The 229,338-nt window shown below is 38.3% G+C and overlaps 13 protein-coding genes and 4 long non-coding RNA genes across 46 annotated transcripts; 9 read left to right on the top strand and 8 right to left on the bottom strand.

The window, feature by feature from the left end:
* Positions 1 to 14,329: 14,329 nt before the first annotated feature.
* LOC116429495 (salivary antigen-5) lies at positions 14,330 to 31,935 on the top strand. Of its 2 annotated transcripts, none has more exons than XM_031986812.2 (7): positions 14,330 to 15,088; positions 26,761 to 26,882; positions 27,585 to 27,666; positions 28,046 to 28,206; positions 28,310 to 28,410; positions 29,930 to 30,024; positions 30,787 to 31,935. In XM_031986812.2, the coding sequence occupies exons 1-7, from the start codon at positions 14,983 to 14,985 to the stop codon at positions 30,831 to 30,833; spliced, it is 714 nt and encodes a 237-aa protein (XP_031842672.1). In that variant the 5' UTR covers positions 14,330 to 14,982; the 3' UTR covers positions 30,834 to 31,935. The 2 variants fall into 2 exon arrangements, with proteins under 2 accessions (XP_031842672.1, XP_076230278.1); XM_076374163.1 differs by lacking the exon at positions 14,330 to 15,088 and adding an exon at positions 16,075 to 16,467.
* Positions 31,936 to 38,041: 6,106 nt separating this feature from the next.
* On the bottom strand, positions 38,042 to 42,999 carry LOC143174243 (uncharacterized). Of its 3 annotated transcripts, none has more exons than XR_012998041.1 (5): positions 42,850 to 42,999; positions 40,657 to 42,620; positions 38,985 to 40,547; positions 38,532 to 38,874; positions 38,042 to 38,437 (listed from the first exon to the last, which is right to left on the bottom strand). It is a non-coding gene; the product is annotated as an uncharacterized LOC143174243 (long non-coding RNA). The 3 variants fall into 3 exon arrangements; XR_012998040.1 differs by having other exon boundaries at positions 38,042 to 38,874; positions 40,657 to 41,830; positions 42,437 to 42,620; XR_012998039.1 differs by having other exon boundaries at positions 38,042 to 38,874.
* A 173-nt stretch (positions 43,000 to 43,172) lies between these two features.
* Pp2C1 (protein phosphatase 2C) lies at positions 43,173 to 49,717 on the top strand. Of its 2 annotated transcripts, XR_012998038.1 has the most exons (7): positions 43,173 to 43,476; positions 43,849 to 44,199; positions 44,278 to 44,498; positions 44,583 to 44,729; positions 44,817 to 46,237; positions 46,324 to 47,120; positions 47,197 to 49,717. XR_012998038.1 is itself a non-coding variant. In XM_076364758.1 (6 exons), exons 1-6 carry the CDS (start codon positions 43,173 to 43,175, stop codon positions 46,667 to 46,669), a joined length of 2,790 nt encoding a protein of 929 aa, XP_076220873.1. In that variant the 3' UTR covers positions 46,670 to 49,717. The 2 variants fall into 2 exon arrangements, 1 of the variants encoding a protein (XP_076220873.1); XM_076364758.1 differs by having other exon boundaries at positions 46,324 to 49,717.
* Positions 49,718 to 51,359: 1,642 nt separating this feature from the next.
* LOC116424570 (beta-1,4-glucuronyltransferase 1) lies at positions 51,360 to 98,933 on the bottom strand. Of its 5 annotated transcripts, XM_076364760.1 has the most exons (7): positions 98,328 to 98,933; positions 97,987 to 98,098; positions 62,300 to 62,902; positions 59,863 to 60,240; positions 56,377 to 56,712; positions 54,688 to 54,930; positions 51,360 to 54,250 (listed from the first exon to the last, which is right to left on the bottom strand). In XM_076364760.1, the coding sequence occupies exons 3-7, from the start codon at positions 62,678 to 62,680 to the stop codon at positions 54,053 to 54,055; spliced, it is 1,536 nt and encodes a 511-aa protein (XP_076220875.1). In that variant the 5' UTR covers positions 62,681 to 62,902; positions 97,987 to 98,098; positions 98,328 to 98,933; the 3' UTR covers positions 51,360 to 54,052. The 5 variants fall into 5 exon arrangements, with proteins under 5 accessions (XP_076220875.1, XP_076220874.1, XP_031827435.1 ...); XM_076364759.1 differs by lacking the exon at positions 97,987 to 98,098 and having other exon boundaries at positions 98,328 to 98,478; XM_031971575.2 differs by lacking the exons at positions 97,987 to 98,098; positions 98,328 to 98,933 and adding an exon at positions 81,335 to 81,725.
* Positions 98,934 to 100,081: 1,148 nt separating this feature from the next.
* LOC116434702 (carbohydrate sulfotransferase 4) lies at positions 100,082 to 104,686 on the top strand. Of its 6 annotated transcripts, none has more exons than XM_031993358.2 (8): positions 100,082 to 100,232; positions 100,606 to 100,733; positions 101,394 to 101,441; positions 101,815 to 101,948; positions 102,020 to 102,255; positions 102,324 to 102,522; positions 102,601 to 102,780; positions 102,994 to 104,686. In XM_031993358.2, the coding sequence occupies exons 2-8, from the start codon at positions 100,614 to 100,616 to the stop codon at positions 103,313 to 103,315; spliced, it is 1,239 nt and encodes a 412-aa protein (XP_031849218.1). In that variant the 5' UTR covers positions 100,082 to 100,232; positions 100,606 to 100,613; the 3' UTR covers positions 103,316 to 104,686. The 6 variants fall into 6 exon arrangements, with proteins under 6 accessions (XP_031849218.1, XP_031849481.1, XP_031849570.1 ...); XM_031993710.2 differs by having other exon boundaries at positions 100,202 to 100,232; positions 100,606 to 100,799; XM_031993621.2 differs by lacking the exon at positions 101,394 to 101,441.
* LOC116434934 (uncharacterized) lies at positions 104,687 to 107,267 on the bottom strand. The gene is made up of 8 exons (XR_004236669.2): positions 107,183 to 107,267; positions 106,815 to 106,888; positions 106,442 to 106,501; positions 106,136 to 106,258; positions 105,900 to 105,958; positions 105,656 to 105,713; positions 105,409 to 105,465; positions 104,687 to 105,196 (listed from the first exon to the last, which is right to left on the bottom strand). It is a non-coding gene; the product is annotated as an uncharacterized LOC116434934 (long non-coding RNA).
* Positions 107,268 to 107,329: 62 nt separating this feature from the next.
* Positions 107,330 to 111,157, top strand: Xpc (DNA repair protein complementing XP-C cells homolog). Its single transcript, XM_031992473.2, has 5 exons — positions 107,330 to 109,572; positions 109,657 to 109,862; positions 109,944 to 110,208; positions 110,287 to 110,455; positions 110,541 to 111,157. The coding sequence occupies exons 1-5, from the start codon at positions 107,872 to 107,874 to the stop codon at positions 110,894 to 110,896; spliced, it is 2,697 nt and encodes an 898-aa protein (XP_031848333.1). The 5' UTR covers positions 107,330 to 107,871; the 3' UTR covers positions 110,897 to 111,157.
* An 893-nt stretch (positions 111,158 to 112,050) lies between these two features.
* On the top strand, positions 112,051 to 113,883 carry LOC116434484 (uncharacterized). The gene is made up of 4 exons (XM_031993224.2): positions 112,051 to 112,219; positions 112,335 to 112,998; positions 113,068 to 113,198; positions 113,258 to 113,883. Exons 1-4 carry the CDS (start codon positions 112,185 to 112,187, stop codon positions 113,709 to 113,711), a joined length of 1,284 nt encoding a protein of 427 aa, XP_031849084.2. The 5' UTR covers positions 112,051 to 112,184; the 3' UTR covers positions 113,712 to 113,883.
* A 75-nt stretch (positions 113,884 to 113,958) lies between these two features.
* tho2 (THO complex subunit 2-like protein) lies at positions 113,959 to 121,644 on the bottom strand. Of its 6 annotated transcripts, none has more exons than XR_012998036.1 (29): positions 121,465 to 121,644; positions 121,273 to 121,316; positions 120,833 to 120,924; positions 120,625 to 120,738; positions 120,402 to 120,517; positions 120,182 to 120,312; positions 119,707 to 120,086; positions 119,456 to 119,634; positions 118,717 to 119,309; positions 118,419 to 118,653; positions 118,195 to 118,312; positions 117,968 to 118,130; positions 117,702 to 117,883; positions 117,342 to 117,626; positions 117,143 to 117,255; positions 116,874 to 117,069; positions 116,680 to 116,808; positions 116,483 to 116,611; positions 116,157 to 116,414; positions 115,864 to 116,015; positions 115,661 to 115,790; positions 115,484 to 115,589; positions 115,362 to 115,396; positions 115,185 to 115,295; positions 115,036 to 115,099; positions 114,906 to 114,967; positions 114,385 to 114,457; positions 114,243 to 114,306; positions 114,055 to 114,134 (listed from the first exon to the last, which is right to left on the bottom strand). XR_012998036.1 is itself a non-coding variant. In XM_076364754.1 (28 exons), exons 1-28 carry the CDS (start codon positions 121,527 to 121,529, stop codon positions 114,103 to 114,105), a joined length of 4,278 nt encoding a protein of 1,425 aa, XP_076220869.1. In that variant the 5' UTR covers positions 121,530 to 121,644; the 3' UTR covers positions 113,959 to 114,102. The 6 variants fall into 6 exon arrangements, 4 of the variants coding, with proteins under 4 accessions (XP_076220869.1, XP_076220870.1, XP_076220871.1 ...); XR_012998037.1 differs by having other exon boundaries at positions 115,036 to 115,096; XM_076364754.1 differs by lacking the exon at positions 114,385 to 114,457 and having other exon boundaries at positions 113,959 to 114,134.
* A 341-nt stretch (positions 121,645 to 121,985) lies between these two features.
* Positions 121,986 to 123,084, top strand: RpL31 (ribosomal protein L31). Of its 2 annotated transcripts, none has more exons than XM_031969403.2 (3): positions 121,986 to 122,141; positions 122,534 to 122,766; positions 122,903 to 123,084. In XM_031969403.2, the coding sequence occupies exons 2-3, from the start codon at positions 122,540 to 122,542 to the stop codon at positions 123,051 to 123,053; spliced, it is 378 nt and encodes a 125-aa protein (XP_031825263.1). In that variant the 5' UTR covers positions 121,986 to 122,141; positions 122,534 to 122,539; the 3' UTR covers positions 123,054 to 123,084. The 2 variants fall into 2 exon arrangements, with proteins under 2 accessions (XP_031825263.1, XP_031826128.1); XM_031970268.2 differs by having other exon boundaries at positions 122,080 to 122,213.
* A 328-nt stretch (positions 123,085 to 123,412) lies between these two features.
* On the top strand, positions 123,413 to 132,838 carry LOC116428172 (protein phosphatase 1 regulatory subunit 14B). 6 transcript variants are annotated; one of them, XR_004235331.2, is made up of 6 exons: positions 123,605 to 124,066; positions 125,349 to 125,566; positions 125,670 to 125,759; positions 125,841 to 125,882; positions 126,158 to 126,428; positions 126,814 to 128,328. XR_004235331.2 is itself a non-coding variant. In XM_031982074.2 (5 exons), exons 2-5 carry the CDS (start codon positions 125,360 to 125,362, stop codon positions 126,197 to 126,199), a joined length of 381 nt encoding a protein of 126 aa, XP_031837934.1. In that variant the 5' UTR covers positions 123,413 to 123,556; positions 125,349 to 125,359; the 3' UTR covers positions 126,200 to 128,328. The 6 variants fall into 6 exon arrangements, 5 of the variants coding, with proteins under 5 accessions (XP_031837934.1, XP_031837041.1, XP_031839643.1 ...); XM_031982074.2 differs by lacking the exon at positions 123,605 to 124,066 and adding an exon at positions 123,413 to 123,556 and having other exon boundaries at positions 126,158 to 128,328; XM_031981181.2 differs by lacking the exons at positions 126,158 to 126,428; positions 126,814 to 128,328 and adding an exon at positions 132,715 to 132,838 and having other exon boundaries at positions 123,602 to 124,066.
* Bap60 (Brahma-associated protein 60) lies at positions 128,055 to 134,153 on the bottom strand. 3 transcript variants are annotated; one of them, XM_031976834.2, is made up of 8 exons: positions 134,136 to 134,153; positions 133,636 to 133,728; positions 132,944 to 133,071; positions 132,663 to 132,838; positions 131,989 to 132,334; positions 131,723 to 131,920; positions 131,373 to 131,631; positions 128,055 to 131,297 (listed from the first exon to the last, which is right to left on the bottom strand). In XM_031976834.2, exons 3-8 carry the CDS (start codon positions 133,055 to 133,057, stop codon positions 130,891 to 130,893), a joined length of 1,500 nt encoding a protein of 499 aa, XP_031832694.1. In that variant the 5' UTR covers positions 133,058 to 133,071; positions 133,636 to 133,728; positions 134,136 to 134,153; the 3' UTR covers positions 128,055 to 130,890. The 3 variants fall into 3 exon arrangements, with proteins under 3 accessions (XP_031832694.1, XP_031834423.1, XP_031833567.1); XM_031978563.2 differs by having other exon boundaries at positions 131,989 to 132,319; XM_031977707.2 differs by lacking the exon at positions 134,136 to 134,153 and having other exon boundaries at positions 133,408 to 133,701.
* A 3,192-nt stretch (positions 134,154 to 137,345) lies between these two features.
* Positions 137,346 to 138,090, bottom strand: LOC116432154 (uncharacterized). The gene is made up of 3 exons (XR_004236111.2): positions 137,772 to 138,090; positions 137,604 to 137,689; positions 137,346 to 137,499 (listed from the first exon to the last, which is right to left on the bottom strand). It is a non-coding gene; the product is annotated as an uncharacterized LOC116432154 (long non-coding RNA).
* A 108-nt stretch (positions 138,091 to 138,198) lies between these two features.
* Mp20 (muscle-specific protein 20 transgelin) lies at positions 138,199 to 141,498 on the top strand. The gene is made up of 4 exons (XM_031987692.2): positions 138,199 to 138,369; positions 139,276 to 139,487; positions 139,835 to 139,955; positions 141,160 to 141,498. The coding sequence occupies exons 1-4, from the start codon at positions 138,340 to 138,342 to the stop codon at positions 141,349 to 141,351; spliced, it is 555 nt and encodes a 184-aa protein (XP_031843552.1). The 5' UTR covers positions 138,199 to 138,339; the 3' UTR covers positions 141,352 to 141,498.
* A 7,930-nt stretch (positions 141,499 to 149,428) lies between these two features.
* LOC116431062 (uncharacterized) lies at positions 149,429 to 159,771 on the bottom strand. The gene is made up of 3 exons (XR_004235882.2): positions 159,667 to 159,771; positions 150,721 to 150,798; positions 149,429 to 150,639 (listed from the first exon to the last, which is right to left on the bottom strand). It is a non-coding gene; the product is annotated as an uncharacterized LOC116431062 (long non-coding RNA).
* Positions 159,772 to 167,052: 7,281 nt separating this feature from the next.
* Positions 167,053 to 197,397, top strand: LOC116426396 (muscle LIM protein Mlp84B). 4 transcript variants are annotated; one of them, XM_076365010.1, is made up of 9 exons: positions 167,053 to 167,223; positions 173,806 to 173,930; positions 175,823 to 175,985; positions 183,566 to 183,692; positions 188,044 to 188,140; positions 188,984 to 189,068; positions 192,600 to 192,896; positions 194,537 to 194,857; positions 195,738 to 197,397. In XM_076365010.1, the coding sequence occupies exons 2-9, from the start codon at positions 173,816 to 173,818 to the stop codon at positions 196,012 to 196,014; spliced, it is 1,482 nt and encodes a 493-aa protein (XP_076221125.1). In that variant the 5' UTR covers positions 167,053 to 167,223; positions 173,806 to 173,815; the 3' UTR covers positions 196,015 to 197,397. The 4 variants fall into 4 exon arrangements, with proteins under 4 accessions (XP_076221125.1, XP_076221124.1, XP_076221127.1 ...); XM_076365009.1 differs by lacking the exons at positions 188,044 to 188,140; positions 188,984 to 189,068 and adding exons at positions 186,620 to 186,716; positions 189,169 to 189,256; XM_076365012.1 differs by lacking the exons at positions 188,044 to 188,140; positions 188,984 to 189,068; positions 192,600 to 192,896; positions 194,537 to 194,857; positions 195,738 to 197,397 and adding exons at positions 186,620 to 186,716; positions 187,845 to 187,924.
* Positions 197,398 to 203,819: 6,422 nt separating this feature from the next.
* Positions 203,820 to 224,388, bottom strand: LOC116424589 (uncharacterized). The gene is made up of 3 exons (XM_031971223.2): positions 224,040 to 224,388; positions 218,303 to 218,496; positions 203,820 to 204,249 (listed from the first exon to the last, which is right to left on the bottom strand). The coding sequence occupies exons 1-3, from the start codon at positions 224,386 to 224,388 to the stop codon at positions 203,854 to 203,856; spliced, it is 939 nt and encodes a 312-aa protein (XP_031827083.1). The 3' UTR covers positions 203,820 to 203,853.
* Between the last annotated feature and the right edge of the window lie 4,950 nt (positions 224,389 to 229,338).

Raw genomic sequence — 229,338 nt, 5'->3', positions numbered from 1 at the left:
CTAACTTTAGACTAATTATCACCTCGTCTGCGGAACATTGACAATTTATAATAGTCCAATTCGTGTTTTCTTCTTGTCTAATTAGAACCTGACGCAGACTCTAATTACCGCTGAACAAAGACTAATTGGAGGATCAATTTATAAACAACACAGGCCTGAAGATGCAGATGTAATTTTGAGATCGGTAACGCCTAAATCGAGACGAACACGCTATTTTATGGAATCCCATGAATTATTGCCCGGTGAACATTAGTCTGAAAACTATTCGGTTACTTCACGCGCGATTTATACGGTGTAATTGGTCGCGGTCGACGCGTTCGACGCCCGATTCCCCTGGAAAAACAAACGGCGCCCAGTTTCCACGAGAAATCGCGCCGTGAAACGTTCGATTTCGCGCCGAAACGAACGGCTCGCCTGTGTTTTTCCACTGTTTCGTTTAAAGCTACCAGTAACACGTTTTGCCGCGCTTTTTTTTTTCTTTTTTTTTTGTTCGGAACGCTTCGTCCCGCTTGATCATCGAACGACTCAATGACGTTCGATCGCGGGTTTCATTTCAGCATGGCGACTAAGCGTACGGCTCTCTTAGCCTCTAACGAGCCGTGAACCCCATAGCAGACTAATTAACAAAGAAACTATATTATACATATGAACATATATATATAGGTATATTTTTCGCTATACCCGGTGTCCAAAGGGAAAGGACGATACTTTGGAATCTGAGTGCATTAGTTCTCAAACGTTGTGAGTGATGTATTTCATATACTCGGTGAGTTATTCATTTAATATTTTCTTTAAAGTTTTGCACTTTGTAAAATGAAGCTCACTAATGTTCTGGCTGTATTTCGCGCATAGAAAATACTTGTTCAACCCAATATTTATAAATAAAACGATAATATGTTGGAATGAAAATTTTCAATGAAAATTCATTTCACATTTATGAAATATTATATCTGCATCGTGTACGAGTAGAATTCGAATGCTCCTCGAATCGTCCGCAAAGACATTTGGAGGAACGAACAATCTACTTTACATTGAATACAGAATGAATTTAAATAAAGACGTCAGATTCCAAAGCGCGTCGTCCGTCTTCGGAGACCACCCTGTAGAATCGCTTGACAACTCGACAGGCCTAAACAGATAAAATCGAAAGAGAGGGAACGACTTTCGAGACTCTTCGAAACGAGTTACGCTTAAACGAGCTCCGCGATCGCGCGGGGTTGCAAACCAGCGAGAGCTGAGAACAAAAGGGATGAGAAAGGAGAAAACAATCTGTAGAACGATGCGTACAAGGGATAAAAATAGAAAGAGAGAGGAAAAGATAGACAGAGAGAGAGACAGTTAAGTTCAATAACGAAACCAACGAGCTTAAAAAACGAGATCGCGCGATTGAGAATTAATTGGACGCGATTAATTAACGATATCGGCGTGAAAGAACAATCGATCGATTGTAAACGGCGCGGATGGGTGGGAAGGGGGATGGACACAGATGAGAGCAAAAAGGAGGGAAAAAATGGAGGGAAAAAAAAGGAAATAAACAACGACGGTGGATGGTGGTTCGAACGCGCGGTCATTTCGCTAATTAAATAACTCGATCGTGCGTGAACGCGTCCCGTTCCGTTCCGTTTCGTTTCACGCAGCTACCCGCGGTTATTCCCCGTTCAGCCCCGATGTACCGATACATCGAGCGCGTGAAATTTATTCCGCCGCTCGAATAATTAAGAATTCGAGCAGTTCGCGGCCCGTTAAAGTCGCTTTGTTTTCGGTTTCTTTATTCTTTCCGGCGGTTTTTTCGAGATTCGTGCGCGAGAAAATGTTTTGGGAAGTAGAAGATTGCTGTGGGTACGTGGAAGATAATGTGATAAGAGTTCCTTTGTATGGGAAAGTTTGAAAATGTTGTTTTCTTGGTTTCGTGGGGTTCTTTCGGTCTTTGGTTTGTTGACGCGTGGAATACGGGGCAACCGTTGTTGCGAGGTTTTTAGTTCTTGTACGACTCGAGGAAAGCTAAAATCATCCCTTCGCGATGGAAACAGTTCGCCCTTGGAATGATTGAGTAACGTAACCTAACAAAAATCGTTTCTCTGTATCAAAAACAATTTTCCTTTGAAAAGATTGAATAGCATAACCTAATAAAAATCGTCTCTCTGTATCAAAAACAATTTTGCTTTGAAAACATTGAGTAACATAACTTACCAAAAATCATCTCTCTATATCAAAAACAATTTTGCTTCGAAAACATTGAGTAACATAACCTAATAAAAATCGTCTCTCTATATTAAAAGAAAAAAATCACCCTTGGAAAGATTAAGTAACATAACCTACCAAAAATCATCTCTTTATACCAAAAACAATTTTCCCTTGGAAAGATTGAGTAGCATAACCTACCAAAAATCATTTCTTTATATTAAAAACCATGTTCCTTTGAAGAGATTGAGTAACATAACCTAAAAAGATCGTCTCTCTGTGATAAAAAAAAGGAATTCGCCCTTGAAGAGGTAAAGATTCATTTAGACTGAGGAAAAATAGCGAACAAAGCGAGCGCGCGAGGCAAAATGCGCTTTTTCGCGAAGATGAGGGAACAGTGAAAGATTCTGAATGCCAGTTGGCGCGTGCACGCGCGCGCGCACACTTGGGTCGCCACCGAGCGTGCTTCAAAGCCAGAGCTTTGATCACTCCTACGAGGCGAACTCGGCCCAAGTGGGCCAACACACTCGGATTTCTCGGGCAACAAACACGACCAAGCCGGCCGCTTTATTTCACGCGAACAATCGCCGCTCGCCGCGGAACAAACCGGAAGTTCCTCGAGTTTTCTTGTCGCGAAGTGATCCTCGGCTAGAGTACCGGGGCAGACGGTGTTTTTCTCGCGGACGGAACAATCTCGAATTGAATAATTATCGCTTGCTGCTTGTTGGCGCATTGGCTGATGATTTTCATATTGTACGAAGAATACAATGGAGTATACAGGGTGTCTCTATGGTAACCGGCGGTCGTTTTATAAATAGGGGTGAGTTAGGAGTATAAAATGAAATATTTCTATTCGTTGTTTGTTTATTATATATTAAATATTGAATATTAAATGTTGTATATTAAATAGAAACGAGTAAAGTTTAGTTATAAAAGCCTTTTTCGTATTAATTAAATAAAAGTAAATAAAACTTAGTCCTTGGGAAACTTTCCTTGTACTAATTAATTAAAAACAAATAATATATATGTTTTTTATTGCTTTAATAACATACATTTTACATGTTTTACCTATCAGCTTTAAACGCGAGGTTATTCTACATACGGGAGTAAGAGGAAAGTGTAAAATAAGATTTTATTTGTGACCTAGTTTCAAAGAAAATCCAAGCTGAATTTTTATTCTGCGGGCAGCTAGAAAAATGTAGCTGTGCTCGGCAAATTTTTCAAATTGGATTTCCCCGTGAACGGGTTTTATACGAGGAAATTTTGTTGTACATATTTTAGTTGTTTTCCCTTGCGTGACAACACCACGTTGATATCGTCGATATTTAGTTAATGTTGATTTTTTCGAAAGGATTGTCAGCGAGGAACTTTTATTCTAGATTGTTCAACTTGCGTTGACAATCACCCGCCGGTTGGCAGTATTAAACTGCACGAGACACCCTGTGTAAAGTCATCGAAAGAACAACTTATATTACATAATTTAATTATTGATCTTTACGAGCATTGCAATTTAACCCAATAAATTCCAGAGATTGATTACAGCGTCAGCTGATGATGGGCAACATGGCGGTCAACGTGTCGATAAATTAATAATTTCTATATATTATAAGAAAGGTACTGTTTCTGTTCTTGATTTATCAAATTCAAACGATTACATATACTGAAATCATTCCCACGGAAATATCAAGCTTCCCAACCTCAACAACTTCGAATATTCCTTTCCGAGTTTAATCTTCTTTCTCGTGACTTAAAAAAACATATTAACAATTAATAATTCCCTTCCGTTAGAAATTTTACGATTTCGAGCGAGACAAAGTTCAGTGCTTAACAGAGAATTTGTTTAAAAGAGAAAGTCAATGTTTGTTTCCTGTTTTTCGTCTAAAGCGAAATGTACTTCTGGCTAATTAATCGTTTTAACGTGAAATATCTCGAAACATTTCAAATTTCAAGCCCAGCCCTGAAATTCCTCGCTAGAGTTACACGAAAACTCGGAAATGTTCGAGGGAACGATGTATCCGGTCGCATATTTTTCGAATAGCTCGCATCGAACAATTCCCAGAGTTCCCCCTGTACATTACCCTCGCGGTCACGTGGCCACGAACTATCTCGCAGTTCCCGGGCGACTTTAGAAACACTCAGCGTCCCGAAACGAAGTAACGAAAAACGGAAGTGCTCAATTAAATCGTTCGTCTTCTCGAGATTATTAGAGATAGACACACAGACACACACACACACAGAGATACACACACATAAACACAAACGAACACATTTGCTTCAGTCGCAAATGCCAGTGGTCGCTTTCTTATGCTGCGTCTCCGCATGTAAGAGAGAAAGAGAGAGAGAGTGAAAGAGAAAGAGAGAGAGAAACAGAAAGATAGTAGTAAAACTTAAGCCGCGTGTCCATTTGTGGACTCTTGAGTTGTAACTTTCTAAACGAGAATTTCAGAAATTTCTTTAGAATTCTAATTAGTTGTAACCGCGATGAAACGTGTAAGTAATCATTGGAAGGTTCCTCGCGAAGAATTAGGAAACATATTCCAGAATAAAATATTTTCGAAGAGAACCGAATCGAAGATTTGTGCGTACACAAAATTCTCCAATGTCATCGGACGACTTCTTTTAAGTTCTTTTTTCAGAGGGAACCTTTTAATGTGCGCTTTAACGTTTTACTCGACAACAGAATAAATCACGAGAATGATGGAAAAAATCAGTGAACACGCATGTACACGCATACATAGACAGACGGTCCTCTAGAATTGCATTGAAATTATAGGTTAAGTGAATTTTTAGGTTAGGTTATCGCATAGCCATTTAAACTGTCAGACGATAACTCCGCGCGAGCCAACCTTCCCAAGGTCTGCGTTGTAAAAACCGGAAATTTAAAGTCTCGCCTAACATTTCGGAGGAATTTTAAAAGTTCCGCTCGCCGCGGCCGTTAAAAGCATTTATTATTATCTGGAGAACAAGCGTCGATTGGACACGCAGCGATTAGGGACGAGGAGCGATACTTTCGTCGTCGCTTATCAGTGTCGGCGGGACTTTTAGCTCGTCAGGCGCTAAATGATCGCAGATCGTGCGTATATGTGTTTAAAAGCATACCGGGTGTCTCATTCCGAGCCTCCGTGTAATCGTTGGAGGCGCCAATTCGTGGGACACCCTGTATAACGGATGCAACACGTGTCACACGGACATACTATATATACACACACAGACACACACGCATACACATTGAATTTTATATATTATATATACATATGTATATATCATACGTATGTATGTGTATATACGTATATACATATGTATACATTATATGTATGTATGTATGTACGTAAGTATGTATGTGTAACACAGTAGCACGCGGAAGTCGCGCTTTCGCTTTAGAAAGAGAGAAAAAGGGGGAGAGGAGAGGAAAAGGAGAGACGAAGCAAAAAAAAGAAAACAATGAATGAAACGGAGTGTGGAGCAGATATATTAATTAATTGATAAAAAAAGAAAAAAAATTATATATATATATATATATTATATTATAAAAATAAGGGTGGAGAAAGTGTAAATGTGGCTACGTGCGAAAGGGAGCGAGAGAAAGAGAGAGGGAGGAAGATATTCTGTGAACACTGTGTGTCTCGCGTTAAACGTTGTTAGGTTATACATAAATAAAGATATTATAAATGTTACACCATTGTACGTAATGATTACTGGAAACTGAGAGGAGAGAGAGAGAGAGAGAGAGAGAGAGAGAGAGAGAGAGAGAGAGAGAGAGAGAGAGAATGAAGCGCGAAAGGGAGAGAGAGAAAGCGAGAGAGAGAGAGAGAGAGAGAGAGAGAGTAAAAAAGAGAAGCTATGTATAAGAGAAAATTAATTAATGTAGTTAACAATGAAAATAAACGATACGACGATTACTACGTGCTCGAGGAGCCCCCCTTCAATTCTCTCCCCCCAAGCCCCTCGCCAACTTTCTGTCCGTTAATTTCCTTTGCAACCGAAAGTGAGATAGTAATTGAGGTTAGGTCACGTCGGACGGTAATAATATGTCCGACAGATACGGTAGGAAAAATTGCGAACGTTACGGCGGATTAATTTGCATCGTTAATTTTAAAAATGCCGGCCAGCTTCGGGCTATTATTACTGGGAAACGAATGCGCCCCGGACGCGGGGTTACAGAGCATCGTTTCTTTTTGTTCCGTTTTAGGTTACGTTCGAAAAATATTGCCACGTTTATATCCGCGGCGTTTTTTTTTCTCAGCCCGACGCGTATAGAATACCGGGCGTAGAACGAGGGGAGCAGTTAATTAAAAAGTCGTTGAACAATTCGTTTCTGTGGCGAGTTTAATTAACGTCGATAGTCAATCGTGGACGTTCGATTTTCTCGGTGGCACGCTGAGAGTAAAGGGAACATGTAGTGAAGTAGTTAAGGAAGATAGACAATTAATTTTCATTGAATGTCTAATTAAAAGTCAAAACTCGTAGACAATATTGTATCGTTAATCAGTTTTATTCACAAGTGTTTCTTTGATAAGATATTTTTTAAATAAATTATAGTTACTTTATTTTCGATATTACTAGTAAAATGAATCGTTTACACTGTTCTCTACAAACTATATTCTTTAAAACGCATTTCAAGTGAAATATCGTAACAACACAGAGTTACCGAGGAAAAGCAAAAGAAATTCGTGTAAAGGGTTAAGATTATCGACTAAATAATTCATTCATAAATATTCGATTAGAGTAAATGACGGAGAATACACTATTAACGTTAGCATGACGGATCACTTCTGATTGGTACACCCCGTATAAAATGTGGAATGTAATTGTCTCGTTGCAGGAGTACCGCCGAGAATAAAGAATTCATTTTTATCCCGTGTTCCATTAAAACGTGCAGTTTACGGTGAGTAATAACCAAGTCCGCGAGGCGGTTGAATAATACACTACGGCCGCCGACAAGATGGCGGACCCCGAAACCAGATGCCGTTCTTAAAAATCGGAAGGGAACTCGTTCTCTATACAGTCGACTCGCGGAGCAAGGGAATCCCCTGGAAAACAGGTATCGGTTCTCATTCAGTACCATCGGGAATCCAATATTACGGTTCCGTGTTTCCACGGGCGAAGTCGCAGGTGCGACGTACAACTTTAATTTTCAGTGGGTTCCCTACAACAGGAAGTGCCCCCGGCGAGAATGTATGTATAGCTGGGAAATATTCCCTCGAAAATAAAGAAAATCACTTTGCCCCAGAGTTCGCGTGGAAAATAATGAATACAGGGGACTGCATCGAATATAATTGCAAATTGCTTGTTTATTCCATTTGCGGCTATATTCGCGCGTTACTGAAACATTTCTGTGAATTACTTGCCGTGCAATGGCGAGTGAGATTCGTAACGAAGATTTCCAGACGGATTTAATAGCAATCGATGTTGATTACTCACGGATCAAAGCAAACAACTATTTTGCTTTGATCCGATTTGAAATTACCACTTGAAGTAGAGTGGAATATTTCGTTGCATCTCTTTCAAGTTATCTATAGTCGAATGTTACACTATCTGCGAAAGTAAATAGTACACCAAGGGATTAAAGGATATTTTTCAAATAGATTGTATTATGTTATTTTAAATATTATTAAGAAGAATCTTTTACGCTCTTGTTTTAAGCAGGACGAACTACTTCAACAATTTCGAAAATGAACAGACCGAACTTGTGCGTATATACGAATTTCAATTTCATTCCGTTCAATCCATTGAAACCCCAAAATATCGTTGCTTTCATCAAACACACACGAAACTCGTGAATGTAATAATATACCAACAACCGATTCACCTAGTATGGAACGATATTCGTACAGTCGAGCCTACTATATTCTTCGAACAAAATTTCGTGTTCAGAAAGTAATACCAGCGTGATAAAATAGCCGATAAATTTTGTTCAATTTTGCTGTACAAGACAAAACTGAACTTTAGCAGCGAGTCTTTAACCAGACGATGTCACGGTTCCAAGAAATCTCGAGGTGCGTGACTTTTCCCGCTACGCTCGGAGACGTTAATGGCGGCGCGGATTGCGTCATGCTCGCGTTCAGTGTCCGAGTCACAAAGAACGCGACAAAGTCATCGATGATTTGGAATTTCTAGTGGCCATTAACGAAAACCGGATAAAACGCTGGGAAAAAACGCGGAGAAAGACAGAGAGAGAGAGGAAAGACCTGATCTCCGTAAATCGAATCGAGCGTCGGAGGCGGGAAATTCAAATTGAATGAGGTTGAAGTTTCAACTGCGGGAGCCGACTGAAAATGGCGGAAGGCAAGAATAATTCGAAAGGGAAACCCGGCTCACGTCCCGACGTCGAAAACTTCCTCCGACCGTCCCGGAAAGCGTAAATTTGCATTCCGAAGTGCGCCGCGTCCGATGCAACGTGCGCATCCGCGAACAAGATCTTCCAGGCGGAACGATAAATGCTCGGAATAAAATAAATCATTCGGGACGTCTGCTTAACAAAGCCTCCGCTGTCGGACTTTTTAACCGTGGAATTTCTGCTTCGCGAAACTTCGATCGCCTTGGCTTAAGCTACGCGTACGCTTGGTAATTGTCCTTTCGAAATTGAATTGGCTTTAGTTACTTTGGAACGTTTTGTTTTCGGTTTATACTTTGTCGTAGGGATTTTCGAAATTTCGTTTGGTGTAACAGTTTGATTGTGATTACATTCTTGGTGAAAAGTGATTTTGTTTACACTAAAACTACCGAGTTACATTGACTTTTTGAAATTTCTCTACAGAAACTCCAAGAATGCGTCTACTGAGACTTTAATTGATGTACGATTCAGTTATTGTTGAATCAATTCCTTTAATAAATTCTCAGAGTTGTTATCTTTTTAATAACTGCTCAAACAAGAAATCGGGAATAGGTAATTTTGACCCGTCTGGTAGTTTCAGTGTTAAAAAATCGTATCTTCCAATTTCGCCACAGCGTGCGTATAGCATAAAGTTCGGCCAAGTGACTCCATCGGCGAAATTCCCCGAAAAAGCCGTAAAACTAGAGGTACCAGCCAAAAACCATTTCGAGCTGTAAAAAGTCTCCTGCGCGTCCCGGACGATAATTAATTCGTGGCCACGGTGGAAGGAAAAAAAAAAAGAAACAAGTCGTCGTCGTCGGGAGTCGGAGCCTGGCTGTCTGCCGGTTTAGATCGCGGCGATCGATAAATCGTCGACGGCCGATACATTTCTTTCCTGTTTTGCACGGAGCCGGATGAATAATCAGCAGCCCGCACACGTTCGGACGTTTACTTTCTATCCGTTCTTTCCGTCAGTTCGTTCCGTCCTATCTTTCGAACTCTATTCTCGCGAACTCCGATCGAACGATTTTATTTTTCGTTGATTAACCTCTCGCCGTTTCCTAATTCCTTTCGCAAGCGCGTCGATCAATGGCACTTCGTAGTTATTGATTCATTGAGAGGGAAAAAGATTATTCTATATTTTTAAGGTTAAATATCGATAACAGAGAGACAGCACTCTATTTTGACTTTGCATTCTTTATTAGGTTTTATTTGGCTAGATTTAAAATGGCACCAAGTTCCTTTTTTTGCTTTGCGAAGTGTTGTGAAGTATTGTTTTGTAATTTGATAATGATAGTAGTATAGTTGAATAGTATTAACTATGACGATTCAATAATAATAATAATAATAACATTAACTATATTAACCCTTAGCACTCCACATAGTTTTGTGGTATGTTAGCAACTCCTACCAATTTTGATAGTAGTCCTACTGAAAGTTAACAATGTTATAACATTTCTTAGACCTTTAATTCCATTCTCAGTACAAACTTTGTACATTTGAAAGATCTAATAATCTTAAGGTAGCTTTTTTAAAATTCATTAAAATATTTAATATTAGAACTGGTGCAATATTGGAGCCTACAGAGGTCAAAGGGTTAGTAACTACTATAAGGTTGTTCCAAACTTCCAACGCCTAACGAATGTCAAATTTTAATCATACAGTCACCATAATTGTCGTGTAAACAATATTAAACAACAAATTTGTCATTTTCGTAGAAACTTACAGCGAACACGATGTCCATAAGACTCTGAACACAACAAAGAACCGTACGACACTAAATATAACCTCTTTGCACTAGTAACAAGCGCATCCAACCCTAACGTGTGTTCGAAACTTCCACCATCCAACGGGCGTCACATTTTAATCGCATAATCACCATGATTGTCACATCAGTTCCCACCGTGGAACAAAGTATACCAATTCCGTCGTGTAAACGGCTCCTCGTTGCTCGGCCGCGATTATTCAATGCGAACTAATTATATCCCCTCGTTAGCGAACAGAAGCCCGGAAAGTTTGCTTGTTGCCTCCGCGAACTTCCGGATTTATAATTCCGGTCCACATTGTCGGGAACTGTCGTTAATCTTAACGGGCCAGCATCAGGCCGCATTAATTATTGAAACGCCTCGGTCGCCTAAGTTGCGGCCGGACACCTTGAACTTCGTGGGGAACGCGAGGCGATCGGTCACAGGTGCCCCTGTGGCTATGATAATTAAAATGGTACATATGTTATCGATCAAATCCGAATAATTGACGAATTATGCAGCTACCATGGAGGTTAGTGACGTTTTACGCGTTTATCATTCACTTTTGGTCTAGTAATATTATTTTAAATGGTACTCTAAATCAGCAGAAATACTATAACGGTAACTCATTATTCAGGTTATCCGAAATTCTCGTTTAATTTGTTCTTAATGGTAAAATTTGAATACTTGACTTAATGTTATAGGCTTGATATTTTATTGAACAGGTGCTTGTTATTGTTTTATTATATTTTACATATAGAATAGGTTCTTATAGGTTTTATGTGAAATTATGTTGAGAAATCAATTGTAAACTAGTTGAAATAATTTGTATTTAATGTTCTTTGAAATGTTGAATGTAGAATAGCTTGTTGAGACTTGGTTTTCCTAGGAAGAAAAAGATGTATGAAGGTGTGATATGTGTTTTATTGCATTTGATCGATAAAACGGAATTCTTCCTGTTGAGACATCAATATTATGGTGAACCATCGATTGAAAATACCTGTATTTCAGGTATCAAATGGTGGCCAATATTTTCATAAAAGTGTCAAACTGACGTCGATGCTTTTATAGAAATCTCGAACGGCTATCGATAATACCTTTCTCATACCGACTCCATCATTCATAAGTATTTGACCAGTTGATCGAATATATTTATATTCACGTTGTAACGTAAATATTCATAACAAGAATAGACATCAATTCCCATGATTGACGTGCAGAAACATTAGAATGCATTGAATATTAAAAAATCTCATCAATAAACAAATACAGTGATTCGCAGGTTTTATTTATTTGCTTTTTTACATATTAATTATTTCTTTTTACTTTTAAATTTTACTCTAATATATATACTTTTCTTCATTTCAATATTTAGAACTTCGTTAAAAATTGAATGGATATTTTTGTGTAATAAATGTACCTTGTTATAAACACATATGAGACGTAATTAATTATTAAATAGTTCTTCTTGCATATCTATTCCACTAATCAAATTTACTCTGTTTTCTAATCGATAACACTTACAAACCTGAATCTAATTAAGAAGTAAATATATTTGTTCAAAATACTTCTTTCTTTGAACAAATAATTCATTGAATTACCATCCTCCAGTTCTAAGAACGAGCAATTTAAATAACGTCTGTTTAAAACGTACTTCGTTGTACCATGAACCATTCATAGTAGACCAGCAAGAAATTTCCTTAATTTCTCTTTCTAAATTTCTTCCCGAGTGCTCCGTAAATAAGCCCACAACTGCTTCCCCTGATTTTGGACAGCAACAATAAACAAACTGAGCAAAGAAGTTGCTTGGGACGGTTCTACCCGAGAGCTCCCAAGTCGTGCCAATTTTTCCTCCACTTTTCTTGTTGTTCTTTATCTTTATTTACAATCCTGGCTTAGGTGAATGATAAAATAAATACCCTATTAATGAATCCTTTTAATATTATTGTCTCAGAATATTTTCTTTAATATTTACAAAGACATTTGCTACCTTGACTCTTAGTGCAACAATAATTCTTTATCCCTCAGTTTAAACATTCATTTCTGCCAAGCTAATATCTACATGCACCTTAATTACACTATGAATAATTTCCATTCTCTCATTAACAACTGTTCGAAACCTTGGTGTAATTTTCTCAGCTGTCATTTGCTTCTTATACCAAGGTTGCCATCATTGCATTGAAATTCCTTAGTTACTGTACATACAGCAACATTTCTTAAAAACCTCAATAACATTAAATTGTTATATTATTTAATATTAATATCATTCTATTGTAATCAATATTAATCAATATTTACCTTCATAGTTAAAATTAATCAAATAAAATGTAGAATAATAATTATAACTTATATATATCTCAATAGCATACTTATATAATCAATATTATTCAATATTTATCTTCATAATTAAAATTAGTTGAATAAAATATACAATAATACTTATAATTTATATATCTGAAATTTAACTGTATATTTTATATAACAATATTGCGTAGTTTTATTGTAATATTTTTCAATCAACGTTGTTAATTGTTATATCGTGAGATAGTATTGATTAGTTACCTGTAGCTCCCCAAATGCATTCTATATATCGTCATAATAATAAAATCGATGCTCCGGCCGGCACCGTTTCAAAATTAAATAATAATAACACAGCAGCCGTTTGGAAAATGAACGACTTTGACCCTGAATTCTAGTTCTGACCTTGGCTCCGCGTGCTCCAGAAACCGTAAACATTCGAGCTGCACGTGAGTCACATGGCGTTAATAATCGATCCCGGGTGAAACCGTTAAACAAGAAACTGGTGAACTATTATATGGATTATTGGAACCCGGATGCTTGTTTTAGAGCGATAGAGGTACCGTTTAAACTTGAATCTTGGGTCGGGCCTTGAACTACTTGCGCCAAAACCAGTGTTGTTTATGAGGGGATGCTGGAAAGTTAGTTCTACCGATATTATAGTGGAGTCTGACCTCTAGTCGTGTCGTTCACGGTTCGTGGAGAGTTCATTGGGTCGTAGCAGGGTGAAGAAATCGAATTTCTTATTAGTAATTAGGAAAATAGGAGAAATTAATGTTAATTAAAATAGATAGTGGGTAGTTGAATGAGATACAGTACTTGGTTAGGTGACTTTGAAGAAATCGAATTTATTATTGGTAATTAGGAAAATAGGAGAAATTAATGTTAATTAAAATAGATAGTGGGTAGTTGAATGAGATACAGTACTTGGTTAGGTGACTTTGAAGAAATCGAATTTATTATTGGTAATTAAGAAAATAGGAGAAATTAATGTTAATTAAAATAGATAGTGGGTAGTTGAATGAGATACAGTACTTTGTTAGCTGAATTTGAGGAAATTGAATTTATTATTGGTAATTAGGAGTATAAGGGGAATTAACAATAATTAAAATAGCTAATTCAATGAGATATTCTTTTAAATTTAACAATGGATATCCCTTTCGTTTTCTCCATATAATTACTCTTTCGAAAATAATTCTATTTGAAAAAACTGAAAACCACCATTTTCATTTCCATTCTCGTCGTTCCAATGTTATGTGGATATTTGAAATTTTACTACTATTTAGATATAATTCAATTTAATTAAGGTTCAACGGTGGCCCCACTTCCATTCACGTCACCTGTTGAACCCCTTAGCATCAAGACAATTAACCTGTCCACAGTCGAGTGACCTTCAACCCCGTCCCTTGACCTTGAAACCGGTCCCTTAACCCCTTGACCTACACCACCGTGTCAGTCCCTTGACGAAAATTTTAAACTAAATTTGACAAATCTAAATGTTACTCATTATTTCCTTCAGGTAAATGAAATATTAATTTCCTATTATCAATCGTTACTATTTGCAATATACATAGACATAGAATAAACATCCAAATCTTCTCTTTTCCTAATAAATCATTGATAATAAATTAGTTGTATCGATTACAGTTCAGGAATAAATAAATCGTTAAGGGGTTAATTCGCAAACAGAATTTAATTACTCAAACAACAAGTAATCACCACGTATTCGACAATCTTCGTCCGTGAAGGGTTAATACGACGCTCTGTTTATTTATTCAAGAACATTCGGGAGTCATTGAAATGTTACCTTTAAATGGTACGCGAAGGGTTAATACAACGCTCTGTTTATTTATTCAAGAACATTCGGGAGTCATTGAAATGTTACCCTTAAATGGTACGCGAAGGGTTAATACGACGCTCTGTTTATTTATTCAAGAACATTCGGGAGTCATTGAAATGTTACCTTTCAATGGTACAATTGTGATACTAAAAATACAGAAAAAATTGTTAAAACAGGTAGAGGTTGCAATAAAATAGAATACCGAGTCTGACTCGACGTAGGACTGCTAAGGGTTAATCCGCTGTCGAAATAAACGGCTCGAATCATTATTCAAGGGGATAATCTCGAAATCGGCTCCTTAACCTTGAAATCCCGACGACAGTTTCCCTGACCCACGTTAAACGTCCCCCACCATGTTTACACCGGCAATTACAGCTGGTCAGGTAATATAAAAGCCGTCGGCTAGACCGTGGCCAGCTGTTTAGTCGGTCCGGTTCCGGGGACCGGTTCTATCGCGGTTCCCAGCGACTGCCTCGTAAATCCGGCATTTTTATCGATCGATCGATCGATCGACCCGAGAGACCTACCTGTCGCTCGATCTCTCCGGTGGATCGGTGTCCCCGTTGTATTCGGTAGCGACTTTTCGTCGGACGAGCCTGGGGAAAATGGCGGCCGGAGGGTACGCGCTCGCGGCTGTCTTGATGCTGATGGCTGACTTGGTAGCACTCGCTGACAACGCGTGGCCTTCTTGCGCGGGGAAGACTATACTGAGTGAGTACAAAGTTGTTACGAAGTACTTTGCGCGTTGCGTTGTGCTTTGGTTTTTGTTTTTTGAAGCTGTTTTAGTGGGATTTTATTTCTAAGGTGGAATATTATTTTGGTTTATTGTGTTTTTGAAGTTTTTAGTAGGATTTTGTTTTTAAGGTGGAATATTATTTTGTTTTATTGTATGTTTTTTTGAAGTTGTTTTAATGGGATTTTATTTCTAAGGTGGAATATTATTTTTTTTATTGTGTTTTTGACGTTTTTAGTGGGATATTGTTTTTAAAGTGAAATATAGGGCATCTCTTGAATTGCTGAATATTATTTTCCAATTGAAATATCATCTTATTGTTTGTTTTGGAAATATTTCAAGTTGGAATATTATTGGATGTCGTCTTCGCATTATTATATAAAAGTTGTAATTAAATACGGAAGTAACGACAAATTTGTCATTTGACCGAATTTAAATACCCTAATGAATTGCCCTAGCGTTCGGGATTATTTAAATATATTTGCATTTATATGGGTATTCAAATACGAAGTAGTTTATTATTCGGGTGTGCAAGTTATAAGTTTGAATTATTCTTTGTTATTGGAACGAATTTAAATAATGAGTTACCCAGTGTTGAGCGTCATTTAAATGTATTCCTATTTCGATGAATATTCAAGGGAAATGTCATTCGTTATTTGAAAGTTTCAATGAAAAGTAAAAGTAGGTTCACGTACAACAATGTACTATATAAACAAATAGTTCATAAAATTTTAGTGTTGATAATCGTTAATAAATTTATCTTTCAATTATTTGTACCAACTCTGGTTACAGAACCCGTGTGATTCATCTATTCGCGTAACAGTTTGAGTAATCTTCGCGCTGCTCTCCAGCGACAGATAAGAACGTGACTGGACATAACCCGTTGTTTAACGAACCTCATTACTCGAATGCGTACAAATGGCTTCGCTCCTCGTTCGACTAGACAGCCAGTGCCATTCGTTCTTCTAAACTTCACTGAGTTTTAAGAAATTCCTCTGTGCAACGAAGTTTCAACTGTTTCTATTGTCTCCCAATATTCATTGTATACACTCGGGGATCTCGAGGAAGCTATTTTTCAAGACAAATAAAAATTGTTTAAGTTTATAACTTTCCTGCGTGTTCGGGATAGAAGTTAAATAAACTTTGCGAGTTCTTTGTGCTTTAATTGCGACAGCTATGTGGAGGTTTCTTGTGGGAAGTCGTTTTATTTCCTCGAAATAAAGTTGTAGATGTTTCTGTAATATTTTTGTGGACGTTGAAGTGTTGAAGTAATTATTAAAGTAACTGGAATGTTTACTAAGCTCTGGCAAGAATAATTGATGAGATGAAAGTTTGGAGTGTTTCGATGGGGAAAATGGTAATTAGAGATTGCAGAAGCAACGAATGATGATTCATTGAATTTTTATAAACAGTTTTATTAAGTAACAATATAAATAATCGTAGTATAAACCATAGTATTAAAAATAATAGTTATTCTGCCTAAAGATAAGTTACAAGCAGTTTATAGGAGAAAAGAAAATCTCGAACCAAAGGACAAGCATTAACATTCACATTTAGAAAATTGTTCAAATATTGACACTCGCGTTCATAAATCGAATAAACGATATACGGAAAAGACATTATATCAACGGTCAGCCACAAAAACGAGGGAAAAGTGGGATCGATAAGAAACGAAAGTAGAAAAAAAAGAATCAATATAATCAAATGAAACTCTCGCACCGGAAACGTCGAGGCGCCGCTATTAACTCAACTCGATCGATTTGTCGAATTTGTCGGGCGACACGGCACTCACTTCCGTCGTCATTGTTCTTGCTCCAATTCGAAGAAAATTTATCGAACCCCGAGAAGTCAAACCTAAAATTTACTCCTGAAACACTTGAACATTCGGTTCATAGTCTACGAATTAAAGACATACGTATTTTTAAATTTCTTTTATTTATTTCGAACAAAGTTGCACCATTTAAGAGATACATTATTATTTTTTGTTTAATGTTATAAGACATTATTGATTAGTGATAATATTTTTACTATCTTGTTACCATTAATATCATTATTTTATTACAGTCATGATTATTTTATCATCACTAGTATTAATATTTTGTTATTATTATTACTTTATAATTATTTTATTATCATTAGCATTAATATTTTATCATTATTATTTTTATTATTTTATTACCATTAGTATGAATATTTTGTTATTATTATTACTTTATAATTATTTTATTATCATTAGCATTAATATCTTGTCATTATTATTTTTATTATTTTATTACCATTAGCATTAATATTTTGTTATTACTATTACTATTATTATCATCATTATTAGTAACGATTTAAAATACCAACATTTGGAAGCCTACTAGCAAAATAGTTACAGTATCGCACAACGAGATTATGACGATACATCTCGTCCATTATAACGAAAGGGTTAATCTCCAAAGTTTCTTTTAGCACGGTCGAATTTTGTGCTGAAAAATTGTCGCGCGAACCGCGTTCGCACTGGTTTAACGTAAACAAGAACAGGGCTCGGTGGCCGGGTTTTATTTAGCTGCGCGCAGGGAAATGGAAAATGAGCCGGGAAAATTTGAGCGGCGCGCCGACTATTTATTTAACAAGCGGCGTTCCCACGAAATCCATTTGAACGCGGCCCACAGAAACAGAATGGAGTTAGCAGGTGTCGGCCCTGGTATCGTTACGTCGCCGGCCGAACCCTGTCCATTTCCGGTTGGAAGAAGAAAACCGACGCCGCGACCGCCGGTCCTTTTTCATTCGGTTAATTCGTTCGGGGACGAGTAATGAATGCAAGCCGCGTCTGATCGTTGTTTATCGGGCCGCGAATTTTGTTCGTTCGCTGTTTACGGCGGAAAAGGGCCGACAGTGAAATCGGCGATTCTGGGATTTTTGTTTTTTAATTTGTTGAGATTACCGGAATTATGGGAATTATGGGAATGATGTAAATAATTAAAAAATTATTGGAATATTTGGAATAATTTGGGTAATCGGAATAATTAGAGTTATTGGAATTGCTGAAATTATATTATTAGACACATTTTTATATAGTAATTATTGGAATTATAGAAATCATGTTAGCATATTCTTATCCTATAATTATTGAAATTATTGAAATTATTGAAATTATTGAAATTATATTACTATACGCATTTTTATCGTATAATTACTGGAATTATTGAAATTATAGATATCTTTGTTCAAGATGACCTCAGAATCTCTTCTGAAAACAGCAGAAGATCAATGTAATTGTCTTAACTATAATCATCGATGTGGTGTAATTAATTTCATATAATTCTATAATTTAATATCGCTCGTTGGAGCTTATTCTTATTAAAATAATAAGCTTCTCCATCGAGTAGCCGGGAATTATTATGAAATTTTGATTGCGTCGAGGTAACGAGACTCCGAAGACGATAAAGCAAACGATAATTCAATTTAAAGAGAATTTTCCTTCGTTTAGTGGCTGATAAAAGCTTTTAATGGGCCAAAGAAATTTCTGTCCAGCTCTAGTTTCTCTAATTCCGGCCGTAAAAATCTATATTAAATATCCGCGGTCTGGTTCGCACGAAATGGCGGAATTCTCGGCTACATTCAACGTTTAAATCACTCCATTCACGGTTGGAATGAAAAATGATATTCTTAGTTTGCCGGTAAGAATGATTTTATAATGGGCACTTGACATTGGAGTTTAACAGTTTCATTCACGGTTTCAATGAAGATTTATATTTCAATGAAGATTTATATTGTGCAACCTTTAAGAAAATGTACTTTCACAATTGAAATGTATGAAATTAGGTTATGTCGCGCGTAATGGCGGACTTTTAATGTAACAATACATGTCACCTCAGTTATTATTATTATTATTATTGTTGTTGTTATAATACTGCTAATACCTATGCATTTATAACTACTTAATATTTGCGCAAGTGAATAAAATAATTCGAATAAAATTTCCATCTTCTCGACGATATCTTTAACATAACGAAGCTATTAATTTTAGATGTCTATATAAATTATAATCTGCTTTGCATGCTCGGTGATCGACTAGAAAAATGTGACTTTGCTTATAAATTCACGGTGGTAGTTCTAAATTAGCATTTACACTCTTAATTGGGATTTAAGTGGAATAAAAACTTGCGTTCGTATTCTGGCGAACAAAGGGCAAACTTTAAATCAATTATATCACCGAATAAACACAGTAAATAAATATTACGTATACTAACTGATAGAATGACAATCTTAATAAGAAGTAATTAACAAATTTAATTCAATCCAATGATCCTTTAATAAACTTTGAAGAATACAAAGAATTAATCCGTTGCACGTAAACAAACGAATCTTTGAGAAAACAATGCCGACAGTCCAGCTAACAACTAAAAATATCAGTCGACTTGTTAATGAATAATCAGCAGCTGTAACTTGATCGAGCAATTAACTCGCCATTCAGACCGAACCCCTTTCGAGCCGAATCGGACGTTGTTCCGCAAACAAAAACATAATGCCAAACGAATGCAAAACTAACGTACAATCAGCGACGAAAGTATTCGAACAATATGATAAGCAATAAATTATAATTATACAAACTGCACACCGTATATTACTGTTTATTGAAGTGAGTTCAAAATTGATCCCTTTGCACTCGTATGTCATGATGCATATGTCAATAGAAATTTGTTGTAGTACGTTGGAGATTGTTTGAAAAAGTAGCACACCTGAAAAGATCCTACAGATTCAATCTTCTTAGAATAATAATAAATAAAATAAATATTGAACGCTGAATTCTACCGCTGTAAATTACTGTAATTCATTTCCCTGAAAACAGATACAAGCCTACACTCAGCAGCATTGAAAATAAATCGAGTGCAAAGGGTTGGAAATAAGATTTAAATGAATTTTAAATAAAAAATGTAAACAAAAGGATTAAAATAAAGGAATCAAATTTAAAGAAAATGGAGAAAATATAGAAATCATATTTGAATGAAAATAATAAAACAGACGAATAATATTTGAACTAAAACAATAAAATAAATCAAATTTAACCAAAAACAATGCAATAAACTAGTGAAATTTAAAAGAACATTTAGCAATATTTAAACAAACGATGGAATAAAATGGAGGAATAAAATTTGAATAAAATGAATATAATGTAGGAATCAAATTTGAATGAAAATTATGAAACAAATGAATAATATTGGAACGAAAACAATAAAATAAACGAATAAAATTTAAAAAACATTTAGCAATATGTAGACAAATGATGGAACATTGATTGCAACGAAGTATATACCTATGCGTCGCGTTCGAATACTTGCATCGCCGACTGTACTCGCGCGCCCGCTAATTTTTGTTTACCAGCCTCGCATGAAAATGCAACAGGATTGAAAAGGGGAGTCGAGTGAAGCGGAACGGTGAATCCCCGCCTCGTAATACCGGTATTATCGCATTCAACATACGGACCGGTAACACTCGAACAATTCGAGGATTCCGCGGATTTTTATCCGTCCACGGAAAATACGAATCTACGCGCCGGCTCTGTTCAAATGAACGGATACATCGCTCCCGATTCCCGTGAATCCCGTGAATCCGATTCACCGCGAAGAATACACCTGACCCTCGATTTACGCGGAGGTCTGTTCCGCCCGGATTCGCTTTGCGCGAACCAAAAACGCGTAAACGGAGACTGTTGTGGCGGAACGAAACGTTGGAAAGGAAAGGTGGCGTAAATTTTTGAAATGCATTTTTTCCCGCGTAGCATATTCTTTTTTATGGGAGTTGAGGATTATACGTGACCTTTAGAAGGTTTTTTGATAACAGTAGGAGAGTTTAATAATGTGGTTTTAATATTTTTGTTGTAATTATTGCGCTTAGCGTGTTCTTTCTCACGCAGGCACAGAATTTGGAATTATTAATGGTTATTAGTGGTTAGTAATGGTTAGTAATGGTTAGCAATGGTTGCTAATGGTTATTTGTTTTGTAAATTATTTAACAAATTCGTCGGAATTTGAAGATTAAAGAGGGAAACGTGCCGGAAAATAGATTGTTGGGTTCAAACGCGAAGTATTCGGAAAATTGTCAGATTTCGTGGAGTTTTCGACTTGTTCGGTGAAAATTGTGTAATTTGGCGAAAAAAATCGTAGAACGGAGTTTAGGGAGTCGTTTTAAAGAAGAGACTTCAATCTTTGGGATAGTTGTAGTTTTAATTGTATGAAAAATTTGTTGATGCTCCCAGAATTCGAAAATTGTGTGAATTGTTTCAATTTTGGTAGTGAAAAGTGTCCTTGCTGTTTTGCCTGCTATACATTGGAAAAATATCGTTCGTCAAAATTAATGATACTACGTGAAAGAAGAGGGTTTGCGGTTTAAAACGAGCCTAGGAAGATTGTCGTGCGATCTTTTTTCACGAAGTTATGACAGTTCAAAGTGTTGGCCATTTTTTAAATGCTGTGACTGTGTTTCGAATCCGTTAAAACTTCTCCGTTTTTGAAGAGACTCCACTTTAATTGAAACATTTAGTTTCTGAACCAAAATTTCTTAAAATCCATTTGATTTCTCGGTGCTAACGAACCCGAATGCTATAATTAGACAAATCTGACGCAAACTTCTCGGATGTTGAGGCCACCGATCATCAAAAATGTGAAATCGTCCCCGACGCGGTGAGCTTGGCTAAATTCGTGTTTAATTATACGAATAGGCAATTAAAAATAGCGCCGGTGACCATTCGGCGTTAACTGTAAAACCGGGACGAGCCGAGACGTTTCTCGAAATCTGGAAACTCGTCCACGTGTCGTCGGATCGAAACTTTCCAAGTAAATAATTTTTTTCTCGAGCCTGCTCGCTGTTTTTTGAATGCGAAACGCAGTTTTTGCGCGATCGAGTCGATTCTCAAATGAAATCTTCATCGATCCGGGATAAAAGAATCGACCGGGTGATAATTGTAAAATTCAAAATGCCGAATTTACCATAAAATATAAAACAGTGTAGCTTTCATTGAATCTCAGAAGAGTTTAGTTTGCATTGTTTCAGTTGGAACTTGTTAAGAGTTAATTAAGAATATTGAACTCTTTCGTTAAGGGTTAGTCGTTCGCCAGAATATTTAATATTAAATTACGTACTAATGCTTTGCTACTGATATAAATCATATATTTTATGTTTTCTTCAGTGTAAATAACAAAACACATCTGAAATATTGTTCTAACTTTTGCATGTGAATTGTTGTTACTGTTTTTGGTTGTTGAATAATGGAAATTGATGTTAATATTATTATTATTATTCAATGTTAAATAATACACTAATAATAGACTAATAAAAGATATTATTATTATTACCATCATTATTGAAAACAATAGAATTTATTGTTAATATTATTATTATCTTGGAAGGTATAATAATTAAAGTCATCGACAATATTATTATCATTATTGAAAGTTCAACAACGGATACCATTATTAATATTAATATCACTATCACCATCATTAAATCTCAAATAACAGAAATCATTATTAATACAATCGTCATTATTATTAAAAATTCGATAATTAAATTTACTATCATCGTAACAACTCCTCCACAACTAATAGTATCATTATCACCATCATTGACTCTCAAATAACAGAAATCATTATTAATACAATCGTCATTATTATTAAAAATTCGATAATTAAATTTACTATCATCGTAACAACTCCTCCACAACTAATAGTATCAGTATCACCATCATTGACTCTCAAATAACAGAAATCATTATTAACACAATCCTCATTATTATTAAAAATTCAACAATTAAATTTACTATCATTGTTACAACTCCTCCACATAACCAAATTTAATCCACTTCTCGCTGAACTCGCTGCCACGAACTGCCAACTACCGTGTGGTCAATTTCGACCTCGCATCGCTGCAGGTATACGCAGCGCGCGCGATTAAACAGGAAAAAAACGAATCAAAAAAAAAAGAACCTAGTGGACGATAGTGTTTAAGAAAAAGAAAGAGGAAACAGTCGAAACGGAGGGACAGGTTTATTGCTCCGGTTTTCGTTCGATTGCCACCACACGGTCCCGTGCTCATGAATTATTCAGTTCGTACATTATTTACGGGGAGAAAATTGGAATCTATTACATTTCGATAGGACGCCGGGGAGGATCGATTCGTCTCTAAAAATAGCCCGGCCCGGTCGGATGCGCGGCCGCGGGACTCGATTAGATCAGCGAATTAACGGCAGCTGTTGTTTAATTACGGGAAATCCGTGCGCCGCACGGCAGCGTGGGCTTTCGCCGATTCAAATCGCGCGCCACTCGTGCCATTCACCGTACAACGTGTCTTTGAATTGATCGGATCCTTTTTCTTCGTTTTCTTTCTGTTTTGTGTAATTAACCCTTTGCACTACGACGCCTCTAAGTCAGTATACGATTTGATAGATGACAATGATGAAATTTAATGTTTAACGATAGATTTACGGAACGTCAATTCGACGGATACTGAATTTTTCGAAGATTGTTTAGTCATAGTTAACCCTTAGCACTCCTGGTTGTTTTGTAATTTATTAGCAACTGCAACTAATTTTTATAGTATTCCTAGCGAAAATGAATGCTATAATATTTCTTCGATCTTTTATTTTCCTTGTTAGTACAAAATTTGGATGTGAAAATCGAATAATTTTAGGGTTGTTTCTTTAAGATTCATTAAAATATTTTATTATGACTGGTGCAATATTAGAGCCTACAGACTTCAAAGGGTTAATCCGTTTTCAAATTAATTTATTATTCAAACAGCAAGAGATGAACACATAGTTTCTTGTGTTTCTATTGTTCGAGCAATTGGTCAGAGTCGCAAAGGGTTAACGTTCATTCAATCTTTTTGTACTTTGTATCTTTCAGTTTTAACGTCGCGTTGGATGTCGGGTTTTTAGGGCAGGTTTTCGGGATAATTTTTTAGTTTAGGTCACGTTTTGTAGAATATGGATCACCATACAAATTGAACTTCTAAAGAATGCAATTAGAAGAATAGAATTATATGATGGCGAATAGTGTTTAAAATGGAACACCACGTGAATATGAAAATTATAGAACCATTAAATATAGAACTGTTCGATTTGAATATTTTTTTATGACGCATTAACTTTTTGTCAGTCTTTTAAGCTCATCAAGATACATATTGTAATGCGCGTCACTTTCACTGACACGAAGAAATTTAAAATTTCAAATTATACCCGATTTTGAACAGGAATTACATGATTAAAAACCTGTTCCACTGGCAACCAGAACTGACATCTCCATTATATATTCTTCAGTCGAAAAACTTCAGTCGGAGTTCAATCGTAGGATAAAAAAACTGGGCAGGAAATATCTTTAATTTGTCCACTGAAATCATCATTACCGTTGTTACTATATATTTCATCATTATCATTAATTCATCGTCAACTTATGTCATCCCAGAATAAATACACAATCATTCTCTCCCATAAAAGAATCGCAATTTTTGTCTCGAAAACATAACAACAAACAAAATGAATCTCCCCGTAAAATACAAGTTATCTCATTACTATTATCATTAATTACTATTCATACTTTTACAATTTTCCACTAAATCCAAATCACCTCAGAATAGAAGCACAATGATTCCCCCTAAAAAAAAGGACACTCCATAAAACAAAACCATCTCATTACTATTATTATTAATTACTATTCATACATTAAACCTAACATACTACTATCATCAACTGCACTCAATTTTCCACTAAATCACCTCAGAATAAAAACACAATGATTCCCCCTAAAAAAAGAACACTCCATAAAACAAAACCATCTCATTACTATTATCACCTTTAACCCTTTGCACTCCAGAAGTCTTTCATTAGAAATATTCAACATTTTTTAATGAAATACCAATGACATTCTTTCAAACTGACTTAACCAGAAATCGTACATAAATTAAAGAAAGAGGCTGTTTTATTTTAATATTTCACACGTCCATGCACTGTACAAAGTTTAATATTAAATGTCAAACTCTATAATTTTTCTGTGTCAAATCAATTGGCGACTGAAAGGCGTCTACGGAGTGCAAAGGGTTAATACTAACCATACACCTTCATCCCCTCAATTAAAACGGATCGTACCATTGCACGACCATCACGATCGCCTCAGAGAAGACAATGAAAATTCTCGAATAGAATCGGAATCGCAATAATTGTCGCGAGAACGTGAAGAGAAAAAAGAAAACAAAGAGCATCCCCCATGAAATAAGAATCGTCGGCAGCCGGAGGGGGTGAGTGGAAACTCGATTCCCGATCCAGTCTCCGGCAGCCTGGAAATTTGCATAAGATTGGTGGGGTTGACGAGCGAGAGTATAGAAGCAGAAGGAGGCGAACAGCCGGAACCTCGTTTTCGTCGTACGAACGAAAAGTTATTAAGGGGAAAGAATACGGTGGAACTAAAGTTTCCCCTCCCGGAAAGACAGAGGGAACGTCGTTAGAGCAGATTCCAGGAAAGTTTTCCGGCGAGTTGGGCAATCTGGAGGCCCGGGGAAACGGATGAAAGCCAGACGAACGTCGGTTGGGCTGAACAGTGGAGGAGAGGGTGGAACGCGAGAAAATGGGGTGGCGGAGAAGATGGAGACACTTTCGTCGACGATGGACATTCGATTCTGGCTGTCGCGAATTATAGGACTGTCCGGCTGTATAATAAAAAGGACATGATTTTTTTGTGATTAATGCAGAGCTAACGTGAATTAATATTATAGTTGATGATATGGGTAATTAGGGAATGATTTGTGTTGAGTCTGTACTAGACTGTATTGTGGTTATTTATTGTGTTATGTAATGAGTATTATAAATGTTTGTGTGGGTAATTGATAATTGATTTTCGACCTGAAGAGTTAACGTAGATTAATATTATGATTACTGACATGGGTAGTTCGTAATTCTTGAGCTGATGTTATATAGACTATTAGAATTACTGGTGCTGGTAATTAATAATGAATAATTGTGGATCTAAGACGTTATCTAGGTTAGTGTTATAATTGTTGATACTGATAATTAATAATAACTAATTTTGGACCTAACGAAGACCTCACCCAGACTAATATTAAAATTATTGATAATGACGATTAATAATAATTAATTTTACATCTAGTCTAGACTTCACCTAGACTAATATTACTATTACCAACACTGATAATTACTAATAATTAACTTTCAATCTAATTCAGAGCCAACCTACAATCAAATTACAATTATCAACACTGATAATTACTAATAATTAACTTTCAACCTAACTCAGACCCAACCTACAATCAAATTACAATGATCAACACTGATAATCATCAATAATTAATGTCACACTTATCCCAGTTCTAATTCAGACTCACAATTAACAAAAAAAGTTTCCACGATTGTCGAATCCTAACGGAATTATACCGTATAAGGGGCTGGAGGGGGTTGGAGTGTAGTTACCCTCTATCAGGAATAAAATCACTTAGCCGAGAAATATTTTCCAACTTGAAACTCCGTTCCAGCCAACCAATCGTAACTGAATTATCGAGCTTCCAACCGTACCCCGACCTCCCTTGACTCACCCCCTCGGCGAATGTAGAAATTTTCGTGAAATATCCAGCGAGATCTAAGCCGGGAATCGTTTTCCAGGATCCGGCGGCTTATCTTGCGAGGAGAAGCAGGCTATCTTGGACGAGCATAATCGACTGAGACAACTGGTGGCCCTGGGACAGATTCATGGACAGCCCGGGGCCGCAAATATGAGGGAAATGGTAAATGGCTGTTTGCTTAGGAGCTTTTGCTACTATGAATTAGAAACAAGGTGATCTTTGAAGATTTTTTAAAAGGAAACTGTTCGGTACACGAACTTGAAACTTTGTGGGATTATTATTGTTTTTTAGAGAAGGAATGGACGTTTTTTGGGAAAGGAGGGATTGTTTAATTTGAAGTTGTGGCGATTTTGAAGGACCCTTTGCAAAATGGAAATGGTGAATGAGTTAGGAACAGGATGATGTTTGAAGATTTTTTAAAAGGAAACTGTTGGGTACACGAACTTGAAACTTTGTGGGTTTATTATTGTTTATTTAGAGAAGGAACAGACATTTTTTGAAAAACGAGGAATTGTTTAATTTGAAGTTGCGGCGATTTTGGAGGATTCTTTGCAAAATGGAAATGGTAAATGAGTTAGGAACAGGGTGATGGAAGATTTTAAAAAAAAAAAACTGTTGAGTGTATAAACTTGAAACTTTGTGGGTTTATTATTGTTTATTTAGAGAAGGAACAGACATTTTTTAAAAAACGAGGAATTGTTTAATTTGAAGTTGTGGCGATTTTAGAGGACCCTTTGCAAAATGGAAATGGTAAATGAGTTAGGAACAGGGTGACCTTTGATAATTTTTTATTAATATCCGTTTATTAGTTTTAGAATAAACACAACATTTTCCTTAAATAATTGAGAGTGTATTTACTCGTAGGTATGGGATGACGAATTAGCCAACGTCGCTCAAAGATGGGCCGATCGTTGCGCAGAGTTCCACGACAGTTTCCGACATGTCCGTAAGTGAAACCTCATTTCCGTAAAATATTATAGAAAAGATTATTCTTTAGAGCAAGAAGCCAATAACATACAGAATCTGCAAACTTAATTTACTCATTTTCAATATTTTACACTAAACATACAACAAATATAACACAACAAAATACAAAACACTATAAATACTAATCACACTACTTTGCAATTCCAATTTTCTCTACTAAAAAATCAGAAAAATCAAGCTAACAAATATAATCACACTACTTTACAATTCCAATTCTCTCTACTAAAAAATCAGAAAAATCAAACTAACAAATATAATCATACTATCTTGCAATTTCAATATTCCCCACTGAGAAAAGAGAAACTTTGAACAACAGTTTGTCCATGATTTTACCATAGAAAGATTTCCAGTGGGCCAGAACAGTGCCAGAACCTGGACAACAAGATCACCGGGGCCGTACGACGATCAACCTGAGTGGAGGCAACGAATATCTGATTGGTTCAAGGAGGTACAGCACTATCGTTCCGGATACAGCGACGAAACCGGTCACTATACACAGGTAAGCAACGTTCCCAGCCAGTCGAGAGGGAATATTCAGAGCAGTATCTTCCGGGTAATCGAGTTTAACTCGGTGGCTGAGCAACCCCTTGAATTACTTGCAGCTCGTCTGGGCTGACACGTTCCTATTGGGCTGCGGGTACTCGTTCTACTACGACCCGGCGCGTGGATACATGAAGAACTATGTCTGCAACTATGGGCCCAGGTAAATTAAATATATATATTTTTTTTCACTTAACTAGGCTTAGAAAAATTTTTTTAATTTTGAGACGGGTTTTGGAGGGGTTGTGGGAATGTGAAGTAGGTAATAGTTGAATGACAATATTATGGTAATTATAGTAATTTTATAGAATGATAATAACTATTATATATTTTTTTTCACTTAACTAGGCTTAGAAAAATTTTTTAAATTTTGAGACGGGTTTTGGAGGGGTTGTGGGGAATGTGAAGTAGGTAATAGTTAAATAACAATATTATTATGATAATAGTAATTTTTTATAACGATGATAATAAATAATAATAACTATACGTAGGTGATTCTAGTGTTAACACTATAACTACCGAGTATTTAATACGAAATTAATGTAATCCTTACAAAACTCGTAACAATAGATTATTTTCAGTTTCTTCGGACATTCGTTATAGTACTTAAAAAAAACCATTTTTCAATCATTTCGAATATTCAATGCTTCGAAGATATACCAATAATCGCGAAATAAACAAATCGGAACCAGTCAGTTTGACTGGAACGGCAATTCTAGTGTTAAATACATGATCGTCTGGCAGAAGTAAAGGATGGGAAACGAGGGAAATCTGCGGCGCGATATTTCAACTTTTCGACGTGTTCCCAGCAGCCGAGGAAAAAGAAAACAGAATGCAACGTGCATTGAATCCAGCCGTAGCTTCCATAAATTTCCCCCGTTTCTCGAGTATTTCCTGTCAATCGGTAGCTTATTACTGTCGACAAATTGAACGCGTCGTCGGCGTCGTCGTCTGCAGGCTGCCGCCATTTTCCCATCCCGGAAGCCAAAAGAAAAACCTCCGACCTCGCCACGAAGAATATTTATTTCTGAACTCCTATCAGACATACCCGTAAATAACAATAAAATAACGAACAACGAAATAATCATGTGAAATTCACAATTCAGAATTCGACGCAATTATCATTTAACCCTTTACGAAGATTCTTTGGAATCTACAAAACCTTCAACAGATGAAGCTAAATTACACATCAATTGCTTAAACAATAGAAACAACAGAAACTACATGTTAATCCCTTTCTGTTCGAGTAATTAAATCATTTGTCTGCTAATTAGTCTTCCAAATCTAAAGGGTTAATACGAATCATTTTCCGCCATTATTGAGTTTCAAACTTATCATTGAATCCATATACTTCCATTGTTTCCATATTCATATTTTCACTTAATCCATTGATTAAGTGAAATTAAAATTAAACAATGATTTCAACTCGTTAATTCTTTAGGAAACATGAAATGTAACGATGAAACTTTCGGCGTGGCGCGAAGTACAAAGTTTTAGTAATAGTGTAATAAGAATGGAATAGTCTTGTAAAACGGCCGAGAACCGGAAGTAGAAGTAAGAGGTTAGGCGCTGGTTACTTCGTGATTTACGGGGGTATTTTTGTCGGCGGAAAGTTTCGTCCTCCGTCGAACGTAAATCATCCGAACGGTTCGGTTTGAGGTTATGTTTTCGTTGTTGTGCAGCGGCAACGTGCTCGGCTACCAGCCGTACCACTTGGGCGAGCCTGCTTGCGGCAGCCACGGGATGTCTTATTCGAATCGATACGCCGGACTTTGCGGTAAGTTTCGTTCAACAACGATTTTCCGTTCGGTTCTGAACGACTTTATAGTTTATTCGAATCGAAAGGAAACATAATCTCTCTATAGATGTTCATTGGTAACATTTATCGCCCAGAGCTTAGTACAATGAAATAGAATTCAAAGGAGATTCAAATTTAACAAAATATTAGAATCTAATTTCTATAAACATTAATTGATCGTTTAACCCTTTGCACTCGAGAGGTGACTCTCAGTCACCACCCGATTTGATGAAGTGAAATTATCAAATTTGATATTTAATATTGGACCGTGTATAATGCATCAGTGCGTGAAATATTGGAATAAAAGAAAAAATTTCATCTTCCAGTTAAAATATTAACCCGTTGAACTCTGTAGGCTACTGCATCAGTTATAATATTAAATGTTTTAATGAATCTTAAAGAAGCTACCCTAAAATTATTCAATTTTCACATCCAAATTTTGTACTAACAAGGAAAATAAAAGGTCGAAGAAATGTTATAACATTTCTAATTTTCGTTAGGAATACTATAAAAATTATTTGCAGTTGCTGATAGAGTACAAAACAACCTGGAGTGCTAAAGGTTAAAATCTAATTTCTATAAATATTAATTGATAATTTAAAATATTAAGTTGATAATTGAAAATTTTAAATATTATATTTTACCATAGTTGTTAATATTCTAGAGTTTATGTTTCCTTACATTCCCACGAATTAAGTTTCTGTAACAGGAAGTTACATAAATTGCAATGTTTTTCTTCAGCTCACGGCAGTTACTACCACTTGGGTGCGTATTGCACGTACGGCTAAGAAGATCTGGAAGATGAAACGTCTAAGAGAGAACTCGACGATCAAAGAAGAAATCGGAGAAATCGTCGAGCTTGATAGAACTCGTCGCCATTTTGTAATCGTCATCAGGTCGGACACAGTGTTTCTCAAACAGCTCCCTAAAAAGAATTGTTCCTGTTCCAAATATTTTTAGAAATTTTCTCCTTCAAGCATACTCCAAAAATCCTATATTCAAAAAATCGTCTCAAGAAACTACTGTTTTATATCTGTAGTCAGTTCGACGATCCACAGTTTGAGAGACACTGGTCCGGCTAACCTTTTCTAGTCTGCAAAAGATAGTCTGCGCATCGTAGCGCGTAGTTACCTAACGGAAAGTTAAGAAAGCCGAGTGAATAAGTTAACGGTAACGACGTTGGTAAAAATGAAGCGGCAGCAACGGTGTAATCTGGTTGCCACGGGATGAACGGGAGTTGTGCAACATGGTGGTAGGCTATCGCACACCATGCGCCATGCATTTCTCATCGCGTCCCTTACGTGACCCACTCCCGTATAAATATTTAAGCGACGGGGAAGATACGGCGCACGCTTTATTTCCCTGCCAGCCTCGCGCGATGATGATTATACTCGGTCGCGAGCTGTTCCAATTAATGCCAGCCCTACCGGGAACCGGCCATCATTGAATTGTAATTACGGGACGCGATACGAGCAGTGTCGAACGACACATATATAATAGAGTGTGAAACATTTGTTCGCAAGAGTATGTAAATAGAACTTAGATGCTTATGATCTTACGGATGTATAATAAGTTTGATAACAGTGTGTAACATTGAAAATAAAGGTTTCTATAAATACGTAGAGCAGAAGTTATTTCAAGGACTTTGACAGGACGCGCCACCCGTAGCGAAATGCTAGACCAGTAGGTAAATATACTCGTAATGGGTACGACAGGACTCAAGAGGGCGAGAAGAAGAAACATAAAAAGCAGAAATGTTGAATCTAAGATTGTGTGTTTGGTTTTTAGAATTAGGAATAGAGTTAAGTGTTATAAAGTGTTATAAAAGTGTTATATATAAGTTAGAGTTAACTATGTATAAAAATACAAATGATATAATTAATTGTTCATTGTCAGATATTTAAAAATATATAACTGATGACAGAGAATAATAGTGTTCGATCTGTTACAAAATTATTAAGGTAATATTTAAAGGAATAATTTTAAAACTCCCGCTCCCCGAGTATTAGTGGTGCCACCTACGAAGTCAATGCTGAAACTTGTAGTTGAATAGTATATGTTTGTCTCCGATAGATGGCGCGACTGAATAACTTGTCTCCGCTACTCATACGTATAAGCCTACCCCTGTCATTCTTTATAATACACTGGTACTGGCAACTTCTATGAGACCGCTCAAACTTCTAGCCAAATAGTATCAGATCGATACCGTCAGGGGACACCACCAAATCAATTAACCCTGTCCTCCTCATTCCAATATAGCCATTCCTTACAGAAGTTTGAGAGCTCTTACATTAACAGGCGAGACTTCTCCGAGAACAGTAAGGACAAGCTACCGTCATCTTCCGACCATTACGAGGGTCAATAACGGGTATTCGAAAGGTTTCTCCCATTCCGCAAAAGCTCGCAAGCTCTCCTGCCACGAGGCTCAAACGAAAATAGCCTCAAATCTGAAGTCCTCAGATCTTTTACTTTCCCAAAAATGACTCAAAATCTCTAATGCCACAAGACTAGAACTAAAAAGCACAACATTTAACTCTCCCGGGCATCGAGCACCCAAAATGGCTCGAAAGCTCCAAAATCGCGAGGTCGAACTAAAAAGCTACAAACATTAAACTCTGCATAGCATTAAGCCATCATAAAACTGGCTCAAAAGCTCTAACACCTCGTGCTCAAACTAAAAAAGTTGAATATTTAACTCGCTAGGAAATTCAGCTCTCTCAAAAACGGGGGAAATTGAAGAGACATAAATGATTCGCCTGAAAATTGGCGCCACGAAATTGTTTTCGGATACCTCTTTGAATATCATGTTCTCCTAGTAAGAAACTCGGATTTTCAGGCTCCGTTTCAAATTTCGCGCGTCTAGAATGTTTACGTGTTTCGAATACCTCTTTTAGCATCATGTTCTCCTAATACAAAACTCAGATTTTCGTGTTCCATTTCAAATTTTACGGCTTGGAGAGACATTTTACTAGGAGAATATGAGAGTAAAGGAGGTATCCGAAAAACGTAAACAAACCAAAAGGCGGGAAATTTCCAGCGGATCTCGAAATCTGAGTTTCTTACTAGGAGAACATGATATCAAAGGAGGTATCCGAAAAACGTAAACAAACCAAAAGGCGGGAAATTTCCAGCGGATCTCGAAATCTGAGTTTCTTACTAGGAGAACATGATATCAAAGGAGGTATCCGAAAAATGTAAAGGCGGGAAATTTCCAGCGGATCTCGAAATCTGAGTTTCTTACTAGGAGAACATGATATCAAAGGAGGTATCCGAAAAATGTAAACAAACCAAAAGGCGGGAAATTTCTAGCGGATCTCGAAATCTGAGTTTTGTATTAGGAGAACATGATGTTAAAAGAGGTATCCGAAAAACGTAAACAAACCAAAAGGCGGGAAATTTCCAGCGGATCTCGAAATCTGAGTTTCTTACTAGGAGAACATGATATCAAAGGAGGTATCCGAAAAACGTAAACAAACCAAAAGGCGGGAAATTTCCAGCGGATCTCGAAATCTGAGTTTCTTACTAGGAGAACATGATATCAAAGGAGGTATCCGAAAAATGTAAAGGCGGGAAATTTCCAGCGGATCTCGAAATCTGAGTTTCTTACTAGGAGAACATGATATCAAAGGAGGTATCCGAAAAATGTAAACAAACCAAAAGGCGGGAAATTTCTAGCGGATCTCGAAATCTGAGTTTTGTATTAGGAGAACATGATGTTAAAAGAGGTTTCCGAAAAACGTAAACAAACCAAAAGGCGGGAAATTTCCAGCGGACCTCGAAATCTGAGGTTCCTACTAGGAGAACATGATACTAAAAGAGGTATCCGAAAAATCTAAACATTCCAGAGGCGGGAAATTTGAAGAGAATCTCGAAAATTCGAGTGTCTTACTGGAAGAGCATGATAATAAAGAAGTTTCGCGACTCTGAGAATTTTATTATTTTTCGGATACCTCCTTTACCATTATTTTCCTCTGCTAGGTACGATGAAATAAAAAACACAAGCCTTACAATATTAATCAATTTATTTATTTTCACCCATTTCTTAACATTGACATGTGTAGTACAAAAGCGTTGTGAATAATTTAGTTATTAATTATAAACTCCCATTAAATCCTTGCTGAAGTTCTACAAGATTCCTTCATACTCCAGCATGCCAAACTGCACCTAAAACACACCAGTTTCGCGTTGGAATACTACAACTATACGTAAATAATGTTAAACGCAACTAAAGATTGTATGAGGGCAATAATTACAATTTTAAATTCCCTGGAATACCCGCGCAATCAGCGCCATCTATGATAAAACCCTCAAGCTACTGGAGAAATAGTTTAGCCAAACCACGGTTAGATGGCGCTGAAATGGTCTGCTGTACAGTTTTCCTCGTCACTTGTCAACGCCATCTACAATAAAACGTTCAAGCCATTAGCCAAATAGTATACTTACTCCCAATAATGGCTCAAAAGCTCTAAAACCTCGAGCTCAAACTAAAAAAAACTCAAAAATTCAATCTTCACAAAAGAACTCCGTCAAGAAACCTTTGCAACACCCGGAAGAGACCTCCGGAATCGGTGTGAGAAGCCCCTGACAACGTCGCGAAAGATCTCGTGAATCGGTGTGAGAAATCCCTTAAACCTATCCGAGAGGTCCCTGCGAGTCTCCCACGAATCGTTGTGAGAAACCCCTTAAAACACCAGGATTGGACTCTGGGATCGGTGTGAGAAATCCTTCGAACCCCCTTAAGAAACCCATAGGAGAGACCCCCTCAATCGTGTGAGAAACCCCCACGAAAGACCCCCACGAGATACCTCCTTAATCTTGTGAGAAACCTCTCGAACCCCCATAAGAAACCCATAGGAGAGACCCCCTCAATCGTGTGAGAAACTCCACAAACCCCCATAAGAAACCCATAGGGGGACACCCTCAATTATGTGAGAAACCCCCCGAACCCCCATAAGAAACCCATAGGAAAGAACCCCTCAATCGTGTGAGAAACCCCTACGAGAAACCCCTACGAGAGACCCCCACGAGAGACCCCTTAACCATGTGAGAAACCCCTCGAACCCCCATAAGAAACCCATAGGAGAGACCCTCTCAATTATGTGAGAAACCCCTCGAACCCCCATAAGAAACCCATAGGAGAGACCCCCTCAATTATGTGAGGAACCCCTCGAACCCCCATAAGAAACCCATAGGAGAGACCCCCTCAATCATGTGAGAAACCCCCATGAGAGACCCCCTTAATCATGTAAGGAACCCCTCGAACCCCCCTAGAGACCCCCACGAGAGACCCCCTCAATCGTGTGAGAAACCCATAGGAGAGACCCCCTCAATCATGTGAGAAACCCCCACGAGAGACCCCCTTAGTCATGTAAGGAACCCGTCGAACCCCCCGAGAGACCGCCACGAGAGACCCCCTTAATCATGTGAGGAACCCCTCGAACCCCCCGAGAGACCACTACGAGAGATCCCCACGAGAGACCCCCACGAGAGACCCCTACGAGAGACCCCCACGAGAGACCCCCACGAGAGACCCCCGAAAGAAATCTATTGGGTCTTCGCGGGGGTCGAGGGGTTCCTCACATGATTAAGGGGGTCTCTCGTGGCGGTCTCGCGTGAGAGTCTCTCGTGAGGCTCTCTCGTGGGAGTCTCTCGGTGGGTTCGCGTGGAGGTCTCTCGCGGGGGTCTCTCGTGGTAATGCATCTGTAATGTCAGTTTTGACTTGTACGTAAAGTGAATTCCTATTTGTTATTAAAAAACGTTTATCTGTACATTTTAAACTCCTTTGTTAATATTCATGATATTCTTTTTGTAAATATTTAATTAGTAACAAGCCATCGTAGAAGTTAGTCAATAAAACATTCCAACGTCACAATTTAATGAACATTATAAATAAATAACATATTGAATAAAAAAACACACCACATGCAAGATTTGCTAGCGGCACCTATCGGAAGCAACCCGAAACTATTTGGCTAGAAGTCTGAGACCTATCTCAACAGGTGTCACGACCAATACTAGTTAAAGGTAGACAAGGAAAAACATATTGAAATGAGAAGGATAGGAATAATAGATTTAGTAATGCCATCTAACGGAGACTAGCTGACACTATTTGGCTAGAAGTTTCAGCCTTCTCACAATAGATGGCACCACCCATTCCAACGTAACAAAAGACAAGGACAGACTGATTGGAGTGAGAAGGATAAGAATAGTTACCTTGGTGGTGCCATCTAGCGGCTACGACCTTGTACTATTTGGCTAGAAGTTTCAGTATTCTCACAATAGAAGGCACCACCCATTCCAACGTAACAAAAGACAAGGACAGACTGATTGGAGTGAGAAGGATAAGAAAAGTTACCTTGGTGGTGCCATCTAGCGGATACGACTTTGTACTATTTAGCTAGAAGTTTCAGTATTCTCCCAATAGATGGCACCACCCATTCCAACGTAACAAAAGACAAGGACGGACTGATTGGAGTGAGAAGGATAAGATTAGTTACCTTGGTGGTGCCATCTAGCGGATACGACTTTGTACTATTTGGCTAGAAGTTTCAGTATTCTCCCAATAGATGGCACCACCCATTCCAACGTAACAAAAGACAAGGACGGACTGATTGGAGTGAGAAGGATAAGATTAGTTACCTTGGTGGTGCCATCTAGCGGATACGATCTTGTACTATTTGGCTAGAAGTTTCAGTATTCTCCCAATAGATGGCACCACCCATTCCAACGTAACAAAAGACAAGGACGGACTGATTGGAGTGAGTAGGATAAGATTAGTTACCTTGGTGGTGCCATCTAGCGGATACGATCTTGTACTATTTGGCTAGAAGTTTCAGTATTCTCACAATAGATGGCACCAACCATTCTAACGTAATAAAAGACAAGGACAGACTGATTGGAGTGAGAAGGATAAGAATAGTTATGTTGATAGTGCCATCTAGTGGATACGAACTTGTATTATTTGGCCAAAAGTTTGGTCGTTCTCCACATAGATAGCGCTAGAAATCCTAGGTTAAGGAAGACAAGGATAGATAGATTCTTGAGTTATATATATGAGAAGGACAGAGATATGTGATGTTGTGGCGACATCTAGCGTTCAGATAGTTACTTACCAATTGGCTAGCAGTTTGGAACATACTGTCATAGATGGCGCCATCAAATTTACTGTTTCTTTCGCGCTTCAAGGTACTCATAGGTACATCCTTCTCCGATACCTCTTAGATGATTATGTTTCACGCGTAGGTACCAGGGACTGATGAAATGCTTCCTGGAAGTTGGTGGCAATGGGGATCCTGTCTCTCCCCTTGTCGCACAGTCTCTCTGGCCTTGTTTTACTGGTTGCTGGTATAGGGAAAATGCTCGACGTTGTCCTCTAGAAATCACCTTCGCTCTAACGGCCGCTTTCACGTTTGCGTGATGCCCCTTACCACTTGTAACCAGCATTACGCGTGCACGATTTCACTTTTAAATCCGTTGAACATAGTATTTAATTGTGTTATTGTTATTTATTTTTTATGTCGGTGTAGTTTGTATATATATATAGAATGTAGTTTATATTTGACAAAAGAAAACAATAATTTTGAAATTAAAAATGGAGAGGAATACAAAATTTAAAGTGGATAATAAACAATTTATTGTTCATATTAATGCGTTGCAGCAACAATTAGGACATAAAAGAGTAGAGATCAATATTTATTTGAGAAGATCGGCAAGGAATTGACTCAATAAATGAAATTGAGAGCGTTATCAAGAATTTGATCTACTCAGGTCAACAGTTTAGAATGAAATGACTTTGGTTAATGATTCTTACTTATGTACTTACGGGTTTTTAATTGTATCTAAAGTAGAAAGTAATATTCTTGTGTGAAAACTAATTTTATTGAAAATTGTATGAACGAAGGATTATTATGTTGTTTTTATAGTAAATACCATGGATAATATTTATATAAAGGGGCAGGAAAAACAATTTAGCTAATGTTTTCTAATTTCTATTCTGTTTATTCAAATATATATGTACATTAAATTAATATAAAATTCGTTTACATTTACTTTTGAAGCGATTAAGAAATATAACACAATTTTTCAATACAATAATACGCGATTCATATTTTTTATAATTTAATTCTTCATATGCATAACATTAACTATCTATTTATTCTAAAGTAGTTCACCAAAACAGTTTACAGTTTAATACACAATACTACAGTAATTCAGAACAATAAAAAATACCGTAAGCATTCCATGCAACATCTATTGTCTTACATAATTCTATTGTTTATCTTTGCAACTTGTACATCGTACCACAGATGGCGTCATCGAATATTAAATTCCCTCTTCATTAATTTCTTCTAATTTCCCATTACAAATTCCTCTTCTTTCCACCCTTGCGTATCTATGCAAACCATCCATATATTATTTACATACCGTATACATATACTTTATAAAAATAATAATTCATTAATAATAATCCCTGGTTAACAAATTACCACAATTTAAAGTTAATGTTAATTTAAATTCTCAAAGAATCAAGCATGAAATCAATTGTGTTTAGAAACAATCCCCCTGATACCCATATGTACATAGACAGTACAATACGAATTTGCAAATAAACCATCCGGATTGCAGCCTGCAAGGGGCCACTTGGTAACACCGACCGGTCAAAAACCAAGCGGGCACGGACACGACTGAACCTGCTCAGACTTGCTTCAGAGAAGCGTGACGTCTGACTGTGCCTGACTCACGGGAATCCTGCGGTCGAAATTCCTATGTCATCTACTCAGTGACACGGTCCATGCTCAATCCCAATTTTCATCCTCGCCCCACTAATTCCTACAACAAAATAAATTCATTACGTATTTACATTTATAACTAAATACACTCCAAAAGGATAAAACCCAATAAATTAAAAATAAAAACAATAAATTAACAATTACCATTACCTCGATTCTCCTATCAATCCCAAACGACCCAATCAAATTCAAAATTCACAAAAAAATCTAATTACTCCCAGACTTATTTCAATCGTCGACCTCGAGGCTGAACTCCGTTAACCGAACGGTAGATGGCAGGCGAGCCGTCGTTCCGCCGTCGGGAATCCATCCGAATTTTCGATTCCCGTCCGAACCTTTATTCTCTTTATATAACGGGTGTCCGATCGCGAAAGCAGGTCGAAGAAAACCCGCTAGAATCTTTTGCATAATTGTTCTTACCGCCAACGCGGACGACAGCGTCGGGCAGAAAATAGTTCAAGGGCTGACTCGCGCAGTGTCGCGTAACGCGCGTCCGCGGAACGGAACGGCCATCTTTTCATGCCGATGATGCAACCGGTGCGACACGTAATATCGACCGTGTCGAACGGTACCGTGTCTCGGCCGACGAAAAACCCGCGATTTCCTCGATCGAATCTCTCATTCGGAGAAGCATGCCGATCGGATCGAATTCTCGGCGTGATCGAGCGATCCCGTTCGAGCCGGGAACCTATCGGGCGATAAGCGAAAGCCGCCAGCTGGGAGTGCTATTTTGAACGAGCGGCGGCGTTGTCGGATCGTCCGGCGAACAAGTTCAAACACGTGCCCCGTGTTTTGCTCTCGGAGAGATAACTGCGGCCAACAAAACAGACTGTTTGCTTTATGCCTCGTTCGACTGCTGCCTACACTCCCGCGCGAGTCACGCTGAAATTTCTACGCCACTGTTGGCGAACGAAAGAAACAGGAATAGCACAGTGGCGGCTCGTAGATAAATTAGTGGGGGTCCAGAGAATTTTTATTTTAACCCTTTGCGGACGAATTTTCATATTTGGAGCACCGAATAGCAAACGAATGATTCGGTTACTGAAACGTCAAGAGTTCGGTACGTAGTTTCCTATTTTTTGTTCAAGTGATTGATTTTGTCTATTTCGAATCTTCGTCCGCAAAGGGTTAAAATGTATCTTTCTTATAAACTGGGAGCACTGATAAGTTTAAGGATTGTATATTGTAATAAAGGAAGAGTTAAAGAAAATACTTAGTAAATGTTAATCAAATTGCTGCAGTTCCAAAACGAAAGTTAAATTTAATCAATTATTCCCAAGCTATTTCATACAAATCCCATATTATCTTCGAATGAATTGAGGGTAGAATCGAATGTAGGAAAAGAAGGCACCCGAGAATTTCGCAAAGGTGAGATCGAACCGAGAGCTGGACAAGAAAGTACCTACCGAGCGGCGGGGACGTGGCAACAGCGCGGCTGCGTGAGCCGAGATGCGCGGTATGAATAGCAGCCACATTGATAGGCTGCCTGTTGTCAGCGGCGTGGCAGCGGGGGGCCAGGGGACTGGGTAAAAGTTTCCACGGTGGTGGGGGACGGTGCTTCGGCGCCGCGAGGGGCGGAGGGGGAGGGGCCAACGCGATACGGTGCACGCGTGTGGTCGTGCGAATCGGTGAGCGTGATATACCCAGGTAATGTTACCGTGCTGTTTACGGCGAGTTTTTGGAAATTCCGTGCAGCTTTCCGTACAGGAGATCCTAACGACAAATCATCATCGAAATCACTGATCGTCGACGGGACGTATATATCCGTGGCTCGTTATTGGAACGGGAATAACGAAAATAGGCTGCCGCTGGGAATACTTACGAGCAACGTTCTCGCTGCTTATCGAGCAGATAACGCTTGGTTACTGATACTCCCACGCGCGTGGGGGATACCTTCGCGCGGGAATTTATTCGAAACGCGTGCGACAGGTTACTGGGATTTTTCAGGTATTAATATGATCCTCTGAGGGAACACTGTTTGATTCCAAGGGACGCGTTCGGATGTGGTAGTGCCACCAGAGGCGTTCCTGGATCAGAAAAAGGGTACGGAAAAGCGCGTTTAAGCTCCCTTCACACTGGAGCTTCGGCGACGGTTCAGTGAGTCGCAGCGTCCACACTGGTTTCGAGGTGTTTCGATGGGATTTGGAATTTTTCAGTGTACGCAGGATGTCTGTCGTTGAGGTTGTCGAATGTTTTATCACGAGATGTTCACAATGTTACTAAGCCACTTTGGTAATCTATGGGGTTCTCCCGTGGGTGGTTCAAATGTTCTGAATGTAGGAAAATATGACACCAATTGTTAAACGAATGTTGGAAATTTAACTGGAGTATTATTGATTTTTAGGAATATTGTTGAGGTTTTAGAAATAAGATTTTCACGAGTTTGGAACAATCTTGTTTCTTGTACACGATGACTTTTAGAATTCTTTTTCACCGTGGAATATTGTTACCGTTTCGCGATGAACTGTGTTTAAAGTATTTGCGAGTTTGTTTTTTGTCTTTGAAATTAAAGGAATATATCACAATGATTGTTGTAATATAAATAACGGGGTGGACTATGGTTCTCGATGACTGACGAATGCACGAAAATGGAAAACACGATTTCAGACTGGTGCCATGTATAAGCTGCTCGATGGAAATACGAATTTGCGTAAACATCCGTGATCTACTTGGGCAAACAATAAAATCTTACAACCACACGTGCTCGTCCATCGATGTCCCACTGCTGACTGAGACGTCTGATCCGATGAATCATCGGCATGTCCGAACAAGTCTTCCATTGGCCTCTACGAACCCGGCTATTATGAACCAAGACTTAACCGGTGCACGGAGGTTGTAAAAACGATTTAAAAAATTATTAAGCACCTCTGCTATCCGATTGTCTTGGTTGGACCGTTTATTACTTTATTAGCTTATAGTCTGGAAGCCAATGTAAATAGTCCCTCTAACGGTGACATTTTCCCACGTTAAGTTCGACCTTAAGTACATTCCACTTTCTGTTTACAAATATTGTTATAATATTGAGTATCTTAATATTGAAAAGTAACAGTAAGAATTTTAATGAAAGTCATTATACTTCTGTATGAAAAGTGATTTGAAAGAATTTCAATAAATCATTATTATAATAACTATGTTGTATAATAAAACCTATCCCAGAATAAAAGAATCGAAGCGACAGTGATCTAAAAAATTCGAATGAATTATTAGATTCATTTCAAATTTAATGCGCTATTAAAGAAGCCGCCATTTTATAATATAATATATATGTATGTATATATAATTTGAAGTTGTCCGATAATTGCAATGGCGCGCCGATTCTCGGCCCCGGCAGAAAAATTGAATTTTCCCTCAATTCCCCTTTCCTCGGTAGCGAAATGCTCCCGAAACCTAACTCGTCGAGAAAAGAAACTCCAAAACACTTTCAAAGTCGTTCGCGACGGAGCCTCGTTCGTAATTAGTACGGCGGGCGATTTATACGAGCAACGAAATTTATTCAAACACAAACAAATAATATTCCCGCATAAACGTGAAAATTCTCGTTCGAGTTCTAGAAAAATTCAAATCCACTGCAACCCGCGATCCCGTATTAAATGAAAAAGTACCTTTCCTCGACGAACAACATTTCTCACTCGTACTTAATCGAAATCCTCGTTGACGTTCGTTAAACGCACGCCATTTTGTCCGAAATAGAAACACTGAATAAAGGCATAAAACTCCGGTCTGCTCGGCTCACTTGTAAACGTGTCTATCTAAAAATGAAATACAATCCTGTCACGACTGCAGCCTCTGTAAAAAGTAAAAAAAGAAAGAAAAAAGATAAAAAAAAGTAAATAAATAAATAAGATAAAATAAATGAATAGCATTTTGTGATCGTATGAAAATTTTGGGTCCGAAAGGATACGAATCTGTCGACAAGTTAGGCTATCACGTCGCCTGAACGCCCGTGTGACCGGGGCCTTAACGGGCCGGCCAGGTTGGGCCGAGGAAAAACGCAGTGGTGTGAAGGAGGCCTTACCCGCTAGCTCGAAAATCTTCCGTTTGAAGATTCTCGAGAAACGCTGCTCGAACGTGGGTACCCGGGGCTCGTGGTGACGGTGAAATCATAGAGGGGACGTCCCCTCCTGCCCTGCTCCGTTGCGCGTAGCCAACGTCATTGTGGTGTGTGGGGCCATGATCGTTCCAAGTGTGTGTGCGTCCCTCGAGCTTAGCGCGGCGGACTTGCCCAGTAAATACGAGGCTTCCGTTCCGGTGTACGTGTCGGGCCATTGCGTTGCAAACTAAGAAGCAGAGACTCTCGGTTCAGTTGCCGCGTACCCGTGTCACCGGCGTGATTCCATCATGCCGTTGAGTATTGGGGTTAACCTAAGAGTGACCGGACACTGTAATCAGGGCGGTCGTAAGTACATGGAGGACATGTTCAGCGTGGCCTTTCAGTCTACGACGGATGACAAAGACCTGGAGTACGCGTTCTTCGGGATATTCGACGGCCACGGGGGCGGCGAGGCGGCCACATTCGCGAAAGAGCATCTGATGAACGTGATCGTCAAGCAAAAGAACTTCTGGTCGGACCGCGACGAGGACGTGCTACGCGCGATCCGGGACGGATACGTGAACACGCACTACGCGATGTGGCGGGAGCTTGGTAAGAGGACCCCGCTTGCTACTTCCTGTTCAGTTTTTTCCTTGTACCATGGGATTCCTCTCGGCCCCGGACTCGTTACGGACTTATCCGCCGAGAAATGTGCCGTGTCGATGATTTCCTCCGGAATTTCTGTCATTGTCCCGCGTATTTCCCCCACCACCTGCGCCTGATTAGGTTAGAATTTAGGTTATGTAATCTGAACTAACCTGAAAGATCGAATTTGATGAAAAAGTAGTTGAAAGAAAAGATGTTGTGTACATGGTTATTCTGGTCTCGATGTAACGTTCGCGTGACTGGACACACCGTGGAGATGATTCTTGGAGAGTATCCTCGATGGGAGTATTTATTCACGGGAATCTACTTTTGCGACAGACAAATGGCCAAGAACCGCATCTGGATTACCATCTACGGCTGGGACCACCGCTAGCATAGCGTTCATTCGCAAGGGAAAGATTTATATCGGCCATGTCGGTGATTCTGCAATAATATTGGGGTATCAAGTGGGTGGTGATCCGCAGTGGCGAGCTAAGGCATTGACCAAAGATCACAAGCCTGAGAGTGGACCCGAGATGATGAGGATACGAGAGTCCGGTGGGAAAGTAGTCAGCAAATCCGGTGTTCCAAGAGTTGTGTGGAACAGACCTCGTATAGGACACAAAGGGCCAGTTCGGAGGTCGACTCACATTGATGAAATACCGTTTCTTGCTGTTGCTAGGTCTTTAGGTATGTTTTTGTAACGATAAGATAAAACTCTCAGTTCTGTAGAGGTTCTGGACTCATTGGATGTTTTGTATATTATAGGTGACCTTTGGAGCTATAATTCTGAATTAGATACATTTGTTGTGTCGCCTGAACCGGATGTTAAAGTTGTTGCAATTGACGTTGAATCACACCGTTGCCTTATATTTGGAACAGATGGGTTGTGGAACATGTTAACACCGCAAGCAGCAGTAGCTATTGTTCAGGCTGCAGATAGGCACAATGAAAAACATCTTATTGCTTCCCAGCAAATGTGTAATGGGGTACGATTCAACAAATTTCTAATATTATTAGATGTAATGTATACCATTAACATATTACAATACATTCACTATTGTTCCCTACAGCAATCTGATAATGTTCAACTATGGATTAATCCTTCAAAAAGTCTAGTGGATAAAGCATTAGAAAGGTGGTCACTTAGGAGATTGCGTGCTGATAATACTAGCGTTGTAACATTGATGTTAGATCCCCCAGGACCATCCCGAAGCGAGGTTTGTGTTTTAATTAGTTTCTCTGAACAATTATAAAATGAAGAAATTTAGACTTACTTTAACAAATAAATTTCATTGTTTGTAAAGGTGTTGTTGAGCCAGAAAGAATGTGTTATGGCTCATCACAGTGTACACACACCTCCAACTGCACTCTCTACCGAAAATTTGGACAAACCTGCTTATAATCCTGGATCTCTAAGCGTACCAAGGCCTCCTTTAATGGCAAACCATAATATCAATGTACAGAAACCAGAGTTCTTTAACAGAATCGAGGAAAACAGAGAGGGACCAAGAACAGAAAAGGTTCTGCCCGAGGAGAGGATCGAAGAGACCCTTGAAACGAGTCATCAGTTGGATGAGACAACGCACACAGGTGTCGAGGACATGGTCATAGAAGAAAGCGTTAAAGTCACAGAAACGATATCCCATGAAATAGTAGAAAAGAATCTAAACGTAGGTAATAAAGAAATAGAACCAACTCCTCCGGAGAAAATCGACAAGCCAGACGAAGAACATACAAACGCAACAGAGAAACAACCGGAAGCAGCCGATCCGCCGCTTCAACAGGACGTCTCGAAGTCGCAGACGCCTACCGCAGAAGAGAACACAGAAAACAACCAGGCTGATGACTCAAATGTGATACACCAAAGTGCATTTTCTGGTGAGGGTGACGACGTATGTTCTCCCGCTAACAGCGGTGGTACCACGGAGAAGAGCAACGGGGTTGCGGCGGAGAGCGCAACCACCGACGAAAATAAAGTAACGGGTAACATTTTAAACGGTTCGCGTCATAAGCAGCAGGCCTTGTTCTCCAGCTCGAGAACGGAAGTCGCTAGAAGGAGGAGAAGGCACAGTTTAAATGCACACTCACGGAACACTCTAGTGGAGACAACCTCTGTGGAGACTAAAACATACGTGAATTCGAGGTTTAAACCGCGTAGTACAAAAGTGTCTGTAACTGGGAACACAGTGGAAGAAGGTGTTAGAAACTCTACAAGTAAAACAACTGGTAGTGCTATCGCAACTAAACGAAGACATAGTGCAATATCGCAAAGTGTAGTTAATACAGTGGAAGAGGCATGCATATTACAGGAACCTTGTATTAAGAGAAGAACGCGATCAGAGGACAGACCGAACCCTGTTGACGAAAACGACCCGGCGAACCAGACCACCAAGGATGCCGCTGGTAGTCTGAATTGGCCTAACGCCGAGTCTAACATTTCCCGTTCCCCGGGGAATGCCACTACTGTACCTATACAGGACAGATTGTCTCCTTTAAATACCTTCCAAAGAAACCTGGGTAAAAAGGTTACGCCGGTCAAGTCTATCCGAAGACCATCATCTATCAAAGGCCTGTTGAAGCAATTGTGGGCTGCTAGTCTCGGTGCACGCGAGTGGGACCAGGGAAGGAATAACCGGTCAAACGGTTGCAGTGAGAGGAGAATAAATCGAACAATGTCTATTATAGGTTCATCGGATAGCACAACCGTGCCGCAACGTTGGCTCAGGTATTTATCAACCAGAATTGATAACATAGATCCCACACGCGAAGGGAATTCTAGCTTACGTTTAAACGTTTTACGTATTCTTTTAGGTCAGACACTATCGCCGCTACACCTGTAAAAACATTACGCTCGCGTAATGTAGACATACATCAGTACAGTCTAGTGAAACAACAAAACCGACTCTCTTTGCCGAGTAAACTGAAGCAGTCTAGTGGTAATGGATTCCTGCAGTCTAGTAGAGTTAGATCGTCATCCTTGTCGACCAGTATTAAACAGAACAGTAGCAATACTGGGAACGGGACCTGCTCTACGATTAGCCCGACGGGTACCGGATGTAATTCTAGTTCTGGAATGGCTAAAAGAGTAAAATCGCCGTATAATCCGAGTGCCAGGTCACTGAGCACGCGATCTCGCATTAAGCGCCTTGCGAAGTAAGGTAGAACAACAAGCGTTTATTATGTTGTTTCTGTACACAGGGTACTGTCTCCTACCCTTATTGTTTTCTTTCTTTCTTTTTTTTTTCCTTTTTTTTTCATTAGTCACATATTGCTTTCTATCTCTGCAGAAGATACGCTAGTTCAGATATTCTATTTATGTACTGTTGCATTTTTATCGGGGAACGTGTATAGCGCATGTTTTGGCGCATCAGAAGAGATCATGTCCCAACAAGTTTTCAAACGTTTCGGTGATACGTAGGTCGCGTTTGATGGACCAATCGATTCGTTAAAAATATTCAGTCGTTCACTGTTTTTATCACAGCTCTGACACCTTTCTTTTTGACTGTTTCTTTTTAACTATTCAACTGGGCAACGAAAGAATCATTCAGACTGTTTTTCATGTTACGTTTGAAAAATGACTAACAGTAATATTCACGCCAAGGGAAATTGTACGTTGAAATAAACGTGGAATTTCAAGCACCGAAATATTTCACTGTTGTTGGTAATCTTGTTTTCACTTTACAGTGTAATTGCAGTTTTAATTTTATACGGTTCTGATTTTCAATTGATCGACTACTGCTGTTTACAAAGTGAACGTTTTATTTAAATCACACTCGGTATTCGACACTGAACTTTATCTCAACTACTGTGGCTTCTAAAATGGCGTCCGTTTCGCGAGGTAGCCGAACGTTAAAGACTCCTTACATTTTGTTTCTTTTCATCTTCCTTTTTTTTTCTCTTTTTCACTGCTTTCTAAGGTTTGACTAGCTTATAAAGGTGTTAATCGCAGAAAAATAAATTCAAGAAAGTACATGAACGTATGTATAAAAAACGTGTGATAATCTGAGAAGTAGCAAAAGAAAAAAGAATGACTGTATCTAAGAAAGCGAGCGAGCGAACGCGAGAGAGATAGAGCATATATGTATATTTGTAGAAATTATCTTTTTCCCCACTGATTCCTCTGTATAAGTGTTGCAGTCTTCAGCAAGGAACTGATTTCGAAGGGAATTAAATGTCGTTAAGCGAAAAATGAAGAAAAAACGATTAAAAAGATACAGGTTCGCTTACGATTAAGATTAAAGAAATGTTAAAATATTTAGCACGTAGGTAAACGTAATCACTGATCTGCTTTGGCTCGGTACAGAGTGGCCATTGGGGATCCGCTTTGAGTCACGAGAAATTTTTTATATGTCAATTTATACGAAGAGAGACAGCACAAAGTCCAAGTAGGTATTTCGCTATTATAAACGACTTGGTGATGACACATAATTTTTGCTACCATCGCGAAGCATTTAATTCTTCGTTTTAACATTAACGGCGGTGAATCTTGGAACAGCGGCCGCTCGGTATGCGAGGCAACGAAACGACTGTCTATTATGCGATACAAAGTTTAGATTTATATTTAGAGAAATTTAAAGAAATGGTTGATAAATAAATTCAAATGATTGACAAGTTCGTCTGTTTATAATATGTACAGAACAAGTGCGCGCTTAAAAGGGGAAAAAAAAAGAAACATCAACACAACATAGTGATCAAAATGCTAATTGTTCGATAATCAATGCTTAGACCGTTAATTATGTAGAAACTCGCCCTATTGGTTTTCTTCTCGCCCTGACAACCCCTCTCTCACTTTTCTTCTTTTAGGACAACGATTTTTCAACTAGTAGTATTAACATAAGATAATTTAAACGAGTCCGCGAATTAGTCGGCACCGTGTGGTGCAGAATGTACTTGAAGACAAATTTAGGCCGAATGTTTTGTTAAATACGTGTTAGAGATAATGAAGAATGATCCGTGGGAGACAGTAAATTTTGTATCTGCGACCTACGCGTTTTACGGCAACCTGTTGATCATTGATCATGAATTTTTACCAACGTGATTTCATGAATTTTAATGCAGTCTCTTTGATTAACGATGATTATTAGTAGAACGACGCGAATGCTTTTATAGAGGCGAAGTTAGCGCTGTGAGGAAATTTACTGTGTCCATAGATTATTTGGAACAAGCGGATGGAGCGAAGTATACTTTAAAGAGCGTACATTTATATAAGTTTACTGATATTTTTATATTTTTACGTTTCATTGTAGACAGAGTGCGAAAGGGAATGAATATAAATTATATCAAAGACGTAGAGAGACGGATGATTATGATTATGTATGATAATGAATAACGACACGTGCCTACAATAGTTACCATTTATTAAATGTATATATATATATATACATATATATATATATGTATATGTATAAAGTGTATTCATATACCATGGACCAAGAAGACACAAACACCTTTTTCACTGTTACAACAGAGAGAACAACCGAACTAAATATATTTAATTAATTTTAATAGGGAATCAGTGTTACATGTCTTCATAGATTAAAATATATTAGTAATATAAGCGACTATAAGAAACTTATATCCTCTTCTTGGTGCATGCGATACAATTGGCACTGTATATACATATAAATATATAAAGTATGTTTGTAAATATATACATATATACCATATATATGTACACCATATAGAACGCATATATATATATATGTATATATATACATGCATACATACATACATATATGTAAAAAGGAAAGAAAAACACGTATATATTGTAAATGGTCTATATACGTGTAGAAGAGAAAAACGTAGAACGATTGCGCTCGTAGGAGACAAATTAACGGAATTAAAGAAAATCTTTGTTAGCGTTTATTTATATACACGAGGAGGAAGAAAACGATGTTACATTATAGAAGAAGAGAGAACGACTAACAGAGGGGACGAACGGGATCCGTCTGGTTGCGGTTGTAGATTTAATATTCGTTGAACGGGGGACACGAAGAAAACCCAAGTATTTTCTGAGAACCGACGAAGTGAAAAGAAAGAGAGAATAAAGAAAATTTATCACAGGGAAAACATTGTAGTGAGCGACAAAAAATTTATAGTGGTTTATCTCAGGTTAAGAAATAGGGTCGAAGGAGGCGAACTCGAACAAATGTGTGATCACGTTTCAAATCTGTATATTTTAATTAAATAAAGTGAAATATACGAAGCCTTTCGTTGGTCGTTTCATTTATTTTTATGATGATTACCCCCACCCTGAGAATTTCTATTGAGCTATCAGGGGATTCCCGGTATCCGTAAATTCTTGTTATTACGGATTAGCTTAAAGGGATTATGGAAACGTCATGCCTAGTCGATAATTTAGGAAACAGAGGTAAACGTCTTGAACTTGAACGACGTTCAGGGAATGAATCTGTGAAAGGTTACTTAAACGATTCTTATATTTCTATCCTGTTATTTGGAAAAATACAATTTTACATATGTACAGAGATAGAGTTAGGTCAGTTTCCTTTTTTTATGCGACGGGTAAATATAACTTACAGGCATTTGCACAAGTATACTTAATTCATATACACACACCCTCGAAGATACAAGATTACCCAGAATCTTTTTCCTAAGAAAGGGAAACGTTATTTTACATGTAATCAATGTACACGCTAAATATCGACTTTTAATTTATACCGGTAATAGATACTTTCTTCTTGTTGAAACAATCACCTGTCCACGATGAACCACAGTTAATGTAAATATCAATGCAGAAAGTGGTAGAATGTTTCATTGAGAGATTTGATTTGTTACTGTGTATATTTTCTATATACGATCAAACATAAAGTGTTTCCGCCTGTTTGTCAATAGCCTGTTTTGTGTTCTCTGATCACATAGAATATTCTATACATTTATAAAAATTTTATTCGACGACCACACACGGGTAACTTATTAAATTTCACGTTTACTCGCACCCTTATTTGCGTTAACAATGTGAATGTAACTTCATGAGTAGGGCAAAAAATTTTGATTCACTTTCACGAGGTCAGTAACTTTCTCGAAGAGACTGAATGAAAAATTAATTGCTTAGCTTACGAATTATCAGAGAGGGCCTGAGAATATATAAGAATACATTGTATTGTATTGAATAACACCTGTTAGCAACAGAAAATCCTTATCGTTACTTATTCAATATGTACAATAACTACAATCGCAACGCGTAACCAGTTTACTTATTGTTTCCTATAGAAATGCTATAATTATTTTCCAGTCTAGCACTTTGCTCGAGCCAAAGTGCTCAGTCGAGAAAGAGAAAAATTCAGTGTACACGAATAACGAAATTCATTGGAAATATAAGTTACTAATAAGAGATTCCAGTGTAACAACAGGGTAAATTTTTCCAGCTATTTGAAAGACTTCTCCACGTTTTCCTTGTCATTACAAAAAGCGTATCATAGATAAACCTGATCTGTACAATAAATTCATTAACGGGCCATTCGCAATAATAAATATGAATCTTGAGAGGTTGTAAATCAGTGGAAAATATTTTATTGAAAAAATGAATTACAGTGTTAAGGTAACGTAAGAAGATGTGTGACTTAAGCTCTTATTGAACGACTTATATAACTCCTGAATACATTTCTGCTCCCCTCAGAATGACAACTCAAGTTTCCACGTAAACTATGTATGGTGTACGCAATCAAAAATCTGTCACGTCAACAATGTAATTCATTTTTTGCAACGCTGACCTCCTCAGAGATTTATTGCACCTTTCAATGTACTGATTATTATTGATTAACTCTTCTCAGCATGCACTCCGATCAAACATTCGAATCCTTGCACGCATACACATTGAGACAAAGACGTTAAGGCACAGAATACACATTATTATTTACCAGCAATCATTACACACGGTTGCACAGCCCCAGTAAAATAAAAAGGGGATGGCAAGACGACGAAAGGAACTTACACTGTCAGAGAATTCCACCTCAAAGGAAAAGAAATGATCGCAACAACGCTACGCCCAACTTTCACGCGAGAAAGTATCTCTCCTCCTTGCCACTTGAAAAATTTCATTCCTCTGAACTTATTGTTCCTATCACAATTAGAAAATGCTTTCTAAACTGAAGATCTTCTCAACTCAATATATTGTCAACGAGTCACGTCTGTCTTGTTATCTTTCGGATGCTTCAACAATATCTACATATTAATGATTACAATGCAACACGTATCCATGAAAGAATTGTTATGCGCTAGTGTAAAGCAGAATTACAGAAGTAACAATTAGTTTGTGCCCTAAGATTATCACACAAAAATCGAGTCAGTATCGGTATTTATCAAAGTACCCTCTCAATCGTTCTCGACGCGTCTCTGACTCTCGTTATGCTTTCCAAGTCTTATTGGTATCGCGACAATGTACACATATTTCTATAGCCTTTGAAATTATTCGTGGCGGCGATAAAAAACGCTATGATAACACGGGGGGGGGGGTTGTTACACTTATAAATCTGTGCATTGTGTGTCACACACGTCGGGAGTACTTGTAAAATTTCAAATCGGTGTTGTACATTCGATTAACCGAATAATGGCGCTTGTTGGCGAGGGAACTTTGTGAATCAATAGTCTGCCTAGCGCTACCGAAATTAAAGTTACATGATTCTTGGACACATTAGAGTACTCAGCGTTGTCAGACACACGCGTCTTTAGTTATCTCACTCGTCTACCATCGTAGCCTGTTCGATACTCATTGTTCCAATGGGTATTGAAAACTCTACGATGGCACGTTTGCTGTTGCAAGTCGGAACTCACTTCGGTTCCTAATTAATCCGTGTAAAATTAGTATCAGTTACGTCGTACTTACGCACTTACTTACCACCTACGAGTGTGTGTTATTTATATATTTACAATTTTTCATACACGATTCGAGATTCTTAAAGACAAGTTCATCATATGACACACGAAATTGCATAATAAACCATTCGCTTTAGCCCTGTCTTGATAGCAACATTCAAACGTGTTCCACGCATGATTCAGTGAAAATAATTAGGACATAGTGTACTTTATTATGAGTTATTATGCTTTACCGTGATCTCATAGAGAACGATGTGAAGTGATCGGCGTTTTTCAAGATTCCAAGTATGAGATTCTTTTGACCTGACCGATTCCAACCATGACAAGTGACCATTTACAATCATCGCGAGTCATTACCGTCGGAAGCATCGATTCTCTTCGTCAGGGATAAACAAGAAATATGCAAAGAAATGTTGTGAATAAACTTAACCGGTTACGCTAATCAAAGGACTGTTAAACAACTAATGACTGGATGTTCAATAATCGGAGATTCATAGGATGAGTGTCCTAGTTGAACGGTTATCAAACGTTCCTCAGTCTTCGCGAGTAAAATATTCCTGTCTTTCTGTTTGATTTGTTGACCGTGCTTGTCGAGAATGGAAATTAAAAATACTGGGTAAATCCAGGATGACTTTTGCGTGTGAGCTATGCAAACGTTCGTCTTATTCACACGCAATGTACTCTTGGATGCATTTGGTTTTGCATACGAACGGATAAATGCATCGGGTTGCAGCGAAATCAGAAGAAATTATGCTATTATCCACTGGAGAATAGAAACATGGCAGTGGGGTAAGTAATACATCTAGGTAAGTTTCCAATTACCATTGGAGCCAAATTATGGACACAGCTAACCGCCAAAGAATTTCGCAGAATAAAACGTTCTCCTTCCAAATGACAATTCTCGCAAATAATCAATCTACATTTCCTTTATTTTTGCCACCCATCACGCTCCAAACTAACCCTGACCAGTGCGCGCCATTTTGTCGATTCACGTCTCCATCTATTGGTACAAAAGGAAAGAAATGCGCAACGCGGAATGGGAGGAAATGTGATCACCGAAAACCACAAAAAGAAACCTTGCAGGCGTACAACGCTGTACACGCGAGGCACTATTTTAAACACTATCATATGTACAATCATATTTTCCCGATACGTCTGTGCTGAAAAATATGGGGTAAGAACCTTTCTCGGTGCGGGTGATACCCTTGAAGAACATCTCCGCACTCGCGCACCACAGAAACAATGAGTCTATGCATCGATCAGGGCCCGGCCACCTTATTTTCATTGTCTTTACGCTGCCATCACACTTTTGTACTACGAAGAGAAGTCAACGATGAAGAATCTGGGGCGGGAGGGGACGATGCGCAACGCGTTTCAGGAACTAACGATTTCTGCTGAGACAATGAGGATCCACGTAGCCGGATGAGACCGGCAGGATCACAGTTTCGGCACCGTTCAATTGGCATTGTCAGGGCAATGTCTAGGAATCACAATGAACGCTCTTCAAGTTCTCTTCGGCCTCGATAAGGCTCATTGCAGGCGCGCGAACACCGTTCTGGTAGACGTGCGTGACCAGAAGGAACTCGCAGCCAGTCCCATTCGTCTTACGCCGCGCCTTGAGCATTCCAGTTGTCGGAGATGGTCTAAGGCGGTGCCGTTTCATCGAAGGATACCTGTGGAGCACGCGTCGTGCTCGGATCTCCACGGGCTACACAGCGCAGCCCTTCCGCGTTCCATAAAGGATCTTCAGTTCCGGTACAATGATCTTCTTGATCAGCGCATTCGTCTTCGCTGTGAGCATCTCCCGGTGGGGGTCTTTCTTGAAGATCTTGATGCCTGGACGATGGACCAGGAACGCGTTGTCCAGGATGAGGAAGTCGTAGTCGAGAACGCACAGCGCGTAACCCTGGAACAAAATGAGCGCAGATGAATGGATGAAAGCAACCCTTATCACTAGAACTGCCGAGCACTGAAATTGACCTTTTGAAGTTTCTCTATAGAAACTCCAAGAGTTCTATTGAGACTTTAATTGATTCATAATTCATTTTGCATATTGCCAAATCAATTTCTTTGATAACTCACAGAAAAGCCTCTGCTATGTTTTTAATAATCGTGGAAAGAAGGAATCAGGAATGGGTGATTTTCCATCTGCTGGGTCTGATGTCTGATATTTAGGTAATGTAATTAATTAGAAGTTATTCGATTCTTCTGATCCTAAGTCTTTTGTTAATAAGTTGTGTAATCCTTAGTAATGCTAGAGTATTAATTATCAATGTTATCACTGTTTAATGTTATGATACATATAGTGTTGAATTAGAAGATCCAAGAACACTTAGCCCTAACCTGTGTCATTTTATCGCTTTTCCCTTCCCAGCTGAGCCTCTCATCGTACAGAGGATCGTTATTGGTCCCGATGAAAATCGGCTCCCAGTGAACGAAGCTACCTGTCCTTTTACCGACGTGAAACACGTGAAGGTCCTCGGTCTCTGGTGCCTCCTGCCATTCTTTGCTGCGAGGAACGTTATGGCAGCCAGAGCACAGCTTCTTGTGAAAGGGAATGGCTGTGCCAGCCTTCAGCATTTGAGCCTGGAACGAACAGGAAGAGGATCATGCAAAAATAGTTCCAGTTACATTCTAGCTTAATGAACGTGTGTATCACTATGATGAAGCATAATTGCGTGCGGTATCGCAGATGAAAAAAATTTAATGAAACTGAATAACAGAATTTATCAGTGGCAGAATTAAATTTAGTATTTTATAGAAGCGCGACCAATGGCGGGCTAGCGACGCTACTGATTGACTATATCGAAGTCCACGGTCAAAGGAAGCGCCATTGATTAAACGACCCTCGCGTTCATGCCATTTAACGCGTTGTCGGATAGTCTGCGACCGCCGCAGTACTATTTTGCCTGTATTTAATTGCCGTCAGGCTCACGTTGCAGAAATGTCAAGCGTGAACGAACCTTCTGCCACGACACTCATCTGATTTCTTTCCATCTTATAATTAGTGACGTTCTTAACAGGAATCTGGGTGATACTTCTGAACTCTAATGACCGTGTAACTGAAGAGGAATATAGACCAAGCTTGACATATTGACTCTGACCCAATTTTTTTACTGAACATGTCAGAGTAATTGGGTGGATACTTTTTTCTTTGTATGATGTATTACTTCTTTTAAAGTACTCTGCATTATAAGGTAAGATATTAATAAATAAAAATTATAAACTAGTTGAGAAGAAAGGTATTCGTTTTTTTCATTCTAAAAGTAATTATGCTTCAATAGTGAATACTTCACAATTAACCCTTTGCACTATAATCTTTCACTAAAGATACCTAACATTTTCCAATGAGACATTCTTCGAAATCAATCAATGAGGAAACATACATTATACCAGAAACAAAGCTATTTTCCCAATATTTCATATATCTACATTATACAAAGCTTAACCCTTCGCATTCAACAATATTTCTCATAACTAATACAAAGAAAACTTATATAAATCTCACACTGAATATCAGATATAGAAGATAGAAAACTTATATAAATTTCACACTGAATATCAGATTTCATAATTTTTCTGGATTATGTTAAATGGCTGACAATCACTTCTCCAGTGAAAAGGGTTAATATTATATATTATATATTATATATTATATTATATATTATATTAACCCTTTGCACTCGGAAATCTTTCATTAGAAATATTCAACATTTTTCAATAAGTTATAGACACTCTCTGAAACAAACTTAGCGAGGGAACATACATAAGTTAAGAAACAAAGTAATTATTTCAATATGCCACATACTTATAAATTACTCAAAGCTTAATACTGTATATAAGACTTTATAATTTTAGTATATCAAAGCAAACGGTGACTGAGAGTCTCTCGAGTGCAAAGGGTTAATATTACACGCAGGACTTCATAATTGTGTTATATCGGATCAAACGGTGACTGACAATCATTTCTCCAGTGCAAAGGGTTAAAACCATACAGCAGAAGCATCACTTGGGGAGCATCACGGGACTCACTAAATGCGTTTTATTATTCGGCGGCTGGCTCTTCTCGTCCACTTCGAATATGGACAGTACAAAAACTTTCGGGTTCGGCTTGTAAAGGGCCGGCTGGTCTCTTCTCCTGATCATCTCGAGGAACTTGGCGGGCAAGTTTGGATTAGGATAGAGCTCTATGTCGCTGGCGAATACGTAGAACGTGGGCGCCGACTCTCGGGCTATGTTCCGGCCGACGTTCACAGGGTATAGCAGCTTCTTCTCGTTTTTATACATCTTCGAAAGCGTGACGTTCACCCACGGTGGCCCCAGCGTGCAGTTGTACGTGTCGGACAGAACTTTCTCGGTTGGGGGCACCTATTTATAACAGATCAAACAAGCCACGGGTTAAGAGAACCTCGAAAACGCTGGCACCATTTGCATGGGAATATATTTAACCCCTTATGTCCTAAAATATTCTTTTTCTTCGCTGCCTCCCGCTTGTTCGGCGCAAATACTTTTTCGCGATTTTTATTTACCGTCGTAGAAATTGCAATTAATTTAAATTGCAGCCTTTTTCAGGGACGCGGGCGCATTCAGCGGATTACGGTGATTAAATGGCAGCTGCCGGTGTCTTCTGAATATAAGGGATTTAATTCTTGTTCGTGGCAGAATTTACGGTAGTTTTATTCGAATGGTTTTTTGATGGATTTGTTGTGTGAATAATTTTCGTTGTGATATGATTGAGAAGTGAATGTACAATTTGTATATAATAAATCAGATGATAATAAATAATTATATAAAGTAAATACAAAATAAGTGATTGAATAAAACAATAAAAAGTAAATTGTTAAGTAGAAAAATGTATGATTAAGAAATCATAATTTCTATTTTGACGGTCAGTTTCTCTAAAACTCTGTTTCCCAAATTACGCGAAGAAAATATCGATCGCAGCAAGACAGAAGTCTCAAAAAGTCAATGGGGACCCAATGAAAATGTTCTCAATCAAACGAAGAACGAGTAAACGCGCGCAATCTAATTATAACAAGCCCCTCTCAAAACTTCCCGTTAAAACAGTGTTAAACTGGCATATAAACCGACTACGAAATAATCGAATGAAAAGTGAATTGTGACGTGGATTAGCGAGCTGGCGAACGCCGAGAAGAGTGAAACGAGATCGCGACTAATAATAATTTGCGGTTCGGACAGTTTAAGAAACAAATTACTGGCGGAGAAGAAGGCATTTCCGGCGGGCAGCAACGTTTGTCCGCGGCGAAACTCTGTGATTAAATTGATCCATATCAAGTGGCAACAATTCTATATGCATGCGATTAATTAAAACGTTAGACTCTAATTGCGAGCGGTAATCCAGGAATTGTAATACCCATCAGTAATTGCACACACAAGGGACGGCCAGCAAGCACTATTGCCCGGGTAAATTAGCGCGGCCCGTTAAAAAGCGAGATTACGTTTGTGGAACAGAATAACTGGGTATATCGCTATCGACCGCTAAGTAGTTCCCGCATATCTGATTAATACTTTCACGATCTCTCCAATTCTGATCCACTTTTCAAGAAATTCTGTATTGTGTTTCCTGGCCGGCCATTCGATATGGACGCGATACCCGGGACTTTCCCTTTCAAACTTTTACCAAGGGGTTGCCGACTGCCAGCTACTTTCAAGAGCCTTGCATCTAATCAGCTATTCATACTGAACTTCTCGGTTACATCTTTAATGGGAGTAGTATGGAGTAGAAGAGTTCTGAAGTTTGATCATAGTCCTTGAAGGGTGACACGAACTTTTCAGTCTTGTGAACTGTGGGGTTGATATATATTCTGTGAATCGAATTGGTTGCTTGTAATTGAATAACTTTTTGGTTTCTGTAGAACAAAGTTTTTAACCGTATCAGTTGAATGAGTTCAGCTGAAGCTGGCAAGGAAGGTTACGGCCAATGTCTTTTTTAGGCAAAGTGATAAGGAAGGAAGTGGTCTGTAGCTTGAAATGATAATGCATATCATGTAGAGTAAAATTGGTGGAGATGTTTCTATAATGGAACTTAGGATGATTGTCTTAAAATATAGATGAACTTAGGAGACCTTTACTTTTAGAGGATCAGCAAGCTGGGAACATAGCTAGAATTGAATTGGTTGCTAAATGTTGGATGAAGTTTCTTGTGGTACTTTTGTAAATTTGAATGACTGATCTTATGCAACCATAAACCAATGCTTAAGGGATGACAAAATTAGAGAATCTCCCTGAAAGTAGTAACTTTTCCTTTATCTTGGAACATTGTTTTCAGTTATTTCAATTTTAAACCCAATTTGCAGCAGTTTTCCCCATCCATGAACTGTGGAAGTGTTCAATTAACACCGCAACAGTTGCTTGTCCCAGGTTCTTCACGGTATGCACATGCCCTCGTGCATAACGCCCGGTGTATTATCTTTACAAATAATTTCCGACAATCTTCCCAAAGCCGTGTCACGAGAATTGTCCATTTCCTAGCGAAGAAATGTCCACGCAGCGGAAAAATTTGCAAGAAATGCTTCTTGGTGGTCGCCAACCGTGAAACCCTAGCTACTAGAATAATCGTTCTTCCTCTGAAACGACGCGATGGCCTTGTGCCTTGCAAATGGAGCGTTCGGCATTTCGTGTTTCCCCAGTAACAAACGTTTTCCCTTGCATTCCAACTGAATTACAGGTTCAGTAAGAAATTCGGTTTCACCTGAGTTCAACATCTTAGCTACAAAAACTGTAGTATCATGCAGCTTTATTAAATGAAAGTAAAATGGTAAATTAAGTGTTATACTCTGAACTATTATCTAATATAGTAAGGATACGTATGATACTATTATACTATTGAAATTAGAAAATTCAATGGGAACAGCAATGCTTAAATTGATTAACACGTTGACTGCCAAACAGGCACTCTCCAAAACCTCCAGACAATCAATCTTCATAATAAAGCAGAAACTAAAAGGTCAAAATTCTTGGTAACAATTCCCCTATTGTCCTTCTATATTTAATACATCTAACAAAATTCAGTTTGTGCGATACGTCACCGAGAAAATTTTTAAGTTGAAGAAAATGCTGTCGCCCGAATTCTGGCGACATGGCAGTTAACCCTTTACGGACGAAGATTGTTTTTAGTACACAAAACCTTTCGCAGATTCTGCTAAACTAAACGCTGAATACTTAAATCATAAAGAATAAGGAAACTGTGTACCGATTTCTTGCTGTTCGAATAGTTAAATCTGTTTGCAACTTGGTATTCAAAACATGGAAGTTTGATCTCAGCAAAATGCCGACATTCGTCCGCAACGGGTTAAAGTGTTAAAGAAAAAAGGGCTCGTATTAAATGTTATCGATAACATAAAGTGTAAATTGCAGTTCCACGGTGCTTATACGAGCCGCCACTGAACAAAGCATCAATGAACCAACCTACCCCAACCCCGTCAACGATCCACCCGCAGCAACCGCGGGAAGCTACCCGCTGCGCTAGAGGCTAGACTAGGTCCGCGGACTATTTACCACTTTTGGCACGTGTTTGCTGCTGAAGAATACGTGGAAGGTGACCAGCTGGGCGACCAGGGGGTTGCCGCAGTATCTCGAGTACTTGATGGCGTCGAGTGTCGCCGGGAAGTCTGTGCCAGGGGCGTGCATCGCAATCGATATCGGCGCCCTCCATCTCTCCAGCAGGGGCTCCAGATTGTCCAGGAACGTGTAGTCCGCGTGCGTGGTGTACGTCACGCTCTCCCAGCATCTGACCGCCATGTTCATCGGCACGTAATTGTAGAGGACCCAGTAGTCGCCGCGCTGCGCCCTCCTCGGCTCCAGCGACTTCTCGTTGCAGGCCACAGCCTCTTTCAGGCTCATCGGCGGCCGGGTCTTCAGCGTGCCGTTCTTCGCCTAAACCAGAAACAGGCAGAACGATAACGACCGGTTCATCGATTCGCTAGCTGGAATCGGATTAACCCTTTTTGCGCAACGCGTCGCGGGCCACTGGGTCGTCTGAGGACTGGGCAAGCGACTGGGAGGCTGTGTTCACGGGAAGAGCTCTGAAAGGAATGTCGCATCGGTTAGCTTTCATCTTTTCTCATCTCGATTGTCTGCTGTTCGTCGTCGTGGTTGCAGATGATCAAGGAAAATTATAAACAAGATCCCTAGAGGAACACCTCTCGCCTCTGTGTCGTTTCTGGGGCTCTTCTCGTGAACACGGAGTAGCTTTGACTGGGGATGCCTGATTTCTTCAACTTTTCTCACCTGGTTCTCTGGGTTTATATGATAATTTCCGATCAGGTGTCGGAGACAGGCGTGGAGGAGAGAAGTGCAGTTAGAATTGTTATTAGGTATTGATTCTGAGTGATGTTTCGTTTCTGGTTCGGTATTATATAGAATCTGTACCTGTGTTTAGGTTCTACTCCTTTGAAAATAACGATTGTAATTTTGCTTCGGTTCTTCGTAACTGTTTCTATTGAAATACTATTGACAGATCGGTGATCGGTTACGAGTTAACCCTTTGCACTCGAGAGGTAATCACTTGATTTAATACGAAACTATGAAGTCGAGTATTTAGTATTTTATATATGAATTATCGTTAAATTAGTTTCAAACAATGTCGTCTACGTCCCATCGGAAAACGTTGAATATTTCCTGTGGGAATCTTTCGAGAGCAAGGGGTTAAGGCTGCCTGAGATTCAACGCTGATCCCTAAGGAACGCTAAATAAACAATAGTTCCAATAAACCCGAGATTTCTTGCGAATTATGGAAGAGACGTTCTCCAGGCTGGAGTATTACTTTTGTTCTCCGCTATGTCCTCGGGTGATTAATATTCAAGGCCATTAAAACGCCAGTCTTAACAGATAAGAGCGCCCGCCTCAATTTCGCGGAGGAGTGAGGGGACGCACGTGTGCCGCTCTTCGCGGACTGAAATATTAAGCCCCGCGAGAGCTGAATTTGCCGCTCGTTTCAGCCTGACACGACGTAATTTTCCGAACGGAGAAAAGACTCGGTAATGGCCGCTATCTGCCGCTTCTGAATCTTTTAGCAACCGTATATACACTTAGACCGGCTATTGGCGCTGCCTCCGGGGAACGGAAAAATTTATTTTAATTTCCTCGAGGAACGGGTACTAAGGGACCTCCGTGGATTCTCGTTCGTTGTTATGGAAGCGGAAAACTCCTAGAATTTACAATATTGCCTGGCTACCTTCTATCTTCGAACAGTTTTACTCGCGAACTTCTTTTAGCCCGTAGTTTCTCGCATATAATGGAACCATCAGAACTAACAGAAAAAGACGGTTCGGATAATCGAATGGTACGATAGAATCTTTACATGGAATCGCAAGGGAGGACATCTTCGAGTTCTCTGGATTGGAGACGAGTGGAAGTAGCAGAAGTTTGAACTATATGTGAAAGTGGATTTTGATTTGTCGGGGTTGGGTTTCTTTTAAATTTGAATTTTAAATCCAACTCCCAAAGATAAGTTTTCATCTAAATCTGACTTGCAAAGTCCAAGAACGCACCAGGAACCAGTGAAGCAACGAAGAAACTTCACGAGTCGTATAGATTCGGCTCGTACAAACTTACGAATCTAATTTCCAAGCATAATGCTTCATTCGAAGCCAATTTACAAGGGTAATGCCTCATCCAAATCCGACTAGCAAAATCAAAGATCATACTGACAACCAGTGAAACAGCGAAACTCCGCAAGAATCAACTCGGGCAAGTCCAAACCTATAAATCCAACTTCAAAGCTCCATCCAAATCCAGCTTGCAAAGTCAAAGACCATTCGAAAACCCAAACAACGAAGAAACCTCGCAGGAATCAACTCGGCAACTCCGAAACCTATAAATCCAACTCCAAAGACAACGCTCCATCGAAATCCGGCGACCACACGAAAACCCAGCGGAACATCGAAGAAACCTGTCGAGTCGCGTTAGTCCTTGCGTATCGCGAGTGGCTCACCGTCGGATCGTGTCGATGATCGTTCTTGTCAACGGACGCGGCGCCCTTGGCCTCGTTGGGCGTCGGCCTCGTGGTGAGCAGCCTCGCCCTGGTCAGACTGGTAGTGTTACCGGGCCGTGGACCCTTGCCCGCGGCATCCTTGGTGGCTGGCAGGGCCGACGACGCCGCGGCGGCGCCCTTCTGCGTGCCATTCACGAGCTGCTGCTCCACCGCGCCACCAAACGTCTCCGACTGCAATGGCGCCGCCCAGTTCGTCGGCGGTTCCTCGATCCAGGGCCCGGAGGAGCCGAAGTGGGCGCACACGTAGAGCAACACGCAGATGTTGAGCACCACCGACACGCGCAGTGCCCAATTCCTACGCAGTATGCTGAACAGGCTCATTCTCCAGCCTCCCCCAGGTCCACGCTCCGGCTACTGCGGCGACGCAGACCGCGTGATGATCCACCACGGCGCACTGCCCTTCCTCCTCCTCCTCCGCCACCTCCTCGATCGCCTGATCCGCCGCCTCGCCACCCCTGAGGGGCCCGTGCTGATCCGCGATCAGGATCTGAGCATGGTTCCACCAATCCCCGACCCCCTCCTCCTGCTCCTTCCGGCACCGATCTGGAACAGAACGCGTCCAAACTGGTCAGCTTGGTCTCTCGTCACTTCTGGGATTTTCGATGGCCGTTTCGAGGCACTTGGAAAAGTGGAGTGGTTGATGGATTGCAGGTTTTGGCGTGGTCTTTGTGGCTGAGAGGTTTGGGTGGCGGTGGGTTTGATGTAGTTGGATGTTTGATGCTTGGTGTTTGAATGTTTGGTGTTGGATGTTTGATGCTTGATGTTTAGGATGTTTGGTGCCTAATGTTTAGGAATGTTTGATGTTGAAAGTTTGATGCTTGATGTTTTGGATGTTTGGTGTTGAAAGTTTGATGCTTGATGTTTAGGAATGTTTGATATTGAAAGTTTGATGCTTGATGTTTAGGAATGTTTGATATTGAAAGTTTGATGCTTGATGTTTAGAAATGTTTGATACTGAACTTTATGTAGTGTACTGTTGCGTGGAATATGAAAATGAAATAGTCGTTTTGTTTCTTAATTTAGATGTGATCTATCGTTGCGTTAGTTTTAGAAATATTATATCTATCTATATTTATATCTTAACTGCATTATGTTTCGCCTGTATCTCTGTGCCTATGTCTATATCTGATCTATATCTCTATATCAGATCATCACAAAATGTCGAACATTTATAAGCAGAAACTTTCGAGTATAAAAGGTGAACTTAGTCGCTTATTAAAACACGATACCAACAAAGAATTATGAAGTTATACAGAGTAGAGATTATGATCCATAAATTAAACAATAACTTGCTACAAATTGTTTTTAACAGAACGCGCATAGTAAATACAGGGCCGCATGCAACTCGCCGGTTGCTTATCGGCATCTTAGATGGCTGTTCGCTACGGCCCGTTGATTGAACACCTCGGATTTTCTATTGGAAAGTTCCGGACAACAAAGCGAAACGTTGTTAAGTAAAACATTCAGCTCCATTTTTCCTAACCGAAAATAACAAAAGTTATCAAAGTGATTCAAGCAAATTTCGTAATCTTAGATAGTTGTTACCTATAAGAAACTAATGAAATTTCCTCTTGGCGAAGAGCATTATTAGAAACAGCATAGACTCTTCCGTTTCACCAGCGCGTTATTAACAACAAGTAGTTCTAACAAGTGTAACTATAAAATTAAATCGTAGTGCAAGAGATTGAAGCGACCTACAATCTTATAGAAAGGAGGAAGAGGTTGGAAAAGATTTGAACAGAGGGAGAGAGCGTTTCATCCGAGCAGAGACGAGAAAGGCTCTCAGCTGCAGCCACAAGGTGAAAAAGTAAAACATATCTGAAACCGAAACTGCCAAAACTTCCAACCAAATTCGTACGACTGTCTTTGATGCTTTTACAACCAGGAACACTATAGCTGTTCAAAGCTTCCAGGTAACCTTTTATCTACAGCGGGACTAGCCCTGAAGCTATATCTCTGTCCACGGCTTACGGTCTGCGATCATAAAGGTAGCACTGCGATTTGAGACTGATAGAATTTCCCAGTGTGCAATTACGTTAGATTAGACTATAATGTGCACAGCTATCGACGACGGAGAAAGAACTGAGCCGCTATAATGGCGCACCGTTCAAAAAGACGATAAACGCGAGGCCACTAGCGTATGGTAGCTAAAAGGTTAACCCCTGTCCCTCCCCAACATTCCATTAGCTAGCACAAGGTAGCATCATCAGGAGTTTAATCTACGATACAAATCTGACAAAGGAGAAAGACTGCCCTGGCAAGCCTTTGAGAAGACGACTACTCCAGTTCGGAAAAACTAAATTCCCAGCTAGCAGGATAGCTAAAAGGTTAATGAAGTTAACCCCTATCCACTAGACCCCTGTCCCTCACTAACATTCTATTAACTAGCACAAGGTAGCATCACGAGGAGTCTAGTCTCTGATACAAACTTGACAGAGAAAGACTGCCCTGGCAAGCCTTTGAGAAGGCGACTACTCCAGTTCGGAAAAACTCCAAATTTCCAGCTGGTATCGTATGGTAGCTAAAAGGTTAATAAGGTTAATCTCTATCCGCTAGACCACTGTCCCTCCCCAATATTCCATTAACCAGTTAACTGTGGAATTTAGTTGGAGAACCTCTCGTTCTGCAATAAAATTGAAAAATGGAGAGTGTACTCATCGAACGCAGGACGAATGCACGTAGAGTACATTTTAATGGAAGATCAAAGCGAAACAAAGAAGAATTACACGTTTATGTGAAAAAATAAAGAATTCATAAAGAATTAGTATCACGTCAAGCTTTACGACGACTTAAACTCGTCAAACACAGTTAACCCTCTGCACTCGAGAGGTGACTCTCACTCACCACTTGATTTCATACAGTAAGACTATAAAATTTGATACTTAATATTAAACTTCGTATAATGCATTGAGAAATATCCAAACAAAGTAGCTTTGTCCTTCAATATAAGTATGATTTCTCGTCGAGTTAGTTTCAGAAAATATCCTCTCTACTCATCAGAAAATCTTAAAATATTTCCAATGAAGAACTTCCGAGTGCAAAGGGTTAACTGGTTAACCATCACAAAGTAGCATCACTAGTAGTCTAATCTCCGATACAAACTTGACAAAGGAGAAAGACTGCCCTGGCAAGCCTTTGAGAAGCCTACTCCAGTTCGGAAAAATTCCAAATTTCCAGCTGGCAGCCCCGATCCGCCGCTTTGCGAGCTCGATCCGAGAACAATCCCGGTCGAAAGGGTCGGTTCGTCAGCGCGGGCGGATTAAAACGGTCGATGGGTACCGTCGGATCCGCTCGTTAGCCGTTCGCCGGGTTTTTTAATGAGTTCTGGCGGTGCCGCGGTGATTTCGCTGCGCGAGCCGCGCCGCTGGGTATCCTCGGATAGCAGCCTGGTCGCCCGGTCACCCGGCTGGGCGAAAGAATCGCGGCTTGTTAGCCGGCCGAGTTACCTAATACGAACCCGGTGATAATGACACGTTGCGCGACGGCGGCGGCGGCGGCGGCGGCGGCCGGTTGCTACATCTTTTTGCCCCGTCGTCGCCGCGAGTCCGCCACGCATGAATGACTACGGCCGAGAGCACGGCAATGGCTTCATTGTTAGACCGTTAGACACGCGACGGATCAACTCGTTTTATTGCGGACCAGCACCGTGCCGGACATGGCCATTTTTCTGCTACTGGTTGCTGTCGACGGAGCAGTGATAAGTTTCGCTGGTTCTACGGTATACCGTTGCGAGAGGATCATTGGAGTGATGGGGAAGTTGGTTTAGAGTGATCTTTGTGTCACCAGGTAGATCGAATCAAGAATTCTGTTGATTTTTTAGGAAGTGGAAGCTGCCTTGAAGATTTGACGCTTGATTTGAAATGGTTGACCGTGATTCCTTTTTTTGGTGTTAGGTACCATTTAGATTTTGCCATTAGGCATTATCTTGATTAGCTGTTAGATACCATTTAAATTTTGCCATTAGGCACAATCTTGATTTGCTATTAGGCATTATTTAGGTTTAGCATTAGATACTATCTTGGTTTGCTATTAGGTACTATTTAGGTTTTGCCATTAGGCATTATCTTGATGAGCCATCAGGTACCATTTAGATTTTGCCATCAGGCATTATCTTGATTAGTCATTAGGTACCATTTAGATTTTGCCGTTAGGCACTATCTTGATTTGCTATTAGGTACTATTTTGGTTTGAAGATTTAACAGTAGAGCTGGTAGATGGAGACAAATGAGTGATTTGATTTGTTTTTAATATTAGATACCATTTAGGTTTACTACTAGGATGTATATAAAATGTCGTTATTATTATTATGGTATATATAACAGATTAAAGAAGAAACCAAATTCAGTACTACGCAAATTGGATTGCAAATTATTCAAACTTTCGATAGTTTAACTTCCATAGTTTCCACGAGAAAATTGAACAAAATCAACTTAATTACCTAGTAGTTCTAGTGTTAATGGTCCTGAGTAAAAGGAGTTATATTTCTGGAAAGTATATAAATATTCTGGCAATTGACAGTGAATTAAAAGAATGTTTGAAACCACTGAAGCACAAAGGGTTGACGATCGCATGATTTTCTTTTCGAAATTAGAGTGAATGCAAGAACAGAGATCTTTCTTCCGACTGGTTAACTTCTTTTCAGGATGACCTACAAAAAAAAAAATGGAATTCAATGAGAAACACCCACCCCCGCGCCACCCACTCTGGAATCTTCCCGTGTGCTGGCAAATCCTCCCGATCAATAGTAAACGGATGGTCGCGTTCTTAAAGAAAGTCAATAATTAAACCGCCGGTGACAATGGCCACTATCGGGACAGAGCATTTCCGGTTCCCGTCGTGTTGGCTCGAGTACCTTCCAATGAAACGAACACTCACTCGTTCACTCACCGACGCAATACGTGATTCTGACTGAAATGTTACTAAAAGTTAGTTGTTGGCTAACTTTCGATTCCACGTCAACGTTGCGTCAATGTCTGACAGGGAAAAAATGGAAGATATTAACCCTTTGTACTCGACAGTGTAAATATTCATTTTTCGATATACATATTTCTCGTTCGATACAAACACTCATTTTTCCTTGTTTAATTCAGTTTTCGACTGAAATGTCAACAGAAGTGAGTTATCGAGGCTAACTTTGGTTTCCGCGTCGACGTTGCGTCAATGTTTGACGGAAAAAATGGCACAAGATGTTAACCATTTGCACTCGACTGTACCTCTCGATGTAAATATTCATTACCTTGTGTTCTTGCAATGTAAAAAAACCTTGCATAAATTAGGACGAGAGTATTTTATGTCAGTGGTACGTGTGTTGATACATTACGCAAACTTTGATATTGTGTATCAAATTTTGCGATTTCCCTTCGTTAAATCGTGTGACCCCTGAGCCCAAAAGATTAATGATTAAGGTGCGAGGGAAAACTGAAATTAAAATTGAAAGTCACTGGAAGATAGTTATCAAAGCTAACCTTGTATTTCGTGTGAATGTTACGTCAGTGTTTAAAAGGAAAAAAATGTCACAAGATGTTAACCCTTTGCACTTGACAGTTTTCAACTACATCTTTCGATGTAAATGTTCGTTACGTTTTTTAATGAAACATCGATACTTTTTGCAACGTATTGCATGAGGAACAAATGAAATTGAGGATATATATATATATATATGTATCTGGATATATATAGATATGTATCTTTGGTAAGTTACTGTGACATTGTGTTATTGATCATTCAAGAAAATAAATATATTATAAGATTCACTATCGTTTCACTTTTATTTTCGCGACTCCTTTCGCATAAACTCGATTGATCAACAGGATATATTTACGGGGCATGGATGAATATTTCATCGAGCGTTAGTTGACGTGGCGTGATAGATATATTATACGGTTATATAGCTGCGCGTAACATACGCGTCGAATGAATCATTCCAACGAAATTCTTCGAGTAATTAGCTGAAAGTGTAAGGGCTATTTCCCGGGTAAATTTGAATTTCAAATCGCCCGCCGTTCCCACGAATCTCAAGCTAAAACCGTTAATTTCTTGGCGGGAATTTCAAACTTACATTCCAAACTCGCGTATACAATAATCATTGAAAAATGATATGACAACATTCTCTTTCTGATTAAATGTAATTATTTATGTATTAGAATTATAACAATCCATACGAATTATTTTCTTTTAACAACTGTTTTTCATTGAAAGCTGTTTGTACCTTTCTTAGATTATTTTAATCTTATTTATTACAATATCTTTTAAAATATTTCAAAACTGTCCAATTTATTTTATTATCAATGATCAATTATCGAAAGCTTTCGTATCTCAGTTCCTACAGTCATTAATTTTATTTATTATAAAATACCTTAGAATACTTTATAGTCCAATTTAATTTTATTGTCAATTATTAATTATCGAAAGTTTTCGTATCTTCTTTAGTTCCTATTTTCATTAATTCTATTTATTATAAAATAATGATATACTAAACTACTAAAATAGTTACTATAAAATACCATAGAATATTTTAAAGTCGCCCAACATATTCGTGCTATCAATTATCAATCACGAGACCACTAATTCATTACAGAATTCGAAATGTTAATCGCTGAGACCGTTTTAGCAGCAACGGTACGGTTTCGAGTTTCTATGCAGCAGATATTAATTCTTCCTGGAGGGTATTAGAAGGCTGGCAGTTTCCATGGAAGAATAGAACGACCAATCCGCAGTGTAATTCAACGGTGAAAGAGGTACCAGCAGCAGTTTTACATTTCCAAGGGAATTCGCGCGACCGATGCACGAGACAGCTTCCAACCTGATAATAACTCTATTACCAAACACCGGGTAATATTCCGTTACGAAACGCCGGGAGAAACTATTCCGTTCCCAGAAAATTCAATGAGACTTTCTTCTCGGTCCCAACCACTCGCGAAATGATCTTTGCAAATGAGACTCGCGGGACAAACAGCCGAAATGATCGTGTTATTTCGTCTATCGACTGCTCGATTCCCTATCTCTTCCCATAGACTAGTGGGACGATGTAAATTCAGAGGTTTCCTGTCTTTACAAATGGCCGACGGTGTAATCTCGTCCATTTTTCCAATATGGCGCTTTGCAAATAGATTAATGGAACAAACGACTAAAAAAATGATATTTTGTCTATTGACAAGTTAACTCATTATTTCTTTCGGTATAAAATCGATATAATTAGTTAGAATAGCATTTTCCCAAGAATATCTATTTTCGTTAACTCTGCGAAAGAGGAATTCTTGAAGCGCTCTAGAGGAGATTACGTAAAAATCCCAGCGAAAAAGAGAACATTGCACTGACCTCTGGTTAATTAAACGATTCCAGTTACGTCCTCTCAACTTTGTATTCTAAATACAAGTCTGACGTCAGCAAAACGATAAAGAAGTTAACAACTCGCATTAATGAAATCTAAATTAACAGTCCAACATTTATTCAAAATTTATAAATTTAAATCGATCTGAAATTCTATTCACTTTAATAAACTTACTAATTCACTCAACGTTAATACTCTCGATATTGTAACAGCTTATATCCTTATACACACAAATTTATGAAGTTGCTAAGCTAATAAGTCAGGTAATTATGCGAAGATAAATATATCTTTCCCAAAAGTTTCTATCCCGGGGCCCGAAGGGGATCGTCATCGAGTTAACGGAATACACATCGGGTTAACAGGCTGGAAATAAATCATCTGCATGAAGAAATTGGTTGCAATCGAGGTTATGATACTATAATAGGATGTCTGTTACGCGCTCGATTGTCAACGGAAACTCTGTTTACGCGGCTGGCGCTCGTTTAAGTCACCAGTTAGAGCTGTCGATTCAATTAGACGATCGAACGACTCGTGCAAATAAGCTTCGCTGCCGAGATAAACGGAAACAGAAGCGGAATAGAGACAATCAGCTGGTTAAATAATTCTTATCTCGCGCGTACACAGTATACACGACGTGTTGAATAAATTTGCGGTTGGCCCACGTCGTGCCGATTACCCAACTCGAATTCAGATAGCCGGACAAATTTGTCGTAATTAACCCCTTTGCTGCGATGGCCGGGATATTTCAGTGCTACGATGTCGAAGAAACGATGATATCGATGAGACATCTCGTCACTATGTCGAAGAGATGCTACAGACGAGAGATCTCGTGTACCTTTATTATCGATATGCGTTTTATTTGAAAATTTGACACAAGTAGATTTTTTAGACATGTCGTTGGAAGGAGTTTGAAGATGACAAGTATAAAATATTCCGTACTTTAACCCTTTGCGGACGAAGATTCTTTGAAATATAGAATATCGTCAGCAGATGAAGCTAAATTATATATCGATTGCTTAGATAATTGGAAAAGGGAAACTACGTACTGACCTCCAGCTGTCTTAGTAATTAAATAATTTATTTGCAACTTAATGTTGCAAATATGAACATCTAATCTCGCCAAAATGTCGACGTTCGTCCGCAAAGGGTTAACTTACAAAAGTAACGCGAGTATAACAAGACATGAAATGGGAAGTGAAATGGAAAATGGAACTAGAAATGAAATGAAAAGTGCAGTGAAAAATGAAACTGAAAATGTAACTGCAAATGAGACAACAAATGAAACTACAAATGAAACTGAAAATGAAAGGAAGAATGATCTTGAACACGGTTCCAGAAAAATGGCAACGACCGACAAGGAATCGCCAGAACAGCCCAACATCCGGCGAATTCGGCCCCGTTCTAATTTCTTAGTGAACGCGGCACGAGTTCGGCCGATCGATTCATCTCGATCGCGATTCCGCAGCACGCCCGCGACATCCGGCCGTTCATCCGGCCGTTTCCGGAAGTAGGCGTAGGTGACCGAAATTGATAGGAACGCGCCGCATCGCGTTGCCGTGGCCGTTTCACGAAAATATCACCAAAATTCCTTTCTCAAAGTATACAGCTCTCCACTAGTACACTTGATTCATTGTTTATGCATCAGCGCATCGAATAAAATTTGAATCGTTTAAATATATCGAATATTTACCGAGATACAGGTCGTTTTTAAGGTTAACGAACTTTGTACTCCGTAACGTCTCGGAAATTGCAGGATATTTAGAGCGCGTTTGAAAACATATCTTACGTAAAACATTTTATTACTACAGTAGACGTTAGAAACGGACATTTTGCGTGGAAATTATGTGAAATACTTTCGAATTAATCGTTGCGATTTCCAACTAAATTTCATTCGTCGAAATTCCCGTCCGAGCGGTAAAATTCAAATTCGACCGTTAGAAATTTACATTTAAATCGATATCGTTGAAATGAGAGCTTAAACGTTGAAATTCTCAACCGATCGAAGTTCTAGGGACTGCGGTAATTTAAGAGGACCATTACTTAGAGCCACGTCTTTCTTCTGTCCGAACGCAACTGCCGATATTCACACTCGAGCGTTGTAATTTATGTTTAACCGTTCAAGGCAGGACATAACCGTTGGAATTTAAAATCAATCACAGTTAAATTGTTCGGTATACCTTACACATCGCAATACCACTTTTTTTCTATGGATCGTCCACTCGTGTAGACGTTACCTTGTGCTCGAGGTATACAGGCTGTTCAACGTATACCGATCACTTCAAGATTAATCGAATTTAACTCTTCACCTGCAATCCTGTTTTCTGCATTATTCGCGACGATTGATTTTCGTTGTTTCTAACTGACAGAAAAAATTTCCTCATATTTATTGTATTCTAGTTTAATGTATAATCATCCTTTGAGTAGAAAATTTCAAGGATTCGTGAGGAAAAATGAAAACTGAGAAGAATCTCTTGGAAAAATTCAAATAGGAAATTGAACATAAATGATCCAAAGAATTACAAAGGATCAACCCCTTGAAATATTATTTTCTCTAAAAATAACTAAGCTGGAGTAATTAATGATACCACCAATAATTTACAAGAAACGCGAGAAACTGTTTCATTTGTTATTAACTTAGAAAGTGAAACATTGAAAATACCATTACTCTCAAAAGGTTAAAAATCCCTTGTATCGTTTCGTTTGTTACAATAATATTCATCGTGAGTCTTGAATTCGTGAATTCAGTAGAAAAAAGGAGAATTTCATACGTGTCTGGAATGTACGAGACTATCGAGCACCCTGTAGATCTAACAACGCAACAAACCACCTGCCTACGCTTCGATTTTCTCACTGAAAAATAAACTAGCAAGTACAAGGTCGAGGAAATCTAACGCTCGCGTTCCCATAGTTCCTTTTGCCCACGAACGAGCAATTACCATTCGGGACTTTTTCGCTCAGGTTACACGGATTACAGGATCCCGATCGACCAGCAGTTTTCCGATCGACGATCGATCGTCCACCATATTATTACGCAGACATTATATCTAGTAACTTTCCAGTTACCGATTTTTCCTGGAGCAACGGCGATCGGGATGCAAAATGGCTGCTGGCACGGTTGATCCTACAACGACAGGACCTGGGTGTATTTTGCCCCACACCTTTTAACTTGTTGCATCTAATTTGAACCTTACGTTCGTTCAAATGTTAATAAACTCACTTTCGAAGCACAAATCGACGTAGAAGTGTTTAAGAAGATTGAGATAGCAATTTTGTGAAATTTAAGTAGCTAACATGAAGGTTAAGTCGTATAATAGGAAGATCGATGATCTAGAAGTTTAAACGAGTTATCTAGGAAAACTGATAAACAAAAATTAGAATAGTCATTGAAGTCGAGACAACAATTTTGTACGTATAATAAATAACGAAATGTACAGTTCTTCCAAACGAACTGAATATCCTCCAGCGATTCGATGAATAAATACCAATCTCTCTGTTACGAAACCACGTAACGTTTTTATTCTCTTTCCAAGGCAGTTTTGGTGTTTCTCAATGAGAAGTTTTGTGTTCGCTGATTCAACGGAACGGCAAAAATGTCCTCGTTATCGGAACGCGGTCGCAGATGTGCATCGTCGCATATTAAGGAAATTGCGACACGTGGTAGCGCGCGCGATGCAAAGCAAGGTCGATTGATAGAACGGAATGAATACAGGTCATCTCACCCATCTCTAGATTAACTTAGGGGGTCGCGCAACAGACTAGAACACGCCTCTCCATTTTAATGGTGACTTCGCCGCGGAGTTTTATCGATAATGTACCGTGAAATACTTGCAACAGGGTCTTTTTCATCTATGCCGCGTCTATGGACTGCGCTATAGCCAGCAGCCATCTTGTGGACCAGCGGCCATCTTGTCAGTCGACGGATGAACGCGGAATTCGATCGATTTTTCTAAATTATTAACACATTGGCGACCGAAAATGAAATTTCTCGTTTCTGAATGACACATTGGCAACCGGAAACGCGTTTTCTCGTGCTACATCGGTAATTTTGGTAACGTATCATTACACAAAGGTAACTGTGTTACCAAATATCATACACAAAAAGAAAGATTCATTCAAATATATATTAATTGCAAAAAATTATCGTAGTTTAATTACACGACACGCCTTCCAAAAACAACGTATTAATTCGTTACTCTAGAAGTTTCAACGCCATCAATCTGTCAAATCGAATATTCGTATGTTTATTAATACTTAACACGTCCACCGCCAAATGGGAACTCATTAAACTACCCATAAAATTCAAGTAATTCCCCTAACTCAAAGGTAAATCGAATCATCGCGATACTCCCCGGAGATTGCTCCTTTAATTTTCCATGAAAAATCGAAAAATTGCCGACCTTTGAACTCCCGCAACATTGTAACAAAAGGTCGCACAACATTCTTTTTCGACTCGTTCTACAGCGTGAAGATTCTACTTTCTCCTATCACAAGCAATTTCTTCCTACGATGCCTTCGGACCATATAACGGGTGTTAAATCAATCGTAGCCCTCCATCCCGAAAATTTCACGTTTCCCACCGGAAGTGTTCAAATTGCTCTGAAGTTTTCTTCTCTCCGCGGTCGACTCTTATCTCTACGACGTCCGAGAGGTGTCTCGCGACGGGAAAAGTCCCTTCGGGTCGAAGGAAACGCTCGCTGACCCGCGGGTTGCCGTTGCATCATTTAAGCGTCATTCCGAGGGGAGCGGAGCAGTCGGATCGAGTTCACGGACGTGAAGCAGAGCAGCCGGGAAAAGGTGGGACATGTCCACGGGCATACGTGACACAGATGCGCACACTTGAAATGATCGACGTTAATGGCCGAACAACGCGAGTTACGGTCACGGGGGCAATTTAAACGCAGACTGACCGGGCCAATTTGCCAGCGACCTGTGCGCGTCGCCCTGTCGCTACAATAAGCAAGATCGCAGCTTTACCGGTTGAAAGTCAGTGACGTTTCAACGAACGAAAACAAACTTCTTTGCCAGCGATACTTGAACGTTACATATGGACCATTTTTTATAAAAACTGGTGTAAGTCCATTTTTCCATAAATTGAGACGTTTACTTTGGCCACACTATATACAGATCTTTTTTAAGTATTCAAAGCATCCTGAAATTTACGAATATACTTTAGTGGTCACTACAATTGCAATCTGAACAGCGAATTGTCACCATTTTTCAATCGTGGCGAGTATACTCGTTATGGTACGAAATGTTAGCTGTTTCTTCATGATGAGTATGCTCCTTGAAAATAGCTAATTGGTTAAAGCAGTGCAATCGCTGTGGCGGTTACCGTGCGTTTTTCGATCACGTTCCAAGGCGATCAGTCCTCTATCGAAATGTCTAAGCGAAACTACTGATGTAACCGTGTTGCACAATGACTCGAGGATGCCCCGGAACGCGTGCAACCGATCGACCTTTCTCCGTTTCTGTGGCGGCCGGTGTCGTAATAATGCGATAATGAAAATGTATCCTTGAGAGCACCGATAAACGAACCCTTCTTCTTCCTTGTGTAACTGCGCCAGCGATCTGATGAAACCGCGGAATGCCTTTCGACCGTGCTAATCGCTGGCAATTGCGGCGGTACAAATCAAAGATTGTTAAAAACCGGATGATCTTTTTCGTTTTACAACCAACAATTTTCAGAACGGTCGATCTCTTGATCTTCTTGCGTCATATGGACCCAAGACTACCTGGCTTTGCTCGGAATGCCACTAAGGAAATGTATTACAATATACAATAATTTCGTTATAAATTCCAAATTTGTAATTTCTGTTGCGTCGCTAAATCTCTTTAGGAGGGTTATTGACGACACCTTCTGCGAGGCACATTGGAGCCCTGAGTATTTTTTACCATAGCAGAAATAAAGGCCCAAGGAACCATTACTTCAATAATTTAGTCGTATTTGCTTCGGCACGTTTTGCCAGTTTGTAGATTTACCGTAACTTTAACTTACATCTGTTTGCCAGAAGTCGAGGCGATCCTTGGTTTTATTACTCGCTATGGTCAGTGTCAAGAACGTTCAAGACCCTTGCGTGGGTCACCCGGGGGCTGCAATCGGCAACCCCCTCCAGGATCACCGGTTGAGTCCCACTCGGACAAATTTTGTACTCCCCTACCAAAAAAGGTTTATAAAACCCACGCAAGGTACAGAGACTAGAGACACAAGAAAAATTTTGAACTAGACACGAGACGGAACATAGACGTCGTTGTATACTCTCGCCGCTGACGATTATTATTGAACTAACCAAAAATAAACACTAAAGTATTTTTCACTGAAGTAATTAGATACAGTCCACTTTCCAAACAGTTCGCACAAAGTTAAGTCGGCGTGCGACGTACGGGTTTCACTATAAGATTTTCGAATAGAAAACGCGTACACAACAATTTCTACATTTCAATTTTCCAAATTATATATTTCCAGATACCTAGCTTTAAACTCCTAAATTTCAAATTTCTAAATTATAAACTTCTAAATTACCAAGTGGCAAATTATAAATTTCTAAATTTCTAGATTTCAAATTTACTAATTACCAACGATTACCAAAAAAGTGTTTCGCCTCATACGAAACATAAACAGTGGAACTAAGCGTTACATACGAAACAACAAATCAACTAAATAAAATGATAACGTCATCATTGAAAGCAGCAATTATCGCGTGATCAAATAGTAAAAATATCTTGTCTCCGCACGCAAATGAGACAGTTGACAGAAAAAAAACGGGGAAAATATCCGAGAGCCAGCGCAGCAATGGAAAAAGGGAGAAAAAAAGAGAAAATAACGAAGAGAGTAGCTCTCTCGTTCGATTCATAGATCGCATGCAAAGTTTCTCGTTGAAACGGTTAGCCGAGTAGCATCAGTCACGATAATTAACTGCACTTTCCGGTAACGTGTACCGTTTATGGACATTAGCATCGTCGTTTATTATACGGCAATTATCAGCGATCGATGCCACTTATTTTCCCCGAAAGAGAACTTTGCACGGTAATTTGCTGGTGCACGGTCCGTCATTATTGCACGCGTGCACGCATCTCCTATGATACGCTGCGCCACGCATTCGAAACGTCCTTGTCAACGAGTTTCTGTTTTTCTCGAGGCTCGGCCATTGCCCGAGTGAATCAAAGAAGAATAATTAACCAGTTAGCTGTTTTTGGGTATATTCGTCATGAAGAAATGGCAAGGTTTCGTGTTACGACTGCTTAACACTTAGCCAACCGAACGGGGAGATCTCCCACTTTTCACTTAGCAACGTATTGCCTTTTATTCTGTTTACTGCTTGTTGTTGTTGTTTAGTAAGTCTTGAAGTGGGATTATTTGCAACTCATCAAATACGGTTCTTGTTTTTATAAAACAAAGTTTTTAACCGCATTAATTGTATGAGTGCAGTTGAAAATAATGAGAGAGGTTGTAGTTATAGTTCTTTTTAGCCGGTTGCCTAAGTGTTAAGGGAATATTCATTTTCGAAACCACCAATTTTAGGTATACATTACATGAATGAACATTTTTGATAAAATTATGTATAAGTATGAATAGGTATAGACACCAGAATATAATATAGGTACAAATAGATTAAGATAATGTAGACAATGTTCGAATAGAAAGTTTTGCGAGAAAAGGGAAAGGTAAGTATTTTAACCTCTTGACCTATGATTCCTTCGTGAACTGTGCTTGATAGAACTACTTTGTTGCCTACTATCTATTCGCATCTCAATCTATTACTAATAATCTTAACAGTTGTCTATTAATATCTTAATCTACTACTAATAGTCTTAACTGTCCATTACCAGTCATTAACCTTTAGACTAAACGTATACACGCAGCAAGCAAATTCTTCCCTTCTCCCACTGAATTATTAACGACAATTAATATTTCATTCGATAAACATGATGACTCGGTTGACAGTGGCTTCATTGTATTTATGCAAACGATATTCAAATCGCCACTAAAATACTGTTTAAAACTCTGTTCACTTCGCGTTTACACTGTCAATCTTTTTTTAAAGGTATTACGCATTCCCGTGGAATTTCCCGAAAATAAAACAATGAAAATTCATTGGAGATTCCAGTAGATTTCCGGGGCGAACAGTGAACGATCTGATTATCATCGCTATCAATGAGCGCGGAAACGAGCTCACGCGCTCGCCAATATTCCCATGATAGGAGTTCAATGCCATGCGTCAGAACTGAAACGGTCGAATGAGAATTGCATTGTCGGACGTTTTATGGAGAGAATCCAACGAAGCGTTATTAAAAAAAACGAGAGGAACAGAGAGAAAAAATATTAATCGCTGACGTAAACGCATTCCGAGGAGCAGAGATTCAACGCAGTGAATCATACGCGAATCATTAGACGAATGATCATTATCTCGCGTGCCAGTTAAAATGTTCGTAGACATTGCAGAATCTCCTGTCGTATGATAATGGAAACTTTTTCTCCGAATACGAGGCATTCTGACAGGAATGATATAACGTTTAATTGCACGGTATTATTTACCGTCATCCTAGCGATCGCACCGTGCAAGTTAACCCTTTGCACTCCAGAGCCACCCCAATTAAACAGCAATAATACATGAGTCGAGAGATGAAATCATTTTATCCCAATATGTTCTATCTAATCACGTTACATCAAATTTAACATCGAATATCGAATTTCATTCGATACGAAACAATGTTTGATATCGATGGCAATTCACTCTGTCGAAAGAATGTTTAATAATACCCGATATCCTCGTGTGCAGAGGGTTAATTTCGACAGCGATACTTCCGATTATTCAATGATAAAGCTCGCCGAGCGAAAAAGCATCGAATTTGCCAGGAAATATCAGCGAATCGAAATTCCAATGGAATTTCCCGAATAATAGGATCATAAGCGAGGCAACGTCGAACGCGACTTCGCGAAATTAAAAGTTTTCAATTTCCCGTGTGTTCGATACATGCAGCCATTGATGCGCCGGTACGTTTATTCGTTCATTCCGGTCGTTTCGCCGGTAAACAATCGACGCGAAATAAAAGGATATTCAATTCAAGATAACAGAATTATATTTTATTCTATCGTGCAGCAGCCATCGTTGCTATTATTCACCGCGCGACTATAATTCTATTATTATCACTTGCAAAATCATTTCTAAACATTCAACGTTCAGATATGCTAATAAAAAAAGAGAGAAACAGTGAAGTTAATGGAACATATTTCATTCTATCATATATTCTATCAGCAAATTGATTGAACACTCCCTTTCTCTATGCTCGCTGGCGAGCCTAATTCGCGTAACGGCGCCGCCACTATCGTCAATAGCGTTATTATTAATATTACTATTGCTATTATTCGTACGAGCCGGAGATAAAAGGGTTCGCGGGCCATTTTCTATCGATCCCCGGTCGTAGTAGCAATCGCGGGCTCGCTGGTCTGGAAAACGAGGCAGATGCGTTTCGTGGCTAACTGCCTGTGGAGCCGAGGAGAGCACGACGGTTGCGTGGGCCGTGTGTAAATTGTCCGATCGGCTGGACTCGGTGCACGATAAACAGAAATCGACGCATGGCGATCCGGATCGTGCGATCGATAAGGAAAACGTCGAAAATCGAAAGTGACAGAATTACTTTAATCCCTTGCCGTACAATGACGAGTGAGACTCGTGATGAAGATTTCTAAACTAATTTAACGAGAATCAATGTTGTTCATTACCCACGGATCAAAGCGAACTATTTTTCTATTATCAATGTATTATCTTCAAACGAAATTTCCGATAGTAAAATATTACAAGCTTAGTAACGAAAGTAAATAGTACGCCAAGGGGTTAATCAGTGAATACGTGAAAAAGACGCGGTCTACTGTATGATTAACCCTTTGTCCTTTTACAACGCGTTGATGCTCGCGAAGATTTCAAACGGAATTCAACAAATAGGAATATTATATAACTCTTGTGAATTCAAATGAAATATTCTTTTACCTATCTTCATTATCTCATTTAAGTCGAAATGAAATACTGTTATCTCGGTGTCAATATTTGCAATGGATTCGAACGTAAATATCGCCTGTCTAATATTTGTTTAGCGTAACTAACAATGTAGTATAATATATAATACCGGTGAATTGGAAATTTACACCAGACACATTCAACATTTTTCAAAGAGTTATAGACATCTGTTATCTTCTAATGATTACTAGATAATTTTTCATAATTATGGTAGATTTAGTATTGATCAAGTAGGATAAACAAACAGGACGCCTATATCGCACTCAAACTCATTAATTTTTTGCCAGGCATGATCTTACACCAGTTTAAAACAAAATGGCTCTTATTCTATAATGGCTCTCGGTAGCCGCTTGATTTAATACGCTATAAAATGTAATACTTAACGTTTAACATTGCGCTTCGTATCGTGGATCGGCATGCGAAATATTGAAATAAAAAGAACTTCGCTCTTTACTGTACGTATGATGTATCGTTGAGTTCGTTTCAGAACGTATCATCTGTCTTATCAGGAAACATTGAATATTTCCAGCGAAACACTTGTCCAGTGCAAAGGGTTAATTCATTCGAACAACGTTCGACGAGTACAAAGAACGAGTGTTCGAATGAAAGATTGAACGTCTATTCGAGTAAAATGGCGTTTAAGCGGAAAAACGGACGAATGAAAAATCCACTTGGTTTTTCCAGCTGAGCTATGCATGTGTTCGCTGCGTGTGCATATGTTATCCGGTTGCGGAGAGACGTGGCAAAAACTCGACGCGTCAGGGTCCCAATGCTGCGTTAATAATGCATCCGAGAATCGATCACGGTTGTGTAACGCGGATTATTTTATATCGAGAGCAATAAGGATTCATATAGACGAGCGTAGAACTACGTGTCACGCCTGTCGCTATTGATCGACGAAAACGTGTGGCTTTTCGGTGGCTGCGACAATACTCGCGTCCTGGAAATCTTCTGTCGCGGCGAGAATTGCTACTGAGAACGTAGTGCTACGTTGCCTTTTGAGATAATTTTAGAATTTAGTTGGAATTTTGATGAATTTTTAGATCGTGATTGCGTGTTGATTATTATTGAGAACGTAGTGCTACGTTGCTTTTGGAATAATTTTAGAATGTAGTTGGAATTTTGACGAATTTTTAGATCATGATTGTGTGTGGATTATTATCGAGAATGTAGTACTACGTTAGTTTTGGGACAACTTTAGAATTCAGTTGAAATATGTATGAATTTTTGAATTATTACTGGAAACGTAGTGCTAGTTTTGGGACAATTTCAGAATTCGCTTGAAGTTTTGATGAATCCTGAGACTATGTTAAATTTGATATAAAGTATTGTTCATAATACTACGTGCCACTTATTTACTTTTCTAAATTTCATTAAAAGCTATTAGGACGTAACGAGAATCCATACAAAAAAATAACGAAAATAAGAATCATGAAACTGTATAAAACAAGAACTAACAAAAATGATGGGTGCAAACAGAAAATATAAAACAATTATTACAAGACAGTACAAACGATTTCCAGTATCAAAGAAACCATATCAAACAATAACAAAGAATATGATTTTCTCTCAATATAAGCACGTAGTACTACGTACGTACAAATATCTGAAAACAGTCAGCATTAAACTCACTCGAAGTCTTTTTCGATCCACGCACCGACACGCACACTCGTTACCACTGCTCGCCACGTACACCACTACCCTCCGATAAAACGTACTACTACGTGGAACAATCGGGACACCAATCACGTACGTACGAACGGACGAGCGTGAAGCTCCTTAGGCGCGAGTCGAACCTCCTCGAGAATCTGAATAACAAAAAAGGGTGCGAACGAGGACAATGGCGCGCCACATTTGGACCTGTTATCACCGCGAGGACAATAGACACGGGAAATCGTCGATCGCGATCCCGACACGCGCGACCGGCGCCGTATCACGCGAGAATGGAAAGCAAACACCGTGATCCTCCGTCATATACTAAACGCAGCTAAGGAAGTTGCCTTCTCCCACCCTTAATTTCTCGAAACCGTCTAACAAGACACCTAAGCAAACATAGATCGCTGGGGAACCAATGGAGAAATTAGAATTGCGAGCTGAACAGCTGAACAAATTAATTATTATCGAACAGTGTGTGGCAAATGGCAAATGAACTAGGAAAATATGGAATAATGAATCGTAGTAGAATTATTTCTCTAGTTTCTTCTCTTTCTTAAGCACGCGGAAACTGTTGAATTGAAAATTTGAATGACTCTAAAGAGACAAGATACAGGAATTCACGTGCATACATTTGCATAGATTACTCTTTATCCGTACGTTTCTTGTATCCACTTTGGTACTCTTATGCATTTTAACGGAATGTTCTGTGTTGCTTGGGAAAGAGGATTAGTGGAAAGATTCTCGTACCAACACCCAGCTGAATAATCAAAGTTCGTACAACGAGTGTTTCGCTATACTCACAAAGAACTGGAGAAAAGTAAGGGGATAATTATTGCAAGCTATTCCTGTTTCGAAATCATACTTCGAACTACAGGTGTTCGTACCAACACGACCGGCTGAATAATCAAAGTTTGTATAACGAGTGTTTCGCTTTACTCACAAAGGACTGGAGAAAAGAAAGGGGATAATTATTGCAACCTATTCCTGCTTCGAAATCATATTTCGAACTACAGGTATTCGTACCAATACGACCGGCTGAATAATCAAAGTTCGTGCAACGATTGTTTCGCTATACTCGCAAAGAACTGGAGAAAAGTAAGGGGAATAATTATTGCAACGTATTTCTGCTTCGAAATCATACAACTTCGAATCACGGATTCCCGTACCAACACGACCGGCGGCTCGCGATCAATTTCGAGTCGCCGCAGAGGGTGAATCACCCGGTACAAACACCGGAGAAACAATTATCGCGGAGCAATGGTCGCGGGCGGCCACGTGCCTCCAACGAATACGAAATGCGAGAACGTCGGCGGTCACGCAGACACGAAACTTTCGGGGGAGCGAGAGATAATCGGCGCACGGTTTTCCACAAGGCCCGTTGCGTTCGTTACGAAACACGATCGCTGAGAAAAGAAGCAGGCGTTACCGCGGTCTGCTCGTACGGAAATAACGAAGTGTTTCGGTCGCGCCAATTAACGCGTTGCGTACAGAAAACGAGGAATCGCGTTTACATGTAAATGCGTGGTAATTCTGGAAACGAGCGATCTCATTGTATTAACCGGTTGGCTGTTTTTGACGAGTATACACGTCGCGGAGGAACTGAGAAATTTTATGGTGTGACGAATATATTCGATAATTAAAATATATTTATAAACTCCAAGAGGTTTTGAATGTTTGGAAGCCAAGACGAAATGAAAAGAATATAAATCATTATTATGAAAAACATTTTAAAGAGATCGCGATAGAAAACTGGTTGAAACAAACATTTAAAGCTAATGAACAGCAATGAAAGGTCTGGGTTAATGAACTTTGGAACAGAGAACCTTTGGAAATGCCCGTGAAAAGGACATATTCCCAGGAATGTTAAAAAGTGAACATAGACATTAAAATTCAAAACTAGAGTAAAAATTTGATACAAAGAAAAGCACTAACGAGAGTGAAGTTGAGAATAATGAACAGCAATGAAAGGTAGAATGAATGGCCTTTTCAACGCCGAAGCTCTAAAAAAGCTTCTAAACTCGGTAGTCATTATTAAAAAATGAAAGTAGATAAAGGAAAGTAATTACAAAAGCAATTAAGAGCAACAAAAATAGCCTCAAACCGAAAAAAACATTTAAACTGATGCCCAGAAATGTTAAAAAATGAAAGTACAATTTAAAACTGAGAATTAAAGTAGAAATTCGACACAAAGAGAAGTTACAACGAAAATAAATCTGAGAACAATAAACATCAATGAGAGTTAACACTAAAACTACTAGACAGGTCGAAATGACTCATTCCTGATTCCTTCTTTTAGCAATTGTTCAAAAGATAACAGACGTTACTCTAAGAAATCATTCGAAAAATTGATTTAGCAATACGCAAGCTGCATTGCGAATCAATTAAAATCTCAATAGACCAATAGACGCACTCTTCGAGTTTCTATCGAGCAATTTTAAAATGTTAGTGCTCGGTGGTTTTAGTGTTAACCCTTTGCACTCCCATTCCCAATACCTTAACCCTTTGCACTCGAAAGTTTTTCACTAGACATATTCAATATTCTGCGATGAGATACAGACGATGTTCTTTGAAATTAATTAACGAGAAAACATATATAAATTATGCATAATGCAAAGCTTAATATTATATATAAGACTTCATAATTTTGCAAATCAAATCAAGTGGTGACTGAGAGACCTCTCAAGTTCAAAGGGTTAATAGTTCTTTTCTATAGCGAAACGTTCAAGAATCGAAAATTTCGTATACATTCACGTATTCTAATTTGTTTCGTCAATGTGCTATGTTCCAATAGAAAGAAGAATTTAGAATTTGCACATTATGTCTCTATAGCAGAGCGAACGTGCAAAGTTAGACGTTAGTTCATTCAATTACAGCTTAATGTGACACTCTATTTATTTATTCAAGAATATTTGGGAGTAATTGAAATGTTACCTATAAATGGTACAATTGTGATACTACAAATAAATATAGAAAAAATTGTTAAAACAGGTAGAGGTTGCAATAAAATAGAATGTCGAGTCTGACTCGACATAGGACTGCTAAGATTTAAGATTGGTGGACACCTGACGAGCAAACGATTCCAGACAAATCGAGTGGCAAGTGCGCGCATTTTTCCATGGGAAGATGACATTTCTTCTTCGATTCTGTATCGGTCGTTTAAGGGGTTAATGATGTCGGTCTCCGTGCGGATCGGCGTCGGAACAGGAGCGAGAGCGGTCGCGGTTCGAAAAACCGGTTGAGCGGAGAAACACTCGCGACAACCTTGAGGTGAACACCTCGGCCGCGCCGGCGAGGTGAGAGCACGTTTTCACCGTGCCGGGGAAGCCTTACAAATTCTAATGGGCAAGTTCATGGTTCCTTTGACCGCCGCCAGCAGCGATCGTTCACTTCGAATCGCAGGATATAATAACAGTAACCATAACGACGATAATAAAGAGATCTAATTGATACGCCGACGTTTTATTTTACGTCGAATTGATATAGCGAGACGACACGAATGGGTCTCGTAAATGATACAGTTTTTTTAAGGTCCTCTAGCTTTGGACGTTAAGATAAACGGAACCAGATAAACTGACTTTTAGAAACTTCTCTGTAGAAACTCGAAGAGTGCGTCTATCGGGAGTTTAATTGATTTGCAATAGATTGCGTGTTGGCACATTAATTTCTTGAATAGTTTCCTAGAGAAATATCTGTTAGATTTTTACTAACGGCGAAGTAGAAAGATAAAATAATAGTTTCAGTGTTGAATTGTTCTGCTTTATTATGTAATATGTAATGCACTGTGCGTGAGGTTAAAAAGAATCGTTATTGTTCATGGGATGTCCCAATGCTGTGAATAATAAAAATAGAGAAATATGTACTCATACTCTTCTAAACTTCATTTAGCTCGAGTGAAAATTAAAGATCTGCTTAGAATTCCCATATTGTTAACACCCTTACATCGATATTCACTTGAAAAATAAATCAGTAACAGAAAAATACTCGAATTTAAATGAACGTAGACATTTTGATCAACGCAAATATCAAAGAAACAACAATCCCAAAATTCCTAATCATTCTATAATTATCCATGGCCAGTCCACTGTAATTCCATTACCCAAACGAGAGGGCAAAATTTCAAAAATAAAAGTTCACTTGTCGCTGGAAAAGCGGCCGCGTCCGCTCGTCCTATTATTAGGATCGAAAAGCTCTCGTGAATCGATTCCCCAGTCGCGTTTTAAAACGATATCGATGTCCTGCCTTTATGACGTCCCTGGTCGCAGGCCGGCTCGGGTCTCCATCGATCCTGCCAGTCGGTCGACTGTCCGAGCGAAAGGAGGAAAAAAAATTGAAAGATGAGGAGGGGACGAGAGAAAAAAAAGGAAGGAATGAAAAATACCGGACGAGAGCGAGGCACAGCGTGAAAGTTTTCGACGTCACGACGGGTGCACGTGCTCCTCGAGGCGATCCAGATGCACGCGCCGCTGCACCGATGCTCGATATCCCGGCCAGCTGACAATCGGTTCTCGCCCGGGCTCGTCGAAAGTGTCTTCGGGGCTGGGAAACCGCGCTCGCCAGCCGATTCATTCGATTATTCGGGTTCACGGGCAGTGATGGACACTGAAGTATGTACTTGTATAGTATGTGCATATGTAGGTATATACGGCGAACCGCTCCGCGTCGGGGCAAGTGGAGGAAAATTCGGATCGCTTCGAATATGATTCGATTCTGTGAAAGGTCTTGAGTGATTTGTACTTCGAGCCTCGAATATTTCGATAGGATTAGACAGAGCTGAAAGTGTTTGGAAAGTTTTGAAAGTCTTGGAAGGTCTTGAAGGATCTTGGAAGTCTTGGAAGGTTGTGAAGGATTTTGAAAGTCTTGTATGGTTTTGAAAGGTCTCGAAAGTTCTTGAAAGGTCTTGAAAAGTCTCGAAAGGTCTCGAAAGGTCTCGAAAGTTCTTGAAAGTTCTTGAAAGGTCTTGAAAAGTCTTGAAAAGTCTCGAAAGGTCTCGAAAGTTCTTGAAAGGTCTTGAAAGATCTGGAATGGTTTTGAAAGGTCTCGAAAGTTCTTGAAAGGTCTTAAAAGATCTAGAATGGTTTTGAAAGGTCTTGAAAGGTCTGGAATGGTCTTGAAAGGTCTTGAAAGGTCTTGAATGGTCTCGAACGTCTCGAAGATTTTAAAGGCCTCCTAAACGAAAGTCTCGAAGATCTCTCACACAATCGCGAAATAGAAAATCTGGATCATTTCCATCGACTCTGCCAGTTTCACTACTAACAATTCACATCGAACACCCTCAAAACTGTCTCGACAATATGCTGATTTCCACTAACTCCGCACACATCCCCTACATTCATCGATAGACACCGCGAAACTCTACCTAATTTTCAACCAGTTTTCACCTCCGTTGTTCCCCACTGATAAGGATAAATTGGACAGGTGACACGTCTCACCGGGCGTTAATTAAGTGAAAGACGAACGGGAAACGGATCCGACGCGCGAACAACAGCGGAAAACTGGCGGGAGGGATTTATCGCTGAAAATGCCGGCGCGTTGGTTTAATAAAGCGCCGGCCGGCTCGCCCGTCCCGCGGTTTGAATAATTTATGATACGCGGCGAAGGAAAAACCGGGCGCACCGGGAAAAACGAAGACGCGAAGATCTACTTTCGCGTCGGCCGCGAAGAACGAAATCGAAATCGCCGGCCCGGAAGAAAGAAATCGCGAGGCGACTTGATTAGCGGCACGCCGAAGCGAAATTAACGTTTCTAGTTAATTATTTCCAGCACACGCCGGCTCTGCCGCGGTGCGAACGTGTTACACGAAACGCCGACCGCAACTGGCACCGTTGTATTAGAAGTTAAGTCACAGATCGATGGGTAAACGAGACGCTAATAAGGTTAAGGGGACACATGAATATTTCCCTTTCCGCGGGGACGTTCGCCGGGAGAATTGTTCCTGATGCATTGTGCAAAAGCGGTCTATTTCGGTTTCCCTGATCGGCCCGGCCAGCATAGGCGCCACCATTGATTTTTGCCGCGGATTAGATAGGCGGCGGCGGGATCGGTAACAATAGCGGCGTGATAATAGAATTCGGACCGGCCGTTAACGCGATTCCCATGGGGGCCAGTGTCGCCGCAGATATCGAGTTTCGTTCCATTGCGAGGGGTTCCGTTCCCAATTAGCGCGATCGCGCCAGATGCGCGTCTCGACTGCCGTGGGTGTCGCATCCAGGCGAGCGTAGAGGCGTCGGGCGTTAATATTCAGCCGCGCTGAATGAGTGTGCGGCTGGCGCAATTGCTAACCATGGAATATTCGAATGTTGACTTCAGATTTTGTAAGTGTTTGTTTTTGTTCTTGTTTGCGGTGTTCTTTACTTTCTTCCTGTTGTTTCGTACCTCTTCTTGTCCCTGTTCCTGCTATTATTTATCTTCTTCTACCTGTTCCTGGTCTTGTTCTTCAGCTTCTTCTTTAGCTACTTCCCCATTTTCTTTCTCAGCCTCTGCCTCATCTTCTTCCTCGCCTTGTTCGGCAGTTTCTCCTTCGTCTCTTCAGCTTCCTGTTCATCCTGTTCTTCGTATCCTTTTCCACTCTCCTCTTGTTCCTCCTTCATCTCCTGTTTCACTTTCCTCTTGTTCCTCTCATCTCCTTTCTCACTTTCCTCTTGTTCCTCTCATCTCCTTTCTCACTTTCCTCTTGTTCCTCTCATCTCCTTTCTCACTTTCCTCTTCCTCTTCTCCTTCCTCTTGCTCATTTCTCCACCTTCCAGCTCCTTCCCTCTCCACTCCCTCTCCTCCCATACAACCATCACAATCTCCATCATCCCCAGCTACACATGATCCTCCACCTAGTCCACTAGTCAAGCTAAGATCAAACATACACACCAACCCCCGAAGACGGCCAGGCCCGTCCTCCAACGTTCCAGGCAGCTTCTTACTGCACCAGCCCAGTGTTTATCCAGCGTACACGGAAACCGCTGCGAGGCTGGATTTATGTTTGCTCATCGGGCACAGTGGATACCATACGTCATACGGATAAAAATGTACAGTCTAGCCGGCCGATAAGCGGTACGCGGATAATGAACGAATCGATCCGCGTCATCCGAGAATTTAATGTTCCGTGTCACGCGGCAGAGGCGAATATCACTATAGCCGGCCGTGCCCGCAACGCCGGGCCATTCTATTTTCTTTTCCGGCCTTATTGATTGCGCCCAGACTCTCACTCATACTCTCTCGCTCTCTATCCCCCTTTTCTAGGTACCCCAACGTTGGAGAGGCTCTTTGACCGGTCGCTCACCTCCTACCTCTTACCCTCTGAACGCGCGCTTTGTCTCTTGCAATAAATTGACAATACAGCTGCGAGGGAACACGGGCTGGAGTGCAGACGCTGGGACCAGGGTAGCTATCCGGAGTCAAACAGCCGGCCTGATCGCTGCTCCGGTCTCTGTCTTCTAGCCTACTCGCTTTGTTGCCCTCGCGCTACTCTAGTTGCCTAGCCAAATTGCCCGGTCTTCGGGGAAAATCAACTGTGATCCTTAGCACTGATAACGTTGTTTCCACTGTAGACCCTGTATTAATTAACCCTTTGCGCTCGACGATATTTTTTATTAGGCGTTCATTATTCTCTGACGAATTATTAACATTATTTGCAATTTACGTCAAGAAACATCTTGCATAGATTATGGGGCAGAGCTGCTTCATTTCTATGTTCTATGTGTTGCACTCGGAAGTTTCTCACTAGAAATATGTAATATTTTTTGACGAGGCGAAGATGATATTCTTTGAAACTGACTCGAAAGGAAATCACAAGTACATTGAAGAACAAAGCTGTTTTATTCCAATGTTTCACTATCGAGGCATTATATAAAGTTCAACATTAAATATCAAATTTCATAGTTTTCGTATCAAATCTAGTGGTGACTCAGGGTCACCTTCCCAGTGCAAAGGATTAACCCCTGTACGATTTTACTATCAACCCTTCGAAGATGGACGTCTGCAGTTACGTCGTACGTCGACACCATCAAACTTCCATGATTCGAGTAGCACCCGAAACGTTCATTTTGTTGAATAATGTTTTATCCGCGAATTTCCTTCCTTCTCTGTGTATCTTCGTTATTTTGTTCCTCTTTGATTCTTTTAGCCATTGAGAGCACTTTCGTCGCGTACTTTTTGTTCTCCGTTATTCTTCTTTTAGAACCCCCTTTCACCCTGTCGTAGTCTTTTGTATCACTCTTCCTGTCTATTGTCGTTTCTAGTATGTGCCTTTCGTAGTCTCTTGCTTTATGCGTTATTCTAATCCCTGCTTCCTCCTCTATTCTATAGTTTGACAATCTTATCTTCTCGCTGATCTGTCTCTGTCATTATTTTCCATATAGCTTTCCTCCGAGAGAAATAGCAACGATACAGATACCATTTTAAAATAAATTCTTCTCGCCTTCATTCACGATGATTAAAAAATTATTAAAAACGTTAATCCACTGCAGTTTCTATACAGAAATTCAAACAACTCGAATACATTGACTTCGTAATTGCTTTGAAAACAATCGTAATACGTCAAATAAGAATGTTGAAGAATGTGAACGTGAATAATTAATAATGGTAAACGATCAATAATCGTTCCTATTTCTTTGCTACGAAAGAATTGTCCTCGTTGCTACAAAGGAACAAGTGACATGCAATGCGGCCAAGATTCTCGTGGCAGTCAACGTGTTAACTGCTCAATAGCCTACAGATCTTTCCTCGCGTCCCCCCGTCGCCACAACAAGGAAAATCTCTCCAGATAGCATCAGCTGCAACGGCATTGCTACGTAACAATCGATCCCACAACTTCAGCGCCGCGGCATGTAATTGCCCGAGCGTCGATCCGACGAGACACGCGCCGGTTTCGTCGTACACTGATCTCGATCAGCCCGATGAAATCTATCCCGGTAGCTAGCCCATTCTTGGGAGGCGACGGGGCCGAGCTTCCCAAGCGCGTAACTACTTTCACGTTTCATCTTTTACGCCCTCGTCGGTCGTTGCGTTAGGCATCCTCCCGCACCCGGTTTAAGATGCTCAGTTAGTTGTTTAATTATTCAGTAATTTAAGGTTTTTAGTTTCTTGGTTTCTCAGTTTCTCAGATGCTTAGCTTCTTAGCTTCTTAGTTTTTCAGTTTCTTAATTTTTTAGTTTCTTAGCTTCCTAGTTTCCTAGGTTCTTAGTTTCTTAGTTTCTTAGTTTCCTAGTTTCCTAGGTTCTTAGTTTCTTAGATTCTTAGTTTCTCAGTTGCTTAGCTTCTTAGCTTCTTAGCTTCTTAGTTTTTTATTTTTTTAGTTTCTTAGTTTCTTGGTGTCTTAATTTCCTAGTTTCTTAGTTTCCTACTTCCTAGTCTCCCAGGTTCTTAGGTTCTTAGGTTCTTAGTTTCTTAGGTTCTTAGGTTCTTAGTTTCTTAATTTCTTAGTTTCTTAGGTTCTTAGGTTCTTAGTTTCTTAATTTCTTAGTTTCTTAGGTTCTTAGGTTCTTAGGTTCTTAGGTTCTTAAACTCTTAAGTTCCTAGTTCCTTAAGTTAGCTGCCCATTCAGTTATTTAACACTACGCATTCTTCAAAATGACGAACTTAAATTCTCTTACCTAATTACTAACATCCTAAACTGTTAATATATTAATAATGTTAAATCATGTAACAATTTAAATGCTCTTCAAAAATCACCTGAACGACAGCGGTGAAACAAGACCGCCAGGTGATCTCGATTCCGACATAATACGCGTCGCGAGACGCTCCCTCAATGACGCAAGAATCACGTAACTCCAACGCGACCCACTGACACCCCGGTCCGATTTTACTTTCGACTGTTGGGAAGACGAAGAGCGCTGTGTGTAGGTGCATGGACACGTGTCTGCTGCGCGTGAGCCTGCCTCGAAGAAAGTAAGCACTCGAGCCTCGCACTTTCCCCGTTTTCACGGCTCCGCGAGATTCTTTAGCACACTTTCTTGCTCGACTATGAATGTCCAATGGAAACAGCTGGCCCGAGAGAAACCCCGGCTCTTCAGGGTTCTTTTCTCTCGCTGTAACGAACCCGGGAACGCGTCGAATGATCCGACGTGTTCGTCTGGTGTTTGATGTTCTTTCATATAGAGGAACGTCGTTCAAAACGTTTTTCCTGCGTAACTTCACAAGTGTCATTTTTAAACGAAACTTCAATGATTCGTATGATACTCATAGGAAAATACTGCCGAAGAATTCGTGACGCTTTCCTGGTTAAAACGAGCTCAAACACAACAGCATTCGGACAACTGCGAGAAGCAACGGTTTAGCGAAATTTCATTCGCTAATGCGGGGTGCAGTTTGTTGCATCGATTCGCGGCGTGTTTGGGCTCATTCTAATCGGGAAAGTGGCCGCATTCGAATGGTAATGTTTCCATGGAGGTATTTGTAATTACTTAATGTGAACGGCCAATTTGTATTTAACGACCGTGACTCAGCAGGATGTATTAAGGAAAAGACGTTAGAACGGCCGACCTTGCGCAGCCTCATTAGTTCGAACGCGATTTCTTGCGGTCGAGCAGCGCGATCTATAGATCCTCCGTCTCCGCAAAGCGAAAATCCCTGGCCGGAACCGCCGCGGCGACGCCGGGGGAGATAAAAACGGCTGTCCCTGAGCGTCACCGTCATTATCGTTCGCTCAACTTCGCGTCCACGTAAGACAAGAAGGCCGAGCTTTCACCTTACGATCGTCCCCGTTTCTAGATTCTCCCCGGCAACGACCGTCAAGGTCGTTACGAGGATGTTAGCCGACCTCTGGCGTCACTCGCGGGTGGAATATGCAAGCCGGCCGGCCGGCTCGCGCAAATACTCGACGGTCATGCCGGGGAGTTCGTTGGAACCCGTCGCATGAGAAACGGACGGGGCCGAGCCGAACCGGCGGATGACTCAGAAAATAAAAGCATCATGGTGTAATAATGATTAATGCCACGGGAACACTGCAGAAAGAACCCTCATCGAGGTAAAACGTTCTGCGGAGAGTCTCGCTCCCTTATCTCCACTAGGAAGGTAGTTACAGGGACATTTCGGATTATCGAGTTTCATCGTATTTTCTTTACTCAATCTCATCAGAAAATTCTGAAAAAATTCTAGCTCGTCGTAGACACTCTAAGTGGTGCTAGGGAATTTTTGCTAAACTTTTAGTTGAAGATCCTGGCAGTGAAAAATATAACAAAGACCCTAATTTTAATGAACTTTTACCTTGACCAAGAGGGTAGCTGTTAGGAAGTTCTGGATTATCGAATTTCATCGTATTTCCTTTACTAAACCTCATCAGAAAATTCTGGAAAAAATCAAGCTCATCGTAGACACTCCCAACTAATACTAGGGAATTTTTGTTAAATTTTTAGTTGAAGATCCTAACAGCGAAGAATTTAATAAATGAAGACCCTGAAGAATTTTAACGAACTTTCGTTTCTTAGATCGGCGCAGCGTTTTCGGAATGCAGGATCGTTTGAGATCACAAAGATCCACGGGGAAAGTACAATGAAAGCTGACGGGCCGATCTTTCCCAATAATTGCCGTCCTGGCCGAGCTGGAAGGCTGGAGCGTATCGCGCAACGAATATCAATAACTGATCACGGGTTGAATTGCGTACAACCGCTGACTCACTTTAATTGCCGGCGGATAGAAATAAAAAAAGTGTGGCAACCTCGCAGCTGAATAACGGGGCACGGTCTAAAACAGAATAATAAATCCGAAGGTAATTTCAACCGTGCTCCTTCGCCTCAGATCACTTCGTTTCTCCGAGCGTTTATAATAACTTTCAAGGTTCAACGGTTGCAACATCACTCACGAATCCCATAAAATTCCCGAGTGCACGATTCCCTTGATCCTCGTGACTAACTTCCTCTTCAAAATAATCGTGGCCTACATAACACCAAGACATACTTAACCTTTTACACTCCGAATACCAGCTGTGGCGACACGTTGCCTTTCGAGCAACTGTTTTTTCAAATATCGTAACACGAAATATCAATCAACAATTTTTTAAACATCTCAAAACCTTTTACAAATAATCTCAGTTATGAATCGAAGCCTGATATTACAGAAGAGAACAGTATATCAATTCCTTAATACTTGAATAACTGAATTATTCATCTGCAGCTTTCGATAAGGTTACTGACTAGTTTATTCGAAAACATTCGTATATTATCAATAATGCTAATCCGGTGATACTCAGCTATGAACGTGCAATAATAATGACGCAGTTCGATCGAATGATCGAATATTATATTTTTTCCAGTTACTGTATTTTGCTCTACGAAATCGTGCGGCATTCGACGTGTTAATATCGTTCATCCATCACGAACGAATGGCAAACAGATCGGACGTGCGAGCGTGTGCCTTCTTTCTCGATCGATTCCCCTCAACCCCTGAGCAGGAACACCCCCAAAGCGTATTCGACAAAGCGACAACGCGGCACGCGAGCTACTACACGCCGAGTCATTTTTCTACAGTTCATTCACTAATGTCCCCCTTTTGTGGGTAACTTATACGCCCGGTCGTGTCTGGTCGGCACGATCCCCTTTGTCAATACCACCCCTCTCGTCACCGTTGGAGCTAAATCATCGAACGTTCCGAGCGTGTTTCGAGCAAAAGTTCGGATTCTGTTCGTTATTGTCGAGTCCCTCTCGAGGTCCACGTTCGGGGAAAGAATCACGCGAGGCGAACGAACCGCCAGGGACAAATGGCGACGCGACTCGACGCGACGGGGCGAGAGCGTGATGTAACTGAACTCTTGGGTATCAACGCTGTCCCATCGACGCGTTCTCTTTGTTTCCTTTTCGGAGCTTCGGGAATCTCTTCGGCGGTACTTTGAGAAGTTTTTGATAGAATTCTGACGAATCTTTTGGTAGAATTTTAAAAATTTTGGGGAATTCTATGTGGTAGAATTCTGAAGAACTCTATTTGATAGAATTTTGAGGAACTCTATGTGGTAGAATTTTAGAATTTCTTGCCAAAATTTTAAGAATTTTATTTGGTAGTTTTGAAGAATCTTTTGAAGAATTCCGAACAATTTTTTCGAAAAATCTTGAACAGATTTTCGTACAAATTTCTGAAGAATTTTGTATATGTTTTAATATTGCTTTCTTGAATGTTACTGACAAACACCACTTCTATCAACAAACATGGCAACGAGATCTTATTTCGTACATCGATTATCCAACCATTTTTGAGAAAGTGAAACTACTAATGATTACATTAACCGACCATATCCGTTAAAATTAACAACTCCTCGAGATCCTGCACCGGGACACTGGACTTTCGTTGTTCCTAACCCAAGGCAGTCCTACTTAGCGCGCGGATACGAACTGTTAGTGCAAATCGGCTAAACGATATAATAGCTCGCGTTCGAGATTGTTGCGCAGCTTCGAGACGAAGCCTCACTTTTCATTTCGCAAATTCGTTATTGACAAGAAAAAGAGAAAACCGAAGCAAAAGAACGGAGCGCAATCTGCCAACGGCAAAAGGAAAAAATCTGTTAACGCGAAAACCTTGGTGTAGACGTGGACTATTGCCAGGAGAGACGCCAAAATATTTAATAAAAAATTCATAACATAATATCTACAAATAAATAAACTTCGTATCGTAACGTAACAATACAAGTTCAGTGCAGTAATGCTTATTTTGTAATAAAGTTATTATTTAAAACGTGTATATATTATATCTATTGACCCTTTGCACTCCAGAGGTGACTCAACACTTGTTTTCATACAGTAAAACTGTAACTAATATTATAAATATTGTATAATTATATATTATATAATTTATAATATTTATAATTAATATTATAAAACTACATTTAATATTATACTCCGTACAATGCATTAATTTGAAAAATATTGAAATAAAATAGCGTTGTTCCTCAATAAGCATGATCTCTCTTCGAGTTATTTACAAAATATCCTCTCTATCTTATTAGAAAATGTTACAATATTTCTAATGAAGAACTTCCGAGTACAAAGCGTTAAAAGATAGGGAGACACGAGAAAAAATTTTTTAGGGTGGCGTAGTGACATAAAGATTGTAAGCCGCTGGTATATTGGTTGAAATTCGAGTAAAGTCGACAAATTTTTCATTTTACGTCGAATCACCTGATTTTCCGAACGAATACTCGTGGCTTTTCCAGGTGGACCAACGATTTTCACGTTTTATCGTTTGGGCGCCGGCCAAAAAAGACGGAGGGACACGCAATTAAATTCCGTACAAGCAATCTCTCCGTCCCAGGCAAGAAAATTGGGGAGAATCCGGCCGGAAAGAAGACTGACTTCCTGTGGCGCGCGCGCGCGCGTGCACACGCACGCGCTTAATCTGCGGTTTCATTTTCCAGATTATTCCGTCCCACTCCCTTTTCAACGCTACACTGCGGGCAAATTGTGGAAAGAATTGCTGTTTCCATGAAATTGATGATTGGGGAGCTGTTTCCTTTGAAATTGGGGGAGTTAAGTTCGTTACCGTGAAATCAGTCTTGCTGCTTTGATTTTTTAAAAATATATTATTGTATACGAATTATTAGATAATAATATTTTATAATAATAGTGTATAAAAAATCTGGAGAAATGTTAGCAAATACAGTACTGACAATGTTACTGATAGTCAATAAGCTATGTCCACATTATTCTCATTATTCCATAAAATGGAGTAATTATAAAAATAAAATTATTCATTTCATTTTATCCACTATCATTAATATAATAACAAAATAAGATCCAAATATCTTCTTGCCCATTAACATATTGAATGTCGCACGGTTTCATAGAGCAAAATATATGAAATGGAAAAATTAAATTTTGAATTCGATTCAATTGCATAATTATTATTACACGTTCATCTAGCTGAATCTTATCGCATTAGATAGCATTGTTCATAATATAGAAATGTTTTCAAATGATCATCGTTTAACCCCTTGCACTCGGGAGGTGACTCTCAGTCATTCGATGCATTAAAACTATAAAATCTGATAATTAACATTGTATAATGCCCCGATACGTGAAATATTGCAACAAAATAGTCTTCGTCAAAAAACTGTTAAATATTTCTAGTGAGAAACTTCCGAGTGCAAAGGGTTAATTGAGTGAACTATAGTAATTCCATTTGGTCGGGGGTCACCGGTAACCCCCACGGCACTCAACATGTTAACAAATCGTCAATTCACCCGTTCCATCAATTTCCTTAATTTCACCACATTCTAAAGCAGAAAAAGAAGTCGTCTGATAAATGGTCCAATTAGTTGCCGAAATAAAATCATCATGGAAACGTGCGCCGACACTCGAATTATATTCCGCAAGCAGTGCGTGCGCACGCCGGCCCGGGCCGGGCTATACTTTTTCAGCGACACACTTTCTGTAATGAAAAAAGTCCCGCGGAGGTAAACTCGCGAACCAGAAATTGGTAAACACACGCTCCGCCCCGGTATGTAGGCCGCCCGCGGGTCTAACTCACTCGATATGCCTACCCGGCGTACCCGCCGGCGGCGGGTCGAACACAGTGACCTTCTTCGGAGCCCTTTGAACTGGAAACGGTACCCTTCCCTTTTTATTGGGCGGTGGAAAAAGTTTACGTAGTCTTTCCTCTTTTTTAAGCTGATCCCAGTCGAACTTCCAGGAGAACTTGATAAAACTAATGTGGCCATTGTGGACTGAACTGGAAAGGTTTTATTGGTCAATGACCAAAACAATAATAAAAAAAGTTCCGGAGAGACTTTTGCTCGTTTAGTTGGTACACCGTTCTCGGTAGTCCCATTTGCATGGGATGCACTTACGTAGATCCAGATAAACCAATTTAGTGATTAACTGCAGATTATATACGGGATAAGGTGACAAGAATTATTTGGAAATTATATGTAATTAGATGTATATAATATTATTCTATATATCTAATATAGTATCTAATTTATAATTTATAATATATATATATATATTAGATTCTAATATATATTTCTAATATACATAATTAGCTATAATTTCTAAATTATTTAGTCACCTGATCTACGTTCGCAATCGGAAATGTATGTACAGTTTGTACCTTAATGTATAACCGACAACCCCTACGCCATCTTTATTGTTTATCCGTTTGCTTCCATTGTAGAATGAAAGCGTCCTAACATTGTCGCAATTCCATTTACGAATTTCAAAACAGTCGAACATTTTTCAAGAGAAGTACAGTGCAACGGTTTTACAGTGTTTCCGTGGAAACGTCCGGTCGGCGAAAGTATAACAGAAAAGTGAGTTCGCACGGTTCGAGGAAAGAGGATCGTTGGAAATGCCGAGCCACGTTCGCGACGTCCGTGCGCGATTAAAATATGCGTAACTGCGTGATACAAAGAATCGAGTCTACGCATCGCGCGAGGACACGCGATAAATCCGCACGAACCTCTCGACCCACGTTCCCATGCCACTGCTACAACCTTCTTTTCCTCAAAATGTTCCTTTCACCAAACCTCGCGAGTCAAAATACAAATATATAAACTCACGCAACAATTACATCATTCTCCAATCAACGGAAACACGATGAATACACCAAAAAACGTCTAACCCCGCACGCATGCTTTTACGAACACGATATAACCTCCCCATCCAACGAGCAACAAAACCCTACCGAATTTCCCTCAGCTACGAATTAATGATCCATACCTCCGTTCCAATTCAGCCACATCCCGGGTCGCGACGGCTAAAGTCAGTATCCAAGACGGTAGCCAAAAAGGATCAGCCGCAAGACACCAACAGCCGCAATCCCAACGAGAGTCTACGTTTCGAGTTCCGTCGACGCGTAAACAAAGACGAGCCTCGTCAAAAGATACTTCAAGGGAAAGACGAGGGAGCGCGGGAGGGAAGGGGGGAAGCGGTCGGACCAGTATCGGTGCGCCGCTAAAATTCCAGAAACGGAAAGAGACGGGGCGACGAACCGGGGAGCAGAGTAGAATACGAAGGAGAAAGAAAGAAGAATAGCATAGAGAAACGAGTAGCCAACTCACCGTGGATCCCGTCAGCGTGACATCCCGTTGTCCCAGGACACTGTGGCAATGTCGCGCGCACAATATTTTCGAGTCCTGTCCGCACAGCCTCCGCACTGTATCTCTCACCCACGCAACAACAATGTAATCTCGGTCACATCCAGTCACGATACGCGCGGCGCGATCCGCATAGCTGTCCCGGAGCAGCAGCAGCACACCCTCGTCCACGTTTTCCTCGGCCGGTGTCGCGCGCGCGACACGTTGCCTGCTCGCTGGGTAGGGTCCTGCCGTCTATCCTACGCGACCCGGTGATCACGAGGTGGTGGCCGCTGCGCCTCGAGAACGTACTACACCGTCGCAGTAGCGGCGACGTGCTCTCGGCCCGGTCCCCGAGGGAGAGCAGAAGCATGTAGCGGAGAGGTGGACCGGTGACGACCACGGCGACGGCTGGCGACGAGTGCCACCCGCGGTCCGCTGCTAGTGATGCGACTCGATGGCCCGAGAGCGTGACATCGCGCGCCGTGGAGAAAGGTGCCGTCGGAGTGAGAGCACACCGCGAAACGTATCTTCGACCCGCAACCCGTCGACATCCACGCCGCTCGAGCAACAGCATCCGACTGACTGGCTGGCCCCCCCCCTCGATAACGCCATGGGCAACGCGTGCTGCGTCAACCCCTCTACCGAAAACTCACCACCAGGGGGCTTCGCAACGGGTCGCCTTTCTCCGGAATCGTTGTTTATTATCGTTTCACCCTAAACCTACCGGGGGAAATCCCATATGTTGGGGCTCTCTCGGTGAACGGCGATGAATGGTGTGCTCTCCTGAAGTGGGAACCCCCTTTCACGTCGTCCTGTTTTGAATTCCGACCGTTACAGCGAAGCATGGCGACATCTAGTCGTAGGATCCGTAGGGTCAAGAGTGACCTGGGACCTGCTTTATCTCTGCGAGATAAGAGACGCTGCCCTGTGGGATGAGATTCTTTTTTGTTTGGACGGGTTTATTGATTTTGATTAGCGTCGCGAGAGTTGTTGTAATTAAGATCGATGGATTTTGTATTGTAGTTTTTTACGCTTTTGTGAAGGTAACCTTGGGGATGCGATGGAGGATGTTGAGAGGTAGCGGAATATTTTGATTTTTATGGTATCGTTGATGCTGAATGTTTCCTCGTCAGGGTCAGCTTGACCGCGATGATGCCGAGAGATCACTGATAAATTGTTTAGGCGAGAAATGAGTTACAACGAGCATCGTTGATAACGTATATAAAATCGTCAAACCGGAAACTAGCTAGTGCGAAGCAGTTAACGATATCGTGTTCGCACAGGAACACCGACTGTCATTATTCTGATGATTAAAGTCGACGATCCTTATAGTTTTATGCGCGACTTTGTATTCAACGTGTTTCGTTGTCCATCGTCGTTCCGCCCCGTTACGGCGATCGATTTCCACGAAGTCGAGGCGAGCGTCATTGAATTGAATTTTACATCGCGATCAAATAATTATAGATGTTCGCGTGACGAACGCTCGCTGACAGATCGCGAGATTGTCGCACGCGGGGCTTTCAATTTTGTCCATTGTACATCTCCCGTGATCACGACGGTCCGCCGTTGGCCATTGTGGCCTCTCAGCGAATATTTCAGCCTTACATGCTGATGCTCGCGGCCTAGTGACTGTACATAGTGGACGCGATGGATCTTACACAACACTTATACACATGAAGAGGACACACGGCGAGTCGTGTGGCCGCCTTAGCCGCAATACGGGCCTCCCTGCGTCAGTGGACCACGATGATCGGTGCACGCTGTTCATACGTTTTCCCTTGCTACTTTAAAATGTCACGGAAAACGTGAGAATTTCTTCTGATACGGAAACGAGCCGTGCATCTTCCACTCGGAACCTCCAAATGCAACGAACTGCACGATCCTGAGGTGAGCGAAAACCCTACACGCCTTTTAATGACGATCCCCTTAAATGCCACTGCTTTCTTGTTCATTCAAATCAGTGTTATTTTCTTCTCCTCTTCGGCATGATATATGACATTTATTGCTATAATCTGTGTTTTGATATATATGAGGAAACTTCAATGTTATTTGTAGCTTTTAGTGGTACTGTAATCGGTTGTTTTAGTATCTGTAGTGCTTCATTATAAGCTTCCAGTGATTCTTATTAGAATTGATTTCAATCGATGTCCTGTTCTACTTCTTATTTGGTGCTTCTGTTTGAGTATTTGTGATGTATATAAGTGTTCCTGATCATGGTGTTACGTTGGCTTTAAATGTATGCTTTTGTATTTTGTTGAAGGACCAAGGATGTCAAAACGACTCAGCTTCTATGGTCTGATAGGCCTGGCGTCCCTTTGCATCTTCTTCTTAGCATTTAATCAACGCTACAGCAGCTATCTCGAGCATCGACTGCAGCCGGTGATATCGGTCAGTAAAAAATCGGAGGTGGGGATTGCTCTAAATTGAGTCACGCCAAACACGCTCTTTCTGATGGTAAAGTCTAACTTTTGCACCTAACTTTTTTCCACTCGTATGCTAACAATGAACTTCTTGAGCCACGCAAAAAGTTACCAGCTCTCTTTCTCCCTGTTTCCACCTTCTCCTTATCCTTTTTTATAATGTAGCATTTCAGATATCTATTGTCAGAGATCCTTGGAAATCTTTTCCTCCAAGTTTGAAAATTAGCAGGGTAATTTATTGTTAACTTGAAAACATTGCTTTCTACTAACACACAAAAGGCTAACATATTTATAATGAACTGTAAATATTTAGCTAACTAGTCGTGCAAATACAGTAGCATTAACAATATATTTATGTAACAGCTTTACATACATTTTATACTGCTATTAAGAATTGCATGAAAACTTAAATGAAAATCCTTTTGTTCTTCATTGTTTTACAGTGCACCTAAAAATAATACACACATACTTTTATTCGCACCATTGCACATCTTTTGACACTAATTCACTACCTGCATAGAGAAAGAGGGAGAAAGATATTGTCCTGGTTAAGTCAACAACATTATCGTGATCACTATCTAATATGCACAATGTAGACACTAAATTATCAGTATTTTTTCTAATGTAGGATGTTGAGATAAGGCCCCGCCTCGTCAAAATTCAAGAACCAGTAACGGTAAGTGATATGCACATGTACTAGTAAATTTGTGTGTGCTATTACTATTACAAACCAATATACTAAGTAAACATCGATACATAACTACAAACAAATAAAAGAAAAATATTTTTTAACATAAATTAATTGGTACTTAACATATTTATTAAATTTTTATTTCAAAAAAAGATTGCTGTTGGTAAGTGAACGTCTGTCCTGAGTTTAATCCTTTCGCTCATAACAAAGCAATTAACTCACAACACATTTAATATAGCAATGGAAATTAGTAAAATTCACATTATGTACTAACCGCCTCTGCTTATGCTTTTACTACAGAACATTTTTGCATAAAGGAAGTAAAATTTTGAACATAAATTCTATATCTCTTTCACAGACATATTACAGGGGATCTACAGAAAATGTTACACTTTCCGGAATACAGGAGGTCGTGGATCAACAAAGAAAAGCGATCCAAAGGGAAATGGAAGACTACGAGTATCCTAATGGAAAATATGGTGTTAATGTTAGGTAGGTGTACTGTCACCTACAATATATTCGAGCTCAATGTACTTGTAATAATTATACGATATTTGGTGCAGCAAGTTAGAAGATTTGGTTATGGAAAAAGGTGGGAGACCAATGAGGAGCGTAATTTTAACAAGTTGGAGGAGTGGAAGCACATTTTTAGGTGATGTCGTAAACGCACACCCAGCAAATTTTTACCATTATGAACCCCTGCTTGACTTTGGAATTGTGCAAATTCGAGGCCCCCCACTCGCAGACGAAGCCCTCCGAAACCTCGAATCTTTATTGAGATGCGAGTTCCATAACCTCGGTAAAATTTTTCATACATAATCATATAATTAACCGTACGACAAAATTAACAGCTACTGATCCTCTCAGATCGATACTTGGATTACGGTAAAACACATCCTTGGGTCTTTAATCACAATACACATTTGTGGAGGCAATGTCAAGCACACAAGAAGATTTGTTGGGATCCACGTTTCGTTTCCAAGTTTTGTAAATTATTCCCCTTTCAGTCGATGAAAATTGTTCGCCTGAGGTTACGCGCAGCGGAGAAACTTTTAGAACAAGAAGAGTAAGAACACCGTTGTTATCTAAAAATTGTTCGGTTTCAATATTCTGCAATGGAAAATATATCATCAATTTTATACAGTTTAGGGATACGGTTAGTTCTATTGATTCGTGATCCAAGAGGAATCCTGCAATCACGAAAGCATCGGGAATGGTGTCCCACTAAACCGGATTGTTCGGATCCGGCATTGGTATGCGCTGACATGGTGTCCGACTTCAGCGCTGCAGTGCGATTAATTAAAAAATACCCACGTACTTTCAGGTGATTTATTTCGTAATTAGCATTTGCTGGAATGCAAATCGATTGACGACTTTATACGTAGATAGTGCTACACCTGACCCTCATGTTTCTAAAACGTATACCAGCGTTTCTTACCAATATTTCATTTTTTCTCGTACCGATTTTCATTCGCGTAAATCGAGGGTCAGGTGCATAGAGTTATCTTCGAATAATATTTGTCTTCGTGTCCAACAGGGTAGTACGTTACGAAGACTTATCCGTAGATCCTTACAAGCACGTGAAAGACCTATACAATTTTTACGGTTTGGATTTTCATATAAATGTAAAAAGATTTTTGGATACTCATACAAAGAACGACGTCGGCGGTGTATCGAGCACTTTCCGTAATTCCAAAGTAGCGCCATTTCATTGGCGCACGGATCTCGACTACGAGGAAGTGGACGCGATACAAAGAGTATGCGCCGAGGCAATGCAACTATGGGGATACGTGATAGCGTTGAACGCTACACATCAAAAAGAATTCAATCCTCTTACCGAGTATCACTTGCAATTGTGACATCCATCCTAGCACGAGATCAACTTGTAGTCTAAATGGCAAATATCACGCTAAAGGAACAGTATTTTAGCTGGTTTCCGCGCAGATACCGGGAATTATCACAAGTGCCGTACTTCACATTGAAATGGTAAAGGTGCTGCTAACACAGCTTGCCCGGCCAAATCCTTACGAACTGGATTCGGCGAAGTAACGAATAATCAACCTCGTAAGACCAATGGTGAATCTGTTCCTTAAATGAATTTAAGAGGACGCGCGAAGTGCTCTTTAAGCTTGTTGCACAACGACAAAAATGAAAATTGATCTAGGATTTTTAGACCAGAGTATTAGGCACTGAGAACTGAACCGAGTTCCTAAGACCCTGGTGTGCAACAAGGAAGTATCCATATCAGCGCAAGCATTACGTGAACCTAAATGACACGACACTTTTTTAGATTTCAAAGTTTAACTATGATTCCCACAAGTACCATTGTAATATGCAATAGGATTTTCCACTGAGCAACGGCGTTAGATTTTGAACGTTATTTTTCACTAGAATATTTACTGAAAAAGAAAAACAAAGACACGACATGTAGGGTTTGTTTTACTACGCGACTGTCTGTTTTCACATTTTCAGTCCGGAACGACTTATATAAGGATATTCCTTTTATAAAGAGGTACATCGGTACACTTACACACACGGTTTCACGAGCACATGTACATTAATATTATAATATTGATTTTTTTACACGTTAGCATGAGTATTCTTTAAAGAAAAAAAGGAATTGGCACTCACGAAGTCTGTACCTGCGTTAGATGTCGTTTCATTTGTTTCAAGTAAGAATAGTTTCCGCGTAACCGGCCTTCATGCCAAAAACTAGAAAATGATATTAAGCTTGTACAATTTTTTCTTTTGTACATACACAATGGAAATAATGTTATTCCGAAAAGTACATTGAACAAACGCGAAAAAAAATACTCGTGTAGTCTGAACTCAGTCCATGACAAACGTAAAATGACAAATCATTGATGAGCAATTTTTAACCCTTTAACTACGGCTGTCGTCAATAAGCGATTTGATGAATTATGCCGGGAATGGGAGTCGCTTATTGACTTTTATTTATTTTGTTGAGATTGCGTCAATGAAACAAGTGCGAAGAGTGTTTATGTTTATGTCTTTGTACATAAATCATCACATATAGATAAGAAATGTATGTATCAGCATTTGTACAACTTTTTTTTCTATTTTGCGTTTAGACAGACACATTTGTGAATATGTACGAGTAGCTAAAGGGTTAATGAAATTTTTATTTAAATTTTTTTGGGCGTAGGCGCATTTGCTAAACGTACTGTAAAGTTATTCATATGAATTTTTAATAAATTTTATATACTGCATTTGTAGCATCCTATAAATATATTTACTTTACATACTTATTGATTAATTAATATTTCTTTTACGAAATAATGTATAAAAAAACAAGATATATGAATCAAGTACTAATGCTCAATTTGGATGAAAACGTAGCTTTCCATGACGATCGCAGTCACTTAATGAAATTTGTACTTTAAATTAAAGCTTCGAATGTATCTGCCATTTAAACTTACGAATCATGTATTTGAATCCGGAGTTCCGTTTTTTATTTCGTGTCACGTTTTCATTAATATTCTTTATAGGAAAGATGCTATATTGTAAAGATAGTAATAAATTAAAAACAATTGAATTTTATATTTGAAACTACTGCATCAGTACCACTTTGTGCATTATTACTTTCCAAGTAAACACGACAGTATAGTCTAGTAATGTTTTACATTTTATAGTACCATTTGAATGTATCATACATCTTTTATGGAATAAATTTAATTTTTCCTAAACGATGCTCATTCCGTATCTCTTATTATGGTTATCTGAAACAGAAAATAATGGAAACTCAAACTTTACAAATACGTCTCGTATTATTATAAAATTATACTTTTATTTCAGATAAAAAGAGATAGATTATCATTAAATTTTCATAGCGTATATTGTAAAACATCATTAAAGATAAACATTAACTAGTTTTGTTCTTCGATTTTTGGTTATAACTATAAACATAAGGAAAAATCTAAAAATACCGTACCTTTCGATTTAAATATTTATTTTTGTACTGTCGAGTAACACATCTCACACTTCGTACCTGAAGAAACAGAAAAACAAAATGCGTTAAATTAACATAACCTTTTCTAACAGCACACATTAATTAATATTAATTCATAACTCAGTGAGGGCAAGTGCAAATCATGATGGTAAGTCATATTAGCGTATAAATAGGTAACATCACAGTTTATAATAATAAGCGCACTGGAATTATTAAATTTATTGCTCACCTAATTCCAGAACGAGGTTACTTAAACTTGTACATTATGTGAAACCTATTTAAGGAATCTGTAAAGAAAATAAAATTCTATTTTTAATACTATATGCATACTTTATTTTATACTCCAATTTTATTTAAAGATGTAATCAGATAAAGGTTGCATCAAATTACTCAGATATATGCTTGTCAAAATTAAATCATCACATAATTATTGCTATAACTACAAATTCAATCATAAAAATTACAATGCTTACTTTTCTTACTCATGAAAGTCCATTGCAATGAATTTTTGTTTTAGATGGCATCTTACTTCCTGTAATGCAAAATTTTATTTGGTCATTATAATGTATTGCTTGGACAATTCATTTGTATAAGACAGAACATGTATCAGTGTGATAATATCACCATTTATATATGTATGACAGGGATAACTAAAAATTCATCATAAATTATGTTCAAAAAATTATGAATATCATGAAAATAATATTACCTTTCTACTTTCCCATGTTGAAGACTTCGCTCAAGCTTAGTAGCTTTAGCTTTAACCCTCTTTCTAATTGAAATTATTTTCAATTATTCCTTGCACTATGAATCTAGCCCTTTTCATCCTCCCCTATAAATACAAATATTCCTATTAATAAAAGACATATATCTTAGATCCAATATCTCCTATATCTTGTTCTTATCAGATTGCACTCTCTACATAATACTTCTGATTGACTGGGGAAGTGTTAAATATTCATCATGCAACTTATTATTTTTTAATATCTACCCAAACAAATGTAAAATAACTTACCCATATTAACACTAAAAGTATTTGTTAGGAAATGCTGCTGTTTCAACATGCTCATTGGATCTACAAAGAAAAGATATTACATTTACTTACGCACATGTAGTTTAAATAAATTAATTATGAATTTATAAAATCTACTTCAGAAAACTGAATCCCTCATGTAATATTCAGACTGGGGCAGTAACATAACATCATGGTAAAAATTTAAACGATTACACGAAGAATTAAAGAAATAAGTTTTAATAAATACGCCACGTGTTAATCGACGACGTAAGAATTCAGAAAAATACTGACCGTTTAACGCAACAAAAGTAATGAAATTTAAAGTAGAATATTAAATGCAATATGTACCACGTGGGAAATGAAGAATACTCACTAGAAGGATTGTTAACAAGTTCAAACTAACACGACCCAAGGCACGCTTCGAGAGATTAATTTCATTTAAAGAACCTAAAAAATAAAAATTATACTTCCAGTGACTATCGAGCTAATAACAAGAAATATTTGAATTTTTGTGTATATTCAGAAGCATTTTAAAATCGTAATCATAAAATTTGTCATACGAACGAGACAATATATATCATCATTTAAATATTGTTAATTTCTTGTGATAAATTAAGAAAAAAATATAGCAATAAATGATTCGGTGAGTATTAACTGATCGAAAAAATATTATTTTCTATGTGATTTAAACAACATGGTTCATAGATGCAGATGGATTATGAAAATGTAAAATGTGCTTACCCAAGAACGTTCCAAACGAAAATGAACAACCGTTTTCCGATGCACATAGAACATAGTGGGAAGAGTCCTATGGCGGGAATTATACTCCAAAGGCGACATCTGGCGGAAAAAATTAGAACCAACATTATATTTCAACAATCTTTGATAGTTAAATTACATAATAATTTTTATAGAAATCATAATCGAAAGAAGTTGTTTTTATTTTTTACATTTTAGATATAATTTTGGAACTAATATCGGCCATATTTAAACATATTGTTGAAAATAAGCTTAAATATTTTACTGTCATGATCTCAGAGACAATACAATTATAAACAATTCAGTATTAAAAAATAAATTATTTTTTTATAATAAAGATACCATGAAAATTTGTCTCAAGTTTTTGCTATATTGTTATGGGAATTCCCACTGTAGAAAAAGTACTAAATGTCTACCAAGGCACCATCTATTATTTAACAAGTAAATTTATGAATAAAACAACAACAAATACACTTTACGCAATAATAAAATTTATTTTCTTAATCATCCTTCCTTTTTCTAAAGCTATTTCAGTGCGATAAAAATAATAAGTGATATTATTGTTATACGCCTGAAGCGTAGAAACATGTTGATGTCATATGATGCAAGGGTATAAAGTGACGGTTAAACGAAAAGAATAAGAAATTCTATGACCCCGCAAAATTTTTGAAATGGATGATTTATCGGAAGATAATAGTTCTGACAGTAGTGATGAGTTTCTGGTAGATCCAGATAAAATTAATTTAAACTCCACCTTTTACACGGATAAACAACTTAAAGCTAATGTCGCTACACAAGAGAATGATACTGATGATGATGATGATGATAACTCGGAAAACGAAGATTTCGAAGATGTCAGTCAAACTGGTAACATTGAGATGTTCACACAAATCCTAAAAAATTTAGAAAGTATAAAGAACCTTGAATTTAATGATGACAACGTCGAAAAAGAGGAAGCAGTGCCTGATTACATTCTACCACCAAAGAAAGAAGCAAAGGTACTGGTACCGAAGAAAGAATTGAACACTGCATCATCTAATGAAATTACTGAACTTCTGTTGCAAGGAGAGACCAGTGGAGTTTCTTCCACTAAAAAAGGATTTAAAAATAAAGTGGTAAAGGAAGAAGAAGAAGATGTAGAAGATATCCCGGAATATACAATCCCAAAGGATGGCGTTAAAATTACTTTACCTGGTACCAGTTTAATGTTAAACAGAAGGAAAAAGAGAGGTAAAGATTTGAAAGCAATTCTAAGAAGACGATTGAGAACCAGTCAAGTGTACATAGAAAAAGTAGGTTTACTCTGTTGGCTGGCTTATGGATTTTATTTAAATCGCCAAGTAAATGAGCCTGAAATAATGTCAACTGTTTTGTCTTTAATGTCATCTGAGAATTATCCAAAGAATAGGATTGATCTCAAATATTTGGAAAAATTTACAAAATGGTTTAAACATTTATTTACATTGGAAGTTGTTGAAGGCAATGACAATGAATGCATTAATAAAGAAAGTTTGTTAAAGGTATTGCAGGAGAAAAAGATTTCTGATTACAGAGAGTTGGTGGTGTTGTATGTTGCTATATTGAGAGCTTTAGGTTTACATTGCCGTTTAGTTATATCACTTTGTCCACCTCATAAGGCATTAAGCGATGATCCAATATTTAAAGTCCTTTCAAATGGGGAGCAAGATAAGACCAAGAGTAAGTCAGGTAAAATTAAGAAAAAATCTGTTTCAAAATTGAATAAGGAAGAAACTCCTGAAAAGGCAAAAGTGGTTCAAAATAGTCCAGAAGCGAAAAAAAATGCCAATATAGAAGCAAAGAAAAGGGCAGCAGAAGTTTTACAATCAAAACTGCAAAATGATAGTAAAAAGAGAAAATCTAATAATGCTAAAGACTCTAAGACTACAAAAGAAGCAGCGAAAGATTCTAATGCTAGGAACACTGAAAAAAGTGAACCTAAAGCAGTAAAAAATGAGAAAAACATGTCTAACTTAAGGCAGCTTAGATCTCAAAAAGTTAATGTTTCATCTGATAATGATGAATCTAAGAAATCCACATGTCTAAAGAGTGATGGTACAAAATCAAACTATTACATAGAGGAAGATTCTACAAATTCCGAGGCGGAATTTCATCCGAAAAAGAAAGTTGTGACACAAAAAAAATCGAATGACAGTAAAGAAGAAAAAGCAGGAAGTTCTAAAAATAGTAAAAAGACTAATAGAAAACTACTATCCAGCGACAGTGAAAATGAGGAAACGGATAAAACGAGAAAAACTCCAGACCTTTGGGCTGAAATATACTTAGAATCGGAAGAAAGTTGGATATGTGCAAGTATAATGGAAGAAAAAATCCATTGCATATCTGAAATATATGTGAGTCTTCAGAAGATTAAGTAGAATTAGATATAACTTATTCCATTAACTTATTTATGTTAACTTACTTATATTCTGTTACAGAAAAAAGCAAAGAAACCTGTGTTATATATAGTATCATGGAACTCTAATGGCTTAATAAAAGATGTGACTAGACGTTATTGTCCACATTGGCTCACAGTTACACGCAAGCAACGCGTTGACGAGAAATGGTGGATGGAAACACTGTCTTATTGGAAAGAAAAAGATACTGCAATTTCTAGAGCTGAAGACCAAATGCTTTTAAACAAGTATATTTTTCATCAGACCTTTATGTATCTGAAACTTATTCATTATATTTTCCTTATCTTAAAATTATATTTATATTGCAGAGAATTGGAGCAACCTTTACCTAAAACTATTGGTGAATGTAAAGGGCACCCGTTATATGTTATTGCAAGACATTTACTGAAATTTGAAGCATTATACCCTCCAGATTGTGTACCATTGGGTCATACTTCCACAGGTGAAGCCATTTACTCTCGTTACTGTGTACACACCCTTTGCTCGAGAGAAACGTGGCTAAAAAAAGCTAGAGTTGTGAAACCAAACCAGGAACCCTACAAAATAGTCAAAGCTCGTCCAAAATATGATAAGGTAATTACTACAAATTTGTTATTATTATACGTCATAAAACATGTTAAATAAATATATAAAATTATTTGCTTTGAACAGTTGTCTGGAACAAAAATTAGGAACTCGATGTTAGAAATATTTGGCGAGTGGCAAACAACGGAATACGAACCACCTGTAGCCAAGGATGGTATTGTTCCACGGAATGAATATGGGAACGTAAATTTGTTCAAACAATGTATGCTTCCAAAGGGTACTGTTCATATAAATCGTAAGTATCTGATCATTAGGAAAGTTACTAAAACATAGATAACAATATCATAATAATTCTATACATTTTGTGTTGGTGTTAATAGTTCCAGGATTGAATCGAGTTGCTAGAAAGTTGAATATTGATTGTGCACCAGCTGTTGTGGGTTTCAACTTTGGATCTATGGGTGTAGTACCTGCACTCGAAGGGTATGTCGTTTGTTCCGAATTTGAAGATACGTTAAGAGAAGCCTGGGAAGCTGAGCAAATTGAAGCTGCTAAGCGAGCTGAAGAGAAAAGAGATAAAAGGGTTTACGGAAATTGGAGAAAACTGATTCGAGGTCTGCTCATAAGGGAACAACTGGCAGCTAAGTACGATTTCTCGCAGAAAAGAGAACCAGTGGCAACTAACAAGCGAACGAAACACAAAAATACGGACACGAAAAAAACGAAAGTGTCCTAAAAACTCCGTCGTGCATGTACCATTTGTAAAAAGTATTTATTAATATTATGGATGATTTTTATTATTAGATTATAGGATACTTTATATCCGGCTCACAGGTTTAACGCAGCATCCTTTGAACTGTTCAAGTTTTCTTAAATTAAATGTATAAAATGTAAAAAGGATACATTATATCCGGCTCAAAGATTTAAGGCAGCAACCTTTGAACTGTTCGATTTTTCTTAAATTAGGTATATAAAATGTAAAAAATTATGTAGAGTGTATTGTCGAAGTAAATTCCCCTCAGGGGCCGTGTGGCGATCACAGTTCGGAAAGTGGCGATCCCGGGGTCCTTAGCTAGGGTCTAACCAACCCTTGGTGTGGACGAGACACCTTGATATGCCGAGTGCCGAGTCCCCTTGTCCCCTCACAGAGAGCGTACCATGGGTGCTTGTCCCCGGGTCGTCTCGGCCGGTGCAATTGGTGTTGGATTCGTAGTGGCAGTGGTTGAAGCCTACATGCTGGGCAGAGACCTTTCGAGGGTCTCGGCGCGTGAGCAGCGTCCCACCTGCTCCTGGACCAGACAGGAAATCTGGTAGAGTTTTTGGAAAGGTAACTCGGCGCTACCAACAGTCTACTTCCATCGGACTTGTCATCCCCGGGAAGCAACGCTGGTAAGGCTACGGCCTCAGCTGATTGAGCTCAATCTCAATCCCACGCCCATGGGGGCCCTCCATGGTAGGCCTTCACGGCAGGTACATGGAGGATAATCGGACTTCCCTCTGTCAAAGTAAATTATTTAATTTTTCGGGTTATGGAGAAATGTATGATCACAAGAAAAATTTCTATTGTAACTTGTACTTTCTAAAATGTGTGACAGTATTCCTTATAATTTTTCTACGACAAAAGATTTATCATACGTTTTGTTGTAACAATTATTTTTGTACGTTTAGCGATTGATATTCAATCAATATCGCTTCCAAAGAAGTGCGATATTTTGTTCGTAACTTAATTACTTAAATTATGCGAAATTATTCGAACATTGCATGTAAACACCGATTTTTGTACCATTATATAAATAAATTCGAACACGTATAAAACGATTTAAGATGGATTGGAGTTTGAATTTTATTTGAATATTGTGAATGATCGATAAACAACATCGATGTATAACATCGATATTCCTGAATATCGATATTCTACACGATTTAAATTTTGTATACAATGGATGCATTTGTTTGTATTGAAAAGAGAAGATTTGACTGCTTACATTTTCACTCGGTAATTGTTTAAAATTATTTGTTTTAATATGGACCAAGAATGTTATTCATCTATGTATACCTGGTAAGTGTACTTGTGTATAAAGTTCATAAACAAAAATTAAGATGCAACGATAGGTTATGTTTTGCATGAAAGGACATTTAAATTAAGGAATTTTATTCGTTTGTATTGTTTGTAGGTTTGAAAAATCTGGAATGATATCAAATATAAGAACACATCTTCGTCAAAATTTAATTAACGCACTAAAAAATAAAGATCTTGGTTTGAAAAGTGACCATCCAAAATCTGCAAAACAGTATGTTTACGATTTACTGATAGCAGAATATTTATTTAATCATAATTATGCTTATACCTTGTCCGTATTTGCCAGCGAAGTACCTTTGTTAATCAATTTTTCTAATAAGACAACTCAAAGATCTGATACAGATAAAAAAAGTGTAAATGAAAAACTACAGAACGATTACATATTCCATGTATTAGAGACCTTAGGTATTAATCCTCACGATACAAAAGGACAATATGTTATATCACAATACATTGATAGTGATATGCCACTTTTATTATGCATATTAAAATGTATAACTATGTTCTCATACAATATGCACAACAATGTACCCATAAAAGAAAACACTACTCTTTGCAATGAATCTACACAGACAAAATTTTCTTGGATGTCTTATAACTCGCAAGTAGAGAAATTACTTGCACTAAAGAAGAAAATATCTGTGCACAAACAAATAGTTAATAACAAAATACATAAGAGACAAACAATGTTGAAAGAACAAGCATTACTTGTTGAACAACAAATCGAAACACTAAATGCGAAGCTTCAACAGGTTCAGGTAGCAAAACTATTATTAAATAATTAAATAATCTTATTTCACTTGATTAATAAGTATACTTCTTCTCAGAATGTTATGCATTCAATGAGTTTAAAAGAAAAAGAATTAAACGAAAAAAGGCAGAGTAGTGAACAGAAAATTCTACAGAAAGAGATGGAGTTGGCATTGAAAGAGAGATTGTTAATGCAAGAAAAATATAGGTAAGAATTTATATATTATATTAATGAATTTCTATATAATTATGCATAATTATTTGTAGACTTCAGAAAGAGCAAAATGGTTGTAAGAAATTGGAGGAGGATTTAAGACAATTACAAGAACAGAAAAAGGTAATTGAAGAATCTACTAGCCAACATGTACAGAATATGGAAGTACAAACAGACTTTACGATCAATGCGTTGCAAGAAGATAAAGTTAGGATTCTTACTAAAGAAAAAGAAGAATTAAATGCTCTTATACAAGATCAACAGTTGAAAATAGAGCAAATAACTCAACGTGCTCTTCAGCTGTCTCGACAAATAGAAGGAATACGCGTGTTAAGGCCTACTAACACGGAAATACCGACTCAAACTGCAAATACAAATACAGTCATCAGCGAAAGTAGTTCAACGGAAGATATCCTTCAAGATGCGAAATTAAGACTGAAGCGCCTAGAGGAGGAAAGTCTGAAAGCAGATCAGTATTATTATAACTTTATCAATAATTCACCGTAACAATGATTTGCAGTAACTTAATAGCAGTACAATGAATATTACAACGTGAATATCCACGAAGTACACTATATTTACACCATAATATATTTTATATTAATTTATTTATAAAATACCTATGAGTTCGACGAATATATGAGACTGTAATTATTTACCTCCGTTCTTATTTATTATAAAACGACATAAAATATCCCGATTACGAATCTCAAATTGAAATAAATACGTGTCAAAGAATGTTTTTTGTTACCTAGTTTATTTTATAAAATTGGACGTCAATATAATATACAAATTATTCACTATTTTTTTTCTTTATTATTTGAATTCTACCTTAATTACATGCAACACCAAACGTAGTATATAAAATGTGAAGTCAAATTTTTTCCAGTGTTGTACATCATCTTCGTTTGGGATCCGAACTCCTTCTATTGCTGAGGAATTAAGGAGAATAAACTTCGTTTTCGCTGAGTTGAATCGACATATTGGTATTTCAATCGAATCACGTCGATGCGCAATGTATATTTGAAAAAGGATATTGTTTATCTCTGCCCTCACGACCTTCCCGTTCATGAGTACGTTCCTTTGTGTAGGGAGACTTTTCCTGAAAATACATTTTCATATGAATCTTCTGAATGTCGAGTGTTCCTGCGAATGGCGTTTGGGTACTTGATAGTATCACCTATTTTTTCTGGTCTTTGCTATTGTCTCCCATTTCGTCTTTTCAATGTACTCGAAGCGGACGTCTTTATCAACTAAGGGGTCAAGGAATAGTGTTAGAAATACGATTCAGTTAATTGATGATAGAAATGTCGGGAAAAATGTAAAACTGTGATGCGATAGGATTCATATAAACAACGTGTGATCATGTGATTCGAATGTGTGCTGCGTATTCTCGTTAAACAGGGACGTTCACTTTTTCTAATCCTACGCTACGCTCTGTTATCCATAACAATTACAGGGAGTACGACTAAATGACCTACTTACAATCGATTTCATTATTAATAATGAACAACAGCCGACTACGGAAGAAATAGTTGAAGTAGTGCGATAGATAAAAAAAAAGACAATAAAAAAAATCATTTTTTTCCATATATATTCGAATCAATATATTCGAACGAATACTGATTACTTTCAAGACTCAATTTGTTTCATTCTTTTTTTGTTTGTAAACAATGGAATATATTGACTCGAACTACCGACCTTATTGTAATGATGTTTTTCTCTATGTTCGGGCATGTCGCCATTTTGATGCGCTCCTTTCGCTGAAAATAATTTTCATTGTTCATCGTGCAAGAAGAAATTTCTTATCTCGAAAGAAAATTGCAATTACCTCTTTCATCGTCTTTTCTTCTCTTTTGTTCTGTCGTAACTGCTGATTCGTCTGCTCTATCCTGCTTTTTGTGAATAAAATTAACCAATTTTATATGGAATACTATCAACGTACCGAATGTATTACACGTAATGAATATTAAAATGTACCCTTTTCCGCCCCACTTTCTTTTCTCTTCGGAGTTCCTTCTGTTCCTCCCTTATTTTGCTTTTGCTCGAACGCTCCTTTTTATCCAAGTTCCCTTCCGCGCGTCTTCCTTCCTGTTAACGGAATAAACGCGAAAGTTGTAATATAAATAAACAAATTTAAACAGTGAACATCCTCACCTTCTGTATATTTTCAAGTTTTCTTCTTTTGGCATCTATAATTAAACATTATCGGTATCATAAAGGAGAATATTCTATACAGCGTTATGCTTTTATTATTTAGATATTATTTCAATACAAACCTCTGTCAGATCCATCTTGCGTTGGTCCGGAACTAGCACTACTATTTGATACACTAGAAAGATCCCGATCTAAATTATCTACTCCACTACTATAATAATGTTCTTCCTGAAATGGACATTAGACGATAATCCACTATTCCAATATTGAACTACGATCTGTGTAAAACGTATATTTACTTTGTAGTATTTACGATCCTTCTTGTCCATGGGATCATCTTCTTTAACCTCTTCTTTTTTCAGGTGCTTGTCTTTTCCCTCTGTACTCTCTTTACCTTCCTCCTTTTTTCTGACTTTCTCAGAACTCTCGCTATAGTAGATTAAAAGAAATGTTAGAATTTTCAAAAAAGTATACTTAGGTTAAAAGTAATCATGTAACCTACTGATATAGTTGATTCGATGCACTTCTCTTCTCACGTTGGTCTTTATTTTCTTTTTCAATTCGAGTGTCGCCATTTGTTATCTCTTTACTAGAGATTCCATCGCCCACTTTCTCCGACGCGTCGCTGTTTGGAGTATCTTGGGTCTTTCCAGCCTACAGGAAAAATGTTATTATTGCACTAAGAATTTTTTACATTAACACTAAATTTACGGACGCTTATTATTCATTTCATTGTATAGATGTTGGAAATTAAAACCTCACAAACAGAGAGTTAGGATAATCGAAAGTAATTACTTTGTCGCCGACATGGTGAAAGTCTGCTTCACGGATCATGTTCGGAGTTTTAGCTTTCAATTGACCACTGTACGACGTAGCCAAAACATGGAGGTCCTGTCGTTGCCCACGCTCCTCTTCCCTCACTTTCTCCACTTTACGCTCAAGGATTTGAGACAACTTAGCCAATACAGGAAAATGTGGCAATATTTTTATCAATATTATTAAAGAATTTCTTATTTGTACGTAATCCTTAGAATCCAGACAAACTACGATAGCCTAGAGGAAATTATATTAATACTCCAATCTATAATTTGTTAGGGGCAATGTGCGAAAGGTAAATATACCTTCGTAATCTTGTAGTGCCATTTGTGGCACACGTGCCTGTAATTTTCAAACCCTACCATGTCGTTCGCTTCAGAGAATTGATTGCTAACTCGGAACTTCGTTACAAATCCTGGGTAATTACTACATTCCTGAAGTAGAATGAACATTGAACAAATAACTGACAATGAAACATTAAAATATCAGAACAAAAGTGTACCTTATCGAATATGGCTTTCTCAGAATGCCATCTCATCACGGTTTCTAGCATGGCGCACAAAAATCTTCCGTAACGATTCGCTTCGTTCTCGGTGCACGAGGTAACTGAATATGTTATATCACAGAAAAGCTGCAAACATTTTAGTTATGATTAGGGAAACACTCGCTCCTCCATTTCCCATTAATTGTACTTACTCTGTCGTAGCATAGAAGTGTCGAAAAATTTGCAGTCTTCAAAGAATGTATAGTGTGAACGAACTTCGCACAGTACATGGCATCTACAGTGGTGAATGTACATCGAGGGAACAAACACAATTGAAGGAATTGCGTTATCGTTTCATTTTTCGCTGATTTGGCGCTTCGTGACAAGAACCACGTATCCTTTTCTTGTCTGGCAATAGAAGTATTTAGAATTTTAATATAATATTCAAATCATATAATCATTCCCATCAATAAGAATTTACCTCAGATATGCGAACACTTTTTCAACGTGCTCTTCTTGTTTTCTTCTTTCATCTTGCAGTTTCTCAATTAAAGTAGTACATCTTTCTTGTTCTTTCTTTCCTTTACTAACATTCTACAAGAAAGAATATATTGATGAAAAATTGTACAGTCACGCTAAAAATATTCTGTTCCAGAGTTAGGACACTGGTCATAGCATACCATGTCTTTGGAATCAGCACTTTGCGCTGCGAGCTGCTTCAATTTGTTAATCTCTCGTTGATAGCTCTCAACGGGAACGTATAAATCGTACATAGACAGGGACCAGAATGTTACTAGAAATTGAGGTGAAATATCTTCCCACACTTTCAAAGGGTGCAAAGGTCTAACGGATTGAGCAACAGGCGCCATTACTGCTTGCGCAGCTTCTGCATACTTCGCTTGTTTCATAGCGGTAGACATTTTCTTGTAATTTGGATCAGCTTTACGCAGGGCATCATATTTAATCTAAAAGTGGTTTATTTATTCAAACTATTCGATCACTGAAATTGAATTGAACTCAATGAAAGTAGAATCATTTACGTTAATAGCATGGGCAAACATTGGTCTCGCAAGGAAAAATGCAACATCAGAATGTATGTGATTGTCCTGTAGCATAGAATGTATAGAAGGAAGTCTCTCCACGTATTCGTCTACTGTCATTGTAGAACCCAAAAATGTTCCGAACTGAACTAACGTATCTTGGCACTGATCATACAACTTGCCTGTAATTTTAAATAGGATACCATTTATTCTCATGGAGAAACCATATGCAAGAAGGAAACGAATTCTATAGACATGACATTTACCGACAAGTTTAAGATGAGATTTATCTGTTTCCCTATATACGACACAATGCTTTTGCTGTGCCATTAATAAACACAAAGCAACAGCAAGATCATGCTCAGCAAGAGCTTCCTTCAACCGTTGAGATGATTTCTTTGTGTTACGCACTTGACTGAAGTAGCCAGCCTAGAAATAATTTTATTAGATAAGATACTAATATTCATTTGTCTGTACTGGTGACTTGGATTACCTCGTTTTTTAGTAAGTCACCACCGGCCATAGCATCTAACTGATCAGAAGTCATTTCTTCGGCAGCTTCAATACCTGCCATTTTTTGTACTATCTCTTTCAATATTAATAAATCTAAGCTGGAAATAGTACCACATTTCATTTTGTTTTGTTATTTCTATTTAATAAACTAGTTAACAATGTACGCAATCTAAAATTGAAAATTATTTCAACTCGATTATATACCTTTTTTGTGCCTTCAGTTGGTTAGCTACGTATTGTAGCAAACCGGTAAGTTCAATATTATATTTTTTGAATATAGCTCCACAAAATGAAGCGAGAGATTGGAGCCAGAGGGATATGCTAGTGCCATCGTGTTTAAATCTATCACGGTCAGCGCCAGCTAGTGCTTCCACGAGACAATAACCAAGTACATCGTACGAAATATTTGTCAAATATTTTAAAGAATCTACAACAGGTCCTGCAATACATAAGAAAATTAGATGCAGTTAAATACATCTGGTCTAGGATATTTTCAACGTACCTATAAGATTATCATACAACTGGATTTGTATAAGAACATAATCGAATAATACACCAGGTGAAGAATGCGTTAATTTCCCTATTGATCTTCCAACGGGTTTAATGGTTTCTTTGCTCACTCTCTTCATAATGGATTTGATCTTTTTCTGTGCATCCGCTCTCTTTCGCAGAAGAGCAGCGTGCTGCAACGGTGTATCATTCTTCCAACGCGCGTACAAACAATATCGGTTCTGATATGGATAATACTTTAAAATATTCCATAGTTCTTCCGCAACGCAACAATTGCAATCCATGAATGACAAAGAGGGCAACAATGCTACGTCAAGTATAGTCAATACATCATAATACAGGTTATTGTTTTTATCGACAGGTTGCTTGTTCGAATCTAACGAGCATTGTCTGATGGCTGCATGACACAACCTCATGATTTTATACATTAAAACGGGGTCATGGTGTAGGTTGGGACCGAGGACTATGAGCATTGGCAACAACTGATCATGTATCTCTTCGAGATCTTCTATTGGCTTCGGAGCGAGAGAGCTCTTTAACGCTGGAACTTTTCTACCTTGTAATTTTGGTGATATGATGCAATGTCTGGAATAGAATGCAAATTGAAAATCGTCTTTAAAAAAATATAGAGAAACATGGAACGAAGATAATAAAAGTTATGATGCAAATTCAATCCGCATACTTCATTCGAATAACCATAAATAATGTTAAATGTTTGCAACTTGACGTACTTGCGATAAACATTTTCGATAAGAGATTGAATCATTTTGCACAACGCTAATGCGATAGGACGTTGATCCGTAAGACTATGCTCTGGTAATCTATTAAACAAGTTTTGTGCAACTTCCCATGCTCCTATTTCTAACAGTGCTTCGCATAATCCGTACTTTTGATTACTCGCATACTTATCCTATTAAAAGATAGTCATGTGATCAAGAACTTCATCGATGCTGAGATCGTGCAGAGAAATATCAATTTGTACCTGTAGATTCTCTTTTTCTTCCGGTACTTCTTCTTTATCTTTAGTGGAAATTACACTCAACTTACGAACATACTCTTTTGCTTGTTTCATAGCCTGTTCATGTTCTTTAATAATGGTCCTATCATCTGGTACTAGCCATGGCAATATATCGTCCAATTTAATAACACCATGTTGCAACATTAGTGCAGTGACTTTTTGCAATGAGAAAGGAGTAGCATTGACAGTAGAACAATATTTAAATCCTAAAACTTCGCAGAGTACCTGCTGATCACTCATATACGAACGAATTAAAGGAATAAAAAGTGCATCATCCTGAGGTCGATTCTCGAAAGTTTCTAGTAAAATGTCCAGTACTCTGTTAGGATCTAAATTGAAATAGCCTACAAAAATTATATTCATGTTGTTATATATGTCTTTTGTATTATAGAACTGATAGTGAATTATATAGAAAAAAATTAACATTTTAAACACGTACCAATAAGAGATTTAACAATTTCTAATATCGTTGGTACTTCGCTCCCTGGACGTTCCTGATTCAATTCCACTATGAGTTTAGAATACCCTTCACTTTCTTCCCTAAATAAATTAAACTTCCGTTGCTTATAGCTGCGGAAAAACATAAACGTTAGAAACGTTTCTCTTCACCTAAAGTTATTGTATTGAGTATTTAACAGTGAAAAATAATAAATACATACTACAATTTTGTCTTCACTTTAATGAATTTGGTTTGGAAATTCTTATTTTTTAATGTTCCTACATCTTGCAACGTATCAATTTCTAAACGTTCCTTTAATATCCTATCTGTTAGAAACTGTGTAAAAAGCAAATGACATAAATTATGTCATTAGGACATTGTGTTTGTTTTTAATCGATCGTAAATACTTGAATCACGTTTACTGTTATCCTATAAAATGATACCTTTTCAGATTCTTTCACAATATAATAAAAATTATTTCTTTCTTCATTATGTGCTTCTGCATCTATTAGTGTAAATATATCTACTATCGCAGATGGTATTGCTCCATCAATATTCTGCAAATAGATATATTTGTACATGAAAAAACATATTGTAAAAAGTATCTTGTGTATGCAATAATATTCTTAGCTCATAAATATCGTGTCTCACCATGAGTTCACCTAATGTCTGAACTACACTGTCCTTTTTTATGTTCCCATGGATTCCATTTGATATTAATTCGTAAAATCCTCTTCTCCATTCTAAAATTAAAGGAAACATCACATAAAAATATAAATTACATCATCGGTTTTATATTCATTCGCATCTGTTAAGTCTCTCGTTAACTTTCATATACTTTTAAAGAAACAAACAATGCGTAATTAAATTTAAATAAAACATAATGAATTTACATTTGTATTTGTAATGTTTAAAAATAAGAGATACATTATAATGCAGCATATTGAACGAAACATCAAATTTAACATGAAAGGAGTTATCGATAACTTTGGAAACACAGAAACGAAGGACTTTAGCATGCATAAACAGATCTACAATGTTGGAACATGCAGCCAAGCTGGCTGGGGAAAAATCGTAGAATAGAGATTCACCTGTAGTGTTGCCTTCCTTAAATTTGTGCTTGATTAACTTGAGGCTGCAAACAGTCGTTAATTGACAATTAACTCTTCAGAAGAGCGAGAAACAGGAGAGATAAGTTGCAACCATCAATTGCACAGAGTATGCAGAGTATCAATTCAATATTAATCGAACGCACTTCTGACGTTAATGCGTTAACCACTTACAAATCATTTTTCCCATGTTTATCCCATGCTTTCCATATTTCTGAATTCCACACTTTACCAGCCATTTTAATTCCATGAAAAGCTTTTTAATGATAAAAACAATTGTATCAACATCACAGGTTAATAGACTCCATTTTCCGCCATTGCAAGCGTCCTCGAAGCTATCGTGGCGCGATCTTCCTTACGTCATACAATATATCTAGTATAACAATCTCAATGGTAAAACTATATACAGATGTCCTCAAGAAACATTGTCACTAGAATCATGTTCCCAATAACATTTAGCGTAAATTTTAATTACAATTTTCATAAGATATTAATAGTATGAGCAAAATCGTTTCATAAGAATACATTAATTAAAATAAAGAAAATCTGAAAAATTCAACGAAACTAAAATTAACAGGCGCGATTGAGAACTAACTTAATAGAGATATTATGCTAGTAACAATAAAAATTATACAAAAAAAAGTTATTTAATGACAAAATATTAGTACATATTAGTGTATATTATAACAATTTGTCTAAACAATTAGGTAATTAAATAATATTTTATTGTTAACATATTATATACGCATTTTTATGCAACAAACATCATCAATGTTGCATGATACAAAGATGATGAGTTTTGGAACACGGGAAACTTCGGTTCTTTTTACGTTGGACTGTTCTAACGAGAGGTAATGTCAAATTCACGGGAAGTAAAATCGTGAAACATCCAGCTGTGCATTATTCTAAATAAAATACTTTTGGTACAGTTACATTAATTATCTGTTGCAGAATTGTATCGTTTTAGTATTATTGCCCAAAAATACCATATTGTTTTTATTGAATGCCTATGTCAGATGCAATCGTTGTTTCGTTTATTGTTTTGTCTATTAGCATAACACGAATTATTTAAATATTATCTAATGATTTACTTAAACAATATTTTTATTTAAACAAATATAGATTTCAAGTTCAAGCTGTTTATCTTTTCTTTTTCTCTTATAAATTGCATCTGTTATAAGTCGGTTTCATATATTGGTTATGTCATGTTGTGCCATCAAAAACATTACAGTATTGTTTTCAGGGAAAAATGGCGAAAACCAAGAACACAGAGAATAAGGGAATGAGCGCTATCAACGAGGTAGTGACTCGTGAATATACAGTGAACCTTCATAAACGTTTGCATGGTGTTGGATTTAAAAAGCGTGCACCACGAGCAATTAAGGAGATCCGTAAATTTGCTGAGAAACAAATGGGTACCCCAGATGTAAGGATTGACACCCGTCTTAACAAGCAACTGTGGTCCAAGGGAATTAGGTGAGTGTTGTAACTTAATGTAAAAGCAAAAATATTTTGTTTTTTTTATAAAATCTACGTTCAACATAATGTCATTATATTCATTCGTATTTGTATTACCTTGTAGTCTAATCTAATTAAACTATGAATTCTTTAGGAATGTACCATTCAGAGTTCGTGTACGCTTGAACAGAAGGAGAAACGACGATGAAGACTCCCCCAACAAACTGTACACCCTCGTCACATACATACCAGTTGCTTCTTTCAAAGGTCTCCAAACAGAGAATGTTGATGCCAGTCAAGATTGAATTGTTTCTAAATAAAAAATAGTTTTCACCACTTTCTGTCTATTTATTATTTAAAACCTTCACCCTCCATACATATTTCCCCAAATTCTTTTAATTTAAACATTCGTATTGTAGTAATTTAACTAAAATAATTATTTTGATCAACCATTCAAATATGTAACATATTAAACAAGAGAATTGTACTATTTCAATTGATTATGGATCATTTGAAAAATTTAATGTTTTATAATCATTTAAACGAAAAAGTATAACCTGATATTGCCGCCTATCGATTACATATCCATCTCGCGAGCAACTTGAACATCACAATGTCCCTAGCTTACCGACACAGTAATTCGCTAGAAACTAGGTAAATTGTGTGCAGCTTATGGTGATCATGGCTAGTGAAAAAATGCTATCACTCTCGACTACCTTTAAGAAAGTTTATTATTCGTATGGATCCTGGCATTACGATAGTGCGTTACGGCTCGAATAGTAGAAATTTGGAAATAGAGGCTGTAAGAGTAAGTAACAATAAGCGATCGTACGAACGCGCACTAATAATACTGTTTTTCATGGTAATGGCGTCTTTCGCGTTGGAATCATAAGCTTGTCTTTGTTTATATGCACGGGAACGATGACGAGGAGTTGTTAATCTTTTATTAAAACGCCGAGTGCAAATTTATTTATTCTTCTTGGCCTTTGTACACAGCTATCTGTTTCTTTCTTTTTTAATCTGCATTATTGGGTTTGATCGCGTTTTATCGGATTGCTCGTGGCGGTTTTATTTCGTCGTTGCTCATGTGTTTGTATAAGAAAGCGTCGCATCGCATCGCCGAGGTTACATTCGCATTCAATAGCGCTAACGAAGGAAACGAAATTTCCAAAGTCCATTGTTTATTGTAGCATGTAAAATGAGTGGTTCACACGTGCGCTAATTATTCGACTTGTTGTGGGAAAGTATCCGCGATTGTGCTCACTAACACTAGAGGTACGTCAATTGCACTAACAAAGGAATACCATGATCGGAACAAGTGCGTTTTTTTCAATAAAATTTAATGCAAAACGAAAGGAATAACGAGCGTAAATAAATTTCATATTATCAGCTATTAATAACGTTTTATTTTACGATAACGTTCCATCGTTATTGTAAAATATCATTTTTAATGTTACACGTTTTAAGGGATTGTCATAACACTGTTAAACATTAAAATAATTCTCAACTGTAATAATAATTGCAGTGGACTTTAAACTCGTATGATAAACACGACTACGAATAAAATAAAATAATAATATTATAAACAATATAAATAGTGTTGTAATGAAAACGACGTATTATTTAATATAATTAAACTCGTAGATCATTTTATTTTGTTACTGAGAAGTGATAGAATTTTACAAAAAATGGTTTAGAAAAAAATATACAGTTCGAAGCCGAACTATTTCGATTATTGTTGTAGTTGAGAACCACTGTTGTACCTCGAAATTTCATAATTTCAAAATTTTAGATAGCCAGTTGATATTTGAAAATCATTTTCTATAATAATTTCTTTTACAGTACGCATAAATAAACAAGATTTATTTTTCGTCGATTATATATTATGTTAGATCCAGATTAATGAAATAAAATCGGTACTATTAAGACTCGTTAAATCGGAGAATTAAAAAAAACGGCGATGGCATTGCGCGCTTGGAATAATCCGGATTACATTTTTGCCTCGATTAGTTGATAATTATTCATAGAACTTGCCTCTTTATCTCTTCTGAAGTAATCGCGTTTGAATGAATTCTTTTGTAACGTTTATAAACACGCGTTGGCCAAGAGAGGAACGTTTTTCCGTAATTTGTTTTATTTGTATTCATCGGTCTTGTATCAATTCGATTACACGACAATACTGTCCATAACAATGGAATTTTTATTCTCTGAAACGCGCGTAATTCCATCAATTAAATTCACAGTAAAGTTTCAATTTTCATTTATACAATTGTTTTGTTTGTAATATAAGCATGTTATTCTATGGGATAATAAAGATGTGTAGATATACATATGATTTCTGTAAAAGTACTACGTGTTTCTCTTATATGTTCTTTAATCCTTGCTCATCCTGTGTCTCCAATTTCTTTTTAAATTAATTCATTAATTGTCTGCCTAATAACATTTCCAATTAATAATTATATATTTTGTTCTTTATGAGTCTAACTTAGACAAAGTCTACTAATACAGTGTGCAGATGCTTCATAATTTTTTTGTCTACATTTTATGGTATACCCTTTTGTTTCTTATACTTTTTATTATCAATCTTTTTGAACTATTAGGTAGTTTTATAATGGAAGGAGGTGGGGTACTTACTGCAGAACGTAGTCCAGCCCGTGCAAATCTGCATGTGGCATTTACTGAAAAGGGAGAAGTAAAAGAACGCCGAGAAAAATTCTTGACGGCTAAGTATGGGTCTCATCAGATGTCTCTTATTCGCAAAAGACTCGCAGTGGAGATGTGGTTATTTGATGAGCTAGAAAAATTATATGAGTCAGTTGTAAGTTTAAAGTTAAATAATACTTTGATAGGGCTCTCATTCCTTTACTGATTTAAATTTCTCAAATAAATATTTACTGTAATTTACTATTTTTAATTTACAGAATGATAGTGGTAAGAATCGAGAAGTTGAAATAGACATAGACGAACTTCTTGACATGGATAGCGATGATCACAGACGGAGATTTCTACAAGTAAGTGATTGCATATTGTATAATTTTTCCTAGAGTAACTGGATATATATATCTTGAATTTATAATTATTCAATGTTATAGGAATTACTGGTAGACACAAAAAAGCCACCACATGATATAAATGTAAGTAATACATAATTATACTCTATTAGATTTTTAATATGTTACTTTTGGTATAACTATTTGGTGACTTACCATTGTAATAATATTCTTCTTCCTAGAGTTTAATACTCTGTGACTAATTTCCTAATTTAAAATGGTTCATTTAAAGAACAGCAGAGTGTTTTTCAAGTAAATTGAAATAGCTTAATTGTGGTTCCCCTATCCGTACTTTTTGAAAGCAAGGTTCTTCTAAAGATCAGTAACTGTTACTAACACGAGTTGTTTATATGTTTCAGAAATTCATTAATGATTTACTTGAAAAAGCTAAAACACTTTGAAGAACTTTCATGTTCTTCTTAACACTTATGTGTTTGCAAGGACTTTTTTGAAGCATTAACAAATTTGCTCAGATTTGGAACGAGTCAAAGACATATTCAAGCCTTAAAGAGTTGCACATGCATGCAACTCGAATGCCAATTTATCATTACTTGGATAGAACTTAATGGGGAAAACATCAAATGACTCTGCACATTTTTATTCTAGCGTGTATTATTTCATATTGAAATCGTAAGCATTAGTATCTGACTTATCTCAGTACAACGGCTAACTTTGTTAGTTATTTGTGTGCGCATCGCATATCAAGTAATAAACCTCACAGTACACAAACTGCCTTGCTGTACGATCCATCCAATGTGATGTATAGTAGAAAAGTTTGTTCTTCTACACTCTAGTTTTGTATGCCTCCTATACTCCATCATTCGTAGTAATATTTATGTTGTTAAGAATTATTAACTAACAATACTTCCAAACGTTGTAACTATACCAAATGATTTCTATGCATATCCTATGTTTATCGAATTATCCCAACTGAGAATATGATTGGGTTTAAACACAGTCTAATATTTTTTATGTTGTAGTATAATGAAGTAATACGATTTTTTATTTATTTTAGAAAATACTTTAAGGAAGTAAACAAAAAAAAATATGCAAAATTTCGCATCGAATGCTTGTACGAATTAAAGAAGAAATCTGTTTGATAATGTAACAAAAGTGTGTGTGTTTCAGATGATTTTATCACTGGCATAGTAAATAACTAAAACGTGGAAATGACACCTATCGTTGCTCCAGTACCGAATCAGTATTGAAAATTATCGCGAAATAGAAATATACTCTTCAGTAAGTTCTCTAATGGTTAGTTGAAATTTCATACATTCTAAAACTGTTTCAATTTCAGAATTCTTGTTAAGTCGTTAAACAAAAAAAAAATAAAGTAAAGAGAGAAAGATTAAAGTGAGAACATTCCTAAATTTATAAAAAATACTAAAAAGAAACTTTAACAATTTTAGATTCTACGACGTATAGAAATTTTTTCATTACTTTGTTACTTATATAATCATGTTATTAATTTCAAGATTTTAAACTTCTATTTGTATGTATATGTTATGCTGTTTTAAATTATAAAATTTATCATTTTAATGAAAACATTTAGTCGATCGATTCGCGTGTGTATCTCGAGAAGAAAATTTTCTAGCTGTTCCGTTCTTATGGCCTCGTTTGGATAAAATCTAGAGACAATGACGTATCGTTATTCGTGTGATGTATAGCACAGAACCGACGTTTCTGTTATGTAGATTCATTGTTTTTAGCCGAGTGCAATAATAGGTGACATTTATACGGTTTATTCACAGTCATTTAACATACGAGTATATTATTTGAAATGTATCCATATTCATGTAAAAGAGGAAGGAAATGGGATTTAGCATGACTTCCAGAACACAGATCTCTCGCACTGATGTATTCCGCATTATTACTTAACGTTGTACCAAAACAAAAAAGACTGCACAAATGGAATTTACCTTCCTCTTGAACCTAGATGCGTACAGAAATCACACGAAAAATAAGATAACAAGATGGATGTATATCGTAAACGAACAGGTACATAGTGTCGGGCGTCGAATGAAGACGTCTGCAAACGCATGATACGCAAAAGAAAGATTTCTCTTTACGTTGGATAGAATATAAAGCAATACCCGAAATGTGATCACTTCAACGACATGTCTTCGTAAAACACAAGGAAACTGTTCAAGGCTATGTGCTACCTCGTTCTGCAAAATAAGTGTACGATCTCTGTAGTGTTATTAATCCCCAGTTAACACGTTGACTGCTATATCAATGATGTACGAATGACACAGCTTCCGGCTATATAGTTATATCTAACATTTGGATAATAGTCATATTTTCATATGAAAGTGTGTTGCTACATATTGCGTGAGAAACAAGAAAGTATAAAAAAAGAAAGAAACTATTTTATTGTACGCCGTGTGGCCTGGCAAGGTTCAAATTAGAAGAAACATTTTATCGAACAAACTATTGCGAAGCTGTTGATCAACGATTCTCGACAAACCATGACAAATCCCAGGTTACTCATCAATTTGCCGAAAAGAACAAAAAAAAAAAAAGAAAAGAAGAAGAAGAAGAAGAAGAAGGAGATAGCTTAACCCAGTGGAAAGTTGTAAGGGTAATGATATGGCAGTCAACGTGTTAAAACGATGGAAGAAACATGGTAACAGTTTTATCCAAGCAAGGACTACTAGTGAAATGTATGAACCATGATTATTTACAAGATATTAAGGGTGTACAGAGATTCATCTTGCCATTCATCGATTAAACGTCGTCATTTGGTTTGGCAAATCTGGTGATCTTTGTGGACTTGTCATGAGCATAGGAAAATGTGTCTAGGCTACCCTTTCTACCCTTCAACTTCCATATGATTTAGGTGAATAATGTCTAATTAAAACGAAAAAAAAGAAAGAAAAAGAAAAACAAAGCGTTCAACTCGTCTCGTCACCCGTATGTATATTTAAAACTTTATACGATGAAATATATGTGAATGTGTAATTAAGATTAGGAATGAATGTATACAATAAACTTTGATCTCATGCATGCAATCGATGGCGTATTCGTTCCTATTAAACAGGTCAATAATAACAATAATAATAATAATTAATAACTAATAACTAATAATAATACATTGTGGAATGACTAACGGATGAATACGCCAGACCTTAATCAGAGTTTATTGTATTAGAAACGATACAATCAATTTGTGCACTTGTGATTTAGTGTCGTGAACGATACGCGACCATTGATAGAATTATGTTCATCGAATCGACATTATGAGGTTTTTAAATTTTATAGTTGGAGTAAGTGTCGCTATTGGATCGTTTCTTTTTATGGCATTATGCGATACGCGATAGATTAGTGCATATGAAGTGTCATTTTTGTTTACAAACTCGATAAAGATGACAAAAATTTAGAGCGCGAGCTCTCAAATATTTGTCCTTTTTCAGGTGAAGTTTCGTAGAATTACTTCTACACAACTTTCACCCATTTGAATGAAATGAAATTTTAATTATTAATGCTCCGGTTATTTTTTCAATACTATCATCTAGCAGATCCAAACACTTTTCTATGGTAAAACGCTTGAACATGTAGTCTAATTAAAAAACAAAATGGGCAACGGCTTGTAAATGTTCCTTTCTTTATTTATTTCATAAAACTTCAGTGTAAATAAGACTTAAATTTTACATTTTGCAATTCACTCTTGTTGGAACAAAAATAATTTTACCCTGATCGTGTTGATTACAAATGTCTCTGTAACAAGAGCCAACGGAGCGTTAAGGGTTAATCACAAAGGAAAAATGACATTTCACGTACACCGATGTTTAAAAAGAAAAAAAAAGCTTTACGTGTAATGCTCGTCGGCACGTGAAAAGAATGTTTCATAATATCATTACGGCTTAGTGTTTCGAAGGAAGAAAATGAGGAAAAAAATATATAGAAAAGCGTAGAGGAATTTATCCAACGATATGGGTTTTCAAGATTACTTTCACTGTGAATCATTTCGCAAGAAACGGGAAAACATTTGATGTTACGTCGATATTGAGAAATACAAGCGAGAATGTAACCAGACACCACTGGAATTTTCCCATCCTGTGTGAATGCATGGAATGTTAATATAATACTGCCTGAAATTAATCCATAATACTCTTAAGTAACAGCGGAAGAAGCACTTTTACACCGGTCACAAAATGAAATTCACAAAACGAATGAGAACGATAAACATTAAATTCGTAGGAAACTTAAGATGCTCCTGTTCCCCGCGTTTTAAATTGGCGATATTGCCGAATCAATATTTTGCATCAACATGTACTGATTATGTAAGAAATTGTATTTACTTGCACAAACGAAATAAGAATTGGATAATGGAAAACTGAGATTCGTTTGGTTTCCTTTTGCACCTCGATTAAACGTTCTAACTACTAGTAACAATTCCCTTGATTACAACAGTATTCCATCAACGTCCATAACTTCAGACATTATATAAATTACAATTTTATTAATGTCGGCAATAAATAAAATACACTACAAGAATGTTTGGCACACTCTTAACTACCTTCATCTGCGAACGATGCAAAAAGGACAATTCCTTCCCATCATTACCTTCATCGCAACGAAAATACTTATCCACTGGGATGCAACGCGAAACGATTTCAGCGAGTTATATCAAAGATTTATTCATTATATTGTACAGAATTCCCTTTGCATCCATGATGCATATAGTGTGTCAATGTGTATGTATATATATATATATATATGTCTGTGTATACATATATATATTTTTATTTATTTATATATTTTCTCATAGAAAAGAGTTATGAAAAAAATTAGACTTGAATAAAGATACATGATATATGTTTTACGCAAATAAAGCTGTCTCGGAGGAGTCATTATTATTCAGGACAGTTTCGTGTTCGTACGACTATACAGCTTCGTTTCCGACGTCCTTGACACATTCATAAAAATATGTCATCCTAGGACCGCGTCTAGACTTACTATAAACTTACCGAGCATCGACTAAAGGTACAAGATACATTAGTCGACGCCCTTCTTGAAATTGAAGGAAAAAAGATTTATATAAATACTTTACATAGTAATGCTTCAAAGTGATACTGTACTTCGATAATGTTTATGAGTTTCTGATGCCAAGCGCCTGCTCCAGTTCCGCGCGTTTCTGTTGAACTTTTGTGTAGAAGTACCGGCAAACGGCTTCCTGGGCCCAAGGTTGGTAGTAGAATTCCGCTCTGCGCTCCTCCTCGGGATTGCCGACAACATCTATCATAGTCTTCAAGTCTCTGGTCTGCGAGATGATCCATTTGTTGATGAACTGCTGAGGGTCTTTGGCAAAACTTAAGAAGAATTCTCTGTTCGTTTTCAACTGGTTGATCGTTTCCACCGTTTCGTGAATCTTGTTGTCGAGACTTTGGATCTCTTGTTGGCTCGCGGTGGAGAGCAAGAAATTGTTCATTTGTGTCTTCAACGTGTCGTCTACTTCCACGTCTATGTCGTAGCATGCAGTCTGTTTCGTTTCTGTACCTAATTAAACGAACAGTGAACGATTATATGTAAACTGTTGTCTATTCAGAGCTTTTGGTATTTAGTTTTGCATACCTTCTACGCTGATAACGTGGTTAATTACAATCGGATCTGGTGGATGTAATAACGGGTTCAATCGCTGTGGTATTTCTGCGAACTTCATCCTCGAGCAAGCAAATATTTGCTCCAAGTATTTATCACAGTTTATAAACTCTCGTTCATGGCTGTCCTGGAGTTTATGTGTTTTTATGTATTGCCAGAGCGCGGAAATGATAACAGGTCTTGTTTGTGTATGTACACCTAACAATCGGGCTAATCTGGGATCTAATTTGAACTGTGAACGTAAATGTATATATGTATTATAATTCTCCAGTTGGCATTTCTTGATCAAGATAACCACAAAGGTCAGAAAGATAGGACAGTACTTGTAAAGGTTGATAATCAAGGAGTAAAAGTATAGTGCACCGAACATTTTTATCTCCAGGTCTTTTCACTTGGAAACCATCAGTCTCTTGTGTTGTTAATGTACGGTGCCATTCGACCAAGTGATTGTCGGGTCCATACAGATCTTTATCCAATTCTATAACTAAGCTTTTAAAGAACGAAGAGAACTTCCTTTTCACCTAAGGTTTTGGATTAAGTTAATGTGTAGCTCCTTCATGCGATACTATGTTGTAGAAATACGTTTTACCTTATTAGGATCATTCTTTGTATCGTCTAAGAGCCGCCCTTCGACTCTAAGTTCCCAAGACGCTACGGAACCTTCTTCTCCCTCACCAGCCTCTTTTGCTGGGTAAAAAGTATTCGAGATAAATATTCGTAATTTTCTCTTTTGCTTCATGGGACGTTTCAATGCTTCCTGTATGTCTAATCGTTTTCGCATTATTGTCGCATCTAACTTCCTTTCGAACGCAAGTAAATCCATGTAAGCCTGTGACTCAGGCACCAGATCGCGCACTTTCTGCGGCAGTATCTTATCTGCCAGCTTTTTCTTCTTCTTGGATGTGGAATGTGAAAAATCACTGTTCCAAAAATACCTAAATGAGTTTGTGTAAAAATCAAAGATTCAAAAATCAATAAACCAATTTTGAAGCTTATGAAATGCAGTGATGTTCCTGGCAAATTGGTAAATGATTTTTAACACAGATATATCATGAATAAAATAATCAATGTATAAATTTTGACTGTGCAGACAGACTTTTCACTGTCTTTTTTTGATAGTCTCTCTTGCGTATGAAATTGAACAATTTCTTTTTAAATACGAAATAAATTCAACTTATCAAAATTAATTGGTTAATGAATCAATGAGCATTGATAAAAATATGAAAATAAAATTAACAGACAACTTTCTCTTTAAGCACTTACGGTTTCTGTTGTGACATTGGTATACGTTGATCTGCGCTTCTTTTGCCTACAGGTGGAGTGGGCATTGGCCCCTGGCGCATATTAGAATACGGTTGAGTTGCTCTTATTATGCTTGCTGGACCAGGTCCAGCGTTAGCCATTTGTGGAGGAGGAGTGAAACCAGATCTTTGTTGCATCTGTATAACAATATTATCCCCGTATGACGTACAATTGAATAAAAAAAGTACATATTTGATCTTAGGTATATACACATCGATAGACATCTTTGTCAATGCACTTACAGAAAAATTTGGGCTGGAATACTGCCGTAGATTTGGAGGCACAGATGATGCTGCGTACCTTTGCTGCGGTGGACCATTATTCCCTGTATTTGGTACAGGAAACCTTTGCGCCATGTCTAATAACTCCCCTAACATTGAAAACCATGATTTATTCATTTACATTAACGTTTGTACCCGCACAAACATAAACGCGAGGAGCCATAGCTAAATCAACTTGTAGGCTCACTCTACAATAAAATTGTACACGTTACTTCGGAATTGTACAATATCTTATTAAGTAATCCAAACTGTTCAGATTTCAGTATTATACAGAAACTTTCTTTCCTTATCGTAGAGACAACCAATGGCAATAGGAAAACAAAAACATAACCTATGAGGTAAAGCGTCTAACCGCAACTTTACTAGATGGAATTGAATCTCGCTCGTTTAACAAGTAATTTTTTAAGATCGTAAATGAGACTTACGAGATGGGATATGAAAAGATACTAGAAGAATGGGTATCGGGACACTGCGAAAGTTAGAGTCTCTGCGGTTGACCCGTCGAATTCGAATACAAGTTTGCGTCACAACACATTTCGACCGAGTTCGAAGGTTGCAAAATTATTTTCTGTTCCGGTGCAGGGTGAAGCGTGGAGTGTGAGAACAAGAGAAAAAAGAGAAACAAGTCCGGCGGTTAACTAAAAACAACCTACGTTTTTGAAGCTCCTATCCACTTACTGCCAGGGTTAGTAAGCTTTCGGTAAGCGGCAGATTAGAGACATCTACGCGTTCGTCGAAGTTTCCATCTAACGGTAGAAAACAGAAACTATTGCAGAAATATTCGGATATTCCCCATCGTAAATCCTTGTTTATAAATATTTACAAATAATGATATCATTTATCTACAAAATTTCAAAGACTTTAATGAAGTAAAGCAATTTTTAAATATCTTTGATTACATTGCAGTAACTTTTTTATTAAAAACCGTATATTTGAAAGTAAGGACCATTTTTGTTTCCTTTTCTTAATTTTGATAACTTTAAATAAAGATAAAGCAATCTTTTGGTTTTAAAATATTCAATCGTTACAACAAATTTGTTATATCTCGAGAATCTTAGAATTAAGTAAAATTATAATTTATAAAGAAATAACGTGATTGTAAACAGTGCCATCTATTCGTATATTATTTACACCTAGTTTCCATGGAACTTACCATATGCTGTTACAGTTGTATTTCTATTAGTTTCACCTATACGTTAACAGATGGCATTGACACTGTCTAATTGGTACAAATTTCAAATTAAAACCATAAATACCCTATAATTATACAAAAATCAATCAAATAATTAATGTAATCAATAAATAACAATGAAATTCGTTTTGCCATTTTATTTCAAATTTAAAAACTTACATACACAACTATAAGACGTCGATGTTTCGTCGAAGGTTTCCGTAAGAATTTCAATTTTCTAAATAAAAATTTGATTAAAAAGAAAAGTCAATTAAGAATGTGTAACAAGTGTAAATTAATAGTTTCCATCGAATCTTCTATTCGAACTTCCTTCCGACATTGAAGAAATGATTAATCCCCGGTAATAATAGAATACCTTGAATACCACCTGCGCCAACAAGCGAACTTCTTATGAAAATAATTAATCACGAGCGGCGGGAATTTAATTTTGGACAGTTCATATTTAAATCGCGATACTCCGCGGTGACTCGCGTGCCACGAAAACGCTTCTGAACGTACCTACGCGATACGACGACGAGGAGAAACAACACAGGACGCCTAGGATTATATTTAAACTTGACTAAGTAGCTAGCGATCCCGCCACCGAACAGACTTTTGTATCATTCCACTTAACATAAACGAAACTAATCAATGATCACCTTAAAACTTGTTGATTACCTTCATCAAGGTTCAAAACCGCTACAGATATTTTTTGATAAAAGACTAACAACTATTGTCTTGTGAAACTAAGAAAGCTACTCCTAGGAATAGGTCTAAGCAAATCTAATGTTAATAGAAGTTTGTTAAAAATAAAATATAATTTCATAAGCTGCATCTGTTGGTACATACGATGGATGCATTTTTATATAAAAGTAGAAGAATAAAAGTTATTATTTGAAAGAAAATAAGAAAGGGTATAGTAGAATAAGGGATGAAAAGTCTTCTTAGACTGATTTTTCTCGTACGAATTTTCAACCCTTCATTTCAAAAGAAATTTCTCAGTTTTTGTTCTATTTTCCTTATTTACTAGTATGTATAAATTCTAAAAAAAATTCTGAGACATTTCCAGCATAGCGTTGCATAGCCGAGAATTTTTGGAGATTTTTTCGTCCCAAACCCTCAGCGTGAAAAATGAAAAACCTGATTGACGTTTTCAATCTTTTGTCAGTTTCAAGTGACATTTTCAATTTGTGTTGCCTGTAGTTTGATTTTTAGGTTTTCCATTCGAACGAACGGTGCATCCACTAAAGGGTTAGGTTCTTCGAATAGGAAATTCGTGCATCGTTGCGCGACACCATAGGCCTTGGCCCTGTCTCCCTCAATTCCTCGGCGTCCTCGCATCCACGTGAATTCAAAAAGCGGCTCGTGTAATAATAGCCTGGCCTATATAGCCGGTTATTTACAGAAAAAGAAAACACCTTGCGCAACCGAAATTTCGTTTCCCATTTCTCTCTTTCTCTCCGTTTTGGATCCAGATCGTTGCCTGCGACAGATGTGCTGAAATGCTGAAAGCACTGGAGTGGTTAGCCCGAGGAAGATTGTCGCTAGAATCGTATTTGTTTCTTAAATAAAAGCGAAAAGTGTGTAAATGATAAAATCAAAAATGTTGAAGCTGCTAAAGATTTAATTTAGAAAAATTTATTATTATCTTTATAAAGAATTTTCACGTTATATTTGTTAATAATATATTTGTTTAACAATATTTAACATTCGACTTGTATTTAATTGTATTTAACAATTCATATTATATCGTTTGATTGTGTTTATCGTTAATCGCGATGTTGAGAAGAAAATTATTCGACAGTTATGAATATAGACTCTGTTTCTGTATATTAAATATATTAAAGACGTTACAAATATTACATACTATTACCTTTCATTTTCTTTTTATTTACACATTAGTGAAATATATGTTAATAGAGAATATCTTTTCCTAGTGCCATTTAATGTCCATTTTAGCCATATATTCGCTACGTCTGAAAGAAGAAACAGGCTTATAATGAATCAAGATGTTCTTGGCAAAGGATTAACCGTGCAACGATGCGACTGTTACACGTCAAGTTACGGTAGTCATAACTGACTATCCTGCAAAGTTGTTTCAATTAGGACATCCAAGACAAAGCGTCTTGTGTGGTAAGATTTTGGCAGCTTTCCTTCGATTCTTAAGGAAGACACGTTTCTTCGAAGTGAGCGCATCATTTCGTCGCACTTTATAGTGGTGTTTCTTTGTTACGTTTAGGCTGTGATTTACAAGAAGTTCTCCGTTGACAGAACCGGAATCTCTCGTTTGTATAATAATTTATGAGAACAAGTGCGTTCAACGATGAAGAAACGCATGCCGCTGGCAGCAGAAATGAATTAATTGCAAGGATCATCTTACATGTGCACTGATGAAAGTACTTCAAATATGCAGGAAATCATGAACTTAATAATATAAATTTATATAAATAATTCTATATGGAAATAGGGATATTTGTCATCATTGAGGTTTTGCGTGTATTTTTATTGTATTTCATATTCAATGCAGTTTTGTGGATCGGTATGTTAGTTGACGATAGAGTACGATGCGATGAATAATGTAGCATCATCCAGGTTTCACGGTAATTTCAATAAATCGATCTTCAGGCAGCAAGATCGACGACTAACAGTGTGCATCGTCAATATTTATCCAAGTAGAAATACCCGTCAATGGCCGGACACCAGTAGTATTTACAGCCTGCGTGTCTAACGAACTGAAACATTCGATTCTCTCGAATGCGAAGCTTCGAGAGGAAACGTTTTGTTTCGCGATTTCGATGTTCCCCGAATCTATCGGAAAGTGATAGGTTGTAGTATTTTGAATGTACGAGATTTTCTGTTTTCGAGTAGTTACTAGTATGTGTAATAGGATTGTTAATTGGACTGATGCTAAGACTGATGTTAAGTTAAGAACTAATACTAATACTGAGTTGAAGATTATTATCGATGCTAAGTTGAAAACGAATACTAATACTGAGTTAAAGATTAATACTAATATTAATAGTAAGTATATAATATTAATAGTAATTACTACTAAATAGTAGTAGTAGTAATACTAATATTAAGTTAAGAACGAATACTAATACTGAGTTAAAAGCTAATACTAATACTAAGATAAAGATATACTGATACTAAGTTAAAAACTAATAGTAATGCTAATATTAAGTTAAGAACGAATACTAATACTAAGTTAAAGATTAATGCTGATACTAAGTTAAAAAGTAATACCAATACTAATATTAAGTTAAAAGCTAATACTAATACTAAAACCAATCTGTACAAGGACTTAAAATAAAACTTCTCCAAGGACACATTCCCTCAGCTTCTTCTATAAGCAAAGAGTAATTCCACGAATTAAAATGACTAAAATGTAGTCGAAAGTTAGGTCTCCTTCTAGCATTAGAAGAATTAGAGAAGAATTTACTACTTTACACAAGAAAACTAGCTCCTAGAGCATCTCTATTTCCATCAAATTTCCACAGCCACAACTGGATCAGTCCAAATCGACCGAAACCTCCCTAAAACAAAGTCCAACAAATGCAATATCAATCAATCTCACTAGTCCTTCGAATCTAGCTTCTAGTAAATAATTAATCTAACCTACGCCCAATCTGTCCATAGCTTAATTAGAATAATTACATCCACCTCATCGTACTATCCAAGAAAACTACGTGACACGTCTTAGCAATCACTTCAAAGACAGAGAACCAAAATCCCCATCTCTATTTCCATAAAATTTCCACAGCCACAACTGAATCAATCCAAATCGACCGAAACTTTCCCCGAAACAATGTCCAACAAGTACAATACCAATCAATCTCACGAGTCCCTCGAGTCTAGCGTTAAGGACACGTTAAAAATCTATTCCGCGGGCGGCTTGGCAGCCGCGATTTTGGAAAATCTACGCGACGCCGTCCTGTCCAAGTGAACGGGTCGCTAATATTAGACCCCCGATAACCGTGGTGCCACACAAACACGTGCGCAGCCGACCCACACAGCCACGATCTTTTTTTGACGTGCACCGCGAAACGCACGCGGGATACACCCGCGTTGGAGATGTTTCCATCGAGGCGTGGGCCGTGTTCCCGCCATCCGTCGCCGGTATAAGAGGGACCGTAGCTCGGCCACTGCACGTCAGTCCACTACAGGAAACCACCACCGTGCAACCATGGCTCTCGAACGTCAAGTGCGCGCCAAGGTACATACCCTAACCGTGATCATCCCCTTCTGTGCCAATCGTGTGACAGGATGACGGCTCCTTTGGGCTTCGACCGAGTGATGGATCGTTGGGATTAGTGTTGTATAAATGAGCTTTGTCAACTCGGAAACTGAGTCTTTGGAGACGTCAGCGCTGAAGATTAGAGTCCTGAGCTCTACAAGCTGAAGCTTTACCCCTTGCCTTGCAATAACGTGTCGGACACGTAGTGTCGATTTTAAAGAATCGAACTAGCTTGAACGTTACTCGATTTGAATTCAAATTTAATATTATTGTTATTAATTATTATACTCTGGGGCAAAGATTGATATAGAATATGCTTCTAAATGTGTTCTTCTGAATAAATTATTAGTAATAAAGTAGTATCTATCATAGAGAATTAAATCGTAAAGCAAGGGGTTAATACTCGAAGACTCGAGCTGTTTGTTGCTATATTAACGTTGGAGGCTACAGCCTAGGAAATTTGAAGTGTGTCGAAGGTTGAACTTCGAGTTTGATAGCTCTAGTGTCCTGCTAATATAGCAGCTGACTCGTGTCTTTGATTGTTGCCTAGAATAAAGACTCAATTTAAGGTTTTGAAGCTTCGAGACTGTCTGGAAGTTTCGAAGACAGCCTTTGAAGTTGAGTCTTGAAGCTTTAAGGACTTGTTTTGTCGAACTCCGAGTCTTCGAGACTCAGTTTTTAAAGTTAAGCGTTGAAGCTTCGAGGACTTATCGTTTTGCAACACTAGTTCGGACCAATTTCGATTTTAGTGAACTGTGATAGACGAGATTCACTTGGGCTGAATTTTAATTGGCATTTTGTCTGATATTTATTTAATTAAACGAATGCTGTAGAAATCTGTGAGAAATGGTTCAGTCGTAATACAGGGTGTTTCATTTTGTGCAGATCGCGGCGAAGCGTAATCCAGAAATGGAGAAAGAGTCCCAGGAATGGATCGAGGCCATTCTGGGCAAGAAATTCCCTCAGGGTGAGCTGTTTGAGGACGTGCTGAAGGACGGGCAGGTGTTGTGCCACCTGATGAACAAGATCGCCCCCGGATCGATCACCAAGATCAACTCCTCTGGTGGACAGTTCAAAATGATGGAGAACATCAACGCGTTAGTAACCTGTTTATTAAAAGATTCAATGTAATATCTGTGCAATAATCTAAATATAATTTGTCGAATCATTCGCTAGATTCGACAATCGTTTATCTGTAGATTATCGTGTAGAGTTCATGTCTAGATTATTTATAGATTTCTATGGGGATATTGGAATGTCTAAAATATCTAGAAAATAGAGGTTATATCTGGATTAATTATAGATTATTATATAAACATCGTATCTCGATTACCTATATTTTTATTTTCATAGAGATATTATATATAGATTATTGTATATGTATATATTATATCTAGATTATACGTAGATTATATGTAGACTAACGACCGCCATTTTGCGATAGGTTCCAGAAAGCTATAAAGGACTATGGGGTGGACGACGTCGACGTCTTCCAAACCGTTGACTTATGGGAAAAGAAGGATATCGCGCAAGTGGTCACCACTCTGTTCGCCCTCGGCCGCACGGTGAGTTCAATGAAATAATCATTACGAAAATAGATTAACAAAATAATATTAAGATCATCTATTACTTATTTTATTTATTCATTATTTCATTACTATTTCATTTACTATATTATTCAGTTAATTAAATAATATGATATACAAGTATATAATATAAAATAATAAGTAGTTCTTATTAATGGAAGCTTGAGTAATTACACAGAAAAATATCGTAATATAACGACAGAAAATGATTCTAAGATTAATCAGTTTCTATCACTTTTGCTCAAATCTCTCGTTCAAATTTTTCTATTCACTTCCATCTTCTCGCAAATGATTCACTTATCTTCTAACTTAATGATATTCGATAATATCGAACACGTTATCGCTGAAATAATGAAAATCTACGAAATAATAGTAGCTGTACAATTATTAATGATAATATTCAATTGTGTCATTTAATTCCAAACGAAATAGATAATAATAAATTGAAAGTTGCTGGAAGAAGGAGTGGCTAGTTAAGTGAGACACACTTGGATGAGAACTTGTCTACTTCTTGGATCACTTTTCTCTCCCTCGCATTGATTCAGTTCCACTGTGAAACCGTAAATATATGAGAATGTCACGGTTGTCTAAACGAGTCCGTTTAACGAGCCACCGTTGCACAGTGTGACGCGTAAGATCTATGAATGAATATAATGTGTCTGGCATTAAATCTCGTTCACGAATCCCCACGTCGATTCACAGTCTGTTCGCGGAACACAAAACTGTTATGCCAATCAACTGTTAACCCCTTGCGTAAAATAAATTAAAGGAAATTCACTTTTATTCAAATGACTATGCAAATAAAATGTCCATTTTGCTTGTTTGCTCTGTCAATTCTTCTTGAATGTCATTTGACAATGCATTTCGAGGAAAAATTACATACAGAACATTCTTGTTTCCTTTCTGATCATTTGAAAATAATCTATTTCCAACGTAGAATCGAATAGAATTAGCTAATGCATTGTCAAGCAACAACTTATAGAAAATTTGAAATAACAAAATCACAGAATGTATAGAATACAAGCATATAAAATATCCAATCTATAGTTTATTTCGCAAGAAAACTCATTAGTACTGTTACAATCCAAATATCCAAGTAAACAATAAATAATGATATTATACTGTTGAAAATAAGTAGTGATCGAGAATCGACAGTTTCTCTGAATCGATTGCATTATTTCAGACATACAAACACCCGGAATGGAAAGGACCGTATCTAGGACCGAAACCCGCCGAAGAGTGCAAACGCGAGTTCACCGAGGAACAGCTGCGTGCTGGTGAGACCGTGATCGGCCTTCAAGCCGGGTCGAACAAGGGTGCGACCCAGGCTGGCCAGAGTCTCGGCGCGACCCGCAAAATTCTGCTTGGAAAGTAAATTAGGCCGTAAGAAATCGATTAGACGCAACCGCAGAAATTTCTGTTTTCCATGTATGTACATGTACTTAAGTAATCTACACGCAAATTTACTGTATTTATTTTGTATTTTGTAATTGAACGATAATATATACATGTTTATTATTTACGCGGCGGATACAATGTCTCCTTCCCGATCCAAATGCGAGGAATCCGAGGTATTCTCGAATCCTCTAAAAATATGTCGCCTCGGGGCCGTGCGAATCTGCGAACCAGCTGACGGGTGTTAATAGAAATGTGGACAGCAACGTGATGTCTGCGTTCTGTTGCTGCCCACGCATCGAGATGAATTCGTTTCGTCTGTGATTTGTCGGATTAACGAAATTGGCTCTGACGCCTTTCTAAAAATCGACGATCGCAACGCTTCGTTTCGTTCTGCGATTAAATTGCAGGCTAGGGAAATAGTGTGAAATGGCAGGATTATTCAATTTAATCGAGGTATTAATAAATGATGAGTCAAGAGGAAATAGTCACTCTTCGAAGCATGTTTCTATGTATCGTGAGGTTTTATTTAAAAGTCCGAATTATTGGGTTTGTGGGTAGCTAATGCTATGAAGGATTTAGGCTGTAGAACACAATGGCTCTAATGACCCTGATGGCTTTCCAAAAATCAACGATGCGTTTCATTTTGGTACATCATTGTGATAGAATGGCACGATTATCCGGTTTAATTGGGTTATTAATACATGGTGACTGGTAATAAAATACGATGACTCAGGAAATAGTTTCTCTTTGAAGCATGTTTGCTAAATTTGATTGTATATATCGTGAGGTTTTATTTAAGAGAATAAGTTATTCGGTTTGCGGATGACCAATACGTTAAACGATCTGGATTGCAAAACATCACTTAGCTGATCGTGGTTCTATCGTATTTTGATTCGTTCAGTTACGAGTTCATTGAAAATTTCAACATTTTAGTTCCTTCCTTTAATGTTCTTCTATTTTTTAATTGTACAGGTGCAAAGGAAACGTTTCTTATTGTAATAATATCTGAAATAAATTGATTTTGATGCGATACGCAAAATATCTTCATTTTTCCCCTGTCTCATTAGTCCTTTGATGATTTGTGTTTATTTAGCGCGACTTTGTCTGATTGTACTTGATATTTTAATATGTTTCCAACATTTTTATTTATTTAATATAGTTATATTCGAATTTTAGAAGTGTCGAGGAATGACTAATCATTTATTTCAATAACATTAGTGAATTGTATCCTACGGAATGAAGAATAATTCATTTTCATAAGTAAACGCGTTCGCCATTTTTACGGAGCAAAAGGGCGGGAAGACGCGCTGAATTTAAATGAATTATCGGCCACAGATGTTTCGCACGTATTTCAAAGTCACACAGTTGTGTAATACTAAATCAAAAACAAGAAAATTATGTTAGGTTAGTTATTAGTTAATAAGTTACTAGTTAAAAACGATAAATAACATTTCATTTTATTTGTTTGATTATTTCTATAACCTCACTTTCCTCATTTCCTTCGATTCCATACATAGTTCCGGCCCATTAAACGAAACGTATCCCGAGAATCGTATTTTTACGCGGATCTATGGAAACGTAAATTTGAACAAACATCTGCGCTCTATAAATAATTGTTTATGCGACCACGCGTCGGCATGGAACATTTGTATATCTATTTTTCAAGTAATATTGGCTTCATCGCTGGTTCAAGAGAGTCGTCCTCCAACAACTGCATTAAAAGACGCCGAGAAGAAGAGAGAGCGACAATGAAAGAAAATAAATTGAAATTTGATCCACGTCGTGATGCAACCGTCGCAAATTTTCATAATTTGAATCATAAGTTTATTGTATCTTTTAGTTTATTCCTGTCATGCTTCGCCAACGTGTTTTAGCTATCGAGTTCCACCACGGTGGTGACAAATCATATCGAAATAAGGAAGCTGTTAAATGATGGAGCCTGTTTTCCTCAAAACATATAGAACTTCGTATAGTTCATCTCGAAACATGGATACATAAACTTAGAATAAATAAATGAATACAAAATTCGAAAGAAAAATTTTAAATAAAGTGAATTCAATCGAAACGTCATTGGACGAGTAATTTGTTTCTAATTGTTTATATATTATTGGACATAATAGAAAAGACATTTCCTAAATTAACAATCCTGTTTAGTTTACTACGAATATCAACAGATTCACACCAGAACTATCAGGTGTGTCAAAATCACTAATTTCTTTACTATCATTGAACTTTACTATCGTTGAAGAAATACAAATGTTTTTTCAAAGCATTATCATCTAAATTGATACAACAATACACAACTTAAAATTTGAGAGAGACCAGTACAATGAATTTGGCTGCTTGAAAGTTCCAGCGCTGAATAATTGATGAAAATAGGAATCAGAAAATAAATGGGTCGAACGGAAATCACGAAAATAGATAAACAAACCGATGGAATCTGTAAAAGTCGGCGATTTAGAGCTTAGAAATTCTGCTTATGTGACGGGCGCGCAATAACAGGTGGATGATAGTTACGGCGACAAGTGTTGGCCCGCGCACGAAAATAGGGATATTGTAATTCGCATTGTGTACCGCGGGCGTACACATTCGCGCTGTCAGATTCCACTTGGCACGGCCTTCGTCGCAACAGGTCGGTCTAAATTTATTTCTGATCCTTCCAGCCGGCGCGAAGCGAATCTGCGCGTTTCCCGTAATGATCGTCCGACAATGATGCAGCCGATAGATCCCGTAGACGAATGATTGTCTTCGCATCAGAGAATTTCCACCACTAACACGCTGAACAATTAATAACAATATTAAATAATTCCCACAAACTTCTCTATTTTCATTTCTCGAAGCAAAAGTCTATCTATCTCGGAGTCTAAGGTTGTTTCAAAGTTCTACAATTTAAAAAGGTTGAAGCATTAAGAAGTTATGCAAAAAATGTTAATGAAAATAAAGAACTCCCTCTGTCCTGTATGTTACAGCAAGTATCTGGAAAAATACGTGATCAGAATTAACCTCTTGCCTTGCATCAATTAACCCCTTGAACTCTGTAGGCTCCAATATTGCACCAAGAATAATATTAGATATTTTAATCAACCTCAAAGAAACTATCCTACAATTATTAGATTTTTCACACATCCAAATTTTGCACTAAGAAGGAAAATAAAGGATTTAAGAAAAGTTACAGCATTTTTCATTTTCGCTGAGGATACTATAAAAATTAGTTGCAGTTGCTGATAGATTACAAAACCATCTGGAGTGCTAAGGGTTAACCTTGAGTTTCCAATTAATGCTACAAAGTATTCGTCTATATTAATTATTAACATTCAGAAAAAAGTGAGAGAAAAAATCAGCAGAATATCATTTGGTATCACCAAATGTCACGTTAGAGTATACATCATATAATAAAGAGAAAATAATCAATAGTTTCCAATTAATGTTTCAAAGTGTTCGTCAATATTAATTATTAATATTCAGAAAAAAACGGGGAAAGAGATCAGCAGAATACCACTCGGTACGGAAAAATCACGACGAAGCAATGACGGTTGCGTAGCATCAGGGGCAGACTCACGCAACCGTGACTGCGGACGTTGAATCCATGTTGATTTCTACAGGACAAAATCAAGCGTTTTCCCTATCCCCGCAATGTGTAAGACAAGGACAGAGCTAGTGTGCGACAAGGACAGAGATAGTCTGCCCCATTCCACCTCCTTGGAAAAAGCATCTCATCAGTCCCTGGTACCTACTCGTGAAGCATCAGGACCAAAGAGGTATCCGATTTGCAAACTATCGTGGCGGCATCTAGCGGCGAAAGCTCCGAACTACATGCGGCACGCAAATGGAAAAAAACAACGAAGCCGGCAGCGAATTCATTAATAACTTGACTACCACGAATGACTCGTTAACATTTGCAATTCAGCATCACTGAATAGACGTACCTTTGCTTTCCTATGTAGATTTCGACAGGATTTTCTCTCGCGTTCATTATTTATTAATTATTCTTCGAAATGATGACCCGAGGCAACCTTGAATTTTTTTATACAGGCCCATGTTGTATTTATGAATTTCAGTTAGTAAACATTATTTGTGAATGTTTGTGGTTGGAGAAATTAGAGTAGGCCTCTAGCAACATTGCTGTAGCAGTTTCATTCACAGTCGAGATGTAATTAATGAGTTATTAGCGATTTTCGGAAGGTACATGAGTGCGAGAAAGATGGTGATAGTTAATTGCTGGCGCCACCTGGTGTGAAAGGGTTCCAACTTTTGTCCAAATAGTACATACTTTTCCTTGCTAGGTGGCGCCAGCAATCACAGTCCAGGGTAGACAAGGATAGATATGTAGGAGTGAGAAGGATAGAGATAGCAACTTTGCTGGCGCCATCTAGCGGAAACAGACTCATACTTTTCAGGCAAAGGGTTGAGCACTTTTACAACAGGTGGCGCCTCTTGTTCTTTATCTTCCTTCCTTCTCACACTTGTGTAGCTTTCGAAAATCACTAATAACTCATTAATTACAACTCGAATGTGAACGACAGTGCTACCGGAATGTTGCTAGAGGTTCTCCCAAATTTCTCCAATTACTAACATTCATGAATTGTGTCTACTAACCGAGAATCATAATGATTACCTGGGCCTGTGTCAAAAAATTCAAACTTACCTTGGGTCATCGTCCCGAAGTATAATTAATAAATAATGAACGCGAGAGAAAATCCTGTTGAAATCTATATGTGGAAGCAAAGGAATGTCTATTCAATGATGTTGAATTGCAAATGTCAACGAGTCAATCGTGGTAGTCGAGTTATTAAAGAATTCGCTGCCGGTTTCGTTGTGTTTTTCCATTTGCATGCCGCATGTAGTTCAGCACTTTCGCCGCTAGATGTCGTTACGATAGTTTGCAAATCGGATACCTCTTTGGTCCTGATGCTTCACGAGTAGGTACCAGGGACTGATGAGATGCTTTTTCCAAGGAGGTGGAATGGGGCAGACTATCTCTGTCCTTGTCGCACACTAGCTCTGTCCTTGTCTTACACATTGCGGGGATAGGGAAAACGCTTGATTTTGTCCTGTAGAAATCAACATGGATGCAACGGCCGCAGTCACGGTTGCGTGAGTCTGCCCCTGATGCTAGGCAACCGTCATTGCTCAGACGTGATTTTGCCGTATCAAGCTATGTTGTACTGATTTCTTTTCTCGTTTTTTTCTGAATGTTATTAATTAATAATGACGTATACTTTGTAACATTAATGGGAAACTCTTGATTATTTTTTCTTTATCATATGATGTGTACTCGGACGTCATTTTGCTATACCAAATGATATTCTGCTGAATTTTTTCTCACTTGTTTCTGAATGTTAATAATTTACATTGACGAAAGCTTTGTAACATTAATTGGAAAGTCATGATTATTTTGTTTTTATTATACGACAGTGTTTTCCTTGCTTGTGTTAATTCTGTTAATAATAATTATGTGCCATCTCATTAATGGTGTAATATTGTAGCGTTAATATTAGATGAATCATACATTGTTTTATTACTAATTACATCGATAATAATTAGTTCTGATCAGACTTCGAGATGTTCGGAATTTTTCATTAATGTCCATCAATTCGAGAGTTTTCTATCGAATGGTCCACGGATAGGGTGAATCTTGGTAATTAATTGTTTAAATTAAGACGTGAACGCTGCCTTCTGTGGAATTCGAGCAGTTTCAGTGTTATGCCACGGATGGTGCCATCGGTCCGTGGAGCGTGTTCGGAATCAGATTCCGCCTTTATCGATTATCTTTTCGCATTTGAATCTGATTTAATCCACCCCGTTGCTCAGATTATTTCCGTTCGGTTTCTTATTTTTTAATAAAGAGGAACAGTTCAGAAAGGAAGAAGAACTAAAAAAGAAAACTATATTCTCTCATTTCCCAAAACAAAAAGCTATTTCCCTCGATTCTTTATCAAATCCTAAACAGTTGTTCACTTCTGTCAATGAAGAAAACTAAGATATCAAGCCATATTTTCCTTACGACAATTTAAAACGTCAACCGTAATACTTAATTCCACCAGGAACTGTTCCATCCATACAAACGAATGGTTCTAACATTCATTTCTCGCGACTAAATCAATAAGCGCGTCGTAATTTACAAGTGAACTCGGTGTTAACGTCAGCATTCGACTCACTGAAGCTACGTTGGCAGTTGAAGGAACCAATCGCGCTGTCAAAATCAAATAAATCGGCAATATTTTTAGTCGGTTCGTAATTTAAACGTCAATCATGTCGAAACACGCTCGACGATCGCGAAAGATGGCGTCCCGCCCTCGTCGTCCAGGTATCGCCGATGAGTTTCGGCCGCGAAGTGGTGCGAAATAAAATAAAGTGAAGTCCCCGGCTAGGAAACGCGGACTCAGGAATAGATACGATCGAGGCAGTTGTTCTCATTTCGTACATACTTGGCGTGAGAAGCAACTGTGCCTTTTGATATGGCGCCAGCCATAGTCGTAGTATCCGGCAGTGGGTTTCGATTTAATCCCTCGCCATACAGTAATGAGCGAGATTCGCGATGAAGATTATCAGATTACCAGTTTCAACAGAAACTACATTGCTTTTTTCTTTTATGAAATTGCAAAGTAGAAAAGGCAATTTTAAGTGTTGCTGGTGGGGATATTTTGAGAGAGTTCATTTTGCAGTGTTCGATAATATTCTGTGACATGTATTGCTACTAATAATAGATGTGTAATAGATTATTAGAAGATATGATAGATATTTAAACCATCTAATAAATTATTAGTAGATATGATAGTTAGTTATTAGATTATTAGCAGATATGATAATTCCTTATTAGATTATTAGTAGATATGATAGTTACTTATTAGATTATTAATAGATATGATAGTTCCTTATTAGATTATTAGTAGATATGATAGTTAGTTATTAGACTATTAGCAGATATGATAGTTCCTTATTAGATTATTAGTAGATATGATAGTTACTTATTAGATTATTAGTAGATATGATATATGATATTTGTACTAGATAGTTATATACTAGATTATTAGTAACCATAATAAATATGATAGTCATTAATTAGATTATTAATATATCTAATAGACACAATCTATCAGATCATTAGTAGACGTAACAGATACGACAACTATCTATCAGAATACCAATAAATATAATAAACACGATAATTATCTACTAGATTATCAGTACACATGATAAACATAAATACATAATACATCATCCATCACATCCGTCACATCTACTAATCCATTCAAAATCTATGCGCGTCGACAAAAGCAAGAAGATTGACAAACAACTAATCGATTTTTCACGGAACACAACAGCAAATATCATAAGAGACTTCCAGGAACCATCCAAAACTAGAAGGAAATCCATTAAATCTATTATCCCCGACGGTTCCCCGAAAACTGCGAGTTAATCCGGTCGATTTCGCACGTCCTACGAATCGCTAGTTAGAAAGCCGGCCGCGATTTACTAATCTTGGCAGCCGGGTCCGCGCGATGATTTAAATATTGTACGCGCTGGCGGGATTGTAAACAACGTTGGTAACGTCGATTTTTTCCCCTCGGACACGTTGCCTCGCTCGGCCGGTCGTCATTTAAACGGCTATTAGATTTTTCTCGCCGTTACTCGTTCGCGCGTCCCTCGATTCGAAAATTGAGCTATTTTTCTTTCTTTTTTTTCTGTCTGAAACTGGTGTAAGTCCATTTATTCGTGCATTGAGATATTTAAAGGTGTTCGTTTTCATTGATTGAATAAATTTGATTTTCATTGGTTCATAAATTTGGTTTTCTTTGGAAACATGTTGGATTTTATTATGTAGAAATGTTTACTGGAATTGCTAGGGGGAATCGATGGTTTTAGTTGTAAGTGGACTTATACCACTTTTGATAGTATATTTTGATAGAATTATGAGTTTTATTTTAATTGAATTTTATTCTTCTGGTGAAAGTGATGATTGTAAAGGAAGAATAATAATTAGAAAATGTTTTCACTGTTTATTGTTAAGAATAGACTTATTTCGCTTAAAAGAGAAAACATTTGTGCTACAAAATTGTACAGTTAAAATTTCGATTATTTTACGAAGATACTGTACATCATTGCTATCATAATTATGCAAAGAGGACATCTGTGTTTTATTAAAATTTTCATTAACTCATTTGTCCAAAAATAGACTTACACCACTTAAAAAAAAACATTCTTGTTACAAAATTCTCCAGTTAAAATTTTAATTATTTTACGAAGATACTGTACATCATTGCTATCATAATTCTCATTAAAATTCTCATTAACTCACTTCTGCCAAAAATCGACTTATACCACTTAAAAGAAACATTTCTGTTACAAAATTTTAGTTAAAATTTCGATTATTTTACGAAGATACTATACATCATTGCTATCATAATTCTCATTAAAATTCTCATTAACTCACTTCTGCCAAAAATCGACTTATACCACTTAAAAGAAACATTTCTGTTACAAAATTTTAGTTAAAATTTCGATTATTTTACGAAGATACTATACATCATTGCTATCATAATTCTCATTAAAATTCTCATTAACTCACTTCTCCCAAAAATCGACTTACACCGCTCTCAAAAAGAAGAACAGTTCAAACATCGCGCCATCGCGTCGTTTCGACGCGCAGCATCCATCAACGACACGGCCCATCAAAAATGTAAATATAAAACGCATCGTCGCATTTCGCTCGAATAAACATGACAGAATTTTCGTTGATCTCTTGGAATGTTAGATGACAAACTGCTGGCTAATTTAACAGAAACGCTTTCTGATCCCGAGACCTTGTTGTTCTTTGTTGCAGGACAAAGCAGCGTTAAAATAAACCGCGGTTCCTGAAATTGATAGCTTTATAAGATACCACCGTAAATTTATCCGGACATTTGAAACTTGATGATGACGACGGCTTCCAAGTGGCTCTTCTTGAATTCAGAATCATCAACGCGTTGACTGCCACGAGAATTTCGACTGTTTTCTACAATAATTCTTATTCCTTCTGTAACCAGGAATGATATTAGAGATAATTCTTCATTATTTCGTATCATAATACGCATATTACACTATTATACAGTTGTTTATGTTAATATATATCTTCATTCGACATAAATTTCCTTATTGTCACTGTTCCCAAGCAATTTGAAAGTTCAACATTGGCAGTCCACGCGTGAAAGGCTGTTTTGAACCTCTTGAAGCGTAATTTTCTTAGCGATCATGACTGTGACATTGATTTGATCATCGATAATTCCTGAAAATACAAGGAAATTTTCTGTTTGTTATTACTGAAAATTATTTTGGTTACACAACAAATGTATAAATTAAATCATACAATTCAGAACTCTTTGCACTCTAAAAATGTCTCACTGAATATATTCAACGTTTTCTAATGAAACGTAGAAGACTTTTCCTGAAACCATTTTATTTCAATGTTTCATATGTTAATGTATTATAAAATGTTTAACCCCTTCACCTACAATATGGCGTCAGACTCGTGACGAAAATTTCCACTAAATCTGAGGAATCTAAATATTATCTAAATGAAATATTGCTTTCTATTATTTCACTCGAGAGGTGACTCTCACTCATCACTTGACCTCACACAGTGAAACTATAAAATTTGATATTTAATATTACACCTTGTGCAACACATCAATGTGACAAATATTGAAATAAAAATCTCTTCGAGTTCACGAAACATCTCATCAGAAAATGTTCAAATACTCCAGTGGAAAACTTCCGAGCAAAAGGTTAATCATTGATCTTTGAAGTAAACGTAGGCATAGAATAAGTATAAAAATTCTGTTTTTCGATAACTTATTAACACATTGAATGTCGCACGATTTCACATCGCAAAACACGCAAAATGTAGAAAACATATCAAATCATTCGATTGAATGGCATTATTATTGCACGTTCTATCTGAATGCCACGAAATTGGGTAACATTATCTGTAATACAGAAATGTTCCCAAATAATTTCATCGAGTGAACTATAATAATTAAATTTAGTCAAGGCATTCAACGTGTTAACGATAAAGTGGTTGCATCGATCACTGCTAAGAAATAAATCATAGAGCAAGTTGAACGGGATTTCGGTCGAAAGAAACGGTTGCGCAGCGTAAAGCCAGCTTAACGCGGGCCGTTTTGCTCGGACATTAATCGCTCATTAACGCATTCGTTAGACGTGATAAAGCGGGTTAGGCTCGCAAGGAGACGACGGCCGCGGCTGTCGGGCACGCGCGACAATTTATTCGGCCGTGGATATTTCGGTGGGGCAATAAAGTCTCTCTCTTTCTCTCTTCCGATAATGATGATATCTGATAGGGACGATCCGATAATAGAAAGCCGGAGTAGATCCGGCCGGCTCGGGCGAAACCGGCGTACAGCGGGTCCGATCGGGCGAAACGTGTTCTCGGTGGACGCATTGTTGGAGGATTGATAACACTAATGAACAGCATTGTTCTTACAGAAGGTTCAACCCTTTGGCTGGGATTTGTTACTGAAATTCTTTTGAAAATTGCCATGCATTTTTAAGGAGGAATGTTTAGGTTATGGAGAGTGTCTATGAAAATTGTACTATTTATGTTAATGTGTTAATGTATTGAGTGTAATGTATTAGAATTGTGTAGAGTTATTGAGATTTGTATTGTCGAGGGTTATTGTTGAGATTTGTATGGTTGAGGGTTGTTATTAGGAATTATTGAGATATAAATTGGTGAGGATTGTTTTTAGGAATTATTGAGATATAAATTGGCGAGGATTATTGTTAGGAACTATTAAGATTTGTATTGTTGAGGACTATTATTAGGAATTATTGAGATTTATATTGTTGAGGGTTATTATTAGGAATTATTGACATGTAAGTTGATAAGAATTATTATTAGGAACTGTTAAGAATTGCATTGTTGAGGACTATTATTAAGAATTATTGAGGTTTATATTGTTGAGGACTATTATTAGGAATTATTGAGGTTTATATTGTTGAGGACTATTATTAGGAATTATTGAGGTTTACATTGCTGAGGACTATTATTAGGAATTATTGAGATTTATATTGTTGAGGATTATTATTAGGAATTATTGAGGTTTATATTGTCGAGAATTATTATTAGAAATTATTGAAATTTACATTGATAAGAATTACTATTAGGAATTGTTAAGATTGACATTGCTAAGAATCATTATTAGTAATTGACAAGAAGTACATTACAGTCACATTGTAATCCAATTAACTCGAAATGCAATTACTCCGGTGATTACATTAATCGACGACTGATTAATACAAAGTTTGAATTACACAGTCGAATTACGATGTAACCGAATTACAAGACAATTGGATTACAATGTAATGAAATTACGCAATCGAATTACGATATAATTCAAATAGCACAACTGTGCCGCAACCGAGCACCGAACGCGGCTGACGAATAGCGTTTCAAGGTAACCGCCGAAATATCCCGGTTCGCTTCTCTCCTGCATAGCTGATTTAATATTTTCCGCGATGGCTGCCAATTCGAGTGAGCACAGGCGGCGGCCGCTAACTTGTTACATTATCGTGACATAATGATCCGAGAATCCAAGCGCGCACGCCCGCGAACACGTTGCGCAAGTCGAAAGCTCGGGGAGCCTCCATTTTTGACAATGTATCGGTTGTAACGCGTGAAGGGAACAATTGTCGGAGTGGTAAAGGGGTGTAGCTGGCGTTGTGACAGGCTTCAGTCTTCGAAACTTCATGGATCAAGTTTAAGGGCTGAATTTTGCAGAGTCTTGAAGGTTTAGAGTCCTATAAAGTTTCAGTCAAGTCTTCAAAGCTTAGAGTCCTATAAAGTTTAATTAAGTCAAGCCTTGAAGACTTGGACATAAAGTTTAAGTCAAGTCTTGAATCCTCAAAGTCAATTTGATGCACATCAAATACTGAAACTATGAAAACTCCTACAGATTGAAACTGCAACAAACAAAATCTCCAAAATCTCCAAGTTGAAGACTTTCTAAGACCTTCAAAAGCTCGAGCTTAAGACTTGAGTCCTGACCACACCTGTCAAACCTCATAACTCATTCGTACAACACTAACAGCTCCTCTTGCAATATTTACCAACAATTCTCAACTCCTGATGAAGATTTCTACTTAATAATGCCTTAACCCTTCACAGTTCAAAGTGTCCTCAGATTCTCGCTGCGAAACTCACGTGAAAATCGTTTCATTCATTCCTAGTTTCCACCTGTCCGGTAGTTTTAGCATGAAGAGCTGAGAGACCTCGATGGCGAAAGTGTTAAAAAATACGTTGGCAGTGCGAGGGTCCAGCCGAGAGAATTTCCGGCCGATAGAACGGCGAGCGTTGCGCAAATGAAACTTTCGGTTTGGGGAATTTCGGGTTCGGGACGCGGCACGAATCCGGGAAACCTTGATCCGCCAGGATGGACCGAAGGTCGACCGGTAAAATTGGCTTCGCACGTTGAAAATCGTTCCAGGGACTCGTGTGACGAGTTAAATCGTCGTTCGTGATTCTTTGTGCAACAGATAAGTGGCTCTTGGCATTTATTGTCCTGCATCGGCGTGATTTATGGTCGTCAGTACGAGTGGCTAGTTTGTGGCTGTCTATGACAGCAGGATTGTCTTGTTTTCGTGCTGAATGTGTTACTAAACGTATACATACTTGTTTGTTTCAATGATAAATTACTAATAAATTATAAATAAATGATTGATAAATTATAAACGAATTAGAAATCAATAGATTGTAAATGATAAATAATAAAGGTGAATAAATTGATTAATAATTAATCATTTAGAAAGATAGATAAATAATAAAGGTAAATAAATTGATTGATAATTAATCTATGTATCGTTCTTGTTTATTTAATAAAATAAATACTACTAATTTTAATTTTTCCTTTCTTCCATTTACCTTCTTATTTCCTTAATGAATATTAAAAGAAAGAATTAGAAATAAATAATTTGGAATCTTCTAGTAGTTTCGTCGTCGATTTTTTAAAATTGAGATTCTTTGTCGCAGTTCCATTCAATACAGCAAAACAGTAAAATTGAAAATGCAAGATTAAATTTGAAATTCAATATTGAGTTTACGAGCCAAAATTAAATACAGTTCAATATCAGAAAATTGGGAATTCAATATTAAATGTAAAACTGAATTCGAGATTCAATATGAAATTTCGCATAAGCTGTCAACATATCAGGCATAAATAAAATAGTTCTATTCCTTAACACGTTGACTGCCTCATTCTTTAATAATAAAGGCAAATAATATTCAAAATAATTATTAATGATTTAGTATAACAGTAGTCGTATTACGCTATGGTCTAGCCACTTGTGTTACTAAATATTTTCATTTAAAATCAAGTTTTTTACTGTAATTGTTCTTCAGCAATTTGGAAACTCCGGCAATCAACGTGTTAATCTCTGTAAGATATATTTTCACGTTGATAGCAGCTGATATTATCGATACTAATGAGAAACAATGAATATTTCGAGTGGAAAGCGTTAGTAATTCACGTAGAGTAGAGCCGCGCCGACTAAATCGTGCCGGCACAACCTAATTAACCGCCGGCAACAAAGTACGCGAAATTGTAGCAAAATTAGGATGCTGAGTGTGCGGTCGGGAAAGGGAATTGAAGACTGTCCAAATAATATTGGCAGAGCGGTTCGCGGTGAATAACGAGAAAAACCTATATTTAAACGGACTCGAATCACGTACAGGCAGGGAACAGGACTTTCTTCCGTGACGAGTCACTTATCTGTTTTTCTGCTGTCGAAACAGACGATGGAGAATGAAATTTGGTACAATGGAGAATACGATTTTAGAGAATCTTTTGCTTTGTTCGTTCTGGAATAAGTGGAATGTAATTGAAAATGGAGTTGGAAGGAAGTAATTGAGATTTTCGGATAGTGGAAATTGTTATTTTTAATCGATACGTGTAGAGGTTGAAGTGAAGAATTTCTTGAACTTCAAATTGTACTGTTGAAGTATCAATTGATAATTTAGTTGACTAGTTTTAGTAGTTGATAATTTTGACAAAGGTATGTGGCAAGGACTGTATAATCTATCGGTAACAGTATTGTCTAATATCTTGGAATATATGGAAGTTAACGTTCAAAAGTGTAAATAAAAGTTAAGTCTCTTAGTTGCTTAGTAGTTTTGTCAAGTATATTTATGGAAGAAATAGTAGGACAAGGAGCAACTAACCAATTAGCTGAAGTAAACAATTGTGATTCAGGAAAGTTAAGAAAAAAAAAGAAGTCTCTTAGTTGCTTAGTAGTTTCGTCAATCATAGTTATGAAAGAAATCGTAATACAAGAAACCAAGAGACGTAGTAGAAATAAACCTTAATCTTGATTCAAAAAGCTTAGCAGATAAAAAGAAACAATGTCTCTTAGTTGCTTAGTAGTTTCATCGAGTACATTGTAAAACAAACAGCAGAACAAGAAGTCAAGGATCACAGGAGCAAACGTAGCTGAAATAAACCTTGATTTTGATTCAAAGAGCTTAACAAATAAAAAAAAACAATGACTCTTAGTTGCTTAGTAGTTTCATCGAGTACATTGTAAAACAAACAGCAGAACAAGAAGTCAAGGATCACAGGAGCAAACGTAGCTGAAATAAACCTTGATTTTGATTCAAAGAGCTTAACAAATAAAAAAAAACAATGACTCTTAGTTGCTTAGTAGTTTAAGCAGGTACATTGTGAAACAAACGGCAGAACAAGCCGTTCAGGATCAGTGCAACATCCAGTAGAGGCAACTAACCAACTGAACGACGTATTTGAAGTAAACCTTGATTCTAATTCAAAAAGCTGAATAAATAAAAAAATGAGGAAGTAACCAGCTTGAGAATGTCGGGTAGTATCTGGATTCGTTCCGAGGGTGACATCATGGCGGCGCATTCTCGTGAAATAAGTGAACGAATGAAATTTCTTAGTGGGAGGACGCGGGCAGGAAGCTCAAGCTCGAGGTCCGTGTAAATTGTTCGCGTGGAAGACAACCGCTGTCGCCAACTGCTACATCGTTTTATCCCGAGTCGCAGCTGATGAGTCAGCTTCGATTGCGAAACGAGTAATTCGTCACCAGTCATTGTCTCGGTTCTACTTTTAACGATCGCGGTATAGGCACCCACTTCAGACACTCGGGTGCCCGAGTTCTAGCTGCCATTAGCTTCAATTAACGCTTTATCCACCGGACGCTTATTAATAGGCTCGCCGGTGGACCGCGGATTTTGATGCATTTATGGGGAACTTTGGGCGAGTAAGGTGGTATGGAGGAAATGTGGGGAATGGGCGACGTGAAGTATCTTTTGGGGGAAATGTAATTCTATAATTCTATGATTCTATATTGCTGTAATTCTACAATTCTAAAATCTACAATTCTACGATTCGACAATTCTACAATTCTGTGATTCTACAATTCTAAGATTCTATGGTTCTATGATTCTATGATTCTATGATTCTATGATTCAATGATTCAATGATTCAATGATTCAATGATTCAATGATTCAATGATTCAATGATTCAATGATTCAATGATTCTATGATTCTATGATTCTATGATTCTATGATTCTATGATTCAATGATTCTATGATTCTATGATTCTATGATTCTATGATTCTATGATTCTATGATTCTATGGTCCTGTGATTCTGTGATTCTTCGATTCTGCGGTTTTGCAATTCTGTGATTCTATAATTCAATTAAAGTTCTATAGCTCTATGGCTCTATAGTTACATAGTTCCATAGTTCTATAGTTCTATAGTTCTATAGTTCCATAGTTCTATACTTCTGTACCTCTATAGTTCTATAGTTCTATAGTTCTATAGTTCTATAGTTTCGTAGTTCCATAGTTCCATAGTTCCATAGTTCTATAGTTCGATAGTTCTATAGTTCTATAGTTCTATAGTTCTATAGTTCTACAGTTCTACAGTTCTACAGTTCTACAGTTCTACAGTTCTACAGTTCTACAGTTCTACAGTTCTACAGTTCTACAATTAAATCCCCGGTTTTAACGTTAAATCCAGAATGATCACTGTCCAAAACGTGGCATACTTATACACACCGTACAAAACGAAACACCGTGTGAATAGAAAAGAACGCGAGCGTGTCCAGGTGTTCTCTGGCAGCCGTTGAATCACCGAATAGACGATTTTACAGGTTTTAGATAAATACGCTCCCGGCTAATAATAAACGATGACTGAGGCGAGCGAACCTCGCGAGGGTTTCACGAATTTTTGCTTGGCTACGAAAATAAACGTGGAACCGAAGAATCGGCGGAGCAAGGCTTCCCAGAGTGGTAAATCTTTAGCACCCGCTTTTGAAAATCCTCTTAATTAATCCCGGCTCAATTGAGAACTCGATAGAGCCGTTGCGCCGCTGCCAAACCGCCGCATTTTCTAACTAGGTCGTTCACTTAACTGAAACCGTCGCGTTCGTCACCTTGCGCGAGGCGTCCCCTAGAAACTCACCCTTTCCCTAGGCCCTAGGGAGAATTCTCAGTGACATTCGAATCGAGCTTTGCCACTATTTCTACTGAAAGAAGACACCTTTTGAAATCTTCATTCACAATTGTTTCCTCAGTTTAATCATTGCTGTTCAATTGAATTTTTATCTTCATCTTCCATTGATCTTCGCTTACAATTGTTTCCTTAGTTCAACCATTGTTCCTCAAACTGAATTTTGGATATTAATTATAGTTAGTTTTATAATCGTTATTAGGAAAGTCAAAAAGTCGATTCAGAATATACTGAACTTGGGAAATAATCTTAAGTTAAAATTTTGAAAGGTGTCTTTTGACAATTTCGATAGAAATAATGTTACTTCAATAAGAATAAATGGAAATTAAAATAGAAGAGCTTTATTATTCTGAACTATATTCTCCTTCGTTGTCAATAATGATATTATTTATGAGACGATATAATTCGTGTTTTTTGACAAGCTTAACGTCACATGTTTGTGACACTATGATTTATATAAAGAAAATGGAATTAATAGATATCGTCGTTCGAAGTTGCGAGATACGGTATTATATTTAGAAGCTCGATAACTCTTTTTAGTATCATTCTCGCTAGATTCTGTTTAGAAGATTCATTGGCATATCGAAACAAATGGTAGCTAACTTGCTAACGTGGATGCGTAACAGAAAAATTGAGAAATTGAACGATCGAGAGGGCAGTTCCTTCGATTTTCGTCTGTTTAACGGGCGACTTCGATCGAATCGGATCAGGTGAGGGTAAGGACGATCAAGACAGAATCGAATCGTGCCTTATCCTAAACTTGAACTTCATTGGTGTCTGAACAACTCGAAATCGAACTAAATATAGATGGGACCAAGGACTATCATAAAAACGCTGCCAGCGCACACGGGAACTTAAACGAAAGCTGAACTCAAGTGATACTCATCACGGATTTTATTTATATCGAATACTGATCTAACCCTGACCTAACCAAGACCGTACCAAGGACTATTACAAAACTCAATCCGGTTTAAATGCAGTTCTGACTTAGCCTGTACGCAAAACAAACTGGCAAGTTAGGGAAAACATCGAATCACGATCGGAAACTGTGTCCGAGATGATTGAAACTATGATCTAACTATTATTCTATCTTAATAAATGATCTTAATGATAAACCTGTTTAATCAACTCTGCATAGTCTCCATTTAATTAGAAAATTCGATTAACATCGAAGATCCTTAACTGTATCGATCAATACAGCCTTAGTTCCTCTTAAAAAACATAAAAGAAGAGCCTCACTTAATTCCATCACAATTTATCCATAATTAATAGTTTTCATTTCATGACCAGCGACGCCTGGGTCACCAGAGACCCGACTGACCACTCAAACTCAAGAGAAACTTCATGACTATTACCATACACAGTGTCATTCATATTTATTACACGAAAATACTTCAAACGAGAGTTATTCCGTATAAAACACTTTATTAATTGCACTCGGAAGTTTTTCACTAGAAATACTTGCACATTTTTTGACGAGATAAAAATATTTCGTGAAACTAACTCGAGAAATCACACATCGAGGAACGAAACTATTTTATTCCAATATTTCTCAAATTGATCCATTATACGAAGTATAATATTAAACATCAAATTTCATAGTTTCACTGTATGAAATAATAGCAAAGCAATGTTTAATTTATATTTAGAAAACATAGATAACATTTAGATCTCCCAGATCTAGCTCGAAATTTTCGTCACGAGCCTGACACGATATTCCAGGTGAAGGGGTTAATGTATAAACGAATAGTGTACGGTTCACCCTGTACAGTTCTCCGGCGTGGATCACGAGCGACCCAGCCATCGGTTCTCGTACGCAGCCAGCGAAGCCGTGCTCCGTATCCCTGGCCCGCAGAGGAGAGTCACGGGCACCGAAAACAAAAATGATTCAGCGAACGCGTAAAAGTTTCGGTGGCGAGATAATTCCTGTCCGCCCCGTCGCCCCCCCCACCCTTCGTTCCCCGCCTCGCCACTTTCTAAACCCGGGCTACTCACCCTGTTCATCTTTCTCGTTCGAACGGCATTCTCCTCTATCAGCGTTGAATCATCGCGCGTGCAAGTGTCTCGAGGGCGTCTGCTAAGTCACATGCTAAATTTGGTTACCTTACCATCGGGATTGTATTACGCGCGTGGGCTTATTCTAATATTTCGGATGGCCGCGATGGCAACTAGGCCGTCCTCTTGCTATACTTACATCTGCGCTTCCCTGAGCGCCGAACGACTGCCCCGACGCGATAAAGAGGAAGGAAGTGCCACGGTGGACCCTGGGACATAGCGGTGTCCGTTCGTTTTTCGTTTCTATGCTCGTCACTTCGTGTATACTGATTTTCGAATTGCAACGGAATGTTTGGGCCTGTTTGGTTCGGATAATCGAGGGTCCGAGGGAATGTTTGATTAGCTGAAGTATATTGGTTCCAGTTAATTTGCAGTGTCGAGGTTGTATTGGAATGTTGGGCTGTGAGGATTTTTTGGGTTTAATTGGTTTGGGTTGTTTAGGTTTTACTGTAGTGTTCGGATAGTTGAACCATTTTGATTCTAATTAATTCGGATAATCGAGATTCTACTGTATTGTTATATTATAGGAACCTTTGTGGTCCTAATTAACTCGAATCATGGAGGCTTTACTGAATTATTCAATTATCTGAACCTTCTTCATTCTAATTAGTCGAATAATCGAGGTTCTTCTGTACTCTTTGATCATCTAAATCATCTAAGTCTTAATTACTTTCAAGAATCGTGGTTCCAGTATACTATTCGATCATCTGAACCTCTTTACTTCAAATTAGTTCAAATAATAAAGATCCTACACTACTATTCCATTATCTAGCCCCTTCAAATAGAAAAAAAAGCAAAAAACATAATTATTTAAAAGTACTAGGAACTGAGGAAAAATAGTCTAAGATTGTAATTACGATAGAAAAGCAGGTCAATTGAATTTTTTGTCGTCCATCGAACGCCAATTGCTGAAACAGGAAGTCAAATTTTTATGAATATAGTCTAATCTTGATAGATTATCATTAAGATGGACGTGATTAGGGTGAACATCGATGCACAGAACGCTCATGCTTCGTGGTACTATTTTTAAATCGACCTGCATAACAAACTCAATTAATCTCGTATTTATATCGATCGTGTTTGTAAACAGAGCTCCCGGCATATTATTTTTACGCGTTATGCTGTACCCGTTGACAAATCGTTCGCAGATCCAGTTGATTCGTCGCCATGGCGCGGTCTCTGCCAGAAAAACGGCGACCAATCGCGATAAATAAAGATCCACTGATTTTTCTTTTCATTCAGGCGACAAATAGAACGAGTGATATAATATTCGCATTACAAATATGTATTAGCTAAGAATTGTAAATCGATTAAACTAATAGATGCACTCTTGCAGTTTCTATGAAAGAATTTCAAGAAGTCGAAACATGTTTGTATTTATGCATAAAAATTGTATGAACTTTACGTAAAAATTCCTGTACATATAAGTTATTATAATCATTCATCCTCGTCTCAAATCGCCTGGCATTCGAATATCTATAAACATTTCACCTGTCATTGAAAGGGTTAACGAAAAGGTTCACTAAAAGTTTGAAGCTAATTTAACGATAATTCACGGATAAATTAAGGGGCAAAGCTATTTTATTTAAATATCTCACATAGCAATACAAAGTTTAGTTTAAAATATTTAATATTCAACTCCGTGGGTTTGCTGTATGAAATAAAATGGCGACTGAGTCATCCTTCGAGCGCAAAGGGTTAAAAGCGCAGCGTTCAGAAATTCCGTCGAATTTCGGAAAATTTCGCATTTCGATGGAATAGGTGAACGATAAATTTGAAATGTCAACTTTACCAAGGGGGCTGAATGCGAAAACGGCGCGGGATTATTTAAAGGTGGCTGGAATCTCTGGCAAAACGAGGATATCGGATTAGTCGTTCAAGGGATTACCCGAAGAGGGTAGATCCGTTTCTTCCGCGATCATATAACACCCGCGACGGGACGGAAATAATTCCGGCCGGTGAACGGGGTGGTGAAGGAGGGGGAGGGGCGGTCAAGTGGAACAAGTCAAGAATTTCTGCATTATGCACCGCACAAGCTCAATCTAATGGCTACTAATAGCCCTCTCTCCATGCTTTCGACGGAGTGCAAGATGTCCGACGTTATCGGCTCAATTTCACCACCCCGTCAGTCGAGCGGCTGACGAATAACTCTTTAAGATACAGTATCTGTTTCTGCGCGGTTAATCTGAGGAAGATTGATAAGTGAGACAAAAGGATTTACTTTTGGAACATTTAATTTGGTGGATTTATTGTAGAACGTTGGGAACTGTTTGGAAAAGTACCATAGTTTGACAGATTTCGGAGATGAAATCTTATTGTAATGATAATGAACGAAATAAGTATCATTAGTTATATTTATTGTATTATAAATATAATTTGTAAATTATTTTGATTCGTTTCGTTGAGAATAAATACGAGTTTACGCCTAGTAATATTAAAAAGTACCATACTGTCGATTAATTATATTTATTTGATAAGTTGAATAATTATACTTTGACATAGACATAGAATATGCTTAGAATGTTTGCTGAATGTTGTTCTAGTGTTAAACTATAAGAAAACGTCTCTTTACAGCTTCGTTCAGTTGGAAACAATAATTAAAATGATAACGACGAAATATGGATTTTTGAGGTTAGTGCCGACAAGATGGCCGCCGGCGAGTGATCATAGAGATAATGTAGATTTTAAATGATTCCTTCGGTGAAATTAATGGAAAACCGATTAACATGAAGGGACTGGGAATAAATTAGAGGCCGACGATTTAAAATTGAATTCCCAATTTCTTCTTTGGATAACTGAATTATGGTGAAACAATATTCCGACGTTAAAAACGCATTAACGAGGAGGCAAAAGTTGCTTCGCGGCTTTCTGTTTGAAACGTCAAGATCTTCGCGCGAACTGAAGCTCGGAATTCGCGTTGCATAGCGGAACTGCACCGGGATCGTTGCACCAACGGGTTAAATATAAATAAACCGACTGCTTTTCCCCGTTGGAGATCAATTTTTAAGCACTTCCTCTCCGCGCGGTCTTCCGCCATTACGGACGCGAATATTTCTGTCGCGATCGAAGGGGCAACCGCTCCTTTACGGAAATGTAATTGTAAATTGTAATTATTGAACTGCGCATTTTTGTGTAGTTATACGTTTTACAGAAAGGATCCAACGAAATTGTTCGATGAAGATGGAATTATTATACAATAAATCGTCGCATCAAAATGAAAATTCGTAATGGATGAACAGTTTTTTTATTGCTGACGAATATTATATATACCCCATCTTAATTATTTAATTTTTATAAACCTTTGAAGCTTCTGCATTGCAAATACCATTTTCATAATAATTAAACGAAGACCAGCAGCCTGATGAAAACCCATGCTCCCCATTGCAGTTACTTAATTTGTTAGAAACATCTGAAGCTAACCTTTTAGAAAAACAGGCTTTTACACTTCAAATACCATTTTTATATTACTTAAAAGGAGACCAGTAGTCTGATGTAAAAGTCACGGTCCCCTTCTCAATAATCTAATTTCTATAACCATTTAAATCCAATTTTTTGAAGTAAAAACATACTTCTCTATTTCAAATACCATTTCGATAATAATGAAAAAAAGACCAACAGTTTGTTACAAAAGTCACGGTCCCCGGCCCAAGCAGGAAGTCCTCCGCGAACGCAGCCAGTTGCCTACCGTCCCAGCTTCGTCCCGTACCAATACGACCGCGTGGGCGTGCGCGATCGTGCACGGCACGACCGTAGCTTTTTACATAAAGCCACGTGCACGCGCATAAGCCCGCAGCTAAAAATAGAAATTTGAGCAAGATGCTATTAATAGCGGATGAGTGTGTTCCCACAGCGTCGGCCGGCTCGCGGCTCTCACTCGCCGGAGTATATTGCCTCGCTCGTTACCAGCGGCTTTTCGGAAGTTGTGCCGCCGCTACTTTCGGCCACCTACGAGCCGCGCACCGCGGAACGAAAAGAAAACGGAATTCGATCCTTGTCCAATGTTACGTTCCACCCCGATTTTCGGATCGAAATAAACTGGAGCCGGGGCATCCCACGTTTTCGATTTGGATCTCACGCCTTGGCTCGCCTGTCGCTTTTCTTTCAGCCTTTTCGGCGGCTTATACTCCCCCTCCCCTCTGGTCCAAGATGGCCGCCTACTCTGTGCGAAACGGCTAGCACAGCTGACCGTTGCTAGGAATTCTTTGTATTCTTTTCTATTTTTCTAGTATTAATGCTTTTATGGTATTTGGATAGTTGCAGTCTTTCGAGTATTTTCGTTGTATTTTATGGTATTAATATTTTGATAGTCCTTTATGGTATTAATATTTTGATGGTATTTGCATTGCATTTGTATAGTGGTAGTATTTTATAGTACTTTGTAGTAGTATGTTGATGGTGTTTGTATAGTATTCGTGTTCTCATGACATTTGTCTAGTGTTCATATTTTTAGAGTATTTCTCCTTCGTTAACCTCGTTAGTGACCACCACGTACTAAGATATCTCTAATCAAATTTCAAATAAATAGACTTAAGACCAATCCTACCGAGCAGTAAAACTGACTTGTTAAAATTCGTCTATAGAAACTCCAAGAATACATCTATTCAAACTTCAATTTTCAATTCAGTTCTACTGCTAAATCAATTTCTTCAATAATTCCTCAAAGAAACGTTCATTACCTTCTCAATAATTGCAAAAAGAAGACATCAGGAATATGTTTTGACTCCTCTGGCAGTTTCAGTGTTAAATATAATAGAAAGCAGTGTAAAAGAAAATTGTGAAACAACGTGTCATTGAGAGTCTCTGAATGAACACGATTCTGAAACAGTAACGGGTAATTGTTTCATAAACGTTGATTAAAATGATCGGCCGCTCATTCTCGGAGGCGAAGAGTAGCTGTTGAATAATGGGAGTACCCGTTTCAACGACTGTGCGAGTATCGTGCAAAAAATATGCCTGGCCGATTATTAATGCAGCGAAATCGATGAATAATCAGTGCACGGTGGAACAGGTGACGATATTTCGGGCGATCCGCGCCCGAGATACGTCAATACCGTCATGAATCATATTCACGGATAACGGTAGACCGGTATTCGTTTACATTGTACTAGGGAATGTGCTTTCTGAGCGATGAACCAGCGGAGACAACACCGAAATAAATTTATTACTCACACATTTTGGACTAATTCCCGGGGCTTAATGGCACCCGCGCGGAACGGCAACGCGATACCATAATAATTTTCAGATTAACACCTTCGGGAGCTGGCAATTGGTCAATATTAATCCAGCTTGAACCTCGTTCTTCCATGTGAATAATGTCAGTGGCAATTGGAAAAATACTTGAAACTTCATGCTAACATCGAATGCCTGCTAATTGTCTTTGCGCGAATTGCGTGAATGGATTTATTGATATTTTCAGTGGATTGCAATGGATCGTTTGAATCTGTTTGTTTGATAGTTGATTGGAGATATTGAATATTATTATGTAGTAGTTAATGAGGTTTTTGGAGGAGAATGTAGTGTTTTTCTGATAATTGGCTTGTGTTAATTGTGTGAGTGGATTTATTGATATTTTGATGGATTGTAGGCTCGTTTCTGTATTATTTAATCTGCTTGTTTGATGGTTGATTAGAGATGTTGAATTATTAATGAAATTGATTTAGCTAGAGAGTTGAATGTTAAAGAAATTGAAGTCTCGATAGAGGCACTCTTCGAGTTTCTACAGAGGAATTTTAGGAAATGTGAAATGAATGATTAATAAATGTTTTTAGAATTTCTAATTTGAATAAATGAATGGAATAAAATGAGGTGCTAATAAAAGTTATATAAGAATATTTGATATTTGGGAAATTCAGAATGTGGAAGGAAGATCTGAGTGTGGGTGTTTTGAAAGGGGCTGTAGTTTTGATAGTTGAAAATTATTTATCACATTTTGTATTTTATATTCAAGGTTTAATTTCCTACTGATTTTCATTGATTTTTTATCTTATTTTATTTGAAATAGACAACCCTTTCATTAACGTTCAGATCAGCTGTCAAAGTGAAATTATCTTTCGGGTCAATGATCTGTACAATGTGCAATAAACAATTATCAAATCCATAATTATAGTCTTCTAAATAATTTTAAACGTGACCACAGAGAAAGGAATGAATTTAATTTTGCTTACTTAATCAAACAAAAGAATACTCTGGAAATTTGAACAATCCCGAATTTTATTATTAATAATGATACGATTAATTAACTCATCGTACAAGGTGTTTCTGAAATTCTGGTAAAATTCATTTTCACTGAATATCTCGTTAACGAGATAAACGAGTTCGAAAAACGATCGTCTCGATGTCCGTTCATAACCTACCACTTCCACTTGCAGTTACCAACGCTTCTCAGGCAAACTTTCGAGAATGAAGCTTCCTATAAGAACATTTCATTTCACATTTTACAAATACCTCTCCACACATAAACATGCTACCTCTCCGATTGCACTACAATTACGAAAACAGCTCCACAAAATAAAAGCTAAAGGAAAACGATGCAAACTGTACACTCGACAAATATCCCATAAATAACAAAATCAAGTAAACACTATAGAATATCCTCTACCATCACAAATGCAGTTTAACGAAACTAAATATTTCGACAAATCATCAATACAATACCCATCACCCATCAAAAATACTCATGTCAACCATAAGAACGTCAAACTCAATCTCCCACAATAAACTAAAAAAAACCCAACGTACGAAATACAATTAACCAATTCCTCCTTATTCTGAAATCCTCGATACCACAGACACCCGGTACAATACGTTACCGACTGGTACATACGGAAAGAAATTCAATGGGAAACGTTCGGCGTGTTCCACGGTGTCCACCGAGCGCCGGTCACCGGTGACCGTCAGCGGGGCGAGCGTCGGTCACCGGTGACCGTCGCGAGGAATCTCCGCCGTTAGACTCGAACAGGTTCGTCCGCCTCGAACCGCCTCGAAGCGTATAGTTGTAACACCCCCGCTGGCGGAAGGCGGCTGTCCACTCTCCCTCTGCCGCCGCGTACGTTGTCGTCAACAGCACTGACGTTCCGACGGACACGTGCCGTGTGCAAACCGCCTGGCTATGACTAGGACGTGCACGACGCGAGAACAGCCATTCGAATCCAGTATTAGTGCGGTGTAGAGTGCTTTCGCTCCGGTGCTTTTAACCTGACGCCTGCCACGTCCCCGAGAGTTTTGCGTTCGATTCCCGTGAACCTTCGAGAGACCGATACCGGTGGTGAGTACCAATCGAGATCGCCGGAGACGCGTCAGGGCTGCCAGTGCGAACCGGGAGGACACGAATCATTTCACGCGCGAACGATAACCAGGTGACGCCGGCCCGTTCAGGGGAAGTCGGTTCGAATGGTGTCCGGTATACCCTATGCTTGTAGGCCTGTGGCTCCACGATAGAACCGGCCAGATCTTCTCAACCGCTCGACAGAAGTTTCTCAACTTTTGCGGGAACTTTAAGAGTGCTTCTGCCGAGATTTTGGTTGAGTTACATTTTCGTTTGCGTGCCGTAGATCGGGGTTCTCGTTGTTTCTTCGTGAGGCGTCTGCAGCTTCGCTGGTCGAGTTAGGGTAGGGTTCTTCGGTTTGAACGGTTGTTCCGGTGTTTGGGCGTGGATGTACTAGGATGCGAGACTTTTTGGTAATGGTTGGGTGTATCGATGATGGAATTGATGATGGGTGGTAAGATTCACTTGGGACCGTCGGTTTGGAGACATTTTTGTAGATGCAGGGCTCTTGGGAGTGCACGGTTGGTTGGAAGAGTAGGTTGATTGAGATTTATGTTTTAAGGCGATGTTTGGAGGAGTTAGGGGTGGGTTGGGAACATTTTGAGAATTGAAGCGTGGAGTTTGGAAATTGTATTTTAGCCGCGCTAGAAGATACTTGGCTGGGAAATGATTGTTTTATGATTTCTTTTCGGTTTGGAGGGTTGGAATGGTTAGGGCTCGATTCTGATTTTACTTAATTGTAGATGTTAATTCCTTCAAAATTGCCACTAAGAGTTAGAGATTTGAAAGCAGAAAATAAACTGCAGTTTGGACATTTTAAGAGAATCACACGATCTTAGTCTCTCGTTTCTGTATCGTAAAATCGACAATTGAGTCTTCAGCGGAAATCAGAATTGTTTATAAAAGCGACGATTTAATTATGTAACATTATGCATTTCATTCGTTGTTATCTAAAGTATATCTCGATTGAATTGTTTCAATCATGCAAATGAAATATATGCATTGGAGTTCAAAGGAACGATTCTCAGGTAAAAAATTACAGATCTTGGTTAAGAATTGTTAAAGAATTCTCGAAACATTGTGCGCGGGAAAACGTGATGAAACTTGAGACGAACCGGATTTAGTGTACGCAAGAAGCGCGCGTTCTCGAAGTGTTGTGATGCAATACCCGGCGGAATATGTACAAACAAAGACGCTAAAAATACCGGCGTCGCGCAAAGAGTGCTTTCTTTTTCGTTCTCGTTTTACGCTCCGAAGATTGATGATGCCTCCCTCGAAACTAATTTTTCAACGTCTTTCAAACAGTATCCTTCACGAGAAGAGACCCAAAAATTGAAGCTCGTTACTGAATCTTCAAAATTAATTAATCTTTCTCTTCAGAATAATTTCTTTGGCAAGAAGAAACAATAAATTCAAGCTCGTTACTGGATTATCAGAATTATTTTCTTATAATCTTTAAAATAATTTCCTCTAGTAGAAAGAATAAATTCTATGATCGTTAGTGAATTTTCAAAATTAATTTTTATAATCTTCGAGATAATCAATTAATCTTGTTACTGAATTTCTAAAATAACTTTTTGTAATCTTCAAAATAATCTCTCTTTCGAGGGAAAAAGAATTTCAAATTGGTAATTGGGTTTTCGGAATGAATTCTAGGTAAACAAGTAAATTAGTCCAATTACAAAGGAAGCTTTTAATCAAAGTTGTTTTAAGTATAGACGAGAAGTTCGAAAAGTTCGATCTTTCGAAAAGTTCAATTAAAATAATTTTCTCACTTTAATCATCTCTCGTATAGATGAGAAAGCATTTTTGATTTTAATGATATTTCTCTAAATACAGTGACGCCACTTCTATCGAATGTTCCGAAAAGTATAATATTCGTTACGTAATTAGTGAAATTAGCATTCGGTTCATTAATATGGGGAATAATTGGAATCTAGTCGAAGCGAATGATAAGTGAGGTTAGGTCGGGCGTTAGTGGAACTTTTTGTTATTGCCGCTAGCAAATGAAATTTCCTGTTCCCTCTTCATTCGTTAACTTCGACGCTGCGATATTAATAAAGCAGATTAATCGCGAAATTGATTAAACATGCATGCCGTACATCCTCTCGATGGGAGACATTGAAAATGTTAACTGCATGGAACTGATCAAATATGTAGCAGCCGACTTCCTGTACCGAAAGATCGGGAACATTCTGTTATTCTATAACAGTAATCAGTTTTCAGTCGAATGATGGATGACGGGTGAATTTCGATTGAATATCACGGTGAAAAATAGGCGAACAGAAAATAGAACGCCGGGGCAGACCGAATAATCACCTGGATTGAAACCGTTCGACGATGAGCCTCTTTATTTGCACATTCATCGATATCGAATTAATACAAACAATTACACAAATTTTCATAAAATGAGTTTTCAATTTATATTCGGTTCGATGATATTACTGTTGAATTCGCGATTCTACAATTTATAATTTGAACATTGTAATTCGTATCGATTAAATTTAATATTTCATCTTCGCGATAGATTAGAAGGGGTTAATATCTTTTTTAATTGAGATTCTTTCTTTAAATTAATTTTTATCGTTATTGTTTATAGTTAGCTGATTTTAGTTTATGGCGAAAGGAACTAATTGGAGTATGAGGGTATAGAAACTTAGAATGATAGTAATAATATAATAGTGATAATAATAGTAATAATAATAATATAACAGAACTTTTTAGAAACTGAATGCTTTCATTGTTGAAAGATTCATTAATATTTTAATTAAACTTTAAAAGTTAAGGCAACCAAATTGAACATTAAATAGTTGTTAATGGAGAAACGAATTATATATTATTCATTATCTTAGAAATTCGTGCAATAAAGAGTTGGAAAACTACCACACATTAATCAATCATAAAAATTCAATGTTATTAAGATAAAAATAAACAAAACAAGTATAAAACGTTGAATTCTACTACTGCAAATTAATTTGATTGTCATCTGCGACTTTGACAAGATATCGATGACGTTCTGATACGTCAAATGTGTCTACAGAGTTAACCGTTTGATAATATTCCAACAAATTATAAAAATCCGATCTTAGTACAATAGTAATAAATAAAACAACGAGAATATCAACTGAACAATTGATAGAATTTCACATACTTCACTCTCTAAACATGACTTACAATACGAGTATACATTATAACTGTTAAAGATCAATGACATCTTTCGAAAAGTTCAATTAAAATAATTTTCTCACTTTAATCATCTCTCCTCAATCGAACCGTTGACATTTCCTATAGCTTGTTTAATAATCGTTATTAGACAAGTCGAACAATCAAGTTGAAACATACGACTAAACTTGGAAAATAATTTCAAACGGAAATTTCAGAAGGTAGAAATGGCGCTAAACTAAATGAAAACAAAAAGCAATATATGTAGACTATTTTCGTAATTATCGGCAGAAATGTAAGTTTCTAATCAACAACATTCGATAACTTTGCAATCCAAAGGTGCCTCTCAGTCATAACTCGATTGGTGTATTAAAATTGTAAAATTTCGTAATTAACATTAAGTCTTGAGTAATCTGTCGATGAAATGTGGAAATAAAATACCATTGTTCCATTGTTAAGTTAGTTGAAAAGAATGTCATCTATATCTCATACAAATAAATTGAATATTTCTAGTGACAAATTTTTCGAGTGCAAAGGGTTAATATTCGTACGGTCGGGTCCGTTTGTTGGGTAGGGGTAATGGCGACCGCGTTGTGGAGGATCTAGCACCTTCCCTAATACGGCCTCGCGGGCCGTCCGCACGGATATAGAATCCGCCGTCTCTCTTCGACGCTCTCTTCTGGTATCTCTAGCGTCCCTATTAAACGCTGCCGCCGCTACACACGGCACCCGACAATCACGCGACTCCATCTTCGACTCTGCGACGACTTTTCGGACGACTATAGGCCGTGCAACGGTTCACGCGACTTTCACATTGTTTTAGATCAATTAGAATTTTGGAGAACAAGGTGAAAGATGTGAATACAGTCGAAAGTAGAGAATTCTAGATTTGTTAGGGTTGTTAGAATTTTGGAGAACCGAGGTGAAAGATGCGAATACAGTCGAAAGCACTGATTTTCAGATTATTTAGGACCATTAGAATTTTGGAGAACAAGGTGAAAAATGTGAATACAGTTGGAAGCAGAGAATTCAAGATTTGTTAGGGTTGTTAGAATTTTGGAACATCGAGTTTGAAAATGTGAATACAGCCGAAAGTAGGGATTTTCAGATTATTTAGGACCATTAGAATTTTGGAGAACCAAAGTGAAAAATGTCAGTAAATTCGAGACACTTTTATCAAGAGAAATGAATATTTATGGAATTAAAAAATTGCTTTTAAATAGTGAAATTAATAGTAACAAAAGTGATAAAAGTAACAAAAATAAGAAAAAGGCAGACAGAATGAGATCGCTTAATCGAGGGAAACAGGAAAATATAAATAATAAAATTGCAATAAAAACGTTACATTGGCACAATTAAATTACTACATATTAATTATTTATACTGTGTAAGCGTTGAATTATTTTAAACGTCGAAGCACGAAGATTTCTGTTGAACTAAGAGTTCGGGTCCGTAATCGTTGACTTGAACTACTTGCTGGTCGAACTGCCGACGAACGTGCCGGAAAACGCATTATTTGTTGACCGACAATTTAGTCATCAGTTTTTATAATTTTTTCCTGCAAGAGGATGAAGATTCTTGAAATGTAAACAGATTTTATTCATTTCTCGATGTTGGAAAAGAAGATTCAGCCTTCTTTTCTCTCGAGAATCGCGCGACAAAAATGCTCGAGTCGCATTCAGCAACGCGCGAAGTCAATTTTCACTGATATCTTCAACTTCTGGCGTGTTTCCACTACCGGGTTGCCCCATTCATGGAGACGGGATAGTCCGGATAGTCTAAAATTCCATCTCCTCCGACATTTATGGCGAGAAACTCAATTTTAAGGGCATGCCTTTATGAATACTCCGCGCTGCTATCGTTACCTTCGCTAATATTAATTCCGCGGCGATCATTATTAATGAACACTTCGGAAAATTCCACACGACCCGTGAAATAGTCATTACGATTTTCATGGTTACATTACTCTCCGATAATTTCAGTGTTATGTGAACGATTTCGAGAGACAACGAAGTTTGAATTCGATCAATTGCTTGTCTTGCTTGCTATTGTAATAATTTATCGATGACTTCTTTCCAACAAGTTCAAATGAATCTCTTTGATACAAATTTTATTTCCTGCTGTTATTAATGCTACAACTAATGTTTAAAGACTTCTTCCTTTACAATTATTGAGAAGATATAGAAAAGAAATTCATCAAACCGAAATATCGATCAGTTCTTAATATATGTACACTCCTATAATTTATATAAGAAGATTATAAACAATTAATTTAACTGTTGAACAGTTCTAGTGTTGAACTACAATAAAATGTTTCTTCTTAACTTCGTTTAGTTGGAAATAACAAATGAAATGATATCGATGGAATAATAGGAATTTCAGAGGTTAGGGCCGACAAGATGGCGGCTGGCGAACGATTACTGAAATCCTCGTAGAATCTGAATTATCATGTTCAAATATTATTTTCCAGAATAACCAAAGCTCAATCTAACTGCTGGGTAGTTCTAACGTTAACCATGTTGTTGATAAATAAATGTTCAGCGGTTGCAAACGAGGTTCTGGGAAACGCGGAATAGCCTCGCTTCCGAGTTCCTTTTCCCTCATAAATCTTCGTGTTTTCCGCGAGCCTCTCGCAATGGCCGACTGCGAAAATAGTCGCGGCTGTCGGCGGCCAAAGAGAAGCTGCGAATTCTTCGTGTTTTAGTCAGGGGCTGGTTAAGTAAGCGAACTGTTTTATTTTCGACGGATCGCCCGTTGCCACTGGACTCGATCGTAATTTAACTCTCGCCGATCCTACGTCACATCTCGTTCAAAGTTGTAACGTTTAATTGTAAAAATAGAATCGAACGAAGGTGCTTTAATTATCTTATGGAATTTCAAATAAATAATGAAGTCACGTTTATGTAACTCTCTCGCAGGATAGTTGCAAGTCAAATAAAATTAAAGCTAGGAAGTATTTAGGTGGTTGAAAAAATTAGATCGGAATTGGTTGACTCTTTGTACTCGAGTGGATTAAGATTCTTCGAATAATAATTATTGATCGGAAGAAAGTCCTCCCGGGGAAAATATGTAGATTGTTAATTGATAATGCAATCGAAAAGATTTTACAAACGCATACGTGTACTTTTTTAAAATTATTTCGATTGTGGCATTAATTAAAAGACAGCGGATTTGTATGCTTATGAGAAATAGAAGTACATAGAATATGATGTACAGAAATGTTTTTAAACATTTAAGAATGTTATTATTTTATTTTCAATTTATTGTTTCTTTTGTTTCATTTTCTATTTCGAATTGTTATTTTGCATACAGATTCGCTGTTTGCTAATGAATCAAAGGACACTGTGCAGGATACAATCGATTTCCAAGGTAGAAAAACGTTGAATGTTTTATTAATAAACGTTTCGTTTCTGTTTCCAGCACAAACAAAATGCCTTTCAAACCAGTAGAACACCCCAAGTGTCCCAAATGCGGCAAGTCCGTGTACGCCGCGGAAGAACGAGTCGCCGGAGGCCTCAAATGGCACAAAATGTGCTTCAAGTGCGGTAAGTTGATCAACGGACACCCTATACATCGAGAAATATCATTTCAATTGGCGAGGTTCCAAAGTCGGGTCGTTTTAAAAGAATTTTCAATGGAAAATTGGAATCGTTTGATGCTTATGAATAGTTCAATGAATTTGTTCAACCGATGATGAACTTCGCAAAATGAACATTTGAAACCTCTTAAATAAGAAATGAATAAACAAGGTGTACCAACGAACAACTTCACTGAACTTAAGAAAGACAAGATATTTTATATTTTATATTTAACGTATAAAGAAGAAGAGAAACACACTAAGTGTATTTTCTTTTTAAAAGTGTTCGTAGTTAAAAAATCTATAGAGAGCCGAACAAAATTCGCACATTTCCAGAAATATTCAACATCATAGTGCACCAAGGATTCAGATTTCAGTTTCTTTCGATTTAAAAAGTAAAACTATACGGAAATACCAGGAGAACATCATTAGAATCACCGAGAATCAAACGATTTCATAATTTCTTCCATCCTAACCTGCAAAACTAGAGCACCTTACGCCGCGCTGGTGTCATGGCGGCGCGCGCGGTCGCCATTGAGCGCCCAACAGCGCCCTGTTGCGCGAAACACCATCGGTCGGCTTTTTAAATATAGCCGGCTCTATAAATAAGTTTTACGCCAGTCCCGGATGGTTCTGTCTTGGCTCTAATTAGTTTTGTATGCCAGCCAGAAATCAATTGGAACCACCCAGCGGGAAGCGAGCGAAGGTGCAACGACCCGTCTCGCGGAAAAATTGCCGGTTAACCGTCCGCCAGCTCGGAAATAGAAAATTCCCATGGAATATTCATCCGGGCGAGTTTCGCGCAGCGACGACGACGCACCGGGAATAATCATGCGCGGTTATCGCTTTATCCGGTTATCATACTTTCCCGGGGCTCTCGTTTTGTTCCGCGATTGAATAAGGAACGGCCGCCATTATTATTCAGGGCCGGTGCTTTTAGCCGAAATTCGGATCCAGTAATAATGGACAAGCCTTTTATTTTCATCGATGTCACTCGGTTCGATGGTGTTCGCTGATAATTGGGGATCCGCTGCGAAATGTTTACTGTTGGATAATTATTTTATTAGTTACAGTAATGATATTGGTGATAGATATTTTATTGAGTACGTGTAACGGTTTTTGTAGACTCTGGGGAAGGGTTGTTTTTATTATGTTGGAGGATGATTATTTGGAACCCTTGGAGCAAGGGTAATCTGCTGACAAGTGGGTGTATGTAAGATTAATTTGATAGTGGGAAGGGTTGTACGAGTAAAAATAAGTGTATATGAAATTAGTCTAGATCTATGGTAGAGAATCTATCCATGGCGTAAAAAACTTGAGTCTTCAAAGCTTTAAATTTTAAAAGCTGAGTCTTTTAAAATTTTAATTAAATAATTAAATTAATTATAATGAATTTCATAGAATTTTAGTCATCCACGCTTCAATCTTAATGGCTGAGTCTTTGAAGACCTAGAGTCCCATAAAACTCTAGTCCTCAAAGCTTCAACCTTAAAGGCTGAGTTTTCGAAGACTTAGAGTCCCATAAAACTCCAGTCTTCAAAGCTTCACCCTTAAAGACAAAGTCTCTAAAGCTTCAGAACTCAACTTTAAAGGCTAAATCCTCAAAACTTCAGAACTCAACCTCAAAGACCAAGTCCTCAAAGCTACAGAGTTCAACCTTGAACCTCTAAACCCCGATCTAAACCTGAAGAACCTTCAATCCTTCTCGAGTCCCAACAGCTGCAAAGCCTCAAACAGCATCCACAACCCTCAAAGCTCAATTCTCGACGACTCACTTCTTCAACGCCAGATAGATTCTAAGCCAGCCATCGCGACCCAGGGCTAGGGCTCACCAGCCAAACGACGTGTTCTCTGTTCCAGGTCTCTGCGGCAAATTGCTCGACTCGACAAACTGCACCGAGCACGAGGGCGAGCTATTTTGCAAAGTCTGCCACGGTCGCAAGTTCGGCCCGAAGGGATACGGCTTCGGTGGAGGCGCTGGTTGCCTGTCCATGGATCAGGGCGAACACTTGAAGAGTAGCGAGTGAGTGCCACCTGCCGTCGTCCGACCTCCCACCCCAAACCACCCCCGACCCCACCCCCTCACGACCCAGTAAGAGAAGACCCAGCCCCCTTTGATCCCGAGATCTAGGAAAAGAAAACCGAAGGAAAAAGCACAATGGAAAAAAAAATGTTCAAGGAAAAGAAAATTCTCTCCAAGTCGTCGTTTGCACACCTGTGTCTCTCTCGCTCTCTCTCTCACTCTCTCTCTCACATTCTCTGTCTCTACTCTCTCTACTTCTCTGTCTGTCTGTCTGTTTCTTTTTATATATACACCTCTCTTCTCTCTGTCTGTCTCTCTCTTTCTCTCTGTCTGTCCATCCCGATTTTGTTTAACCCCGAAAACCGAAACCGTTCGCTGGTGTTTGGACAATGAGAATCCAATTGAAACAACAACGATCGATCCAACGAGCAACGAACAACCGGCGTCCGACTGCACGAATCCTCTTCTTCTCTGGTTCCACGATTCGAACGGTAACCGGAAGTGCCTGGAGGAAGCGGCCCAGCCTGAAGGACACGCAGCCTGCGCCCGCGTGCCGTGAACACCTAGCGTCATCTTCTGCGAATACCGCGGGCGGTTTTCCACGCCCAATTTCCCCGTTCCCCAGCCTGCCAACAGCCACAACCCGACGTTCCCGATCGTTTGTACATTTCGGAGATCTTACGAAACCCGTTGAAACTCGCAGCACAACACCTCTTCCACCTTTGTTTTCTCTGTCAGTATCTTTCCCCCCGTTTGAATTGTCCCGCCATTCACGCTGTCTGTGACTCTTGTCCCCGTGACGTCGTCCATCGGCGCCGACAGCGATCGTGAACGATGATGGTGACACAGCATATATATACATATATATTTATATATATAAAATATATATATATATATATATATATCTATATCCGTGTATATGTACATATATATACACACGACGACGACTACCGACCGTTATAAATAATGTTTAATTAACTGTGTTTTTAATCTAGTTTCGACTGTCCACTTTGTTGTCACGTTTAACTCGCGCACCCTTGCCCCCCACCACCGCCCCCACTTTGCCACTCAACACCTCTGACCCGTTGACCAAAGAAATTGTCCTGGTTTCTTCCGTTTTATTTCTCTCTGTTTCCCCCGTTTCTTGTATCTTTTTTCTGTTGTCGTTTCTTTTTCTTTCTTTCTCTATCTGTTTACCACTAGTCTACTGTTTCTTTGTTTCTGTTTCTTTTGGTTAAACGCTCTTCTCTTTTCCGTTGCCCCGTGTGCCGGACGGCCGTTGGAAAAAAGAAAGGTTGCCTACCGCGGGTGACGCACACGCAACAGAACACACACGTATATATATATATGTGTAACGCATCTATATATATATGTATATATATATATGAGAAACCGACACGCAATTACGTTGTTGTTATTATAATGGTTGTTCAATCTCGTTTCTCAAGTTTCTTCTTATGCGATCTACTTACGATTTACGCTCTAGTTTATAGAATCATTTGTACCATCTGTAATAAGTGCCATTAAAAGACGAAAAAAAGGGAATTTGAAAAAAAAAACACAAAAAACAGAAGAATCTGGTGTTCCTCATTGACGTACTACCGTTTTCACATCGTATCTGTTCAACTTTTCCGTTTGCTTTTCTTTTTGTCTATTTTTGTTTTTTTTTATCTTCCACGTTGGATGGACGGTCGGACAAAAATGTTCTCTGCCATCCGAATCGTTTGTCGGATCGTTCTGTGCTCGCGGCACGGATGATGCGTGTACTTTCATTGGAAACTCGGATTTCTGTTCGGTCTGCACGGGTTCGGGATGTCGGAAACATTTTTGACCCACTGCACATGCAAACGACACCTACTTAGCGATACTTGTAGCTATTAAACGAAAAAAAAAGATGGGAACGTGCGCTAAAACGAACGTCCCGCCGCGGCCTGGCGTCGACCAGACACCATGGACAACGAGAAAGAACAAAATGGACGCCAGGCCCTGTGTCGAGCACAAAATGGCGAGGTGGAGTCTCGGAGGTCCTCTTCCGCCCTTGTTTCTCTTCGAAACGTTCAATCTACCGACGAATGATCCGTTGACCTTCGTAATTCGCTTTTCATTTCAGGAAGATTCGCGTTTGATGCGATTTGTCGTGGAAATATGGATAATTAAGTATATTCACGAATTATAGATGATATACCGCGTACCGCCATTTTTCAAAGGAGAAACGCGGGAATTGTGGATTCAGAGTGTTTTTCGGAATATTGGAATCTTGTTGGGTTCTTATTGGAAACATATGAGTACATATTTTAATAGTAACTCTCTTATACTACTGTCAAATTCAAAAGTATTCTAGACAGTAGAAGAACGCGATTCAACAAATCCAGATATCGCTAAATTCCTTTCAACTCGAATCAAATATTATTCTTCTATTGCTAATTCCGCAGTTCGATTACAATGACAAAAGTACCGAACAACCTTACGATTTATGACGAAAAATAGTTTCCCTTTAAATTACAAAAGCACAAAATATTCATACAATATTCTCATATCGTATTCAGTTTCGACTACCCAACAAACGAGCATAACAAAAGAATCATTTAAAAAGATAAAATTCCCAAGGCAGAACTCGATCATTCGTCGATAGCACGAAAGCCACCCCCGAAAAGCCCCCAGCCTGCAAACGGCAGCGAAACGAGTCCACCTCGCCATCACGAGAAACGTCCGCATTCATCGATCAAGGGTTAACGTTTCAAACCAGCCTCACCCTCCCTCACACTCTCTCTGTCTCTCTCTCTCTCTCTCTTTCTCTCTCTGTCTCACCCCTCGTCCTCACCTTCACTACCAAACCCCCCCCCCCCCAACCCACCACCCCCAAGTTTTTTTTTGCCAGAAAGAAACGAACGAACGTATACGAGCGAACAAACAGAAAAAGAAAAAACCAAAAAAACTGTCAAAAACACCCTACTACCACCCCCGCCAGCCCCGCCGAGTGCGAGCCAACCGGAGGCCCATTGAACAATATATGTTGTCGCTTTATCACGAGCCTGTGCGCAACCTCGTGATAAAGGGAAATACCGAGTAACGAAAAGAAAAATGGTGAGCACCGAGTCAGATTCCACCTCTCTCACACACTCTCTCTCTCTCTCTCTCTCTCTACTTCTATCTCTATTTCTCTCTCTCTCTCTCTCTCTCTCTCTCTCTCTATCTCTCTACTTCTCTCTTACTCACTTGCCTTTCTCTTCTGCCACACACAAACTCCGCGCGAACAATGAACGAAAGAAACAAGCTTCTTTTATGTTATTTTATTTTGATTTGATTTCTCTAATTTTCTTTGGGAATTATTTTTTATCAGCTGTCACTCTCGTGTTATCTCTATTTTTTTCTCTCTTGCTCTGTCTTTCTCTTTCTCTCTCTGTCTCTCTATCTCTCTCTCTCTCTCTCTCTCTCTCTCTCTGTCTCTCTTTTTCTGTCTCTATTTTTCTGTCTCTGTCTATATCTATATCTCTACGAAATTCATCGATCCGCACACCTGCACGGCCTCTCGTTATATACCATGTATTTCTTTTTTGTTTTTTTCGAAGACTAGAAGGAAACACGAAAAAAATAGAGGGAAACGAACACACGTAACCCCGTAACCTTGCTAACAACGTTAACTCGATGGGTGCTTTCTATAGACGCACACGCTTGTCACACCACACCACACGCCGGATATTTCGCCCGTAGAGATAAATACGTAGACGAGCTTCGAGCTGGCTCCTCGATTATTGTTGACAGCGCCTCTCGATGGTCGAGGGTGATTCCGATTTGTTTCGCGGATCTCGAACGATCGAACGATTTTCTATATTTTCTGTTCGGTTTTCTGTATTTCTGTTCTTTTTTCTTGTATTTTTTTATTCAATAGCTTTCGGAGAGATGACTTATTGGCTGAATCGGTTGATTTGTTGGGGGAACTAGAGAAAATGAAGCAGTGACACGTATCATTGATTTTGAACAATTTTTAATGGGAAATCGAATAGACGCAATGGGACGTATTTTTTTATTTTATTGTTACGTGTAGCTTTTGTTTAATATGCGAAGTGCATAAAATAGTATATTCTTGTAGTGTTATATTTATTATTGTTGTGATTATTGCGTGGTTAAAAGAATTTGTTTAATAATGAAATAGTAAGGAAAGTTTATTTTGAATACAGGAAATGTAGAAATAGATGAAATATTTAGAAAATTCGTAAAGTAGAATTGACCGATTTGGATAATAAGTGTGTCTAACGTAAGTTCGAAGACTTTGAAGCTGGAAATCGTATTTTCAAAAAAGATTTAAGGGTAGACGTAAGAAATAAGAATCCAGCACATATTTGTTAAAGAGTAAATTATGTTTCTCACTCACAGAAGGAAGATTTACAAATTTTTTTTCAGTTTTTGTTATTTATGTTGGAGTGTTTGTATTTCTTTATTGTTATAGAGGAAATGATCCGATTGTCTGGCTTATATTAAAACAATTTTCTTTTTCTAGAGATGTCGAGAGCGAGCTAGAAGAAAAAGAATTTTTGTTGGAGATTGTCCTTAATGATAATGTACAAGTTCATTGGATTTTGATTACTATCTTGTAATATTTCATTGAGATTAACTGCAGAGCATCAACGATTTTGTTTCGAAATTCTGACAATTAATTCTAGAAAACAATTTCTTTTCAAAATTTTATCGAGATTCATTACAAAAGCAACAATTTCTTTTCAAAATTCTATCACGATTAATTCTATTAAAACAACAATGTTTTTCCGAAACTCCATCAAAATGAATTCTAAGAGAACGTCTCTCGTTTCATCGAAGGAAACACAAATGATCATCGAGCGGCACTGAACTATTCCTCCCCGAAGTTATGACTGCGATTCTTTGCCCCCAGCCCTTTTCTAATTTAAATTGACTTTCTTTTCACTTTCTCTGTCTGTCTCTCTCTTTCTCTCTCGATCTCTCATCCCCCAGCATTTCACCCCCGCCCCTGATTCACCCGTTCCCCACTTATTTTTATCTCTGTCCTCACTTTTTCTTTTTCTCTGAGTAAAACGTACTTTTGTTATTTGTTTATTGATTTATTGATTTATTGATTTATTTGTTTATTTATTGTTACACACGATCCGCTTCTTGGCTCTCCTCTCGGGGCTCGGCGGAAGCCACCTGCGTGGTTGCAAAGGGGAAACGGGATACTAACCGATCACTAACCACACGTGCCTAACACACAACCTTAACAAGCGATTTGTTATTTCTGTGACCGATTTTCTGGTAACCGTGTTTTTTTTCTTGTATTTCTTTTTTGTTGGTGTTGTTTGCGGTGGTTGTTTCACCTTTTCTCTGGTCGAGCCGCGAACGATGGGAACGTGACGGGCCGCGAGGGAAACCGGGCTGACCGATTCCACTCTTAGCGTCTCCCGACCGCGGTGCCGACAAGATGGCGGCCGCTGGGCTTCCCGCAAATACGCGTTGCCTCTCGGAATCTTCCGATCGTTTTCTCCCTATGAAATTTCTTTCGAAAATTCTGATTATTATATGTATATATTTATATATTTATTATATTTTATTATATATTTTTTTACTCTATAATCGCAGCACTTAAGATCTTTTAAATTAATGACAGAGTGTGTTCTCTTATAGACTGAGCTACACTTTAACAACAGTTTCAAAATGGTTGCACAACTAATTGTTTTTTGAAATATTTTTTATTAAAATAATTAGAACTGTTTTCTTTAATTATAATATTTAATATAATAATAAATGTATACATTGTATACACGACACTTCAGAAGTTAAAAGTTAGATGGGACAATAGGTTATCCATTAGTGCACTGATTACTTAACATTTTACTATGCCAGAACTACACTTCGACTAATTCACTGTATAATATTCCCTTGTATAGTTCAAACTATATTTGTATGGTTCAGACAACGATGTATATAACACTGTCCAGTTTTGTGTCCTGTACATTGTTTCATGGAGTCGGTCAGTTTGGATTGCGGGATACTCAATGTTGAATATTTTTAACACATTGCAGGCTAAATACTTTTTTGATAATAAAGTCAATTTAGTAATTGAGTTAATCAAATTGAATTTAGTAACTATCTGTTTCTTTTGAATGAAATATCAAGTTACTTAAGACTTGTTCAAAGTTAAACATCATTATCTTTGTTGAACACTTAATTCCAAAGAACATTTCTCAATTATACTATATTTCTCAAGATGTTTATTCCTTAGATATGTTCATTTGTCAAAGCTAAACCGAGAATTGGAGAAATCCCGTTTCGTAACAGCAATGTGTTAACAAGATTCCAAAATGAAGATCGTTATAAAAATTGTATTTTGAGCACGGTGAAACGAATCCAAAGTCACGCACACCACGTTCACCGTTCGACGTCCTTTCCCTTTTTTGCAGTGACGCTTCTTTTTACTATTCGCTTGTTCTCAGTATCCAACGCCTCTTTATCGAATGACCACGCATTCACTCATTTCTCTCAGACGATTCGATGGATCGTTAAATGGCACGCAGGAACGTCACGATTTATTTGACATCCAGACGAAATTTATCTCGCTTAAGTTTGAAGATAATAAAGTTTATAAAATATTTGGAATGTTACCGTTGCAGTGACAATTGTCACAAACAAGAGACGATTCGTGCGTGTTATTTAAAGACAACCAAACGCGTTCGCAGCTATTTCGAGAATAAACCTCTTTCAAATTCAAAATGCGCAAGGTTAAACCGTTAAAAAAACTAATTGCTGTAAACACGGGACCTAGAGTGATTCGAGAAATCTGGATCCTATCGACAAGAGTAGCAAACATGTTCAGAAACGTTGAACTTCTCAAAAATTCCAGGCATCGATACAGTGTTTAAACAATCTCTATTTAAAACACGAGTCTACGAACAGTTAAATAAAACTAGAAAATACAACGTTCAATTGCAACAGAACTTATAAAACATAAAAATAAACCTTTATCTATTACAAACAAATAATCCGTTCCTATATAACTCATCACAAAAGTTCAATTGCCTTACAATTCTCACAACAAAACTCCCACAAAGGACATTTCTCAATCAAATCATATGATCTCAAACAGAACTAAACTCAAGAAACCCGTTCGATGCTTGGAAAAATCAATCTCAAAACTCTACGTCCTCCATTGCTGCAGAATTCCTCCACTTCTAAGTTCGAAGTTTTAAGATTGCATCGAGAATTGGCTCGAGGAGGACTAGTTTAAAAATTACCTTAAATTTTCAATAATTCGTCAGACGACCGTAGCAGCCGATTTTAATGAAACTGAATATTAGAGCAAAGTAGGAACAGTTTTTCGTGAAATTTAGTTCAAAACATTTGTCAGCGACGTGTATCTCAAAGGACAAACTTCTTCCGAACGAGCAAGTCTTGAAATAATCGACGGTTTTATTAAAATCGGTTGCAACGGACATCCGAGGGACTGTTACCATTTTGAAATCCAGAGAAAGGAGCGTGTCGAGGGATCGTTCGATCGTCGAACGAGGCGTTGGAGTCGAGAACCATGCGCGAGGAAGTTAGGAAACGTGAAATTATAACAAGGACATTTTTAGGGAGCTCTCGCGAGGATCGAACGCCATATTGGAGCCACGCGCCATCGCGAAGGCACCGGAAGGAGAGGGTTGCCCACGATGCGGAGGATACGTCTACGCCGCGGAGCAGATGTTGGCCCGAGGAAGGGTGAGTTTCCTCCCCCAAAACGGGACCCAGTGTCTGCCTTGGTGCCGTGGACGATGGACTTAAAATAAATCCCGAGATCGAGAACAATTCCGTGTTATATCATGAGCCGGGGCGAGCCAGCTATTCCTGGACGGATGGTGATCTTATTTTCGCCCGGAAACTTGATCCGCTATCGCGGAACACCGGGGTGGGGGTTGTAAACAACATTCAACAGTCATTAATCATGTGAATTGTGCGCTGTCGAGCATTCGGTTTACTTTCGAATGCTCGGATATCCTTTGATCTCGTGCATTCAAGTTTTGGCTTTTGAGATTCTTTGGCGGAGGACTTTTTAAGTCTTACTGCTTTGAAGATTCGGGGATTTTAGTTTTTAAATTTGCACATTTAAACATTATTTTAAGTATCGAATATTGAGGTTATCAAATTTTCAAGTTTCCAGATCTTCAAATCTCCAAATATCTAAATTTCCTAATCTTCAAATTTCTAAATATCTAAATTTTAAAATCATCAAATCTCCAAGTCTCCAAATTTCCAAATCTTCAAATTTCCAAATATCTAAATTTCCTAGTCTTCAAATCTCTAAATATCTAGATTTCAAAGTCATCAAATTACCAAATCATCAAATCTTCAAATCTTCAAATCTCCAATTCTTCTAATCTCCAAATCTTCAAATTGAAATATCTTTTCCCAATTTTGTTCCTCCATTTCTCTGTTTTTTTTTTTGTACACGTTCAACGATAAAATAGCTCGATTAAGAAGTCACAAAGGTTTATGAACTCTCCATCATATACTCGGCGGATCAACGATTCCATTACATTCTATTTCAATAATAGCTCTAACTGAATTACGAGACTCTATTGTCGCTGTTCCACGTAACTTTCGAGAACGTTTTAATATCGGATTAACGGGAAACCATTTCGCTCAGCCACTTTTAACCCTTTCATAACGAATGTATCCGTATTAAGTAACATCAGTTCTTAGTAACATTAGTAACATCCTTATCCTATGATTCACTTCCAAATTATGCAAATTCGAGGAATAATAGATAAATCAGGTGTTCGCAAGCTGCAAACATTTCGTCGCAAAGGGTCAATGGTGCCATCTCAAAATACACCATTAAAATCAACTAATCCTTCAATATTTCCCTTTTCTAAAATAATTAACTATGTTTATGATTTTCCTAGTACAAAATAAAATAAAACAACTTTTATAAAACACAACATCTCTATTCCAAAATTTTCCAAAATACAACAAACACAATACTACCAAATTCTTCTCAATTCAAATCAAATATTCTCCTTTCTTCAATTACAAATTAAAAACTAGAATTCCAAAAAACAGTTTTCCTCCCAAGAAAATCAAACATGTCTATCACCCAAAATTCCCAACTCTCAATAGAATGCAACAAACAAGAATGGCACCAAACTCTTTCCGATTCAGATCTCAAATCTAATATTCTCCCATGAAAAATCTTAAAATTTTGAAATGGGTTAAGCGAATCCGTAGCCTGCAGTTAAAATTCTTAACCACAATTCCCAATTCCCAACAGAATGCGACAAACAAGAATGGCACCAAACTTTTTCCGATTCAGATCTCAAATCTAATATTCTCCCATGAAAAATCTTAAAATTTTGAAATGGGTTAAGCGAATCCGTAGCCTGCAGTTAAAATTCTTAACCACAATTCCCAATTCCCAACAGAATGCGACAAACAAAAATGGCGCCAAACTTTTTCCGATTCAGATCTCAAATGTAACATAATTTCTCCCATGAAAAATCTTAAAATTTCGAAATGGGTTAAACGAATCAGTAGCCTGCAGTTGTTAAAATTCGTAACCGGACTGATTCCGGAGAATTATCCGAGATAACCGTCGGCCTCGCGTTCCGCCGTCTAAAATTGCCGCCGGGCGACCGGCTGACACGGTGCCAGGCCCGTGACGCCGCGTTGCGCCGCGCTGGTCCGTAATCCCGGCGTTCGTGTGACGAAAACCCGCGTGTAATTTCATAACAATGAGGGAAAAAAAGAACGGCCGGCGAAGATGAGTCGGCCCGGCGTGCTTGTTGCCGTTGGTGCCTGCCCAAGTGCTTTTCCTGTCGCCCGAACGAACGGCTGGCAGCCGACCAACTGGTCCACTCTCGTCGCGTTGGAAAATAACTTGGAACGGTTGGCCGGCGGATTAAACCGATATGCAGGCTAATTGCCTTTTCTAGGCTACTGCCAATCTTGCGACGGGCCTTCTGGGATTCTTTCAGAAGGTGACTGGTCTTCGCTTGGGACTTTAACCCGTTTCGAAATCGACTCTTTCTGCACTGTGAACATTTTCGATAGCTTGATTCCTCGATCTTTCGCGGCTAGAACACTTTCTGAACGTTAGAACTACCGAGCATTTCAGCTGTCTTAAAATCTCTTTATGAATGCTGAACGCGTGGATTTATTGAGATTTCATTTGGTTTATATTTGATTTTAGGTATTACTGATACCCAATTTTTTAATTACTTTTTAAGTAATGAATGAGTTAGATTTAATCCTGTACAGTCGAAAATTTTCCGTTCTTTGGAACTAAGTCATGGGAGAACATAAGCTAACCCTTTGCACTCCGAAGGTTTTCAATATCTCGATAGTTCCTTTCTATAAAGATGATTTACTATTGACTTATAATTAATCTATTATTGATGTATCATCGACGAATCATCCGCAAAGTACATACTTATCACTACCAGACCATTGATTCCTTACCACTCCATTATCAATCTATCACTCCGATGATTATCGATCAATATTACAACCCCCATGTCGCAACAGCAACAGCTCCATTAAAAAAACAGAACGTCCACGGCGCCAAGAACCCGCCCATCAGAACCGATCGGTCGTGAATACTCTCGCCTGTCTCCGGGCGCATCATGGTTATTCCTGCTTCTTGTGATTAGGCTTACCATAAGCAATGCTACAAGTGCAAAGTCTGTCAACGGACTCTGGACTCGACGCTTCATTGCGATGGTCCTGATCGCGAGATATATTGTCGAGGTATTTCATCGAAATCCAAACGTGAATGTGAATCGTCCGCGTGCACTGGAACCTCTGACCAACCCCTTACACCAGAAACCACCCCGAAAATATTCGTTGCCACATTATTCTCTCTCTGTCTCTCTCTCTATTTCTGTCTTTTTTTCTTTCTTTTGGTTATTGTCTCGGTCCCCCCAGGATTAACACTAGATTTACGGACATTGATTCTATACTTTATTCTATTGTTCCTAGAGAACTAAGTGTTCGTTTACAGAAATCGCGAGAATTGTAGCTTAAAAACCAGAGTATTCCGTATTAGCATAATTGAATCAAGATCGACTTGAACTATTACTAAATAATGTTTAAAAAATTCAATATTTAATTAACGGGTTCCGTGAGCCTAGCGTTAATCGACTCTTTCTCTCTGCGACCTATGACAAACCCAGACAACCCCTTTTTTCGTGGTTTAGTGTTCTTTTTGACTTTTTTTTACACCAGACTGGCGCAAAGTGTTCCGTAGATCGTTACACAGGAACCCGGTTAGCTGTGTACTCACTTGTCCCGTCCGTTTTCGTTTGACCCGACCGCCAAACCGAACGCCGCGTCTGTTACCATTGGCTCCCAGCGCGTCTGACGTCGGCGGTGAACCCTTTTTTTTTTACTTTGCTGTGCCGTTTTTCTTCTTCTGCTTCTTCCTCCCATTTTTCTCTTTTTTCGAGGAAGCAGAGCACTGTGGTCTCCTCAGCCGACCGCGCACGTTTACACGGATGTACAGTTTCCCTCGACCCCTGGTTCTCGGTGACGTTTCTTGACCCCTGTGTGCCCCCGTAACGTCTCGCCGGGATGAATTTTTCGAATGGTCTTTCACTTCGATTCGTAAATTAATTTCACTTCTCTCGTTTTTTTATCTCGATCTCGTATGTTTCGCTGTGAGGGTTGAAATGATTTCTTTTTTCTTTCAATTGCTTTTAATTCCTTTTAATTGAAATTTATTCCTATTTGTAAACATTTCTTTCAATTTCTTTGGATTTCTTTCAATTTTTTTAAAATTTCTTCGAACTTCTTTGTATTTTTGTTCAATTTCTTCCAATTTATTTCAAGTGTTCAAAATTTCTTTCGATCCTTTCAATGTCTCTCGATGGATATTAGAGGATCGAGAATGTTCGGAACGCGTAAAATGCGCAGTCTACCTGTCAGAGGTGAAAAGAGGTTAAAGATTCACGGGGATAATTGGTAAAAATTGAGAAAGATTGATCGGGAATAACCGGTGAGTAATGGAACGCGAGACAGGTCGAACCATCCCGGAGTACTTTCGTGACTAACAGTTGTCCCTTTGTCTCCCACGTAGCAATGGCACAGGGAATGCTTTAAGTGTGCCAAGTGTACCAAGAGATTAGATTCCGTCAACTGCTGCGAAGGTCCTGACAAGGACATCTACTGCAAAGGTGAGGGAACGAAACGATTCCACGTGATTGGCCGTAACGTGTCCAGCGTGTTCCGATCAACGGCCTCCTTCAAATTGATCGCAAACGAAATCGTTAAACGTGTTGTTAAATTTCATTATTTGACAAATTTACTGAGGATTCTGGAACTGTGGACTTATTTAGGTTAGAGCTTAGTTTATGATCAACTTGGGATTTATTTCAATTTTATTACCACTATTATGTGATAATATTGTCTGATGGATTTGATTGGTGATTAATTTTAGTAACAATTTGGTCGAATATTCTAGACTCCAGTAGAATAATCTAGAAATGTATCGATCGAGATCTATGGTTGGATCTATGCATCTATTGATAAATGCTTTTATTTCCCAATACACAATATTCTAATAATTTCATTGAGCAATCAATAAGATTCCAAATTACCTTATTATCAATATATATCACTGCATAAAAAGGAATCTCTTTCCCAATATTTACAACTGATATAATTTCATCGAATAATAAAATTCCAAATTAACTTATTACAATTGATATACATCATTCTTACTATTATCAATACCTACCACAAACTACAAAATTAGTGCACATTATAATTACATTTAAACAACTTCAAACAACGATAAAACCAAAAACTTAGTACATTGTATCAGCCAAGGTTCCAGAACCACTCGACTAAAAGAAGCGTCATAATTTTTCGTCAACAATTACCAAACCATTACGCGTCTTGAACCATTGAAACAGCAACGATTCGAAAGAGGAACACGTTGGTCAAAGGTTACGGCCCGATGACGTCCGAGGACCGTGAGAACCATACCAGATACCTTTAACCGATGTTCTCCGCAGTATGCTACGGAAAGAAATTCGGACCGAAGGGTTATGGCTACGGCCAAGGTGGTGGCGCCCTACAAAGCGACTGCTACGCCAATGGGTGGGTTTTCAGAGACGAGACTGAGACGGGAACACGCGAGAGAAATCCCGCCTCGGCTTCTACACTCTCACTATATATGATGCGCTTGTCTGCTTAACAGCTTGCTATCCGAAGAAATTCGGTCCGCGAGGTATTGGCCACGCTGGGGTTATGTGGATCGGGCTGCAGTGCGATATTGAGGACGAGGGGTACGCGCCCTCCCCCCACTCCACCCTACAGTTATGCTATTCCACTTTCGCCAGTCCATATAATAATATATTGTGCGCGTGGTTTCCGTGTACCATAAGGAGATTACTTGGTGGCTAGTGATGAGGATTCTGGGAATGATCGCTTTTCGGTTTCGTTCACAGTTAGAGAACGTTGCTGTGAACAACGCTGGGAATTTGATTAGAAAACGCCAGCGTCGCTGTGAGTGATTGTTTTTTCTATAGCGATATATAGAACGGAAAGTATGAAAAATTCTGTTGATGAATATATTTATCGCTGTCAAAAGTAGAGTCGTTGAGAGCGACGCTGGGAATTTGTCCAGAAAGCGCCAAAGTTGCTGTGAACGATTATTTTCTTTTGGTAGCGATAAATAGAGCAGAAAATGTGAAAAATTCTGTTGATGATTACATTTATCAAAAGTAGGGAGTCGCTGAGAGCGACGCTGGGAATTTGTTCAGAAAGTTAATACTGAAACTACCGAGTTAATTCGAGTTTTTGGAATTTCTTGATAGACATTGTGATTGTATCTGTTGAGAGTTCGATTGATTTACGAGGGTTTAATTGTCCTAGAGATTGAGTCATCTTCTTACGGTACGCGCGGTGTTCATTCGTATATGCCGGTCTCAATGCTTGATCAACCCCCCGAGGCACGACGGGACGCGTCGTGCGGATTGGCCGGGGACGATCAACGTTTTGCAACTTCTGACAAACGTTTTAGCAACGTCCTAGTTTTGTTACTAGACTGCGGATGCACGTGATGTTTTGCGAACGAGTTTCTGCAAGTTTTGAGACCTCGAACTGTTAGAGTCTACGTAGATCCAGATTGGAGGGATTCTTGGTTCAAATTGGACTCAGCGTTTTGCTGAGAATCCAGATTCCTGGGAATCCTAGGACTAACATGAGTGAAATTTGCTGAGAATCTAATAGAATCGTTGAAAATTTTAGAACTAATTTGAATTCAACAATTTGCTGCGAGCCAAGTGGAATCTCTGAGAATAGGATTAATCTGAACTCAGTATTTTGACTAAAAGTCCAAAGAAATCTTTGAGAATTTTAAGTTCAATGTGGAGCTCTGAAAAATGTTAGGAGTCAAAACTAGAATTCAGAAGTTGGACTCCAATAGAAATGTTTGACGATCTACTATACAGTTTGAGGTTCAACAGTCGTTAATTACTTTTTTCTGTAAACATGCGTATATACACGAATCGGGATTTGCATAAACATCCGCAGTCTACTTGTTATCACTAGCAGTGTTACCGTTAGAGTTCTGTAGAATTTTGTTATTAGTAGATTGATCTGTTTGTCTGATTGATTTTTGTTTTCAATTGGTCGTGGATTATTGGTTGCTTAAGTGTTGGGACAGCCCAGTTTCTTCGAACTTCTCAATTAATCAAAACCAGAGGAACACCAAGGGAAGATTGCTGGTTATTCAAAATTTCAATTACAAAATTAAAATTCCAAACTATAGATTGTCTAGTTTTCAGAAAAATTTCTATACTAAAAACAGTAGAACATTAGAAAATTTATTTCAAAGTTTCAATTACAAAATTAAAATTCCAAACTATAGATTACCTATTCTAAAAAAAATTTCTATACTAAAAATAGTAGAACACTGGAAAATTTGTTTCAAAGTTTCAATTACAAAATTCAGATTTCCACCTATAGAATGTCTAATTTCAAGAAAGGCTTCCACATTGAAAAATATTAAGAAATATTACAAAATCCCATAGTACAGAGCAGCTTAACTCTTTCTCTAGAAAGTTCACCGAAGAATCGAGTAATTACGAACTACCGATCGAAGTCAAAGTAAAAATGGAATTCGAAGAAACGCGGCGTACGAGCGAAAGAACGAGCGAACGTTTTCAAAGACCAGTACGCGTGTATATGTGCACACATACGGTACACACGAGTCGCCGCCTTAACGCTTTGCGCTATTACTCACCATTACCACCACGTTTTCTATTTTCGAGCCACTCGATCGTGCCAGACTGTCAAAGTACGCCTCGTTTCGGTCTGGTCACTTCACTGAAAACCATACCCGACTTATTTTCCCTGATACTTGACATTCTCTATCTTCGAGTGGCCAGTGTGTTACATTTTTTTTCTCGAATGAACAGTGAATAACTTCACCTGCATCGATTCACACCTGCACCATCGAGTTGATCACGCTGTAAATGTTCCCATTGTTCTCGAGTAGAACGTGTTTACACATGACTGGAACTATCAACGTGTAAATTTGCAATTTAGGGGCTTCTCCTAATTAATAGACTAGAATCTTTCGTTGAAATTTTATGTCAGTAAAATTGATTTCATCCTTTGCACTAAATGAAATATTGAAAATGATAAAATTTGATATTTATTATGGGATTTGTTGAATTCTTATTTAGTAATTAATAATTTATTCGATTATTGTATGTTTCTGAAATATTGGGACATTAATGAGTGTTAAAGTAATGTGGAAGATGTTATCGATAGTGATGATTCTTTATAGTGAAAAATAGAATTGGTTGATCTGAGATCTAAGATTTAATTCTGATCAAAATCTGTATGATACTGCTTTGAGATTTTATTGAAAAACTGGGAGAAGTTAATAGATTGCATATTTATTCTATCAACGTTCGTTGCTGATTTATTGATCAGAAATCCTATGGTTTTTTCCTACACCTGGCGTTTGCATGGTTTCTTTTTGAATGTACAAGTGTCTTCTTGAAGTCGCACTGATTGGAATGTTAAAGATGAAGAGCGGATTAAGATTCTCGTCCGTGCGACTCGATATAGGTCTGCCAGCCAAAAGCATTAGTCAATTCTCCCAGTGACACCACTGAGAGGTGGGAATTAAATTCTGAATACTGAAGGATAGACAATACTGACAGAGCACGATGTTTTCAATTCTTAAACTATCACTTTTCACATAACCTTCCTAACTATTAAAAATATATTAATATCAACTATTATTTCTCAAATACTTCCGTCACAATTAAAAATTGTATAACTACCATCTTCCAAAAATAATTTCATAATGATCCAAAATTAGCAACTATCTTACAAATAACTTAATTATCAAAAACTCGCAACCATTACTTTTCAAATAATTCTGCACCTAACTCTCATACAGTCACCGATCACTTAACTTAAAACCACTAATTATAACTGGTCATCAAATAAATTCAGTATCAGCCTAGTCTCATCGATTACAAAATTCGAAAGTAATACTTTCTATTCTTTTTCACCAATTCATTCTTAATATCGAGAACAAAGCTTTCGGCTGGTAACGGATCACAGAATGCCAAAGGGAATAAATTAACGGGCGAACTTTGAATGCAGCGATGCTGCGCCTCGTACCACCGTGATCGACACCGCCGCGATCAAGGCCCCGCCTGGCAAGGGTTGTCCACGTTGCGGCGGCGTGGTGTTCGCCGCCGAACAGGTGTTGGCCAAGGGCCGCGAATGGCACAGGAAGTGCTACAAGTGTCGTGACTGCACCAAAACCCTGGACTCGATCATCGCCTGCGACGGGCCCGACAAAGACGTCTACTGTAAAACATGCTACGGAAAGAAATGGGGACCGCACGGATACGGATTCGCATGTGGATCGGGATTCTTACAGACTGACGGCCTGACGTGAGTACATCCGAACAAAACAGCGAATAGGTCTCTGACATCTTAGTTGATTAGCTGCAGGCTTAAAAAAATTAATGTTCGAACCATAATTCTCTACAAATGTCAAACCTGTTTTAGGCATATAGGGACCGCATAAGAAAAATCGCAGAAAAAAAAATATTCAAAAATGTTACGAAATAGTGAGAAAGTGCTTTCAAGCAAAATACATAATTAAATTACGCATAGCATCATTTTGAAAAATTTAATTTCTCAAATATGGAGAAATTTTCACAAAACGCGCATTTTCTTGTGATGAACTGGTTCAAAGTCGCTTTTGTCACTTGAAAGACAACACCGTTGGAATTCATGTACAGCATAAGAGAAATCGCATAGAAAAGGACCGCACAAAAACAGGTTTGACTGTAAATAAACTTATGATAACGTAACGTACGAATTCAGTGAAGTAATTATTTTGTAATAAAGTTATTATTTGAAACTTGTATTATTATATTTACTAAAAGATAGGGAGGCGCGGAAAAGAATTTTTTTAGGACTTATTTGCTGGTTGCATCTGATTTCTTCCAAGATCATTTATTTTCTATGGTTATATCTATGTCTGTCAGTTTCGGTTGGGTTCTTTGTTACTGGGAATAATGAGAATTAAAATTGAGGCAGCAGTGCTGTTCGTATAATTATTCAATTGACAGGGTGGCGTTTTAGCTTGAGGATAGTTAGCTACGATGTCAGAGAAATGTGAAATACAGCTACCAGAATGAAGTGCTGGGAAAAGAAAACTCGAGTGTCTTGAGAAATCTTGGTGAACAGGGTGCTTTCAGTGTCCTAGCAAGGCAAGGAGCCAATGACTTCAATTGATTCAACTGGGTTATTGGCACAGCTGGGTGTCTTGGTGTTGAAAGCTAAAGATAGGGTGCTTAAGTAGTTTGAAGTTTAAAGAACTGATGAGATGTTGTGCTAGGTTATAGTTTTGGATAGTGTTCTTTGTTGGCTGTGGTTGAGGAAAGAATAGCCTATGTAGGATGAAGTTATAAATCAATGACCTAGCTGGGCTACAGCTTGGGACACAGTGTTCTGACGTCTCATGAATCAGAGATAGATTATTTTAACTGAGTGACAGTTTTGGACTGAGTACTCTGACTAGATTGTAACAGAAATGAAAGTATAGATGTAAATACAGTACCCTAAATAAGCTGTAGATAAGTAGACACAACTGGGCTGTAGTTATGGGTTGAACAGCCTAACTAGGTTGTAGATAGAACTACAGTACCCTAATTAAGCTGTAGCTAACTGGACAGGACTGAATACCCTAACTAAGCTGTAGCTATCTGGAGAAAACTAAATACCCTAACTAAGTTGTAGCTAACTAGACAAAATTAGATACCCTAACTAAGCTGTAGCTTACTGAACAGAACTGAATACTCTAAATTATAGCTAACTGAACAAAACTGAATACCGTAAGCTGCAGTTAACTAGACAGCACTGAACACCCTATTCAAGCCACAGAAAAAGAGAACACTTCAACTAAGTTACAGATAAAGACAGAATCCTCTAAGACACAAACAGTTCCACAATGTTGATAAACTAAACGAAGCCAATAAGACACACTCGAAAGACAAACGGTTCCAAAGTGATCCATCTTCCAGGGAGGAAGAAATATCTGCCAGTCGACCATTCTACAATCCAGACACGACCTCCATCAAGGCGCCAGCTGGTCAGGGCTGCCCCCGTTGCGGAGGCATGGTGTTCGCTGCCGAGCAACAGCTCGCCAAAGGAACCATGTGGCACAAGAAATGCTTCAACTGTGCCGAGTGCCATCGACCATTGGACTCGATGTTAGCCTGCGACGGGCCCGACAAGGAAATCCACTGCCGATCCTGCTACAGCAAACTCTTCGGACCCAAAGGATTCGGATTCGGACACACCCCGACTCTCGTCTCCACGAACGGAGATCAGGCTCCCTCCTAGTAAGTAAATCCAATAGCAATTGAAAACAGGGACACTCGGGAATATACATGAGAAATTATAGAAACTATAGAATCATCGAAGTTTCTCCGAACTTCATTTCAAACTGAGACGAGACTTTCCAAGCAAGCCTGTCATTTCAAAGTTCTTAAATTAATATGTAAAAAGTGCTTAACACGTTGCCACAAGTACCATTTATGGAATTTTTGTAAGGAGACATTTTTGCGAGATGCGTGTCGAAGAATAGTACACGCGAGATAAGGAAAACATGAAGAAATAATATGAAAATGTCTTAAAAGTCAGTAAAGCTTGAATGTAACTTAACACTAGAACTGCTGATCACATAAAGGCTATAAGCGTGAGTTCATTAAGATTCCAATTGGCTTGTTTTTAATCATTTTTCAAAGAAGTGTCTGCGCCTTTGTAATAATTATAAAAGAACAAATTAGGAATTGGCCATTTCGACCTGGTAGTTCCAGTGTTAATCTATCAATTAAAAACTCAGTGCACTTTGTAAACAACATACAACTAAAACTTCCTTGGCACAGAATGTATTAACCCTTTGCGGTCCGAAGTGCACTTGGTTTGTCACTTTGAGGTTCGACGTTAGTTCGTTCAATTACAGCTTAATATGACGCTCTATTCATTTATTCAAGAATATTTGGGAGTCACTGAAATGTTACCTTTAAATGGTACAATTGTGATACTACAAATAAATATAGAAAAAATTGTTGAAACAGGTAGAGGTTGCAATAAAACAGAATGTCGAGTCTGACTGGACATAGGACTGCTAAGGGTTAAAAAGAATGCCAACGGAGATCACAGAGAAAACGAGATTCCTCGGTTGGAACATGGTGAACAACGAATTTTCTTTGTCCGTAGCATCGACGCGAAGCCCCAGGTCGGCCAGAAGCGCACGGATGGCCTCGGCTGCGCGCGTTGCGGCTACCCGGTATACGCTGCGGAGCAGATGATCTCGAAGAACCGCGTGTGGCACAAGCGTTGCTTCAGCTGCGGCGAGTGTCATCGCTCGTTAGACTCGACGAACCTGAATGACGGTCCGGACGGCGACATCTACTGTCGCGGCTGTTACAACAGAAATTTCGGTCCCAAGGGCGTAGGCTTCGGCATGGGCGCGGGCACCCTGACGATGGCTTAATCCCGTCTCGATTATCTAACGAGATGCTCGAATCAGTCTTATATATATATATATAAATATAATATAAATATAATTCTATTCAAGGTATATTGCAAGCGAACGAATAAACGGGACGAGTCCGTGAACGGTAACTCTCGGGATTCTCTGTTCACGGTGGTTTTCGTTTGTTGATCCGCTTGTTGTAAGTATGTATATGTATAGGCGCCTGACTACACGACTAACTCCGACGAAGTGACGAAAGAAACCACGCTGCTCCAGGAATAAAATGAGAAACGTTCATCTGATGCGTACCTCTACTTTACTTTTTGTTTCTATTTTTTTTTGTTTCATTGTTTCGTTTTCGTTTACTATTTCTTTCTTTCTTTTCGGTTTCGCTAATCGACGACCATAGGCGTCGATCCGACCGGACGTGGCGCGCACGAACGACCAACGTTTTTATCGATCACGATTTATCACGAATGTACAATTGTGTGACCGACGAACCACGCGAACACTTTTATTACTTTTGTATGCCGAGAATCCGCGACCACTCGCGCGGCGCAGCGGGCCGAGATTTCCTCTCTGGGCGGGGCCGAGCGCGCGCAAGATGGCGGACGGCCGCGCGAAATGGCGCGCGAGGGAGGAGCCTACCGGAGAGGAGATCTCGAGCGTCGTCGCCTAGATTCAGCACGAGTAGCGATGGGACCGTGTCGGGTTACTTGGACATTTCAATTCTCTCGAATGCTCGTGGACTCGGTTGACAACCTGCGACGAATAACAGGGAAATTTGGGTAAATTTGGTAGAACGATGTTTTTTCTTTCGTTCGACCTTTTAGAAATGAGTACCATTGGTCATGGGAGGTTTACATACCTAAAATCGAACATTGGGATTGAAACATTGAATTATTCATATAATTTCCTTATTTTCTAGTAGTACAGAGTTCAATATTTCATTTAGTTTCTCACGGAGAAGATTCTTAATGCTTTTTAAAGTCTTCAACTGCACAGTTAAAAGTTCAAAGGAAATTCGTTAAATTAGGCCACTTCTTTTTACAAGTCTCTCGATATTTATACGAATAGCTATTCGTCGGTGGTTCCCCGAGTCCCGAGCGACGAACGATTAAGCACGGTCCCAGCCCAATACGACGAGCATGCGAGCAAACATAGTACAAAGGGAAAATCCGTATATATATACCTGGACCACAATCAGGAGCAACGATGTATAATCTAAACGACGACTGTAAAGACAAATGAGAGAAGTGTGACGACAGATGAGTATGGAAGAAAATGGATAAAAAAAGAAAATCAGAAAAATAAGAACAGTGAGAACAGTGAACAGATGCAAGAACGAGATTATTTTCAATAAATGTATATTTCGAAATAAAATGGGGGAGAGACTTGTAATCTTCTTTTCGTCTTCTCTCGCGAGAAGAGACACCGTTTCTTCGTTTTCCGTGGATTCTCTTGTATCTCTTTTTTTTCTTCTTCTTCTTCTTCTTCTTCTTCTTCTTCGTTTTCGCCTTTCGTTTTTTTTTCGTTCTTTCCTTTATTTAGATTGAATCTTGCTTCGTCTTTTTCCCGACACGGCACTCGACATTCCATTGTCAGACCGAAAAACGCGTCGAAGGAAAAGTCATCGTGTTGAAACGAAGCCTCGGAACGTTAGCCAAATACCGAAGCATTTACTATAAAAATAGTTCGAATATCGGGGGAGCGACAGATGCATGAGAGAGAGAGAGAGAGAGAGAGAGAGAGAGAGAGAGGGTGAGAGAGGGTGAGAGAGGGTGAGAGATTGAAAGAGAGAGAGAAAGAAAGAGAGGAAAGGGGCAGATGTGTTACGGTTCGAGTGATTAATCGGTTTGTATTAATAATGATTGGCTAATATTAATAATATTTCAATAAAAAGGTTAAGCTGGATGATTTATGAGAATTTCTCAGATGAACCGGTGATTAATCAATTTCAAGCTTCAACGGTGTAAGTAGTATTTATCGAAGGATAATAAAAGATCGTGTGAACTTTTTGAGAAATAAATTAACTGGAAATAAATATGTAAATAAATGAGCCATAGATGATTTCAATGTTTACGATCGTGTCATTCGGCAGTTTTAATGAAGAAAGTAATGGGATTATTAATTAGTAATTAGTTGTTGAAGTAACGAGTATCGTGAAACGTGTTTTCATTAAATATTTGAATATGTTTACCGGTGAAAGCAATTGCTATATGTTAGGAATTATGTTAAATCGACAGATGGGGTTCTTGATATTGGCTGGTGATTGTTAATACCAACGTTTATTACGTGAACCGTTTATTACAGATGCACTGGCAAGTGATTTGCGACAGTTTTTCTGATAGTCTCGTGATATATGCGAATGTATCTGAGACTGGTAGTGGTGAGTTCAATTCGCTTGCAACAGTGATCAAGTAAAACAGAAGAAAAGAAAAAGGGGAAAAAATGGAAAGAAGGAAAACAAGAGAAAAAAAGAAGGTAGAATAAAATAAAATATATATAAAATAGAAGAAAATAAAAAAAAATAAAATAGAATAAAATGAAATAAAATAAAAAAGAACAAAGCAAAATAAAATAAAATAAAATAGGAGCATCGAACCAAAAAATGTCGCAAGCTTCTTGTCAGTGCACTTATCTGCACCAAAAGAGAAAGAGTGACAGTGAAAGTCAGGGGAAGAATGACAGAGGCAGGAGGCATCGGTGGAGTTACAATTCGTTCCAACCATTGAGCCGGAAGTGGAATGGCCAACCTGTGCGTCTGTCGTGCGCTCAGCGTGTGGAATGGTACCGACGTTTAAACTTCCGTTAATCTTTAAGTAGCCGCGAGTAAAGGACGACACCTTACACCGTAAATAGACAACGATCAGTCATAGGCGATCTGTTTCTCTGTAAAATAAAATATTCTTTTCGATCTCGAACACACGAGCAGGCTGTTGATTCGATTCCCCGCGGTCGCGCGATCGCTTAAAGATTAAAGTTTCACCGATCAGTTTTCCTTCGACGTTTCCCGACGGGTTCACGAGCGTCTGCTCATTAACACGAAGCTCAAGCTTAATCCTTATGTTAGCAACCAGGTATTTACCCTTCTTTTTTATTTAAACAATTTCGACCTCCATCGAGATCGCAACGTAATTACATTAGTGTATATAAAGTTTAACATAACACATCGAGAGAAGTCTTATAAAATTATTTTCATATTTCTCCCCGTTGAATACAGACCCTTTGGACACTTCTACATTGATCTGTGCGTGGAAAATAAACGAATCCATGCAAAAATATCGTAACACTGAAGTATCGACAGATGTAGACGTTTTGGTTGCTAATATGAGGGTTAGACGCCGACAAACAGGAATTGGTTAACGAAATTCGGTGCTCAAACATGTTCAAACGCGTCCAAACTCTCGCAAACAGGGTCTAACTTCAGGGAATCGAAGCTGAGGCATATCAGAGACTTCGTGAATAGGTGTTAGAGCTCGAAGAATCGAATACAAGCTCGATAGAAGCGTGGCAATCCCATAACTGTTATATAAATAATAATTAAACCTAATTACAAGCTCAACACAAATAATCGACGCTAAAAAAGATTCACGCAAGAGAAACTTTGCTTTAATTAAAACAATCCTCCAATAAATAAAATCATTCCAATCTTACAAACTTCAATGCTAAAAACCATTCCAGAATCAATCTGTTTCACCCAAACACGAGCTCGAGCTTTAAACTGCTAAATCAGCGTCTCGTTTATGGAAGTTTGAGCATGTTTGACCATCGATCCTTCCCGATACCTCCCTAAATCTGCTCATCGATGTTCAACCAAGTCTAACCACCGATTCACCTCGATCTACACCCTGTTTGCACATGTTTGGCCACGTTTGAACAAGTTTGAACAAACCCAAACGTCTCCAGCACCCATCGCCACGGTTTTCGGCCTCGTCTCGTCGCGGGACACGGACTAACATACTCTAATTACGAATGGACCTTAGTAAACCTTACGCTAACGCATACCTTCGTCGAATGTATACTCGGTGGAACAGAATGTACAGGGTGGTCCCGTAACGAGGGACCAAGCTTCCAGCCGCAACTCGCAGGCTAGTCCGTTTCTTGAACCTTCGACCGCAGTGCCACTCAGAAAAGTTTCTACGAAAGTGTCCACTGCCGGGCAACTCGGCTGGAACATCGCACAATTGTCGAACTAACTGTCAATGTCCACGTTCCTCGCCAACTTCTTCGAGTTCCACGCGGAATCGTCGGAATCACTCGACACGTTTTCACTTCGTTTCACGATTGTTCGACGAGGAGGTCGCTACATTTGTTCCACCCGTTATATACTGGAACGCCAATGATACAGACGGAGCTACTACCGATCCCCAGCTCGGATGGACCCGTTTCTCGCCGGTCACCGCCGGACACCGTCTCGATATTCCCGTTCAATGGGTTGCGGTTACTTGTTACTGTGTAAAACACTAACCTCCTATATTTATAGCAACAACTGTACAAGCGAACACCGCGCCGGTCGATTGGATTCAATTGAAAAGTGCTCTTCCGGTCTCGAATCTCTCGCGCTTTTACTTCTCCCTTGCAAACCAACAAATAATACACTCGTGAATTTCTCTACGCGTACCTTTGAGTGTTCTTGATGTTATAAAAATAGTTTCCGAATAATTACGGATTATTCTGAGTGTTGAACATTATTGGAAATGGAGAGTGTGTACGAAGATTGTAAGGAAATGAAAGTAAGTAGATAATATATTCAATTTTGTTTCGACTAGTACGAAGGGAAATGGAAGATTTTTTCTGATAACGGATACTGGAGGTTTTCTATATGCAATTTTGAGTATTATTGGTATTATAAAAATAGTTCTTCAACAATTACGGACTTCTCGGAGCGTTAGAAAGTTATTCGAGCACGTCGACGTGTGATTTATCGAGATTCTGAATAATGAACGAATAAAGTAACTCTTAATTCACTGATTCTACTGATTAATTAAAACAAAAGAGAATGGAAGTGTTTAATATACTTTTGGCAATTCTATAACTGTCAATGCATACAATAAAAAAATATAAAACAAGTATAATACTTTCTATAACATTTATAATCAAAAGCTACTTCTCAATCTCATTTATTCAATTGTGTCTAAAAAGTTTTAATTCACAAGTCCTCAGTCAATGATTGATATAATAATGATGCACGGAATATTTATTTAAAAATGAAAATTAATAAAATATCCAGCCCATAGAACTGAAGAAAATGATTTTTAATGATTTTATGGCAGAAGTTTGCTGAAAGATTTCGAAATTCGACGAAAAACGGGATTCGAAACCGGAAGAGCTGTCCTTGAAGAGGATCGACGGAGGAAACCGGGCTGTTCAGTCGATCGAGGGACGCCTGAATTCGAAACACCGAATACACACCCCTGTTTCGTTGGATCGGAGTTCACTCTACTTTACATCGAAATAACTTTCAATCTTTATCCTCCCGCGAAATTCGGTTTCATTCGACGCCATTTGTTTTCGACACCGCTGCCGACTTAACAGCTAGGTTGATTGGCAATGATCAATGCGGAATTGTAGGACGGTACGTGAATCATCTGGAAGTCGGCTCGATTTTCTCGGGCGTTTCGCGTGGAGATCGTTTCTGGGTGAATTGCAGCTTAAGGGATGCAGCTCCATATTTATTCATGTGTACCAGACTAGGGACAATTACTGCTGTGATTTAACTTAACGATTATTATTGAACAAATTATATTTTCTTATTAAAACGTTAAGGAATGTTATTTCATTAGTGAAGTTAAATTTTTGATTTATTTCAAAATCTTTGTAGAATTTTTAGATCTGTAGTGTCTTTGAGATTTGAAAAGAATTATGTATTGAATAATTATTAGTTAACTGTCATTGATTTCATTAATAGGATTAATGTATTACGTAAAAATCGGTTGCTTCTCGTTAAGTATACAGAATAAAAGGTATGTACTACGAGTATCGATTCACTGTTGCTTTATTAATTGAATATAAAAAAAACATGGTGACATTGCTAGTGAAGATTAAAGGATAACATGACTTTTGCGTAAAATAGTAACGGTTGCAGGTCCAAAATTTGCGGTAAATCCCTGGTTTGTTAACGAATCTGCAGTGAACACGCCAAACGAAGCACGAAGGTTCTCCGCGTGTATCACAAGTACTAACTAGTAAATTGTCAATAATGGAGCTGCATCCCTATTGCTGGGAATCCTCGATCTTCAGTAGCTAAACTCGAGCAGTTGCATAAACAAACGAATTCCTTCTTCACAGGAAAATGACAAAGTCTTGTATAATTCTATTGGTTCTTACCAATAATTCAAAGGTACCCTGTATATCTTCGGCACTAAGGGGACTTCATTCTTCTAAACAAAGAATTGAACATATAAAGAAAATAATAAAATATATCAATAATGAAATAATACTAATAAAATTATTAATAAATTAACAGATGAATATGAAAGACCTAATTAAGACCAATAATTCAAAATTACCCTGTTCTTATAAACAAAGAAGTAAAGAAATAAATAGAGTAACAAGTTTATCTCAATAATAAAACAACATTAATAAAATTATTAATAAATCAACGAATTTATTAACTCATTTATCGAAAATTGTTATATAATTATTGAAACTGAATTCTTATTTTCAAGGAAACTTGAAGACAACGAGGAAATATTCCATTTCCTTGTGAATAATTTTTGTGAAATTTAAAATTAAAATATAATATTAGTAAATATCGATTTAGTGGCGGTCGATCGATAAATGCATCGAGAAACGATCTCGCGGCCGACCGAGTGTCCTCTGAACAGCCGTCGTTTCCGGTTCTCTCGCGGTACTCTATATTTACACGATTCAGCCGGGATGGAGTCGGTTTCGTAGACCACACACGCTTATAGACACGGCTTCAGACAACTGCGTTGAAGCAAAGATACAGTCTAGGTGATGTCACTTGTGGGAAACACAATGGCGGAAACGGAATTTGATTATTGTTGAATATGAAATATATATTTCAGCTCATTGATGATTTTTCTATTCACTTTACCATTATGATTTTAAATAGTCCTCGGTTCAACGTATTTTGGAAATTAGTTTTGAGGAATTAGTGAAATTTTCACTCGAATGTTGATAACATTCAATTTGTAATTATTTTGTTTGCGTTCGAATCGCAATAGGCAATAAGGATAATGAATGTCTAGGGAAGAATCGTTTGTTCATAGTTATTGACTGTTTAGTAGTTTTTTCAAGTTTGTTTGTTATTCTAGTATAGTTAGTTGAACTTCGACAGAAACGGTGGAATCCGTTATTTTCAATAACCATTGCCAACAAGTGACGTCACGTTTGACTCGTTATCTTTGCTCCACTTCGACTCGTGGATCCGTATATACAGGCCGTGTCAATAAGTATAAAGGGTGATTCATAAATGTATGTGCATACTACAGGAGATGAATCTACACACAAAAAACACCCTATGTATTTATGTCCTATATGTCTCAATTTCCGAGTCACACATTTTTAATAGCATAGATGGGATATAAACTATTCCCGTGGTTCACAAAACGATGCCAAATGGACAAATTAAGTAGACATTTAGAAAATCTAGGAGAATAAACATAAAGTCTGTCTGTAAACTGTCTATCAACTACAAAATTACTTAACAATATGGTATATATAATTTCTAAAAAATAAATAATACAAAAGAATAGTTGAGAACCACTGGTATACACAATTTCATAAGACAGAAATATTTTCATGTGTAGATTCACTGCCTCGACTATGGATACGCATTTAAAAATCACCCCGTATATGAACTAAGGTCAGTTGCGTTGGGACTTTCGATTAGTAGAGGTTCGCGGTCTTCAGGGGCAGCGGGTCCAACAGATAGGGCGGCAATGCGGCCGAAAAGGGCCTAGGGCTGCAGGATCCCCACGCTCCGCCCCCGGCCCCGCCCCCTCGTGTGTTCGGCGATCCACCGTCCGCTGGCCCGTCCGTCGCGTGCTTCACGCTGATCAGGTTCGGGTTCGTGATCGGCTTCACCTCGTTCGCGGACAGCACGCTGTTCGATCCGCCCGGCGGTGTTGCCGGACTCCTCGGCGAACGTCCTTCCGCTTTTACGTTGCTGGCAACAGGGCTGGACGCGCCGCTGTCCACGCCCATCCCGCTCTGCGACGTAGACTTCTGCTGGGCCAGTCTCTCCTGCTTCCGGAACTTCGCGCGCCGGTTCTGGAACCACACCTGCAACCAGGGGCACTTCAGTTGACTCGGATGTCGTTCCTAGAAGTACTAGACTGATATGAAATTGTAAAACAGGAGGCGGAGCCTACATATGAAACTTTGAGGCAGGGGGCGGGGTCTAGGTGTAGATTGTTTAGGGAGGAGGAGCCTAAATATGCAAACTTTCAACTTGGAGTGTATATTAGGATGTAGAACGGTATGACTCGCTCATTATGACGGAATAAAATTCTTCTTAGGGGGCGGAGCATAGTGGGTGGATACTAAATATAGAATTTCAGTTGCCAGTGATCATTAGCTTCTAAGGTATTCATAGTAAACAGTAAATTTTGTGTTTACAGACGTCTAATTTAGATTAACAATATCGGCTTTCCTGTATATAGGGTGTTTTACGAAAAATCGATCATTGTAGTTGGCAGTTTAATAAAGTTCAAGTTTTGAGCGGGTATGAGGTACCCAGAAACAATCGAACTACTACTCTTAGGTTCCCAAGAAAAAAAGAATTTGTAATATAATACGTAATTTACTATAAATATTACTAACAAAAACATTTCCCAAACGCTGTTCCCCAAAATCCACATTTTAAGACCTTACACCACTCACGTCCCAATTTAATCCCAATATCAACAACAGCAACACCTAAAACCCTCAATTATTAGCAAAAAATCAAATATCCAATCTACCCGAACACAGATAAAGCTAATCTTCTCCGATGGTGCAGCACCGTCCAACTAACCCGACCGGACGAATGCTCAGCGATCCCCAAAGTATCCAGGGTGTAAAACATTTTCTACCATCGATCTCCAACGACGTAGAGCGAGACGGTCGCGCGGAGCGAGGAAGGCCGGCGGGGTGGAGACGCGTCAGGTCCCTCTGCTCGTCAGGCTGCGCTCGTAATTGGCTCTAGTTGGCCAAATGAAATATTTAACGAATAAAATAAACGGAAACCGGCGGTGACCTGCATGTTAAAGTAGCGGATTTATTTGCTCTACCGTTTATCTGACCAGCAAAGCCACCCTCCCCCTCGCTGTCCCGCGTTACACCCCCACCCGTACGCCCACCGCCCACCGCCCACCGCCCCACCATCCGTCTCTCTCCGCGTCCTCTTCTATCTCCCTCGGCCGTTTCCCGACGTGTGTGCACGTGGATCCCACCCCCAGATTTTCCATGGGCGGCTACGTTCCGGCTACTGGCCGCGGGGAGGGGGAAATGGGTGGACTCGGAGAGAGTCGGGAGGCGAGCGGGACACCATGATGAACGTGATTGCCCTTTCCGGACGGCAAACACGACTATCGGATTTTTATCAGTCGCCGGGGCTGCTGAACCGGTCCGCTTCTTCTCACGTTCCTGGAATTCCGCGAGGAGACTCCCTTTTGTCCTTCGGAAGCAACCCCCATCTCCGGCTAATTATTTTTCATCGATTTACCGGGATGTAGAGACGTTTATTGGGATTGGAATTATTAAGGGGTCTTGGTATAGAAGTTATTTGTCTGGGTAAATGGTTGTGCATCGTAAGTGAATAGAGGTGTGTATGTTTATGGAGTGCATGTAATTTAAATGAATGTAGATGTTGATGTTCGTGTAGTTTAGATGATTTGAAGTAAGTTGGCGTAATTTGGATGGTTGAATTTGAGAAAGTATCTTTAATATAGAGTTACATGTAGTGAACATTTTAAGATTATATATATAGTTAGGGGTGGGTTTGAATGTAAATTTTAGATCTTGGAAATTTGAATTTGAGACTGTAAGGTTGAGACATTCTTGAAGATTGAAGTGCTGATTTTATTTCATTGAATTAGTATTTGTAGGGGTTGGTCGGAAGTTGACACTAGAAAGTCGCGTATGTTTCGAGTAACTTGTATAAATAATAATTGAATATTTATCTATCTACTTATCGATATATTTATCTATCTACTTATCTATCTATTTATCTATCTATTTATCTATCTAATTATCTATCTATTTATCTAACTATTTATCTATCTATTTATCTATCTATTTATCTGTCTATTTATCTATTTCTTCCTCTATCTCTTTCTCTATTTATTTTTCTATCTATTTCTCTATCGTCACTATCATTAACATTCAATCTACAATGTTAACCACCAAATGCTCTAACAACCCCAAGAACTCCACCGAAATCAAGTCGAATCGAGGAATTCGAAGGTATTCCACGGCTCGTACGTAATAAAATTACATGAACCGAAAACTACGTAACGCAACGCGCAGAGAGCCCGAGGGGGTGCGCGCCAGCGACAACACTAATAATTCGTATTTGGCCACGGACCAAACCCCGAAGAGACCGTGGCCATGTGTGCCGTTGTTTGCCGAACGGACGACGTCGGCGTCGACGACGGCGTGAATTAGGGAGAGCCACGGTGCCGGCGTTAATGTTAAATAAATACAGTTCGCCTAAATAAAATGCAACGAGCTGCTGCTCGACAGATGTCCACCTCGTTTTGGATAAATATTTAAGCCCCGCTTCATACGCTCTGTTGCCTCCGCCATCTTGCTCCGCCGCCGGCGGGACTTCGATGGAAATTCTTTTCGGGGGAAACGTTCAATTCGAATCTTACTAACTGTTCAGGCGTCTAACTATTATTACTAAATATCTATTACATCATATAAATTACAAATATTATTATTTACTTACAAAAACAATTCCTCCGAAAAAATCAATACAAAAATACCTCCGTCTTACTGTATAGGGTAATTAATAGTTAAAACTGAAAAGGGACTTAATATTCTACAGTCGAATGCCTTCATAATGCCGACACAAATGAATAATTTAATTACTCAAATAACAAGAGATCGATATGTAGTTTTTTCTGGAGTTTAACACTAAATGAGCAGTCAAATTGAAATTTTAAATCTATACAATTTCTCTATAGCCAATTGATATAGCCAATTTCTCTATAGCTAATTGCTATACTTAATTTCTTTGTACCTAATTGCTAAATCAATTTCTTTAATAAATTCTCAGGTTCAACATCTGTTGTCTTTCTAGCAATTACAAGAAGAAGACATCAGGAATGAGTCAGTTTGCTTCGTCTGTTGCAGTTGAAGTACAGAGCTTGTTCCTCTCTTTACAGCCACGTTTGGTTGACAAGTTTTCACAGTTTAACAATATTCTCATACGAAAGGGGTTAACATTGGATAAAATCAGGAAAGTTAACAGTTTCGACCCCTTCGAGCAAGGGGTTGGGGCGAATGTTTTCGATGTCGGTACAAGCATTTCGTCAAGCGGACCGGCAAGCTTATGGTCGGGGCATTAGGAATTCTAGCGTGGTACTAACATCAGGTTCACGGCGTGTTTGCTCGTTCGATTAACCCCCGTACACCCCCGCGATTGTGACTCGTCGTGATTTCCTCCTTCTGGGCCGGTTAACCGAGGATTTCGCGCAGTTGTCGGGCCACCCTTAGGGCTTCCGAGCAACCTGATGGCCGGCAGCCGAAATAATCCGTCGGGAAACAACAATTCTTGCGTTCACTAGCGAATCAGCTCGGAGACCAATGCAGTTGAGTCCAGGAAACATGTATGATATGAGTATATAGATGGAAACGTAGATAATTAACACTAGATTTATAGAACTAGGCAATTTGACTCATACTGAATTTTATACGCATTATTTGGTGAATGTTTGGGTCGATTTTTATTAAGAAAGTTAGATAAATGTGTATCCTAATTGTTTATAATTAAAACTCTAATTTCTCCGATCTAAATGAACGGATAACAATTTTTATAAGAACACTAGAACAAACTACAGTAAATGTCAGTCAATCTATTGATACATAGCTTCTGATATAATAATTTTCTTCTTTCAACGAGTTCTATGCCAGCATAAATTTTAATTATGCCAATGAAATGTACAAATAATTTATTTTCCTAGCAGAAAATAATATCCCATATAAAGTGACTTATTAACGCTAAAACTATTGAGGAATTATAGTGACTGATCTCCAACGTTTTGTAACAATTAGAATAATACGTTTCTTGAGATTGTGTCTGTGCAGATATACGAATTTAATTGGATATCTTTCGCAAACGCATTCGTAATTTAAATACTCGCAAAATGGCAGTTCTGGAATCAGAATTCGACTCCTCCAATATGTTTAGCGTTGAATAACTCATAAAATCAAAATTTTCATGCAATTCAATGAAAATTCATTTCGTCGATGTCGTTCAATGTTAGGGAATAATTCGAATGAAAATGTGTCGGGAAAATAAACAATAGCGAGTTCGATAAGGAGAATACGTGACAGACGAATAATAATTGACCCGTCCCCGTTGGGAACTTGAAAAACAATCTTGAATGCGAGAGATCGAAGGAACGATTGAATTAACGTGAACGGGAAGAGCTTATTATGAATGTAACTTGTTGCATTATTGATAACGCTCAGAATTCGCGTTATACTAATTACTTATGTATTCACGTAGCGAGCGAGGAGGTTACTCCGCATTCAAATATAAGTCGACACTGCAGGAATGAAATTTGCCGGCGTGACTCCTCATTGAAATCCAAATTTATTGCATGAATGCAGAATTGTACATCACCTGTCGCGTTCGGAATAATTTTCAAATTTTTTATTGACGATTCACTGGGGGAACGATAGGAAAGAGGTTTCGGATTTTTGTCGTTACGATAATAGAAGCTGCAATTAATACATTCATATTAACTTAATCAAATTAGTGATTAATTAATTAATCCGATTATTTAATATGGAATTTCATCGTTCTCTGTATAGGTCGATAGATATTTCTTCTACTATGAGAAATAATTTAGGGTTGAAGCGCTGATGCTTCAGCGGCCGTCGGCCGCGTTTCAATACGACCGAAGGAAAAAACAGGAATTTCTCTATTTTACAGTTGAAAATAACTATGAAACTCAATGTTTAATATTGTAACTCTAAGAATTAGAACAATTGATTTTAAGTAATCTATTTTGTGGTCACTGGCAGCATAGAAGCATAAATATCTAAAATTTCTTAGTAACTTCACGTGCATAACGTTATAAAAAGAACAGTATTACAATTTATAATAATAATCATATGATCGTATTAAATATTCAATAGTTCTAGTTTCAATAAAACGATACTATCAAAATATAAATATTTTGTAACGAATTTGAAAAGGAACTGATATAGAATAAAATAAGAAACATCGTGGAAAATTACTGCAATAATCGAAGATGACTTAACGAACAGATAACAAGTGTCTACTTATTTTATACTATATTATTAGTATAATATAATAATGCCATTATTCAATATTACGTGTAACACAAATTGGAATTACCGCATAATGCTGTTGACTGTTATGGTTTTTGACGACTTACAAACAGGAAAATTACACTGTACGATAATAATAGAAGAAAAGATGTTTCAGTTTTGGCACCCGCATTGTTTTCTACAAGAACACTCTGATTTATAGGTTCTCCTTCGGAAAACAGTGACTTATTGACAGCGGATCGTCACAGTTGTGGTCAGACGCGAGAGTGGATACACGGTTAATGAGATCCTGTCCGAACGATTTATTCATCGCGGCCGGATGGTTCTGACCGACCGATGCATCTCTTAATCAAGATCCTGACTGCAGTGCCACGCGTTCCAGACCCGAAACTTATTTGGCTAATTGAAGAAGGCGATCCGACCGTGATGGCTCGCAGCGTCGCCATCCAACTGTAATCCCATTACAGCGCGTCTGATTCAATTGTCTTTGACGGGGGTCGAGCGAAACCGTTAATTTTGTAGATAAAAGTTTCATTGAAGCGAATCTTTATGTTGTAAATAAAAGTCGTTTCCGGCTCGGATTTTCTAGTTTCGAATTGGTTCTCTTTTGTTTGAGGTGATCGAGGTTGTCAAAGGTATGAGGTACTTTTAAAATTTTATTTGTTTTTCGAAGTGAAAATAATTCGTTGGGTTTTTAGAGCATTGCTCTTTTGTCTGATGTTATCAAGGTTATCAAAGGTGAGAGGAATATGGTTTATTATAAATACCACCCTATAGTACATGGAAATAAACATAAACAAATGTAGATACACGGAAAGCTAAGTAGAAAATATAAAATAACGTTTCTTTGAGTGTCTGTGCTGTTCAATGGAAATCCACTAATACGTCTGACTATGATCATCATTTCCACTTCTTATAAATATCAATGAGTATATTATTAAATATTATTAAATAAACTTTCTGAACGGTTTTCAAATGTAAATGTTCTCATATGTCACACTATGTAGATGAGAATTTTAAAAATTATTTTTCAGAATTATCAAAGAATTAGAGGATAAAAGGGTTAAGGGTAACAATGACCTCTCGAATGAGCCACTACGTTGCAATCTGCGTTACGTCATCGCTCGTTGAACGCGTGTTAAAGACTGCCATGAAAAACTAAAGCCGACCTCGAAGAAAAGTTGCCATCGAATGACGAGCACGCAACTTTTCACCAGACAAACATTCCCCATAGTTTCTAGGTGACAATAGTTGCAGCCCTGATGACTGCCCTGTAGAATTGATGCAGATTTGAACATTTTCATCAGGAGTCTGAAATAATATTGTAGATCAAGAGGTTAACCCTTGTGGCGAAGTGAAGATTTCAAATGGAATTTAATAAACAGAAGTATTATCCAATTTATTTGAATGCTAATTATATATTATTGATATCAATGATTATACTTTAAAGCATATTTTGATATAGAATTCCAAATAGAATTCGATAAACACTAACTTCTGAATTCAAATTAATTATTTCTTTTGAATTATCAATTAGATCTCAGAACACACGTTGATATAGAATTCCGAACAGAATTCAACAATCTTAAATATTACTCAATTCTCTTGAATTCAAATGAAACATTATTCTCCCTTATCAATTATCACACTTCAGAAAAAATATTAACATATTCCAATCCACTTCTAATTTCATTCTTTTTAAACACAAACACTAGCTTCTGACTTCAAATTATACACTACTATTCAATTATCAGTTACCCCCCACAGCAAAACGCAAGCACAGAATACATCTACGATGTTCCCCTATTCCCAAATCATTAAAAACAAAGTAGTCAAATCGACCATAGTTCAGAAAGAAATCCTAGAACAAAGGGTTAAACGAACTCTGACCTTACAATACACTTCTAATTTGATTCTTCTTAAACAAACTTCAACAAACACAAACACTAGCTTCTGACTTCAAATTAAACAGTACTCTTCAATTATCAATTACCCCCCCCCCCGCCCCCCCAGCAAAACGCAAGCACAGAATATATCTACGATCTTCCCTTATTCCCAAATCATTAACAAAGTAGTCAAATCGATCACAGTTCAGAAAGAAATCCTAGAACAAAGGGTTAAACGAACTCTGACCCGGAATAGCCGGACCTATTGCGACCTCAGCGAGTTTCACCGCGGACGGAACAGTCGAAGAAAGTTTCCTGCTGCTTCTGGATTGTTTGCAGCAACCCGCCGGATGATACCCAGCAGGACAGTTTTTAATCACCGTAAGTGGATCTACATAGAGTTCGCAATTACCAGGGCACACTCCGAGCATGGGCCCCTTGTGTATCAGCCCAACCCTCGGACCAGGCACGAATGTTTTCCCCCATTTCATCCCTTCACGGGTGCCACCGGCACCCCCTTCAACCCCCTCGCCCGGGCCAGCAAGTGTTATTGCCCATTCCGAGCGCCCCTGTTCACGAACACTTTTTTATTTATCATTTATCTTTAACGTCGGAGCAACCGACGTCGAACCTACGACGGAGTTTTGATTATAGGAACACCTATGCGTTCGCTTTTCATTCGTTTCTTTGCGGTGAACCTCTTCAGACCTGATTTTTCGATTGTGTTGTGTGATAATGGTCCGTCATTTATTGCACCATCAGTGACGCAAGATAACGTAATTTATACTCCATGGATTTTTGTTGTGTAAAACAGTGGTACAGTGTTTTTCTGGTAGAAATAGAGGTTGAAGAAGTCGAAAGGCAATTGTAACGTAACATAATCGATGTAGAGCGGAAATTTTTAATTAGTAAGTGGTATTTGTTAGTAGTTAGACGATTGTTTTACCTAAGAACTGTGATAGGGAGTTGTTAATTATTTTTAGTGCCATCTTTGATATCGTTAAACCAAGAATCAAGGTTTCTTGAAAGGTATTATCTTATATTGTACTGCTTGAATTTTTGATAAGCCAATTTCCTGATTATTTCATCAAATTTTCTAAACTTTCTAATTTAACAATGACTCCGAAATTGTTAATCTAACGAAAAAACCAGCCATTTACCAAAAAACGTCCAAATCCCTGTATCAATCCAATAATCTCGGAGAAGCTGCTTTCCATCTGCCTTTTCTCACATACAATTTCCAGGCTTTATCATGTATAACTTATTTATTTAACAATGATTCCGAAACCGTTCATCCAACGAAAAACCCGGCCATTTACCAAAAAACGTCCAAATCTCTGTATCAATCCAATAATCTCGGAGAAGCTGCTTTCCATCTGCCTTTTTTCACATACAATTTCCGGGCTCCTTCCGGTCGACAGTGTTTCCCTTGTTTTCTCATTCCCCACCCCCTCTCGCCGTCGGGGACCCTTCATCAGACTCGTCCCCGTCGCCCCCGGATCGCCCCCGCAGTTCAAGTTGACCTCTCGTTTCTCATGACGCCGCGCGGCCGTATTCCATCGGGAGAAAGAAGCTCCCGTGTTGATTTTCCAGGACTCCGGCAGGTTCTCTGTTTCTAAATTGCTCCATCCGAGCCTCTCACCCTCTGGCCGCGCACCCCACCCTTCTTTTTGATACACTTACCGGGACGATCGGGCGCTTCGCAGGTGAAAGAGCATATCACGCAGCCTTTTGTCTCTCCTGGACGTGTTGGTAGAATAAACAATGTACCGGGTGTCTCGGCGACTGGGCGGGGCTATTTCTTTGGAACCGTAGGGATGGGAAAATATGTCAGAGACGACAATGCGGGAGTGTGGAGGTGTGAACGGAGGTAAGCACGGGATCGCGAGAATTGTGGATTTTTACGACATTGCCACTGTGCGAGTTTCTCTGATATTGGCGTTATGCGAATTTTCACGATATTATTGGCACTATGCGAATTTCTTTGTGTAAATCTCAATGACATTTTAATAACAAAGCATTCAATTGCCTTATGTTTAGTCACATGGTGTAATACGTATCTTCTATTATCTAATTCCAATTTATAACGTCGCTACGAAGTCCAAGTATCATTAATTTTTAATAATAAATTACGTTGTGATCATTGAAACTCTCTCTAAAATGTAACTATTTAATTTCCCCCTAAAATTCAGTTAGTAGAAATAATACGATATATATATTTCTAATTAAATACCCATCAGTTCCTTTCTCACGTTATTTAGACAAGTATACTCATCACGACGAGTATCGTCGAAACTAGCTAACTAACAGTCTAACTAAACTCTATCGGTTCGTAGAATCAAATTTAATTATTTGTATTTCTTTTAATTATTTATTTTTCTTATTACCTGCTTAGATATGGCAATCACAATCTTCTCATATAAAAATAGAAAAGCGTAATTCAGTTTCTGAACGAAAACAAAAGTGCGATCGCGTCGCTCGTCGCTTTTCGACCGCGTTTTCGCGAAGAGTAGTGGCACTGAAACGGTTAATCGCGTGCACAGAGATCGTTCCACTTCTTTCAATTGATTCGGGACCCCATGCAACCGCCAAGTGTCGATCCACCGTGGCCGAGCAACTGTTTCCGCGTCCCCGAGCCAGCACCCCCGTCGATGACACCCGGGGGCGGGTTGTCGCGTGGCGACACGTTCCACTTGTACTGAGTCACATGTCATTCGGTATGAATTACAACTCCATTAACGCGAACGGGCAACCTGCGCGAGCGCATGCATAAATATACACGCGGGCAGAGCGGATCAGCGCCAAGACGTTGATTTATCGAGATGGGGGAGGGGGCGGACTTGCTAGTGTCTTCCGACGAAGGGAGGCTCGTTGCCAGATTGATTAACATTTTCCAGGCTGCCGCCATTTTCCGTGTTTTTGGACCGTGGCAGGGAGATACGGTTATTATAGTTTAGCAGGATTAACCGTTTATTGGTTAATTGTTATCTGATTTAGGAATGTGAATGAATGGTTTGGAGGTTAATTTTTGGAATGAAAGATTGATTATGTGATAGTTAGAGAAATAATTATTTGAAATTAGTTGTTCTAGAGGTGTGGAAAATATATTGTTCAGGAAGAATTGTCTATATTTCCTCTGTTCCTTCTATTTATTTTCTCTATTTTATAGGTGTATTCTTTATATTCTCTGTACTCGTTGTTCTTCATATTCATTGTTCTATATATTTTCTGTATTCTCTATATCCTCTATATTCTATATCCTATTCTCTATATTTTCTGTACTCTCTATCCCATTTTCCATATTTTCTATATTTTCTATATTTTCCATATTTTCCATATTTTCCATATTTTCCATATTTTCCATATTTTCCATATTTTCCATATTTTCTATATTTTCCATATTTTCCATATTTTCCATATTTTCCATATTTTCTATATTTTCTATCCTATTACCTATATTCTCTATATTCTCTATCCTATTTTCTATACTCTCCGTACATTCCGAATAATTCAGATACAATCCCCAATAGTTATACTCCACCAAGCGAACTCTTAATAACATCAAATTGTCACAGGATAAGCGAAAGCAGATACCAAACGGTGGACAAATGAAGCACCGAGCAATCCCAATTAATGAACTAATATATCAATGGATACGTTTACCGGTGAATGATTTTTTAATGAACGAACGGGGATCCAATGTTTCAAGGTATTTCGGTAGTGGACCCTGGGATACGAATTAGGGAAAATTCGATCCGACAAAGGACTACCCTCCTTCGTCAAGGCGAACCTCCTTGGAAATGGCGGTCGTCCCGTCACACCGCAAACTACTCGAAAATTGATAGTAACTTCCTGCTTAATTATCACGTGTGCGTAGAAACTCCAGTTTACGACGCGGACGTAATCCATGGGTAATTGTTTTCATCTCATCGAGAACTTAAACTTTTGAAAATAATCAATCATTTCAATGTAAATGAAACTGGCGAATTAGAAACAGTGAGTATTAATTGTATCAATGATATTAACCCCTTGACCTACAATATTGTGATGAAAATTTTAATTTGAATTCGAAAAATCCGAGTGTTATTTATTTCTTTTCTGATATAAATTGAATGTTATTTTTCTATTATCGTAGTTAACAGATAAATCAGAGAACAAAGGGTTAATGATCGACATTTTATGAAAGGGAGATAATTAATTTATTAGTTATCCTTTGTTAATCATTTATCAATGATAATATTGAACATTGTTTAATATAGTGGTTGTTATTATTACTAGTAGTAGTATTAGTATAATATAATATTAATATTTGTATTAAAAATGATAGTACCCATTTCTATTAATAATTCCATAACAATTCTGTTATCACAGAAGGTCGAAGGACCCTATCATAAATCATACGTCGTGCACAAAGTTTGCGATAGACATTCACAAATCGATTTCTCCTATTTCCAACCGTAAAACCATCAAATCACAATGGTAACGTGCACGTGAAGCCGGCCAACGGCGGGAAAACTCGGTTAACGCCAAGCACATTTTCACAAGCCGGCTATCAACGGGATTACACTCGCCGATGTGACGCAATTCCTCGCATTTCCGGATTACGTTGCCGGTGGATCGGCAATTACCGTTACGAGCGATAAAGTCTGCCGGCGAATTGCGTTCGCTGGTCAGCAATAAGTGTCGGAAACGGGAGCAGGCTGTTTGGCAATTACGGAAAATACAGATTGCATGGTGTCAACCATTGATTAAAATACGAATCATAAATGTCCACCCACAAAGATATAACAGAATCATGTTCAACCGACTGTATTAAAAAAAGAGTGAGATGATTCGCTTCGAAATTTTCATTTCTTTACAATCCGAAGTCTATTCAAGACTTCCAAAACAGATTTCATGCGCCTAGTGCTTCAGATACTTTCTTATTACCATTAACACGAAAATTACCGAGCAGTTACATATTCCAAGAACGCATCTATTGAGACTCTAATTAATTCACAATTCAGTTTGCGTATTGCTAAATCAATTTCTTGAATAATTTCCCATAGAAACATCTGTTATCTTAATAATTGCAAAAAGAAGACATCAGGAATAGGTAACTTTGACTAGTCTGATAGATTTAGCATTAAAGTCATTATAGTGGCGTACAGTAGCTAAAAGGTTAAGTAGACACAAGCAAGAGAATAGTAAAAAGCCTGTGCATTGCGAATAAAATACAGAATCATCGTGCCACCCCATAGATGGCCAGAGTTTAGCCGTGATAACTTGTCCGACAGTTCCTCGCAGAATCCCATTCACGTTCGTCAGCGCGCGATCGAGCTGGCGCTATCGAAGCGCAATAAATTCGTCTGCCGCGTTGTCACGTGGCTTGGTCGGGATTAATATAACCAGCGTTGATTGTCAATTATGATTATTATTACACGGCGAGCCGGCGGATCGAGAAAGACACGCGGCGCCGGGGCCCGCCTATTTTTGGCCCGGAACAAGACACCTGCCTCCGGTGCATCGCGGGAAACGCTCGCATTCATGATCCATGCATGAAGCACGGAACGTGGAAAGTCATTCACCTTGAATTGATCCGCGGAACGGGAAGGATTTTTCATTCCATTCAGTAAACCGTCGGCGTCGGCGACTCGCGTGTAATGCGATTAAAGCGTAATGGACGACGGCGTCGCAAGGTGCTAGCGCGGAACAAAATGGCGGCCGTGAAGTTTCGGTAGAGGTCTTCGCAGTTAGTGTTTTATTAAACGAAGTATCGAGATTGGAGGGAAACTCCGTTGGCTTCGGGGAAGTCGGTGGTAATGTTTATTTATGAAAAGAAGAATGTATTCTACACTGTATTTCTTATTTAGAATAACAGTGGTAATATTTAATTGTAAGAATAAAAATGTATTATAAACACTAAATGCTAATAACATATATCTCAAGTTGTGCTACTTTATTTAAAATAAATAGAAATATAAAAATATGTTTCCAATTTGTAATCTATGAGATGAATGTTTAGTTACAGCATGTTAATGATTTAAGTCTAGTTATCTAGGGTTCAAACAATTTCCAACGTTCTATAACAAACTTGTTTCGTCATCTACAGCATGATGGGCGAGTACAAATGTTTAAGAAATCTATAATATACATAAACATCAATGATTCGATCGATGCCATCGCCTGAATCCCATTTTCCGCGCGCGAAGGTTCAAGTTAATCCATCAGAGGCATTAGACGTGGTAATCCATCAACCGGCGACTTCCAGGTAACCGTGAAAACGAAAATGGGGCTTGTAATGCAATTACGAGGCACGCGTTCCGCTATTCCTTGCCCCTCCGCTCGCGACCCGCCATTTTGCCGGGCGCCGGAGGGAGGACCTCCGCGGCCGAGAACCGAACGAAAGAAAAAGCCTCGCGTCCGAGCCAGCTCGCTCCAAGATTTTTCCACCGAACATTCGATAATCGGGTTAAAACGTCGGGGAGAAGTGTCGGCTTTTCGTTTACTTGTTTTGCTCTGTGCAATCGCATCCCATCGCGAATCGCGTTACACTGAACGCGCGTCTGGCCAGCTGTTTTCGTTTCGCTGTGAGCAACTTTTCACTCTTTGCACTCGTGTATCGTACCGGAGATGGCAATACAAATTTCCAGAACGTTGGGAATTGTTTCGAAATTAATGAAAAAGAATATTCATTCTCAGTCTTAACTGTTAGTTTGCTACTGTTATATCTAAACTGATCTAATTCGCTTGGGTCCAACCTATGTTATACGTTGAAAATCGTTTAGCGTTACGATTTTAGTATAATTTCTCTCTTGAAGACAATTCATTGGAGAATACTGCCTTCTTACAAACCGATTAGAATAATAGAAACACTGTGTCCAGGAATGTCCGTTTCGGACGCAATTTTGAAATGGTTAATGCAGTGAACGAGCGGTGGTAACGTAAAATCTAGTACTCACTTGCACCCTGGCTTCCGTCAAGTCGATTTTCATAGCGATTTCTTCCCTGGTGTAAATATCCGGGTAATGAGTCTCCTGGAAGGCACGCTCCAACTCTTTCAGCTGAGCCGAGGTGAACGTCGTCCGTATCCGACGCTGTTTCCTCTTCTCCGCTAGACCGTCGTGTCCGGAATACGCCTTGTACCCTAATCCACCTGAAAAAAGGAGCAACAAGGTTACCAATCAATGTACAAACAACGACAACGAAAGTAATAGGTCAAACTTCGAGTTTACTGATCATAAATCTAAACATAATTATCTGTCAAGCAAGTTTCGTTGATGTTAGTGTGCGATAACGTAGATTATAGTTCATTATGAGTTCGAATACGAATTTTATGATAGAGAAGAGTTAGAGAAGCTGCAGAATGCTACCTATGGATGCAAGAGACAGGATGCAAGTGAGAAGAGATGCATGTGGAAGAAAGAAAGAGTGATTGGACAAACGTTAACACTAAAACTACCGAACAACTCAAACTGATCTACTTCAGTACTTTTATTTTGCTAGTATTTCAATTATGAAGGCGTTTTAGTGAAAGATTTTTAATTAAATTTGTGTATTATACTGGTAAGGTTAAGAGACTCTTCGAATCTCAAACGTATTATTCTAATATTTATAAAACATTGAAAAGAAATCACTCAGTTGCTTGGTAGTTCTAGCGTTAAAAGTGCGTGGCAGTTGAGCGACAGGGTAGTATGCCAGGATAAACGAAGAGTTTTATTTATTGATTATTTAGTTTAATAAACCTTTGTTAATATTAAAGCCTCCTACGGTGTACCAATCCTACGTGTCACTCTGATTGCTCGGTAGTTTTAGTGTGAAACGTTCCTCAATAACGTTTAAAACATTCAATATCCGTCAAATTGACGGATATCTAATATTACATTTAAATCGTAAAACTAATATTAACCATTTGCACTCGAGAGGTGCCTTTCACTCGCTAGATTCAATAACAAAACTCCACAACCTTCTAAATAACATTAAATTTCGTATAACGCATCAATACGTGAAACATCAAAAGAGAATACCTTCTTTACTAACTTATGCATGTTTCCTCATTACTTTTTGAACAATATTGACTATATCTCATCAGAAAACGTCGAGTACATCTACTAAAAGACTTTCGACTGCAAAGAGTTTAACCCATTCGCCGCTGGGAACATTAAAAACCTGGTCTTCTGGCTGCGAAAAAATCGATTTCATAGGCGATTCAAGTAAAAACTAATTTCTTTCTTCATCATAAATAATTCATTATTCCTTATCATTCATTTCTTCCTTCCCTAAATCCGATGTTCTCGAAAGTAGCAGTTAGTCCAAGTTTACAGCGCAAACTGCGAGATATCTCGTAGCTGGCAGTGCATGGTGTAACCGAAACAACGCGAGAAAAGACGAAAGCTGTTACGCTCTTCTCCTAAACGGCACCGGGTATGTTCCAGGCCGCGTTTCTCGCGTTCCTCGCGCAAAAACACGGAAGAGAAGCCTCGGACCCGCCGGGAGGCTTATAGATTATAGAATATAGGTGAGGACGGTCGGATGAACGGCCAGGAACGTAACCATAGCAATGAGTGAGCGAAAGGGGAGGGCGGTGTCGGCGTCGGGGGTGGAAAGGGGTGAGGAGGAGGGAAAAGGGGAGGGAAAGAGCAGAGCACGGTTTAGAACGGATGAAGAGAATAGCGACGATCGTTGAAGAGAGTCGGAAGGGAAACGTGCCGGCAAATGAGCGAGGGAAAGAGTGACAAAGGGTAGGGGTTGCTCGGCTGTGGGAGGGGTGAGGAGCAGGGAGGGAGGACGAGACACATCCATTGATTTTCAGTGCCATCTTGTCGTCGTTTCTCGAGGAAACAGAGGCAACCGGGAGACGACTCGGTCCCGGCAACTTTCCCCTGGGAAAAAAGAGGGACCACCCTCTTTTTACCGGGAAAGACGTCCCCTTCAACCACCCCGAGTATTCTCGGTGTTCCTTGGGTTTCCCATGGCGACTGATCTTCCTTTCCGTGAATTCGAATGTCTGCTTTTTGGTGAATGTTTTTTAATGCTGATGTACTGCCATTTAAACGGTCTTTTAGAAGTTTATTAAGCTTTTGTGGTTTGTAGGTTACAATATTGCACTAGTTGTAATATTAAATAGTTTAATGAATGTTGAAAAAGTTATCGTGAGATTACTAAACTTTCCACGCAACCGAATTTTATAGTGAGATGGAAAATAAAAGGTCTAAGGAATGTTATAAGATTTTATCAACCCTTTGCACTCTGTAGGCTACAATATTGGACCAGTTGTAATATTACATATTTGAATGAATTTTGAAAAAGCTACCATCAGTAGATTTTTTGCAAATTTTGTAGTGAGAGGGAAAAGAGGGATTGTTAATATATATATGATTGTTCACTTTAGAAAGTAACAATTAATAATAGGAAAATATTAGTTAATTTGAAGGTATATGTCTTGATAGGTGTATGTATATCCCCACTATAACTCTTACTTTCCTATCTTAACACTTCGCCGATCAATGATAATGTGAATGACAGTGCCTTAATGATTTTGTAAATGCGAATAAGAAATGATAGATAGTAAATAACAAATAAAAGTTCTCTACATGAATAACTAGTAACAGGAATAAAACGTACCTCAACGCCAATTAATTATTTATTCGTTATTGCAATTAAAATAAAGTTCTATTCAAATGGTGTCCAATACTTCGTGTCACAATAAAGCAACTTTTTGATAGAGTTAATAAATTTTTTAAAATTTAAGTGGTGTTGTACATTAAGGGAAAAACAAATGAAAAGCGTAATAAATGAGTTTTGACCTTGAGAAGATTGATTAAAGTTACTGTTTAATGGTAATTACGATGTAATGAAGGTAATAAAGACGTAACGGTGAAGTTTAACGGTAATTAAAAAATAAGAAAATATAAAAGTTAATACTTTCAGTGGATTATGTATCTCTGTATTTTGAGAGGAATTATTTGTAGAAGAAAGAAATTAGGAAGTAATTTCAGTCGCAGCTTAGCGATATTAAGTGGAAATGGATGTTCGTGGTCAGACAACTATTGGGACAGTCTATGAGAAGTTGTCGATTTTTCAAATTGGCGTAACTTCGTGGAAAAAAATCGTACAATAATCTTGTCAGGCTCATTGTAAAGGGTGAAGTCTCTACTTTAATACTGCTGAGTGTCCTTTTTGAAAGAATATTGTACACCATGTATCAAACGAAAGAGTAAAGACATGTTCCCTCAAAAAAATGTTCTACTTCAAACACGCGTACTGATCCTGAAAAATTTTTTTCTTGATTATGTCTAAAACTGTCTTATAGATTGAGTTTTTTCCTTTCTAATGACTCCAAGAACAGTGTCGTACGATTTTTTTTCACAAAGTTATGGCAATTTTAAGATGAGCATATATTGAAGTGAAACGACAACATGCTTGGTGACCTGCTAGCAGTGGCTAAAAATTGTTGATATATAAAAATTACCATAACTTCGCGAGAAAAAATCGTACAATGAATTTTGAGGAGTTGTTAGAAAGGGAAAACTTCAATCTATAAGACTATAATAGATACGATCAAGAAAAAAATTTTTCAAAGTTTTTGTAAACATCTGAATTGCAACAATTTTTTAAAGGAAAATACTTTCACTATTTCGTTTGGCATATAACGCAAAAATTTTTTTCGAAAATGATACTCAGTAATGTTAAAGTAGAAGCTTCGCGCTTTAAAATGAGCTCAAGTAGATTGTTGTGCGATTTTTGTTCACAAAGATATAACGATTGCAAAAATGAATTCATCGAGTGTCCAAATATTGTAACATACAAAAAAGAAATGTTATAACAATCGTTACGACAATATAATTAGTAAATAAAATAAATTTATATTTGATCAACGATTTCACGAATTAATTCAGAAAAAATTTGTATCAGATAAAAATTCACAATGCAATCGACCTCGAATAAAAATATTACTACCATATACCAATTACTTTAATTAGCATGGATTTAATAATAATCCTGGGGACGTGTTAATTTATTTTTGGAGCGTATTATAAAATTGACGGAGATAATGGCAATAACTGTTCTATGTATCCTCCTCGCCACGAATTGATTGGGGAGGTTAATCTAATTACGTACTTATTTCTGAATGTGAAACAGAAGCACGAATAAACTTTTGATTGAATCCATAATAGCCGATAGTGTTCTCCATTATGAAAACTATCTGTGAGATATTCCTGCTCGCACTTAGAATCACTCATCTTGAATTAAGCATATTGAAAGTACATTTTCCTATTTCATGAGATTTTGCAGGGAGTTCGCCTGAATTTTTGAACCTCGTCGAGATGTGTGACGAATTATTCATCAATTACCTGATTATTTCAGATTAATGCAGTAAAAAGCCTCGTAAAATTGAATGAACCCCCGAACAGAGAATTAATGAAAGTATTGGCGTTATAAATAATAAAATCCGTTATTTCATTGGTACACCAATTTCCGTAAATTTTTAATTAACTCAATTTAATCGATTCAATCATGAATTATCATACCTCTCATGCAATAACATTAGCTTTATTTCAAGTGCTCTTCTGCAATATTTTTCATTCATTGCAAACGTCCTAAATTTCCACTGGAAGTAAACACTTCGACACAAAAGGAAACCAAACAAAAACAACTGAAGAGTTAGGTAGCTGAAGACAATCAAAGTGTTGAAATGAAAGAATGCATAGTTCACGAATCGACTTCAGTGTACATCACTTAATTACATTAATCAACTTTTGAATAAGTACTTCGAAATAACACTATATAATCATTGCATACAAATATACACAAATTTTCTTTGGATAAACAGAAATATAAACATGTGCATCGAAATTAAAAGGTCTCACCCCCAAGAATCATTGAGGGATATTTTCAATGCTACACTGGTTCGGATAATCCAGCCACTGATTGGCTAAATCGTGTAACTTCACAAACGAAAAGCAGAAAATTCAACGTTAACCCTTTGCACTCGATAGACTCTCAGTCACACGACTCAATAAAACCAAATCATAAAGTCTGACGTTTAACATTAACCTTTGACTAAAATCAAACACATCAACACCTGACACATCGAAACAAAGTATCTCCGTCCCTCGATTTACATATAGTTTGCCAACAATTTACCTGATAAAAGGATGTATCTCCAAAATAAACTCAATTTAAACAACTCATTCTCACAACTGGATGACATTCATTTAATAAACAATACCCAAAGATCAAATACTATAAACAGAGTAAACTCCATTTTCCACCAGACTCAGAAGGATTGAAATAGGTCCATATAAATCAAAACCTTATCAATTGCAAACAAACAACAAGCTTGTAATATGTCTAACATTATCCAAAATCTTCTCAATACCAAAACATTGAACCTTCCCAACAAAAGCCTTTCGAGCGCGAAGGATTAACCCTTTGACGCAACTTCCTCTATCACTAAGCTCGAGTGACTTCTTATTATCAACAGTTCGCAAACAATTGACAACAATTCAATTCAACAATTTCCTAATAACTATAAATTTCCTTTGAAGACAACAAACGAATAATAGCAGAACAGTTTTCTTTAACAGAAATCTTTATCATTCTCACTCGTCATACGGCAAGGGGTTAATCGTTCCATTGCTAGAAACACTATAGGTCCCTAGCAACTGCGATCAAAATCGAAAAGTCGTCACTCACTCTGCAGGTTGATGGCGGAGGGGAAGATCGCGTGGCGATGGACCTCCTGCGACCTGGCGGACATCACGGAGCACGGCGTGGCGTGGGCCCCGTGGTGCGCGTGAGCGTGCGAGTGGCTGGTGTGATGGGCCCCTAGTGGCGCTGCGGTTCCGGTACCAGCGGTCCCCGTGTTGCCCGGATAGCCGGCCGCCCGCGCGGCGGTGTACCGGTAGGCAGCCTGGCTCATCTGCGAGCAGGAGCTCAGGTCCCCGTAGCCGCATTGCATCTCACTGGCAGCCAGAGCACAGCTAGAAGCCTCGAAGCCGGCGGCCGCAGCCGCAGCCGCTTGATTCAAGTACGAGTAATCCATGGTTCACTGGAGGCACTGCCGCAACTAGGCGTCAACGGGTGTTCGCGGCGTCGGGAGATCAACGAGGACAACGAGGACTACAAGACGACTCATCGAACTTAGGGACCAAGCCCAGACACCTGTAGACTTCCTGCCGCAAGCACAAGCTGATGAATCCTAAGTGTCTGAAGGATGACTCTGGAATAGCTCCCGGAGCTGACAGCAGCACGAGGTAAGCTATCTTTAGTAGATCCTTGCTCCAGGAGTGATAGTAGCGGTTGATAGCTACCACGTTCAAGGCATCGTCACTTCGCTGGGCTTGCCAGTGTAAGTCTCTTAGCTACCTGGACCTTCAACTCATTAACTCACTGGAACTAGGGACTTCCCTTGACGAGCGTCGAAAGATAACTGAACGACTTCGCTGTGGTTAGATCCGATTTGGGTCCAAGTCGACTGTCCTCGAACGGCCGGGTCCATTCGGTCCGGTGAACGCAAGGCAGGACCGAGCCCGAGGTCCTGGGCGGCTCGCGGGGCCCGTCGGCTGGCGGGCCCGTGCCTTGCACGGCTTTCCTTCGTCCGAGGGTTAATCGACGAAGTCGGAGGAGGCTGCGTCACGTAATTGCACGGTCGCGGACGAGCAGCGTAGGGACGGGCGGCGGCAGCCACCACCTCGATAGCGGCTTATGACAGCGTAATCGGATCAGCGATATCAAATTATTGCGATTATACCCGCGGATAGAAAGAAGTTTTTCGGCCCGGTTAAGAGAGCCCGAGACGACCGACTGGTGGGTCTCCTCAAAATCAAATGATAAGCTTAATTCAATAACACCGGGCGAGAGAGAGGGTGCAACGGCTAGGGGCGTGGCCGAGCCGTCGCTAGCGGAGACGCGCTTGGCCGCCGCTGGAGCGTCGCTTGCGCGCTGATTCGCCCGCTGCGACACCGCCTCCGGGTGCTACTGGCCGCGGGAGGCCACGCCTACTACGCTGCCTCTGCGTTCGACCCTCCTGCTCACCCCTGGCCACCCTTTCAGTCGCTCGCGCTCTCCCCCGACAACCATCAGACCGAATGAACGCTATCATTCGATGATGCCGACCCCCCTACTGGTCTCGATTTTACGATCGATTCCGCAGCAGGACGGTCGCCCGCCGGACACACCGACGGCGCTCGCCTACGGCAACCCCCGACCCGTTGTTTACGCCGGCGTTCTCTCGCGACTGATGATGGTTGTTCGCGCTACGGGACCCGCGACCTGCCCGCTCACCCGCGCCGTCGATACGATTATTAGGGCAGCGACGGCCGGCTCGAGGGCCCGCGTCGCGGATCAACCCTTCACACTCGGGGAGAGGGTTTCCTTTAACCCCTTAACCTTTTGAACTTCGAGCCTGCTTTAGATTTTCTTCCGAGTGTTTGGCTGGAAATATATTTTCGCTGGCAGCTGCTGGGGAACTGTGTGAATGTCTCACCGGTGAAGAGAGGATTTTCTAACCTTTCATCCTTTCAACTTGCTCTTTCTTTTTTATTAGCTTTCGATCATTTTGGTTTAGGCACTTTATTGGGAATTTTGTTTGGAATACTGTTGATAGGAAACTGTGTGAACGATTTGTCTAGGAAGGGAAGATTTTGTTTCACCCCTTGATCCTTTGAATTTACAGTTTTTTTGTGGTTTTGTATTGGTTTGAGATTTATTAGATATTACGTGATATAATTATGGGTAGACTGTGGATCGTCGTGGATTAAAATATTTGAGAATATGATTAGAACGAAGTTACGATAGAAAATTGCTGTTCCTGACAAGTAGTATGAGAAGTACATTTTGGATATTTTGTTTCCATTTAAAGCGTTAACGGTTCGGAAATATTTTGAGTTTGCTTTCTGCTTTGAATTGGATGGACAGTGATAATAGAGCATATTTAATTTCAAGGAAATTGCATGTAATGGCAGTTACATATAATTCTTATAATTATATTGCAATTATATCTATTGCGATATTATAATTAATATTAGTTTGCATATAATACTCTTTCAACTCTGCTTGAAGTTTTCGTTACATTATAAGACAAATGGGTAGCTTATTTCCATACAATCTTTTTCATAATTATGATGCTCGAATTCATTTTATTATTAACAATTTAATTTTAATTTAATTTTCAGGTGGTAGATTGTATAAAATTAGTTATGTTTCTTTAGGATTCTTGAATCTTCAGGATTGTTGCACGCAGGAAGCTTGGGGGTGGCTTATCGATCATAGAAGTTACGAAGAAACTGAAGATTCTTTTACGAAACGATGTTTTCTCGATGATATTTACGAAAGCTGAATTTAAATAACTATAGTAAAATAAGTATAGTTTACTAACAACGATTTTCACGCGAATGTTACTTCATTTTATATTTCATTGTTGCTTTATCACTCATGAATGAGTCATTTTTCCAATTTAATTTTGAACAATTCACTGACCTTTCGTTATTTTTTCGTCCCTCACACAGTAGTTTAATAGCATTACAAGCTCCACTTTAAATAGAGGCAGATGGATCAAAGTTTCGGTACAAAATTCATGGAAGCTCGGAATGTAGTTTAAATTAAACACATTAATGTATGAATATTTAAACTGTTTTTGCGTCCTAAATCCATTGTTAAAAGTAGACTCATAGAATTAGTAATTAGGTAATAAAAAGCCCATTTCCTTCCACAAACATTTGTCATTCTGCTTCGACATCTTGTATGAAAACTTCTAAGAATACGCGAAGAAATGTTCTGCGGTGCATTATTTAAACAAGTCAATCATCTCTTCAATCTTTATTTCTCGAAAGCTCACGTCGTCTAACTATGGTATTTTCGGTTTAAGAATTTTTTAAATTTATCTTATACCATCCCTAATTTAACGGTTTTTCCGATTCTGTTTTAGGGGACGTTTCTACCCTGAAGACCCTAAAATCGTCGGGCCAAAATGATTCGCGTGGAAATTAAATTTCTGTAACATGAAAAATGCTAACAATTCATAAATTACAATGACATTGAGAGTTACATCGAAGAAATCACAGTTTTCTGCTGAACGTTACACTAAATTTCTTTTCGTTTCAAACGTACTCTAACGATCTTTCGTCTGTATCCCGTGAAGGAATGCACCTATCGAAATAAGACAAAAACAAAATAATAATGCCGTTCATTAGTTACAAAATGCATATATAGTTTTCTACATTATCCCATGATTCTAGATAATGAACTCAAATTTTTCCCTGACAATAGTGTCTCTTTCATGTCGTGTCCTGATGTAACTTCGCCCTAAGTGGTACTATTCACCATTGCGTCAAGCAAACACATCGAGATTTGGCATGCTTATAAAAGAAACATGCAGCTACAGACCAAGTCCTCACGTAGACCTGTAGCTTACTTCATTCCCGAGATATTCACGAAAGTTCCCTATTTTCCAACCAACCCTAGCAGCTCTTGCCTTCTTCCTTCAACGCGGTTTTCCGACGTAAATAAAGCATCCAGCCACGACGAACGTGTCATCCTGTCGATGAGAATGCATTGCCGTCCATAATTACTCGAACACTCGAATCGATCATGGAAAGTTAAAACTGGGACAGCAATACATTCTTATTATTTCAACGTTCTGTTACAACGATATAGGATAATATTCATCCAAAGGTATTCCAAATGTGAATGGAAAACTGTTAATTACTATTTCATAAAATGTCGCTGATACTTTACTAGGGGCCACGTGGAAAATAGAAAAAGATCATATTCACAAATATCATGAATATTTTCAAACAGACAGCAAAAACTACATCGATTCATAAAACAAACAGTGAATGTCCTGGAGTTCAACGCGCAGTCTTAATTTCCAACAAAAGCTATTAATTATTATTACACAAACTGTTACCGACAATTTGCAACGAGCCACATGGAAAACACGTAGCACATCAATGTCCTTCGAACAATTATCGACAATAGTGTAACTCACGCGTCCGACGTCGCGGGAATGAAGGATAAAGGGAATATAAAGGACGAAGCATGATTTATTTGTCAGATAGAGAAATTACATGGACAAGGCTGACACGGGGCTGGCCTTGGATAGGTGGCAGGAACCTGTGCGACACTTGTTTCGCACTTGTTCTCACGAAAGGGCCACGATGAGAGCAGCCCTGCCGCGCGACCCTCTTCCCCGTGTCCCGTCCCAGGGGAATTCCGTTCCATGAACGCAGCGTGCCGCGCAACACCGTGCCGTCTGTGGTGTGTGTACACTGGGAATACACGAGTACGAGTTCCCCAATGGCGTAGTCCCGTCAATAATTTCACAACGCTCTAACGAAGGGGACACGGAATCGCCGTGGAACGTTGATACGCTTCGACGAAACAGCTCCGCGCGGAAGCCGCGATTTTTCCCTTGTCTCCTCGCGATTCAAGCGTTTACGGAGCTTTGAGAGCGGCTTCTGAGGTATTTGGAAGTGGAGGAATTGTTAACGTTGAGTGGGTAGTGTGAAGTAAATCTTTATGGAGCAAGGGAGTTTTGAACGCTTGGGAGTTGAGGGGTTGGAGACTGGAAGAGTACATTTTGAAATTTGAATGCTTGAAAAGTTGAAAGCTTTGATATTTATAAGTTTGGAAAGATAAAATGTTGAGGCTTCGGATATTTAGAAAGTTGAAAATTTTGATCTTTGAAAGTTTGGAAAGTTAAAATGTTGAAAATTTTAACATTTGAAAGTTTGAAAAGGTAAAAAGTTGAAAATTTTAATATTTGCAAGCTTAAGAAGTTGAAGATTTTAATATCTGCAAGCTTAGAAAGTTGGAAATTTCGAGCTTGAGAACTGCTACTTGAAAATCCTAAAATTTGGAGATCCGAAAACTTCAAAACTAGAATACTTCCCGAAAATCCCAAGCAGTCGAAGCTTTCGTAAACCCCATAAAAACTGCGAAACTCTACCCAATTCCAGTAATTACAAACGGTACTTCGAAACGATCTATATCG

This window comes from Nomia melanderi, chromosome 2, assembly GCF_051020985.1.
Source record: "Nomia melanderi isolate GNS246 chromosome 2, iyNomMela1, whole genome shotgun sequence".
NCBI classification, from domain to species: domain Eukaryota; kingdom Metazoa; phylum Arthropoda; class Insecta; order Hymenoptera; family Halictidae; genus Nomia; species Nomia melanderi.
The sequence above is the reverse complement of the archived record's forward strand: the minus strand, read 5'-3'. Positions and strand labels throughout refer to the sequence as shown.

What these genes read in the sequence shown, in the direction of transcription:
- Pp2C1 (XM_076364758.1), top strand. Translation starts at nt 43,173, where the DNA reads ATGCCGTTGAGTATTGGGGTTAACCTAAGAGTGACCGGACACTGTAAT. An exon ending in CGCGATGTGGCGGGAGCTTG is followed by an intron (nt 43,477 to 43,848) that starts GTAAGAGGACCC and finishes CTTTTGCGACAG; the next exon opens with ACAAATGGCCAAGAACCGCA. An exon ending in TGCTGTTGCTAGGTCTTTAG is followed by an intron (nt 44,200 to 44,277) that starts GTATGTTTTTGT and finishes TGTATATTATAG; the next exon opens with GTGACCTTTGGAGCTATAAT.
- Xpc (XM_031992473.2), top strand. Translation starts at nt 107,872, where the DNA reads ATGGATGATTTATCGGAAGATAATAGTTCTGACAGTAGTGATGAGTTT. An exon ending in ATTGCATATCTGAAATATAT is followed by an intron (nt 109,573 to 109,656) that starts GTGAGTCTTCAG and finishes ATTCTGTTACAG; the next exon opens with AAAAAAGCAAAGAAACCTGT. An exon ending in CTCGTCCAAAATATGATAAG is followed by an intron (nt 110,209 to 110,286) that starts GTAATTACTACA and finishes TGCTTTGAACAG; the next exon opens with TTGTCTGGAACAAAAATTAG.
- LOC116426396 (XM_076365009.1), top strand. Translation starts at nt 173,816, where the DNA reads ATGCCTTTCAAACCAGTAGAACACCCCAAGTGTCCCAAATGCGGCAAG. An exon ending in AGATGTTGGCCCGAGGAAGG is followed by an intron (nt 183,693 to 186,619) that starts GTGAGTTTCCTC and finishes TCTTGTGATTAG; the next exon opens with GCTTACCATAAGCAATGCTA. An exon ending in TGCGATATTGAGGACGAGGG is followed by an intron (nt 189,257 to 192,599) that starts GTACGCGCCCTC and finishes CTTTGAATGCAG; the next exon opens with CGATGCTGCGCCTCGTACCA.
- LOC116428172 (XM_031979905.2), top strand. An exon ending in AAAAATTATATGAGTCAGTT is followed by an intron (nt 125,567 to 125,669) that starts GTAAGTTTAAAG and finishes TTTAATTTACAG; the next exon opens with AATGATAGTGGTAAGAATCG. An exon ending in ACAGACGGAGATTTCTACAA is followed by an intron (nt 125,760 to 125,840) that starts GTAAGTGATTGC and finishes TCAATGTTATAG; the next exon opens with GAATTACTGGTAGACACAAA.
- RpL31 (XM_031969403.2), top strand. Translation starts at nt 122,540, where the DNA reads ATGGCGAAAACCAAGAACACAGAGAATAAGGGAATGAGCGCTATCAAC. An exon ending in CTGTGGTCCAAGGGAATTAG is followed by an intron (nt 122,767 to 122,902) that starts GTGAGTGTTGTA and finishes TGAATTCTTTAG; the next exon opens with GAATGTACCATTCAGAGTTC.
- Mp20 (XM_031987692.2), top strand. Translation starts at nt 138,340, where the DNA reads ATGGCTCTCGAACGTCAAGTGCGCGCCAAG. An exon ending in AACGTCAAGTGCGCGCCAAG is followed by an intron (nt 138,370 to 139,275) that starts GTACATACCCTA and finishes CATTTTGTGCAG; the next exon opens with ATCGCGGCGAAGCGTAATCC. An exon ending in TGTTCGCCCTCGGCCGCACG is followed by an intron (nt 139,956 to 141,159) that starts GTGAGTTCAATG and finishes GCATTATTTCAG; the next exon opens with ACATACAAACACCCGGAATG.
- Bap60 (XM_031976834.2), bottom strand. Translation starts at nt 133,057, where the DNA reads ATGGCGCAAAGGTTTCCTGTACCAAATACAGGGAATAATGGTCCACCG. An exon ending in CAAAGAATGATCCTAATAAG is followed by an intron (nt 131,921 to 131,988) that starts GTAAAACGTATT and finishes CCAAAACCTTAG; the next exon opens with GTGAAAAGGAAGTTCTCTTC. An exon ending in CCACGTTATCAGCGTAGAAG is followed by an intron (nt 131,298 to 131,372) that starts GTATGCAAAACT and finishes TCGTTTAATTAG; the next exon opens with GTACAGAAACGAAACAGACT.
- LOC116434702 (XM_076364761.1), top strand. Translation starts at nt 100,584, where the DNA reads ATGCTTTTGTATTTTGTTGAAGGACCAAGGATGTCAAAACGACTCAGC. An exon ending in ATGCGAGTTCCATAACCTCG is followed by an intron (nt 102,256 to 102,323) that starts GTAAAATTTTTC and finishes TGATCCTCTCAG; the next exon opens with ATCGATACTTGGATTACGGT. An exon ending in AAACTTTTAGAACAAGAAGA is followed by an intron (nt 102,523 to 102,600) that starts GTAAGAACACCG and finishes AATTTTATACAG; the next exon opens with TTTAGGGATACGGTTAGTTC.
- LOC116424570 (XM_076364760.1), bottom strand. Translation starts at nt 62,680, where the DNA reads ATGAGCCTGTTCAGCATACTGCGTAGGAATTGGGCACTGCGCGTGTCG. An exon ending in GCAAACACGTGCCAAAAGTG is followed by an intron (nt 56,713 to 59,862) that starts GTAAATAGTCCG and finishes TGTTATAAATAG; the next exon opens with GTGCCCCCAACCGAGAAAGT. An exon ending in CGAATAATAAAACGCATTTA is followed by an intron (nt 54,931 to 56,376) that starts GTGAGTCCCGTG and finishes TGTTCGTTCCAG; the next exon opens with GCTCAAATGCTGAAGGCTGG.
- LOC116429495 (XM_031986812.2), top strand. Translation starts at nt 14,983, where the DNA reads ATGGCGGCCGGAGGGTACGCGCTCGCGGCTGTCTTGATGCTGATGGCT. An exon ending in CGCGGGGAAGACTATACTGA is followed by an intron (nt 15,089 to 26,760) that starts GTGAGTACAAAG and finishes ATCGTTTTCCAG; the next exon opens with GATCCGGCGGCTTATCTTGC. An exon ending in TCGATACGCCGGACTTTGCG is followed by an intron (nt 30,025 to 30,786) that starts GTAAGTTTCGTT and finishes GTTTTTCTTCAG; the next exon opens with CTCACGGCAGTTACTACCAC.
- LOC116424589 (XM_031971223.2), bottom strand. Translation starts at nt 224,388, where the DNA reads ATGGATTACTCGTACTTGAATCAAGCGGCTGCGGCTGCGGCCGCCGGC. An exon ending in CTCCGCCATCAACCTGCAGA is followed by an intron (nt 218,497 to 224,039) that starts GTGAGTGACGAC and finishes TCCTTTTTTCAG; the next exon opens with GTGGATTAGGGTACAAGGCG. An exon ending in TGACGGAAGCCAGGGTGCAA is followed by an intron (nt 204,250 to 218,302) that starts GTGAGTACTAGA and finishes CCCTGGTTGCAG; the next exon opens with GTGTGGTTCCAGAACCGGCG.
- tho2 (XM_076364754.1), bottom strand. Translation starts at nt 121,529, where the DNA reads ATGGCTGGTAAAGTGTGGAATTCAGAAATATGGAAAGCATGGGATAAA. An exon ending in AAGAAAAAGAGAATCTACAG is followed by an intron (nt 119,635 to 119,706) that starts GTACAAATTGAT and finishes ATCTTTTAATAG; the next exon opens with GATAAGTATGCGAGTAATCA. An exon ending in GCAAGATGGATCTGACAGAG is followed by an intron (nt 115,397 to 115,483) that starts GTTTGTATTGAA and finishes GTTTAATTATAG; the next exon opens with ATGCCAAAAGAAGAAAACTT.
- LOC116434484 (XM_031993224.2), top strand. Translation starts at nt 112,185, where the DNA reads ATGGACCAAGAATGTTATTCATCTATGTATACCTG. An exon ending in TATTCATCTATGTATACCTG is followed by an intron (nt 112,220 to 112,334) that starts GTAAGTGTACTT and finishes TATTGTTTGTAG; the next exon opens with GTTTGAAAAATCTGGAATGA. An exon ending in CGAAGCTTCAACAGGTTCAG is followed by an intron (nt 112,999 to 113,067) that starts GTAGCAAAACTA and finishes ACTTCTTCTCAG; the next exon opens with AATGTTATGCATTCAATGAG.